The sequence below is a fragment of the Tursiops truncatus genome, chromosome 4, assembly GCF_011762595.2.
Source record: "Tursiops truncatus isolate mTurTru1 chromosome 4, mTurTru1.mat.Y, whole genome shotgun sequence".
Taxonomy (NCBI): domain Eukaryota; kingdom Metazoa; phylum Chordata; class Mammalia; order Artiodactyla; family Delphinidae; genus Tursiops; species Tursiops truncatus.
The window spans coordinates 87,705,692-87,994,049 of record NC_047037.1 but is presented as its reverse complement, the minus strand read 5'-3'; the positions used below and the strand labels follow the sequence as shown (position 1 = coordinate 87,994,049).

The window sequence follows — 288,358 nt, the reverse complement described above, 5'->3', positions numbered from 1 at the left end:
GTCATGCAGAGGACAAGACCGCTGGCTGACCTGGGAGCTGGATCCGGGGAATCAGAGGCTGCTCACCCCCGCGCTCCCAGCCCGCCTTGGAATGTACCTTCTACCTACCCTTCCTACAGCCAGAGCCGTGTTCAAGGATGCAGCCTTGAGAGAGCAAGGTGTTGTTGAGACAGTTTCGACCATGTACATGACTGAACCCAGGTAAGGCTTTAGTATAAACTTTTAAGACTCTGATGGCGGGTGAGGAGATCTACTTTTGCAGAGGCCCACGACAAGCCTCGTAAATTCCTTTGCTTCCCGGCCCCCCCCCCCCAACGCCATTGCTTATTAAACCTACCACCTACCAATCTGGAGTGGCCTAGCTCTTTCTTTGTCCTCTCCCTGACCTCCCTGTTTGAGGGTCAGTTTCAGATTTCACCGGCGAAGCTCCCAGGTATTTGAACCAATGCACCATTGCTCTAGCAAGCTCTGGATGAATAGCTTTTACATTTCTCCTTTGGTTGGTCTTGGTTAATTTCCTCAACCATGCGTTTCATTCATACTTTTTAGAAATCTCTTAGGAATAAGTTGCAAAGCAAAATAAATACTTATTAGCTATGATACTTTCTATATAATACATATTATTTTACATCTTTATTGGAGTATAACTGCTTTACAATGGTGTGTTAGTTTCTGCTTTATAACAAAGTGAACCAGTTATACGTATACATATGTTCCCATATCTCTTCCCTCTTGCGTCTTCCTCCCTCCCACCCTCCTTATCCCAACCCTCCAGGCGGTCACAAAGCACCGAGCTGATCTCCCTGTGCTATGTGGCTGCTTCCCACTAGCTATCTACCTTACGTTTGGTAGTGTATATATGTCCATGCCTCTCTCTCGCTTTGTCACAGCTTACACTTCCTCCTCCCCATATCCGCAAGTCCATTCTCTAGTAGGTCTGTGTCTTTATTCCTGTCTTACTCCTAGGTTCTTCATGACATTTTTTTTCTTAAATTCCATATATTTGTGTTAGCATACGGTATTTGTCTTTCTCTTTCTCACTTACTTCACTATGTATGACAGACTCTAGGTCTATCCACCTCATTACAAATAGCTCAATTTCGTCTCTTTTTATGGCTGAGTAATATTCCATTGTATATATGTGCCACATCTTCTTTATCCATTCATCCGATGATGGACACTTAGGTTGTTTCCATCTCCGGGCTATTGTAAATAGAGCTGCAATGAACATTTTGGTACATGACTCTTTTTGAATTGTGGTTTTCTCAGGGTATATGCCCAGTAGTGGGATTGCTGGGTCATATGGTAGTTGTATTTGTAGTTTTTTTTTTTTTTTTTTTAAACATTCTCTTGAGCTGTATCAATTATATGACCCTCATCTCTCCTGCATATCTTCAGGAAAAGGAGACATTTTTTCCATCACTTGTACAGAATATCTAAATAGGTAGCGTTCATGCCCAGGAATAATACATTTTCTCCTCACTGATAGCAACTGGGCTGAGCCACTCTGTAAGTTAACTCCCAGCGTTCAGTTTTAAATGACATGAATTGTAGGATGGCAAGATTTTTTAAATTAAAAAATATTTATATTTGAAGGTCAGTAGACAATAGTGGTGTATCAATAATAATTTCCTGATTTTAACCCTTGTACTGTGGTTATGCAAGATTGCTAACATTTATGGAATATGGGTGAAGAGTATATAGAAATTCTTTGTGCTATTCAAAAAAATTCTTGTGTGCCTAAAACTGTTTCAAAAATTAAAAGTTAAAAAATGAGTAATTTAAAATTTAGGTATAATATGATAAAAATTCGTGTATTTACCATGAATGTCAACATTCTGCCTTATTTGCCTCATTTTTTTTTTTAACATCTTTATTGGAGTATAATTGTTTACAATGGTATGTTAGTTTCAGCTTCACAACAAAATGATTCAGTTATATATATACATATATTCCCATATCTCTTCCCGCTTGCGTCTCCCTCCCTCCCACCCTCCCTATCCCACCCCTCCAGGCGGTCACAAAGCACCGAGCTGATCTCCCTGTGCTATGCGGCTGCTTCCCACTAGCTAACTACCTTACTTTTGGTAGTGTATATATGTCCATGCCTCTTTATCGCTTTGTCACCGTTTACCCTTCCCCCACCCCATAGCCTCAAGTCCATTCTCTAGTACGTCTGTGTCTTTATTCCTGTTTCACCTCTAGGTTTTTCATGACATTTTTTTTTAATTCCATATATATGTGTTAGCACACGGTATTTGTCTCTCTCTTTCTGACTTACTTCACTCTGTATGACAGACTCTAGGTCTATCCACCTCATTACAAATAGCTCAATTTCGTCTCTTTTTATGGCTGAGTAATATTCCATTGTATATATGTGCCACATCTTCTTTATCCATTCATCCGATGATGGACACTTAGGTTGTTTCCATCTCTGGGCTATTGTAAATAGAGCTGCAATGAACATTTTGGTACATGACTCTTTTTGAATTATGGTTTTCTCAGGGTATATGCCCAGTAGTGGGATTGCTGGGTCATATGGTAGTTCTATTTGTAGCTTTTTAAGGAACCTCCATACTGTTCTCCACAGTGGCTGTATCAATTTACATTCCCACCAACAGTGCAAGAGGGCTCCCTTTTCTCCACACCCTCTCTAGCATTCATTGTTTCTAGATTTTTTGATGATGGCCATTCTGACTGGTGTGAGATGATATCTCATTGTAGTTTTGATTTGCATTTCTCTAATGATTAATGATGTTGAGCATTCTTTCATGTGTTTGTTGGCAGTCTGTATATCTTCTTTGGAGAAATGTCTATTTAGGTCTTCTGCCCAGTTTTAGATTGGGTTGTTTGTTTTTTTGTTATTAAGCTGCATGAGCTGCTTATAAATTTTGGAGATTAATCCTTTGTCAGTTGCTTCATTTGCAAATATTTTCTCCCATTGTGAGGGCTGTCTTTTGGTCTTGTTATGGTTTCCTTTGCTGTGCAAAAGCTTTTAAGTTTCATTAGGTCCCATTAATTTATTTTTGTTTTTATTTCAATTTCTCTAGGAGGTGGGTCAAAAGGATCTTGCTGTGATTTATGTCATAGAGTGTTCTGCCTATGTTTTCCTCTAAGAGTTTGATAGTTTCTGGCCTTACATTTAGGTCTTTAATCCATTTTGAGCTTATTTTTGTGTATGGTGTTAGGGAGTGACCTAATCACATACTTTTTAATGTACCTCTCCAGTTTTCCTAGCATCACTTATTGAAGAGGCTGTTCTTTCTCCATTGTACATTCCCGCCTCCTTTATCAAAGATAAGGTGACCATATGTGCGTGGGTTTATCTCTGGGCTTTCTATCCTGTTCCATTGATCTATCTTTCTGTTTTTGTGCCAGTACCATACTGTCTTGATTACTGTAGTTTGTAGTATAGTCTATAGTCAGGGAGCCTGATTCCTCCAGCTCCGTTTTTCGTTCTCAAGATTGCGTTGCCTATTCGGGGTCTTTTGTGTTTCCATACAAATTGTGAAATGTTTTGTTCTAGTTCTGTGAAAAATACCAGTGTTAGTTTGATAGGGATTGCATTGAATCTGTAGATTGCTTTGGGTAGTAGAATCATTTTCACAATGTTGAGTCTTCCAATCCAAGAACATGGTATATCTCTCCATCTATTTGCATCATCTTTAATTTCTTTCATCAGTGTCTTATAATTTTCTGCATATAGGTCTTTTGTCTCCTTAGGTAGGTTTATACCTAGATATTTTATTCTTTTTGTTGCAGTGGTAAATGGGAGTGTTTTCTTGATTTCACTTTCAGATTTTTCATCATTAGTGTATAGGAATGCTAGAGATTTCTGTGCATTAATTTTGTATCCTGCTACTTTACCAAATTCATTGATTAGCTTTAGTAGTTTTTCTGGTAACATCTTTAGGATTCTCTATGTAGAGTATCATGTCATCTGCAAACAGTGACAGCTTACTTCTTTTCCGATTTGGATTCCTTTTATTCCCTTTTCTTCTCTGATTGCTGTGGCTAAAACTTCCAAAACTATGTTGAATAAGAGTGGTGAGAGTGGGCAACCTTGTCTTGTTCCTGATCTTAGTGGAAATGCTTTCAGTTTTTCACCATTGAGGACGATGTTGGCTGTGGGTTTGTCATATATGGCCTTTATTATGTTGAGGAAAGTTCCCTCTATGCCTACTTTCTGGAGGGTTTTTATCAGAAATGGGTGTTGAATTTTGTCGAAAGCTTTCTCTGCATCTATTGAGATGATCATATGGTTTTTCTCCTTCAATTTGTTAATATGGTGTATCACATTGATTTGCGTGTATTGAAGAATCCTTGCATTCCTGGGCTAAACCCCACGTGATCATGGAGTATGATCCGTTTAATGTGCTGTTGGATTCTCTTTGCTAGTATTTTGTGGAGGATTTTTGCATCTATGTTCATCAGTGATATTGGCCTGTAGTTTTCTTTCTTTTTGACATCCTTGTCTGGTTTTGGTATCAGGGTGATGGTGGCCTCGTAGAATGAGTTTGGGAGTGTTCCTCCCTCTGCTATATTTTGGAAGAGTTTGAGAAGGATAGGTGTTAGCTCTTCTCTAAATGTCTAATAGAATTCGCCTGTGAAGCCATCTGGTCCTGGGCTTTTGTTTGTTGGAAGATTTTTAATCACAGTTTCAATTTCAGTGCTTGTGATTGGTCTGTTCATATTTTCTATTTCTTCCTGATTCAGTCTTGGTAGGTTGTGCATTTCTAAGAATTTTTCCATTTCTTCCAGGTTGTCCATTTTATTGGCATAGAGTTGCCTGTAGTAATCTCTCATGATCTTTTGTATTTCTGCAGTGTCAGTTGTTACTTCTCCTTTTTCATTTCTAACTCTACTAATTTGAGTCTTCTCCCTTTTTTTCTGGACGAGTCTGGCTAATGGTTCATCAATTTTGTTTATCTTCTCAAAGAACCAGATTTTAGTTTTATTGATCTTTGCTATCGTTTCCTTCATTTCTTTTTCATTTATTTCAGATCTGATTTCTAGGATGTCTTTCCTTCTGCTAACTTTAGGGTTTTTTTGTTCTTCTTTCTCTGACTGCTTTAGGTGCAAGGTTAGGTTGTTTATTCGAGATGTTTCCTATTTCTTAAGGTAGGATTGTATTGCTATAAATTTCCCTCTTAGAACTGCTTTTGCTGCATCCCATAGATTTTGGGTCATCGTGTCTCCATTGTCATTTGTTTCTAGGTATTTTTTGATTTCCTCTTTGATTTCTTCAGTGATCACTTCGTTATTAAGTAGTGTATTGTTTAGCCTCCATGTGTTTGTATTTTTTACAGATCTTCTCCTGTAATTGATATCTAGTTTCATAGCATTGTGGTCAGAAAAGATACTTGATACAATTTCAATTTTCTTAAATTTACCAAGGCTTGATTTGTGACCCAAGATATGATCTATCCTGGAGAATGTTCCATGAGCACTTGAGAAAAATGTGTATTCTGTTGTTTTTGGATGGAATGTCCTATAAATATCAACTAAGACCATCTAGTTTAATGTCTCATTTAAAGCTTGTGTTTCCTTATTTATTTTCATTTTGGATGATCTGTCCATTGGTGAAAGTGGGGTGTTAAAGCCCCCTACTATGTTTGTGTTACTGCCGATTTCCCCTTTTATGGCTGTTAGTATTTTCCTTATGTATTGAGGTGCTCCTATGTTGGGTGTATAAATATTTACAATTGTTATATCTTCTTGGATTGATCCCTTGATCATTATGTAGTGTCCTTCTTTGTCTCTTCTAATAATCTTTATTTTAAAGTCTATTTTGTCTGAGATATGATATGAGAATTGCTACTCCAGCTTTCTTTTGGTTTCCATTTGCATGAATTAACTTTTTCCATCCCCTTACTTTTAGTCTGTATGTGTCTCTAGGGCTGAAGTGGGTCTCTTGTAGACAGCAAATATAGGGGTCTTGTTTTTGTATCCATTCAGCCAATCTGTGTCTTTTGGTGGGAGCATTTAGTCCATTTACATTTAAGGTAATTATCGATATGTATGTTCCTATTCCCATTTTCTTAATTGTTTTGGGTTCGTTATTGTAGGTCTTTTCCTTCTCTTGTGTTTCTTGCCTAGAGAAGTTCCTTTAGCAGTTGTTGTAAAGCTGGTTTGGTGGTGCTGAACTCTCTCAGCTTTTGCTTGTCTGTAAAGGTTTTAATTTCTCCATCAAATCTGAATGAGATCCTTGCTGGGTAGAGTAATCTTGGTTGCAGGTTTTTCTCTTTCATGACTTTAAATATGTCCTGCCAGTCCCTTCTGGCTTGCAGAGTTTCTGCTGAAAGATGAGCTGTTAACCTTATGGGGATTCCCTTGTGTGTTATTTCTTGTTTTTCCCTTGCTGCTTTTAATATGTTTTCTTTGTATTTAATTTTTGACAGTTTGATTAATATGTGTCTTGGTATATTTCTCCTTGGATTTATCCTGTATGGGACTCTCTGTGCTTCCTGGATTTGATTAACTATTTCCTTTCCCATATTAGGGAAGTTTTCAACTATAATCTCTTCAAATATTTTCTCAGTCCCTTTCTTTTTCTCTTCTTCTTCTGGAATCCCTATAATTCGAATGTTGGTGCGTTTAATGTTTCCCCAGAGGTCTCTGAGACTGTCCTCAGTTCTTTTCATTCTTTTTTCTTTATTCTGCTCTGCAGCAGTTATTTCCACTATTTTATCTTCCAGGTCACTTATCCTTTCTTCTGCCTCAGTTATTCTGCTATTGATCCCATCTAGAGTATTTTAAATTTCATTTATTGTGTTGTTCATCATTGCTTGTTTCATCTTTAGTTCTTCTAGGTCCTTGTTAACTGTTTCTTGCATTTTCTCTATTCTATTTCCAAGATTTTGAATCATCTTTACTATCATTATTCTGAATTCTTTTTCAGGTAGACTGCCTATTTCCTCTTCATTTGTTAGGTCTGGTGGGTTTTTATCTTGCTCCTTCATCTGCTGTGTGTTTTTCTGTCTTCTCATTTTGCTTATCTTACTGTGTTTGGGGTCTCGTTTTTGCAGGCTGCAGGTTCATAGTTCCCATTGTTTTTGGTGTCTGTCCCCAGTGGCTAAAGTTGGTTCAGTGGGTTGTGTAGGCTTCCTGGTGGAGGGGACTAGTGCCTGTGTTCTGGTGGATGAGGCTGGATCTTGTCTTTCTGGTGGGCAGATCCACGTCTGGTGGTGTGTTTTGGGGTGTCTGTGGACTTGTTATGATTTTAGGCAGCCTCTCTGCTAATGGGTGGGGTTGTGTTCCTGTCTTGCTAGTTGTTTGGCATAGGGTGTCCAGCACTGTAGCTTGCTGGTCGTTGAGTGAAGCTGGATGCTGGTGTTGAGATGGAGATCTCTGGGAGATTTTTGCAATTTGATATTATGTGGCTCTAGGAGGTCTCTTGTGGCCCAGTGTCCTGAAGTTGGCTCTCCCACCTCAGAGGCACACCACTGACTCCTGGCTGCAGCACCAAGAGCCTTTCATCCACACGGCTCAGAATAAAAGGGAGAAAAAGTAGAAAGAGGAATTAGTAGAAGTAGAAAGAAAGAAAGAAAGAAAGAAAGGAGGGAGGGAGGGAGGAAGGAAGGGAGGATGGAAGAAAGGAAAAAAGTAAGAAAGAAGATAAAGTAAAATAAAATAAAGTAAGATAAAATATAATAAAGTTATTAAAATAATTATTAAGAGGGAAAAAAGAAAAAATATTAAAAAAAGCAAAAAACCAACAAAACAAACGGACGGATAGAACCCTAGGACAAATGGTGGAAGCAAAGCTATACAGACAAAATCTCACACAGAAGCATACACATACACACTCACAAAAAGAGGAAAAGGGGAAAAAATCATAAATCTTGCTCCCAAAGTCCACCTCCTTAATTTGGGATAATTCATTGTCTATTCATGTATTCCACAGTTGCAGGGTACATCAGGTTGATTGTGGAGCTTTAATCTGCTGCTTCTGAGGCTGCTGGGAGAGATTTCCCTTTCTCTTCTGTGTTCTCACAGCTCCCAGGGGCTCAGCTTTGGATTTGGCCCCGCCTCTGCGTGTAGGTCGGTGGAGGGCGTCTGTTCTTCGCTCAGACAGCACGGGGTTAAAGGAGCCGCTGATTCGGGAGCTCTGGTGCACTCAGGCTGGGGGGAGGGAGGGGCACGGAGTGCGGGGTGGGCCTTCGGCGGCAGAGGCCAGCGTGACGTTGCTCCAGCCTGAGGCGCGCCGTGCGTTCTCCCGGGGAAGTTGTCCCTGGGTCCCGGGACCCTGGCAGTGGCGGGCTGCACAGGCTCCCCGGAAGGCGGGTGTGGATAGTGACCTGTGCTCGCACACAGGCTTCTTGGGGGCGGCAGCAGCAGCCTTAGCGTCTCATGCCCATCTCTGGGGTCCGCGTTGTTAGCCAAGGCTCGCGCCCATCTCTGGAGCTCCTTTAAGCAGGGCTCTTAATCCCCTCTCCTCGCGCACCAGGAAACAAAGAGGTAAGAAAAAGCCTCTCGCCTCTTCGACAGGTGTAGACTTTTCCCCGGACTCCCTCCCGGCTAGCCGTGGCGCACTAACCCCCTGCAGGCTGTGTTCACGCCGCCAACCCCAGTCCTCTCCCTGCGCTCCGACTAAAGCCCGAGCCTCAACTCCAGGCCCCACCCGCCCCGGCGGGTGAGCAGACAAGCCTCTCGGGCTGTTGAGTGCTGGTCGGCCCTGGTCCTCTGTGTGGGAATCTCCCTGCTTTGTCCTCCGCACCCCTGTTGCTGTGCTCTCCTCCGCTGCTCTGAAGCTCTCCCCCTCCACCACCCGCAGTCTCCGCTCGCGAAGGGGCTTCCTAGTGTGTGGAAACTTTTCTCCTTCACAGCTCCCTCCCACTGGTGCAGGTCCCATCCCTATTCTTTTGTCTCTGTTGTTTCTTTTTTCCTTTGCCCTGCCCAGGTACGTGGGGGGGTTTCTTGCATTTTGGGAGGTCTGAGGTCTGCCAGCGTTCAGTAGGTGTTCTCCAGGAGTTGTTCCGCCTGTAGATGTATTTCTGGTGTATCTGTGGGGAGGAAGGTGATCTCCGCGTCTTACTCTTCCGCCATCTTCCCGGAAGCCTCTATGTATTTTTTATTTCTTTAAGTTCTCTATTGAGGTTTTGAAATTCTCTCTGATGCAGGTAGTACAAAAATCGTATTTGACGCAAATCGGTTAATCCTAAAGATGACAGAAAAATCAATGTGAGGTAGCTGTAAATAAACCGACCATTCTCTAAGCTCTTGAAAAGCCTGAAATAGCACAAACCTTCTGCATTTTAAATGAAAGTATTTACACACTGGTTTTAATTGTAAAGAAAATGAGGAAATTCAAGTATTAAAAGCCTGGGAGTATGAAAATGAAGTGTTTTGTCTAAAAGACCTTTTTTAGTTTAAGAAAGATCTTCAGAAATTTCATAAAGTTTTAAATTTGCAGCATCCTTTGTCAATAGCCCTCCACACACACAAACACACACATACACCACCATTACCACCACCACCAAAATGGAATAGAGAGTAAATGCCCCAGGTTAGCTAAACCTGGAGCAATTAAAATATCATTATATTCTACATAGATTAATGTTTACATTAATACTTTACACAGTGAGATTTGGGAACTGAACCTTGCCCTCAACTGCTCAAAAATGGGCTGGTGCAAATGGACTTGGACCATGGAGTGGGAATTGGGGGTAGGGGCTGGAATATGTGGAGATATCATATTTGATTTTCTGTTAATAATTAAGTTCCTAGTTCAGTGGTGGGAACCTGAGGCACAATTTAGGAGTAAGTGGTGACATTTCTCTCTGGGAGTGCTGTAAAGGAAATTGATAATTTGATAAACTGATAATTTTTGTAGAAGGCCACAAAATGATCTTTTGTCTCTTCTAATTCCAATCCTGAGGTATTCTGATTTGCTCTCATTTCTGGATTTCCAGTCACGTCTTCTTTGCTACTAGTGCTTCTATAATTTTTAGAATTGAAACACATTTAAGCATAACTACATGTGTATTCAAAGACATTATTAATACAGGCTAAATTTTTTTCCTTCCCAGAATAGTGCTTGTAAAAAAAACAAAACTCAACATGCAGAGTGGAAAGAAGCCAGACTGTGCATTCCACCTGCACATGATGATTAGTATATTGTTCTGGGGTTGGTTCACCTTGTGTCTGTGTGTGACCAAAGTCAAAGGCTCTGTACACCCTGTTTGCAACATCTTTTAAATTGGTGTAAAAATATGTATCTCCCAAAGGGTTTGGTGAGAGTTAACTGTAAAGCACATAGAATAGCTCAAAGCAAACAGTAGCAGAGAAATCTAATTTCTTCCTCTCTTTCTCCACCCATTGTTTGGTCTACAAATTCCAGGCTAACTCTCAAACTAGGTCTGTTGAGTTCCAAATATGAGATGTCTCCCAGGGTTGTAATTAGGCCCTCACGACCATTTATACTTTGGGAAACTCAGTTACCTTTTGTGGTTTGGTTCTTTTTTTTTTTTTCCACTGACCGGCAGGATTGAAAGGAGATGGCGGCACTTGGTTGTATGACTCATATCCCTAACTAACCCGTTGGCCAAAATATAAGCTTGTTCATGAGTTATTCTGAGACCCCTGTCCCTCCAGGACACACTTCCTGTCACGGTTATGAAACTTAGTAGCTATGAGTTTCTAGCTTTCTTCTGTGATAAAGCTAATTAAGCAACAACAGTAGAGAAAGCAGTCTTTTTAAATTTTTTGGCTGTTTTGGGTCTTCGTTGCTGCGCTGCGTGCAGGCTTTCTCTAGTTGCGGCAAGTGGGGGCTACTCTTCATTGCAGTGCGCGGGCTTCTCACTGCAGTGGCTTCTCTTGTTGCAGAGTATGGGCTCTAGGTACACGGGCTTCAGTAGTTGTGGCTCGTGGGCTCTAGAGTGCAGGCTCAGTAGTTGTGGCGCATGGGCTTAGTTGCTCCTCGTCATGTGGGATCTTCTCAGACCAGGGCTTGAACCCATGTCCCCTGCGTTGGCAGGCGGATTCTTAACCACTGTGCCACCAGGAAGCCCCAAAGCAGTCTGTATTTATTTATTTTTTTCAGAAGTTATCTGTTAATTAAAACCATTCCCATTTTCTAGGTAAATGAGTTGAACCTGTTGATGAACGTGTGCACCTGCTTTTAAAGGTGTGGGAATTACCGTCTAAAGCACTTGCTGCATTTGGTGTTAAAGCAGAGCTACTTATCTGCTTTATCACAACATGAAGTTGAGTACACTCCAGCTAGCACAGGCACTTTCAATGGAGGGTTTCAGTTTGAATCATGACTCCCCCAGGCTCAATTCTTTTGGTATTAGCAGCTTAAATGTGCACAGCACAGAGAGAGGCTTTGTTTGGGGCTTGGAAAAGAGTAAATCATTCAGCATCTTTAAAATGTCTGGAATAGTTGAATAAAGGCAACTGTACTGCAACTTGCTAATGTAAAATATTAGATGCACCCTAAGTAACAACAGCTCCGAGAGACTCTAATTGTCCCTCTTCAATTTTGTTGCTAACACCTGGCAACATTGGGAGCTATAAAGAGAGTAGCTGGGAGGGAGAAGGAAAGCCTAAGAGATGTCCTGTTCCTGTCTTAATACATAGAATGAGAAGAAACAAGGGGAAAAAATCGCATCTGGAAAAGAATTAGGGGTCCGTTCTATAGAAGCATGGCTGCTGCAGGGTACTGTAGTTAAAACACCCTGAATTTTAGTTGGATTTGCAAGACTCCTCATAATTATGGGTGAAGCTACAGGAAGCTGCTTAATCTTTCCAGGTATAAACCCAATTGTAAATCCCCAGGACTCTAGGCCCTGAAACTAAGGGTCAGGAACACTGTCTCTTCTATTAGGTTTTTTCATCCCCAGCTATCCAGTATTGGAGAAGGCAGAGAGGCAGGCAAAGAGGGGAGTGGTAGAGTGAAGAGGGGAGGTTGAAGGTTCCCGGATGGTCTGGATTCGGTCCTGGGAAAGGGTCTAATTAGTAGTGTCAGCAAAGCAACCTACGGCCAGAGAGCATTCTAGAAACCAGTAACTAGACTGTTCAACTTATCAGCAAGGTAGATAGAAATAGAACCTCTGCCTGTGTCTCAATATGGATTGACTTTTTAAAAAGCTATTTCTCTTTGAGAGCTCTAGGATTATATGGGGGCAGAAAGCATCACTTTTGGTAGCCTAATAATCTGTTAGCAGGTGTGAGGTAGTAAAGAGCATAAACTGAGAAGGCTAAGCAGACTGGGTTCCAGTCTCAGCCCTGCTTCCACTAGCCTCATGGTCTCAGACATGAGACCTAGGTTTCCCAAGCCTTCATTTCCAAAATCTCCCATCTCATGAATATACTGCGAGAATGAAATGAGATGATCCCTGTCAAGAGCCTAGTAGAATACTGACAATTATCTTTAGTTTCTTCCCTTCCCCTGGAATACAAAGAGACACTTATGTATCAGATAAATTTATTTAAATATTTCTTATTTTATTTAAAAATAAATATATTTATTTAAATATCAATATTTTATATAAATATTTATAACATACAATATATAAATATTAATATAAATATACACAATATTTATTAAATAAATATGTTTATATTTTAAAATATATTTAGATATTTAAATAAGTATAAATATATTTATTATTATTGCGCTATTATTATGCTAGAAGGAAAAATATTACAGTGCTCTCTTCATCAGGGAACACTCTTGCAACCTCGAATTTAAGAGTAAGCATGCACAGGTCTAAAACATTCTCTATAGTCAGGTTTCTAATCCCTGTTTTGTACCAAAGGAGTCTAAGAGATTTGAACGTTATATCCAGCTATTTTAATGGATTTTCTAAGAGTGTGAATTGACTTATAATACAGACAGCCCCATCTTTTCATGCTAGAGTTGAAAAGGTCAACATTTTTTCCTGAGGATTATAGGATTACCTTTAATACTGTATTTCATAACCTGTTATAAGACCTAAGGAACTCAATAAATGCTAAATAATATCTAATATGAATTTTTTTCTTTTTTTAACATAAGCATATTAAACTGTGAATTCCTAAATTTCTCTATTTAAGCCATTTGCTCTTATAACTTAGTTCAGTAGAAAAAAAATCTGGAAGATTCACAGAATCTTATATTTACAAGTGGTCACGCAAAACCAAATTGACCCATGACATCCGTCTTAACTAAACTTATGATATTTTCTCTGCATGTGGTTCAGCCTGAATGGGGCTTCTGTTTCTGTTGACCTTAGCTCTCTTATATTAACCTCTGTTAGCAACATCCACATGAGTCTAAAGGTCTATTGCCTAAACTAAAATCTTTCCATGCCATTGAGGAATAAAGGATAGAGTCTGTGTGTCACAGCACTTAGTAAGGAGAGTAGCAGTGCACTCATACCAAAACCAAACAGGGTGATTTTCCTACTGGTACCTAACAAAAGCAAAGTGAAGTTTGTTACCATATGTTATGTATCACATTTTTGCACATTTTAACATTTTAAAATTGAGGTGTGCTTCACAATCTAGGGTATCTTATAATAACTGTCAACCAGAGGGGCAGACATGACCTTGTTACCATGGCTGGGACATGGGAGTCTCAGATTATTCCTCGTGGCATGACTGCAAAACTGCAACTCAAAGTTTCAATCAACAGGCCATTTCAGGAATATTTGAAAAAGACTGTATAACTCCTGCTCGTAGTTTGGAAACCATACACTGACACTTTATAGTAAGATCAGGAAAGTGCCCAGAGGTCACAGTTGAGTATTTTATTGCTCTGCTGGCAAAATGGACGAAATTGGTGGAAAAACATGGGCATCAATGAGACCAAGTTGAGAAGTGATTCAAACGAGTTAGGCTTTGAATGCGAAATACTAGAAGTACCTTGACAGATTTATTTCACTTATGTCATGCTTTTTATATAAGTGCAAAAATGCTATATGATAGAAATTTATGTCCAAGTAAATCCGAAAAACGTTTTAAATAGGCATAAAATAAAAATTCTAAGTGATAGAAAAACATTTTTCCATAATTAAATGAGTGGTAATTTTTCTTTTTCTTAGTGATGGATAATATAATGGTGATCTATACTATCAATGGCACCTTAGATTTAATGTAATACAGTATTGTTATTTTGGAGAGTATGCAGATTATTTTATGGATTATTTTCTTGAAGAGATTTAAACAATCCTCCAAATTTCACACCCAGTTAGTTTAATATGCATATGTTCTACATCACCAAAAGCCATTGAAGTATAAATATGATAACATTATCATTGTTTTCTTAAATGCATGACAAAATATCACTTTAGATAGGCAATAATGAGAAGGTATTAATAAAAAGTTATCTCTAGGTTATTCCTTTTATAGCCTGCCAAATGCATAAGTTGAAGATGTGACATGGAAAAAAGAAACTCTTCAGTTTTAAGTTTGGCTTATAGGCTATATGAAACAATTCATTCCTGAATAGAAATTCTATTTAATATGTGAATACTACAATGAATGTTTGCCAACATTCATTCATTGAGAAAATATTTATTGTTACTGTCAAAGTACTTGGGGACACAGCAGTAAAGCCCTGCCATCAAGGAGCTAGCTTAGATTCTTTTTCCAAAAAAAAAAAAAAATATATATATATATATATATATATATATATTTTTTTTTTTTTTTTTTTTTTTGCGGTACGCAGGCCTCTCACTGTTGTGGCCTCTCCCGTTGCGGAGCACAGGCTCTGGACGCGCAGGCTCAGCAGCCATGGCTCACGGGCCCAGCCGCTCCACGGCATGTGGGATTTTCCTGGACCGGGCACGAACCCGTGTCCCCTGCATTGGCAGGCGGACTCTCAACAACTGCGCCACCAGGGAAGCCCCCCAGAAATATTTTTTTATAAATTTATTTTATTTTTTGTTTATTTACTTTTGGCTGCATTGGGTCTTGGTTGCTGTGCGCGAACTTTCTCTTGTTGCGGCAAGTGGCAGCTACTCTTCGTTGCGGTGCGCGGGCTTCTCATTGTGGTGGCTTCTGTTGTTGCGGAGCACGGGCTCTAGGTGCGTAGGCTTCAGTAGTTGTGGCTTGCGGGCTCTAGAGCGCAGGCTCAGTAGTTGTGGTGCATGGGGCTTAGTTGCTCCGCGGCATGTGGGATTTTCCCGGACCAGGGATCGAACCTGTGTCCCCTGCATTGGCAGGTGGATTCTTAACCACTGTGCCACCAGGGAAGTCCCGCTAGCTTAGGTAGGTAGCTGGGGTAGTTAATAAATAAACTAAATAAGTAAATTTTATTGTATGATAAACTAATAAGTGCTAAGGGGAAAAATAGGGAAGGAAGTTAGGAAATTTGGGGAAGAGTTCAAAATTTTAGATCAGTGGTCAAGAAAGCCCTTTCTAAGAAAGCGGCATAAGAACAGAGTTCTGAAGAAACTGAGGAGTCTACCCATGTGGATATCTGAAAGAGAGAAGCACATTCTTTTTTTTTTTGGCCACTTTGCAGCCTGCAGGATCTTAGTTCCCCGACTAGGGATCGAACACAGGTCCCGTCAGTGAAAGCTCGGTGTCCTAACCACTGGACTGCCAGGGAATTCCCAAGAAGCACATTCTAAGCAGAGGGAACAAACAGCAAGCCCAAAGGCCCATAAGCAGAAACGTGCCTGGTGTGTCCTAGGAAGGAGAAGAGGCCAGAGGGGTTGGCACGGGGTGAACAAATCTGAATGCATTAGACGAGGTCAGAGAAGTAAAATCGGCAGAGCAGACCCTGTGAGTGTGGTAGGTCAGAGAAAGGACGTTGCCTCTTCCCTGTGAGTGAGCTGGAAAGGCACTGGAGGCATTTGTGAAAGTTCGCCCTGGTCTGACTGGCATTTTATGTGGATGTTTTGGCTACTGTGTTGAGAGTAGCCTGGAGGAGTGTAAACAGAGAAACCAATTAGTAGCTTTGTCATAATTCAGGTGAGAGATGGTAGTGACTTAGATAGCAGTAGGAGGTATTGAAAGGAACTCCAAATTATGGATATATTTGAAAGATGCGCTATCATGATTTACTGAACTGGATGCAGGGTGAGAAGAAGATGAGTTCAATGATGACTCTTAAGATTTTTGGCCTGAGCAACTGAAGAAGAGCTGCCATTTATCAAGGATAGCAATAGGAACATTGTAAAATGAGTAGAATTACGGGAAGAGGGTGAGGAATGTTAGAAATGTAATCCTGGATTTGTTAAATTTGAGATGCCTTTGAACATTTACAGAGAGGTATCAGGTAGTTGGATACACAAGTGAGGAATTAAGGAGGAGGTATTAGTGTCAGAGTCATTAGCATATAGATGATATTTAAAACCATGAGACTGAATGAGATGACCAAGGGAGTGGAGCTTGGTGTCCTGAGAGCCAGGTCAGAAAGCATTTCATGGAAAGAGGCATCAACTGAGTCAGATAAGTGAGATGAGGCCCAAGAACTGACCACTGAATTTAGCCATGCAAATGTCCCTGGAGGCCTGATTGGAGCAGTTTGGTGTGAGGTCGGCCTTATTGTAGTGGGATCTAGAGAGAATGCAAGGAGAGGAATAGGAGACAGAGCGTATAGACAATGATTTCAAAAAATGTTCCTGTAAGAAAAAGGAGAAAGGGAGGACACAAATAGGTGAGGGCAATTAAAAGGTACAAACTTTCAATTATAAAATAAATGAGTCACGGGTATGAAATGTACAGTGTGGGGAATATAGTAAATAACTATGTAATATCTTTATATGGTGACAGAGGTTAACTAGACTTATCATGGTGATCATTTTGAAACATATACGAGTATCGACTCACTATGTTGTATACTAGGAATTATCGTAGTGTTGTAGGTCAGTTATACTTCAAAAACAAATAAACTCATAGAAAAAGAAATCAGATTTGTGGTTACCAGAAGCGGGAGGTGGGGGGAGGGGGACTTGGATGAAGGTGGTCAAAAGTTACCACACAAACTTCTGCTTATAAGATAAATAAATACTAAGGCTATAATGTCCAACATGATAAATATAATGAAGACTGCTGAATGTTATATATGAAAGTTGTTAACAGAGTAAATCCTAAGTGTTCTCATGAGAAGGAAAATTTTTTTTCTATTTCTTTAATTTATATATATATATATGTATATATATATATATGATGGAAAGTCACTGAACTTGTGGCAATCATTTCATGATGTATTTAAGTCAAATCCGTATGCTGTGCACCTTAAACTTATACAGTGCTGTATGTCAATTACATCTCAATAAAACTGGAAGAGAAAAAAGGAGAGATGGAACAAAAACTAGAGCAGAAATAGTTTTGGTTTTGTGTTTTAGACTATAGAAAACAATGTTGATGAAATTATCCAGTGAAAAGAGGAGAGAAAAAAATGGAGAGAAGAGATTTGCTGCTGGCACAGGTTCTGGTGGAGAAGTGAAGTTGGCTTTAGGGAGGAGCCTCTAAAAATGCATTTTTCAGACATTCCAATCATGTTTTATGCCATTTTCTACTGCTCTTCCCTTTGCCTGAGTCCTTGGTTTTCATTAAGACTCTACCATTTTATCTCTTTAGTGAAGTGTTTCCTTTCTATCTCAGCCAATGAATTCATTGAAATCTCTCCCTTCTCTGCATTCATAGCTCTTGTAGTCTGTTCCATTAAGTTGATTACTAGTCATCTTTTTATGTGCAAGCTGTTTTTCCTGTTAAATTGTAAGCCCCTTGATAGTAGTGATTATGCCCTGCCTATGGGAAGCGCCCAATAAAAGCTAGCTGACTCTCTCTCTACCACTTTCACTGAAAACAATTTCCTCCCTTATAACTCCCTAAGGAGAAGAGTCTATTTTTATTCTCCATGTAAAAGTCCTTCAGGTACTAAAAATATTACTAAACTGCTTCGTGGTCTCATCGTTTTCACTCTTTTCTTTAATACTGTCTTTTCATCTCAAATTTTGTTTCTGGTTTCTTTCCTTCGGCACCTCCACAAATGCATCCTTTTTCTTTATCATTTTTTAAAAATGTTCTTCTTTTGTTCCTCTTTGAGTTTAATTAGGGAATCTGAGATGTGTGCAGAAGGTAGCAATTCAGAATAGTTTGAGCAATAGTTGTGTTTTACTATACTGAGCAGAGAAAGTGAGGATTGACCAGACTACAGTGTGTGTGTGTGTGTGTGTGTGTGTGTGTGTGTGTGTGTGTGTGTGTATAGGTACATTCTCAACAAAAGAAGTAGCATGTGAAAAGGTACAGAGGTAAACCCATAAAATTTTGTCTCATCCATAGCTACATATTCATCCTCTAGAACAGTGCCTAGCCCTCATTTACTAAATGAATGTAGCAGTGAATGAATTACTCCCATGATGGTTAGAGGCTTCTATTACTTTTCTTTCTTTGTAAACATCAGGCCCATCTTTAGCTAAACATTTCAGTTACAATCTGACCACTACCCTAAATTCCCAAGCAGTAAAAATAATATTAACTAAACAGTATATGAGGCAGTAGAGCAGAGAGATATAAAGTTTATACCCAGGAGCCATGTACCTCAGCCATATGCCTACAGTCTCAGGCTGCCATTTTGTAGCTGTGTGACTTTGGGCAGGTTATTCATCCTTTCAGCACCTATCTCCTCATCTGTAAAATGGGAGTGGTAATACCTACTTTATATGGCTCTGGGGAGGACTAAATGAATTAATATAAAATCTTATAGTAATTCTAAATCTTAATCTTATCCTCATCTTTTTAGATGAGTTAACCGAGGCTTAGAGAGGTTAAATAGCTTTTCCACAGCTAACCAGCTAGTGGACAACTGGGGTTCATGTTAACTGCATGGTCCGTCTACTGTGGTGGCAGGCGAGACCTAGACGAGGGATAAAATGTTGTACGTTAGGGCCTCCCTTTAACATAAAAAAGCTAGGCTGGGCATTGAGAGCCCAGAGGTAGTAAAAGTAAACGGTTGTTGTGCTTTAGGAAATGATTGTAAAGAGCAAATCTGAGGAGAAGGGAAGTAATGGAAAAGTAACTGGAGTGTCTGAAGGATAGTGTTTGCCCAAGTTGAGGGGTGATCATCTAAACAGAAGACAGTAACAAATGTTCCTGCATTGGGGGCACAGCCCGCTCCTAGTTCTTGAACTTGTCCTTAGCTGCTAGGTTTTTGAAAGCCCCAAAGACCATATTCACATTAAGATATTATTTCCGGATCTTCCTCATGGAGTTAGGACTCAACTGGACATCACATTAGTGAACATAGCAGGATGGTTGTGTTTGTAATCCCCATTTGGAGGAATTTACTGCTATCATTTCTTTTGAAAATTATATTTTTAAAATTATGTTCTCTGAGAATAGCAGAGCCATAAACTTCAAATTAATGGGTCAACAACTTATCTATGACTAAGGAGGCAAGGATATACAATGGAGAAAAGACAGCCTCTTCAATAAGTGGTTCTGGGAAAACTGGACAGCTACATGGAAAAGAATGAAATTAGAACACTCCCTAACACCATACACAAAAATAAAATGGATTAAAGACCTATATGTAGAGCCAGACACTGTAAAACTCTTAGAGGAAAACATAGGCAGAACACTCTATGACATAAATCACAGCAAGATCCTTTTTGACCCACCTTCTAGAGAAATAGAAATAAAAACAAAAATAAACAAATGGGACCTAATGAAACTTAAAAGCTTTTGCACAGCAAAGGAAACCATAAATGAGATGAAAGGACTACCCTCAGAATGGGAGAAAATATTTGCAAATGAAGCCACTGACAAAGGATTAATCTCTAAAATATATAAGCAGCTCATGCAGCTCAATATGAAACAAACAAACAACCCAATCCAAAAATGGGCAGAAGACCTACACAGACATTTCTTCAAAGAACTTATACATATTGCCAAGAAACACATGAAAGAATGCTCAACATCATTAATCATTAGAGAAATGCAAATCAAAACTACAATGAGGTATCACCTCACATGGGTCAGAATGGCCATCATCAAAAAATCTACAAACAATAAATGCTGGAAAGGGTGTGGAGAAAAGGGAACCCTCTTGCACTGTTGGTGGGAATGAAATTGATACAGCCACTATGGAGAACAGTATGGAAGTTCCTTAAAAAGCTAAAAAAGAACTACCATATGAGCCAGCAATCCCACTACTGGGCGTATACCCTGAGAAAACCATAATTAAAAAGAGTCATGTACCACAGTGTTCATTGAAGCACTATTTACAATAGCCAGGACACGGAAGCAACTTAAGTGTCCGTCGACAGTTGAATGGATAAAGAAGTTGTGGCACATATATACAATGGAATATTACTCAGCCATAAAAAGAAATGAAATTGAGTTATTTGTAGTGAGGTGGATGGACCTAGAGGCTGTCATACAGAGTGAAGTAAGTCAGAAAGAGAAAAACAAATACCATATGCTAACAAATGTATATGGAATCTGAAAAAAAAAAGGTTCTGATGAACTTAGGGGCAGGACAGGAATAAAGACACAGATGTAGAGAATAAACTTGAGGACATGGGGAGGGGGAAGGGTAAGCTGGGACAAAGTGAGAGAGTGGCATGGACATATATACACTACCAAATGCGTAAAATAGATAGCTAGTGGGAAGCAGCCGCATAGCACAGGGAGATCAGCTCGGTGCTTTGTGACTACCTGGAGGGGTGGGATATGGAGGGTGTGAGGGAGGCACAAGAGGGAGGGGTTATGGGGATATATGTATATATATATAGCTGATTCACTTTGTTATACAGCAGAAACTAATACAACGGTGTAAAGCAATTATACTCCAATAAAGATGTTACTAAATAAATAAATAAAATATACTGCCATCTCACATTTAAAAAAACAGTAAAATAGAGACATGGAAGGGTTTTTAAAGACCCAAAGTTAACTTTTTTTTTTTCCCCCAGTACGCGGGCCTCTCACTGTTATGGCCTCTCCCGTTGCGGAGCACAGGCTCCGGACGCGCAGGCCCAGTGGCCATGGCTCACAGGCCCAGCCACTCCGTGGCATATGGGATCTTCCTGGACCGGGGCATGAACCCATGTCCTCTGCATCAGCAGGCAGACTCTCAACTACTGCACCACCAGGGAAGCCCCAAAGTTAACTTTTAAGATGAAAATGACAATGTCATCATAACAGCTTTACTTGTAATATCAAAAAAATGGAAACAATACACATGCCCATCAACAAACCTTGGAATAGCCATACAATAAAAACTACTCAGCAATAAAAGCAGTGAACTACAGAGTCATGCAACAAAATGAATGTGAAAATAATTATGCTAAGTGAAGGGATCCAGATAAAAAAAAGTACATATAAAACCCAAATTCATCTACAGTGATATAAAGCAGATTAACAGTTGCCTAGGAATGGGAGTAGGCTGGGATAGCCAAGGGTCATGGGGAAATTTTTGGTAGGTGAGTGAAAGATTTGTTCATCATTTTGATTTTGATGATGGTTGCATGGGTGTATACATTTGTCAAAACTTGTAAAATTGGACTTTCAATATATGATGTACGGTTTATGGCATGCCATTTATACCTCGAGCGATTTTTTAAAAAAGGCTAGACTGTTAATAGGAGTATTTAAGAGTTTCAAAACTGATCTCTTTCTGGAAGTTGTTACACACTAACCCGTACTTATACTTAGTTTATACTCTGAAACAATAATGTGCAGTTGCCATATCAGTGACTTGCTTTGATGTGAAGTTTTTCTATCCACATACCCTAAGTAGGAATGCTGGCTATCATTGGTCTTCAACTTTGTCCCCAGTGAATCTTCTCTTCCTGACAGGATTTTTGCAGCCCTTGTAGCCTCATATGATAGTTAGAGGGTGAGACATTTTATTAATTCCTAACATTCTCACCAGCCAGGTCAATGGAAAAAGGAGGAGAAGAGAATAGAGTCTGCTGACATTACACTACAACTAAGTAGACACACCTACAGGTAAAGTGTTCTCTATATGGTGATGGTCTGCTTTCAGCGTTCCAGCATTGTATCCTTTGTAACTGTGTAGAATCTGGTACCTGAAAATCTTCCAGATCTCCCATGAAATATTTAATTTTATAACATCCTTGTGAAGAAAAGCTGTAACAATCAAGACTTGCTGATTAAGAATGAAGTCAACAACAGATTTTTAGAATCTCTTTTTCTCTCCTAATTTGTTAAATAATTCAAGAAATATCTAGTGGGCACTTATATGCCAGGCACACTTAGCTGTTATATACTTCCAGAATGTTGTTATTCAAAGTGTGTTTAGTAGAACACAGCATCAGCATCACCTGGGAGCTTATTAGAAATGCAGAACCATAGTCCTCCTCCAGACATACAGAATCAGTATCTGCATTTTAACAAGATCCCTCAGTGACTTGTGTGTATATTTAAAAGACACTGTTCTAGAGAATTCTCCTTAGCTCTACCACTTAAATACTGCTATGACTTTGAGAAAGTGACTTCACTTCTGTAAGCTATTAACAAATGAGAGGATGGAAGTAAAAGCAGAAACCACTTCATGTTATTACTGGGAGGATATAATTAGATAAGCTTCCTAAAGCACTTAACACACTGGCTAGTGTCTAGTAAGTGTTTTTAAAAAAGAGTTAGTCGTGGTATTGCAAAGCCGAAGACAGTCAGTAGACCCAGGACCTGGCCTTCTTTGAGTTTCTGGCAGAAGCAACCATTTTCCTGCCTTTCTTTTATTCATATTGGCTTCATCACTCCCTTCTACCATAGCCTTGTCCCCAGCTGTGCTGCACTGAAGTTTGCTAACTTAGAGTATGTCATTGTGTCAGGGAAAAATAACTTCCCTTCTTTCACATTCATGACATTCAGACTTACATTTGTTTTCTTTTTGCCCACGAAATAACTGTAGAGTTTTACTTTCTAAGAAAGTTGCAATGAGAAACAAAAAAATCTAAAAAACAGTTAGCCATAATTGTTATTATTTTAGTTGAAAGAAAAATCTTTTTTGTAAAGCTTCCCTTGTAGCCACTTCCCTTCTAATTCACTTATTTGTTCATAATGCTGACAGGTATTATTCAAAGAGACATGACAATTAAGTACAATGTTCAATCCTGGATTGGATCCTGAATTGGAAAGGGAAGAGGAAAAATCAATGTCTTAAATCAACTCCAGATGCCATAATAAAATACCATCTAGGTGACCTAAACAACAGAAATTTATTTTCTCCTAGTTCTGGATGCTGGAAGTCAGAGATTAAGGTGCCAGCCTGCTGGGTTCTGGTGAGAGCTGTTTTCAGGGCTTGCAGATGGCTGCCATCTCACTGTGGACAAATATGGCCTTTCCCCTCTGTCCCTCTTCCTCATTTTATAGGGTCACTAATCTCATCATGAGGGCCCTCATGATGTAATCTAACCTTTATCACTTCTCAAAGGCCCTACTTCCAAAACCATCACATTGGGGTTTAGAGTTTCAACATGTGAATTTTAGGGGACACAAACATTTAATCCATACAGGGGGTAAGGTTTGTTTATAAAGTTGTTGCTATTTCTTTCTACAAGTGACACTATTGGACATGAGATTTTGTGATGTGGAATTAGATGATGAATCTTTTCTAGATGAAATGCTGCACAAGTAATTTTCAGAAAATAACTGGATGTACTTAAGGGCTTTACACAACAACAGTGCTGTTATCCAGAGATTTAAGTGGGATGCCTACTACTGCAGATTCTCCTTTCCTTTTGTTCGGTATCATCAAGGACTTTAGTACGGAGGTGGCTGGCCACCTTGGACTCCCTAATGCTAACAAGCTCCAGACCATGCCTGTTCTATTCAAGTCTACGTCCTCAGACACTACTACAGTGCCTGGCACAGGATAGGCATCCCGTGCATCTGTGTTGAGTATGAACAACTGGGTTAGGCCAGACCCAAAGAAGCATCTCTCCTTCATCCTCCCGATGTTTCCATTACCTGTGTTTTTCTGGGGGGAAACTAATTTCAAACCTACAGAAAAGAATGCGAGAATAATAAAAAGAACTCTCATATACCCTTTGCCCAAATCCCCTGACGTTTGTCAGTTTTTAACATTTTATTTTAAAATAATTTCATACTTAAGGAAGATTTGCAAGACAAATACAAATTAATAATGATACAAAGAACTACACCCTTCACCCAGGTTTCCTAAGTATCAACAGTCTACATTTTTCTTTTCATTTTCTCCCATATATCATTATTTTCTTTCTGAAACATTTGAGATTAAATTGCAGACATGTTGCCAAATTACCCCTAAATACTTCAGGGTATATTGACTAAAAACAACGACACTCTCACATGTAACTTCAGTACCCTCATTGAATTTAGGACGTTAACATGGCAACAGTACTTTTATCTAATCCACAAAGTCCACGCAAATTCCTCCAACTGTCTAATAATGTTACATATAGAAAGGAACAGTAATAACAAACTTACTGCCTTTCCCTCCTTTCCTTTCTGGTTCAAAATCCAATCCAGAATCATGCACTGTATTTAGTTGTCATGTCTGTTTAGTTTCTTTCAATCTGTTCTTAGTTTTTCTTTGTGTTTCATGATTTTGGCATTTTTTGAAGTGTATAGGTCAGTTATTTTATAGAATTTCCTTCAGTTTGGATCTCTCTGATGTTTCTTCATGGCTAGATTCAGGATATACTTTTTGAAGTGAATACCACAGCAGTGATGCTGTTTTCTTTTCAATGCCTCATATCAGGAGGCACACAACATCAATTTTTCTCATTACCAAGGATATTAACTTTTGTCACTTGGTCAAAATGGTATCCATGATATTTCTCCACTTTAAAGTGCGTTAATAAGGAATGAATAGATTTTGGATTTTCTTTTCTCATCAGAATTTTACCCCGTGATTTTAACATCCATTGATATCTTTTGCCTGAATCACTTATTACAATGGTGGTTGCTGAATTAATTTTCTAAATCTATTATTCCTTCTACATTTATTAGTTGGAATTTGACTTAAGATAAAGCTTTCTCTTTGTATTTATTTACTTATATCAGTATGGACTCATAAATTCTTATTTTATTGAACTACTTGTAATATATTATTATCATTACTTATTATTTTATTACAGCTTTATTGAGGTGTACTCGACAAATAATAAATTGCATATATTTAAAGCATACAGTTTGAGGAGTTCTGGTGTGTATATACAGTGAAAAAACCCACCACTGCAATCAATAAAATGAAACCCCAACTTTCCTTGTAGTTCTTAAAAATCCAGTCTCTCTCACTTCCTCTCCCCCCATCCTCAGGAAGCCACTAATTTGACTTCTGACATTATAGATTAGTTTTCATTTTATTCTTGAATTTTATATACATGGAATTGTACAGATGTATATTTTTTGGTGGGGTCTGGCTTCTTTTTTTTTTTGCGGTACGCGGGCCTCTCACTGTTGCGGCCCCTCCCGTTGCGGAGCACAGGCTCCGGACGCGCAGGCTCAGCGGCCATGGCTCACGGGCCCAGCCGCTCTGCGGCATGTGGGATCTTCCCAGACCGCGGCATGAACCCGTGTCCGCTGCATCGGCAGGCAGACTCTCAACCACTGCGCCACCAGAGAAGCCCTGGCTTCTTTTACTCTGTAATTATTTTGAGATGCATCCATGATGTTGAGTATATTAATAGTTCATTATTTTTACTGCTGAATAGTGTTCTATTTTACTGATTTGCCACAGTTTGTTTACCCATTCACCTATTGATGGACATTTGTTTTTTCCTAGTTTGGGACTATTACAAAGTTTCCAAGAACAGGTACAAGTCTTTGCACAAGTCTATGTACACGTCCTTGTATGGACATATTCTTAATTATCTTGAAATGGCTGGGTCACACAGTTGATATATATTGAGCTTTAAGCAACTGCTAAATTATCAAATTGTTTGTAGTGTTTAGATTCACCCAGCAACATAAAAATACTTCCATTGTTTGATGTCCTGACCAACACTTGGCATGGTTAGTCTTTTTTAGCTGTAGCCATTTTACAGTGTGCATAATAGTGCCATTTATGATTTAATTTGCATTTTCCTAAGAACAAATGATGTTAAACATTTTTTGTGCCTTATTTACCATTCCTGTGTCTTTTTGGTGAAGTGTTCATTCAAATATTCTGCCCGTTTTTATTGGGTCATTTGTCTTCTTATTGTTGAGTTGTAAGAATTCTTTATATATTCTAGAAACAAAGCATTTGTCAGATTGTATACTTTGCAAATATTTTGTCCAGTATTCAGCTCGCCTTTTCATTTTCTATGTTACTGAGAGTACAAAGGTTTTAATTTTTTTTTAAATCTATGAACCAATCAAGATTCATGAATTTCTTTTTATTATTATTATTATTATTTGGCTGTGTTGTGTCTTCATTGCTGTGCACGGGCTTTCTCTAGTTGTGGCGAGCAGGGGCTGCTCTTCATTGCGGTGTGCGCGCTTCTCATTGCGGTGGCTTCTCTTGTTGTGGAGCCCTAGCTTTAGGCGTCCGGGCTTCAGTAGCTGTGGCTTGCGGGCTCTAGAGCACAGGCTCAGTAGTTGTGGCGCACAGGCTTAGTTGCTCTGTGGTATGTGGAATCTTCCTGGACCAGGGCTCAAACCAGTGTCACCTGCATTGGTAGGCGGATTCTTAACCACTGCGCCACCAGGGAAGCCCTAAAGGTTTTAAATTTTGACGAAGTCTGAAGTACCATTTTTTTTCTTTTGCAGTTTGCTTTTTGTGTTCTATTTGAGAGATCGTTGCATAATCTAAGATCATTGAGACACCCTTCTATGTTTTATTTTTTTAATTTAAATGTATATTTATTTATTTTTGGCTGCGTCGGGTCTTAGTTGTGGCTCGCAGGAGCTTTCGTTGTGGCGTGCGGGCTTCTATCTAGTTGTGGCTTGTGGGCACTCTAGTTGTGGTGCGCAGGCTCCAGAGCACTGCGGGCTTGGTAGTTGTGGCGCATAGGCTCAGTAGTTGCAGCATGTGGGCTTATTTGCCCCTTGGCATGTGGGATCTTAGTTCCCCAACCAGGGTTCCAACCTGCATCCCCTGTGTTGGAAGACAGATGCTTAACCACTGGGCCACCAGGGAAGTCCCTATGTTTTCTTGTATAAGTTTAATAGCTTTATATATGGTTTTGAGGAAACCACATGTATATTGTTTGAGAAAATGGGAATTTTTGTATATGGTTTGAGGAACTGATAAGGAACTGATTGGATTTCCCTTCCTTCCTTCCTTCCTTTGTTCCTTCTCTCCCTCCCTCCCTCCCCTTGCCCCCTTTCTTTCCATATGACTTTCTAATTGTTCCAGCTCCATTAGTTGAAAAGATTATACTTTTCTCATTGAATTGCTTTGGCATCCTCGTAGAAAATCAGCTGTCTTAGATATGTGTGTCTCTTTATAGCTTTGTATTCTATTCTATTGATCTATATGTCTCAATGTCAATATCATGCTGTCTTGATTGCTATAGCTTTATAATAAATCTTAAAATTAGATAAATTCTGCAACTTTGCTATTCTTTTTATAAAATTGTCTTGTATATTCTAACTCCTTTGCATTTCTATATAAAAATCAGTTTGTCAGTTTCCACAAAAATCCTGCTTGTATTTTGATTGACATTATATTGACTCTATAGAGTTTTTTAAAGTGATTTCCTTATGGTTTATAGTTTACTTTTATTATTTTTATTTTAAATTTATTTTATTGAAGTATAGTTGACTTACAATGTTGTGTTAATTTCTGCTATACAGGAAAGTGATTCAGTTATACCTATATATATTCTTTTTCATATTCTTTTCCATTACGGTTTATCACAGGATTTTGAATATAGTTCCCTGTGCTATACAGTAGGACCTTGTTATTTGTCCATTCTGTATGTAATAGTTTGCAATGCTAGGCCCAAACTCCCAATCCACCCCTTCCCCTATGGTTTGCAGTTTATATCTTAAATTACCACCCTCTGAACTTCAAGTGTTATACCACTTCACCGAAACTACATACTTTCTCTTAGCATATACAGCAAAACAGTATATTTCTTGGCCTTTTGCTATTGTTTGTATATATTTTACTTTTAAATATGACATAAATCCTTCAATATGTTTTATTTTTATTTAAATTGTCAATCATTTTTACAAGATTTAAAAAATAAAATTTTTTTTATATTTACCATTTCTTTTCCTCACTATTCTTTTACATAGATCTAAGTTTTCATCTGATATTATTTTCCTTTTTGAAGGGTTTTATTAATTGTCATTGTGAGGGTGGTCTGGTGATGAATTTTCTCAGCTGTCGTATGTTTGAAAAACAAGTTATTTCATAATTATTTTGAAATATATTTTCACAGATTAAAACATTTGAGGTTAAGATTATTTTTCAGTATTTTAAGAATGTTGCTCTACTGCCTTCTGGTTTGCAGTGTTTCTAATGAGAAGCCTGCTGTCATTCTTATCATCCTTGCTACATTGTGTGTCTTTCCTCTGGCTGCTTTTAGGAAATCTCTTTATCACTCTGTCATGGTTTTAACAAATTCCACAATTTTTTTGTTACTTCTCTTCAAGAGGTGAAGATTAGTTCACCTCCCCTTGAGTGTAGACAAAATTTAGTGACTTATTTTTAACAAATAGAATATGGCAGAAGTGATGGTCTGTCGCTTTCAAAACTAGAATATAGAAAGACTGGTTTCCATCTTGTACTGTAAGTAGTTTTTCTCTCTCTCTGTCTCTCTCTCTCTCTGTCTCTCCCTCTGTCTCTCTGTGTCTCTCTCACATCTCTGTCTCTACCTCTGTCTCTCATCACTTGCTGAGAAGTTCAGAGGAAGCTGCCATGTCATGAAGATGACTCAGTCAGTCTATGGAGGGGCCCAAGTCATGAGGAACTGAGGTATCTGGCCAACTCAGCAAGAAACAGAGGCCTGCCAACAACTATGTGATTTAGCTTGGAAGTAGATCCTCCAATCCCAGATGACCCCCAACCCTAGCCAACAACTTAACTCCAACCTTGTGAGAAACCCTGAATCAAAACCAACCAGTCGTTGGACTTGCCTGGCAGTCCAGTGGTTAAGACTCCATGATTCTACTGCAGAGGGTGTGGGGTCGGGAAAGATCCCACATACTGTGTGGCCAAAAAATCCCCAAAACCAGTCAATCTAGTCTTGGACTCCTGACCTTCAGAAACTGTGAAATAACAAATGTTTTTTAAAATTTCCAGCTATTAAGTTTTGGTATAAAATGATATGATGCAATAGATAACTAATATAACTGATTTAAATCAAATTGATTATGATGTGCCTTGGTGTAATTTTCTTCATATATATTTTTTGTGTGGTGTTCACTGAGCTTCTTGGATATGGGGGTTAAGAGGTTTCATCAAATCTAGAAAAAATTTTGCTGTTATTTTTTCAGAAGTTCTTTTCTCTCCTTTCCTTCTGGTACTCTAGTTACATGTATATTAGACGTCTTTTTTTTTATTTTAATAAATTTATTTATTTATTTTTGGCTGCATTGGGTCTTCTTTGCTGTGTGCAGGCTTTTCTCTAGTTACAGTGAGCAGGGGATACTCTTTGTTGCACTGCGTGGGCTTTTCATTGCAGTGGCTTCTCTTGTTGCAGAGCACAGGCTCTAGGCACATGGGCTTCAGTAGTTGTGGCTCATGGGCTCAGTAGTTGTGGCTTACGGGCTTAGTTGCTCTGCAGCATGTGGGATCTTCCTGGACCAGGGCTCAAACCCATGCCTCCTGCATTGGCAGGCAGATTCTTAACCACTGAGGCACCAGGGAAGCCCTATTAGGCTTCTTGATGTTGTCCCACTGCTCATTGATGTTCTGTGCTCTGTTTATCTATTGTATCTATTTATCTATCTACCTAGCTATCTATTTTCTATTGCTGTCTTTTCAAGTTCACTAACCTTTTCTTCTGCAGTGTCTACTGTTAATTTCATCTAACGCTTTTTTATCTTTTCAGGTATTGAGTTTATCATCTCTTGAAGTCAACTCCTGCCTTTTAAAATATTTTCTGTCTTTCTTTACCACGCTTAGCCTTTACCTTCTTTAATATGTGGGGTATATTTTTAATAGCTGTGTTAATAACTTGTCTATTATTTATTTATTTATTTTTGGCTGAGCTACGTGGCTTGCAGGATCTTATTAGTTACTTGACCAGGGATTGAACCCAGGCCCATGGCAGTGAAAGCATCAAGTCCTAACCACTGGACTGCCAGGGATACCCCTCTATTAATTCTTTTATTTCTGTCATTTCTGTGTCTATTTCCAATAATTAACCTTCCTCTTTATTATGGGTCATATATATATATTTTTTTTTCTTGCTTCTTTGCACACTTTGTAAGTTTTGATCAGATGCCAGGTATATATTTTGAATTTTATGTTGTTGGTGCTCGAGTTGTTTGTATTCCTTTAAATATTTTTGTTCTTTTTTTCTCTGGGAAGCAGTTAAGTTATCTGGAAACAATTTTATCTTTTTGAGGCTTGCTTTTAAGTTTGTTAGGTGGTTTCAGAACATTTGGTCCTAGCGCTGAGGCAACACCCTCCTGAGGAACTCTACTCCATGCATCATGTATTAAGATGTCTTTCCACGCTGACTGATGGGAATATGGGCACTTCCTGACCTTATGTAAGCTCTGGAGATTGTTCCACCTGATTCTTTTTTACCCCCACAGTTTTATTGGGATATAATTGATATATAACATAAAATTTTGTAAGTTTAAGGTATATAACATGATAAATTGGTACATGTATATATTGTGAAATAATTACTACAGTTGGGTTAGTTAACACTTCCATCACGTCATATAATTCTTTTTTTTGTGTGTGGTGAGAACATTTAAGATTTACTCAATTAGCAACTTTCAGGTATATGATGGATTTTGTTAACAGTAGTCACCATGCTGTACATTAGAGCCCCAGAACTTACTCATCTCATAACTAGAAGTCTGTATCCTTTGACCAGTATCTCTCCATTTCCCTCATCCCCGCAGCCATGGCAACTACCATTCTATTTCTATGAGTTCAGCTTTTTAAGAATCTACATCTAAGTTATATCATACAATATTTCTCTTTGTCTGACTTAATTCACTTTGTGTAACACCCTCAAGTTCCATCCATGTTCTTGAAAATGGTAGGAGGATTTCCTTCTTTCTCATGGCTGAATAATATTCCGTGTGTGTGTGTGTGTGTGTGTGTGTGTGTGTGTGTGTGTCTGTTTATAGATAGATAGATAGTTATCACATCTTCTTATATCTATTCATCCATTGATGGATATTTAGATAGTTTCCATATCCTGGCTGTTGTGAATAATGCTGAAATGAACATGGGAATGCAGATATCTCTTTGAGAGAGTGATTTAATTTCCTTTGGATATATATCCAGAAGTGGAATTGCTGGATCATATGGTAGTTCTAGTTTTAATTCTTTGAGAAATGTCCATAATGTTTTCCATAGTGGCTGTACCAATTGACATGCCCACCAAGAGTGCACCAGTGTTTCCTTTTCTCCACAACTTCACCCACACTAGTTATCTCTTGTGGGTTTTTTTTTTGTTTGCTTTTTTAATTTTTGAATTTTATTTTAATTTTTTTATACAGCAGGTTCGTATTAGTCATCCATTTTATACACATCAGTGTATACATGTCAATCCCAATCTCCCAATTCATCACGCAACCACGCAACCACCCCCTTTCCCCAGTTGGTGTCCATACATTTGTTCTCTACATCTGTGTCTCAATTTCTGCCCTGAAAACTGGTTCATATGTACCATTTTTCTACATTCCACATATATGCAGAACGATACTTGTTTTTCTCTTTCTGACTTACTTCACTCTGTATGAGAGTCTCTAGATCCATCCATGTCTCTACAAATGACCCAGTTTCGTTCTTTTTATGGCTAAGTTGTATTCCATTGTATATATGTACCACTTCTTCTTTATGCATTCACCTGTCGATGGGCATTTAGGTTGCTTCCATGACCTGGCTACTGTAAGTAGTGCTGCAATGAACATTGGGGTGCATGTGTATTTTTGAATTATGGTTTTCTCTGGGTATGTGCCCAGTAGTGGGATTGCTGGATCATAGGGTAATTCTGGTTTTGTTTTTTTAAGGAAGATCCATACTGTTCTCCATAGTGGCTGTATCAATTGACATTTCCACCAACAGTGCAAGAGGGTTCCCTTTTCTCCACACCCTCTCCAGCATTAGCTGTTTGTAGATATTCTGATGATGCCTATTCTAACAGGTGTGAGGTGATACCTCATTGTAGTTTTGACTTGCATTTATCTAATAATTAGGGATGCTGAGCAGCGTTTCATGTGCTTCTTGGCCAACTGTATGTCTTCTTTAGAGAAATGTCTGTTTAGGTCTTCTGCCCATTTTTGGATTGGGTTGTTTTTTTAATATTGAGCTGCATGAGCTGTTTATATATTTTGGAAATTAATCCTTTGTCCATTGATCCATTTGCAAATATTTTCTCCCATTCTGAGGGTTGTCTTTTCATTTTTTTTATGGTTTCCTTTGCTGTGCAAAAGCTTTGAAGTTTCATTAGGTCCCATTTGTTTAGTTTTGTTTTTATTTCCATTACTTTAGGAGGTGGATCAAAAAAGATCTTGCTGTGATTTATGTCAAAGAATGTGCTTCCTATGTTTTCCTCTAAGAGTTTTAGTGTCCAGTCTCACATTTAGGTCTCTAATCCATTTTGAGTTTATTTTTGTGTATGGTGTTAGTGTTCTAATTTCATTCTTTTCCATGTAGCTGTCCAGTTTTCCCAGCACCACTTATTGAAGAGACTGTCTTTTCTCCATTGTATATCCTTGCCTCCTTTGTCACAGATTAGTTGACCATAGGTGCGAGGGTTTATCTCTGGGCTTTCTATCTTGTCCCATTGATCTATATTTCTATTTTTGTGCCAGTACCATACTGTCTAAATTATTGTAGCTTTCCAGTATAGTTTGAATTCAGGGAGTCTGATTCCTCCAACTCCGTTTTTTTCCATCAAGACTGCACTGGCTATTCGGGGTCTTTGTGTCACCATACAAATTTTAAGATTTTTTGTTCTAGTTCTGTAAACAATGCCATTGGTAATTTGATAGGGATTGCATCGAATCTGTAGATTGCTTTGGGTAGTATAGTCATTTTCACAATATTGATTCTTCCAATCCAAGAACATGGTATATCTCTCCATCTGTTAGTATCATATTTAATTTCTTTCATCAGTGTCTTATAGTTTTCTGCATACAGGTCTTTTGTCTCCCTAGGTAGGTTTATTCCTAGGTATTTTGTTCTTTTTGTTGCAATGGCAAATGGGAGTATCTCCTGATTTTCTTTTTCAGATTTTTCATCATTAGTGTATAGGAATGCAAGAGATTTCTGTGCATTACTTTTGTATCCTGCAACTTTACCAAATTCATTGATTAGTTCTAGTAGTTTTCTGGTGGCATCTTTAGGATTCTCTCTGTATAGTACCATGTCATCTGCAAACAGTGACAGTTTTACTTCTTAGTTTCCAATCTGTATTCCTTTTATTTCTTTTTCTTCTCTGATTGCTGTGGTTAGGACTTTCAAAACTGTTAAATAACCGTGTTGAGAGTGGACATCCTTGTCTTGTTCCTGATCTTAGAGGAAATGCTTTCAGTTTTTCACCATTGAGAATGATGTTTGCTGTTGGTTTGTCGCATATGGCCTTTATTATGTTGAGGTAGGTTCCCTCAATGCCCTCTTTCTGGAGAGTTTTTATCATAAATGGGTGTTGAATTTTGTGAAAAGCTTTTTCTGCATCTATTGAGATGATCATATGGTTTTTATTCTTCAATTTGTTAATATGGTTTATCATATTGATTGATTTGCATATATTGAAGAATCCTTGCATCCCTGAGATAAATCCCACTTGATCATGGTGTATGATCCTTTTAATGTGTTGTTGGATTCTGTTTGCTAGTATTTTGTTGAGGATTTTCGTATCTATATTCGTCAGCGATATTGGTCTGTAATTTTCTTTTGTTGTCATATCTTTGTCTGGTTTTGGTATCAGCGTGATGGTGGCCTCATAGAATGAGTTTGGGAGTGTTCCTTTCTCTGCAGTTTTTTGGAAGAGTTTGAGAAGAATGGGTGTTAGCTCTTCTCTAAATGTTTGATAGAATTCACCTGTGAAGCCATCTGGTCCTGGGTTTTTGTTTGTTGGAAGATTTTTAATCACAGTTTCAATTTCATTCCTTGTGATTCGTCTGTTCATATTTTCTACTCCTTCCTAGTTCAGTCTTGGAAGGTTATTCCTTTGTAAGAATTTGTCCATTTCTTCCAGGTTGTCCATTTTATTGGCATAGAGTTGCTCGTAGTAGTCTGTTAGGATTCTTTGTATTTCTGCGGTGTCTGTTGTAACTTCTTTTTCATTTCTAATTTTATTGATTTGAGCCCTCTCCCTCTTTTTTTGATGAGACTGGCTAATGGTTTATCAATTTTGTTTATCTTCTCGAAGAAACAGCTTTTAGTTTTATTGATCTTTGCTATTGTTTTCTTTGTTTCTATTTCATTTATTTCTGCTCTGATGTTTATGATTTCTTTCCTTCTGCTAACTTTGGGTTTTGTTTGTTCTTCTTTCTCTAGTACCATTAGGTATAAGGTTAGATTGTTTATTTCAGATTTTTCTTGTTTCTTGAGGTAGGCTTGTATAGGTACAAACTTACCTCTTAGAACTGCTTTTGCTGAATGCCATAGGTTTTGTATCATCATGTTTTCATTGTCATTTGTCTCTAGGTTTTTTTAAATTTCTTCTTTGATTTCTTCAGTGATCTCTTGGTTATTTAGTAACGTATTGTTAACCTCCATGTGTTTGTATTTTTTACATTTTTCTCCCTATAATTGATTTCTAATCTAATAGTGTTGTGGTCAGAAAAGATGCTTGATATCATCTCAATTTTCTTAAATTTACTGAGGCTTGATTTGTGACCCAAGATGTGATATATCCTGGAGAATGTTCCGTGCACACTTGAGAAGAAAGTGTAATCTGCTGTGTTAGGATGGAATGTCCTATAAACATCAATTAAATCTATCTGGTCTATTGTGTCATTTAAAGCTTGACTTTCCTTATTAATTTTCTGTTTGGATGATTGGTCCATTGGTGTAAATGAGGTCTTAAAGTCCCCCACTATTATTGTGTTATTGTCGATTTCCTCTTTTATAGCTGTTAGCAGTTGCCTTATGTATTGTGGTGCTCCTATGTTGGGTGCATATATATTTATAATTGTTATATCTTCTTCTTGGATTGATCCCTTTATTATTATGTAGTGTCCTTCCTTGTCTCTTGTAACATTCTTCATTTTAATGTCTGTTTTATCTCATATGAGTATTGCTACTCCACCTTTCTTTTGATTTCCATTTACATGGAATATCTTTTTCCATCAGCTACTTTCAGTCTGTATGTGTCCCTAGGTCTGAAGTGGGTCTCTTGTAGACAGCATATATATGGATCTTGTTTTTGTATCTGTTCAGTGAGCCTGTGTCTTTTGGTTGGAGCATTTAATCCATTGACTTTTAAGGTAATTATTGATATGTATGTTCTTATTACCATTTTTAAATTGTTTTGAGTTTATTTTTGTAGGTCATTTTCTTCTCTTGTGTTTCCCACTTAGAGAAGTTCCTTTAGCATTTGTTTTAGAGCTGGTTTGGTGGTGCTCAATTCTCTTAGTTTTTGCTTGTCTGTAAAGCTTTTGATTTCTCCATTGAATCTGAATGAGATCCTTGCTGGGTAGAGTAATCTTGTTTGTAGGTTCTTCCCTTTCATCACTTTAAATATGTCATGCCACTCCCTTCTGGCTTGTAGAGTTTCTGCTGAGAAATCAGCTGTTAACTTTATGGGAATTCCCTTGTGTCTTTTAGTCGTTTTTCCCTTGTTGCTTTCAATAGTTTTTCTTCGTCTTTAATTTTTGTCAGTTTGATTCCTATGTGTCTCAGCATGTTTCTCCTTGGTTTATCTTGTATGGGACTCTCTGCACTTCCTGAACTTGGGTGGCTATTTCCTTTCCCATGTTAGGGAAGTTTTTGACTCTAATCTCTTCAAATATCTTCTCGGGTCCTTTCTCTCTCTCATTTCTTTCTAGGATCCCTATAATGCGAATGTTGTTGCATTTAATGTTGTCCAGAGGTCTCTTAGGCTGCCTTCATTTCTTTTCATTCTTTTTTCTTTATTCTGTTCCACGGCAGTGAATTCCACCATTCTGTCTTCCAGGTCACTTATCTGTTCTTCTGCCTCTGTTATTCTGCTATTGATTCTTCCTAGTGTAGTTTTCATTTCAGTTATTGTATTGTTCCTCTCTGTTTCTTTGTTCTTTAATCCTTGTAGGTCTTTGTTAAACATTTCTTGCATCCTCTCTATCTTTGCTTCCGTTCTTTTTCCGAGGTCCTGGATCATCTTCACTATCATTATTCTGAATTATTTTTGTGGAAGGTTGCCTATCTCCACTTCATTTAGTTGTTTTTCTGGGGTTTTATCTTGGTCCTTCATCTGGTACATAGCCCTCTGTCTTTTCATCTTGTCTGTCTTTCTGTGAATGTGGTTTTTGTTCCACAGGCTGTAGGATTGTAGTTCTTCTTGCTTCTGCTGTCTGTCCTGTGGTGGATGAGGCTATCTAAGAGGCTTGTGCAAGTTTCCTGATGGGAGGGACTAATGGTGGGTAGAGCTGATTGTTGCTCTGGTGGGCAGAGCTCAGTAAAACTTTAATGCTTGACTGCTGATGGGTGGGGCTGGGTTCTCTCTCTGTTGTTTGTTTGGCCTGAGGTGACCCAACACTGGAGCCTACCCGGGCTCTTTGGTGGAGCTAATGGCGGATTCTGGGAGGGCTCACGCCAAGGAGTACTTCTCAGAACTTCTGCTGCCAGTGTCCTTGTCCCCACGGTGAGCCACAGGCACCCCCCACCTCTGCAGGTGACTGTCCAACATTAGCAGGTAGCTCTGGTTCAGACTCCCCTGTGGTCACTGCTCCTTCCCCTGGGTCCCGATGTGCACACTACTTTGTGTGTGCCCTCCAAGAGTGGAGTTTCTGTTTCCCCCAGTCCTGTTGAAGTCCTGCCATCAAATCCCACTAGCCTTCAAAGTCTGATTCTCTAGGAATTCCTCCTCCCATTAATGGACCCCCAGGGTGGGAAGCCTGACGTGGGGCTCAGAACCTTCATTCCAGTGGGTGGACTTCTGTGGTATGTGTTCTCCAGTCTGTGAGTCACCCACCCAGCAGTTATGGGATTTGATTTTATTGTGATTGAACCCCTCCTACCATCTCATTGTGGCTTCTCCTTTGTCTTTGGATGTGGGGTATATTTTTTGGTGACTTCCAGTGTCTTTCTGTCGATGATTGTTCAGCAGTCAGTTGTGATTCCGGTGCTCTCGCAAGAGGGAATGAGAGCATATCCTTCTACTCCGCCATCTTGAACCAATCAAATAAGAAACTTATACGTAAGACCTGAAACAATAAAACTCCTGGAAGAACACATAAGGAAAAATTTCCTTGACATTGGTCTTGGCAAAGATTTTTTGGGTATGACATAAAAAGCAAAAGTAACAAAAGCAAAAATCAGCAAGTTGGACTACATCAACGTAAAATGTATCTGCACAGCAAAAGAAACAATCAGAAAAATGAAAAGACAACCAATGGAATGAGAGAAAATATTTGCAAGCTACCTATCCAATAAGAGATCAATATCCAAAATATATAAGTAATTCATACAACTCAATAGCAAAATCCAAACAATCTGATTGAAAAATGGGCAAGGGAACTGAAGATACATATTGCCAAAGAAGACATGCAGATATCCACAGGTATAATGAAAAGGTGATTAACATCACTAATCATCAGGGAAATGCAAAGGAAAACCATAATGAGATATCAACTCACATCTATTAGAATGGCCATCACCAACCAGATGAGAGATAACAGAAACAATAAGCGAATTTCAGAAGCCTGGGAAGTGCAAGATCAAGGTGTCAGCAGATTTGGTGTCTGGACTGACTTTGAATCTTTATGAGGAGCCGCCACATTCTTTCATCATTTGGACAGTGCCTTATAAACAGTCCTCAACTGACCAACAAAGAGCTGCTTGGTTTATGGATGGCAGTTGTAAGCAGGACTTCTCAAACTTTCATGATTATGTGAATAACCCCAGTCACCAGGGGATCTTGTTAAAATGCAAATTCTGATTTGATGGCAGAGTAGAAGGACATGCTCTCACTCCCTCTTGTGAGAACACTGGAATCACAGCTAACTTCTGAACAATCATCCACAGGACTGGGGGAAACAGACACTCCATTCTTGGAGGGCACACACAAAGCAGTGCGGGCATCGGGACCCAGGGGAAGGAGCAGTGACCCCATAGGAGACTGAAGCAGACCTACCTGCTTGTGTTGGAGGGTCTGCTGCAGAAGTGTGGGGTGGCTGTGTCTCACCGTTAAGACAAGGACACCGTCAGCAGAAGTTCTGGGAAGTATTCCTTGGTGTGCGCCCTCCCAGAATCCGCCATTAGCCCCACCAAAGAGCCCAGGTAGGTTGCAGTGTTGGCTTGCCTCAGACTAAACAACAAACAGGGAGGGAACACAGCCCCCCACCCCCCATCAGCAGACAAGCAGATTAAAGTTTTACAGAGCTCTGCCCACCAGAGCAACAGCCTGCTCTACACACCACCAGTCCCTCCCATCAGGGAACTTGCACAAGCCTCTTACATAGCCTCATCCACCAGAGGGCAGAGAGCAGAAGCAAGAAAAACTACAATCCTGCAGCCTGTGGAACAAAAACCACATTCACAGAAAGACAGACAAGATGAAAAGACAGAGGGCCATGTACCAGATGAAGGAACAAGATAAAACCCTAGAATAACAAGTAAATGAAGTGGAGATTGGCAACCTTCCAGATAAAGAATTCAGAATGATGATAGTGAAGATGATCCAGGACCTCGGGAAAAGAATGGAGGCAAAGATCTAGAAGATGCAAGAAATGTTTAACAAAGACCTAGAAGAATTAAAGCACAAACAGAGATGAACAATACAATAATTGAAATGAAAACTATACTAGAAGGAATCAATAGCAGAATAACAGAGGCAGAAGAACGGGTAAGTGACCTGGAAGACAGAATGGTGGAATTCACAGCTGTGGAACAGAATAAAGAAAAAAGAATGAAAAGAAATGAAGACAGCCTAAGAGACATCTGAGGCAACATTAAACGCAACAACATTCACATTATAAGAGTCCCAGAAGGAGAAGAGAGAAAGGACCCGAGAAAATATTTGAAGAGATTATAGTCGAAAAGTTCCCTAACATGGGAAAGGAAATAGCCACCCAAGTTAAGGAAGTGCAGAGAGTCCCATACAGGATAAACCCAAGGAGAAGCACGCCGAGACACATAGTACTCAACGTGGCAAAAATTAAAGACAAAGGAAAATTATTCACAGCAGCAAGGGAAAAACAACAAATAACATACAAAGGAAATCCCATAAGTTTAACAGCTGATTTCTAAGCAGAAACCCTACAAGCCAGAAGGGAGTGGCATGACATATTTAAGGTGATGAAAGGGAAGAACCTACAAACAAGATTACTCTACCCAGCAAGGATCTCATTCAGATTCAATGGAGAAATCAAAAGCTTTACAGACAAGCAAAAGCTAAGAGAATTGAGCACCACCGAACCAGCTCTACAACAAATGCTAAAGGAACGTCTCTAAGTGGGAAACACAAAGGATGTAAAGGACCTACAAAAATAAACCCAAAACAGTTAAAAAATGGTCATAGGAACATACATATTGATAATTACGTTAAATATGAATAGATTAAATGCTCTAACCAAAATACACAGGGTGGCTGAATGGATACAAAAACAAGACCCATATATATGCTGTCTACAAAAGACCCACTTCAGACCTAGGGACACATACAGACTGAAAGTGAGGGGATGGAAAAAGATATTCCATGCAAATGGTAATCAAATGAAAGTTGGAGTACCAATAGTCATATCAGATAAAATAGACTTTAAAGTAAAGAAAGTTGCAAGAGACAAGGAAGGACACTACATAATGATCAAGGGATCAATCCAAGAAGAAGATATAACAATTATAAATATATATGCACCCAACATAGCATCACCTCAATACTCAAGGCAACTGCTAACAGCTATAAAAGAGGAAGTTGACAGTAACACAATAATAGTGGGGGACTTTAACACTTCACTTACACCAATTGACAGATCATCCAAGCAGAACATTAATAAGGAAACAGAAGCTTTAAATGACACAATAGACCAGTTAGATTTAATTGACATTTATAGAACATTCCATCCAAAAACAGATTACACTGTCTTCTAAAGTGTGCACGGAACATTCTCCAGGATAGATCACATCTTGGGTCACAAATCAGGCCTCATTAAATTAAGAAAATTGAAATCGTAGCAACATCTTTTCTGACCACAACACTATTAGATTTGAAATCAATGACAGGGAAAAAAACATAAAAAACACAAACACATGGAGGCTAAATAATACGTTACTAATTAGACAGGAGATCACTGAAGAAATCAAAGAGGAAATTAAAACATACCTAGAGACAAATGACAATGAAAACACAATGATCCAAAACCTATGGGATGCAGCAAAAGCAGTTCTGTGAGGGAAGTTTATAGAAATACAATCCTACCTCAAGAAACAACAAACATCTCGAATAAATAATCTTACCTTTCACCTAAAGGAACTAGAGAAATAAGAACAAACAAAACCCAAAGTTAGTAGAAAGAAGTCGTAAATATCAGAGCAGATATAAATCAAATAGAAGCAAAGAAAACTATAGCAAAGATCAATAAAACTGAAAGCTGTTTCTTTGAGAAGATAAACAAAAGTGATAATCCATTAGCCAGACTCATCAAAAAAAGAGGGAGAGGATTCAAGTCAATAAAATTAGAAATGAAAAAGAAAAGTTACAACAGACATCGCAGAAATACAAAGCATCCTAAGAGATTACTAGAAACAACTCTATGCCAATAAAATGGAGAACATGGAAGAAATGGACAAATTCTCACAAAGGTATAACCTTCCAAGACTGAACCAGGAAGAATTAGAAAATATGAACAGACCAATCACAAGTAATGAAATTGCAACTGTGATTAACAGTCTTCCAACAAACAAAAGTCCAGGAACAGATGGCTTCACAGATGAATTCTATCAAACAATTAGAGAAGAGCTAACACCCATTCTTCTCAAACTCTTCCAAAAAATTGCAGAGGAAGGGACACTCCCAAACTCATTCTATGAGGCCACCATCACCCTGATACCAAAACCAGACAAAGATAGAACAAAAAAAGAAAACTACAGACCAATATCACTGATGAATATAGATGCGAAAATCCTCAACAAAATACTAGCAAACAGAATCCAACAACACATTAAAAGGATCATACACCATGATCAAGTGGGATTTATCCCAGGGATGCAAGGATTCTTCAATGTACGTAAGTCAATCAGTGTGATACACCATATTAACAAATTGAAGAATAAAAACCATATGATCATCTCAATAGATGCAGAGAAAGCTTTTGACAAAATTCAACACCCATTTATGATAAAAACTCTCCAGAAAGTGGGCATGGAGGGAACCTACCTCAACATATTAAAAGCCATAAATGACAAACCCTCAGCAAACATCATTCTCAATGGTGAAAATCTGAAAGCATTTCTTCCAAGATCAGGACCAAGACAAGGATGTCCACTCTCACCTCTATTATTCAACATAGTTTTCAAAGTCCTATTCACGGCAATCAAAGGTAAAGAAGTAAAAGGAATACAAATTGGAAAAGGAGAAGTAAAACTGTCACTGTTTGCAGATGACATGGTACTATACAGAGAGAATCCTAAAGATGCCACCAGAAAACTACTAGAGCTAATCAATGAATTTGGTAAAGTTGCAGGATACAAAAGTAATGCACAGAAATCTCTTGCATTCCTATACACTAATGATGAAAAATCTGAAAAAGAAAATCAGGAGATACTCCCATTTGCCATTGCAACAACAACAACAAAATACCTAGGAATAAACCTACCTAAAGAGGTAAAAGACCTGTATGCAGAAAACTATAAGACACTGATGAAAGAAATAAAAGATGATACAAATAGATGGAGAGATATACCATGTTCTTGGATTGGAAGAATCAACATTGTGGAAATGACTATACTACCCAAAGCCATCTACAGATTCAATGCAATCCCTATCAAATTACCAATGGCATTTTTATAGAACCAGAACAAAAAGTCTTAAAATTTGTGTAGAGACACCAGAGACTGAATAGCCAAAATGGTCTTGAGGGGAAAAAATGGAGCTGGAGGAATCAGACTCCATGACTTCAGAGTATCCTGCAAATGTAAAGTAATCAAACAGTATGATACTGGCAGAAAAACAGAAATTTTGATCAATGGAGTAGGATAGAAAGCCCAGAGATAAACCCACGCACCTATGGTCAACTAATCTATGACAAAGGAGGCAAGGATATACAATGGAGGTCAGTTTCTTCACTAAGTGTGCTGTGTAAACTGGACAGCTACATGTAAAAGAATGTAATTCGAACAGTCCCTAACACCATACACAAAAATAAAATTGATTAGAAACCTAGATATAAGACCGGACAACTCTTAGAGGAAAACATAGGAAGAACACTCTTTGACATAAATCACAGCAAGATCTTTTTTGATCCACCTCCTAGAGTAATGGAAATAAAAACAAAAATAAAAAAATAGGACCTTGGGCTTCCCTGGTGGTGCAGTTGTTGAGAGTCCGCCTGCTGATGCAGGGGACACGGGTTCCTGCCCCGGTCCGGGAACATCCTGCATGCTGCGGAGTGGCTAGGCCCGTGAGCCATGGCCGCTGAGCCTGCGCATCCGGAGCCTGTGCTCCGCAATGGGAAAGGCCACAACAGTGAGAGGCCCGCGTACTACAAAAAAAAAAAAAAAAAGGACCTAATTAAACTTAAAAGCTTTTGCATAACGAATCAACAAAGGATTAATCTCCAAAATATATAAACAGCTCATGTAGCTCAATATTAAAGATAAACAACCCAATCCAAAAATGGGCAGAAGACCTAAATAGACATTTCTCCAAGGAAGAGATACAGATGGCCAAGAAGCACATGAAAAGCTGCTCAACATCACTAATTATTAGAGAAATGCAAATCAAAAGTACAATGAGGTATCACCTCACACCAGTTAGCATGGGCATCATCAGAAAATCTACAAACAACTAATGCTGGAGAGGGTGTGGAGAAAAGGGAACCCTCTTGCACTGTTGGTGGGAATGTCAATTGATACAGCCACTATGAATAACAGTATGGAGATTTCTTAAAAACTAAAAATAGAATTACGATATGACCCAGCCACCCCACTACTGGGCATATACCCAGAGAAAACCATAATTCAAAAAGACACATGCACCCCAATGTTCATTGCAGCACTATTTACAGTAGCCAGGATGTGGAAGTAACCTAAATGCCCATTGACAGACGAATGGATAAAGAAGATGTGGTACATATATACAATGGAATATTACTCAGCCATAAAAAGGAACGAAATTGAGTCATTTGTAGAGACGTGGATGAATCTAGAGACTGTCATACAGAGTGAAGTAAGTCCGAAAGAGAAAAACAAATATCATATATTAATGCATGTATGTGGAACCTAGAAAAATGGTACAAATGAACCGGTTTGCAGGGCCGAAAGTGAGACACAGATGTAGAGAACAAACGTATGGACACCCAGGGGGGAAAGTGGTGGGGGTGGTGGTGGTGTTGTGACGAATTGGGAGATTCGGATTGACATATATACACTAATATGTATGAAATGGATAACTAGTAAGAACCTGCTGTATAAAAAATAAAATTCAAAAATTAAGTAAAAATTAAAATAAACCATTTTTCTTATAAAAAAGTGTTTAATATATTTTGAGTTAATTTTTTTATGACTGGTATAAGACAGGGATCCAATTTTATTTTGTGCATGTGATTATCCATTTTTTCCAACACCATTTATTGAAGAGACCATTATTTCTCCATTGAGTATTCCTGGCTTCCTTGTCAAATATTAGTTGACGGTAAATACATGGTTTATTTTGAGGTTCTTAATTGTGTTCCATTGGTCTTTGTGTCCCTTTTTACTCCATTATCATAGTGTTTTACTCCTATATCATAGTGTTACTATAGTTTTGTAATATAGTTTGAAATCAAGAAATCTGATGCCTTCAGCTTTGTTCTTCTTTCTCAGGATGCTTTGGCTATTCAGGGTGTTTTGGTTTCATATGAATTTTAGATGTTTTTAGATTGTTTTTTCTATTTCTGTAAAAAATGCTATAGGAATTTTGATAGTGATTGCATTGAATCTTTAGATGGTTTTGAGTAGTATTGTTTTACCTGATTCTTCTGGTATTCTTTCCCTTGCTCTGGATAGTCTTCTTCCACACATGTTCTAATCAGTGCACAACTGATAAATCAAGGGCAATTTTCTACAGATCTCTGAAGCTCCCTCTGATCTGCTCTGTACATTCTAGCTATCTTGGAGTCCCCAGTCTCTGAACTTGGTCTCTTTGACTCAAGGGACCTGTGGCTTTTGTTAGGGTCTCCCTTCCTGAGCTGCAGCTCGCACATACTCTATAGGAAGAGCGTTGGGAAATCTTAGGGTTTACATTGTTTGTCTACCTTCTCTCAAGTGTCACTGCCCTGTGACGCCTGTTTTCCAATGTCTGAAAACCATTGTTTTATGTTTTCTCATTTTTTAATACAGATTTTATTTTTTAGAATAGTTTTCGATTTACAGAAAGAATTGAGACGATAGTAGATATTGTAGATAGTCCAACACCCCACACCTTGTTTCCCCTGTTATTACTATTGTTCATTAGTACAATACACTTGTCATAATTAATGAACCAGTATCAACACATGACTACTAACTATTGTTCATAGTTCATTTATACTGCTTTAGTTTTTAACCTGATGTCCCTTTTCTAGGACCCCATTCAGGATTCTACATACATTTAGTTGTAATATCTCTTTAGACTCCTCTTGTTTATGGCAGCTTTTCAGATTTTCCTTGTTTTCGATTACCTTGACACTTTTGAGAAGTACTGGTTAGATGTTTTGTAGGATGTTCTACTATTGGACTTTGATATTTTTTTCATGATAAGACTGGGATTGTGGGTTACTGGGAGAAAGACCACAGAGGTAAAATGGTCATCTCACCATAGCAAGGCTACGTACTATCGACATGATTTGTGACTGTTGATGTTGAGCTTGATCACCTGGCTGAAGTAGTGTTTGTTTCTCAGGTTTTTCTGCTGTAAAGTTATTCTTTTCCCCACTTTCCATGCTGTACTCTTTGGAAGGAAGCCACTATTTGCAGTCCTCACCTAAGGAATGGGGAGGTATATTCCCCCTCCTTCAGGGCAGAATATCTACATAAATTATTTGGAATTCTTCTGCACAAAAGACTTGTCTCTTCGCCCTCATTTGTAACTTTTTTCTGTCATTTATTTATGTTAGTGTAGACTCATGGATATTTATTTTATACTTTGCTTTATAATCCAGTACTACTTTATTTTCTTTACCAATTGTTTCAGCTTTGGCCACTGGGAACTCGTTTCTGTACTAATTTGATATACACCCATCTATGTGGCTTTTTGGGTTTTTTGAGTACTTCCCCACCTTCTGACAGTACAAAATGCTCTAGGCTCATCTTCTGTAATTCTTGCCCCAGTCTTAGAATCAGCCATTTCTCGAAGGAGCCCTTTCTTTTTATTGGAAAATCATATTAGTAACCAAGATCTGGTCACTAGGTATGCTTGTTGCTACAGGGGTATCTTTACTTTTTTTAGGTCCTCTAAGTTGACAGAGCAAAAAATATATGCGTGCATACTAAGCTGTGTATATACACATATCTATGAATATTTCTATACGTAACCATCTGTACCTATATTAAGCCAGGCATGAATTCATACTGATGTCTCAAGCTATAATCTATTACTACATGGATCATTTGAAGAAATTATTTTTAATTAAATTTTATTTATTTTTTTGATTGAAGTAGTTCAGAAGAGTAAAAGGGCATGTAATGAAAATCTTCCTTTCTACCCTTTCTTAACATCCAGCTGTTTTCCGTCTTGGAGGTAACAGACCTTACCATTTTCTGTAGGGGAATTGAGATGGGCAGAAGACCTTCGCAGGACCTGTGAAAAAGTTAATTTTTTTTAACTAAATTAATTTATTTTACTTATTTATCTTTGGCTGCGTTGCTGCGTGCAGGCTTTCTCTAGTTGTGGCGAGCGGGGGGCCACTGTTCCTTGGGGTGAGCGGGCTTCTCATTGCAGTGGCTTCTCTTGTTGCAGAGCACAGGCTCTAGGTGCGCGGGCTTCAGTAGTTGTGGCTTGTGGGATCTAGAGCGCAGGCTCGGCAGTTGTGGCGCACGGGCTTAGCTGCTCAGGGGCATGTGGGATCTTCCTGGACCAGGGCTCGAACCCGTGTCCCCTGCATTGGCAGGCAGATTCTCAACCATTGTGCCACCAAGGAAGCCCAAAAAGTTAATTTTTAAAGCAGGTTTACATATCTCCTTCAATTTTAACCTACATGAGAATCAATTGAAGAAGACAGTACCAATACCATTTTATTTTTGAAGTTATTTTTTTCTTTTCTTTTCTTTTTTTTTTTTTTGGCTGCACCCCAGGTGGCCTATGGGGTCTTAGTTCCCTGGCCAGGGATCAAACCCGGGCCCCCTGCAGTGGAATTGTGGAGTCCTAACCACTGGACCGCCAGGGAATTCCCCCAATATCATTTTTACAGTAAGGAAACTGGGGAATAAAAATCTGTTTTCCTCCTAAATTAAAAAAAAAATGCGTAAATGTGTTTTGTGGACAATTTAAGAAACAATATAGGAACAACCAAACTTCAGAGTCAGGATGTGACTGTGTTATATAAATCCCATCTCTGCTGGTTTCCAGTGATTTGACCATGCTGTATGTTTTAAACTCTGAGTCTCAATATTTTTATCTGAATATTGGGATAATAATAACCATCTGATACAGCCATTAATTATATTTGCAATGCACTCAATCTTGTGCCTGGCATAAACTAACTGCTCGATGAATGATAGTTATTATTATTTTTGAGTTATAGTTGTTGAGCATAAAACAAACTGTCTTATATGCCAGTGAGATTTAAGTTAGCCTCAAATATTGGATAGCAGGAACTCTAGTTGTTTCTTTTCCCCCTGCCATCTAGGCAGGTCTATTGGCAGGAAAGTATCATGTTGTATTTTAACAACAAATCTTTGGGGCAAGGTTCTTGCTTCTGCCTCTTGATAGAAATGCAAAGTCAAATTTTTATAAAATAAGTTACTAAAATTCCTTTTTGCCTTCAATAACTATATATTGGAGTTTCCTTCCAGTATTTAAAGCATTTGGGGGAAGGCCTTTATTTTTTTTAATTTTATTTATTTATATTTTTGCAGTACACGGGACTCTCACTGTTGTGGCCTCTCCCGTTGCGGATGGAGCACAGGCTCCGGACGCACAGGCTCCGCGGCCATGGCTCATGGGCCCAGCCGCTCCGCGGCATGTGGGATCCTCCCGGACCGGGGCACGAACCCGTGTCCCCTCAATCGGCAGGCGGACTCCCAACCACTGCGCCACCAGGGAAGCCCGGGAAGGCCTTTAATTTGTACCCTGATCTGAGAACTTTAAATAGGGATGAAATTCTAAATAAATATAAGTGACAATTTGACAGTAAGAGAGGACATTTCTCTCTACCTAAGCTGCTCTTGACAATGGACACTTAACCAGGCTAATCAAATGTAACGTCTATCATCAAAATTAGTAAGGCATGAAAAACCTTTATCATATCATTCATTACATTGCCCATTTGAAAATATGATCTCTTGTGCTTTCTTATGCATATGGCTGATTTGCTTTGCTGTGCAACAGAAACTAACATGGTATTGTGAAGCAATTATACTCCAATAAAGATCTATTTAAAAAAAAAAAAAAGAATGGTCACTTGGTGTTCCCTCTGCAAAGTGAGGGTTTTAGGTTTTTAGGAGAATGTTTAATGGTCCAGGATTTGCCAGTCCCTGTGGAAGTCCTTTTATGTTCATGTTTGCAAAAGAGCTACTGACCTCTTGCATAATTAGAGTTCTTTATCTTCTACTGTTTTTAACTTGGACAGTTTGTAAATAATTTAGTGCTACTTTCTCCAAAGGTTATATCCTTTCCTAAGTTTATTTCCATGGTGGTCTTATTTAATCCTTATTAAGAAGAGAGAACTCACTGATATCCATTGTAGGGATGAGTTAATTAAGGCAAAGAGGATATGCAAGTATTTCCAGATTTACTCATAGTCTGACCCTCTTTTCCTTTTGTATTTAACAAATACAGCTATTAAATCATATATATACACACACATATATCCAAGTTAGCGTATTATATTTCTTTTTATTTTAAGCTTTGTTTTGTTTTTCATTTCCAGGTGCGTTTTCAAATTAACCTCTCATTTTGTCATAAAGTCATTCACTTTTGTAATTAGTCATTATGCAATGGTGCTTGTCCTGTTTATGTCTCACTTTTTATAATTTACCAAGGGATTTCCAGCTAACTAAACCTCAGTCAGCTCATTTTATGATTTAGGAAAATGCAGATTTCATCTAATTGGTGAACCAATGTCTGTTTATTAGATAACCTCATGAAGTGCAGAATCTAAGGAATAACTTTTTTAACCAGAGACTTGCCAGTTTGAATAAAAATGCTTCTATGGGCATTTGGAAATAAAATGCAACTTTGGCTTGGTAATTGTAGCTTGACAGATCTGTTATTAAATTCCAGCACACAGGGAATTCTAAAGGTGAATTGTCAACTTGCTACACGGTTTTCAACCAGGGTCCATAACAGGTGTATGCAAGTCCACAAATGTCAGGATTTGGCAGATATTGCTTGAAAAGATTGTATTGGGAGACTTCCCTGGTGGTGCAGTGGTTAAGAATCCACCTTCCAATGCAGGGGACGTGGGTTCGATCCCTGGTCGGGGAACTAAGATCCAACATGCTGTAGGGCAACTAAGCCCACGCAACACAGCTACTGAGCCTGCGTGCCACAACTAGAGAGAAGCCTGTGCACTGCAACGAACGATCCCACATACCGCAATGAAGATCCCGCTTGCTGCAACTAAGACCTGATGCAGCCAAATAAATAAATAAAATTAAAAAAAAAAAGAATGACAGATGATGTTTAAAAACAAGATTGTATTGGGTTTTGAAAGACTGGGTAAAAATACGTGATAATATATAGTTCTGGTGTTTCCCAGTGGTTGCTAGACCTATGTGTGCAAAATTATCTTTACTAACTTAATAAATAAAAATACATTTGACCCTTGAACAATGTGGGTGTGAGAGGGACCGACCCCTTGTGCAGTCGAAAATCCATATATAACTTGACTCCCCCAAAACTTGACTACTAATAGCCAACTGTTGACTGGAAGCCTTACTGATAAACACTCTGTGGACACATGTTTTGTATGTTACATGTATTATATACAGTATTCTTACAATAAAGTAAGCTAGAGAGAAGGAAATGTTATTAAGACAATTATAAGGAATAGAAAATACCCTTACTGTATTGTACTGTATTTAGTGATACCATAGGTTTATGTCATCTGTTTACAAGATGAATCACCTGTTAGTACCTACCTCATTATTATTATTTTTTTTTTGTGGAGGCATTGAAACCTCTTGATTTATTCAGATTATTTAACATACAATGATGCAACTGTGACCCCAAAGTGTGCAAGTTAAAGCCTTCAACTGCAGCTGAGAGGAGAGGACAGGAACGGTGCACCTGGGCACGGGGGTGAATCAGGGCCAGGGATGGGGCGGCCTGAGGAGCAGGGCCTGGATAGTCCAGGGCCAAGGGAAGGGGACAGAGACCTTCCTCTGGCCTAGGTCAGGAGCCCAGAAGTGCCACATGGCTAAGGTGGCAGCAGCCCAGGAAGGGGCCAGAGGCAGGGCCAGGAGAGCACCATTTCTGGGGTGGGGCTAGGGAGGGAGGTGCCCTATAGGAGAAGCCGGGGGGGGGGGGCACCTGTCCCAGGGGTGGGAGCCGGGCTGGAGCAGGCTGCAATGAGAAAGACCTGAGGCAGGCGCAGGGCTTGAGAGCCCAGGCTGGCTGGGCTCAGGGGAACTGAAGAAGGAGGAACCTGGGGGGGGTCCCAGGGCAGCCCGGCCTGGGAGCAGTCCTGAACCTGTGGCGGAAGCCCAGAGAGGGGCCACAGAGCCTCAGGGCCTCCCCTCCTCTCTCCCTGGAAAGGAGCTGGGGAACCAGTAGTACAAATCTGTGGACGACTCAGTTATGGAGGGAGGCTGTGCCCAAAGAGGGACCCTGGGACACAAACCCTCTGCCGCCTTGGCCTCCACCACCGTCCTCAGTACAGCCGCTTCTCGTAAGAGTGCAGGCCGTGGACACCACCCTTCATCTGAGCTGACATGGTCTGCTTCTCAGACTTGAGCTCTCCTGAGTACATGGACCTCAGGACAGACAGGCTACGGGCACCAAAATCGTGGCAGCCGTGCTGGATCCCACTGTGAGGTAGGGCACGAACTTCTGAATGGAGCCTTTGTCCTGGAGCGCGCGACGCCCTGCATGACCTTCACCTTATCTCCCTCGCTGAAGTAGTGCTTCTAGCTGCTGCTGCTCTTCTCCATGGCGTCCAGTGAGCTCACGCCCCGGGACTTCTTGAGCCTCACGCCATCCGGGAAGAAGTACTCTCCAGGGGCCTCCATGGTGGTGGCGAGCAGGGAGCCCATCATCACTGTGGAAGCTCCAGGGGCCAGGGCCTTGACCACATGCTCCACGGTCTGGATGCCACCATCGGCTATGACTGGCACCCCGAAGCGCCGGGTGTACTCAGCCGCCTTGTACGTGGCAGTGCCCTGGGGATGACGACAGGCCATCCCTTCTTCTTGGGTGATGCAGATGGAGCCACAGCCCATGCCCACACGCAGCCCGTCCACACCAGCGTCAATCAGGTTCTTGGCCTGAGCTGCTGTCACATTTCCCCCAGTCACCTGGAGGTGGGGGTACTTCTGCTTGATGTGGTGCACCATGGTGATCTGATACACAGCGTCCCCTTGGGATGAGTTCAGCACTATGACGTCGGCACTCGCCTGGGTGAGCAGGTCCAGGTGGTATTTGTCATCCTCATGGGTACCCATGGCCGCCCCACACAGCAGCTGTTTGTGGGAATCCTTGGAGGCCAGAGGGTAATCCTGGTTCTTCTTCAGGTCAGTGCGGGCAATGATGGCCACTAGCTCGTCTTGGTCATTAACAATGGGCAGCTTCCTTTTCTTGCTGTGCTGCAGGATCTCATTTGCCTCTTTCAGTGTCATACCCACTAGAGCCACCACCAGCTCATTCCACGGTGTCATCACCTCACTGAGGAGGGTGTGTGGTCCTTCTCGGTGAGGGAGTCGATGTCTTGGGAGGTGACGACACCCACCAGCTTGCTGGTGCCCGTCTCAGTGATGGGGATGCCGGAGAAGCCATGCTGGATCTTGGCCTCCAGTGCCTTGCCTATGGTGTGTGAGGGTCTCAGCACCACAGGGTCCGTGATGAAGCCCTGTTCAAACTCCTTGACCTTCCGACCTTGTTGGCCTGGAACTCTGGAGTGCAGTTTTGGTGAATGAAACCGATACCGCCCATCAGAGCCATTGCGATGGCCACGTCAGCCTCTGTCACAGTGTCCATGGGGGAGGAGATGAGTGGCGTCTTCAGCATGATCTTCCAAGTCAGGGCTGAAATCAGGTCCACCTCATCAGCTGTGAATCCTCAGAGAATCAGTAAATCTCTGTGAAGAGAGGAAAGTGAATGTAACGGGTGAGGAGGGGTCCCTGAAAAGGGAAGGGCCTGCCATGCCCGGGGAAGCATCACAGCCGGTGGGGAGAGGAGCAGAGCCTCTGAGCCCCGTGCCATGTCAGGACTGAACCACCCTCATGCCCCCTGCTAGCATCTTGTCGACTTTAGCCCCCATTATTGTCTTAAATGATACAAAAAACTGTAGATGTTATATGTACTACTAATGCTAGACATCAGAAATGAAATAAATTGGTATTCCCTGGTGGTCGAGTGGTCAGGACTCCGAGCTTCCACTGCAAGGGGCACTTTTTTGATCCCTGGTCGGGGAACTAAGATTAGGCATGCCGTGTGGCACGACCAAAAAAAAACAATGAAAAAAAAATAATGTGAAAAAGAAATTCATATTTATTTGCAGGTATAATGATTCTTGCATTGATAACGAAGAAGCAGCTATATGATTGCTTTATGGTAGCCTAGTAATTTACACAGTTGCTTCATGGTAGCCTAGCACATACACTAATGAATTAATAATCTGTAAGTGTTTATGTGCATAAGTTTTGATAAATTTTAACTTTTTAATAATGGATATGTGTATATTTTATGGCAGTAAATGATAAAATTGGCTAGTTCCTACCTATATTTTATGCATTTGTGACATACTTAATTTTTTCTTAATTTTTTGATATTTTAGGCTATATAGTTTGTCTATGAATTTTTTTCAAATTGTCTCAAATCTCCAAGAAATTTTCCAATATATTTATTGAAAAAAATCTGTATATAAGTAGACCCATGCAGTTCAAACCTGGGTTGTTCAAGGTTCAGCTGTATTTGTGAGGAAGTGAGATTTATCAGAAACAAAGTTGATTTGCCTCCTCTAGATGCTGAGTTGATATGGAACGATTTAGCTCTGTGTGTGTGTGTGTGTGTGTGTGTATGTATGTGTGTATATGTATGTATGCACCATGTCTTATTTCTCTCATTTATAAAATTCTGGCTACTTTTATGTTTTAATGTAGCATGGTGTGGAAGAGGGCTGTACAATCGAATTTTCTATGATGATAGTAGCCACTAGGCTCCTGTGGCTATTGAACTGTGCCTAATGCAAATGAGTAACAGAATTTTAAATTAAATTAAATATTAATTAGTTTAAATCTGAATAGCCATCTGTGACTAATGGCTACTGTATTGGACAGTGCCGTTTTAGGCACTGACATACCAGCAATGCTCCCAATACAGTGAGAACTGCTAGGTTAACATGTATTGTAGGGGAATGGCTACTAAACACTGCTATTTCAGATGTGAAACAGCAAAATTCTCTGCTCTCTTACCCCAAGATAAATATTACCTGTATCATTGATTTGATTAGTATCATGTGTTGTATCAACTCTTTCATTTTCTGTCTTTTCTCCGTAAGAATGGCTAGCCTTGACTTCACTGTATTTCTTCTTCATTTAGCACATGTTTATTGAGCACCTGTTATGTCTTGGTGCTGGGTATGTAACGGTGAATAAGAATGATCAGGTCCCTGTTCCCACAGGGAAGGGTTAGCTTGTCTACTCCCTAATCTCAACCTTCCCCCTCCCCATGTCCCCAGCATCTGGGATAGTAACAACTGGACATACTGCTAAATGAACAAATAAAAGAATATTTCTGGATTATTCCTTTGAGATTCATTGTTTCTAGACTGTAAGAGGAAGCTAATTGATCTTTTATGCTTCTACTGTCCTTTTGATTCTTCCTTTGTTCACTTTTCCCCTTCAACCAATTGAGTGCTTTGGTAGGGCAGCCTTGTCCAAATTGAAGTGGCTGAAAATAAATAGAATTATCCTTCCATCATGCTATTTTTTTCTTCTTTACCTCTTGGTCTTTTTTTCTTATTTTCCACATTAAATTTGAGATAAGAGTTGAGGAAGGGGACAGATGGCCAAGCAGAGGACTCATGGGCAGGGTTGTGAGGTATACAACTCCAGTCCTTCTCTCTCTAATTTACTCTCTTTTCCCTTCAAGCCATGGATACATGACTGACTTTTCCCTTCATGTTCCTTCTATTAGAATACTGTTTCCCAATATTCCCAACACTTGCCTCTTTCTACTCTAAAAAATTGTCTCACTTTACTTTGAAGGACAGGTCAACATAAAAGAAAACTAAAAGTCAACCTTGAGGTCATTCATTATAAAGTTTACATTCTTTTTTTTTTTTTTTTGCGTTATGCGGGCCTCTCACTGCTGTGGCCTCTCCTGTTGCGGAGCACAGGCTCCGGACGCGCAGGCTCAGCGGCCATGGCTCACCGGGCCCAGCCGCTCCGGGGCATGAACCTGTGTCCCCTGCATCGGCAGGCAGACTCTCAACCACTGCGCCACCAGGGAAGCCGAAAAATTTACATTCTTGATTGACCTCATACTCTTAAAACATTCCTCTAATCAACTTAACATTTTTAGTAAATGCCCTATAGGAGTTTTCTTCTGTACTTTTTTGACTTTGTGGTGATTATCAATGTAGATATTTAACAAGATCTGCAGAAAATCTATATTTGTTCCAATAGGAGCACCTTTATTTTGTTTGGATGAACAATTGTTCTGTGGTGGCCAAATATACTCAAAATAACTATACCATCAAAAGTCAATCTCGGGCTTCCCTGGTGGCGCAGTGGTTGAGAGTCCGCCTGCCGATGCAGGGGATACGGGTTCGTGCCCCGGTCTGGGAAGGTCCCACATGCCGCGGAGCGGCTGGGCCCGTGAGCCATGGCCGCTGAGCCTGCGCGTCCGGAGCCTGTGCCCCACAACGGGAGAGGCCACAACAGTGTGGGGCCCACAAACCCCCCCCCCCCCAAAAAAAAAAAGTCAATCTCGATTCCATTTAAAAATCAAATTTGAAACTGCAATCACATTTTTAATAACTTCACTCCAGAGGCTCTGTATTTTTTCGTGAGCGTGGGGATCTATCCAGGAGGTCGATCTCCTTACTGCATACCTGGTTTTGAATTGTTCGTAGGATTAGGAGGCTTTCAGTCATGTGCCAGAAAGCTAACTGCTTTCTTTCCTATTGCTTCTGTAACAAAGTATCCCAAACTCAGTGGCTTAAAGCAACACACATTTATTCTCTGTTCAGGAGGTCAGATGTCCAAAAATTAATCTTGGGCTAAAATCAAGGCATCAGGAGGCTTGCGTTCCTTCTGGATGCTCTTGGGGAGAATTGGTTTTATTGTCTTTTCTAGCTTCTAAAGGCTGACCACATTCCTTGGCTTGTAGCCCTGCATCAATACTACCTCTGCCTCTGTTGTCATATCTCCTCTCTGATCCTGACCCTCCTGCCTTCCTCTTAAAAAGCCTTTGTGCTTATGTTGGGCCCACATGCATAATCCAGGATACTCTCCCACTGTCAAGATGCTTAACTTAATCACATCTGAAAAATCACTTTTATCGTGTAAAGCAACATATTCACAGGGATTAGGATGTGGGCATCCTTGGGAACTCATATTATGTTAACCATATCAACTCTAACTTAAAAAAAGAAAGGGCACATTTGCTGCAGAGCCTCATTTGTTCTTTTGACATGTCCCCATCCTTTTTTTTTTTTTTTTTTTGTCCCCAACCTTTTTTAAGCACTTCCTTACCTTTTAGGTAGCCATGACTCTTGATATCAGAGTTGTGGAAACGTTCTTTATTTTTTTTTTAGTTTTTTGGCTGCACCCCGTGACTTGTGAGATGTTAGTTCCCCAACCAGAGATTGAACCTGGGCCTGGCAGTGAAAGTGCTGAGTCCTAACTACTGGACCACCAGGGAATTCCCAAGGTTCTTTAAATCATTAAGAGTGGCTGAAGGAACTGTAAACTTGGGTGCTAAGGTGCAAATTCAAACTAAGAAGGCTCTTGTTACTGATTTTCACCTTGTATTTAATGCAGACATTAGGAGAACATTTGCTAAAGGACAGCTGCTTTTCCTTCTACAACTCCAAACTCTACATACTTCTTTTTAAATTTTTAAGTCTCAGCCTCATAGTCACTCACTCTCTTCCGATCCAAGTGGATGAGAGATACAGTGTCCCTTGTTTCCTTTCTCTCCCTCATCTTCCACATCCAATCTCTCAGAAATTTCTTTAATTTTTGCCTCCAAAATATGTATTGAATTTGGTCTATTCCTCCCATCCCTGCTGCCACCATCCTTGTCCAAGTGCCCATGATCTCTCAGCAGAACTTCTAGAATAGTCTCCCAAAAGGCCTCTCTGCTTCCATAGTTGTCTATCTCCAATCCATTTCCAAAGAACAAGTATAGTGATTAAAAATTTAATATATGTATGTATGTGTACATATCTACATCTTTATATCTGGATGTGTGAATCTGGTTATGTCACTTCCCAACTTAAAACATTTTCCAAAGGTTTACTTTGTACTTAGCGGAAAAAAAAAATCTGAATCCTTTATAATAAACTACAGACTCCCTGCTTACCTCTTCAACCTTATCTCCTCGTTCCTTGACTACCATGTCCCTATCAACCTGGACATCTTTAATGTTTCAGAGATGCCCAGCTGTAATCCACACTGGGGACATCTATTTGTACAGATGACTCTCTTTTCCTGAAGCTCTTTTACTTCCTGTTTTCAATGACTAACTCCTTTCCATCCCTTCAGTTTCAGTTCAAGTGATACCTGATCAGCACCACTTTCTAATACTTTCATTTGTGTTAAGTCCCCACTTTTCTGTCACTGAAATTCCCCCCACAGAAATTTTTACAGTTTGAAAATTTATATTTATTTATTAGTTATCTTGACTATTCTTTCTCTTTCTCATTGGCTTGTAAACTCTGAGAGGAGGGCACCACGTTTATTTTATTCCCAGAATGACCAGTGCTTAGCATGGTGCCTTGCATATGATAATTATGCAAGAAATATTTGTTGAAAAAATGAATTAAATATAGAATAAATATTTGGGTAACTGGTAAAATATCTTTTTAGGACTTCATTTTTGTGACTTGAGAATCACAATGTTCAAGCAAGATGTGTTGCTAACTGGGAGAGTGAGAAACCAGTTTAAAGGTATACAATGTAGTTCAAGGTACTTTTTTTTGCGGTACGCGGGCCTCTCACTGTTGTGGCCTCTCCCGTTGCGGAGCACAGGCTCCGGACGCGCAGGCTCAGCGGCCATGGCTCATGGGCCCAGCCGCTCCGCGGCATGTGGGATCTTCCCAGACCGGGGCACGAACCCGTGTCCCCTGAATCGGCAGGCAGACTCTCAACCACTGTGCCACCAGGGAAGCCCCAAGGTACTTTTAAATTAAATATTAAATGCCACAACTTGTTTCACTTTGGTAGAAAACAGGCCAAGGAGTAAGAGTTTGTTTATAATTAAAATAACACCAAAAATAGCATTTTGATTAAAATTTGAGAAAGTTAAGATCTAATGTATAACCAAAATGAAAGATATTCAAAATTCTTATAAGAAAATAAAAACAAAGCAAATAAATAACATAAGCAAGTAAAAGAAACAAAAGCAAAACCAAAAGCTCTCTATTAACAAAGGAGGATGGTAGTGGGGTGGGGAGCATTTCTTTTTCTCTAAAATTGTCAACTACTGCAAAAAAGCATGTTTACTAAAACTTTTTCAGGGCTATGTTAAGGATTCAATAATATTGAAAAACAATGGCAAATGTGCTTACTTTGCTTTGGTCTCCTGATTATTTTAGTAGGGGTGATTTTTAGGGTATTATAAGTTGTCTTCAGGGAGGCAGTTAGAGGCCTGGGTGCTACTGGTATATAATAGAAACAAATCCTTGTGTACGGAGGGAAAAACTTTACTATAGCTTAAGGTCAAACTAGAACTGGAATATAGATTGAAAAGCCCAGTTTATAACACCAAAAGTAGGGACTGTGTGCCATAATGATTGAACTTCTGACGAAATGAAAGTTACTTCAGGAGAGAAATATAGAGAAAGTTGACTTTATTCTTTAATAAATGTGAAACATAAAGCATATAAAAACTTAAATTCTAAGTATCATTTTAATGTTCAAAGACTATATAATATGTGTGTTTCTTCATGGAGTGTACATTTAATAGCTAAACATACTGAAATTCTTATGGAAATATTTATTTCTTACTAATTAAAAAATGCATTGGTCCATTGGTTTTATCCTATGGATTCTTACTTTTTTTTTTATGGCATGAACTATCTTGGTGGCTCATTTTTTTTTGTTTTTTAACATCTTTATTGGAGTATAATTGCTTTACAGTGGTGTGTTAGTTTCTGCATTATATCAAAGTGAATCAGCTATACATATACATATATCCCCATATCTCCTCCCTCTTGTGTCTCCCTCCCACCTTCCCTATCTGACCACTCTAGGTGGTCACAAAGCACTGAGCTGATATCCCTGTGCTATGCAGCTGCTTCCCACTAGCTATCTGTTTTACATTTGACAGTGTATATATGTCCATGCCACTCTCTCACTTCGTCCCAGATTACCCTTCTACTCCCTGTGTCCTTAAGTCCATTCTCTATGTCTGCATCTTTATTACTGTCCTGCCCTTAGGTTCTTCAGAATGATTTTTTTTAAATTTTAGAATTTAATTTACTTTTTTATACAGCAGGTTCTTATTAGTTATACATTTTACACACATCAGTGTATACATGTCAATCCCAATCTCCCAATTCATCACACCACCACCCCCCGCCACTTTCCCCCCTTGGTGTCAATACGTTTGTTCTCTACATCTGTGTCTCTATTTTTGCCCTGCAAACCCGTTCATCTGTACCATTTTTCTAGGTTCCACATACATGTGTTAATATACGATATTTGCTTTTCTCTTTCTGACTTACTTTACTCTGTATGACAGTCTCTAGGCCCATCCACATCTCTACAAATGCCCCAGTTTCATTCCCTTTTATGTCTGGGTAATATTCCATTGTATATATGTGCCACATCTTCTATATCCATTCATCTGTCGGTGGACATTTAGGTTGCTTCCATGTCCTGGCTGTTGTAAATAGAGCTGCAATGAACATTGTGGTACATGACTCTTTTTGAAATATGGAATTCTCAGGGTATATGCCCAGTAGTGGGATTGCTGGGTTGTATGGTAGTTCTATTTTTAGTTTTCCAAGGAACATCCATACTGTTCTCCATAGTGACTATATCAATTTACATTCCCACCAATGGTACAAGAGGATACCCTTTTCTCCACACCCTCTCCAGCATTTATCGTTTGTAGATTTTTTGATGGTGGCCATTCTGACTGGTGTGAGGTGATACCTCATTGTAGTTTTCATTTGCATTTCTCTAATGATTAGTGATGTTGAGCATCCTTTCATGTGTTTGTTGGCAATCTGTATATCTTCTTTGGAGAAATGTCTGTTTAGATATCCTACCCATTTTAGGATTGGATTGTTTTTTTTTTTTGATATTGAGCTGCATGAGCTGCTTGTAAATTTTGGAGATTAATCCTTTGTCAGTTGCTTCATTTGCAAATACTTTCTGCCATTCTGAGGGTTGTCTTTTCATCTTGTTTATGGTTTCCTTTGCTGTGCAAAAGCTTTTAAGTTTCATTAGTTCCCATTTGCTTATATATATATTTTTATATCCATTTTTCTAGGAGGTGGGTCAAAAAGGATCTTACTGTGATTTATGTCATAGAGTGTTCTGCCTATGTTTTCCTCTAAGAGTTTGTTAGTGTCTGGCCTTACATTTAGGTCTTTAATCCATTTTGAGTTTATTTTTGTGTATGCTGTTAGGGAGTGTTCTAATTTCCTCTTTTACATGTAGCTGTCCAGTTTCCCCAGGACCACTTATTGAATAGGCTGTCTTTTCTCCATTGTATATTCTTGCCTACTGTATCAAAGATAAAGTGACCATATGTGCGTGGGTTTATCTCTGGGCTTTCTATCCTGTTCCATTGATCTATATTTCTCTTTTTGTGCCAGTACCATACTGTCTTGATTACTGTAGCTTTGCTTTGTAGTCTGAAGTCAGGGAGCTTGATTCCTCCAGCTCTGTTTTTCTTTCTCAAGATTGCTTTGGCTATTCGGGGTCTTTTATGTTTCCACCCAAATTGTGAAATTTTTTGTTCTAGTTCTGTGAAAAATGCCATTGGTAGTTTGATAGGTATTGCATTGACTCTGTAGATTGCTGTGGGTAGTATAGTCATTTTCACAATGTTGATTTTTCCAATCCAAGAACATGGTATTTCTCTCCATCTGTTTGTATCGTCCTCAATTTCTTTCATCGGTGTCTTATAATTTTCTGCATACAAGTCTTTTGTCTCCTTAGGTAGGTTTATTCCTAGGTATTTTATTCTTTTTGATGCAATGGAAAAAGGGAGTGTTTCCTTAATTTCTCTTTCAGAGTTTTCATCATTAGTATAGGAATGCAAGAGATTTCTGTGCATTACTTTTCTATCCTGCAACTTTACCAAATTCATTGATTAGCTCTAGTAGTTTTCTGGTAGCAGTTTTAGGTTTCTCTATGTTTTGTGTAATGTCATCTGCAAACAGTGACAGCTTTACTTCTTCTTTCCCGATTTGGATTCCTTTTATTTCTTTTTCTTCTCTGATTGCTGTGGCTAAAACTTCCAAAGCAATGTTGAATAATAATGGTGAGAGAGGACAACCTTGTCTTTTTCCTGATCCTAGAGGAAATGATTTCAGTTTTTCACCATTGAGAATGATTCTGGCTGTGGGTTTGTCATATATGGCCTTTATTATGTTGAGGTAAATTCCCTCTATGACTACTTTCCAGAGGGTTTTTACAATAATTAGGTGTTGAATTTTGTTGAAAGTTTTTTCTGCATCTGTTGAGATGATCATATGGTTTTTCTCCTTCAACTTGTTAATATGGTTTATCATATTGATTGTTTTGGGTATATTGAGGAATCCTTGCCTCCTGGGATAAACCCCACTTGATTATGGTGTATGATCCTTTTAATGTGCTGTTGGATTCTGTTTGCTAGTATTTTGTTGAGGATTTTTACATCTATGTTCATCAGTGATATTCGCCTGTAGTTTTCTTTCTTTGTGACACCTTTGTCTGGTTTTGGGATCTGGGTGATGGTGGCCTCGTAGAATGAGTTTGGGAGTGTTCCTCCCTCTGTTATATTTTGGATGAGTTTTAGAAGGATAGGTGTTAGCTCTTCTCTAAATGTTTGATAGAATTCATCTGTAAAGCCATCTGGTCCTGGACTTTTGTTTGTTGGAAGATTTTTAATCACAGTTTCAATTTCAGTGCTTGTGATTGGTCTGTTTATATTTTCTATTTCTTCCTGGTTCAGTCTTGGAAGGTTGTGCTTTTCTAAGAATTTGTCCATTTCTTCCAGGTTGTCCATTTTATTGGCCTATAGTTGCTTGTAGTAATCTCTCACGATCCTTTGTATTTCTGCAGTGTCAGTTGTCCCTTCTCCTTTTTCATTTCTAATGCTATTGATTTGATTTTTCTTCCTTTTTTCTTGATGAGTCTGGCTAATGGTTTATCAATTTTGTTTATCTTCTCTAAGATCCAGGTTTCAGTTTTATTGACCTTTGCTATCGTTTCCTTCATTTCTTTTTCATTTATTTCTGTTCTGATCTTTATGATTTCTTTCCTTCTGCTAACTTTGGGTTTTTTTTTTTCTTGTTTCTCTAATTGCTTTAGATGTAAAGTTAGGTTGTTTATTTGAGATATTTCTTGTTCCTTGAGGTAGGATTGTATTGCTATAATCTTCCATCTTAGAACTGCTTTTGTTGCATCTCATATGTTTTGGGTCATCATGTTTTCGTTTTCTTTTGTTTCTAGGTATTTTTTGATTTCCTCTTTGATTTCTTCGGTGATCTCTTGGTTATTTAGTAGTGTATTGTTTAGCCTCCATGTGTTTGTATTTTTTACAGATTTTTTCCTGTAAGTGTTATCTTGTCTTTAAGCATTGTGGTTGGAAAAGATACTTGATTGGGACATCCCTGTTGACCCAGTGGTTAAGAATCTGCCTGCCAATGCAGGGGGCATGGTTTCAATCCCTGGTCTGGGAAGATCCCACATGCCACAGAGAAACTAAGCCCTTGCACCACAACTACTGAGCCTGCGTGATGCAACTACTGAAGCCCATGAGCCTAGAGCCCATGCTCTACACCAAGAGAAGCCACTTCAGTGAGTAGCCTGTGCACCACAACGAAGAGTAGCCCCTGCTATCCACAACCAGAGAAAACCCGCGCACATCAGTGAAGAACCAACGTAGGCAAAAATAAATAAATAAATTTATTTTAAAAAATATATATATACTTGATACAATTTCAGTTTTCTTAATTTTACCAAGACTTGATTTGTGACCCAAGATATGATCTATCCTGGAGAATGTTCCATGAGCACCTGAGAAGAATGTGTATTCTACTGTTTTTGGTAGGAATATCCTATAAATATCAGTTAAGTCCATCTTGTTTAATGTGGCATTTAAAGCTTGTGTTTCCTTATTTATTTTCATTTTGGATGATCTGTCCATTGGTGAAACTGGAGTGTTAAAGTCCCCTATTAAGATTGTGTTACTGTCGATTTCCCCTTGTATGGTTGTTAGCATTTGCCTTATGTTATTGAGGTGCTCCTATGTTGGGTGCATAAATATTTACAATTGTTATATCTTCTTCTTGGATCGATCCCTTGATCATTATGTAGTGTCCTTCTTTGTCTCTTCTAATAGTCTTTATTTTAAAGTCTATTTTGTCTTAGATGAGAATTGCTACTCTAGCTGTGTTTTGATTTCCATTTGCATGGAATATCTTTTCCCATCACCTCACTTTCAGTTTGTATGTGTCCCTAGGTCTGAAGTGGGCCTCTTGTAAACAGCATATATATGGGTCTTGTTTTTGTATCCATTCAGCCAGTCTGTGTCTTTTGGTTGAAGCATTTAATCCATTTACATTTAAGGTAGTTATCAATATGTATGTTCCTTTTACCATTTTCTTAATTGTTTTGGGTTTTATTTATTGTAGGTGTTTTACTTCTCTTGTTATTGTAGGTCTTTGGGTTTGTTATTGTAAGTCTTATAGGCCTAGAGAAGTTCCTTTAGCCTTTGTTGTAAAGCTGGTTTGGTGATGTTTAATTCTCTTAGCTTTCACTTGTCTGTAAAGGTTTTAATTTCTCCTTCGAATCTGAATGAGATCCTTGCTGGGTAGAGTAATCTTGGTTGTAGGTTTTCCCCTTTTATCACTTTAAATATGTCCTGCCACTGCCTTCTGGCTTGCAGAGCTTCTGTTGAAAGATCAGCTGTTTACCTTATGGGGATTCCCTTGTATGTTATTTGTTGTTTTCCTTGGCTGCTTTAATATATTTTCTTTGTATTTAATTTTTGATAGTTTGAATAATATGGGTCTTTGTGTGTCTCTCCTTGGATTTATCCTGTATGGGACTCTGTGCCCTTCCTGGACTTGATTGTCTATTTCCTTTCCCATATTAGGGAAGTTTTCAACTATAATCTCTTCAAATATTTTCTCAGTCCCTTTCTTTTTCTTGTCTTCTTCTGGGACCCCTATAATTCGAATGTTGGTACGTTTATTGTTGTCCAGAAGTCTCTGAGACTGTCCTCAATTCTTTTCATTCTATTTTCTTTATTCTGCTCTGTGGTAGTTATTTCCACTATTTTATCTTACAGGTCACTTATCCGTTCTTCTGCCTCAGTTATTCTGCTATTGATTTCTTCTAGAGAATTTTTAATTTCTTTTATTGTGTTGTTCATCATTGTCTGTTTGCTCTTTAGGTCTTCTAGGTCCTTGTTAAACGTTTCTTCTATTTTGTCCATTCTATTTCCAAGATTTTGCATCAACTGTACTACCATTATTCTGAATTCTTTCTCAGGTAGGCTGCCTATTTCTTCTTCATTTGTTTGGTCTGGTGGGTTTTTACCTTGATCCTTCATCTGTAGTGTGTTACTCTGCCTTCTCATTTTGCTTAACTTACCGTGTTTGGGGTTTCCTTTTCGCAGGCTGCAGGTTCATAGTTCCCGTTCTTTTTGGTGTCTGCCCCCACTGGGTAAGGTTGGTTCAGTGTGATGTGTAGGCTTCCTGGTGGAGGGGACTGGTGCCTGTGTTCTGGTGGATGAGGCTGGATCTTGTCTTTCTGGTTGGCAGGTCCATGTCTGGTGGTGTGTTTTGGGGTGTTTGTGGACTTAATATGATTTTAGGCAGGCTCTCTGCTAATGGGTGGGGTTGTGTTCCTGTCTTGCTAGTTGTTTGGCATAGGGTGTCGAGCACTGTATCTTGCTGGTTGTTGAGTGGAGCCGGGTCTTTGCGTTGCAATGGAGATCTCTGGGAGAACTTTTGCCGTTTGATATTATGTGGAACCAGGAGGTCTCCGGTGGACCAGTGTCCTGAACTCAGCTCTCCCACCTCAGAGGCACATGTGTGACACCCAACTGGAGCACCAAGACCCTGCCAGCCACATGGCTCAGAAGAAAAGGGAGAAAAAAAAAAAAGACCGAAAAAAATAATAAAATAAAGTTATTAAAATAATAAATATGTATATTATTAAAAAAATTTAAAAGTCATAAAAAAGAGAAAGAAAGAAAGAAGAGAGCAACCAAACCAATAAACAAATCCACCAATGATAACAAGTGCTAAAAACTATGCTAAAATAAAAAACCAAAAAAACAGACAGAACTCTAGGACAAATGGTAAAAGCAAAGCTATACAGACAAAATCACACACTCACAAAAAGAGAAAAATGAAAAAAAATATATCTATATATTAAAAAAAGGAAGAGAGTAACCAAATCAATAAACAAATCTACCAATGATAATAAACTCTAAACACTAAACTAAGATAACCAGAAACCAGAAACAAATTAGATGCAGAAAGCAAACCCCAAGTCTACAGTTCCTCCAAAGTCCACTGCCTCAGTTTTGGGATGATTCATTGTCTTTTCAGGTATTCCAGAGATGCAGGGTACGTCAAGTGTCAAGTTGATTGTGGAGATTTAATCTGCTGCTCCTGAGGCTGCTGGGAGAGATTTCCCTTTCTCTTCTTTGTTAGCACAGCTCCTGGGGTTCAGCTTTGGATTTGGCCCTGCGTCTGCATGTAGGTCACCTGAGGGTATCTGTTCTTCACTCAGACAGGATGGGCTTAAAGTAGCAGCTGGGCTTCCCTGGTTGCGCAGTGGTTGAGAGTCCGCCTGCCGATGCAGGGGACGTGGGTTTGTGCCCCGGGTCTGGGAAGATCCCACATGCTGCGGAGCGGCTAGGCCCGTGAGCCATGGCCGCTGAGCCTGCGCATCCGGAGCCTGTGCTCCACAACGGGAGAAAGTAGCAGCTGATTAGGGGGCTCTGGCTCACTCAGGCCGGGGGAGGGAGGGGTTTGGAATGCGGGGCAAGCCAGCTGCTGTAGAGGCCGGCATGACGTTGCACCAGCCTGAGGAGCACCGTGTGTTCTCCTGGGGAAGTTGTCACTGGATCACGGGACCCTGGCAGTGGCGGGCTGCACAGGCTCCCAGGAGGGGAGGTGTGGATAGGGACCTGTGCTCGCACACAGGTTTCTTGGTGGCTGCAGCAGCAGCCTTAATGTCTCATGCCTGTCTCTGGTGTCCGCACTGATAGCCGTGGCTCACGCCTATCCCTGGATCTCCTTTAAGCGTTGCTATTAATCCCCTGTTCTTGCGCACCCTGAAACAATGGTCTCTTGCCTCTTCTGCAGGTCCAGACCTTCTCCCGGACTCCCTCCCGGCTAGCTGTGGTGCACTAGCCCCCTTCAGGCTGTGTTCACACAGCCAACCCCAGTCTTCTCCCTGGGATCTGACCTCCGAAGCCAGAGCCTCAGCTCTCAGACCCCGTCCGTCCCGGTGGGTGAGTAGATAAGCCTCTCGGGCTGGTGAGTGCTGGTCGTCACTGATCCTCTGTGCGGGAATCTCTCAGCTTTGCCCTCTGCACCCCTGTTGCTGTGCTCTCTTCCGTGGCTCCGAAGCTTCTCCCCTGCCACACACCATGTCTGCCAGTGAAGGGGCTTCCTAGTGTGTGGGAACTTTTCCTCCTTCACAGCTCCCTCCCAGAGGGGCAGATCCTGTCCCTGTTCTTTTGTCTCTGTTTTTTCTTTCTTCTTTTGCCCTACCCAGATACGTGGTGTTTTCTTGCCTTTTGGGCTGTTTGATTTCTTCTGCCAGTGTTCAGTAGGTGTTCTGTAGTAGTTGTTCCACATGTAGATGTATTTCTGCTGTATTTGTGGGGAGGAAGGTGGTCTCCACATCTTACTCCTCTGCCATCTTGAAGGTCTGCCAGTTCTCACACTTTTAATTAAACTATTTTTGATATATCTGAATTAACAGTAGTACAATGAACATCAAAGAAATGAATAACTCTGAATCAGTAGGTAAAGAAAGAGGCAACAAGTTCAATATTCCGGTTTCTTCAACAGAGTGATTTTTTTCTTTCTCTGCGGGGATTTTCTAAAGACAGAGTATTAATGGGCTGCAGGCTAATATTTGGGAAATACTCTTGTTGCGTAGCTGCAAAGATCAGAGACCCGAGTGTAAATAGGCCTGGGTTCATTATGCTGCTGGGGGGCAGTGGCAGGTTCTGAGAGAGGACACTAATGCCTTCAAGGAGATGCTCTTATCAGAGTAGTGGGACCTGGGTCTACAGTCAGGCCAAGAGGCTGCATTAATTCTATACAAGGTCCTATACAAGATCAGTTATTGAATGAAGAAGAAATAAATACAGTGAGAATTTAAAAGAGGGCCTAAGGGAATATTCTTTCAAATAGGTGCTGTGACTTCCAAAGAAATCTTAAAATCTGATGAAGACTGATTTTTTTTTTCCTTGCATGTTTGTATGGCTTTAAACTTTCTATAACTTTGGGTAAGTGAAATCAAGCTAGGCAGCAGACCTTGTAGTTTTGATATGAAATGAAGAATTCTCATTCATTACATTTGACTAAGAGCTCAGTCCATTGCAATTACATGTAAAACTTGCAATGAGCTTAAGTCCCAGGTCTTCCTTTCACTAGCCTAGGAATCTTGGACTAATCACTTTACCTCTCTTGGCTGCAGTTTCCTCATATGCAAAATGGAGTAATGGAGTAGGGGAGAAGAAAGCAAATTTTGATCTAGAGAATAAGCTAAGTATTTTAGAGCTCTAAAACCCTGTGACTGTGTAAACAGAAAACAGAACTGCTCCTTGCATCAATTCTTAGTTGGAGTAGCTGTTATTTCCTGTTGGAAAATTGGGACAGTGTCTAGTTGCACTGTAGGTGTTAGCATCTATGTAATGTACGTCAGTCTTAATACAGCATCTAGCATATAGTACATGCTAAAAAATTATGGTTATGATTACTACTCACATTTTATTATCATTACCAATGTGGGGAAATTTTGCATCTTCAGAGGACTATAAAAAATATTTGTACTTGGCAAATTATGTAGCAGAGAACTTGTGCTTTGTGAAAGAAATTTCCATTATAAATAAAATACTCAGACATATTTCTCCAAGGTTCATTTGGGGAAATATTCACAAGACCCTCTCCATACAGATATCCAACAAGCCCATAAAAATATACTCAATCAAATTTTAGAAAAAGCATATTTAATCTGTATCTATCTATCTGTATACCCATAAGTACATGCACAATATATGCAGCATCCGCACTACACATATTGTCTCTATTGGGGTTTGCAATCTATCAGCCAAATCTAGTCTCCACCTATTTTTGTAAATAAAGTTTTATTGCAACACAACCAAGCTCCTTTGCTTATGTTTTATCTATGGTTGCCTTTGCACAACAGTAGCCGAGTTGAGTAGGTGCCATGAAGAATGCGTAGCCCTCAAATCCTAAACTAGTTACAATCTGGCTCTTTACAGAAAAGTTTGCTGATCACTGATATACTATATATATATATACATGTATGCATATATGTCTGTGTATCATATCTATACATGTATAAAGATATATAAATATATAGATTCATATTTAAATAAACATACATATTTTAACAACAGTATTTATATGCACATAAATACAGAGAGGTAGAAAAGGCAATAATTAGCATTTATTTATCATTTACCTAGTGCCAAGAATTTTTCATGTTTAAGGTTATGTAATTCTCATAACATATTTATGAGATAGTTAAAATTATATATTTTTGTAGAGAGAGGAAACTGAGGTTCAGGGAGATGAAGTGACGTATCGAAGATTATGCAGCCAATAAATAGCAGAGTGGTGACTTAAACTCATGCAGTGTGACCTAAAGATCCAGCTTGCTTAGACCAAATGATGGTGCAGCTTCATACAGGCCCTTACTGCATGAAGTTGCATGTGGAAAGGGGGCCATGGGATTTAAAGCTTCTTAGCCACAAGTATGACTTACGGTGGAGGAGGGGGTGTTTTGCTGTCCAAGTCATTCAGAAAGGTGTGTGTGTGTGTTCTGGGGAGTGTGCTGTGATCACTCAGAACTCCTGGAAAGTCACCTTTTGTTTGCTTTAAAAGGAAGGTAGGGCTTCCCTGGTGGCAGAGTGGTTGAGAGTCTGCCTGCCAAAGCAGGAGACACCGGTTCAAACCCTGGTCCGGGAAGATCCCACATGCCGCGAAGCAGCTGGGCCCATGCACCACAGCTGCTGAGCCCGCGCTCTGGAGCCCACAAGCCACAACTACTGAGCCCTGTGTGCTACAACTACTGAAGCCCACATGCCTAGGGCCTGTGCTCCGCAGCAAGAGAAGCCACCGCAATGAGAAGCCCGTGCACCGCAACGAAGAGTAGTCCCTGCTCACCGCAACTAGAGAAAGCCCATGCGTAGCAATGAAGACCCAGTGCAGCCAAAAATAAATAAGTAAATTAATTAATTTTAAAAAAAGGGAAGGTACATTTCAAGCTTCTCTGTGGTTGGTGTGAGTTTGCTCCAGCACATAAACATGTAAGCATCTGTGATCACATGGAAACTGTTAGTTTATTAAGGTGACACTGAAAGTGGCAGGAAGCTAATGACTTTTTATAAGAATTATAGGCAATTCTGCCCAGTTACGTTCTTATATTTTGAAAACAATTTTTAGAATTTCTGCCACCATGTAACGTTAACTATGTGTCACCTTTTCAGTAATTTATACGATGAGCAGAAGTTTACAAATTGAACATTTTACTGAGTCTGTCCGAAGGACAAACTTTTGATAGAATCTGCTTTTATATTCCAAAATTTGTAGTTAGCCATGGGCACATGGCTCTTTCAAAGTTCTATCACTAGACTCATAAACATTACATCAGAGAAGAAAAAAATTTGAGCATTTGTATTTACAATGAAATATCTAAGTAAGAGTTTAAAATGAACTAGTATTTTATTAACAGCGCTAAGAGATACTAGATTTGTGCATAATAGTCTGTGTAGGGATAATTACTTTTTATAAGTCCCAGTCAGTGGCCCTAGTTTTGGTGCACATATTTGTAAACCTTGTGTCTTCTTTTGTGCAGCCTATAGTATAAATAATTTAAAAAACTCTGAACCAGGTCAACTCTGTGAGTGTCTCATGGTTTAGTGCCCCTTAATTATCAAGATCAATCAATAAGTATATATCTTATAGCTATAATTGCAACTTAAAAGCATGGTAACAGCTTTATTACAAATGCAATTAGAGAATTGAGGAGATTGGAGCTTACAAACATCTCTTTCATGGATCTTGAGATTTAAGCTAATTCTTAGTATGAATTATACTCAGTGTGTGGGTGCTTAAACACATTCATATTCTTGCGGTTGGTAAAAAATTACCAATAAAATGGTATATTTAAAAAACGTGTGAGTTTTTACTTCAGTGTGCAAAAACAAATATAGGTCGTTCCTTGGATCCGCCTTTTTCAGGAAGTTCACTGGGACTTTGTATGTGTGGAGACAGCATCCAGCCAAAAGCAAAATTGTCTTTGAAGCTCATGTTGGGAATCTTTTTTTATTTTTTTTGCGGTACGCGGGCCTCTCTGTTGCAGCCTCTCCCATTGCGGAGCACAGGCTCCGGACGCGCAGGCTCAGCGGCCATGGCTCACGGGCCCAGCCGCTCCGCGGCATGTGGGATCCTCCCGGACCCAGGCACGAACCCGTGTCCCCTGCATCAGCAGGCGGACTCTCAACCACTGCGCCACCAGGGAAGCCCTGTTGGGAACCTTAAGTGCACTTTTTATTGCTTTCTAAGGCCTAAAATTTATATGTAGATATACTGTCATGAAACCTTATTTGGTATTCAAATGTTCACTTTATATCTTCCACTCACCCCCAGGACTGTTTCTAATATCAACACAGCCTTTTTATGTGTTTTCTGGTTTTGTTTTTAATACCACTATTGGCAAATACACTTTAACACTGGCAAATAATCATGGGAGAGTTATTTATGCTCCTAGAGATATAATAATTAAAAAAATATTTTTGAAGGGTTTACATCCATACTTTGGTATGTCTCAAGCTTCAGTTTCGAAAAGAATAAAGGAGAATCAAGTAGAGAAGAAACTGATTTTAGATTTCAGTCACCACTCTTGTCATTTGTACTTAAAGCTGATGGTGAGCTGTTGAACATATGGATGATACAAATTTATGTGAATCTCAAAAATATGAGGAAAAACAACTCAGCTCTCCATGGTTGAATAAACAAGGTGGGAACTGCCTCTTCCCAAAGTGTATTTTAATCTTTTTCAATTTTTCTGCTGTCTCTTCATATATTAGTGGTCGATACTTATTAATTTATTTGGCATTTATCATGCCCATGTTAATTCATGCATATCTAATATGCCTTAATTAGAATTGGGAGGAATTTTCTGGTATGGTGGGCTAATTCTAATGTATTTACTGAGAGAAAATGAATATTTTCACATGAATCCCACTGCAATTTACTAGTTAATATACTTTAGGATATACAGAGTGACATTGGAATCTATACTAAATTAGCAGCAGTTTGTAAATTGGTCAGTATTTATGTTGGTATTTAATGCATCCTTCTATGAAGCCATATATAAGAACAAACTACCCAGCAACCAGGTTTCCTTATAAACTATATTTCTATGTTATACTTTGTAGACTGGAAGTGTTATAGGTTGAGCTAGACTTCTGTTAGTGGTGAGATGATAACTGAAATGAACACAAATTCTCTTGGTCATTGTTACCTGGACTCTCTGCTCCTTCCTAAGCCCATCTTCCCTCTCCTGTCCCCCACCTCTTGCTCCTCTTGCACGTTTGAAACTCAGTGTTTGGCGTTTCTTCAATTTGAAATTTAACATATGGTCTAAGACAGAACTCTGGAGAGTCAGGTTATGACAATTGAGTTCTAAAGAAACTAGTGCCCACATTTCATATAAAGCTCAATAAAATCAATACCTTCTATGGCCTTTGGTACAAATAATTACTTACTTATGTGATTTCTATGAGTTGACTCCATTTTTAATGCTGAGGAAGAATTATTTAAAACTCATGTTTCCATGACCATGTTTCTAGGCTGTATTATGTGTTTCCACCTTTGCTGTTACCAATGAAATTTCTTATTCTATTTGTTCTTTTACAAAAAACATTCTGATCACTTGAATAGGCTTTAGGAATGAGAGTACAGTGTCAAGTTAAAATCAAGAGTTACACACTGAACATTGTAGGTAAGTGTCACACAATAAGATGGACCTACATTTTATAATTCAGCACTTTATTATTCAGGGAAAACAGAGATATTTCCAAACTGACTACCTGAATTTTCAAAAAAAATTTGTAAAACATCACATAACTATGTGAAAATGTAAATTTACTGCTAAATATGCTATCAGATTATAAACATTTTAGGAGTTGGGACTGTCTTTTTCACTTTTTTTTTTTCCAAGCCTACCACATAGCATGCACTTAGCAAATTTTTTAAGGGAAAGGAATAACTTTTGATACTAATTTTTCTCAGATTAAAACATATATAAGTAAAACATAAATGAATTTATGATCAATTTTCAACATATTCCCTAATTTTCTCACTTGAAGACTTTAGATTTTCCCTGATTTAAAAACATTTTAAAATTATAACAAATCCACCTCTAAAATTTTAGGTAATGCTATTTGTTAATAACAATTAGCTTTCATCAAGAATGGAACAGCAAGCAAGCCCACTATTTTAACATTTAAGTAGAATTACCCAATAGCTTCAAAGTAGAAACTGTTTTTTCTGGGTATTGGTAAAAAATCAATCACGTAGTGCATGAGGTTGAATAGCTTTTATGTTTCCCTTTAAAGACAATTACTTAGTGCTTCAATAACTCTAGGTGCCTCCCAAGGTTATGGTACATAGCAAATACATAGTTAGTATAATATATAGATATTTTTTAGATTTCAGTCACCACTCTTGTCATTTGTACTTAAAAAGCAGCTCCTTTTTATTACCCAGGAAACGTTACTCTCAATTTTTGCTATTCATTGAGAATTAGAGGTTAAATTCAAAGGCTGAATCAGATTATCCTTTCTAAAGGACTTGAAGAGACTACTGCTGGCAAAATTGTCCCTTTCTCTCCAGCCCTAACACTGCAGAATTAATCAGGCCCATTGCTGGTCTCCTGGAATAAGATGTTTATTTCCCTAAAGTAATGAAATTGATAGTATTAGTAGCTACCATTTATTGAGTGGTTATTAGTGCAGGAAACTTATACTAAGTATTTTCATGTATTATCTCTCCTTCAGCCCTTCCCTTGTCCTCCTAATTTCACATAGAGCAAATCCAAAAGGTTTACTGACAAGATGCTCTCTTTCGAAGCAGGCCGACAGCCACAAAGTTTAATAATGTCGGAAGTTGCAGGAAAAAAAATGCAACCAGTTGAACTATCAGTATAAAGCTGCCTGTCAGACATGATCAAAATGCAAATGTCAATATTTAAATACTTTTTGCTACAACACTGCAAAAGAGAAACAGTTCAATAATGTACACTGCAGGAAACTGGGGTGATAAATGCCTTTTCAATTTTCTGGAAGTTGTGTAAGAGTAAAACATAATCCAATAAATTAGGTGTTTACTATTACAGGTTTGGTTTTTCATTTAGGAAGGGAAAAAGAAGATCAAACGTCAAATATCTTCCCATTTCACCCACTGTGAAAACTTTAAATGTAGCAAAGTAGTTCTTTTTTTTTTTGTAGTTTGTATGGAAACATTTTATTACATACTGTACATCACTGTGTATTGCTATATATGTTATATTGTAAAATATGTCAAAGAGTATGGAGGCTACACACACACACACACACACACACACACACACACACACACACACACACACACACACACAATATAAAGAAGAAGAAAATTGACCCCTGAAGACCTCCACCCAAGTTAAGAAACAGATCAGAGCCTGTGATTGAAAGCCTCCTGAATCCCCTCTCATCACAGCCCCTGTCTTTCCACAGGCAAACACTATCTAACTTTTGTGATACCATTCCCTTGCTTTTCTTTTTTTTTTTTAACATCTTTATTGGAGTATAATTGCTTTACAATGGTGTGTTAGTTTCTGCTGTATAACAAAGTGAATCAGCTATACATATACATTTATCCCCATTTCTCCTCCCTCTTGCGTCTCCCTCCTACCCTCCCTATCCCATCCCTCTAGGTGGACACAAAGCACCGAGCTGATCCCCCTGTGCCATGCGGCTGCTTCCCACTAGCTATCTATTTTATATTTGGTAGTGTATATATGTCAATGCTACTCTCACTTCATCCCAGTTTACCCTTCCCCCTTGTTGTATCCTCAAGTCCATTCTCTACATCTGTGTCTTTATTCCAGTCCTGCCTCTAGGTTCTTAAGAACTATTTTTTTTTTATTCCATATATATGTGTTAGCATACGGTATTTGTTTTTTTCTTTCTGACTTACTTCACTCTGTATGACAGTCTCTAGGTCCATCCACCTCACTGCAAATAACTCAATTTCATTTCTTTTTATGGATGAGTAATATTCCATTGTATATATGTGCCACATCTTCTTTATACATTCATCTGTCGATGGACACTTAGGTTGCTTCAATGTCCTGGCTATTGTAAATAGTGCTGCAATGAACATTGTGGCACATGACTTTTTATTTTTATTTTTTTGCGGTACACGGGCCTCTCACTGCTGTGGCCTCTCCTGCCGCGGAGCACAGGCTCTGGATGCGCAGGATCAGCGGCCGTGGCCCACGGGACCAGCCGCTCCGCGGCATGTGGGATCTTCCCGGACCGGGGCACGAACCCGCATCCCCTGCATCGGCAGGCGGACTCTCGACCACTGCACCACCAAGGAAGCCCACATGACTCTTTTTGACTTATGGTTTTCTCTGGGTATATGCCCAGTAGTAGGATTGCTGGGTCATATGGTAAAACTATTTTAAGTTTTTTAAGGAACCTCTATACTGTTCTCCATAGTGGCTGTATCAATTTACATTCCCACCAACAGTGTGAGAGGGTTCCCTTTTCTACACACCCTATCCAACATTTATTGTTTGTAGATTTTTTTTTTTTTCGCAGTGCTTTTAGCTCTTCCTAGATTGAACTTCTCTCCCTTCTCTCCCCTCCAAATCATGCTGACTTGGTAAACTCCAATCCATCTGACTTTATTCAATGTGCCTTCCCAGGCACCAGTTGGTTTTCTTGTCTCCCCTAGAGTTTTAAACCATCTCTATTCTACCATTTGCAAGGCTGCTGCAATTATTTGCATTTCTGTCTGTCTCCCTTACCTCCCCGCCTCCCACCAGAATCCCTCAAGGAAGAAATAGTTTCTTAATAATCTGTTAATCTTTATCTTTATAGTGAATATAATGAGATTATGAATATTATACTTGGAGTCCACCTGAGTTTTTTATTTTATTTTATTTATTTTTTTAGACAGCAGGTTCTTATTAGTTATCCATTTTATACATATTAGTGTATATATGTCAATCTCAATCTCCCAATTCATCACCCCACCACCCCACCACCCTGCCACTTTCCACGCTTGGTGTCCATATGTTTGTTCTCTACATCTGTGTCTCAATTTCTGCCCTGCAAACTGGTTCATCTGTACCATTTTTCTAGGTTCCACATATATGCGTTAATATACAATATATGTTTTTCTGATTTACTTCACTCTGTATGATGGTCTCTAGATTCATCCACATATCTACAAATGACCCAATTTCATTCCTTTTTATGGCTGAGTAATATTCCATTGTATATATGTACCACATCTTCTTTATCCATTCGTCTGTTGATGGGCGCTTAGATTGCTTCCCTGACATGGCTATTGTAAATAGTGCTGCAATGAACATTGGGGTGCATGTGTCTTTTTGAATTATGTTTTTTTTGGGGTATATGCCCAGTAGTGGGATTGCTGTGTCATATGGTAAAACTATTTTTAGTTTTTGAAGGAACCTCTATACTGTTCTCCATAGTGGCTGTAACAATTTACACTCCCACCAACAGTGCAAGAGGGTTCCTTTTTCTCCACACCCTCTCCCGCATTTGTTGTTTGTAGATTTTTTGATGATGGCCATTCTGACCCATGTGAGGTGATACCTCACTGTAGTTTTGATTTGCATTTCTCTAATGATAAGTGATGTTGAGCATCCATTAATGTGTTTGTTGGCAATCTGTATATCTTCTTTGGAGAAATGTCTATTTAGGTCTTCTGCCCAGTTTTGGCTTGGATTGTTTGTTTTTTTAATATTAAGCTGCATGGGATGCTTATATATTTTGGAGACTAATCCTCTGTCAGCTGCTTTGTTTGCAAATATGTTCTCCCATTCTGAGGGTTGTCTTTTCATCTTGTTTATTTTCCTTTGCTGTTCAAAAGCTTTTAAGTTTCATTAGTTCCCATTTGTTTATTTTTGTTTTTATTTCCATGTCTCTAGGAGGTGGGTCAAAAAGAATCTTGCTGTAATTTATGTCATAGAGTGTTCTGCCTATGTTTTCCTCTAAGAGTTTGATAGTTTCTGGCCTTACATTTAGGTCTTTAATCCATTTTGAGCTTATTTTTGTGTATGGTGTTAGGGAGTGACCTAATCACATACTTTTTTATGTACCTGTCCAGTTTTCCCAGCATCACTTATTGAAGAGGCTGTTCTTTCTCCACTGTATATTCCTGCCTCCTTTATCAAAGATAAGGTGACCATATGTGCGTGGGTTTATCTCTGGGCTTTCTATCCTGTTCCATTGATCTGTCTTTCTGTTTTTGTGCCAGTACCATACTGTCTTGATTACTGTAGCTTTGTAGAATAGTCTGAAGTCCGGGAGCCTGATTGCTCCAGCTCCACTTTTCTTTCTCAAGGTTGCATTTGTTATTTGGGGTCTTTTGTGTTTCCATTCAAATTGTGAAATGTTTTGTTCTAGTTCTGTGAAAAATGCCATTGGTAGTTTGACAGGGATTGCACTGAATCTGTAGGTTGCTTTGGGGAGTATAGTCATTTTAACAATGTTGATTCTTCCAATCCAAGAACATGATATATCTCTCCATCTTTTTGTATCCTCTTTAATTTCTTTCATCAGTGTCTTATAATTTTCTGCATACAGGTTTTTTGTCTCCTTAGATAGGTTTATTCCTAAGTATTTTATTCTTTTTGTTGCAATGGTAAATGGGAGTGTTTCCTTAATTTCTCTTTCAGAGTTTTCATCCTTAGTGTATAGGAATGCCAGAGATTTCTGTGCATTAATTTTGTATCCTGATATTTTACCAAATTCATTGATTAGCTGTGGGTTTCTCTTTGTATAGTATCATGTCATCTGCAAACAGTGACAGCTTTAATTCTTTTCCAATTTGGATTCCTTTTATTTCTTTTTCTTCTCTGATTGCTGTGGCTAAAACTTCCAAAACTATGTTCAGTAATAGTGGTGAGAGAGGACAACCTTGTCTTGATCCTGACCTTAGAGGAAATGGTTTCAGTTTTTCACCATTGAGAACAATGCTGGCTGTGAGTTTGTCATCTATGACCTTTATTGTATTGAGGTAAGTTCCCTCTATGCCTACTTTCTGGAGGGTTTTTATCATAAATTGGTGTTGAATTTTCTCGAAAGCTTTTTCTGAATCTGTTGAGATGATCATATGGTTTTTCTCCTTCAATTTGTTAAAATGGTGTATCACGTTGATTGATTTGCGTATATTGAAGAATCCTTGCATTCCTTGAATAAACCCCACTTGATCATGGAGTATGATCCTTTTAATGTGCTGTTGGATTCTGTTTGCTAGTATTTTGTTGAGGATTCTTGCATCTATGTTCATCAGTGATATTGGCCTGTAGTTTTCATTTTTGTGATATCTGTGTCTGGTTTTGGTGTCAGGGTGATGGTGCCCTTGCAAAATGAATTTGGGAGTATTCCTCCCTCTGTTATATTTTGGAAGAGGTTGAGAAGGATAGGTGTTAGGTCTTCTCTAAGTATTTGATAGAATTCGCCTGTGAAACCATCTGGTCCTGGGCTATTGTTTGTTTTAAGATTTTTAATCACAGTCTCAATTTCAGTGCTTGTGATTGGCCTGTTTACATTTTCTATTTCTTCCTGGTTCAGTCTTGGAAGATTGTGCTTTTTTAAGAATTTGTCCATTTCTTCCAGGTTGTCCATTTTATTGGCATATAGTTGCTTGTAGTAATCTCTTATGTATTTCTGAATTGTCAGCTGTTACTTCTACTTTTTTCCTTACTAATTCTATTTATTTGAGTCTTCTCCCTTTTTTTTTATGATGAATCTGGCTAATGGTTTATCAATTTTATTTTGTCAAAGGAGCAGGTTTTAGTTTTTTTGACCTTTGCTCTTTTTTCCTTCATTTCTTTTGCATTTATTTCTGATCTGATCTTTATGATTTCTTTCCTTCTGCTAACTTTGGGGTTGTTTTGTTCTTCTTTCTCTAATTGCTTTAGGTGTAAGTTTAGGTTGTTTACTTGAGATATTTCTTCTTTCTTGAGGTAGGAGTATATTGCTATAAAATTCCCTCTTAGAACTGCTTTTGCTGTATCCCATAGGTTTTGGGTCGTCGTGTTTTCATTGCCATTAGTTTTTAGGTATTTTTTGATTTCCTCTTTTATTTCTTCCATGATATCTTGGTTATTTAGTAGTGTACTGTTTCCTCCATGTGTTTGTATTTTTTACAGATTGTTTTTCTGTAATTGATATCTAGTCTTATAGCATTGTGGTCAGACAAGATACTTGATACGATTTCAATTTTCTTAAATTTACCCAGGCTTGATTTGTGACCCAAGGTATGACCTATGCTGGAGAATGTTCCATGAGCACTTGAGAAGAAAGTGTGTTCTGTTGTTATTAGAAGGAATGTCCTATAAATATCAATTAAGCCCATCTTGTTTAATGTGTCATTTAAAGCTTGTATTTCCTTATTTATTTTCATTTTGGATGATCTGTCCATTGGTGAAAGTGGGGTGTTAAAGTCCCCTACTATGATTTTGTTACTGTCGATTTCCCCTTTTATGTTTGCTAGTATTTGCCTTAAGAGTCCTTCTTTGTCTCTTGTAATAGTCCTTATTTTACAGTCTATTTTGTCTGATATGAGAATTGCTACTCCAGCTTTCTTTTGGTTTCCATTTGCATGGGGTATCTTTTTCCATCCCCTCACTTTCAGTCTGTATGTATCCCTAGGTCTGAAGGGGGTCTCTTGTAGACAGCATATATATGGGTCTTGTTTTTGTATCCAAAATATAATATATATTTTGTATCCAAAATATAATATAAAATATAATATATTTATCAATATGTTTGTTCCTATTACCGTTTTCTTCAGTGTTTTGGGTTTGTTATTGTAGGTCTTTTCCTTCTTTTGTGTTTCCTGCCTAGAGTAGTTCCTTTAGCGTTTGTTGTAAAGCTGCTTTGGTGATGCTGAATTCTCTTAGCTTTTGCCTGTCTGTAAGGGTTTTAATTCCTCTGTCGAATCTGAATGAGATCCTTGCTGGGTTGAGTAATCTTGGTTGTAGAATTTTCCCTTTCATCACTTTAATTATGTCCTGACACTGCGTTCTGGCTTGCAGAGCTTCTGCTGAAAGATCAGCTGTTTACCTTATGGGGATTCCTTTCTATGTTATTTGTTGTTTTTCCCTTGCTGCTTTAATATTTTTTCTTTGTATTTAATTTTTGATAGTTTGATTAATATGTGTCTTGGTGTGTTTCTCCTTGGGTGTATCCTGTATGGGAATCTCTGTGCTTCCTGGACTTGATTGACTATTTCCTTTCCCATGTGAGGGAAGTTTTCAAGTACAATCTCTTCAAATATTTTCTCAGAACTTTTCTTTTTTCTCTTCTTCCTCTGGGACCCCTATAATTTGAATGCTGGTGCATTCAATGTTGTCCCAGAGGTATCTGAGACTGTTCTTAAATCTTTTCATTCTTTTTTCTTTAATCAGCTCTGTGGTAGTCATTCCACTATTTTATATTCCAGGTCACCTATCCATTTTTCTGCCTCAGTTATTCTGCTTTGATTTCTTGTAAAGAATTTTTAATTTCTTTTATTGTGTTGTTCATCATTGTCTGTTTGCTCTTTAGTTCTTCTAGGTCCTTGTTAAACATTTCTTCTAGTTTTTCCATTCTATTTCTAAGATTTTGGATCATCTTTACTATCATTACTCTGAATTCTTTTTCAGGTACACTGCCTATTCCCTCTTCATTTGTTTATTGTGGTGGGTTTTTACCTTGCTCCTTCATCTGCTGTGTGTTTCTCTGTCTTCTCATTTTGCTTAACTTATTGTGTTTAGTGTTTCCTGTACACCGGCTGCAGGTTTGTAGTTCCCATTGTTTTTGGTGTCTGCCCCCAGTGGGTAAGGTTGGTTCAGTGTGTTGTGTAGGCTTCGTGGTGGAGGGGACTGGTGCCTGTGTTCTGGTGGTTGAGACTGGATCTTGTCTTTCTGGTGGGCAGCACCGTGTCCAGTGGTGTGTTTTGCAGTGTCTGTGACCTTATTATGATTTTAAGCAGCCTCTCTGCTAATTGGTGGGGTTGTGTTCCTGTCTTGCTTGTTGTTTGGCATGGGGTGTCCAATACTGTAGTTTGTTGGTTGTTGAGTGAAGCTGAGTCTTAGCATTGAGATAGAGATCTCTGTGAGAGCTTTCGCCATTTGGCATTACGTGGGGCTGGGAGGTCTCTGGTGGACTAATGTCCTGAACTCGGGTCTCCCACCTCAGAGGCCCATGCCAGACAGCTGGCCAGAGCACCAATACCCTGTCAGGCACTCAGCTCAGAATAAAATGGAGAAAAAAAGAGAAAGAATGAAGGAAATAAATAAAATAATTAAAATTTAAAAAATGTTACTAAAAATAAAAATGTAATAAAAAAAGAGAAAGTAAGAACAACCAAACTAAAAAACAAATCCACCAATGATAACAAGTGCTAAAAGGTATACAAAACGAACATAAATAAGGACAGACAGAACACTAGGACAAATGGTAAAAGCAGGGCTATATAGACAAAATCACACAAGCCTATACATACACACTCACAAAAAGAGAAAAAGGGAAAAAAATATATATATTAAGAAAAATAGGAAGCAAGCAACCAAATCAATAGACAAATCTACCAATGATAATAAGCTCTAAATATTAAATTAAAATAAACATAAAACCAGAAACAAATTAGATCCAGAAAGCAAACCCCAAGTCTACAGTTGCTCCCAAAGTCTACTGCCTCAATTTTGGGATGATTCCTTGTCTGTTCAGGTATTCCACAGATGCAGGGTGCATCAGGGTGATTGTGGAGATTTAATCCGCTGCTCATGAGGCTACTGCGAGCAATTTCTCTTTCTCTTCTTTGTTCGCACAGCTCCTGGGGTTCAGCTTTGGACTTGGCCCCGCCTCTGTGTGTAGGTCGCCTGAGGGCATCTGTTCTTCGCTCAGACAGGACGGGGTTAAGGAAGCAGCTGATTTGGGGGCTCTGGCTCACTCAGGCTGGGGGGAGGGAGGGGTACGGTATGTGGGGTGAGCCTGTGGCGGCAGAGGCCAGAGTGACGTTGCACCAGCCTGGGGCACGCCGTGCGTTCTCCTGGAGAAGTTGTCCCTGGATCACGGGACCCTGGCAGTGGCAGGCTGCACAGGCTCCTGGGAGGGGTGGCGTGGATAGTGACTTGTGCTCGCACACAGGCTTCCTGATGGCTGCATTAGCAGCCTTGGCCTCTCATGCCCGTGTCTGGTGTCTGCGCTGATAGCCACGGCTCACGCCCGTCTCTGGAGCTCGTTTAGGCAGTGCTCTTAATCCCCTCTCCTTGCGCACCCTGAAACAATGGTCTCTTGCCTCTTCTGCAGGTCCAGACTTTTTCCTGGACTCTCTGCCGGCTAGCTGTGGTGCACTAGCCCGCTTCAGGCTGTGTTTATACAGCCAACCCCAGTCCTCTCCCTGGGTTCTGATCTCCAAAGCCAGAGCCTCAGCTCCCAGCCCCCGCCCGCCCCGGCGGGTGAGCAGACAAGCCTCTTGGGCTGGTGAGTGCTGGTCGGCACCGATCCTCTGTGCGGGAATCTCTCCACTTTGCCCTCCGCACCCCTGTTGCTGTGCTCTCCTCTGTGGCTCCGAAGCTTCCCCCCTCCGCCACCCGCAGCCTCCGCCTGCGAAGGGGCTTCCTAGTGTGTGGAAACTTTTCCTCCCTCACAGCTCCCTACCAGAGGGGCAGATCCTGTCCCTATTCTTTTGTCTCTGTTTTTCCTTTTGCCCTACGTAGGTACGTGGGGGAGTTTCTTGCCTTTTGGGAGGTCTGAGGTCTTCTGCCAGCGTTCTGTAGGTGTACTGCAGGGGTTGTTCCACGTGTAGATATATTTTTGATGTATTTGTGGGAAGGAAGGTGATCTCCAAGTGTTACTCCTCTGCCATCTTTAAGGTCCCTCCCAAAGTAGTTTTTTGACTATTATGTTCCATCTTGATAATGTTTCTCTCCTACTTCTCTGGCACATATGATATGTCCTTTGCTGTTGTCAATGTGTCATAGCATTTCCTTATTTACCTTGCTTTGTTCTAAACCAACTGTATGAAGTGAATGTAATTTCGCGATGATACTTTTCTAGCACCATAATCTGCCGTGGGAGTGGAAAACACCAGGTAAACAGAATTTAATTTTCTGAAGTGTTTTTGTTAGACTTTGTGGAAATTCAGATTTCCATTTTCTTTCATTTTCTACTGAGTTCTGTGATGACAAGATAAGTGATCCTTTCTGGGCACCAAAGTTTATCTAGACCATGGGAGTTCCCTGGTTTATGAAAACCGGTATAAGAAAATCTACATGCAAAAAAGAAATTGAAGGATTTTTTTTCATAAGTGATTTTTAGTTTACTGAATGGATTTGCCGAGGAATTGCTTCCAAAAACCAGCTCTAAAAGTACATCTGCTTATTTTACGCATCATTAACTATTTGTCAGAGAAAACAGGGCAGAGAAAATTAAAGAATTAGAAATCCACTGCCAATTATAGAGCAATTAAAAAATGAGAACCCTTTTATTTGATGTTATAGTGGAAATAAACATGAAAACGTGCTTGACACACCTAATGACAGAAAAGTCTGCTTGAGAACGTGACATTCTTGTTATCCATTTAGTCACTGGCTATCCTGAGCTGGGCCCTGTTTGAAGGACGCAGAAGTTGTTATCGTTTAAATAAGACTTTTGTTCTCAAAGGATTTATAGCGTAGTGAGAAGGATCAAATCCATGAATGCTGACATAGTGGAGAGTGAACTGCTTTGGAAATGAGATTCGGTAGTATAGTTAGCGATCTTGGTTAATCACAAAAATCTTCTAGAAAACAGCTTTTGATTTGTGGCCTAACTGTTGAAGGGAGATATTTCCAATCCTACAGAACAAACTGACAACTTAGTAAGATAAGGCAAGCATGCACTTTGGCATCTGGGAACTAGATTTGTCTCTTAACTAGCCATGTGCTTTAGAGGAAGACACTTAACTTCTCCGAGCTGCACTTTTTCTCATCTTGAAACAAGACTAATAATCTTCATCTACTTCATAGCACTGTTGGAGAGCCAAATAAGATATAGTTGGAAAGAGCTTAGCACAGTCCTCAGTGCAATTTCCCTGACTTTGAGAATTTGGCGGTATTCTCAGTCTTCACATATAAAAGGTATCAAGCCTCCTAAATCTACACCTACCCCTGAGTTGGAGCATCTGGTCCAGGTTAGTGGAAAATCAGCCAGAAATAGAAAGGTGAGATTGGGGAGGCTGGGAGGAAAGCCTTGGAGAACATGATTGATGCTAATGAAGAGCAGCCTGTGGGTTGGGGCTGCTCAGGTTAGAGGCACAAATGTGGCTAAATCAGGACTGGAAATGTGAAAAAACTTCAGCAACAGGTAGAAGGGAAAAAAATTGAAAACAAAGGTTAAAATGAAAAAGGATCTAAACAGAGAGACAGAGAACTCCTTTGATGAATGGTAATTTTCTTGCAAACAGAGATCAGTGTTCTGCAATTTAAAATTGGTTTGGGGAATTCCCTAGTGGTCCAATGGTTGGCCCCTGTGCTCTCACTGCCGAGGGCCCAGGTTCAATGCCTGGTAGGGGAACTAAGATCCCGCAAATCATGGGGTGCAGCCTAAAGAAATAAATAAATGAATGAATGAATGAATGAATAAATAAATAAAATTGGTTTGTAATTATTTAAGTGAAGGTATAAGTGGGAAATCCCTGTTTCTTGTGTACCAGCCATGGGTTTTCTGCACAGATGTGTCCAGACACTGACCACTGGCAAGATGAGTTAGGAACAGGGATTGCGTGTGAATTTCCCATGTCCACTGTGCTTATCAGTGCCTGCCCTGAATTTAAAGAAAAGATGATGGGGCTTCCCTGGTGGTGCAGTAGTTAAGGATCCGCCTGCCAATGCAGGGGACACAGGTTCGAGCCCTGGTCCAGTAAGACCCCACATGCCGCCGAGCAGCTAAGCACGTGCGCTACAACTACTGAAGCCTGTGTGCCTACAGCCCGTGCTTTGCAACAAAAGAAGCCACTGCAGTGAGACCCCCACGCACCGCAACGAAGAGTAGCCCCTGCTCACTGCAACCGGAGAAAAGCCTGTGCGCAGCAACGAAGACCCAACACAGCCAAAAATAAAATAAATAAAATAAGTAAATTAAAAAAAAAAGAAGAGATGATGGCCTTTTTGAAATCCAGGTTGTCCAGTACCTGGAACTCCAGTTTTCCCTTGATCTAGTTAAAGAGGATTAGAAACCCAGAGGTCGGTAGTTAATTGCAGTGTTAGAAGGGAAACAATCCTAGAACATGATTCTGCTACCTATCGCTAGAAGGAGTCTTTGGGATAAATGGGGGTGGGACGACTTGGCAGCTTGGAGAAAATACCCCCTCCTCATCACTGGTAACACGAAGGTCCAAAAGTAAGATAATTTTTTTTTTTTTTTTTTTTTTTTTTTTGTGGTATGCAGGCCTCTCACTGCTGTGGCCTCTCCCGTTGCGGAGCACAGGCTCCAGATGCGCAGGCTCAGCGGCCATGGCTCACGGGCCCAGCCGCTCCGCGGCATGTGGGATCCTCCCAGACCGGGGCACGAACCCGTGTCCCCTGCATCGGCAGGCGGACTCTCAACCACCGCGCCACCAGGGAAGCCCAAAAGTAAGATAATTTATGGAATAATTTTTACATTTCTGGGATTCTAACAAAAACCCAAGATTTTATCAGTTTTCCTGCTTCATAAGTTCTCCCTGCTGACTGGTTAGGCCCCTGGCTAAAATATCCAACTAACAAAGGTAGATCTGAGATACTCAGAAGCTCTCTTCTATTTATTTAATTAATTAATTAATTAATTTACTATGTGCCCAACAGCTGTCAGGTATGGACAGGTTTTTACCCACAAATAATAATAATCTATTAGAAGTATAGGCATATCTCAGAGATATTGCAGGTTCAGTTCCAGACCACCACAATAGAGCAAGTATGGCAATAAAGCAAGTCACACAAATTCTTTGGTTTCCTAGTGCATATTAAAGTTATGCTACGCTGTAGTCTATTAAGTGGGCAATAGCATTATTTCTAACAAACAATGTACACACCTTGACTAAAAATATTTTATTGCTAAAAAATGCTAACCATCATCTGAGCTTTAGCTAGTCATAATCCTTTTGCTGGTGGAGGGTTTTGCTTCAGTGTTGATGGTTGCTGACTGATCAGGGTGGTAGTTGCTGAAGGTTGGGGTGGCCATGACCATTTCTTAAAGCAGCAGTGAAGTTTGCCACATTGATTGACTCTTCCTTTCATGAATGATTTCTTTGTAGTTTGTAATGCTGTTTGATAGTGTTTTACCTACAGTTGATCTTCTTTCAGAATTGGAGTCGATCCTCTCAAACCCTGCTTCTCCTTTATCAACTAAGTTTATGTCATATTATAAATCCTTTGTTGTCATTTCAGTAATCTTCACAACGTCTTCACTGGGAGTAGATTCCATCTCAAGAAACCACTTTCTTTGCTCTGTAGGAAGTGACTCCTCATCTATTCAAGTTTTATCATGAGATTGAAGAAATTCAGTCACATCTTCAGGCTCCACTTCTAAGTCTAGTTCTCTTGCTGTTTTCACCACATCTGCAGGTACTTCCTCCACAGCAGTCTTGAACCCCTCAAAAGCACCCATGAGGTTTGGAATCAACTACTTCCAAACTCCTGCTAATACTGATATTTTGACCTTTTCCAATGAAGCATAAGTGTTCTTAATGGCATCTAAAATGGTGACTCCTTTCCAGAAGGTTTTCAATTTACTTTTCCCAGACCCAGCAGAGGAATGACTATCTATGGCAGTTACAGCCTTACAAAATATATTTCTTAAATACTAAGACTTTAAAGTTGAAATGACTCCTTGATCCATGGGCTTCAGAATGGATACTGTGTTAGCAGACATGAAAAACACACTAATCTCATTGTACATCTCCATCAGAGCTCTTGGCTCATGAGATTCATTGTCTATGAGAAGTAATATTTTGAAAGGAATTTTTTTCTGAGCAGTAAGTCTCAACATTCAGCTAAAAGATTCACTAAACCATATTGTAAACTGATATGCTGTCATCTAGGTTTTGTTGGCCTGTTACAGAGCAGAAGCAGAGTAGAGTTAGCATAATTCTTTTTTTTAAATAAATTTATTTGTTTATTTATTTATTGGCTGCATTGGGTCTTCATTGCTGCACATGGGCTTTCTCTAGTTGTGGCGAGTGGGGGCTACTCTTCATTGTGGTGCACAGGCATCTCACTGCGGTGGCTTCTGTTATTGTGGAGCACGGGCTCTAGGTGTGTGGGCTTCAGTAGCTGTGACTCACAGGCTTCAGTAGTTGTGGCTCACGGGCTCTAGAGTGCAGGCTCAGTAGTTCAGTGCATGGGCTTAGTTGCTCTGTGGCATGTGGGATCTTCCCGGACCAGGGATCGAACCTGTGTCCCCTGCATTGGCAGGCGAATTCTTAACCACTGTGCCACCAGGGAAGTCTCAGCATAATTCTTAAGAGACCTAGCAATTCCAGAATGGTGAATGAGCATTGGCTTCAACTTAAAGTCATCAGTTATATCGTAACAAGAGAGTCGGCCTGTCCTTTGAAGCTTTGAAGCCTGACATTGACTTTTCCTCTATAGCTATAAAAGTCCTAGATGGTATCGTCTTCCAATATAAGACTGGTTTGTCTGCTTAGAACATCTGTTGTTTGGTGTAGCCACCTTCATTAATTATCTTAACTAGATCTTCTGGATAACTTGCTGCAGCTTCTACATCAGCACTTGCTGCTTTGCCTTACACTTCAATGTTATGAAGATAGCTTCTTTCCTTAAACCTTATGAACCAAACTCTGATAGCTTCAGACGAGATCGGGCGCGTTCAGGGTGGTATGGCCGTAGACAAACTCTGATAGCTTCAAACTTTTCTTCTGAAGCTTCCTCACTTTTCTCAGCCTTCACAGACTTGAAGAGAATTAAGGCCTTGCTCTAATTAGGGGTTGGACTAAGAGAATGTTTTGACTGGTTTGATCTTCTATCCAGATCACTAAAACTTTCTCCATATCAGCAATAAGGCTGCTTCTCTTTTTTATCATTTGTGTGTTCACTGGAGTAGCACTTTAAGAAAAATTTTTTAAAATTTATTTTATTTATTTACTTTTGGATCAGTTGGGTCTTTGTTGCTGTGCAGGGGCTTTCTCTAGTTGTGGCGAGTGGGGGCTACTCTTCATTGCGGTGTGCAGGCTTCTCATTGCAGTGGCTTCTCTTGTTGTAGAGCATGGGCTCTAGGCACGTGGGTTTCAGTATTTGCAGCACACAGGCTCAGTAGTTGTGGTGCATGGGCTTAGCTGCTCTGCAGCATGTGGGATCTTCCCAGACCAGCGCTTGAACCCGTGTTCCCTGCATTGGTGGGCGGACTCTTAACCACTGCGCCACCAGGGAAGTCCCCAGAGTAGCACTTTTAATTTCCTTCAAGAACTTTTCCTTTGCAATCACCACTTGGCTGTTTAGCACAAGAGGCCTAGCTTTTGTCCTCTCTCAGCTTTTGACTTGCCTTCCTCACTAAGCTTAATCATTTCTAGCTTTTGATTTAAAGTGAGAGATGTGCAACTCTTCCTTTCCGTTGAATACTTAGAGGCCATAGTAGGCCTAATTATTATTTGACCTAATCTCAATATTGTTGTGTGTCAGGAAATAGGGAGGCCGAAGGAGAGTGAGAGAGCTGGAGGAACAGTTGGTCAGTGGAGCAGTCAGAACACACATAACATTTATCGATTAAGTTTGCCATCTTATATGGGCACAGTTTGTGGTGCCCCAAAACAATTCCAATGGTAATATCATAGATCACCATAACAAATATAATAATAATGAAAAAGTTTGAAATATTGTGAGAATTACCAAAATATGACACAGGAACACAAAGTGAGCAAATGCTGTAGGAAAAATGTTGTCTATATACTTGCTGAACATAGGGTTGCCACAAACTTAATTTATAAAAAACAATATCTGCGAAGTGAAATAAAGTGAAGCACAATAAAATGAAGTACGGCTGTAGTTACTTACATGTCAGTGGACACATGGCCTCTCATATTAACTTTTCTTGAGTATTACCTTTAGACGTAGACTTGACACGAGAGGGATGGTAGCTGGAGGTCAAATTTTAATGGCTCAAGTCAGATTTATTTCTGAGAAGTCACTCATTCTGCAGAATCAGAAAATGATAGGGCTGAAGGGCAGAGTGAAAGGTCACCTACTTTATCGCTCTACCTCTGTGCAGTTCATGAGTGACCCAAATGTAATACTCGTGTTAATTATACTTATTCTGCTGAGCTTGGTTGTATGCCATTTCCTGCCTCTGTCCCTCAGGTGCAAATTCTATAGCAGGACATTTGTTTCACTGATAGTACTGATAACTGCTGGTGAAATGGCATCTAATAAAACAGGACCTGGGCTTCCCTGGTGGCGCGGTGGTTGAGAGTCCGCCTGCTGATGCAGGGGACGCGGGTTCATGCCCCGGTCCGGGAAGATCCCACATGCCGCAGAGCGGCTGGGCCCGTGAACCATGGCCGCTGAGCCTGCGCGTCCGGAGCCTGTGCTCCGCAACGGGAGAGGCCACAGCAGTGAGAGGCCTGCGTACTGCAAAACAAACAAACAAACAAACAAAAAACCATGACCTGGTATTGTGATCGAAATGTCAGATGCTACAATTATCTGATTTCTTTCTAAAGATCCATTTGGCCTTTGTCTAATCCTCTCTGCTTCGGTTTTCCTAACATCCTAAGGCTGAGTGTATCCTGTCAATATATAAACGATTCTCAGGGACTGGAGAGGAAATTGGAACCCTGGACTTCTGGACCTCACAACCTTCTTTTTGGTTCCTTTCAGTAAAAATGTGCTCTTGATAATACTTTTTAAGTTGCAGAAAAGCAAAGGGGGAGCTAGGAGTCAACTTCACTTTTTCTTTCTGAGAAAAACATCACCCAGACTTAAGTTTCCTGGGTGATACTGAAAGCGAGCTGAAGACCCAGGCCCCTCCAGCATCTCTGCAACCTGCACGAGATCCAAAAAGGCCAGCTTAGCTCTCTTTGCCTCCGACACTTAGACAGCTGGCCTGGTTTTCAGCATGATGCAATCTAGCTGCAAATAGACTGCACATGGCAATATCTTTGTTGATCAAGTGTGAGTGAGACTCTCCCATAGCTCCAGGAGGTCCTGAGTCCACACATATATATTCTCATAAATATGTGTATCTATAAAATTGTTGTTATCATTTGTTCTGTGGACTAACCACAAATAGCATAATACAAAGGCATTCAGAAAGCAGACATGCTGTTATTGAGATTCTCTTCTCATTTATTCTTTCCAGAGTTTAGAATTAGCCTGTATGTAGCTGTATTTGTGTGTGTGTGAGAGAGAGAGAAAGAGAGAGAGAGAGATTGATTCTTCATACTCTACCATATAATTTAATAATTAGCATCTTCCCCAGTGATGGAATGGAGGGACTGCTCATTAAGTCTGCAGATGGGACTATGCTGGGCAAGCTAACAAGACATAACATTAGTTAATTTCAGAACTGCACAAAGCAATGGAGAAGCAGATGAGACTGTCACTGAGTGTGGAAACCAGGCTAGATCATGAATGTGAAATAAAAGAACATGTAGGGAGAAGGCTAGGAAATTTAAATGACAAAGTGGAATAAATTTTTAGAAATGGAGATTTTAGGAAAATTCTCCAGTGACAATTGAGAAAGGAGCGAGGAAAATCTTTATCCCTTTTAGATATAAGGCTGGATTAAAACTACTAAAAATGATTTAGAATGTTTGAATAATAAAACATCAACTAAAAGCAGATGACTATATCACATCTTGTGTTGGGAAGGTAAAAGTCAACTAAATCAGGCAACACTGTGCTTGATTTAAATGTCAGATTATATTAATTTATTATTTAGACATATGCTTTGCTTGCCTACTATATGACTCCCTCTAACACATTTCTCATATTGTAAACAAGGTAATCTCTTTTTAAGGTTTTTATTTTGAAATAATTTTAGACTTACAAAAAGTTTCAAAAATAAAGACATCTCATGTAATGTTCATCGAGATTTCCCAAATCTTAACATTTTACCACATTTATTTATCATTCTCTCTCTTGTCCTTCCTACCTCCCACCTTCCTTCCTTCCTTCCTTCCCTCCCTTTTCTCTTTATCTCTTTTTATATTTATACCTTTTGAGGGGAACGGTTTGAAAGTAAACTGCACTCACGATACCTCTTTACCTCTAAACACCTCAGTGTATATTTCTTAAAAATGAGAAATGATTTTAAATAACCACAGTACAATGATCAAAATCAGAGATTAATAATAACATAATACTATCATCTGGTCTACAGACTTTGATCAAATTTTCCATTTTTCCCACTAATATCTTTGGTGCAATAATTTTTTCCTCTGGTTCAGAATCCAATCCATGTTCACTAAATTGTGTTTAGTTGTCATCAGAGTAATCTTTTAAAAGACCAAATCTTTTAGTATCACTACCTGGTTAAACATCCTATGATGATTTTGAATTTTTCTTTTAATTCGCCTTTTTAAATTTACATACAGTCAAATTCACTGTTTTTGGTGTCCACTTCTATGGGTAGGACAAATGCATTCAGTCAGACCACCATTATCAACATACAGAACAGTTCCCTCACCCCCAAAGATTTCCTTGAGCTGCCCTTTTCTAGTTGGCCTCTCAAGCCACATTCACCCCCTGGCAACCGCTGATATGTTCCTATAATTTAGCATTTTCCACAGTGTCATATAATCATACAAAACATAGTCTTTTAAGTCTGCCTTCTTTCACTTAGCACAAGGCATTTGAGCTTCATCCATGTCACATGAACCAGTAATTTGTTCCCTTTTATTCCATTCTGAATAATATTCCAGTATTTGGATGTACTACGGTTTGCTTATATATTCACCAGCCAAAGAACGTTTCAGTTGCTTCCAGTTATTGACATTTGTGTACAAGTTTTTATGTGAACAAAAGTTTCCAGTTCCCTTGTGTAAATAACTAGCAGTGGAATTACTGGACTATGTGTTAAGTATATGTTTAACTTTAAAAAAATTGCCAATTTTTTTTCCAAAGTGTTTGTACCATTTGCATTACCACCAGCAATGAATGAGAATTCCAGTTACTCTGCATCCTTGCAAGCACTTAATATTGTCTTTTTTTTTTCAGATTAGGAGTTTGTTTTTATTATTGAAAATAAGATAAGCATATTGGTGTTTTCTTCTAGTTTTTTTTTTTTTTTTTTTGTGGTACGCGGGCCTCTCACTGTTGTGGCCTCTCCCGTTGTGGAGCAGAGGCTCCGGACGCGCAGGCTCAGTGGCCATGGCTCACGGGCCCAGCCGCTCCGCGGCATGTGGGATCCTCCCGGACCGGGGCATGAACCCGTGTCCCCTGCATCAGCAGGCGGACTCCCAACCACTGCGCCACCAGGGAAGCCTTTTCTTCTAGTTTTATTAAAATATAATTGACATACAGCACCTTAAGGTGTACAGCATAAAGATTTGACTTACATCATGAAATCATTGCCACAGTAAGTTTAGTTGAACACCCATCATTTCATACAGATAAAAATTAAAGCAATAGGGTCTTTCCTGGTGGCGCAGTGGTTGAGAGTCTGCCTGTCATGGAGGGGACGCGGGTTCGTGCCCCGGTCTGGGAAGATCCTGCATGCCACGGAGCGGCTAGGCCCGTGAGCCATGGCCGCTGGGCCTGCACGTCCGGAGCCTGTGCTCCGCAACGGGAGAGGTCACAACAGTGAGAGGCCCGTGTACCGTAAAAAAAAAAAAAAAAAAAAAAATTAAAGCAATAGAAAAAATTTTTTCCTTTGTGATGAGAGCTCAGGATTTACTCTCTTAACTTCATATATAATATAAGCAGTGTTAATCATATTTATCATGCTGTACATTACACTGCTAATACTTATTTATCTTATAACTAGAAGTTTGTATCTTTTTTTTTTTTTTTTTTGCGGTACGCAGGCCTCTCACTGCTGTGGCCTCTCCTGCTGCAGAGCGCAGGCTCCGGACACGCAGGATCAGTGGCCATGGCTCACGGGCCCAGCCGCTCCGCGGCATGCGGGATCCTCCCGGACCGGGGCACGAACCCGAGTCCCCTGCATCGGCAGGCGGACTCTCAACCACTGCGCCACCAAGGAAGCCCCAGAAGTTTGTCTCTTTTGACTACATTTGTCCAATTCCCCCTCTACTCCACACCTACCTCTGGTAACTACAAATCTGATCTCTTTTTCTATGAGTTTGTTTGTTTGTTTGTTTGTTGATGTATAATCGACCTACAACATCATGTTAGTTCCTGTTACACAACATAGTGATTCAATATTTCTGTACATTTCAAACTGATCATCATAAGTCTAGTTACAATATGTCACCATACAAAGATATTACATAGTTATTGACTGTATTCCCCACACTGTACATTTCATATCCATGTCTCATTTATTTTGCAACTGGAAGTTTGTACTTCTTAATCTCCTTCACCTATTTCTTCTCCTTAACCCCATCCTCTCTGGCAAACACCTGTTATTTTTCTCTGTATCTATAACTCTGTATATGTTTTGTTATGTTTCTTCATTTGTTTTGTTTTTTAATATTTCACATATAAGTGAAATCATTAAGTTTTTTGTTTTTTTTCTTTTTGGTCTGACTTATTTCACTTAGCATGATACCCTCTAGGTCCATCCAGGTTGTCCCAAATGGCAAGATTTCATTATTTTTATGGCTGAGTGATATTCCATTGTATATATATACTAAATTTTCTTTTATCCATTCATCTATTGATGGGTACTTAGGTTGCTTCCATATCTTGGCTATTGTGAACTGTGTTACAATGAACATGGGGGATCTTAGATCTTTCTGAATTAGCGTTTTTGTTTTCTTCAGATAAATACCCAGGAGTGGAATTGCTGGATTGTATGGTAGTTCTATTTTTAATTTTTTCAGGAACCTCCATACAGTTTTCCGTAGTGGCTGCACCAATTTACATTCCCACCAACAGTGCACGAGGGTTCCTGTTTCTCCACATCCTTGACAATACTTGTTATCTCTTGTTTTGTTGATAGTCACCATTCTAACAAGTGTGAGGTGATATCTCATTGATAAAAATAAAATATCCATAGCTAAACCTGATATTTAGCTAGTATGCAGCACTAAATCTATATTGGTTTATTAATGGCTCTTCTGATTCTCTTGAGTTTATTCAGACTGGCTAGTGCGTATACCAGATGGTGTTAAATATATTGCAATATTTCTCCTGACCATGTCTCATAAGATGCTGCTTTTCTTTACAGATTCATACTTTGCCATTCCAAGTTGTTTCACTCACCCTTGTCATGAAATGTGAAGGGGCTTAGGTTTTATGCTACAGTACTTGAAAGCTAACAATGTAGCCTGCTAACAAAGTAACAATGTAGCAGTTTCATAGATGCTAGCAGAAGACGCAAGATTCCTCGGTCAGAGACAAAGGATATCACTGTGCATAGCTCAGTTTCATGTTGGTTCTTCTTGCCTCCCAAGTTCTGTGAGGGTGATGTGGATATAGGCTCAGCTGAATGCCATGCACGCAGTGGGTCTGTGTCACAGGGTTTCCCTGAGCTTAGGAAACCCTCTATCTTATAAGTACGTTGTTAGCAAACTTGTCCAAGCTTTGACCTGGAGGAAGATATTATATTTATTTTTCTGGTCAGGAAAAAAATATGCTCTTTTGCCCCAGAGACAGAGAAATATTATCTCTGTATTCCAAGATGGTTGCTAAACAAACATCCTTGGGAATATGGTCCAGCATAAGAGCTGATACGCTGATGCAAGATGTCCATAAACGCCATGGAGAATTTTCCCTAAACAATGCTGCCCATCTTTCAGTCTCTCTAATGGGCTATGCTCCCTCCAGGTGCCACGGCTTGTGCTGTGTTTCTTTTGGAAATATTTTCTTCTCCTTCCTCTGCCTCATCTAATTAACTTTTCATCATTCTTTGAATCTCTTATATTGATGATTTTTCTTCAGTTCCCCAGATTGTTAGGTTTCCCTATAGATCACTGTACATTTTATTAAGGGGACTTAACACACTCTGTGATTTATGTTAGTGTAAATATTTGATTAATGTTTGTTTATCTCTCATAGTAGATACAGTTTTATAATTGTCAGGGAATGTGCCGTATTGCTTGACTTGAATCTCCATGATCTAGCACAGTAACTGACACATGGTAGAGAGTCAATAAATATTTGTGGAGTGAAAAAAAAGTATGTGTCAGGCATGTAGTATTTAAATTAGCAAGGCCTGTGGTCATGCAGTGTCTTGGCAGGTATTCTAGAATTTTCTAAGTATTTGATTTTGTAAAATCACCTGCAGATAATGAGAGTTTGGTCTATTTATTTCTATTTATACTTCATTTCTTTGGTGTGTCTCTATGTGTGTGTATGTGTGTATATGTAACTGCAGAGGCTAGGATCTCCAGTGCAATGTTGCAAGTACTAGTGAGAGTGGATGTACCTCTTTGGTTTTGACTAAAACAAGTATAGTTCTGATCTTTCTTTAAGAATGGTTTTCTAGAAGCTAACTTTAAAGAAATTTCTTTCTATTTACAGTTGGCTAAGAATTTTCTTTAAGAATATGTATTTTGTCAGTCACTTCTTTTCACTATTTTCTCTTTTAACCTATTGATGATGGAGTAGAAAAATTCTTACATTCCAAGAAAAAATTATATGGTTATATACCACTTAGGAAGGCTTTGACTGCAAATAACAGAATAGCCAACTAAAAGTGAACTAACTAACAAAGACAGACATTACCTCATAATACAAGAAGTCTGGAGTTAAGTTTTTCCAAAATGGTTCAGGCTCAACAGTGTTAGGACTCAGACACAAGTCTCTGAGATTCTCATGGCCTTCCTCTCATGATCTTTACATGACTCTAGCAACTTTTAGCACCATATTCTCATACAGAAGCCAAAGCCATTATGTATACAACCTTTAGATGCAAGTATATATTAAAAAACATCAAACTTGAAATTTGTTTCACTTCAGTACATAAAATTAATCTACATGCCAATATATTGATTAAATAGCATAGAAAAACATGTACATCTCAAACATCAAGATATCAATCTAAAGGTTGCTGGTCGTGTGCTAAAATGTCCATTTTTTTTTTTTTTTTTGGTACGCGGGCCCCTCACTGTTGTGGCCTCTCCTGTTGCGGAGCACAGGCTCCGGACGCGCAGGCTCAGTGGCCATGGCTCACGGGCCCAGCCGCTCCGCGGCATGTGGGATCCTCCCGGACCTGGGCACAAACCCGTGTCCCCTGCATCGGCAGGCGGACTCTCAACCACTGCGCCACCAGGGAAACCCTAAAATGCCCATATTTTTGAAGATTAGGTTTATATACAATAAAACCCAATTACATTTTTAACACTTTTAGATAATCTATGTATATCCTTAAATCACTCATTTAAAATATAAAAATTTTTATAAAGCTGTACATAACACTATAATCCTATAATCCAGACTTCACAAATATAGTATATATATTGCATGATTATTTCAAAGTCCTAGATAAATTTATTTCTCCACATCCTTTAAACATGTATTGACATGTAGCTTAATATTTATAGGTTGAAGTTATAGCCATTGAAATTTGATATATTTGAATATATAACTTAATTTTAAAAAGCAGTTTTTATGATGGGTTTGGATACATACATCACAACTCTAAGGCTGCAATTTGAACATTTAATCAGTAATTTTAAAACATTTATAAATATTGTACTTGAAAGGAAAAATAGTGTCTTTTTTTCCTATGTTGAATAGATGTTATTTTGAATCACAAATTTAACATATTTCTTAGGATACTACCTCAAAACTATGTTGAAAATACTTGCCTTTCTCGGATATATACTTGATTTAATTCCAACTGAATATTTTAGATAAGACATTTTTAAACTACACAACACTTGGAAAATATAGGCAGTGTTTTATTATGAATCTATGTCAAAACATTGACATTTTTTGCAAATAAAATCAAGAAATAAAGAATTAAGGGACAATTAAATGATGAGGATAATAAAAATCTAAAATGTAAATTGTAGGGCTTCCCTGGTGGTGCAGTGGTTGAGAGTCCACCTGCCGATGCAGGGGACATGGGTTCATGCCCTGGTCTGGGAAGATTCCACGTGCTGTGGAGCGGCTAGGCCCGTGAGCCATGGCTGCTGAGCCCGCGAGTCCGGAGCCTGTGCTCCGCAATGGGAGAGGCCACAACAGTGAGAAGCCCACATACCGCAAAAAATAAATAAATAAAATGTAAATTGTAAAAATAATTATTTATTCAGTGATTTGAATAAAGGTAATAAATGCTAATGAGTATTCCCAAAACGTACCAGTAAGTATAATTAAATTCAATATTATTTAAGCGTATTTAGCCTTTTGAAATCTGGTATTTTTCCTTTGTTTGTATGGAGGTTTAAATAATCTGAATGGTTTCCACATTACAATAAAACTATTTGTTAAATAAGCAAAAAAAGTTTAAATAATACAAAAATAGACCAAATGGTTTTAGAAATGACCATTTCTAGTGGTCTTATCATCTAGGATGAATTAAATAGCAACTGACACATACATGAATTTAAAATTAGTGAATGGGGACTTCCCTGGTGACTCAGCGGTTAACAATCCGCCTGCCAATGCAGGGGACATGGGTTCGAGTCCTGGTCCGGGAAGATCCCACATGCCGTGGAGCAGCTAAGCCCGAACACCACAACTACTGAGCCTGCGTGCCACAACTACTGAAGCCCGCGCACCTAGAGCCTGTGCTCCGCCACATGAGAAGCCACACAGTGAGAAGCCGGCACACTGCAACAAAGAGTAGTCCCCACTCACCGCAACTAGAGAAAGCCTGTGCACGGCAACAAAGACCCAATGCAGCCAAAATAAATAAATAAATAAATATTTAAAAATTAGTGAATTGAAGATAGACCTGAAGAAATTACACAGTAAAGCACTGAGAGACAAGGATAGAAAATATAAAATACAAGATAGAAAATATTTATAAAAGAGAGACTAAAAGATATCAAAGATAGAATAAATAGGTCTGTCATAATTGAGAAAAGAGAGAAGAGAGAATGTAAAAGACAATATCAAAGAAATAATAGCAGGCAGTTTTCTAAAAATAATCAAGTAAATTAATTCACTAATACAGAAAGCTCGAAGTATACCAATGAAGGTAAATAAAAATAAATCCACACCTGCGATATTGTGGTGATTTTTCAGTACACCACAGACAAAGAGAGTATCTCAAACACAGTGGAGGAAAAAGACAGATTACCTACTGAGGAATGATAATTAAACTAACACCGGATCATTTTAAAAACAATGGATGATAATATACAAAAGAATAACTTTAAAAATCCTGAGGGAAAATAATTCTCAACTTGCTTTTTCATCCTTATTAAGTTTAACTTTCAAGAATGAGGGTCAAGACAATTTTTTAAACAAACAAAAACTAAGAGAATTTATTAGCATAGAGATTCATAAAAGAGACTTTAAAAAAATGAACTTCAAGAAGAAAAGTGAACCCTTAAAAACGTCCTGTATGCAAGAAGAAATGATGGGCAAAGACACTGGCAACCATGTATTGGGTTGGCCAAAAAGGTCATTCGGGTTTTGCATAACATCTTACAGAATAACCCAAACAAACTCTTTGGCCAACCCAGTAGATGAATGTAAAGTAAAAATTGTCCCTAGTATGTAATAAAAGTACATCCTGCAGATCTCCAATAAAAGGGAGCATAAGTGATTGAGAGCTCTAGTCTCTACACTCTGAAATCCATCACTTAGTTGCTCCAAGCTCACTTTTTCCCTGTGCTGTTCCCAACCAATGACTGAGTGCACAGAGTTACTAAGGCAGGCCTGTTCCTATGAAATACAGGATTCATTTCAAGATGATCTTTGCCTTGAAGACTCCTATAGCATTTAGAATGCCACAGCCCAAACAACTTCCCCTTTTTCCTTCATTTAGGATAAAACTTGCTTCATGGCCTGACTTTCCCAGCCTCTCTCCACTTTTTCTAACAGAGGTTTCCCCTATTAAAATCCTCACTCATTTAATCCTGCTTCTTGAAGACCTGAACTAACACAACAAAATTTTCTAATTTGTGGGGTTAACAACAAAGTCAATTAAGGAGAAGCTGACGAAAAAAACTAGACATGAGTCATATAGAAAACAAATGCAGAATGATAGACATAACCATATCAATAATTAAACTCAAAGTAAGTAGACTAAACTGTTCATCAGAAAGCAAAGATTATCAAGAAAAGCAAAGATTATCAAACATGATGACAAAGAAAAATTTATATGCTTTCTGTAAGAGATATATTTTATTTAATTTATTTAAAAAAATAAACTTATTTATTTATTTATTTTTGGCTGCGTTGGGTCTTCATTGCTGCACACGGGCTTTCTCTGGTTGCGGCAAGCAGGGACTATTCATTGCGGTGCACAGGAGACTCATTGTGGTGGCTTCTCTTGTTGCGGAGCACAGGCACTAGGCACGCAGGCTTCAGTAGTTGTGGCTTGCGGGCTCTAGAGCGCAGGCTTAGTTGCTCCGCGGCATGTGGGATCTTCCCGGACCAGGGATTGAACCCGTGTCGCCTGTATCGGCAGGAGGATTCTTAACCACTGAGCCACCAGGGAAGTCCCAAGAGATATATTTTAGATTAAAAGATATACAAAGATTGAAAATAGCAAGATGAAAAAAATATATATATATAATTATAAACATTAAGCATAATAGAACTAGAATGGTTGTATTCATAAAATAAAATTTAAGGAATATTACTAGAGACAAAGAGGGACAGAGAGACAAAGAGGGACATTTCATAATGCTAAAAAATCACTACATCAGGAAGATATAACAATTATAAATTAATATGTATCTGACAATAGAGCTTCCAGTACATGAAGCCAAAGACAGAGTTGAAAGAAGAAATAAACAATTCAGCAATCGTATGTACATCTGTCACTATAATTATGAAATGTAAAATCTTTTCTTATTTTGTTCAGATTTTTAAAATATAAAAGAATTAAACTATTATAAATAAATTTAAATTTGCCCTCTTCAATCCTATCCTCTTCTTTCTCTCCTCTATGAAGAATTTAGTTTATATCATTTTAGTTCATTGTTTTCCTACATGTGTATGTGGCCTAAAACCTTAGACTCCTTGTTTTTTAATGCATGTAAATATCATGCTACACACATCTTTTTGAAGCCATTTATTTTACTTAGATCTGTCCCCATGCTGGTACATATAGATCAGTTTCATTTACATAAATACATTGAATAAATATACCATATTTTATTCGTCCACTGATGAAAAAAAATCTTCTTCATTAAATAAATCTTACCCGTTAACAGAATGATAAGTACTTGTGTTTTATTGGAAAGACACTCTAATCCTCTTTCAAACATGTATTAGAAGCATATCTTTTTAATAACCTTTTGAAGATTGCTGACATGTGATAATTTGGTCTGCTCTTCCCTCCCTGCTGAGTGTCATGAGATCTACCTGTATGTCAGAAGGCTTCTGAAAACCCAAAAAAATTCTTGAGGGGCTTTTTTAGGAAGTGCCATATACTAAAGAAAGTTTGCGATTTTTGACGTGTTAAGGAACTGAGGTATGGTGTTCGCCTAGCCTCTGGATATTAAGCATTTCCCTCCTTCCTTCCTGCAATGCCATTCATAGTAAATGACCAAGTTTTGTTTAAAATTCTACATCTATGGTTCTCTTTTCATAGCACTGTTCTTTGATTAATTGACATTACATTCTCCCCAGTGATGCATTGTGCATATTTTTATGTGTCTCTTTGGATGGAGTTTCTGTGTAAGAAACTGTGTGAAAGTTGATGTAGAAAAAATACTTAGAAGTTGAACTGTTGGTTTAGAGGGTTTGAGTATTTTGGGGTTTATCTAAATATTGCCAAATTGCTTTGCTAGAGTAGCTATTCTAATTTGTCCTACATTCTATATAAGATTTCCCTCTTCCCACCACTCTTACCAGCAGGTGGTATTGTCAAACATTTAATCTGGTTGCTGAAAGTGGTATCTTTTTGTTGTTTTCATCTACATTTACATGGTTATTTATAGGACTGTTCTCTGTTCTATACCGTTGATCTGTCTAGTCTTACATGGATAACACACTATTTTATTTCCTATAGCTTTAAATAATAAAGAAATAACTTTAAATAACACATTTTGGTATTGGCAGAAACCTATGTTCTTTCTATCGTGCAACACTGCCTTGATATCCTACTTTTTACATTTACTTAGCTCTTTCCAGTATCTTATCGCTGTAAAATATTTTAAGCTTCTGGAAGTGAAAGAATGTTTATTAGGCACCATCTGTATACTGAATATGGGTTAATTTCTGTTGCATCTTTCTTAGCACTAATTAGGGTGTGTTACATATAGCAGGTAAATGAATGAACGAATAAACTAGCAGATCTCTGCCTCAATCTGTCAATGGGTGAGTGAAAGATCTCATTAGGCTGTGGCCTTGCCTGATGCATTAACTCATACCATTATTGTACCAGCACGTGGCACCTACAGTGATGGGTCCTCTCTTAGCTTTATCAGAGTTCCTGGAAGGAGTGCTATTAAAGCTGGTTTCTGAGTTCCTGCTTTAGTTTTTAAAACATTATTCCACTGGGTCTTCCTGCCCCAGACTCAAGAGAGTATCTTTAATGAGCTAGGATAGTAAGGGACCATCTCTGAGTGATACATAGCACGAGGTATGTGGTCCTTGCACACAATTAAAAATGATGAATAATAATAGTAATAAGAGCTTAGAGAAAGCTAGACCCAAAAGCAATAACAATAAATGACAAAGTTTATCATAATAGTATTATCATTTACCTTGCTCGTTTTTTATTAGGGGATTTAATCTTTTAGCCTTGAGCATTATTTTTTTTAACTGCTGAAATGATTTGCCCAAGGATACACAAATGAACCAGTAACTCAGTTTTAATGAAATTCAGATCAGTCTTCAAATCCTGACCCTCACAGTTTCCCCAATGCAAACCCCACTTGGAAAGGTGCAGCATGCTTTACATAGCTAATTTGAATAGTGTTAAGTAGCCGTGAATTTGACACACTGGATTTCTGCATCATCTTATTAATCAAGACAGCCATCTGGCATCACCAGGACTTTAAAAAATACAGGGACTCAATGGATTAAACCTACATAATTCTAGAAGTTTACAGCTCTTTGTTACATGTTTTACTCTCGCTCCCAAGTCTGTTTTGTGGGAAAAGGCAGTACTGGCTGGATTTACTTCTTACTTTAGTATCTATGTTTGGTGAGCTAGAAGCTGAGTTGTTCTAATCTAGTCAAATAGTTCTAGTTTAAAGGATTTTCTAGTTTTGTGGATTCTTATTAAAAATAGAGCAAGCCAGATGTGGCAGTAAAAATTTTCTTTCTGCCTTAAGTAGTAGTCTCTTGGGAAATAGAGAATTTTGTATCATTGAAAAAACTGCTGAGGAGGGACTCACAACTATCATAGGCTAGGTGGAGTCCCTGGTAGTGGAGGAATGACTTTCATCCAGAACAATGAGAAAACAAAAGTAGAATCCAAGAAGAGTCTGGGGAAATCTTTCTGGAGTTCTGAACTGCAGCATGAAGAGGTAACACAGTGCAATTTCCAGAGGTACCCCTGAAGTCTCTATCTAAGATATACTTATAGAGAAATGTCCTTCCTTTCTCTGAATAACAAAATATTGTGTGATGGGATACAGAGTCATTTTAAATAAATGCTACAAAAAGACTTTCTAGAGGAATACAAAGATAGTAATAATTCATCCTCAGGAATATTACCCAGAAGATGGAGCAATCTTCTCATTACATTTTCATATTCAAAGAGCATTGAGAAGTTTGAATCACCACGTTGCCTGAAGTCCTCTCAAACTCACCAGCCCCCTATCTGTTGGGATATACATGATTTCAGATTTCTGTTAAGCTCTGGTCAAAGGAAGTTAAAATATAAAAAGAAAGGAAAAGAAAAAGATATCCCCCTGTACTAAGATTTATTCTTATACAAATAACCTTAATTACACCGATAACTCTTAAGCCAATAACAGTTAACTTACTGAGCTCACTGGGCAGGATGTGGGTCTCATGACCCCATTGTTTTATTGTTTTGGGGGCTGTCTCATGCTTCTGTTTCACGGTTTTGTTCCTAGGCAAGCCTGCTTGGTTTTGTGGTTCAGCAAACCTGCTCTCTCGAGTGGTCATTAACTTCCAGGGGTTTCCCATACTTTTTTCTTTCTTTTTTTAAAATATTTATTTATCTGGCTGCGCCGGGCCTTAGTGTGGCACGTGGGATCTTTGTTGCCATGTGTGAGATCTTCGTTGCAGCATGAGGGCTCCTTTAGTTGCAGCATGCACTGTACTTTTTTCTTTACTTACAATCCCCTAGCGGAATTAACTATTTAATTACCTACTTTGTCTCTCTACTCTGCCCCTGTCAATCTCTGAGTGAGATGCAGGAGTTGGCAATTTTCAGCTTGCCCACGCATACTGAGCCAATCTATACATGAATGAGGAATTTCTGGTATTTCTAATTCAACTAATGTAGATGATCACTTTATTTGCGCTTCCAAGGTTATCTGAGCAGCACGCTAGCACCATCTCCTTAGGTCCTTGCAGAGTGTTAAATCCTGTGTCGTAGGATAGTGCTCCCATACTGATAAATTCTCCCTTATCCAACTTTCTGTTCCATTCCCCCTTTCCAGCACCTGAAGATACAGGTCTAAACGTGCTTTCCCAGATCCTGCTAACGCATGCGGCATGTGATCCACATTTCAGGTAGCCTAGTTCAAGAATGCCTTGGTCCTGAAGGGGATCTGAGTTGTGTACCACTGCACCTTTGACAGGCACCCTTTTATGGCAGGGTCATCTTTCATTGACCATTATTTTTCTGCCTAATGGAGCACATTTATATAATAATAGCTACCATTTATTGAGCACCCACAATGTGCCATATGATGTACCCATCAACTTATGAATTATTAATTTTTAAACATATGCTTTGATATGTTATTATTTTATAAATATGGTAACTAAGTTTTAGTGACTTTAAGTCCTTTACTCATGGTTACACACATAGCTAGTATTTAAACTGAGGGCAAAATAACTCCAAAACTCGTACTTCTCGGCTCTGTATTGCTGAAGTTGAAGAGCTTCATCTTTTTTTTTTTTTTTTTTTTGGCCATGCCCTGCAGCTTGTGGGATATTATTTCCCAACCAGAGATCAAACCCGGGCCCTTGGCAGCAAAAGTGCCAATCCTAACCACGGGGAATTTCCGAATGTCATCTTTTTAAAACAAATTAATTATAGGCCTGGTTCAAATTTCCAGGGCAGTAAGAAACACAATATAAGTCTTGATTTGGGGGCTTCTCTTTCTTATGGCTCTGTAAGACTTGAATTGGGGCAAGTGGAGATGAGCAAGTGACCTGGTCAATAGCCCATATTATCTTTGTCACTACCATTGTTTGTTCTGTTACATGATGCTTTTACACAGATTGGTCTTCTGTCATTTTTCTGGCAGGACTGTTCTGGGTCTGCTCAGAGATCTCTGTTGGAGTGGTCCTCCTTCTGGCCCACATGAGACCTGATGCTTCTCTCCAGGCCTAGACCCTAGAGGCTGACCTCAGGTATCCCTCTCTGTCTCCCATCTGGGGCCCTGTGTGCAGCAGGGGCACGGATCTCATCCATTTGCCACAAATCCAACCCCATCTAGCTCTAGGTCTGAGAGATGCTCACCCTCTCATTTCTTCCAGGCCACATTCTTCTCCTTCATCTCTCCTATTCCTTCCCAAATGAAATTCAGCCCTATTGCTTCATTAAAGGTTTTAGAAAACAGAAGTTGCTAATTCTGTCCTGGGGCAAGAGAAATTCTTACATGCTAGGACTGAAAATCTTGATACTTTTCTTGAAGGAGGAAAGATAAAAATATACAAAATCACTCCCAGCCTTTTGAATCTTCTGCATCAATGAGAACAGAACAATATAAAACAGATTAATATCTCAAATTATCCTGCCACAATTGTAATACCTTGAAATTTGGTAATCATATTGGCTGACATCTGTTGAGTGCATAGAATATACCAGGCACTGTTCTAAGGTTCTTTATTTTCTTACTTCATTTTATTCTTACAACAACACATGAAGTATATACTTCTATTACACCCATTTTATAGATGAGGATGCTGAGGTTTGAAAGGTTAGGTAACTTGTGCTAAATCACTGAGCTACTGAATGGTAGACCCAAGAGTTAAACCCCAGGCAACTGATTCAAGCATTTCTGTTCATAAACATTATGATATATTGCCTCTCATATTAGCCCAAAACATAGCTACAAGAATCAAAGATAGTTTGCTGACTTGGCAAGAAGCTTGTTTGTTTTTTTAAATTGAAGTATAGTTGATTTACAATGTTGTGTTAGTTTCTGATGTACAGCAAAGTGATTCAGTTTTATATATTCCTTTTCAGATTCTTTTCCATTTTAGGTTATTACAAGATATTGGCTATAGTTCCCTATGCTATACAGTAGGACGTTTTTTTTTAAAAAAAAAAATTATTTATTTATTTTTGGCTGCATTGGGTCTTAGTTGTGGCACGTCTTTCGTTGCAGCACGCGGGCTCTTCACTGTGGCACATGGGCTTCTCGGGCTTCTCTCTACTTGTGGTGTGCGGGCTCCAGAGCGCATGGGCTCTGTATTTGTGGTGTGTGGGCTCAGTAGTTGCAGCACGTGGGCTTAGTTGCCCCACAGCATGTGGAATCTTAGTTCCCCGACCAGGGATCGAACCTGCATCCCCTGCATTGGGAGGCGGATTCTTAACCACTGGACCACCAGGGATGTCCCAGGACCTTGTTATTAAGAAGTTTTTTTGAGTATAGATATGAAGCATTTTAGATGTGGCTCAAAAATTGAGAATTAAGTCCTTTCTCACTTGAGTTTGCACTGGACACTTAGAAGTGTTCTAATTGTATCACTCTGCTGGAGAAACATGTTTCAGTTTTATGTTTTAACCTTCCACTGGTACCTCTGTAAGATGAAATCTTTGCCTCACTATAGTGTTTGCTATGAGGTTTACAGAGAAAGAAAAGGGACTAAAGTAGAGATTATATATCTATATCTATCAATATATCCATATCTGTCCATCTGTCATTATAAATTACTTCAATGAAATTATTTTAGTTATTGGCAACCTAGTTCTTTCTCTATTACTGAAGTCACCATAAGCTAAGTAAAAGTGCTTGATAAAAAATCAGACTCTTGTTCTCAAAATTCTTTTCAAAATTGACCAAAGCTACCACATACAAAAGAAAAATGTCAAAATCAGGAGTGACTTGTACTGTCCTATTATTCTGCTTACATTTTTGCCATGGCTCCTTGGATAATTTCTTCTTCCAGTAGGGAAGGATAAATTATGAAAGAAGAAAAGCACTAAAAGGTTTACTGAGAACTCGTGTTTCTGCATGTATTGTGTATAAGTTGCCGAGCACAATGCAGGAACACAGTAAACATTAAGTAACTTCTGTGCATTCCCTTAAAATGTGCTTCCCAGTATGCTGTACACCAGAAACTAACACAATATTGTAAATCAACTATACTTCAATTAAAAAAAAGTTAAAAAGAAGAAAAAAGACTCTTGGGATTCAGAGAATTAAGACTTTGACTTTTCTGTTGGAGCTTGTCATTTATATCCTTTCTTGCTTCTCTAGATTTTGCCTAATATGTGGTTTGTTTTCACCTTAGAGACTGTGTAAGGACAAGCTCATGTCTGTAAAGTGGTCTCTAGTGCCTGCTGGATTTTCTCTCATTATTTACTGTTTCCACAGGTGATTGAAGGTTGTGGCGGGTCACAGGGATTCTTCAGGGTTACTGGGATGTCATTCACTCATCTGGGAAGGTCTTTGTGTTCCTTTGACTTACTCTGGCTGTTTCTGTCACCTTATAGCTAGAAGCTCGTCTTAGTCTATCCATTAGCATAAAGGTGTTCAGAGTTAATGATAAGTAAGCAATATACATTTTATGCATTTTACAGGTAATTACCTTTCTTTTGCTTCTTAGGTAGAACAGTCTGACTGTGCTCACAACTGTTATTTGAATACATTAAAAAAAATTGCTTTAGCCATTATTTCAGGCACTTGTAAAGTTGCCCCCTAAGAATCCTGCTAAAAGGTCTGTTCATTTAGATTCATGGCAGTGCTTCTGGGCATTCTCCTGTTTGAGAAAAACATAAAAACCTGCCAAGGTTCCATGGGCAGTTTTGGAAAAGTAATGATCACTCTGTTCCAATCAATCTTATGGAATCTACTGTTTAATTCTCTGCTCAGAAGCAATTGCTTGCAGAAGACACAGATCATCCCTCAGGCATGAAAGGCTGCCTCCTAACTACGCTGCTGCATTCAGTAGATCCCATTTGCACCAAAAGACTTAGCTGCTTGGCTTTCTCTGTACTGTTCGTACTGCTCTATTAGGAAAGCACCACAGCACTGTGGTTAAGAGCAGTGATTTTGACCTTACATAAAACTCGGTCAAATCCTGCCTTCTCTCTTTAAACTGGGTGATATCAGTCAAATCTCTTAAGTGCTTTGAGCTTCAACTTCCTCATCTATTCGGTCCTTAACTCAGTGTCATCTTACAAGTTAAATGACCAGCTCTTAGAAACAGATGGCTACACAGTAAACTCTTATATGTCCCGACTATTAAGACTAATTTTTCATTTTCACCTGCAAAACTGTTCTACAGTTGTTTCACAAGTGTTTTAAGTTCCACACTAGAATGTAAATCCCTATAGCTTCAAGTAGATGTTCAATATGGTCTATGTCCCTAAATGGGACAGTTGATACCAAGCAGGTAGGAAGTAAATTGTAGATCCTGTGCTGCAGTTGTTTCGTCTCATAGTTCTGATGGGTGATTTTGAGACACTCATATTCTCTTACCAGGTTGCTGCTGCAGTTAAGGACAAGTATTTGGAAGAATGCTGGTTTGAGATAGCAGTGTTGATAGTAGTTATGGAATTGGACTTTTCATTTCATGAAGCCAGTTTGTCCATGAAACCAATTGATTGAACCTAGAGCTCTGTTCTCATAAGCTCCACATTCTGGTTACTGATTGAACCATTCTTTCTGAAAGCTGTCACCTTTGTTACAAGTTGAACTGCACAAAAAAGAGCAAGAAAAGTGATTAGAGTTCATGAGTTCAGGGACGCCACAAAAGGATTTTGACTGAGGTTTCTTTATTGTTCATGACTAGCTGCTGAGTTTTGGAGGCTTAGGATATTATATGGTTTCTCAGACTGGCTAAAATTGGACGAATTATAACTTTAAATTAGGAAGATGATGGGATGAAATATTTTCTTTTTTGATATTTTATTTTTGCTTTCAGTTTTTCTATTTCTAGATGAACTCCTTTAATCATATGGAAGGACTTGAATTTTTCTTTTTATTTTTTTATACAAGGAAAATAGAAGGGTCCAAAACCAAAAACGATAAGCAATAATACTCTCTTGTATCTTGTTGATTCTGATCAAGAAGTCAAAAAAATCCTAAACCTCAAATAACCAATAAACAAAAGTATTTACTGAATTACGACTCTCTAAGATTAAAAAACAGTTCTTGCTTGTTTTACATACATATATATGACTTACAGCAAGGAGCTGCACATACTGGGTGATCAGTAACTGTTAGTTCTTGTTCTTACCTATATTCTTACTGAGTCCTCTCGGTATGTATTATGTGTATCAATTAAATGGAATTTTATTAGCTCCACTTAACAAATGTGAGCACTGAGACTGAGAGAGGTTAAATAACTTGCCTGCCCAAGAACTCTCACTGAGTAAATGGGGAAGATGTATTGCAATGCAAGTCTTTATTATGGCATGCTCTTACCTCCTACACTATACACCCTCTCAGACCAGCAACTGAATTGGTGAATTTGTCCTAGTCCAGGGGCTGGTCCTCAGTTCTGTACACTCAAAAATCTGATCTGTCAGCACACCAAGAGTGGGCTTACTAACCGGTTTCACAGAGACCAATGCATAAGGCAGAGAATTTATTTTTTAATTTGACGTGTGTGAGTCAGCTACAAAAGCCCAAACACGACACAACCTGGCTTATGCAAAACAATAAAACAATATAAAAATTGCTGGCTTCCATAGTTGAAAAGAACAGTGCTTTCTTCAGAGATGGCTGGATTCAGATATTTAGATTAAGTAGCATAGATACTAACCTATCTCTTGGCATTGCTTTCCTCTGCATTGGCTTTGTTCTCAGGCAAGTAAATACGGCTAAGTTGGCTATGGAATTCCAGGCTTATGTTCTAGCAGTTTAGCAACTCCAGCAGAATGAGCACATCTCATTCCACATATTTGCAAATGGTTCTAGCAAAAGTCTTGGGGGGGCTGATTCTCATTGGTCTAGATTAGGTCTCTTACCATCACTCAACCAATCACAGAAACTTAGATTTATCTAGACCTAAGTCATGTTCCTAGTTCTATATATCTGGAAGACTGAATCAACCTTCCACAAACATGGATTGAGGGAAATAAAAATGCTTTCACCAAAAGAAGTCTGAATGAACACCAACTAGGCAAAAAGAACAGGTGCCCATACAGTGTGTCACACAGTCTGAAATACTTAACATGAGGAGGGGATTTTCCCAGGTGAGAAGCTGTTCATGGAAAGCTAAATTGAAACCAGAGGTTGTTTGTTGAGTATGGAATGGGAACACAGATCCATAGTTGGTTTGAAGTTAAGTTGTGCTGAGCTGTGATAGCTGAAAAATTGCCATAATAAGGTCATGCTTGGAATAGATTTCAGGAAGGTGGAGTCTGTGGACCAGGGAAGAACTCCCCCTTTACTCTCATTAGTTGTGGGACTACTAGCCACCTTTTGCCTCTTCGTTCTACAAATTTCTATGCTCCATGTTAACTGTGTTAGTCAGGATTCTCCAGAGAAACAGAACCAGTAGAAGGTATATATTTATATTCGTATATATAAAGAGAATTATTATAAAGAATTGGCTCATGCAGTTATGGAAGCTGAAAAGTCCCAAGATTTGAAGGGTGAGCTGGCAAGCTAGGGACCCAGGAAAGCCAATGATTTTGTTCCAATACGAGTCAGAATGCCTGACAACTGGGAGAACCTATGGTGTGGTTCCATTCCAAAGGCTGGCAGGCTCAAGACCCAGGATGAGCCAATGTTTCAGTTCAAATCCAAAGGCAGGAAAAAAACCGATGTCCCAGTTTGAAAGCAGTCAGGTAGGAGAATTTTCCCTTACTTTGGAGAGGGTCAGCCTTTCTGTTCTATTCAAACTTTTAACTGATTGGATGAAGCCCGCTCACATTAGGGAGGGCAATCTGCTTTCCTTAGTCTACCAATTTAAGTATTAATCTCATCAAAAATATCCTCAGAGAAACACCAAGAATCATGTTTGACCAAATGTCTGGGCATCTCATAACTCAGTCAAGTTGACGCGTAAAATTAACCGTCAGGCTAACCATTTCTCTTTTCTGCATAGACACAATAAAGCTGAGCAGGTTTCCACTTATGAGGTGATAATGATTTCCAACATCTCTCTTTCTAAGATTGTAAACAAGGCAACTTGTTTGAAATTTTGAATCTGTCTGCTCTTTAATAAAAATTTTACAAGTGAGCCCTTGGTTCCACATGTGGCTCTCTGGAGTTTCTAATATTCATAGAATGCATTTACTTATTTCCAAGATTTCAGAAATCCTCATGGTACAAACCATACTAAATGAGATGTGCTAAATGAGATGCTAAATGAGATGATAAGTGCTGGGGGAGGTAGGCAGAGGGGCAGATCTACTGAAGAACTTCAAATCCAGTTAGTAGACAAGATGGCTGCAAATGAAACTATTGGTAAATGTGAAACAATATGGTTAAAATCTCATAAAAATACTAGGTGACTTAATACTGATGTTAAAACTTAAGGTCTGTTTTTTTTTTTAATACGATTTCTGTGTTACACTGAAAAATGTTTTTAAAGACGTACCTGTTTTTTATTAACTTGGACTTGAAACATTCCCATATTATTATTATTATTTTTAACATCTTTATTGGAGTATAATTGCTTTACAATGGTATGTTAAATTCTACTTTATAACAAAGTGAATCAGTTATACATATACATATGTTCCCATATCTCTTCCCTCTTGCGTCTCCCTCCCTCCCACCCTCCCTATCCCACCCCTCTAGGTAGTCACAAAGCACCGAGCTGATCTCTCTGTGCTATGCGGCTGCTTCCCACTAGCTATCTGTTTTACATTTGGTAGTGTATATATGTCCATGCCACTCTCTCACTTTGTCACAGCTTACTCTTCCCCCTCCCCATATGCTCAAGTCCATTCTCTAGTAGGTCTGTGTCTTTATTCCTGTCTTGCCCCTAGGTTCTTCATGACCTTTTTTTTTTTTCTTAGATTCCATATATATGTGTTAGCATATGGTATTTGTCTCTCTCTTTCTGACTTACTACACTCTGTATGACAAACTCTAGGTCCATCCAACTCACTACAAATAACTCAATTTCATTTCTTTTTATGGCTAATATTCCATTGTATATATGTGTCACATCTTCTAGCCCTATTCATCTGTTGATGGACACTTAGGTTGCTTCCATGTCCTGGCTATTGTAAATAGAGCTGCACTGAACATTTTGGTACATGATTCTTTTTGAATTATGGTTTTCTCAGGGTATATGCCCAGTAGTGGGATTGTTAGGTCGTATAATAGTTCTATGTTTAGTTTTTCAAGGAACATCCATACTGTTCTCCATTGATACTGGCTGTATCAATTTACATTCCTACCAACAGTGCAAGAGTGTTCCCCTTTCTGCACACCCTCTCCAGCATTTATTGTTTGTAGATTTTTTGATGATGGCCATTCTGACTGGTGTGAGGTGATACCTCATTGTAGTTTTGATTTGCATTTCTCTAATGATTAGTAATGTTGAACATCCTCTCATGTGTTTGTTGGCAATCTGTATATCTTCTTTAGAGAAATGTGTATTTAGGTCTTTTGCCCATTTTTGGATTGGGTTGTTTTTTTGTTTCATATTGAGCTGCATGAGCTGCTTGTAAATTTTGGAGATTCACCCTTTGTCAGTTGCTTCATTTGCAAATATTTTCTTCCATTCTGCGGGTTGTCTTTTCGTCCTGTTTATGGTTTCCTTTGCTGTGCAAAAGCTTTTAGTTTCATTAGGTCCCATTTGTTTATTTTTGTTTTTATTTCCATTTCTCTACGAGGTGGGTCAAAAAGGATCTTGCTGTGATTAATGTCCTACAGTGTTCTGCCTATGTTTCCTCTAAGAGTTTGATAGTGTCTGGCCTTACATTTAGGTCTTTAATCCATTTTGAGTTTATTTTTGTGTATGGTGTTAGGGAGTGTTCTAATTTCATACTTTTACATGTACCTGTCCAGTTTTCCCAGCACCACTTATTGAAGAGACTGTCCTTTCTCCTTTGTATATTCTTGCCTCCTTTATCAAAGGTAAGGTGACCATATGTGCGTGGGTTTACCTCTGGGTTTTCTATCCTGTTCCATTGATCTATCTTTCTGTTTTTGTGCCAGTACCATACTGTCTTGATTACTGTAGCTTTGTAGTATAGTCTGAAGTCTGGGAGCCTGATTCCTCCAGCTCCGTTTTTCTTTCTCAAGATTGCTTTGGCTATTCGGGGTCTTTTGTGTTTCCATACAAATTGTGAAATTTTTTGTTCTAGTTCTGTGAAAAATGCCATTGGTAGTTTGACAGGGATTGCATTGAATCTGTGGATTGGTTTGGGTAGTAGAGTCATTTTCACAATGTTGATTCTTCCAATCCAAGAACATGGTATATCTCTCCATCTATTTGTATCATCTTTAATTTCTTTCATCAGTGTCTTATACTTTTCTGCATACAGGTCTTTTGTCTCCTTAGGTAGGTTTATTCCTAGATATTTTATTCTTTTTGTTGCAATGGTAACTGGGAGTGTTTTCTTATTTCACTTTCAGATTTTTCATCATTAGTGTATAGGAATGCCAGAGATTTCTGTGCATTAATTTTGTATCCTGCTACTTTATCAAATTCATTGATTAGCTTTAGTAGTTTTCTGGTAGCATCTTTAGGATTCTCTATGTATAGTATCATGTCACCTGAAAACACTCAGAGTTTTACTTCTTTTCTGATTTGGATTCCTTTTATTTCCTTTTCTTCTCTGATTGCTATGGCTAAAACTTCCAAAACTATGTTGAATAATAGTGGTGAGAGTGGGCAACCTTGTCTTGTTCCTGATATTAGTGGAAATGGTTTCAGTTTTTCACCATTGAGGACGATGTTGGCTGTGGGTTTGTCATATATGGCCTTTATTATGTTGAGGAAAGTTCCCTCTATGCCTACTTTCTGGAGGGTTTTTATCATAAATGGGTGTAGAATTTTGTTCAAAGCTTTCTCTGCATCGATTGAGATGATCATATGGTTTTTCTCCTTCAATTTGTTAATATGGTGTATCACATTGATTGATTTACATATATTGAAGAATCCTTGCATTCCTGGGATAAACCCCACTTGATCATGGTGTCTGATCCTTTTAATGTGCTGTTGGATTCTGTTTGCTAATATTTTGTTGAGGATTCTTGTATCTGTTTTCTTCAGTGATTTTGGCCTGTAGTTTTCATTTTTGTGACATCTTTGTCTGGTTTTGGTATCAGGGTGATGGTGGCCTCGTAGAATGAGTTTGGGAGTGTTCCTCCCTCTGTTATATTTTGGAAGAGTTTGAGAAGGATAGGTATTAGCACTTCTCTAAATGTTTGGTAGAATTCACCTGTGAAGCCATGTGGTCCTGGGCTTTTGTTTGTTGGAAGATTTTTAATCACAGGTTCAATTTCAGTGCTTGTGATTGGTCTGTTCATATTTTCTATTTCTTCCTGGTTCAGTGTCAGAAGGTTGTGCATTTCTAAGAATTTGTCCATTTCTTCCAGGTTGTCCATTTTATTAGCATAGAGTTCCTTGTAGTAATCCCTCATGATCCTTTGTATTTCTGCAGAGTCAGTTGTTACTTCTCCTTTTTCATTTCTAATTCTATTGACATGAGTCTTCTCCCTTTTTTTCTTGATGAGTCTGGCTAATGGTTTATCAATTTTGTTTATCTTCTGAAAGAACCAGGTTTTAGTTTTATTGATCTTTGCTATCGTTTCCTTCATTTCTTTTTGATTTATTTCTGGTCTGATCTTTATGATTTCTTTCCTCTGCTAACTTTGGGGTTTTTTTGTTCTTCTTTCTCTAATTGCTTTAGGTGTAAGGTTAGGTTGTTTATTTGAGATGTTTCTTGTTTCTTAAGGTGGGATTGTATTGCTATAAACTTCCCTCTTAGAACTGCTTTTGTTGCATCCCAGAGGTTTTGTGTCATCATGTTTTCATTGTCATTTGTTTCTACGTATTTTTTAATTTCCTCTTTGATTTCTTCAATGATCTCTTGGTTACTAAGTAGTGTATTGTTTAGCCTCCATGTGTTTTTATTTTATACAGGGTTTTTTCTGTAATTGATATCTAGTCTCATAGCATTGTGGTCAGCAAAGAAACTTGATATGATTTCAATTTTCTTAAATTTACCAATGCTTGATTTGTGACCCAAGATATGACCTATCCTGGAGAATGTCCCATGAGCACTTAAGAAGAATGTGTATTCTGTTGTTTTTGGATAGAATGTCCTATAAATATCAATAAAGTACATCTTGTTTAATGTATCATTTTTTGTGTGTGTGTGTGGTACGTGGGCCTCTCACTGTTGTGGCCTCTCCCGTTGTGGAGCACAGGTTCCGGACGTGCAGGCTCAGTGGCCATGGCTCAAGGGCCCAGCCACTCCGCGGCCTGTGGGATCTTCCCGGACCGTGGCACAAACCCGTGTCCCGTGCATCGGCAGGCAGACTCTCAACCACTGCACCACCAGGGAAGCCCTGTTTAATGTATTATTTAAAGCTTGTGTTTCCTTATTTATTTTCATTTTGGATGATCTGTCCATTGGTGAAAGTGCGGTGTTAAAGTCCCCTACTCTGATTTTGTTACTGTCGATTTCCCCTTTTATGGCTGTTAGTATTTGCCTTATGTATTGAGGTGCTCCTATGTTGATTGCATTAATATTTACAATTGTTATATCTTCTTCTTGGATTGATCATTTGATCATTTTGTAGTGTCCTTCTTTGTCTCTTGTAATAGTCTTTATTTTAAAGTCTTTTTTCTGATATGAGAATTGCTACTCCAGCTTTCTTTTGATTTCCATTTGCATGGAATATCTTTTTCCATCCCTTCACTTTCAGTCTGTATGTGTCCCTATGTCTGAAGTGGGTCTCTGGTAGAGAAAATATACGGGTCTTGTTTTTGTGTCCATTCAGCCAGTCTATCTTTTGGTTGGAGCATTGAATCCATTTACATTTAAGGTAATTATCGATATGTATGTTCCTATTACCATTTTCTTAATTGTTTTGGGTTTGTTATTGTAGGTCTTACCTTCTCTTGTGTTTCCTGCCTACAGAAGTTCCTTTAGCATTTGTTGTAAAGCTCATTTGGTGGTGTTGAATTCTGTTAGCTTTTGCTTGTCTGTAAAGCTTTTAATTTCTCCATCAAATCTGAATGAGATCCTTGCTTGGTAGAGCAATCTTGGTTGTAGGTTTTTCTCCTTCATGACTTTAAATATGTCCTGCCACTCCCTTCTGGCTTGCAGAGTTTCTGCTGTAAGGTCAGCTGTTAATCTTATGGGGATTCTCTTGTGTGTTATTTATTGCTTTTCCCTTGCTGCTTTTAATATTTTTTCTTTGTATTTAATTTTTGATAGTTTGATTAATATGTGTCTTGGCGTGTTTCTCCTTGGATTTATCCTGTATGGGACTCTCTTTGCTTCCTGGACTTGATTAGCTCTTTCCTTTCCCATATTAGGGATGTTTTCAACTATGAAATCTTCAAGCATTTTCTCAGTCATTTTCTTTTTCTCTTCTTTTCTGGGGCCCCAATAATTTGAATGTTGGTGCATTTAATGTTGTCCCTGAAGTCTGTGTGACTGTTCTCAGTTCTTTTCATTCTTTTTTCTTTTTTCTGCTCTGCAGTAGTTATTTCCACTATTTTATCTTCCATGTCACTTATCCGTTCTTCTGCCTCAGTTATTCTGCTATTGGTCCCTTCTAGAGAATTTTTAATTTCATTTATTGTGTTGTTCATCAATGTTTGTTTGCTCTTTAGTTCTTCTAGGTCCTTGTTAAACGTCTCTTGTATTTTCTCTATTCTATTTCCAAGATTTTGGATCATCTGTCCTATCATTATTCTGAATTCTTTTTCATGTAGACTGCCTACTTCCTCTTCATTTGTTAGGTCTGGTGGGTTTTTACTTTCCTCCTTCATCTGCTGTGTGTTTTCTGTCTTCTCATTTTGCTTATCTTACTGTGTTTGGGGTGTGCTTTTTGCAAGCTGCAGGTTCGTAGTTTCCGTTGTTTTTGGTGTCTGTCCCCAGTGGCTAAGGTTGGTTCAGTGGGTTGTGTAGGCTTCCTGGTGGAGGGGCCTAGTGCCTGTGTTCTGGTGGGTGAGGCTGGATCTTGTCTTTCTGGCGGGCAGGTCCACCTCTGGTGGTGTGTTTTGGGGTGTCTGTGGCCTTATGATTTTAGGCAGCCTCTCTGCTAATGGATGGGGTTGTGTTCCTGTCTTGCTAGTTGTTTGGCATAGAGTGTCCAGCACTGTATCTTGCTGGTCGTTGAGTGAAGCTGGGTCTTGGTGTTGAGATGGAGATCTCTGGGAGATTTTCACCGTTTGATATTACGTGGAGCTGGGAGGTCTCTTGTGGACCAGTGTCCTTAAGTTGGCTCTCCCACCTCAGAGGCACAGCCCTGATGCTTGCCTGGAGCACCAAGAGCCTTTCATCCACACAGCTCAGAGTAAAAGGGAGAAAAAATAGAAAGAAAGAAGATAAAATAAAATAAAGTAAAATAAAATAAAAGTTATTAAAATAAAAAATAATTACTAAGAAAAAAATTTTTAAGCTAAAAAAAAATAAGGATGGAGAGAACCCTAGGACAAATGGTAAAAGCAGAGGTATAGAGACAAAATCACACAGAGAAACATACACATACACACTCACAAAAAGTAAAAAAAGGGGAAAAAAAATATATCTTTGTTCCCATAGTCCACCTCCATAATTTGTGATGATTCATCGTCTATTCAGGTACTCCACAGATGCAGGGTACCTCAAGTTGACTGTGGAGATTTAATCTGCTGCTCCTGAGGCTCCTGGGAGAAATTTCCTTTACTCTTCTTTGTCCGCACAGCTCCTGGGGTTCAGCTTTGGATTTGGACCCACCTCTGTGTTTAGATCGCCTGAGGGCCTCTGTTCTTTGCTCAGACAGGACGGGGTTAAAGGAGCAGTTGATTAGGGCGCTCTGGCTCACTCAGGCCAGGGGGAGGAAGTTGTATGGACGTGCGGCGAGCCTGTGGCGGCAGAGGCCAGCTTGACATTGCACCAGCCTGAGGCATGCTGTGCGTTCTCCTGGGGAAGTTGTCCCTGGATCACGGGACCCTGGCAGTGGTGGGCTGCACAGGATCCCGGGAGGGGAGGTGTGGGTAGTGACCTGTGCTCGCACACAGGCTCCTTGGTGGCTGCAGCAGCAGCCTTAGCGTCTCCTGCCCGTCTCTGGGGTCCGCGCTGATAGCCTTGGCTTGCGCGCATCTCTGCAGCTCCTTTAAGCGGTACTCTTAATCCCCTCTCCTCGCGCACCAGGAAACAAAGCTGCAAGAAAAAGGCTCTTGCCTCTTTGGCAGCTCCAGACCTTTTCCCGGACTCCCTCCTGGCTACCTGTGGTGCACTAGCTCCCTTCAGGCAGTGTTCACGCAGCAAACCCCAGGCCTCTCCCTGGGATCCGTCGGAAGCCGGAGCCTCAGCTCCCTGACCCCGCCCACCCTGGCGTGTGAGCAGACGATCCTCATCCTCTCAGGCTGTTGAGTGCCGGTCGGCACCGATCCTACATGCGGGAATCTCTGCGCTTTGCCCTCCACACCCCTGTGGCTGCGCTCTCCTCTGTGGCTCTGAAGCTCCCCCCCGCCCGCGAAGGGGCTTCCTGGTGTGTGGAAACCTTTCCTCCTTCACAGCTCCCTCCCACTGGTGCAGGTGCAGTCCCTATTCGTTTGTGTCTGTTTTTTCTTTTTTTTTTGCCCTACCGAGGTACGTGGGGAGTTTCTTGCCTTTGGGAGGTCTGAGGCCTTCTGCAAGCGTTCAGTAGGTGTTCTGTAGGAGCTGTTCCACATATAGATGTGTTTCTGATGTATTTGTGGAGAGGAAGGTGATGTCCATGTCTTACTCTTCCACCATCTTGAAGCTCTCCCATATTATTTTTTATCATCCATTTCATTTTATTTATTTATTTATTTAATATCTTTATTGGAGTATAACTGCTTTACAATGGTGTGTTAATTTCTGCTTCATAACAAAGTGAATCAGTTATACATATACATATACCCCCATATCCATATTATTTTTTAGAAATATAAAGAAAACGTTATTTGTTTACTTTTATCAAAAGTGTAATAGTGGTTACTTTCTTAGGGCAGGTAAGGAGAGGTTGTGGGTTTGAGAGGGGAACATGGACACGGTTCAGAGATGTTTGTTTTATTATTATACTTCACAGCTTACATGTCATGTATATTTTTATACTAAAATTATGTACTTTTAAATAGCTTTACTTAGTTAAAGTTGACATATAGTAAACTGCACACATTTAGCATTTTGATAGGTATAACATATGCCTACATCTGGTAAAAACCACAGCTGCAATAAAGATAGTGAACATGTCATCACCCCAAAGTTTACTTCTCCCCCTTTTAATCTCTCCCTTCTGCTCCTCTGTGCCCCCCACATCCTCAGGCAACCACTGATCTGCTTTCTGTCACTACAGATTAGATCGCATTTTCTAGAATTTTATATAGACAGAAACATATATATATATGTATATATATATATACTCCTTTTAGTTTGATAAGGTAGTCTGACTTTCTTCATTCAGAATAATTGTTTTGAAATTTATCCATGTTGTAACATGTACTGATAGTTCATTTTTCTCCATTACTGAGTAGTATTCCATCATATTGGTGTACAAAAATTGGTTTATCCATTCACCTGTTAATAGGTATTTGGGTCATTTCTAGTTTGGGTTATTATAAATAAAGCTATTAGGAACATTTGTGTACAAATCTTTTATGAAAATATGCTTCCATTTCTCTTGGATAAATACATAAGAGTGGAATGGCTGACTCACATGGGAGGAATCTACCATATTGTTTTTCACTGGCACAAAATAGACATGTAGATCAATGGAACAGAATACAAAGCCTAGAAATAAACCCACGCACTTATGGTCAATTAATCTACAACAAAGGAGACAAGAATACACAATAGAGAAAAGACAGTCTCTTCAATAAGTGGTGCTGGGGAAAATGGACAGATACATGTAAAAGAATGAAATTAAAACATTCTCTAACACCATATAAAAAAACCCCCTCGAAATGGATTAAAGACCTAAATGTAAGACTGGATGCTATAAAACTCCTAGAGGAAAATATAGGCAAAACACTCTGACATAAATCACAGCAATATTTTTTTTGGATGCGTCCTCTAAAGTAATCGAAACAAAAGCAAAAATAAACAAATTGGACCTAATTAAAGTGAAAAGTTTTTGCACAGCAAAGGAAACCATAAACAAAACAAAAAGACAACCTATGGAATAGGAAAAAATATTTGAAAATGATGCATCCGACAAGGCATTACTCTTCAAAGTATACAAACAGATCAATATCAAAAAAACAAACAACCATCAAAAAATGGGCTGGAGGGGCTTCCCTGGTGGCGCAGTGGTTGAGAGTCCGCCTGCCGATGCAGGGGACACGGCTTCGTGCCCTGGTCTGGGAAGATCCCACATGCCGCGGAGCGGCTAGGCCCGTGAGCCATGGCCGCTGAGCCTGCGCGTCCGGAGCCTGTGCTCCGCAACGGGAGAGGCCACAACAGTGAGAGGCCCGTGTACTGCAAAAAAAAAAAAAAAAATGGGCAGAAGACTTAAATAGACATTTCTCCAGAAAAGACATACAGATGGACAACAGGTACATGAAAAGATGCTCAACGTTACTAGTTGTTAGAGAAATGCACATCAAAAACTACAATGAGGTACCACCTCACACTGGTCAGAATGGCCATCATCAAAGTCTACAAATAATAAATGCTGGAGAGGGTGTGGAGAAAGGGAATCCTCCTACACTGTTGATGGGAATGTAAACTGGCATATAGCCACTATGGAAAACAGTATGGAGGTTCCTTAAAAAACTAAAAATAGAGTTACCATATAATCCAGCACTCCCATTCCTGGGTATATGTCTAGGAAGGATGAAAACTCTAATTCGAAAAGATACATGCACCTCCATGTTCATAGCAGCACTATTTACAATAGCCAAGACGCAGAAGCAGCCTAACTGTCCATCAACAGATGAATGGATAAATAAGATGTGGTGTGTATACACACACACACATACATACACAATGGAATATTACTCAGCCATAAAAAAGAATAAAATACTGCCATTTGTAGCAACATAGATGGACCTAGAGATTATCATACTAAATGAAGTAAGTCAGAGAAAGATAAATATCGTATGATATCACTTATATGTGGAATCTAAAAAGAGTGATACAAATGAAATTATTTTCAAAACAGAAATAGACTCACAGGCATAGAAAAAAAAACTTATGGTTACCGAAGGGGAAAGGAGTGGGAGGGATAAATTAAGAGTTTGAGATTAACAGATACACACTACTATATATAAAATAAATAAGCAATAAGTACCTACAGCATAGCACAGGGAGCTGTAGTCAATATTTTGTAATAACCTACAGTATAATGGAAAAGAAATGTGTAAAAGAATATATAAAACAGGGGCTTCCCTGGTGGTGCAGTGGTTGAGAGTCCGCCTGCCGATGCAGGGGACACGGGTTTGTGCCCCGATCCGGGAAGATCCCACATGTCGCAGAGCAGCTGGTCCCGTGAGCCATGGCCATTGAGCCTGTGCATCCGGAGCCTGTGCTCCGCAACAGGAGAGGCCACAACAGTGAGAGGCCCACGTATCACAAAAAACAAAAACAAAAAACATATATATACACATATATATGTATAACTGAATCACTTTGCTATACACCTGAAATATTGTAATTCAACTCTACTTAATTAAAAAAATATTTTTAAACAACTAAAATAAAATAGGTAAACAACAAGGACCTATTGTATAGCACAGGGAACTACATTCAATATAACTTATGATGGAAAAGAAACTGAAAAAGAATATATAGGTATACATATATATTCACATATATAACTGAATCACTTTGCTGTACATCTGAAACTAATACAGCATTTTACAACAACTGTACTTCAATAAACGAAAAACCAAAAAATAAATAAATAAAAGGAAACTACCATACTATTTTTCATAATGGCTGTACCATTTACATTTCCACCAGCAGTGTATGAGACTTCTAGTTACTTCCACATGCTCACAAATCCTTGGTAGGGTCTTTCTAATTTTAGACATTCTAATAGGGAGATAATAGAATTTCATTGTAATCTAAAGTACATTTCCCTGATGACTAATGATTTTGAGCATCTTTTCATATGCTTATATGACATCCACATATACATTTCTTTATTATGTTCAAAGCTTTTGTCCATTTTAAACATTAGATTATTTTATTGAGTTTTGAGAGTTCTTTACATATTCTTGGGTATAAGTTCTTTAGTAGATATATGACTTGCAAATATTTTTCATAGTCCATGACTTGTCTTTTCATTTTCTTAACAGTGTCTTTCAAGAAGCAGAGTTCTTAATTTTTTTGAAGTCCACTTTATCAATGTTTTCTTTCATGGATTATTCTTTTGGTGTTGTACCTAAAAAATGTTTGCCTAATCCAAGGTTACAAAGATTTTCTCCTTTTTTTCCCAAAAGAATGTTTATAATTCTAGACTTTACATTTACAACTTGAAGTGTTTGGAGATTAGTATATATCCATCATAACTATCAATACCATAAACTTATCCATCGCCTCCAAGTTTCTCCCTAGCCCTGTTGTTGTTTTTTACCTTTTGTGATAAGAGCACTTAACATAATATCTTCTACCTTAGCACATTTTAAAGTATACAATCAGTGTTGTTAATTATAGGACCTATATTGTACAGTTCTACTCTAAAACATTTATTTTGCACAACTAAAACTTTATGCCCTTTGACTAACACCTCCCCATTTCCCCCACCTTCCAGCTCCTGGCAACCACCAATCTACTCTCTGCTTCGATGTATAAAGTGAGATAATGTAGTATCTGTCTTTCTGTGTCTGGCTTATTTCACTTAACATAATGTCCTCTGTGTTCATCCTTGTTGTTGCAAATGGCAGGATTGCCTTCTTTTTTAAGGCTGAATAATATTCCATTGTACTTTATTTATCTATTCATCCATTGATGAACATTTAGTTGTTTTCATACCTTGATTATGTAAATAATGCTACAGTGAACATGGGAATGAACTATCTCTTTGAGATCCAGATTTCTATCCCTTTGGATACATGCCCAGAAATGGGATTGTGGATAATATGGTAGCTCTATTTTTAATTTTTTGAGGAACCTCCATATTGTTTGCCATAGTGGTTGTACCAATTTACATTCCCTCCAATAGTATTCAAGGGTTCCCTTTTCTCCACATCCTCATCAGTACTTGTTATCTTTGGTTTTTTTGATAATAGCCATCCTAACAGGTGTGAGGTGATTTCTCATTGTGGTTTTGATTTGCATTTCCCTGATAATTAGTGATGTTGAGCATATTTTCATACACCTGTTAGAAATTGTATTTTTTGGAAAAATATCTGTTCAGGTGCTTGGCCCAATTTTTAATTGGTTTATTTGGTTTTTGTCTATTAAGTTGTTTGAGTTCCTTATATATTTTGGATATTAATCCCTTATCAGATATATGGTCTGAAAATATTTTCTCCCATGCTATAGGTTGTATTTACATGTTGTTGATTGCCTTTGTTTCCATTGATTTACTACATAGTTTTTTGATTTATATTTTACTGATATCCACTCTGTTCTTCCTTCTGCTTATTTGGACTTCATTTGTGCTTCTTTTTCTAGTTTTCTAAGGTGAAAGTTGTGGTTGTTGATTTAGGACATTTTTTCCTGTTAAAGTAAATAGCGCTCTAAGCTTTCTTGTAATTACAACTTTAGCTGCATCCCCCAAAATTTGATATGTTGTATTTTTATTTTAATTCAGTTCAAAATACTTTCCATTTTCCCTTTTGATTTCTTTTTTTGTTTTCTTTTTTTTTTTTTTTGCGGTATGTGGGCCTCTCACTCTTGTGGCCTCTCCTGTTGTGGAGCACAGGCTCCGGACGCGCAGGCCCAGCGGCCATGGCTCACCAGACCAGCCGCTCCGCGGCATGTGGGATCTTCCCGGACCGGGGCACGAAGCCATGTCCCCTGCATCGGCAGGCGGACTCTCAACCACTGTGCCACCAGGGAAGCCCCCCCGTTTGATTTCTTATTTGATTTATGAATTATTTATGTGTACTCTTTAGCTTTTACATATTTGGGGATTTTTTTTTTAGGTATCTTAATGTGGCTGGTTTCAAATATAATTCTGTGGTGGTAATTTGATTGCTTTTAAACGTATTGAGACTTGTTTCATGGCCCAGAATATGGTCTGTGTTGTTAAGTGTTCTGAGTGAACTTGAAAAAAATGTGTATTCTGCAGTTGTTGAGTGGAATGTTCTATAAGTGTCAATTCAGTCGAGTAGATTGGTAACGTGCAAGTCTCACATACAAGCACATCTTGTTTTATTGTGCTTCACAGATATTGCTGTTTTTACAAATTGAAAGTTTGTGGCAAACTGCTTTGTCCAATGGTGGTTAGCCTTTTTTAGCAATAAAGTGCTTTAATTAAGATATGTGCATTTGTTAATACATAATGCTATTTCACATTTGATATACTACTGAATAGTATGAACATAACTTTTATATGCACTAGGAAACCAAGAAATTCATGTTACTAGCTTTATTGTGGTGCTCTGGAACCAAACCCACAGTATCTCTGAGGTAGGCCTGTATTCTTAATGTTTTTCTTTCTCTATGGAGTGAGGGTTTTTTTTAATTACTTAACTATATGGATTTGTCTATTTTACTTTGACGATCTGCCAGTGTTTATTTCATATATTTTGAAGCTCTCTATTAGCTGTATAAAGGTTCGGTATCATGTACCTGCTTGACGAATTGACCCCTATATATCAGTATGAAATCCCTTTTTGTCTCTCTTAATATTCTTTATTCTGAAATCAACTTTGTCTGAAAAAATATAGCCACTTCAGCTTTAATTATCTTTTAAAGAGATTTTAATAGTAAAAGAGTCCTAAGGTCAGTCGGAGTGCATGGCTCATGGTGGAGCAAGGCTGTTTAAAATAAGTAAATAAATAAATGAGTCTTTATATTTACCCATGTAGTTATCATTTCCTGTGTGCTTCATGCTTTTGTATAGATCCATATTTCTATCCGGTATCTTGTTCCTTCTGCTTTAATTTCTTGTGATGCACGTCTGAATTCTTTTTCGTTTTGTGTGTCTGAAATGATCTTTATTTTGCTTTTGCTTTTGAAAAAATAGTTTCCTCGGATAAAGAATTATAGGTTGACATTTTTCATTTTTTCTTTCAATGCTTCCCTGTCATTTTTGTATTGTTTCTAATGTGAAATGTGCTGTCATCCAACTATTGAATATGATGTCAACAGAGGTTGTGTGCCTCTATACATAACATGTATTTTTTCTCTGGCTGTTTTAAATATTTTTTCTTTTTCAATAGTTTAGAAGAATTTGATTTTGATGTATTTTCATGTAGTTTCTTTTTTTTTTCTGTGCTTGAGTTTGAGTTTTTTTGGGTCTGTGGGTTTATAGTTCCTCCTTTCTCTTTTCTCTTTCCTTCTCTTGGGACTCTAATTACATACATTTCACATTGCTTGAAATCGCACCACAGCTTATCAATTCTCTGTTTACTTTTTTAGTACATTTTCTCAGAGTTTTATAATGGATAATTTTAATTGCCATGTATTTGAGTTCAGTAATCATTTTCTTCTGCAATGTTTCATTTCCCATAACCACATCCAATGCAGTTTTCCTCTCAGACATTGTCTTTTCATCTCTAGAAGTCGGATTTTGCCTCATTGGGGGGGTTTCTGTGCCTCCACTTCATATAGTCAGTCTTTCCTCTAGATTCTTAAATGTACAAAATACAACTAAAATAGCTGTTATTCTTTTTCTACTAATTCTCTCCTCTGTGTCATTTCTGGGACAGTTTCTCTTTTTTATTGAAGTATAGTTGCTGTACAATATTGTATGTTACAGGTGTACAATATAGTGATTCACAATTTTTAAAGGTTATACTCCATTTATAGTTGTTATAATATATTGGCTATACTCCCTGTGTTGTACAATACATCCTTGTAGCTTATTTTATACCTAATAATTTGTAACTCTTAATCCCCTACTCCCTATTTCTCCCCTCCTCCCTTCCCTCTCCCCACTGGAAACCACTAGCTTATTCTCTATATCTGTGAGTCTGCTTCTTTTTTGTTATATTTACTAGTTTGTGGTATTTCTTAGATTCCGTATATAAGTGATATCATACAGTATTTGTCTTTCTCTGAGTTGTTTCACTTAGCATATTGCGCTCCAAGTCGATCTATGTTGCTGTAAATGGCAAAATTTTGTTCTTTTTTATGGCTGAGTAGTATTCCTTGTGTATATGTGTATCTTCTTCATACATGCCACGTCTTCTTCATACATTCATCTGTTGATGGACACTTTGGGCACTCATGTTGCTTCTGTATCTGGCTATTGTAAATAATGCTGCTATGAACATTGGGGTGCATGTATCTTTTCAAATTAGTGCTTTTGTTTTTTTCAGATATACACCCAGGAGTGGAATTGCTGGGTCATATGGTAGTTCTATTTTTAGTTTTTTGAGAAGCCCCCATACTGTTTTCCACAGTGGCTGTACCTATTTACATTCCTACCAACAGTGTACAAGGGTTGGGGCAGTTTCTTGATTGATTCCTCTCCTCACCATGGGCCTGTTTTTCTGTTTCTTGCATGCCTGGTAATTTTTTATAGGATGCCAGACATTTAAAATTTTACCTTGTTGGGTGCTTGATATATTTATATTCTTTTAAATATTCTTGAGCTTTGTTCTGGGACTTGGTTAAGTTACTTGAAAGCAGTTCGATCCATTTTAGTCTTGCCTTTAAGTTTTCTTAGGTGGAACCAGAGAGACTTCTAGTCTATGGCTAATTTTTTTCCAGTACTAAGGCCAAATTGCTCTGACTACTCTACCCAGTGCCCTGTGAATTATGAACTTTTGCTCTGTAGCTGGTGTGAACTGCTATCTTCCTAGCCCTGTATGGAAGAAAGCTGGAACTAGGGTGAAGTGAGGAAGTTATCAAGGGTAAAAGATTTAAGGTGGTAGTCTCTCTGAGCCTCATCCAAGTGCAGAGTCTGCACCTGAGACTGAGTGCCTCCTAAAATTTTGTGTCCTGGACACCATGCTTGCCTTACAGTAGTCCCAGTTCTGGTTTGTAGGATTGGTCATTTTAATGCAGGGATCGGCAAACTTTTTCTTTAAGGACTAGATAGTAAATATTTTAGGCTTGTGAGACATACAGGTTCAACTGCATCTATTCAACTCTGGTAGTTTAGCACGAAGTAGTCATACACAACCTGTGAATGATAGGTGTGACTTTGTTTCAATAAAACTTTATTTACAAAAACAGATGGTTGGCTTACTGGCTGCAGTTTGCTCATTCCTTCTCTAATCCCTTGGGTGCTCTTTCCCCAGCCTTGATTAGTTTCTTCACATGCATGTGCTAATTAGTACTTAACTGATTAACTGAGAGAGACTGTGCAGATTTTCAGAGTGTTTCTTTGCTCAACTCTCTTTTTTCTAACACTTTCCCTTGCAAACTCTTGTTTCCTTGGCCTCCTTTTCTCCCAGCCTCATCACTCCAAGTCAGGGAGACCACTTGGCTCTAAGTTTCTTCTCCTTGTGTCATGGCCTCTCCATTGAGTGACATCCAATATCTTAGTGTGTGTCGTTTCACATTTTGTGTATAGTTTTTAAAGTTATTTCAGGTGAGAGGATAAATGCAATCCTTATTACTTCATCTTGGCCCAAAGTGGAAATCTCTAGTATTGTGTTTTAAAATTACATTGTACTGTCATCTCCTATTATAAATAGAAATGAAATAAATTATCTGTACAGAATCTAACAAGTTCAGAATTCATTATTTAACTAACTTTATGGACTTACAAGTTATCATAGACTTCCAGAATTTTCATTTTTTCGTTTGTATGAGGAGGATAATATCTGTCTCACAAGGTTGTTGGGAAGTTTAAATGAATAGTAAATGAGAAAGCACCTAGCATATACATGTCTTACTTGTAGTAGGCATAAAGATACTTAATTGACTTTCCCAAGTTTGATGTGTTGATTAGCTAAAACTGGATTGCAAATTTTTAGACTATGTTCTGGGGTTGGAAGGATGCTGAGGGATATAATTACACATAAATTATATTGTTGCTCTTTTAATTGTACTGCCCATGTTTTGGAGTTGGATAGTGGTGGGAAACACCCTGTATTTCTCTTTTCTCCCTATATCCCATGAAAAGGAGTTTAATTAAAGTAGTATTGCATTTGCCATTATAGATTCTCTTTGGTTGAATGTCTCTTTATGTCTTTTGCGCAATTTTTAATTGGATTTTTTAACTGGTGAGTTCTGGGTTTTTTTTTTTAATCTTTGTTTGGCCACGCAGCATGTAGGATCTTAGTTCCCCCATCAGGGATTGAACCCCCGCCCTGCAGTGGAAGCATGGAGTCTTAACCACTGGACTGTCAGGGAAGCCCTAACTGGTGACTTTTGAGAGTTCTTTATACATTCTAGATTTAAGTCCTTTGTCCGATATATGGTTTGCAAATATTTTCTGCTATTCTGTAGCTTGTTTTTTCATCCTCTTATCAAAGTCTCTCACAGAGCAAACTTTCTTTTTTAACTTTAAAAAAAAAATTTGGGGGGGCTGCGTTGGGTCTTCGTTGCGCGCGTGGGCTTTCTCTAGTTGTGGCAAGTGGGGGCTACTCTTCCTTGCGGTGCGCAGGTTCCTCATTGCGGTGGCTTCTCTTGTTGCGGAGCATGGGCTCTAGGTGTGTGGGCTTCAGTAGTTGCAGCATGCAGGCTCAGTAGTTGTGGCACGTGGGCCTTAGAGAGTGCAGGCTCAGTAGTTGTGGTGCACGGGCTCTAGGGCGGGTGGGCTTTGGTAGTTGTGGCAAGCGGGCTCAGTAGTTGTGGCGCACAGGCTTAGTTGCTCCACGGTATGTGGGATCTTCCCAGACCAGGGATTGAACCTGTGTCCCCTGCATTGGCAGGCGGATTCTTAACCACTGTGCCACCAGGGAAGTCCCTCTGTTTTAACTTTGATGAAGTCCAGTTTATCAGGTTTTTTCTTTGTGGATCATACTTTTGGTGTCATGTCTGAGGACTCTTTACCAAGCTTAGATCCTAAAGATCTTCTCCTATGTTATCTTTGTATTTTATGTTTTGCATTTAAAGCTATGATCTTTCAGATTTTTATATAAGGTGTGAGGTCTAGATTAAGGTTCATTCTTTTACCTATGGTTGTCCATTTACTTCAGTACCATAATATTATACATCTTCCATTGAATTTCTTTTGCACTTTGTAGAAAATTAATTGGCTGACTTGTGTGGGTCTATTTCTCTGTTCCCTATTACATTCCATTGATCTACGTGTCTAATCTGTCAATACCACATAGTCTTGATTACTTTGGCTATAGAATAAACTTTGAAGTGAGATAGAATAATTCTTCCCATTCTATTATTTTTAAAAATCATTTTAGATATCCAAGTTCCTTTGCCGTTCCACATATTTTAGAATAGTCTTGTCTATATATTCAAAAAATCTTTCTGGGACTTTGATAGTGATTATGATAAACTTTAATCAATCTGGACATCTCTATATGTTGTCTTCCAATCCATGACACAGTATGTCTCCCCACTTACCTAGGTCTTCTTTCATCAGCATTTTGTGATTATCAGCATACAGACTCTGTATGTGTTTAGTTAAATGTACATCAAAGCATTTCTTTTCTTTTTTCTAGTCATTATAGTCGTATTCCATTTTAGATTTTGGTGTCTTGTGTTCATTGCTAGTATATACAAATACAACTGACTTTTGTATGTTGATCTTATATCCTGTGACCTTGCTGAACTCACTAAGCAGTTTAATAAATTTCTTTGAGTTTCCTATATAGATGATCATGTCATCTGCAAACAGGGAAAATTTTACTTCTTTCTTTCTGATCTGTATGCTTTTTCTTCCCTTTACTTGCTTTAATGTGCTAGGTAAAACTTTCAGAACTATGCTGAATAGAGTGATGAGAGCAGACATCCTTGCCTTGTTGTGATCTTAGGGGAAAGCTTTCAGTCTTTTACCATTAAATATGATGTTAGCTGGAGGCTTTTTGTAGATGATTTTCATCAAGTAGAGAAAGTTCTCTCTATGTCTAGTTTTCTGAGACTTTTTAGTTTAAATGAGTAGTGAGTGTTGCCAACTGCCTTTTCTTCATCAATTAATGTGATCATGCAGTTTTTCTTTCTAGGTTGTTAATACAGTGGATTACATGGATTCATTTTCTAATATTGAACCAGTCTTGCCTCCTTAGAGTAATCATATCATATGGCCATGGTACATAATTTCTAAAATTTATTGCTGAAAACGTATTTGCTAATATTTCGTTAAAGTTTTGTTTGTGGCTATTTAATGAGGAATATTGGTCTGCAGTTTTCATTTTCTATATTGTCTTTGGAATCAGGATAATACTGCCTCCACAGAATGATGGGGACATGTTGCCTTCTCATTTATTTTCTAGAAGAAAATGTGTAGAATTAGTGTTAACTTTTCTTTTAACATTTGGTAGAATTCTCCAGTGAAACCGTCTGGACCTGGATGTGTCCTTTTGGGGAGTTTTTAAATTATTAATTTCAATTTCTTTGACAGTTATGGGGATATTCAAATTATTAACTTCAATTTGCATGAATTGTGGTAGATTATGTTTTTCAAGGAATTGGTCCATTTCATCTAAATTGTCCAATTTATGCATGGATAGTTGTTCATAGTAGTCCCTTATTATCCTTTTGATGTCTGCAGGGTCTGTTTCCTTCCTGATATTATAAATTTGTGTCTTCTCTCTCTCTTTTTTTCTTTGACACTCTTGCTAGAGGTTATAATTTTTGAAGGTCATTTCAAAGAACCAGTTTTCAGTTCCACTGATTTCCTCAGTTATTGTTCTGTTTTCAATTTCATTTATTTCTGCTCTTATATTTATTATTTCCTTCCGTTTGCTTTGCATTTATCTTGCTCTTCTTTTTTTAGGTTCTTGAAGTAGGAAACTGTATTATTGATTTGAGAACTTTCCTCTTTTCTAATGTAATTACTTAATGCTATATATTTCTCTAGCAGCATTGCTTTAGTTGTGTCACACAAATTTTAGTATGTTGTATTTTTATTTTCATTCAATTCAGTGTATTTTTAAATTTCCTTTGAGATTTCCTCTTTGATCCTTGGGCTACTTAGAAGCATGTTGCTTAGATTTCAAGCATTTGGTGATTTTCCTGTTATCTTTTAGTTATTGACTTTTAGTTAGATTCCACTATTGCCAGTGAACACATTCTGTATGATTTTAATGTTTTATGGCCCAGCATATGGTTTATCTTGGTATTCATTCTGTGCAAGCTTGAAAAGAATGCATATTCTTCTATTGTTGGGTGGACTGCTCTCTGCATGTTGATTAGAACCTGTTGGTTGATGATGTTGTTAAGTTCTTTTTTACCCTTGCCAATTTTCTGTCTATTAATACTGTCATTTGCTGAGAGGGGAGTGTTGACATCCCCAAGTATAATTGTGGATTTGTCTATTTCTCCTTTCAGTTCTATCAGTTTTTACTTCATGCATGTATTTTGAGACTCTGTTGTCTGATGCATACACAATTAGGATTTCTATGTCTTCTTTGTGGATTTACCCTTTTATTATGATGTAATGTCTTTCTCTATCCTTGGTAATTTTCTTTGCTTTGAAGTCAAGTTTATATGATGTTTATAGAACTATTCCTGCTTTCTTTTGATTCATGTTTGCATGGCATATCTTTCTTTCTTTCTATTCATCTACTTATATTGTTACGTTTGAAGTTTCTTGTAGACAGCATATAGTTGGGTATGCCAAACTCTGTCTTTTGATTTGTATATTTAGATCATTTACATTTAATATAATTAGTAATAAGTTAAAGCTTATGTCTGCTGTTCTGTTTTTGTTTCTCTTTGTTCTTTCTGTTTCTCACTTCTCCATTTTCTTTTTCCTTGCTTTACATAGGTTACTTGGACATATTTTAGAAATCCGTTTTGATTTATCCATGTATTTTATTCTTAGAGTATCTCTTTGCATAGCTTTTTAGTGGTTTCTCAAGATATTACATTACATATACATAATTGATCACAGTCTACTGGTGTTCAATTGAACTATAGAAATCTTACCTCTCTTTATGTCCTGTTACCCTCATCCATGTATAATATAATTGCCTTACATATTTTCTAATACATTTAGACTGGCTTATAATACATCAGACAGTATTAAAATTTTTGTTTCAACTATCAAACATTGAAGATTCAAGAGGATGAGAAAAATCTATCATATTCATAATTTTTCTTTTTCTGTTGTTCTTTCTTTCTTTCTGATGTTCCAAGACTTCTTGTTTTATCAATCCCTTTCTGTTCAGAGAAATTCATTTAGCCAGTATTTTAGGGTAGTTCAGCTGATGAAAAATTCTCTTAGTTTTTCTTCATCTGAGAATATTTCTCCCAATCATTCCTGAAGGGTATTTTTTCTAGATAAAGAACTCTGGGTTTGAAGTCCTTTTATTTCAGCACTTGAAAAATAGTGTACCACTTCCTTCTGGCCTCCTGGTTTCTGATGAGAAATCTGATCTTATGTGAATTTTTTCCCCTATGGGTAAGGTGTCATTTCTCTCCTCTTGCTTCCAAGATTTATTGTTTTTAGCTTTCAGAGTTTGACTGTGATGTGCTTAGGTGTAGATTTCTTTGGGCTTATTTTGTTTCGTGTCTGCTTAACTTCTTGAATTTGTAAGCTTATGTTCTTGTTATTCACCAATTTGAGAAATTTTCAGCAATTATTTCTTTGAATACTTTTCAGCCGTACCATTTTTCTTCTCTCTTTCCAGGATTCCTATGACAAGAATGTTAGAGCTTTTGTTAAAGTCCCATAAGTCTTTGTTATTTTTTTTTAGTTTATTTTCTCTCTGTTGTTCAGATTGGTTAATTTCTGTTGTTCTAACTGCCAGTTCACTAATTCTTTCCTCTGTTCTCTCCATTCTGCTTTTGAGCCACTTCATTGAATTTTAAAATTTTTATTTTATTTTTTAGTTCTAAAAATTCATTCAGACCTTCTTTATATTTTCCACGTCTGTTCACAGTTATTGAGGCATTTTTATTAAGGACACTTTAAAATTCTTGTCAGGTAGTTCTAACACCTGTGTCTGAATGTTGGCATCTGTTGATTGTTTTTTCTCATCCTAGTTGAGAATTTCCTAGTTTTTGTATGATGAGTGATTTTTTTTTATTGAATCCTGGACATTTTGGTTATTACGTTGTGAAATTTTGGATCTTACTTAAATTTTTAGTATAGCAGGCATCCTGTGACACCATTCCCATGAGGAAAGAGGGATATCACCTCATAGTGTCACATAGTGTTAAAAGTCCAGGTTCCTCACTCGACTTCCATTGACACTGGTGGTAGAGAGTTGCTTTGTTGCTGCTGGGTAAGGGTGGGGGTCAAGGCTCTCTATTGTGCATCCACTAATAGCAGTCTGGCTGGGAGTGGAGGGTTGCCTCATTACTTCCCACATGGCATCCCTGACACTGTTGGGGGGTGGTGCCTTGTTACTACTGGATTTTGGCAAAAGACCTGACTCTCTACTAGGCCTTATCTGATACCAACTCAGCAGGAAATGAGAGGGACCATACCTATGGGTGGGGGTGGAAGACCAGGTTTCCCACATGGTCTCCATGGATCCCACAGGGAGGGACACCTTATTACCATTCATTAGGGATAAAAGTCCCGTATCCTTTCCTAGCCTTCATTGGAACCTCCCTGGAAGAAGAATTGGGGTGACTTATTACAGCCTGGTGAGGCTAGAATTCTAGTTTCCTCACTTGGCTTTTGATGGCAGAGCTGTGAATGGGGGTCACCATTTTTCTATATTTCTGCCTGGAGTAGAGTGGTTATTATGTAATTTTAAAAAATCTTGATAGTTTACCCCTTTTCTGAATCTTTGGCTGGATTGGGAAGGCTTTCCTTAAGGGAATTATTTCTCTGTGCCTGTTGTTATTTCTAGGTTGCCTGCTGCTTCAGCACCCAGTCTGGGATATATGAGGAGAGGAAAAAAAAAAAACACAGGGAACTCATTGCTCAGAAGTACCCATGCCTCTAGTTGCTGAAATATTTCTTTGGTTCTAATGTGCAAATTGGCTTGCTTTTGTGCTTTTTCTTCCCTTGGGGCTTAGGTTTTAGTATTCTCAGGTTTTCTAGGTCAGTTGTCATTTTTCCATCTGCTTCCAGTTTTTTAAAATTTTCTGTCTAGTGTCTCTTCTCCTGGTTACTATGTCCTTGTGGATTTATTTCTAAAAATTATTTTATTTTATTAGGTTTTAATGAAGGATATGCATTTTATTTTTAAGGATCTATTATAAGTTGCAATTCTTCAAAACTGTTTCCTTTTTGTGAAGTTTTTATTGAAAATATTTTAGATCCACTCTTCATGCCAATGGCTCCATAGCATTGTGTCCGTCAAGGTTCATTAGGAGATAGAAACCGTACAAGTTACTTTAATGGAGGAAATTCAACATAAAGAATTGTTGACTAGATATTTATAACTGAGAAAAGACAAAAAAAGAACATGATGGTATCATGGAAATAGCAATTGCAAGAAGTAGCTACCATTCCTAGTTTTGGAAGAATAAAGGAAAGAAGATAGAATGATTAAAACTTGGATGATTTTAGAAGGGACTCCATCAAATTGAAATCCTGGCCTCACAGTTGGAGGGGCTTGTCAGATGGTGCTGATGTCTCTAAGCTCAGAGGAGGGGTCTGTGAGGCTGGGACTCAGCCCACCGAGGAGGGGAATGGTGGCTGGCTCTTCCAGGGTCTCTGAGGGCACATAATAAGGCAGATTCTGCAAGTGTTAGTAACACTGCAAAATAGATTCAACTGAGGCTACGGAAACAAATCACTGTTGCTTGTCTCAAGAAGCAAGCCTAGGGTGATGCTAAGAGAAACAAGATGTGCACGAGAAGCCAAAAATGAGCAAATGGGAAAAGGTAGGCCCCTTGTTTATCCTCCTTTTTTGAGGCCTTCCTCTAATACCTCCCATTTGCAGAAGTGTGATTTTCAGAATATAGAAGTTGGATTTGAACCTAACAGACAATAACTTTAAAACTAATATAATTATTATTATTATTTTTTGCGGTACGCGGGCCTCCCACTGCTGTGGCCTCTCCCGTTGCGGAGCACAGGCTCCGGACGCGCAGGCTCAGCGGCCATGGCTCACGGGCTCAGCCGCTCAGCGGCATGTGGGATCCTCCCGGACCGGGGCACGAACCCGTGTCCCCTGCATCGGCAGGCAGACTCTCAACCACTGCGCCACCAGGGAAGCCCTAATTATCTTTATTTTTATCTTAAAATATTTGCATTCCTGAATTATTCAGATAATTACTTCTGTTTTCTAATTTTACTTGAAGATACTATCTTATTTGTTCTTCACAATACATTTATGATGTAGAAGTGGTAATAATCTTCTTATTTTAACTATGTGAAACTAGAGCCACAGTGAAATTCAGTGATGTCCAAAACCACATAGCTGAAACCAAAACTCAGGTCCTCTGGATCCTGTACCAGTGCATTCAGTATGCGTTTGGTAATTTTATCTAGTCTTATGGCTTAAATAACTTCTCTCTTATTAATGTGTTCTCTAAAATGTATATTTTCACTCCAGACTTCTTAATTCCAGATCATTGTCCAGATGTCTATTTTACATCTTCACTTGGATGTCTAATAGGCATCTCGTCTTGATACGTCTGAAAAAGAGCTCAGAGCGTTCCACCTTGAAACTCATTCTTCTGGCAGTCTTTCCCACTTCATTCAATGACAGTCTTGCTCTTCTAGTTCTCAGGCCAAAGATCTTGGAGCCGTCCCTCCCTCTTCTGTTTATCTCTTGTCTTCTAGTCAATCTACCAGCAAAACTTGAAAAGTATAATCAGGTTCCGATATCTTCTCACAGTCTCCATTTCAATTCCTCTCATCTAAGCCATCACCATCTCTTGCCTGGATTATTTCAACAGCTTCCTATTAAGATTCCCAGTTTCCTCTGTAGTCCCTTTTTTGTTTATATTTAGGAAAAGAAATTAGGCAGCCAGTGTAATCCTGCTAAATTTTAAGTCTGAACATTTTGCTATGTGGCTCAAAATCTTCCAGTGTTTTTTCGTTTTACTCAGAGTAAAAGCCAAAGTCATTTGGGGACCCACCAAGCCCTATGTAATCCAGCTCACCTGGAGTTAGTTGCCATGAACAAGTGTACAACTACAGAGGGTGTCACCATATAGAATAGGATGAGTCATAACAGAAGCCCACCAGTTCCTCCTTTTATCTCTCTGACTTTCCTTTCTACTACTTCTCTTTTTATTTGTTCTGTTTCAGTCCCCTCGACATACTTGCTAGTACTCAAACTTGCCAAATACTCTTCACAGCCATTGCCCTGCTGTTCTCTATGCTTTCCCGTCAGAGATATCCATGGCTTCTTCCGTGCATTCTACAGGTTTTAACATAAAAGGATTGTCTCAGTAATTCTTACTCTGGCCTATTTAAAAATGCAACAAGTCCTGCTTCCTGTAGACCCTATTCCTTTTTCCTGATTTATTTTTTCATAGCGCTTAACCCCTTACAACACACTGTATGTTAAATGTTATTTATTTGTTTTCTGCCCCCATTCAACTAAACTATAATGTCTTAAAAGAAGGATTTTTGTCTAGTTTATAAGTGGTGTGCTCCAATACCTAGGACTGAGCATAACACATAGTAGGTATTCATAATATTTGAATATTTCACTATAGGATGTAGTAATCTCATATTACTATCTCCATAATCTGTGAAAATTTGATCTGCCTTACTATAAACAAAAAAGAATTTGTAACTTTAAGTTCTAAAAAAGAATGAGAATCTGTACCAAGTTGCAATTTAATCCGGTAAGGCATGGAATTTATAAGACAGAAGTTAAATTGATTTGAAAATTACATATTTGTGATAGTAAATCTGTGTCATATTGCCAAATTTGAATAATATTTAAAACTCCTATGGAAGATTGCTTTATCCACCACCCGTCACAGTTTGGAGCTACCATGGTTATTTAGTCAATGCGAATCCAATAAAAGAGTAAAAATATTATTCTATGCTTTCTGGGAGACTAGTTTTTGCACCTCTTTTAAGAAAGTGTATCTGCATGCAATTTTAGGATGCATTAGCAAAAACAAAGAAATTAAGAAAGAAAAATGTTTTGAGCCAAAAATATATTATGTCACTGGGAAATTTAGCATATTGATAAAGCTATGGTTTGGCGTTGACTTTAATTTTTGGTTTTTAAGGATTACTAATAGAATGAAATAAAAAGTTGCATCCCTTGCTTTGACAAAGACACACATTTAAAAGGAATGACAAAACGCAATGCAAATTTCAAGGTGAACTTTGGAATTATAGGATGTTGCCATGATTGATGTGCCAAGCTTATTAGTATTCCCAGCCCAGTTGCTACATAAACAATGTTACCTCTTGCCCTGTGATTCTGGTATTACTAATTGAAAATATATTGGTAATCTGCCTTGAATGGATTATAAGAAATAAAGGAAAAATGACCTATAGAATGCAGTCTCATTTTCCTGTTGATAATATCAAGCAAATGAAACAGTACAAAGAGGAAAATATATAAAAATCCATCTTTTGGGAGTCAGAAATAGGGAAAAATATAATAAGCTCTAGAATGTATTCAGGACATCACAAATAAGGCATCATAAAGCATCCAGCATGCTTAGGTGTGGCACTGTTATAGGGCTTGTGCTAGCAATTTATGTCAAGCCAAAAATTAACACTGGAAAAATAAATTTCTCTGGACACTATCTTTGTAACTGCACTCATTATATAACTTGCATTTCTTAAACTACTACTGGTTTGGTAAGGTGAATTTAATTAGAAAGGAATCTACCAGAAATAAATGTCTAATAACTTATAAATGAGATTATTAATGCTTTGGGGAAGATAGGAAATGTGTACTGCTGAGAGGTTTAGTTGGCCTCAGCGAATGTTCTTTTTTACTGTGTTGTTTCCAGATATGGGCAGTAATGAGTGTGCTAACCATGTCAGTTTTCCGTGACCTGGCTTAAATTTCACACCGTAAGAGCTTTGTTTTGTTAAGACAGAGATGCTGCTACACTTCAGAAAACCAGGGGTTTCGTCTGATGGTAGAAAAGGCATAGTCAGCTTGTCTTTCTCACGTTTACAGTAGAGGGCCAAATGAGAGGGAAAAAAATCCTTCTTTGACTGTAGACACTTTTCTTTGTTCCGTTTTGTGATGAATTGTATACTTGCTGCACGTGGTTGCCTCTCAGAAATGTATTAGCATTAGGTGCTGATAAAGTAATCAGTAGAAATTCTGTATCCCAGCATCCCTTTTAAAATTTGTATTCAATTTAACAGCAGATAAAATTGCTCTTTTTCCCCCCAAAATTTTAGTTCAGCTTTAATCAATTTTTTTAGTAGTAGCTTAATTTCCATAATAAAAAAAGAGTCTCTTTTTCTCTCTCTCTCTCTCTCTTTTTTTTTTTGCTGTACGCGGGCCTCCAACTGCTGTGGCCTCTCCCACTGCGGAGCACAGGCTCCGGACGCGCAGGCTCAGCGGCCATGGCTCACGGGCCCAGCCGCTCTGCGGCATGTGGGATCTTCCCGGACCGGGGCACGAACCTGCATTAGCAGGCGGACTCTCAACAACTGTGCCACCAGGGAAGCCCCTCTTTTTCTCTTAATTGATTTTTATACTTCATTTTGTGGATAGGAAAATACATTTGGTTCTTCCTCCACGGGCCACACAGCCCTGCATGTGACTATTCATGAGGAACTAGAAGTAGGAGTGGGTGAAGATTATAACTGGGAAGCTATTTGGGAGATGGTGGGGTGGGGTGGGATTAAGGATGAGGTCAGAGTAATAATTGCCAGGTAAGGTGCCAGGGGGACGGGGGAAGTCTGAAAGTCAAAAGGGATGAACCCATGACCCAAGCTATCATGGCAACAGGGGTGAATCCAGGGTAGGAGTCAAGAAATCAAAGTGAGTCAAATCCAAGGGGCCATCCAAAGCCACCACACAGCAAGGGTGTGTACATGGAGATTGGTGAGGGACACGTACTGTGAATCTGGTTGGTGATTCTTCTCAACTGCTCCCTGAACATACATTTTTGTACCTGGATTGTTTTAAAGATATCTCATGTCTTCTTGACACCACCTAGTGAGCGGGGACTCCAGGCCCTCCCTCCAAGTCCTCCATCCACTCTGGTACTCTGTTTCCTGGTGCTTTTCTGGGTCATAGGTGTGCTCTGTATGGACACTTGGAGGCATCTTTTAGCAAAAGCTGCTTCAGATTCATTCTCTCGCCCCTGCTGCTCCTGTCCGGTGCTCTTGGCAACACTCTGCAGCTACTCTGCCTCATCTCTGTCCTTCCTGAGGTGAATGAGGGCTATGCCCTGACCTGTGATGATAACAAATTAGTAGGTTTTCCTAGGATTGCCTAGTTAGATATCGGTGCCTTTTGACTATTCTCAGATCTGTATTCTTATATATAAACTTCAGAATCAGTTTGATAAATAAAAATCCCATGTAATTTTCATAGAATTCTTTTTAGCCAAAACTAGGGTGAGTCAAGTGATGTATTTATCTAAAGAGCAAAATATAAGGGGGTTCCCAAAAAGCCCAATAATCAAGATAAATAATATTTTAGAAATAAAAATTAATGCTAAAAGTACCTGATAACAAGATATTACATTTTTTAAATAAAGATCGTATCAGTAATAGTTCCAATGTCAAGCCGTATTGGAGGCAGAGGCAAAATGGAAAGTCAAGGCTGATCCTGTCTTTCATCCTTTCTTGAAAATTTGTACACTTTGTTAATTACTAATTTTTTGATTAATTTTGATTTTTAAGAAGCATTGCATTAAAATATTATTGATCTTGACTACTGAGTTTTTTGGTGTTCTTTTAAATTTTGCACTCTTGTGAAGGCCCTCACTTCCCTCACTCCCCTCACTCTGGTGACTTGGGAAGCACATGCATTTATAATTTTATTTAGGGAAAATTAATATAGTTTGTGACTTTGAGTTTCTCAATCATAAATATGGTGTTTATTCAGGACTTCTTTTATGTTCTGCAATAAATATTTTCTATTTCTTCTATGAAGGTCTTGCACACTTGAAAAATTATTTCTAGTACTTGATTTTTTTTGCTCTTTTAAGTGCATTTTATTTTTTTGTTATGTTTAAAAATGGTTATTTTTGCAGCTCATTCTTGTATCTAAGCCTTCGTTCCTTCTTTCATTCAATAAACACATCCTGATGCCTTCTATGTGTCAGACATCGTTCTTAGTACTTTGATATAGCAGTAAACAAAACTAGTGAGGGAAGACCAAAAATAATCAAATAAGTCAATAAAAAGCAAAGGTCAAGAAATAAAAAAGGTTAGGAAAAAACCTAAACAGGATGGATTGACAGAAAATGATAAGGGGTAGGGCTGAGATTGGGTTGTCTGTGTTGCATGTAATTTGAGACCTGACTGTCAAGAAGGAGGCACATATCTGAAAGTCTAGGAAACATGAGAGAAGTTCCAGAGGATAGCTGAATGACATCAGGATGGAATTTAGACCTCTTGGTCCTTAGGTTTACCCCATTGTCTAGAACCTGAAGCTCCTTATTGTGTTTTTCCCTCATTTTACTTTCTTATTAATTTATTCACTATACCAAAAATAGTTTTTGACACTACTGTACACCTTTCTCACTTTCAGCACTAAAACATCTTTGAAAATTAGATTATTGATATACTAGCAATGAAAAATTAGAAATTGAAATTTTAGAAGTATCATTACAGTAGCACCAAAAAAATGAAACATTTAGATATAGATTTTACAAAATATGTTCAAGGTCTGTATGCTGAGAACAAAAAAATACTGATGAAAGAAATCAAGGAGAGCTATGCCATATTTCTGGACTGGGAGAACCAATTTTGTTCATACCTTAATTGATCTTTAGAGCCAGTTTACTGGTATTCAGAATCCCTTCAGGACTTTTAATAGAAATTAACCAGCTGATTCTAGAAAAACAAAGGAACTAGATAGACAAACAACTTCGAAAAAGAAGAACAAGTTTTGAAGACACAAAAAGATGCTCAACATCATTATTCATTAGGGAAGTACAGATTATAACTACAGTCAGATCTCATTATGCACTTATTAGAATGGCTAAGGTTAAAAACAAACAAAACAACTGACAATCTTAAGTCTTGGTGAGTATGTGGAACAACTCTGTTGTTGGTGGGAATGTAAAATGATGCAACCATCTTGGATAACGGTTCGGGAGTTTCTTGTATAGCTCAGATTACCCTTACCATATCATTCAGCTATCCCATTCCTAATCCATACATAAAAACATGTATGTGAATGTTTATAACAGCTTTTATCATACTTGCTCTAACCTAGAAACAACCCAAATACTCTTCAACTGGGGACTAAACAAACTGTGACATATCCATACAATGGAATACAGCTTTTCCTGCTATTCGAAACTAGAGAGTTCCTATGGAAGCTTCTGTAAGACAGTCAAAATAGTATAAAGAGAAGAAGCAATTACCTTAGGGTACATCTTACTAATGGATACACAAAATAAATTGAGATAAAGCTTAGAGGCTCACAGACACAGTTCAAAGCTACAGTGGCTTGATGCAGAGATGCTGTGTGTAGTTCTGGGGAAGGAGCCTGGCGGGGCCACTCCCTGCTCGGGGCACACGCTGCCTCTATAATGCCTTGCTGCAAAACAAACGCTGAACACTATATATGATTTCCACCTTTTTTTGTAAAAGCAGAATTCTTTTTTGAATTTCTTTTGGTTAACGGAAACAGATACTAATGTAGGTTTTTTTGTAATAGGGAAGAGGTGTAAAGCGAACTTTCAAAATGCGGGGAATACCTGTATTTCTAGACTGTATACCAGTATACAAATTACACAAAACAAACTAGATGAATCTCAAATTCATTATACTAAGGAAGAGAAGCCAAACTTAAATGGTTCCATACTGTATGATTCCACTTGTATGACATTCTGGAAAAGGTAAAACTATAGAAACAGAAAACATATCTGTCGTTGGCAGGGGCTGGGTGTGGGAGAGGGGTTTATTACAATGAAGCACAGGGGTATTCTTTGGGATGAACAAACTATTCTATATCTTGATTGTAGTGCCGTTACATGACTATATGTTTGTCAAAACTTGCAGTGTCAGTTTTCCAATATGTAAATTATGCCTTAATTAAAAAAAATAGAGATACTAGAATGTAGGTTTTTGTTTTGTTTTGGTGTGTGTATTTATGTAGCAACTTAGTATAATAAAGTTTGGTGATCTTTCAAACTTTATTAAATTTTTTTTTTTACTATCTGAAATCTAGAGGTCTGGAAACCATTGGTTTAGAACAGTGCATCTCAAAATGTAGTGTCTAGACCAGCAGCATCAGCATCTCCTAGGAATTGGATAGAAATGCAAATTCTCCAGCTGCAGCACCTACTGAATCAGAAACTTTGAGGGTGGGCTAGGCAGTCTGTTTTAACAGGTCTTTCAGGTGATTTTGATGCGCATGAATGTTTGCGGGCCAATGACAGTGTTCCTTTGTTTTATATGGAGTCACTGTAGTACAGGTTTAGGAATAAAACAAAGCTGCTTTGAATTCTGGAACTTCTACTGTGTAAGGTATTTACTCCTTTAAGTTTTGATTATTCTCATCTCTAGAATGGGGATTTTTTTTTTTTTTTAGAATGGGGATTTTAAAATCTACTTCTTAACGTTGTTATTTAAATGGAGTAATGTCAGTAAAGTCTTAGCACAGAATCTGAGACACAGCAAAAAGCTCAATGACGGGTACTTAGTTTTAAATGTTATCTGAGTCACAGTCTTGAATTTTTGTTTTGTCTTTTGATATATGCACAATCAGATTCATCTTAAGCCGGTATTTCAAAGTGCTGTCTGGCTATAGCCATCGCATATATACAGGCAAGGGGCTTTTATAATTCCTAACTGGATGTTTTCCTTTTCCTTAGCATTTTTCCATAGATTTTATGGTTGTTCTTGCTTTTTCATAGATGAAACACTACTTGAACACAGAGACTGTGGCTGGTACTTTGGAGGCAGAATACAGAAAGTGTATCTTTGTTTGAATATTTATATTTTAGTCATTACTTGGGCATTTGAGAAAATTGTGTCAAAATTAATTTAAATGAAAAATTAACTTAAGACAGAATACTCAGTAGCAGATATGAGTATCAAACCTTGTTCTTCTGATTCACAATCTATTTCCATAATCATACTACAAGCTTAAAATATTGTTGTGTGTGTGTGTGTTGAGGGGATGGAAGTTGATTGAAAAAGAAAAGAGAGAACATAGGGAAGAATGTATAACCATCAAAGATGAGGAGATAAACTTTTGAAAAGCGCTATGTCTCAATTTGTAAAATATAGGGAATTAATAATTTTGTGCCAGTTTTATCAGGTTGGAACCACTGATTCCCAGGGAAAATGATTTTTTTTTGCAGTTAGAGTTGAGAGGTACTTGATATTATCCTTCATTTTCTGTTTCCTGCAGGTGGCAAGTACTTGCTTAATTATTCATATGGCTCAGTAATGCAACCTCTATACTTGGAGACCGCTTTACTTGGCAGCAGAGACAGTCCAAGATATTTCACCATGTCCTTTTCACTCAATATTCTGGAGATTTATTTCCTTTTCCTTGATTGGGAAAGTATTAGGGATAACAAATGTATTTCCCTTTTTGAGCATGTTTACTTGCATATCTCACTCAATTGAATTTGAAAATAAAAATAGAATCTTTTGCATTGATGACTTTAGATTCCACCTTGACTTGTTCTGCCTTGCATGGAACCTGCTTAATGCTGTAACAACAACAACAACAATAAGTATAATAATAAATGAATACTAGTATAGGAGTTCTATCTCACATAGTATTATCAAACAGAGTGTAAGACCTTCTTGAGGAGGATTTGTTTAGAGGGAGTGGTTGAATTGTCTTCCACACTGGGCAGGTATAAAGAAGCAGTTTCTTTTGGAGAAGGTTCAGTATACTTGGGCATTTGCTTTTTTTCTTCTCCACAGGGTGGAAAAAAACATACTAAAGAAATGGATATTTCTCCAAACCTTCTTATCAATAGTTGGAGTCGTTTGTCTAAGGGGTATCTTTGCTCATTTCTATTTCACTGAGATCTGCAATGCTTTATCATCATTGCAGATCTTCCACTTGTCTCCCAAGCAGTTCTGGGAAACACGGTACAGTTAAGAACTTTGTAAGAAAATATATTCTTCCCATTTGGTGGTGTGGCAGCCAAGGAGGAGAGCTGTTCAGATCTCTTTAAAGAGAGCGCTTGTTCTGCTACACAGTGCCGGTAGTTGACAGCCTTTCTCTGCAGTGCCTTCAGGATCCTCTTGGGCTTTTTTTCAAGCTGAGGGCTCACTTTTCTAAGTGGTCCATAGCCCATGACCGAACATGATGGGACTACCAGGGCCTGGCCATTTCGACTCAACGTGAGATTGAGTAGGCAGTCTTCGCTTCAGAGCTCGCCACTGTTGGCTTAGATTTAGGCCCATCTGTTTGATAGTCTGAGGCTCTCCCTGCCCAGTCTTGCTTCCGCTTTATCGTTCACAAGTGTTACCTCCCAATAAACCACTTGCATTTCTGACTTCTCAGCATCTGCTTCCTAACTGACACAGGACTGATTGCTGTAAAAATTCAAACAAGAGGGGCTTCCCTGGTAGCGCAGTGGTTGAGAGTCCCCCTGCCGATGCAGGGGACACGGGTTCGTGCCCCGGTCCAGGAAGATCCCACATGCCGCGGAGCAGCTGGGCCCGTGAGCCATGGCCGCTAGGCCTGCGCGTCCGGAGCCTGTGCTCCGCAACGGGAGAGGCCACAAAAGTGAGAGGCCTGCATACCGCAAAAAAAAAAAAAAAAAAATCAAACAAGATCATAGTATTTACATTAAAGAATAAAATTCCCTTTCAACAGTGCCTTTTCCATATTTCACTCTCCTTCCCTAATCTACATACATCTGCCCTTACAGGCACAGTTATTTTACACAAGTAGGATCTTGCAGTCAAGTTAGCGGTTTAGAGCATAGACTAGGACCTGACTGCTGGATGAAGCAACCCTCATTCACAAGTTGTTAGCTGTATGATTGAGACAGGCTTCAGTTCCTTCATCTGCAAAAGTGTAAAGTAATAATGCCACCTCACATGAATATTAGCAAGAATAAATGGATTATTACACATAAAGCATTTAGAAGAATCTCCACCACAAATAAATGCTTTATGAGTTTGCTATTACTAGCAGTAGCATGGCTCTGAACCTTGCTTTCATACTTAGCAATATACTGTGGACATCTTCCCATCTTCCTTATCTACTTTTTTTTTTAGGTAAGGAAACAGGTACTTTTCTTAAATAGAGTAATGATTTCTAAACCATTTTTTAATTGAAGTATAATTGTGTTGTATACGATACATTGTATACAACAACATTCGCAATGTTGTATTAGTTTCAGATGTACAGCAAACTGATTCAGTTATATATATATATATGTATATAACTGTATCATTTGTATCTTTTTTTGGTTATAATTTTTATTGAAGTATAGTGGATTTACAATGTTGTGTTAATTTCTGCTCTATGGCAAGGTGATTCAGCTATACATATATATATACATTATTTTATATTCTTTTCCATTATGGTTTATCTCAGGATATTGAATATAGTTCCCTGTGCTATACAGTGGTTATAATTTTTAAAAAATTTTTATTGGAGTATAGTTGATTTACAATGTTGTGTTAGTTTCAGGTGTACAGTGAAGTGAATGTTATACAGATACATATATCCACTCTTTTTTAGATTCTTTTCCCATATAGGCCATTAAACAGTATTGAGTAGAGTTCACTGTGCTATACAGCAGGTTCTTATTAGTTATCAATTTTATATATAGTACTGTGTATATGTCATCCCCAATTTCCCAGTTTATCCCTCCCCCCCATCCCCTGGTAACCATATGTTTGTTTTGTATATCTGTGACTCTACTTCTGTTTTGTAAATAAGTTCATTTGTACCCTTTTTTTAGATTCCACATACAAGCCGTTTCATATGATATTTGTCTTTCTCTTCCTGACTTACTTCACTTAGTATGATAATCTCTGGGTCCATCCATGTTGTTACAAATGGCATTATTTCATTCTTTTTTACATCTGTGTAATATTCCATTTTATATATGTACCACATCTTCTTTATCCATTCCTCTGTTGATGGACATTTACGTTGCTTCCATGTCCTGGCTATTGTAAATAGTTCTGCAATGAACATTGGGGTGCATGTATCTTTTTGAATTATGATTTTCTCCAGTTATATACCCAAGAGTGGCATTGCTGGGTCATATGGTAGTTCTTTTTTTAGTTTTTTAAAGAACCTCCATACTGTTCTTCATAGTGGCTGTACCAATTTATATTCCCACCAACAATGTAGGAGGGTTTCCTTTTCTCCATACCCTCTCCAGCATTTATTGTTTGTAGATTTTTTGATAATGGTCATTCTGGCTGGTGTGAGGTGATACCTCAATGTAGTTTTGATTTGCATTTCTCTAATAATTAGTGATGTTGGGCATATTTTCATGTGCTTTTTGGCCATCTCATTTGTATCATTTCTTAGATTACACATATAAGTGACATCATATGATATTTGTCTTTCTCTGTCTGACTTACTTCACTTAATATGATAATTTTAGGTTTTGTTTGCTTTATAAAAAAACAGATTTATTGAAGTATAATTGTCATATAAAAAACTGCATTTAAAGTATACAATTTGACAAGTTTTGATATATGCATACACTTGTGAAATCATCACCACACTCAAGACAGTGAAACTTCACCCCAAAGTTTCTTCATACCCCTTGGTAATCCTTTGTTTCTACTGTTCCTCATTATCCACTCCCCAGGGAATGGCTGCTCTGCTTTTGGTCATTATAGTTTAGTTTCATTTCCTAGATTTATATAAATGGGATCACATAGTATATACTATATTTTGCCTATTTATTATACAATATATACACCAAAGTGGGATTATTCTTTGCCTCTGAATATCAATTATTCTACCACTGCTTTTTTTTTTTAAGATTTTTAGAAATTTCATGTAATGTCTGAAACATTTATATTAACATATTTCCATACAAATAACCCAAAGAAAGTTTAGTATTTGTTGTTTTGTTTGTTTGTTTGTTTATACTGCAGGGTCTTATTAGTCATCAATTTTATGCACATCAGGGTATACATGTCAATCCCAATTGCCCAATTCAGCACACCACCATCCCCACCCCACCGCGGTTTTCCCCCCTTGGTGTCCATACATCTTTTCTCTACATCTGTGTCTCAACTTCTGTCCTGCAAACTGGCTCATCTGTACCATTTTTCTAGGTTCCACATACACGCATTAATATACGATATTTTTTTTTCTCTTTCTGACTTACTTCACTCTGTATGACAGTCTCTAGATCCGTCCACGTCTCAACAAATGACTCAATTTCATTCCTTTTTATGGCTGAGTAATATTCCATTGTATATACGTACCACACCTTCTTTATCCAGTCGTCTGTCGATGGGCATTTAGGTTGCTTCCATGACCTGGCTGTTGTAAATAGTGCTGGAATGAACATTGGGGTGCATGTGTCTTTTTGAATTATGGTTTTCTCTGGGTATATGCCCAGTAGTGGGATTGCTGGATCATATGGTAATTCTATTTTTAGTTTTTGAAGGAACCTCTGTACTGTTCTCCATAGTGGCTGTATCAATTTACATTCCCATCAACAGTGGAAGAGGGTTCCCTTTTCTCCACACCCTCTCCAGCATTTGTTGTTTGTAGATTTTCAGGTGATGCCCATTCTAACTGGTGTGAGATGATACCTCATTGTAATTTTGATTTGCATTTCTCTAATAATTAGTGATGTTGAGCAGCTTTTCATGTGCTTCTTGGCCATCTGTATGTCTTCTTTGGAGAAATGTCTATTTAGGTCTTCTGCCCATTTTTGGATTGGGTTGTTTGTTCCTTTAATATTGAGCTACATGAGCTGTTTATATATTTTGGAGATTAATCCTTTGTTGATTCATTTGCAAATATTTTCTCCCATTCTGAGGGTTGTCTTTTCGTCTTGTTTATGGTTTCCTTTGCTGTGCAAACGCTTTGAAGTTTCATTAGGTCCCATTTGTTTAGTTTTGTTTTTATTTCCATTACTCTAGGAGGTGGGTCAAAAAAAATCTTGCTGTGATTTATGTCAAAGAGTGTTCTTCCTATGTTTTCCTCTAAGAGTTTTATAGTGTCCAGTCTTACATTTAGGTCTTTAATCCATTTTGAGTTTATTTTTGTACTTGGTGTTAGGGAGTGTTCTAAATTCATTCTTTAACATCTAGCTGTCCAGTTTTCCCAGCCCCACTTATTGAAGAGACTGTCTTTTCTCCATTGTATACCCTTACTCCCTTTGTCATAGATTAATTGACCATAGGTGTGTGAGTTTATATCTGGGCTTTCTATCCTGTTCCATTGATCTATATTTCTGTTTTTGTGCCAGTACCATATTGTCTTGATTACTGTAGCTTTGTAATATAGTCTGAAGTCAGGGAGTCTGATTCCTCCAGCTCCATTGTTTTCCCTCAAGACTGCTTTGGCTATTCGAGATCTTTTGTGTCTCCATAAAAATTTTAAGATGATTTGTTCTAGTTCCATAAAAAATGCCATTGGTGATTTGATAGGGATTGCCTTGAATCTGTAGATTGCTTTGGGTAGTATAGTCATTTTCACAATATTGATTCTTCCAATCCAAGAACATGGTATATCTCTCCGCCTGTTGGTATCAGCTTTAATTTCTTTCATCAGTGTCTTATAGTTTTCTGAATACAGGTCTTTTGTCTCTTTAGGTAGGTTTATTCCTAGGTATTTTATTCTTTTTGTTGCAATGGTAAATGGGAGTGTTACCTTAATTTCTTGTTGAACAGACTCTCTTTCTCCCTGTATCTATTTTTATGCAATACTGCATTGTCTTGACTATTGTACCTTTATAATAAGTCTTGAAAACAGTATGTGTTCACTCTCTAACTTTGTTCTCCATTTCCAGAGTTGTTTTGGCTTAGAGACATGACTTTATGGATAGATGGCAAGGGATGGATTTTGCTTATTGCATTGCTTATTTAATATTGCATTAATTATTTTAAGTTTAATTAAAATGAATTAATGACAGACACCTAACCAAAGAAGATATACAGTGCACAAATAAGCATATTAAAAGATGCTGTACGTCATATGTCATCAAGGAAATGCCCATTAAAACAACAATGAGATACTACTACACAGCAATCAGAATGGCCAAAATGCAGATCACTGGCAACCCCAAATGCTGGCGAGGATGTGGAGCACAGCTACTCTCACGTATTATTGGTGGGAATGCAAAATGGTACCTCCTCTTTGGGGCACAGTTTGGTGGTTTCCTACAAAACTAAACATCTGCCTTCTATACGATCGAGCAATCGTGCTTCTTGGTTTTTACACAAAGGAGTTAAAATTTTATGTCTACACAAAAACCTTCAGAGGATGTTAACAGCAGCTTTAGTCATCATTGCTGAAACTTGGGAAAAAACCAACATGTCCGTCAGTAGGTGAATGGATAAATAAACTATGTACGTCCAGAAAGTAGAATATTACTCAGTGCTGAAAAGAAAAGAGCTATCAAGCTATAAAAAGACATGAGGGGACAGCCATGGTGGTCTAGTGGTAAAGAATCTGCCTTCCAATGCAGGGGAAGCGGGTTTGATCCCTGGTCAGGGGACTAAGATCCCACGTGCCACGGGGCAACCAAGCCCACATGCCACAACTACTTAGCTCATGTGCCTCAATGAGAGAGCCCGCATGCTGCAAACTACAGAGTCCACATGCTCTGGACCCCATGTGCCACAACTAGAGAGAGAAAACCCACATGCCACAACTAGAGAGCAGCCCGCCCACCACAGTGAAGAGCCCACACCACAATGAAAGATCCTGCAGGCCTCAACGAAGACCCTACATGCCACAACTAAGATGTGACGCAGCCAAAAGAAAGAAAGAAAATAAATAAAAGTATAAAAAAAAAAGACATGGAGAATGTGGTTTAAGATGGCGGTGGAGTAAGAAGTGGAGATCACCTTTCTCCACACAAATGTATCAGAAGCACTTCTAGATGTGGAAAAACTCCTACAGAACACCTACTAAATGCTGGCAGAAGACCTCAGACTTCCCGAAAGGAAAGAAACTCCCCATGTACCTGGGTAGGGCAAAAGAAAAAAGAAAAAACAGAGACAAAGAATAGGGAAGGGACCTGCACTTCTGAGAGGGAGCTGTGAAGGAGGAAAAGTTTCCACACACTATGCAGTCCCTTCACTGGCAGAGATGGATGGTGGTGGTTGGGGAGGAAGCTTCAGAGCCATGGAGGAGAGCGCAGCAGCAGGGGTGCAGAGGGCAAAGCAGAGAGATTCCCGCACAGAGGATCGGTGCCGACCAACACTCACCAGGCTGAGAAACTTGTCTGCTCACCTGCAGGGGCAGGTGGGGGCTCGGAGCTGAGGCTCAGAGCTTTGGAGGTCAGACCCCAGGGAGAGGACTGGGGTTGGCTGTGTGAACACAGCCTGAAGGGGGCTAGTGTGCCACAGCTAGCCGGGAGGGAGTCTGTGAAAAAGTCAGGACCTGCCTCAAAGGCAAGAGACCATTGTTTTGGGGTGCGTGAGGAGAAGGGATTCAGAGCACCACCTCAACGAGCTCCAGAGACGGGCTCAAGCTGCACATATCAGTGTGGACACCAGAGACAGACATGAAACGCTGAGGCTGCTGCTGCAGCCACCAAGAAGCTTTTGTGCAAGTGCCCCCCTCCCGGCAGCCTGTGCCGCCCACCACTGCCAGGGTCCTGTGATCCAGGGACAACTTCCTCGGGAGAACACACGGCATGCCTCAGGCTGTTGCAACGTCATGCTGGCCTCTGCTGCTGCAGGCTCACCCTGCATTCTGTACCCCTCCCTCGCCCCGGCCTGAGTGAGCCAGAGCCCCCTAATCATCTGCTAATTTAACCCTGTCCTGTCTGGGTGGGAAACAGATGCCCTCAGGTGACCTACACGCAGAGGCAGGGCCAAATCCAAAGCTGAACCCCAGGAGCTGTGCGAACAAAGAAGAGAAAGGGAAATCTCTTCCAGCAGCCTCAGGAGCAGCAGATTAAATCTCCACAATCAACTTGAAGTACCCTGCATCTGTGGAATACCTGATTAGACAACAAATTTTCCCATAATTGAGGCAGTGGACTTTGAGAGCAACTGTAGACTTGGGGTTTGCTTTCTGCATCTAATTTGTTTCTGGTTTTATGTGTATCTTAGTTTAGTATTTAGAGCTTATTATCATTGGTAGATTTGTTTATTGATTTAGTTGCTCTCTTCTTTTTTTCAATATATATATATTTTTTCCTCTTTCTCTTGTTGTGAGTGTGTTTGTGTATGCTTCTTTATGTGATTTTTGTCTGCATAGCTTTGCTTTTACCATTTGTCATAGGGTTTTGTCAGTCCATTTTTAAAATTTTCTTAGTATAGTTTTTATCACTTGTTTTCATAGGTGGATTTGTTTTCTAGTTTGGTTTCTCTCATCTTTGTTTCTTTCATTTTTTTAATTACATTTTTATTTTTAATAATATTAAAAAATTATTTTAATAACTTTATTTTATATTTCCTTCCTTCCTTCCTTCTTTCCTTCCTTCCTTCCTTCCTTCTCCCTTGTATTCTGAGCCATGTGGCTGACAGGGTCTTGGTGCTCTGGCCAGGTGTCACACCTGAGCTTCTGAGGTAGGGAAGCTGAGTTCAGAACATAGGTCCATCAGAGACCTCCTGGCCCCATGTAATATCAAAAGGGGAAACATCTCGCAGAGATCTCCAACTCACACTAAGACCTAGCTCCACTCAACCAACAAGCTACAGTGCTGGACGCCCTATGACAAACAAGTAGAAAAACAAGAACACAACCCCACCCATTAGCAGAAAGGCTGCTGAAAATCATAATAAGGTCACAGACACCCCAAAACACACCACCGGACGCGGTCCTGCCCACCAGAAAGACAAGATCCAGCCTCATCCACCAGAACACAGGCACCAGTCCCCTCCACCAGGAAGCCTACACAACCCACTAAAACAATTTTACTCACTGGGAGCAGACACCAAAAACAATGGGAAATACAAACCTGCAGCGTGCAAAAAGAAGACCCCAAATACAGTAAGTTAAGCAAAATGAGAAGATGGAGAAATAAACAGCAGATGAAGGAGCAAGATAAAAACCTACCAGACCAAACAAATGAAGAGGAAATAGGCAGTCTACCTGAAAAAGAATTCAGAATAATGATAGTAAAGATGATCCAAAATCTTGGAAATAGAATAGAGAATATACAAGAGACGTTTAACAAGGACCTAGAAGAACTAAAAAGCGAACAAACAATGAGGAACAACACAATAAATGAAATTAAAAATTCTCTAGACTGAATTAATAGCAGAATAACTGAGGCAGAAGAAGAGGTAAGTGACCTGGAAGATAAAATATTGGAAATAACTACCACAGAGCAGAATAAAGAAAAAAGAATGATAAGAATTGAGGACAATCTCACAGACCTCTGGGACAACATTAAATGCACCAACATTCGAATTACAGGGGTCCCAGAAGAAGAAGAGAAAAAGAAAGGGACTGAGAAAATATTTGAAGAGTTTATAGTTGAAAACTTCCCTAATATGGGAAAGGAAAGAGTAAATCAAGTCCAGGAAGCACAGAGAGTCCCATACAGGATAAACCCAAGGAGAAACATGCCAAGACACATATTAATCAAACTATCAAAAATTAAATACAAAGAAAAAATATTAAAAGCAGCAAGGGAAAAACAACAAATAACATACTAGGGAATCCCTATAAGGTTAACAGCTGATCTTTCAGCAGAAACTCTGCAAGCCAGAAGGGAGTGTCAGGACATATTTAAAGTGATGAAAGGAAAAGACCTACAACCAAGATTACTCTACCCAGCAAGGATCTCATTCAGATTTGACGGAGAAATTAAAACCTTTACAAAGAAGCAAAAGCTAAGAAAAATCAGCACCACCAAACCAGCTTTAACACAAATGCTAAAGCAAGCTCTCTAGGGAGGAAACACAAGAGAAGGAAAACACCTACAATAACAAACCCCAAACAATTAAGGAAATGGTAATAGGAACATATGTATCGATAACTACCTTTATTGCAAATGAATTAAATGCTCCAACCAAAAGACATAGACTGGCTGAATGGATGCAAAAACAAGACCCATATATATGCTGTCTACAAGAAATCTACTTCAGACCTAGGGACATGTACAGACTGAAAGAAGGGGATGGAAAAAGATATTACATGAAAATGGAAATCTAAAGAAAGCTGGAGTAGCAATTCTCATAACAGACAAAGTAGACTTTAAAATAAAATCTATTACAACAGACAAGAAGGATATGACATAATGATCAAGGGGTCAATCCAAGAAGAAGATATAACAATTGTACACATTTATGGACCCAAGATAGGAGCACCTCAATACATAAGGCAAATGCTAACAACAATAAAAGGGGAAATCAACAGTACCACAATCATAGTAGGGAACTTAATACCCCACTTTCACCAATGGCCAGATCATCTAAAATGAAAATAAATAAGGAAACACAAGCTTTAAATGATACATTAAACAAGATGGACTTAATTGATATTTATAGGACATTCCATCCAAAAACAACAGAATACACATTCTTCTCAAGAGCTCATGGAATACTCTCCAGGAGAGATCATACCTTGGGTCAGAAATCAAGCCTTGGTAAATTTAAGAAAATTGAAATCGTATCAAGTATCTTTTCTGACCATAATGCTATGAGACTAGATATCAATTACAGGAAAAGATCTGTAAAAAATACAAACACATGGAGACTAAACAATACACTACTTAATAACGAAGTGATCACTGAAGAAATCAAAGAGGCAATCAAAAAATACTTAGAAACAAATGACAATGAAAACAAGATGGCCCCAAACCTATGGGATGCAGCAAAAGCAGCTCTAAGAGGGAAGTTTATAGCAATACAATCCTACCTCAAGAAAGAAGAAACGTCTCAAATAAACAACCTAACCTTACACCTAAAGCAATTAGAGAAAGAAGAACAAAAAAACCCCAAACTTAGCAAACTTAGCAGAAACTTAGAAAAGAAATCATAAAGATCAGATCAGAAATAAACGAAACAGAAATGAAAGCAAAGATCACTAAAACTAAATGCTGGTTCTTGGAGAAGATAAATAAAATTGATAAACCATTAGCCAGACTCATCAAGAAAAAATGGGAGAAGACTCATATCAATAGAATTAGAAATGAAAAAGGAGAAGTAATGACTGACACTGCAGAAATACAAAGGATCATGAGTGATTACTACAAACAACTCTATGCCAATAAAATGGACAACCTGGAAGAAAAGGACAAATTCTTAGAAAAGCACAACCTTCCGAGACTGAACTAGGAAGAAATACAGAATATAAATAGACCAATCACAAGCACTGAAATTGAACCTGTGATTAAAAGTCTTCCAACAAGCAAAACCCCAGGACCAGATGGCTTCACAGGTAAATTCTATTAAACATTTAGAGAAGAGCTAACACCTATCCTTCTCAAAATCTTCCAAAATATAGCAGAGGGAGGAACACTCCCAAACTCATTCTATGGGGCCACCATTACCCCGATACCAAAACCAGACAAAGATGTCACAAAGAAAGAAAACTACATGCCAATATCACTGATGAACATAGATGCAAAAATCCTCAACCAAATACTAGCAAACAGAATCCAGCAGCACATTAAAAGGATCATAGACTATGATCAAGTGAGGTTCATCCCAGGTATGCAAGGATTCTTCAATATACAGAAATCAATTAATGTGATAATTCATTTTAACAAATTGAAGGAGAAATACCATGTGATCATCTCAATAGATGCAGAAAAAGCTTTCGACAAAATTCAACACTGATTTATGATAAAAACCCTCCAGAAAGTAGGTGTAGAGGGAACTTACCTCAACAAAATAACGACCATATATGAAAAATGCACAGCCTACATCATTCTCAATGGTGAAAAAGTGAAACCATTTCCACTAAGATCTGAAACAAGACAAGGTTGCCCACTCTCACCACTATTATTCAACATAGTTTTGGAAGTTTTAGCCACAGTAATCAGAGAGGAAAAAGAAATAAAAGGAATCCAAATCAGAAAAGAAATAAAACTGTCACCGTTTTCAGATAACATGATGCTATACATAGAGTTCTAAAGATGCTACCAGAAAACTAATAGAGCTAATCAATGAATTTGGTAAAGTAGCAGGATACAAAATTAATGCACAGAAATATCTGGCATTCCTATACACTAATGATGAAAAATCTGAAAGAGAAATTAAGGAAACACTCCCACTTACCGTTGCAACAAAAAGAATAAAATACCTAGGAATAAACCTACCTAAGGAGACAAAAGTCCTATATGCAGAAAACGATAAGACACTGATGAAAGAAATTAAAGACGATACCAACAGGCGGAGAGATACACCATGTTCTTGGATTGGAAGAATCAACATTGTGTAATGTCTATACTACCCAAAGCAATCTACAGATTCAATGCAATCCCTATCAAACTACCAATGACATTTTTCACAGAACGAGAACAAAAAATTTCACAATTTGTATGGAAACACAAAAGACCCTGAATAGACAAAGCAATCTTGAGAAAGAAAAAACAGAGCTGAAGGAATCAGTCTCCCTTACTTCAGATTATACTACAAGCTACAGTAATCCAGACAGTATGGTACTGTCCCAAAAACAGAAATACAGATCAATGGGACAGGATAGAAAGCCCAGAGATAACCCACGCACATATGGTCACCTTATGTTTGATAAAGGAGGCAAGGATATACGGTGGAGAATAGACAGCCTCTTCAATAAGTGGTTCTGGGAAAACTGGACAGCTACATGTAAGAGAATGAAGTTAGAACACTCCCTAACACCATACACAAAAATAAACTCAAAGTGGATTAAAGACCTAAATGTAAGGCCAGACACTACCAAACTCTTAGAGGAAAACATAGGCAGAAGGCTCTATGACATAAATCACAGCAAGATCCTTTTTGACCCACCTCCTAGAGAAAGGGAAATAAAAACAAAAATAAACAAATGGGACCTAATGAAACTTCAAAGCTTTTGCACAGCAAAGGAAACCATAAACAAGATGAAAAGACAACCCTCAGAATGGGAGAAAATATTTGCAATTGAAAGAACTTTCAAAGGATTAATCTCCAAAATATACACGCAGCTTATGCAGCTCAATATCAAAAAAATAAACAACCCAATCCAAAAATGGGCAGAAGACCTAAATAGACATTTCTCCAAAAGAGATATGCAGATTGCCAACAAACATGAAAGGATGCTCAACATCACTAATCATTAGAGAAATGCAAATCAGAACCACAATGATGTATCGCCTCACACCAGTCAGAATGGCTATCATCAAAAAATCTACAAACAATAAATGCTGGAGAGGGTGTGGAGAAAAGGGAACCCTCTTGCAGTGTTGCTAGGAATGTAAATTGATACAATCACTCCACAGAACTTTATGGAAGTTCCTTAAAAATCTAAAAATAGAACTACCATACAAGGAAGCAATCCCACTACTGGGCATATACCCTGAGAAAACCATAATTCAAAAAGAGTCATGTACCACAAGGTTCATTGCAGCTCTATTTACAATAGTCAGGACATGGAAGCAACCTAAATGTCCATCGACAGATGAATGGATAAAGAAGATGTGGCACATATATACAATGGAATATTACTCAGCTATAAAAAGAAATGAAATTGAGTTATTTGTAGCAAGGTGGATGGACCTAGAGACTGTTATACAGAGTGAGGTAAGTCAGAAAGAGGAAAACAAATACCATATGCTAACACATAGTGGCAGGAGAGGAATAAAGATGCAGAGGTAGAGAATGAAATTGAGGACACTGGGAGGTGGAAGGGTAAGCTGGGACGAAGTGAGAGAGTGGTATGGACATATATACACTACCAAGTGTAAAATAGATAGCTAATGGGAAGCAGCCATATAGCACAGGGAGATCAGCTTGGTGCTTTGTGACCACCTAGATGGGTGGGATAAGGAGGGTGGTAGGGAGATGCAAGAGGGAGGGGATATGGGGATATTTATATAGGTATAGCTGATTCCCTTTGTTATACAGCAGAAACTAACACACCATTGCAAAGCAATTATACTCCAATAAAGATGTTAATTAAAAAAAAATAAGACATGGAAAACCTTAAAGGCACATTACTAGTATAAGAAGCCAATCTGAAAAGGCTGCGCACTCTATGATACCAACTAGGCATCTGTGCATTCTGGAAAAGGCAAAAGCTATGGAGACAGTGAAAAGATTAGTGGTTGCCACGAGTTAGTGTGTAGGGAAGAGGTATGAATAGACGGAGAATATAGGATTTTTTTAAGCAGTGAAACTAATCTGTATAATACTGTAACACTGAATATATGGTGTTATACATTTGTTCAGACCCATAAGAATGTGCAACACCAAGAGTGAACCCTAAGGTGAACTGTGAACTTTGGGTGATTATGGTGTCAATGTAAGTTCATCAGTTACAACAGATGTACCACTCTGGTGGGGATGTTGATAATGGGGAAGATTATGCATGTGGGGGGGCCGGGGTTATGTGGGAAATCTCTGTACCTTCGTCTTAATTTTGCTGTGAACCTAAATCTGTTCTAAAAAATAATTCTTAAGAATGTCGCTTTTTCAGGGGAGCTTTACCTGGCTCTTGGCCATGGCATTGTTGAGCAGAATTGCTTCATTACAGTGGCATTTGTGATGTAGCAGGTTTTCCTCTGCTTGTTGAGGCACATATTGCAGTCAGTAGTTGATGACTCAGGTCCTTTTAGCATAATATGAGACCTTAACCTTCTGAAGCACCACCTGCCTCATGGCAGAATGATGGGGAGCTCACAGGCACTGCTTGAGACCACCTTCAGCACCTTGAACACAGAACATGTCACTAAGTCTTCAATGCCTGCGCTTGCAGTGCTGCTGCTTGGACCTTGTCCTGTGGGGACATTGTTGCCTGTATTACTGACTGCAGTCACTGCTCAAAAGCCAAACTGCTGCAAATAAAGAAACTCAACCCCAAGTGGATTCCGACTGTGGAGGACATAGAGTTCTCCTGGAGCTTCCGTGGTAGATGGGTGGAAGTGGGACAGGTGGGTCTGGAAAGAAGGCTGCTAGTGAGGATGTTAGAATTCGTGCTGATGGTGTGGTCATTTCAAAAGTCTGCTAGGTGTAGCAGGAGGGGGCTAGAGGGAGTAGGCCCAGCCTCCAGCTTTTTGGGAGGATGTTCTTAGGTTCATTTTCCTGTACCATGTAGGAAGAGGGGATCAAGGATAACCTTAGAGACTGGCTACTGGAATGTCCTAGGTAAGGTTGAAACTAGTCAAAGCACCTGGACTGGCAAGGAAGTCTGAAAGTCAATGGTTGATTAGTTAAATATGAGGATAAGCAGGTGAGAAACAGGACTAGATTATAGCAAATGTGTGTGTATCTGGCGGAGGAGGTTCACGGATCAACATGGATTAACACAGTCATTGGAATTGACATAGTTTGGTCAGAGGAAAAATATGCTTCATACATAAGTCATTTAAAGGATCTTTTAATCTAACATGCTCAAAAACACATAATCATATTGAAATTGATCCTACAAACACCTAATCCTGGCGGGAGCTGGGGATACAGATGAATCATGGCTTGGACCTTGCCTTTAAGGAGCTGTATAAAAGGCGGGGATATTTTTTGGTCCCTCAATTCCTCATGCAGCTGTGTGGAGCAACACGTGTGGATTAGGAACCTCAAATTCACCAGGGACCCGTTACTGGAGCTGGTCTTTATTGTTCGTTGCAGAGTTAGACAGGAAGCTCATTATGGAAAACTGGCCAAGGGCTTTGAGGTCTTTTTGCCTTCTTTCTCCTCCCTCTTCCTCTAATGGCCTGCCTGGAAGTTGACAGAGCATAAAAGCTGTCAAAAACATGCTGCTTAGTGTAGCTCTCAGAGAAAACTTTTTTTTTGTTTGTTCCTTTCTTGCTGTTGCTGCATTTAATGCCTCTGATTTTCCAGCTTTAATGAGCTGCCAGTTTTCATTCTTAGGTAGGAAGGAAACAATACTGTTAACTATGTAAACAAAGAGATAAATAAATAAATGCAGGTGAAAAGGTAAAATGCTCAACATGTAGATTAGAGATGCTAGTTGATCAGTGTGTTTGTGGATCAGAATTAGACGTGCATTACATTTCTCAGATTTTGAGATAAAAGTTGTTTTATTTATCACAGGGAATTAAACCTTTCAAGCGACTGTCTAAAGGCGTTGGGTGTATCAGCAGAGGTTCCCACGACCTACTGAAATCATGTAATTCAATAACTCTGGGTACTTATTAGAGGTCACTTGGAATGTTTTTGACTATTTCCTTCTTCCCATTCCCCCAATTCCACTTCCAAACTGCAAATCCTATGGAACTCTATTTCACCTAACTGAACTCCTATAGGAAAAAACTGTAATTTTCCTTCAATATTATAAATAAAAATGAAAGTGAATAATATGCAGTATAAATCTTCTACAAGTTTATTATTCCAAGAAGTTCTCACCTTATACTTACGAGGGACGGGTCGTGTGTCAGATGGAGAGACTGAGCTACCACTTGACAAAGCACACATGTGAAGCCTGTGTCCTGTGGAAAATTAAGCTGCAGTTTAGATTCCCATCATGAAGGCTTAGTTATGCAATTAATGAAATCAGCATGTCTGTCAAGGTGCCTTTTTTTCCTGTCATAACTCTTCAGGTTTGGTGTTATTAGCTTTATTTTGAAAATGAGGAGATTGAGGCTTTGAACAAGGAAATAACTTGCCCAAGGTCCTATGTTCACTAAGTTGGGGAGAGAACTTCAAACCCATGACTGCCCTGAGTGTCCTGTCTTTCTTCCCATCCTCCTGGCTGTCTACTAAATCTCAGGAATTCCGTCTGCATTGGGCAGATTTTATGTGAAGCCATTGTTGCTTTCTATGAAGGATTCTGCCGTGTGTTCCCTGGAACATTTTTAAATATCCATCATTCAGACTGGCACGGCCACAACAGTTACTGAATCTTTCAAGCAAGCAAGGTCATAGATTTTCAAGAGAATGTCTACATCCTCTTTATTCTTGTTTCTGAGGGCTAATGTATTCATAATATTTAATTTATTAAGGTCAGTCCAAACCTCACAAATAATGTAGAGGGAATATAAATAGATTTTATCGATGCATATTCTTTCTACCTCAATTACTGGTAAATAAAATTCAAATACAGATAATCTAATACTATATTATGCTTAATATTGATTTATCTCTGCTTAGATTTAATATAAATACTTTAAAAATCAAAATTCTGTAGAAATAAAAGGCACATATGATTTGTTTTATATTAGAAATGTCTATTCTTATGTATCATAATATGTAATTGTCAGTTCACAGTTGTGACGGTGCATTAAAAACAAGAGTAATCAATAACATCTTTAATTTTTAGGATATACATCATGGTGTTGAAGTAACCTGTTGGCTGTTTTCTTATGTTTATGTTTTCCTCATTGGATTCAAGATCTTGGTTAATCACAAATTTTCCCTATTGTAATTTCTCCATCTCCAATATGAAAATATCCATAGTGATTTGCTACCAATGAAACTGATTTTTAAGTTGATGATGATATGATTTTGATGGAGGATAGTATACTATATAGGTATAGCAATAGAAATAAAAAGAAGGAAGAAGGTATGTCAAATTTGTTTCCAATGAAAAAAAATAAAGAAAAGTGGGTACAATTGTACATTATTGGCAATTTATATTCTAAAATGTTAGAGGTAGAAAAGGCTATAGAGGCCAAATGTCAAGTGTTCCATCTCTCTCTCTTCATGTATATATAAATATACATATACATATATAACCTCTCTTCATATATATACATGTATAATCTCTATATAATCTTCCATAATTACAAATTAATTCAATTGGAAATACAATTATACATTATTTACAGTTGTGTTTGCTATGATAATAATTATCAAGTTAAGTATTATTTTTGATGTCTTACTCTGTCTCCTTCAGAGGACCTCAAAATTGTGTGTGTGCAAATCCACAACAACGGAAGGTCAAGTAATTGCATTTTTAACCACTCAGTTATGCACGTAGAATGATGCATTTGTATTTTCTGTATGCTTGCAATTTAGAAGAGTCTTTCAAATGCCCAGTTTAAGAACATTTAAATTGCAAAAAACAAAGTCAGTTGTTTTGTATATTCAATGCAGAATCATCAGATTTCTTTCGCCTGGTGAGGGGCAGTTCAGCCTAGAGAAAAATGCTTAGACACCATTTATTAGCTATTTGACCTGATTTTCTCACATGGAAAATGGAACACGCAGGTTTTTTGGTAAAGGTTAAAAATAAGATGTTAAATCAACCAATACTTACTAAGAGCCTGCAATGTGCTAAAACACAGAGCAAGGCAATTAACACAATATTTGGCATAGAATAGGCACTTAGTGAATGGGAACCTTTATTAATAACTTAATGTTTCCCTTATGATCAAATTTTTTGTGCCTTTTGATTTGTTTGTTTTCAGCCGTGCACTGGTACTGTAGAGATCTCTGCCTAGCAACCTTGTTTCTTTGGTGGTTTGATCCTGTAGACTCATGGAAATTTACATGGTAGTTTCAATTCTTAGCTAAATCTACTCTCTTCCAATTCTTAGCTCAATTTGCTTTCTTCTGAAATTATGTCTTCATTCCAATACCCATAACCTAAAGTAAATCAGTTACTCTAATGAAAGCCAACCAACCCTTGCCCTTCTGAATTTTAAAAATTTTAATATTTCAATTTGTTTTGGTGGGGGGAGAGAAGCTATAAGAATATTTCCAGTGTATAATTATCCTTTTTCTTGCCAAACGTTGAATTGATGATTGAAGAAGTAGAAAAAGGAAGTGGGTTGATGGGAGAAATTGTGAAGTATAGAGCTGATAGCTGGACTGAGAAGAGACATCAGTGGCCTGAATGATTTTAAACTAATGGCAAGACTGATTTAAACTTTGCTTAAGGTGATGTTTCTTTATCTATGGCACTTTAAACAAAACAGAGAAAGGAAGGAAAATTATATCCTAGTTTATGATGTTACAGTTGTTTATTCCTGGGAAGCAAATATGCCTACTCGGCTTAGTGTATTCAACATATATTACTAAATGAAGCTGGGCAGGTATGTTTGCACTAAGTATGATATTAGATACTGGGGAATCAAATGGATCAAATGGATTCGTGTACCTTGTCAGATTGTTAGGTCTTTATGTTGTGCACAGTTTGGTACATTGTGCCGTATAATATCTCCCTAGCCATAAGCTCCTTGAGGATAGACTGTGTTTTATGTATTTTTATGTTCTTCGTAGCTTTCAGTGATCCTCACAGAGAGCAAACTCTTCATAAATATTTGTTAACCAACAGCCTGCCTGCCTGACTGAATACATTAAATAAAACCTAATTTCCAGACATTTTACCATTCTCATTTTCTGTTTTCTAGCTTTCCTTTATTCATGGTTCAGGAAGAAATCATCTTAATTTAAAAGCTGCTTGTGATGTTACATCAGTAAAAGTCCCATGAGCATTGCAGCTCTGCCCTCTCCACGGTGCCCATCTTCACAGCAGGGTGTTCTCTAACTCTGAGCAGTTAAATCTGATTTCTTTCCAATACCTTAACTATCTTTCTGTCCTGCATGCTTGCTCCTAATTAACCAGAGGCGAAGGACTGTGGCAGTGCTGCCTCTTCTGTCAAATCCATTTATTTCTTCTTCCCCACACAACTTGCAAGCTAGAGGATCAGGAACAACTCCCATTAGGGATCCATAGTATAGGCAAAAAAATACATCTAGGAGGCAGTAGTTGCAACATGGTTCCATTAAGTTTGCATGTGTTTATATACTGGCTGAAAGCACGTGACCTGGAATCAGAAGAGCTGGTTTTGAATTCTGCCTCTGGTGTTTGCCGTTTGTGTGACCATGGGGAAATGACTTATCCACCCCTCCTCCCTTAATCTTTCTTCTTGGTTGAAAAACTTGCACAAAAATGCTTAAGCTCTTTGAACCTCAGTTTATTTACCAAAAAAAAATTAAAAATGCGGATGGCCAACAGGCACATGAAAAGATGCTCAACGTCACTAATCATCAGGGAAATGCAAGTCAAAACCACAATGAGATATCACCTCACAACCGTCAGATGACTGTCATCAAAAAGAATAAAAAATAGCAAGTAACAAATGTTGGCAATGATGTGGAGAAAAGGGAACCCTTGTACACTGATGGTAGAAATGTAAATTTGTGCAGCCCCTGTGGAAAACAGTATGGCGGTTTCTCAAAAAACTAAAACTAGAACTACCATATGACCCAGCAAATCCACTCCTGGGTATATATAACCACCCCCCAACTAATTTGAAAAGATACAGACACCCCAGTATACATAGCAGCATTATGTACAATTGCCAAGATATGGAAGCAACCTAAGTGTCCATCAACAGGTGGACACTTAGGTTGCTTTGTGTGTGTGTGTGGTTTCTTTTCTTTTATTATTGGCATCAGCTAGGACTATATGTAGCATTAAATGTCATGCACTGATGCAGAGAAGAGAAAAAGGGTGAAAAAAGGACAAAGAAGGAGGAATAGGAGCAGTGGTGAAAAATTGTAATAAAAACTCTTTTCTTAATTTCTAGGTAAGTTTTGGCACTATTATATCCATCTTCCCCTCCCACCCCCTGAAGTTGCAACCAAAGTGAGAGTGTAACTAGGTGACCCAACCAGGTGTTATGATGTCCCTCACAGACTGCTGATAGAGGCAGCTTGTGGGTTTAATTATTTTTTGTGTGTGTATGTATGTGTATATAAGTACACACACATACACAATGGAAAGCTACTCAGCCATAAAAAAGAACGAAATTTTGCCTTTTGCAGCAACACAGGTGACTTGGAATGCATTATGCTAAGTGAAATAAGGCAGAGAGAAAGACAAATACTGTATGATATCACTTATATGTGGAATCTAAAAAGTACAACAAACTAGTGAATATAACAAAAAAGAAGCAGACTCAGATACAGAGAACAAGCTAGTGGTAACCAGTGGGGAGTGGGCAAGGGGTAATATAGGTATAGGGGAGTGGGAGGACAAACTACTGGGTGTATGATAGGCCCTGGAAATGGAGTATAACCTTTAAAAATTGTATAAAAAATTAAAATCAGAAAAAAAAGCAGCATCTATCATATAGATTTGTTTTAAAGATTAAATGAAATAATCCATATAAAGTATTTAGACTCTGTACAGTACACAGTTTGCCCTTGATAAATGCGTTTCCTATTATTGCTGTTGTTTCTACCCTTTATATATCATCTTTGTATTATAATCCATTGTATAGCTCTTTATATGTCATCATGACCGTTTTACAGCTTCATATCAATTTTTCTATCTCATTCACCCCAATATGATCTGAAGTGAATCTCCTTCACCCCAATATCATCTGAAGTGAATTCCCTTCCTCTCTGTTTCTGTCTCTCTGTCCTTTCTTGTTACTCTTGTTCTTTTAGGTACCATGAGTTTTAGGTTTAAGCTCATCTGGAACTCTGTTTCCTTATTGCTTTGCCTTTCTTTTTGTTCACTACTCATAGTGTCATTTCTTTTTGACTTTCTGAATTGCAAACTGTATAATTGAACTTGATGGAAAGTAAATCTGCTATAATTCAGTAGCTGCCATCTGTGTGAAACTCCAGCAATAAGTACAAAAACTACACAAGCTTATAAATCAGCAGAGTTCTCCTTCCTGTTTTAATTTAAACTCATTTTGGGGAGTCCTTGGATAGTACAGTTTCTGAGGTCTGCAACCCTTAATCTGATGTTTTTGTTACCGAGTCCAGGCTCATACTGCTCGCCACATGACAGGCCAATAAACCAAGAGACAAGTTGTTAGGGCAAGGAATAGCAACTTTATTTGTAAATAAATAAAGCAGACCGAGAAGATAGTAGACTGGTGTCCCAAAGAAGCATCTTCCCTGAGTTAGAATTCAGGCTTCTTTTATATTAAAAGGGGAGGAGGTAAAGTCCTGATTCTGACCAGACCCCTGAGGGTCCTTCCGGCAGCCATTCACAGGTGGCCCTGGTCAGGATGCTTTCCATGAACTAAACAAAGGTATTTTAGCCTAAAGCTCATTACCTAGGAGGCAGGGTTCCTAGAGATGGGCCATTATGTATAATTTAAGCTTACAGGCAACATCCTTTTTTTTTTTTTTTTTTTTGCAGTACTCGGGCCTCTCACTGTTGTGGCCTCTCCCATTGCGGAGCACAGGCTCCGGACGCGCGGGCTCAGCGGCCATGGCTCATGGGCCCAGCCACTGATCTTCCCGGACCGGGGCACGAACCTGCGTCCCCTGCATCGGCAGGTGGACTCTCAACCACTGTGTCACCAGGGAAGCCCCCAACATCCCTTTTTAGTGTTGAACTTGTGATAGAATACAAAGGTTCTTCCCTATTACATTTTGAATTGTTGAACAAGGCCATACCCATTTCTCCGTTTAAAAATCTGCTGATGCCAGCACTCTTTATTGACACAGCATCCTTCTCAGAGGCAAGTTTGAGTCAGGGGCAGCTCTATGCACCAAGTCTGTTCTCTAGGAGAGCAGCCCCACCTCATGTTGCTCTCTGCTTACAGGGCAACTGTGAGAGTAGTCCTGTAAGAGGAATGGCCTGAGTCTGGGTGTCAAACTTCTCGAGCTTGAATGAGATTCTGGGAATGCCTGCTGTCCAACTCCTGAAAACCTTGGGGGAAGTAGATATCACTGGGAGTAGAAGCCATTGGTCCCTTCTCACTCATTGCCAGGCAACACAGAATCACCTATGATCATTCACTGGACAATCCTGCGTGCCACCCACAATTAGTTAATTATGGTATCTAAAATTAGTAACTAATAAATCATTAAGATCTAATAATTAGTAATTCACTAATGATCATATCTAACAATGACTAATTAAGAGATCTAATGACAACTTATGAGATCTTAATAAAGCTGAAATTAAATTGAATAGGAAACAGAAATCGTTAATAATGTGGGGAAATAATATGAGATGCACTGAAAACCAAATTCAGAGGTTTAGAGTTGCTATGATAGGAAATGAGGATCCATGGAGGGTTTTTGAGGCAGAAGGTAGCATTTGGGGATTATTGGTCCAGAGGCAATCATCGGCTGTGCAGGAGATGCTGAGAATGAGGGGAGGCTGTTCTAGAGCCTGGACTAAAAGTAGTAATGAAAGAACTAGAATCAACATCAATAGGCAATGATGGACAGAAATTGTGATCAACTGGAATCCAGGGATCTGAGGGAGGGATCGCAACATGATTCCTGTCTAGGCTGTAACAGGCTGGATTTAGCCAGTTTGTGAGGGTCTGACAGAAGAGAATGTCAGAGGAGCTTCTTTGGAAGGAGAGGAGGCTAAGTTTCAGACACAGGGTGGGTCACTGCAGTGGAAGGAATTTGCTGAGGGAATATTTAGAAAGAGAAATGAGAAAGCTCAAAGATAAACTTCAACAATTTCTACAGGGTTTTTGTTTTGTTTTGGTTTTAGGTTTCTGGAGTCAAACAGACCTGGGCTTTAATCCTGTTCTTATCTGTTACATCTTGTACTAGTTCCTACATTTCTTTGAGCTCTAGCTTTCTTATCCATAGCCTGGGAGGCGATCATAACCACTACCCAGTACACAATTTGAGAGTAAATGTGTTAAAGTATATAAAGGTGTGTAGCACAATATTAGGCACGGGAAGTACCCAATAAATGGAATATGATAAAAATATTACATGTTCAGCCCCTTGTGGTTGGAAGTGAATATTGGAGAATATTGAAATTGGGAGTTGGAAGTGGGAAAAGGCAGGGAATTTCCTATCTTCCTCTACAAGGTCTGGAACTTTAAAAATTGCACTATCTGCTTTTTTGGGTACAACATTTGAGTTATTGTTTAGGTGAAAAGATTTTGGCTTTTTACACCAAACATGGAGACTTTTAAAATCCCTTAGAGATTATTAGTGTACCCTGAAAGGGAAAGTAGACCATAATAATGAGCTAGTCATAAAATCCATCATTAATTTGTCCACTTTGATAGAGGTTATTTATTGAGATCAGTGCAAGCTTCACTGTCTCTGAGTCCCTTCTTTAATGGGAAGCCACAAGCTTCATCGTGCACCAAAGGATTTAAAAATTACAACTCCTGAGACCTGACAAAATACTTTTCTGCCCCACTGACTGACATAAAATGCAAATAGTAATCCTGCATTACTTCCCCAGCACATCATATGGCATAACTAGTTCATAAATGTCAAGAGCATAAAAAATAATGATTAAACATAAAATTAATGCTAAACATCCTTGTTATTTATTTTTTGCCATCATGGCTCTATCTCATTTTGGTGGCTTAGGCCTTCTTTTTCTACAGCTGCCAAAATGCATTTGGTAATTATGAGAATTAATCAGGCCCCAAACTGGATCATGGTGGTGGTAGACATCCTTAATTACAGACAATGGAAAATGAAGGTCACTGCTGGTTTGAATCCAGCATAGGTCAGTGCAGCAAAAAAGCCATTAACAGCTGATTGTGATCTTGTGCTCTGAACGGAATGAATTGCCACGTCAGCCCAATTTCTTAGTAAACAGGCATTCTGCATCCAAGCTAACAATCACTAAAAGGACCGAACGGCCCCTTTACTGGCGGCCTCGATAAGCAATGGTTCTTAGCTCTGGCAATACCCAAAGAGCTCTGTAAATACAGATGCCCAGACCCCGCCCAGGCCAATTATGTCAGGATCTCCAGGAGTAGAACCCAGGCATTGGGGTTTATAAAAATCTTCAGGTGATTCCAGTGTGCAGTGATATTTGCATACCACTGTTCCATGGGAAGGGAAAGCCCAAAGCAGCTCCTTTTCCCTCCTTAGCACATGTTCCTTTACAATAGCTTTGCAGTGAACCACAGCCTATGGCAGAGGTGTTTATTTCAATAATGCCCATGTTAGGTAAGACCTGTAGATAAAAGATAGGCTTCAGTTTATTTGGATACCTAGTTGATAGCTCTGAGGACTATGATGTTACTTTAAAAAGATGATCTGAGATCCCAAGCCCAGCCAGTACTTGGATGTTTGACGCTATAACCTGCCTGCAGACATGGACATTTGAGGCTTATAAAAGGTTTCTGAGGTTTCTGTACTCATATCTCTGTATCACCCTGTTGATTCACAATTTAGATCTTTGCCTGAGGACAGGAAAGCTTTTACCCTTCCTAACTTTATACGAGAAATACAAATGCTTGATTTTTCACCTGCCATCCTCAATTCAGGTCAGTGAACAAGAGGTATTGTACCTCCTCATCCCTGAGAACTGAATGGTGAGTGACAACAAAGTGTGAGCTACAAGCAATCATAGATACAGAGTGTCCTTGGAAAGGAAGCTAGGCGAACCCATGGAGAACACTTCGTATCTCAAATGCCCTAGAGTTCCCCCAGATTTTGCCAGGTTAGTAGCATCTTCTCTCTCCATTTTGTCCACAGTGTTATCACCTTTTATTCAGGAGACAGGTGACTGACAAGAATGAGCAAACGTGATGGCAGTCTCTCCTCTCCTGCTCCCTAGAAGAGCTCTGTGATCACAGTGACTGTACCCAGTGACTGAAGTTCAAGGGCCCCTGAATTGCTAAGCCTAGAAAAGGATATTCTGTACAACTAGATTTAATTCGCTGTCCAGGAATCTGTTTTAGTATTATTACTCTTAAAGCAGACATCTGATCTTTTCTCTAGACTCTGAAAAGCTCATAGAATTTCAGAGTAAGAAGAAATTCAACTTCCCTATTTTTTGGATGAGAAAACTGAGGCCCATAATCACACAGCTGGTTAGTGAGAGAGCTGAAATTCAAGCTGTCTCCTAACCCTCACCAAATGCTCTTTCCACAGCTGTCGCCACCCCTTTCAGAACAACCACACCTGTGCTGCCTACACTGTTTCAAAGCACTTACCTGACAGTGGCAACAGACTTCCTGATTCTGACTTATGAGGAGCCTTGTTTGGAGATGAGGGGAGGCCATAACACTTTCCTGTGTTTGGGGGCTGGGAGTTGCCTTTTTTACATTAAAATTTTACAATTAAGGAATTTTCTGTAAAATATTTGAGCTCTTCAGAAAAATATGGGTTTGGTACAGTTATGTAAAAAGCAGATCTAGGGCTTCCCTGGTGGCGCAGTGGTTGAGAGTCCGCCTGCCGATGCAGGGGACACGGGTTTGTGCCCCGGTCCGGGAAGATCCCACATGCTGTGGAGCGGCTGGGCCCGTGAGCCATGGCCGCGGAGCCTGTGCTCTGCAACGGGAGAGGGCACAACAGTGAGAGGCCCGCGTACCACAAAAAAAAAAAAAAAAAAAAAAAAGCAGATCTAATAATCAGCATGTGGAATTGCAACACACTAGCCTTACTTTACACCGGGCAGAAACTTCTCTTCACTAAAACGATCGGGCTGCTGCTAATATCCTTTAATGCATAAAATAACCTAAAACACTTTAATGTAAGAAGCCAACAGTAGTGTTTTTGCTTTAGTAATTCAGCTTGATAGTACTTTAAATTATGTACATATATTAAAGATTACACCAGAATAATGTAGGGGAAAGGCAAGCATTTATATTGTCCTTTTCTAAAAAATATGGATTAAGTCCGTATATAAACATTCAATATTCCAGCAGTGCATCATCATTAAATTTTCTGATTTTATGTCAGATTGCTTCCATAATGCTTAATTTCCCATACCATATCTGATGTTGGTTTTTAAAGAAATTACAAATTACAACATCTACTTGAGTGGCTGATACAAGTGGATCACCATACAATATATTAGAATGTAATTGCCTTTCCTACAAGCTCTAATTTTAAAGTATATAAAAAAAGCTACAGTAAAGGAAGTGATAGAAATCTCATACTAAGCCTATGCTCTCATGGATCTTATGTACCAGTGGGGGAATAAGACAAGAAATAATGTAATATGGGGTCAGAGACAAGTGATATCAAGAAAAATTCAGCAGGGCTTGAAGGGGTGGAATTGATCGGGAGTGCTTTTTAGAAAAGTCTGATAAGGTGACTTTTGGCAGAGATTTTTAATAAAGAGACCAAGAGAGTGGCATTGTCTGGTAGAAGGGCCTGTGCAGCTTAATAGATAATAAATAATAGTTTAACACTTTTTGAACTATTTAGAAGAAGCTTCCTCACTCCCAGATTTACTAATCAGAGTTCTATGTTGCAAGGGACAGAAATGTAATTTAGTAAAAGCAAATTGGATAGTTTACAGATGCTCAAAGAAGGTTGAAAAACTTGGTGCAGACTTATACAGCCAGGTCAGATGAAAAAGTGGTCTGATGAAAAACACAGTGCTGTTAGCAAGAACTAGAACCCCAATAGCTGGAACCTCTAACAGTGCTGAGCAGGGGACTTTAGCTTTGAAACAACTGGTTTAGCCAGCAGAGAACATTCTCTGGTCTCCACTTCTTCATGTCATCTCACTAGTGGAAATCCAGAACCACCAAATCTGATTGGCAGAGTCTAGGTGGTATGCTCAGGTCCTCATCGAAAGATGCAGGATGGTGAATGTTGGGCATTTTCAACTTTTACAATTAGGGGATTCCACAAACACGGGAAGGGTTGTATTTGCTGAGTGCTCATGAGGAATTGCAAATTCTATTGCAGCAGGGGTCTCCTACAGCTCAAACACTTTTAACAGTAATTACCTTTTCTTCTATTGTCCCTAGTCTCAAAATGGTTAATATCACTTTGTTATTTATAAAGATGGCCTATTTATTTAAAATAATAAATATTCAGAGTAGTCACTATGCTTGTATAAAGTTCAATACTCAGATGATCTATGTGGGGTCTTTATGAGACAGAAAAAGAATATCGCTTCAGCTAAAGAGATTTAGATTATATATAAGGTTGGGTATGTATAGTTTACCCTTGAAATGGATTATTGGGTTGTTGCTGGATAAATAAGAGAAAATACGTTGGAATAGATATAGTTTGTGTATGTAAATAGGTTGGGTATATGTAACTGGTTTCACTATCCTGGGAGAACATGCTTAATACCATTCACATTAACATTTAAATCTCAATTGTTCCAATACTCAAACCATTTTGAGGGGCGAGCCTCAGTCTACTCCCAAATATTTGAGTCTTCTCGGTACAAATACTTTACTCTGTTTCCTCCTTTAATTCTCAGTTGCACCTAAAAACAGCACTGAATAAGCTGAGTCTCATAACATCTTTTATGAACATAACTGCAAGTTTCTACTCCTAACCCTTCTTTTACAGAGGTTTGGAGCTGGTTAATCAGTTCAAGTAAGGGGAGAACACAGTGTCTATGCTTTCACGGTGTTTATCAAGACTCTTCCCCCGTGGGTCTTTGTCTTACTAGTACTGTCACCATAAACAACAATAAAATCTCCACTTTCTCCTTCAATCAAAAAATTAAAACCCCTCCCTCACATCCATAGACACAAATAGACATCTGCAGGTGACAATGTGCAAAAAGCAATCCAATTTAGATTCAACTAAGACATTCTGATACTTCCATACTGATAAATAATAGAAAATGGACTTTGTGATGATTAGCTGTACAAATTGGTTGTGTTTTGTTCACACAATTACTTGTTGTCTTTTATGCTAGCTAATGCAGAAGCTCAGTTGTCCAAACTATCCAAGATCCCTGTTCCAGCAGTTGTTTTCAAATCAAATTGGGAAGTAATGGGCTTTTGATTTAGTTAGTTAAATAAAATCTGTTAAAATGTGCCATTAACGATAGGAACATACCTGCCTGGCTCAGTTCAGATCAGAAACAGATCAATAAAGCAGAAAAGTCATCTGTTTCCTGACTGAATAGCTTTGATTAGTTGTTTTCGAGCTATTAGTAGCTTGGGGAACATGAAATAAATTCACAGCCACCTATAGTTGAATGCCTTGTATCTATTTTTAAAATTTTATTTATTTTTTATTGAAGTATAGTTGATTTACAGTGTTGTTAATTACTGCTGTACAACAAAGTGACTTGGTTATACATATAGATACATTCTTTTTCATATTCTTTTCCATTATGCTTTATCACAGGATGTTGAATATAGTTCCCTGTGCTATACAGTAGGACCTTGTTGTTTATCCATTCTATATATACCAGTTTGCATCTGCTAATCCCAAACTCCCATTCCTACCCTCTCCCACTCACCCTCCCTCTTGGCAACCACCAGTCTATTCTCTATGTCCCTGATTCTGTTTCTGTTTCATAGATAGGTTCATTTGTGTCATATTTTAGATTCCACAAATAAATGATATAATATGGTATTTGTCTTTCTCTTTCTGACTTACTTCACATAGTATGATAATCTCTAGTTGCATCTGTGTTGCTGCAAATGGCATTATTTTGTTCTTTTTTATGGCTGAGTAGTATTCCATTGTATATATATGTACCATATCTTCTTTATCCATTCATCTGTCAATGGGCATTTAGGTTGTTTCCATGTCTTAGCTATTGTAGACAGTGCTGCTATGAATATAGGGGTGCAAGTATCTTTTTGAATTATAGTTCATTCTGGATATATGCCAGGAGTGGGATTGCTGGATCATATGGTAATTCTATTTTTAGTTTTGAGGAACCTCCATACTGTTTTCCACAGTGGCTGCACCAACTTACATTCCCACCAACAATGTGGGAGGGTTCCGTTTTCTTCACACCCTCTCCAGCATTTGTTATTTGTAGGCTTTTTAATGATGGCCATTCTGACTGGTGTGAGGTGGTACCTCATTGTAGTTTTGACTTGCATTTCTCTAATGATTAGCGATGTTGCACATCTTTTCATGTGCCAGTAGGAATGCCTTGTACTTATGTGTGCAGATTATTCGAAGAGATCAAACTACATTCAAACACTTAAAATTTTTTCTTTATAACAACCTAGTAGAGGGAAGAAAGATTTGTATCAACAGTTTATAGAGGAAGCTGAGTTGCTGAGAGAAGGTGACAAAGTAAAAGATGACTAAACTATTTCTAAACTGTAAGTCTCTGGCCTAAGCTTCTCTTACACTCTATACGAAATTTAAAATATGGATCTCTGGATATATGTCCCTATCCTATCAGAATATGTTAGTGTTCTTATGACCTCTTATATATGCACTTTCCATTTTGATTTCTTATTATTTAAATCATTTGAAAATGACTTTTCCTTATCTAAATTTCTTACTCATCTCAATCTTGAATTTAGTATTTTGTCCAGCATGAATGCATTTTGGGGTTTACAAGAACATGGATTCACATAGTGTGGAATTTAGTGTAGCAGTTCTATCTTAGTCTCTGAGTATCTCATTTTCAGCATTTCTGTAAGAATGTTGTATATCTCTCCTTTATATTGCTCCTAGAGACTGTCACATGCCAGCTTAATTGACAATTTACTGTTTGCCTTGAACTAGAAGCAGGTATTGTCCTTTATGCTGTGTTCAGGGTCATCAGTATATATTTCAAGCTCCATTTGTAAAATCAACCTGGTCATAGTATCTCTCAGTTTTTTCAGCTAATGAATATGATTTTGTCTTTCCCAAATAATTATACAAATTATACAGAGTTAACAGATTTTAAAGTCCCACATTTTGCCTTTGAGACATGGCAGGTTTGTATTGCTATCCTTCTTCCTCAAAATCTAATACTGCCTAAAGAGTTTTAAAAAATAAATATTTTTTTCTCCAGTGTAAATTGTGTGTCTCAGAGGAGCTCATGGTGCTTTAAAGATGTATTTTCACAATATTCCTGTCATATAAATGGGGAAATATTTTAATATTCTTTTTATTATCAACAAATATTGATTGAGATTTTATTATGCTAGGAAAGTAGGAAGCAAAGATTTTTAAGGTTGGATAAGCCTCTCACTTATATGCTAGATGGAACAGAGAACACTTATTCACTAAAAGCTAAATAATAATGCAAAATGTATGCTAAGTATATTGAGAGGAGCTCATGTTACAGAAGCACCTCCTCTTACAAACTTTCAAAGTAGGAAACTTTTTTTTTTTTTTTAGCCACCCTGAGAAGCATGCAGGATCTCAGTTCCCTGAGCAAACCTGTGCCCCCTGCAGTGGAAGCATGGAGTCTTAACCACTGGGCCACCAAGGAAATCCTAGTAGGAAACATCACTGATATGAACTATGCTATTGGCCAGAGCAAAAGATTGCCAAACCAGCGTGCCAAAAGCAGGTGGTGTTGATGGCCTCTTGTACAAGTCAGTTTGGCCTCACAAATAGATGGGATTTCAAACAGCCTTTCAGAACCTAATGATTGTAAGTATTTTAAATGCCAAAATAATTCAGCAACAAATACCAAAGCCTGAAGTAGATGGAGAATATGGATCTTAGATACACTTTAATGGAAGAGTTACACATATTAGTAGACAGTAGGAAAATGGAATAAATGAACAATGACATAGAGATAAAAATGTGAATGGCCCTTTGGGGAATACTAAGCAGGCTTGGTAGGATTAAGTGTAGTGTTTCTTTAGATGTTTAATATATTACAAATTGCAAGAGGTAGATAGAGGGCAGATTGAAAGTTTGCGAGCAGAGACTGACATATGCAAAAAAAATTGTGTTAAATGTTTGGGGGGTCTGTTACTGAGAGCCTGTTGAAATCAAGGAAATTAGTGATGAGAGAGGAAGGGAATTACATTTATTAAGCATCTGGTATGTTCAGGTTATTGTGGTGGGTGCTTAGCATATGGTTCTTCATTTGACTTCAGAAACTACCGTCAGAATCTAAGTAGGATGTCATAAGCTCACAGAAAAGGGTAGTAGTAATGGGAATGTAAAGAAAGGAACAGTTTTAAATTGACAGGATTTGAAGCCTGATTCTAAGGGACAAAAGAAATATGGGTCAAGAATATCTCGAAGTCTTTGGACTGAGTTTGAGCCACAAACATTTGGGTGTTGGGAAGAGGAAGGAAGATAGCAGAGATGACAAAGATAAAGAGCTTGAACTGAAGAAGGAGAATTTGGACATGCAGAGTTATAGATAGCCAGGGATGACACAGTTTTAGTACTGAAGGTGAAACTTTCACCAAAGAGCCTTGTTTATCATTCAGGTCCCCCAGCTTCCAGTACTGTCATCTATCCAGTGACTAATCTGGCTGCCTGGTAATAAGGATAAGAGAATTTTCTAGGTTGGTAGAAAAATGAGGAAAGATAGGGAATTATAAATACCATACATGCAGGAGTCAATGTAGAAATGGATCCGAAACTAGGATTTGGGTTGGGTGACTGAAAAGTGGGATTGGGATTATGACACAGTTTTTGGAGAGTGTCTTAGTCTGCCCAGAGTGCTGTAACAGAATACCGTAGACTGAGTGGCTTAAACAACAAACATTTATTTCTCATAGTACTGGAGCCTGGGAAGTCTAGCAACATTGCTGGCATATCTGGGATCTGGTTAGAGCCTGCTTTCTGGCTTGCAGATGGCTGTTTTTCCATTGTACCCTCACATGGCAGACAACAGAGAGAGAAGCAACCTCTCTTGGGTCTTTTCTTATAAAGGCACTAATTCCATTTATGTGGGTTCCACCCTCAAGACCTAATTACCTCCCAAAGGCTCCACCTCCAAATACTATACAATGGGACTTAGGTTTCAACACAAATTTTGGGAGGGATCACAAACATGCAGTCCATAATAGAAGGCCTTGAATACAGGTTATAGAATCTGTGTTCTATTTTGAAATTGATTGTAACTGTTTTTCAGAAAACAAAGTAGTGGGGGTGGGGAGTAGTAGGATGACAGCAGTGCTGTAGCAGGATTAATGTGCTGTTGGATATAAGATAAAGTAGTACAGAGATTGAGTAGACCTTGAACTAATGAAATGTGTTAAGAAGGTATTGCCATAATTCAAGAACAGGTTAATGAATGCCTAAATTGGGCTCATGGTAATGAGAATAAAAACTAGGACACACACACACAGAGAATCCGGAATATATTATATTTGATGGCTGAATCCTGTCACTGCATTTGGCCCCAGGTTAGAGAGCTCATTGTGAATTTTTGCTGAATATTTCCTGAGGTGCAAAAACAACTTTATAATATGGTAGTGAAGTACGGTGGCTACTGGACCCAGGTTGTTCAGTTTGTTGCATCTGTGAATCACCATATAGGTACCTTGCAATGGAAAACTCTGGTGTCAGACACAAATTGTGTAAAACTGAGACAGAGGAGAGCTGTTACTCTTAAAAAATAAACAATTTAGTAGTAAAAGAATTGGACACAAAAGTATTAATTGGAAGTCAGACAATTCACCTACATGGATCGTCAACTGTGCGCACGTCTATTTATGCTGCCACAGATTAACACTCACTTTGAAAAACTGACCACAACATTTTGCATGTGTCAGAGATATATTTTTCTTCAATTTTATGGATTTTATACATGAAATCATTTTAAATGTTAGTGGTAGAAAACTATACTCCCATACATTTTTGCCAGAAAAAAGTGGTTACTGGTAATTTTGAGGTGTTAAAACCATTCCATTTTACCTGATATGAATAACATAGGACAGCAGAAGGTGGAAAACTTTTCCAAGGGAAATAGCTTGCTATCTTGAAATTCAGCAAATGCTATAAATGTATAGGTGTCAGAGTGTGTGTTACACATTTTTTACTGTAATATTTAGCTAATGTCATTACTGCCATCAGTAGCAGCACATATTTCAACTCTTTGAGTAGATTAGAATCCAAAGCAATAGAATTTCTGAAGAGGTTATGCTGAAAATTAAGGGATGATATTTGTCCTACGGGATGAACAAATAGGCAAGAGGGCGGTGTTGTGCACTAAATCTATGGGCCTGTGGATGTGCGCAGCATTATGTCGTTTCTGTCTCCCTGCATGATTTCCCTTCATGCATAGTCCTGGAGGATCCCCATAGCCGGCTCATGGGGCTGGTGAAAAATAAAAAGAGAGAGGGAGGCCTCTCCATGATGTGTGTTACAGATGGACTGAAAGGTTTAGAGGTAAAGGGTTAGTTTTAGTGACCCTGCGTGTACTCTCCTGTCATCTGTGGCACTCTGGAGAGTTATAATGCAGCTGGCTCAATCCTTTTCTCCCATTCACCTCCTTGCTTCATCATCCCCACACTCTGCAGGGTTGGAGGGTGAGTGCAAGGATTTTTTTTCCCTCTCAGGCTCTCTCTGAGCTCTGCAGGAAGACAGCTGAGAGGAGAGAACAACTGAAGCCAACGTGCATCCGGGTGGGGAAGGAAACCACTCCTGGCTTTGGTGTCTTCTCGCCTTTCATTTATTGCCTTTCTAGCATCCACTGGTTTGTCTGCTTCCCAGTTTCTTTTTTTTTTTAAATAATTATTTATTTATTGGCTGTGTCAGGTCTTAGTTGTGGCTCATGGGATCTTTTGTTGCTACGCGCGGGCTCTTCATTGCGGTGCGGGGGCTTCTCTCTACTTGTGGTGCATGGCTTCTCTTAGTTGTGGTGGGCGGGCTCCAGAACACGTGGGCCCTCTAGTTGTGGCACGCGGGCTTAGTTGCCCTGTGGCATGTGAGATCTTAGTTCCCCGACTAGGGATCGAACCAGTGTCCCCTGCATTGCAAGAAGGATTCTTAACCACTGGACCACCAGGGAAGTCCCGTCTTCTTCCCAGTTTTTATGGACTAAGTAGCATCCTCTCTAAATTCATATGTTGAAGTCCTAACCCCAGTACCTCAGAATGTGACTATATTTGGAGACAGGGTGATTGATTACGTTAAAATGAGGCCATTAGGGTGAGCCCTAATATAATTTGAGTGGTGTCCTTGTAAGAAGAGGAAATATGGATACAGAAAGTGAAACACCAAGGGCATGTGTGCACAGAGAGACAACTATGTGAAGAGGCAGCAAGAGGTGACCATCTACAAATTAAGGAAAGAGCCCTCAAAGGAAACCAACCCTCTTGTCACCTTGATCTTGGACTTCTAGCCTTCAGAACTGTGAGAAAACAAATTTCTGTTGTTTAAGCCACTCAGTTTGTGGAATTCTCTTACAGACACCCTAGGAAACTAATATACCAATGTCCTCATGAAGCTCAAGGGCCCCCTGTAATTGCTTCATCTCAGCTGCCATTATCTCCCATGGGACTTATTTCTGCTGGATATAAAGGATTATCTTGTTACATTAAATCACAGTAAAACAATCAAATCATAGAATTTTACCATGACCAAATTGCCCAATGGCATATAACTTTTTTTAAATGTGTATTTCATGTCATTTTTAATTTAAGTATGTTGACTTACAGTGTTTCAGGTGTACAGCAAAGTGATTCAGATTTTTTTCAGATTCTTTTCAACTATTTATTCAACAAGATATTGAATAGAGTTCCCTGTGCTATACAGAGGGCCTTGTGGTTTATCTATTTTGTATATAGTAGTGTGTATATGTTGATCTCAAATTCCTAATTTATCCCTCCCCCCCACCTTTCCCCTTTGGTAACTGTGTTTGTTTTCTATGTCTGTGAGACTATTTCTGTTTTGTAAATAAGTTCATTTGTATCATTTTTTAGATTCCACATATACGTGATATCATATGATATTTGTCTTTCTCTGTCTGACTTACTTCACTTAGTGTGATAATCTCTAGGACCATCCATGTTGCTGCAAATGGCATTATTTCATTCTTTTTTTATGTCTGAATAATACTGCATTGTATAAATATACCACATCTTCTTTATTCATTCATCTGTCGATGGACACTTAAGTTGCTTCCATATCTTGGCTATTACAAATAGTGCTGCTATGAACATTGGGGTGCATGTGTCTTTTTGAATTAGAATTTTCATCTTTTCCAGATATATGCCCAGGAGTCATATATCTTATAAGTGGCAGACCTGGGATGAGAACTTGGATTTTAAAAATCTTAGTCCTAAGCATTTTTCACCACACACTCTTCCTCTTACAAGAGACCATCAGAGAACTGTGAATATGACATAGGTTGCTTTGGCTCTTCATAATATTACTTTTACTAACGTGTCCTTTGGTATTTGCCATCAGACAACTCATTGACAATCACTGTTGTATTTGCTGTAGGAGCATCATATAAGGTTGTCATCCTCAGAATCCCATAATGTTTCCTTGAGGAGGACAGCAAGTGATCTTGAAGGATCTGATGAATTGCACTGGGCATCCCTGGCCTTTTCTCTGGCTTCTTTTATTTTCCCAAACATTCTCTTTTTAAAAATGTATATGTAATTCACTTGTTTCTTTTGTTATATATAATGAAATATGTAGTTTATTAATTTAGAAATAGTGATTTATTCCACTAATTTTTTCCAGTTTTATTGAAATGTAATTGACATACAGCACTGTATAAGTTTAAGGTGTACAGCATAATGATTTAACTTACATACATCATGAAATGATTATCACAGTAAATTTAGTGAACAGTCATGTCCTATAGATACAAAATAAAAGTAAAAGAAAAAATGTTATTTTCCTTGTGATGAAAACTTAGGATTTACTCTTAACAATTTTCACATATAACATACAGCAGTGTTAATTGTATACTAATCATGTTGTATGTTACATCCCTTATACATACTTTTCTTATAATTGGAAGTTTGTACCTTTTGACCACTTTCATCGAGTTACCCCTCCCCACAACCCTACCTCTGGTAACCACTAATCTGATAGCTTTTTCTATGACTTTGTTTGCTTTTTGTTTGTTTTTGAAGTATAATTGACCACCAACAATATGTTAGTTCCTGGTGCATGACATAGTGATTTGATATTTCTGTACATTACAAAATGATCACCAAAATAAGTCTAGTTATCGTCACCATACAAAGATATTACATTATTATTTTAAATTAATTTTTAATTAAAGTATAGTTGATGTACAATATTATGTAAGTTACAGGTGTACAATATAGTGATTCACAATTTTTAAAGATTATACTCCATTTATAGATACTATAAGATATTGGCTATATTCCCTGTGTTGTACAATACATACTTGTAGCTTATTTTATAACTAATGGTTTGCATGTCTTAATTCCCTACCTCTTTATTGCCCCTCCTCCCTTCTGTCTCCACACTGGTAGCCACCAGCTTATTCTCTATATCTGTGAGTCTGCTTCTTTTGTGTTATATTCATCAGTTTGTTGTATTTTTTAGATGCACATATATGTGATATCATACAGTATTTGTCTTTCTCTGTTTGACTTACTTCACTTAGCATAATGCCCTCCAAGTCCATCCATGTTGCTGAAAATGGCAAAATTCCATATTTTATTGCAAAGTAGTATTCCATTATATATATGTGATATATATGTATATATGTACATATATGTGTATATATATATATATGTATACACACACACACATCACATCTTTTTTTTTCTATTATATGTTTTTTTAACATCTTTTTTAGAGTATAATTCCTTTACATTGTTGTATTAGTTTCTGCTGTATAACAAAGTGAGTCAGCTATATGTATACATATATCCCCATATCCCCCTCCCTCTTGCATCTCCCTCCGACCCTCCCTGTCCCACCCGCTAGGTGGTCACAAAGCACCCAGCTGATCTCCCTATGCTATGCAGCTGCTTCCCACTAGCAATCTATTTTACATTTGGTAGTATATATTTGTCATTGCCCCTCTCTCACTTCTTCCCAACTTACCTTCCCTCTCCCCGTGTCCTCAGGTCCATTCTCTACATCTGCGTCTTTATTCCTGTCCTGTCCCTAGGTTCTTCAGAACCATTATTTTTTTTCTTTTAGATTCCATATATATGTGCTACCATAAGGTATTTGTTTTTCTCTTTCTGACTTACTTCACTCTGTATGACAGACTCTAGATCCATCCACCTCACTACAAATAACTCAATTTCATTTCTTTTTATGGCTGAGTAATATTCCATTGTAGATATGTGCCATATCTTATTTATCCATTCATCTGTCAATGGACATGTAGGTTGCTTCCATGTCCTGGCTCTTGTAAATAGTGCTGCAATGAATATTGTGGTGAATGACTCTTTTTGAATTACGGTTTTCTCAGGGTATATGCCCAGTAGTGGGATTGCTGGGTCATGTGGTAGTTCTATTTTTATTTTTCTAAGGAACTTCCATACTGTTCCATACTGTGTAATGTTAGGTTGTTTATTTGAGGTGTTTCTTGTTTCTTCAGGTAGGATTGTATTGCTCTAAACTTCCCTCTTAGAACTGCTTTTGCTGCATCCCATAGATTTTAGGTTGTTGTGTTTTTATTGTCATTTGTTTCTAGGTATTTTTTGATTTGCTCTTTGATTTCTTCAGTGATCTCTTGGTTATTAAGTAGTGTATTGTTTAGCCTCCATGTGTTTGTATTTTTTACAGATTTTTTCCTGTAATTGATATCTAGTCTCATAGTGTTGTGGTCAGAAAAGATAGATGATACGATTTCAATTTTCTTAAATTTACCAAGGCTTGACTTGTGACTCAAGATATGATCTGTCCTGGAGAATGTTCCATGAGCACTTGAGAAGAAAGTGTATTCTGTTGTTTTTGGATGGAATGTCCTGTAAATATCAATTAAGTCCATCTTGTTTAATGTATCATTTAAAGCTTGTGTTTCCTTATTTATTTCATTTTGGATGATCTGTCCATTGGTGAAAGTGGGGTGTTAAAGTCCCCTACTATGATTGTGTTACTGTCAATTTCCCCTTTTATGGCTGTTAGTATTTGCCTTATGTATTGAGGTGCTCCTATGTTGGGTGCATAAATATTTACAACTGTTATATCTACTTCTTGGATTGATCATTTGATCATTATGTAGTGTCCTTCTTTGTCTCTTGTAATAGTCTTTATTTTAAAGTCTATTTTGTCGGATATGAGAATCGCTACTCCAGCTTTCTTTTGATTTCCATTTGCATGGAATATCTTTTTCCATCCCCTCACCTTCAGTCTGTATGTGTCCCTAGGTCTGAAATGGGTTTCTTGTAGATAGCATATATATGGGTTTTGTTCTTGTATCCATTCAGTGAGCCTGTGTCTTTTGTTTGGAGCATTTAATCCATTCACATTTAAGGTAATTATTGATATATATGTTCCTATGACCATATTCTTGATTGTTTTGGGTTTGTTTTTGTACGTCCTTTTCTTCTCCTGTGTTTCCCACTTAGAGAAGTTTCTTTAGCATTTGTTGTAAATCTGGTTTGGTGGTGCTGAATTCTCTTTGCTTTTGCTTGTCTGTAAAGGTTTTAATTTTTCCGTCGAATCCGAATGAGATCCTGCTGGGTAGAGTAATCTTCATTGTAGATTTTCCCCTTTCATCACTTTAAATATGTCCTGCCACTCCCTTCTGGCTTGCGGAGTTTCTGCTGAAAGATCAGCTGTTAACCTTATGGGGATTCCCTTGTATTTTATTTGTTGCTTTTCCCTTGCTTCTTTTAATATTTTTTCTTTGTATTTAATTTTTGATAGTTTGATTAATATGTGTCTTGGCATGTTTCTCCTTTGATTTATCCTGTATGGGACTCTCCGCACTTCCTGGACTTGTTTGACTATTTCCTTTCCCATATTAGGGAAGTTTTCAACTATAATCTCTTCAAATATTTTCTCAGTCCCTTTCTTTTTCTCTTCTTCTTCTGGGACCCCTATAATCTGATGTTGGTGCATTTAATGTTTTCCCAGAGGTCTCTGAGACTGTCCTCAATTCTTTTTTCTTTATTCTGCTCTGCTGTAGTTATTTCCACTATTTTATCTTCCAGGTCACTTATCCATTCTTCTGCCTCAGTTATTCTGCTGTTGATTCCTTCTAGAGAATTTTTAATTTCATTTATTTTGTTGTTCATCATTGTTTGTTTGCTCTGTAGTTCTTCTAGGTCATTTTTAAAGGTTTCTTGTATTTTCTCCATTCTATTTCCAAGATTTTGTATCACCTTTCCTATCATTACTCTCAATTCTTTTTCAGGTAGACTCCCTGTTTCCTCTTCATTTATTAGGTCTGGTGGGTTTTTACTTTGCTCCTTCATCTGCTGTGTGTTTTTCTGTCTTCTCATTTTGCTTAACTTACTGTGGTTGGAGTCTCCTTTTTGCATGCTGCAAGTTCGTAGTTCCTGTTGTTTTTGGTGTCTGCCCCCAGTGGGTATGGTTGGTTCAGTGGGTTGTGTAGGCTTCCTGTTAGAGGGGACTGGTGCCTGTGTTCTGGTGGATGAAGCTGGATCTTGTCTTTTTGGTGGGCAGGACTGCGTCTGGCTGTGTGTTTTGGGGTGTCTGTGATCTTATTATTATTTTAGGCAGCCTCTCTGCTAATGGATGAGTTTGTGTTTCTCTCTTGCTAGTTGTTTGGCATGGGGTGTCCAGCACTGGTGCTTACTGGTTTTTGAGTGAAGCTGTGTCTTAGCATTGAGACAGAGGTCTCTGGGAGAGCTCTTGCTGATTCATATTATGTGGGGCTTCGAGGTCTCTGGTGGTCCAACGTCCTGAACTCGGAACTCAGTTCTCCCACCTCCAAGTCTCTGGCCTGACACCGGCTGGAGCACCAAGACCCTGTCAGCCACATGGCCAGGTACATGGGGAGTTTCTTGCCTTTGGGAAGTCTGAGGTTTTCTGCCGGTGTTCAGTAGGTGTTGTTTAAGAATTGTTCCACATGTAGATATATTTTTGATGTGTTTGTGAGGATGAAGGTGATCTCCACTTCTTACTCTTTCATAATCTTGAAGGTCCTCAAATCACATCTTCTTTATCCATTTATCTGTTGATGGACATTTAGGTTGCTTCCACATCTTGGCAATTGTAAATAATGCAGCAATGAACATTGGGGTGCATGCATCTTTTTGAATTATTTCCCATGCTATGCATGTCATCTCTGTGACTTATTTATTTTGTAAGTGGAAAGCTGTACCTCTTAATATCCCTCACCTATTTCACTCTTACTCCTCACCCTCTTCCCTTCTGGCAACCACCTGTGTGTCCTCTGTTTATATGACTCTGTTTGTGTTTTGTTTTCTTGTTCAATTGTTTTATTTTTTAGATTCTACATGTTTTAAGTAGAGGTTTAGTTCAAATTATTCACGTGCATCTTTGCCATCAATACCTCTATAATCAAAAGACAATTTTCCAGAAAATATCCACAGAATATAAGTATGAATTATGACTCTAAGTCCAGTTCTAACCACAGCACCATATCTTTTTCAACCCATAGATCTGACAGTAGTTAGTGAGGGACACTACTTCTTATCAGGATCCACATAATAGAGTCTCTTAATTTATATAGACATGAAACCTACAGATTGATTGGTGAGGGTAGAATAGGTGAAATATACAGTAATAATATTTAAGACCAGCATATAAAAGAAAGTTCACTAAGTATAAGCATCCTGAGCTTACATAGCTCAATGTCACTGATTGATCTTATAGCAAATATATATGCTGTTCTCTCATTCTCCTGATGCCTAGGGGTTGAGAATCTGTCCGGAGCCTCTGGAATAATCTTTGGAGAGCTCTTGTACCAGATGCAATCCACAGGCATGGCTAGCAACCCCTTGGAAAAGCAAAATCATCTATCCCTACAAGTCAAATAATGGCCTGTCACAGACACCCACCTGTGTGGCCTTACACCCCTACTTAAAGAAATATGTGTGGTTACGGTGAGTTCATTAATAGAAAAGTTTAGTTTAGATTGATTGGGTGGTTTTAAACTTGAATCTTTTTGTTGTGTTGTGTATTTCTATAATAAATATAACTAATTTGAAAAAGGCTACCTCTGATCAGTTTCCATGTTATTATGTCAAAGGAATGGAGTGTAACAGTGTTCACTTTAGGTCTTGGGCTGCTGGATATTTGACAATGTCATCTTCACTTCCATCTAAATTTTTTGAGATGTGCATTTGCTAATTTTATGTATGATGTCAGTGAAAATTCATTCTATGCTACAATTACCTGCATCGCATTAGGAGGTTGGTGCTCTTATATGTTCTGTTGGTGTACATTCATAATCTCCATAAGTAACTACTTGCTGTGTTGCTCTTAGTTTTAATTTATGTCAAAGTTATATATCCACAAAGTTTAAAGAGACCAGTAGTTCTTACAAGGTTTGTTATGAAAACCAGTAGTGTACTTTGCCTTACTTTTGGTGGTTATTTTGGGATATATTTCTATGTCACTGAATATCATGGTTTATTGCTACTTGTAGGTTTGTCAATTTTAGGCATGACTTACTGACTTCTAACTACAAAATTTGCAGATTTAGCTCTTTTTAACCACTCCCAGTCTCCACTGCATAAATCCTACTTCCCAGACGACGTCCTCTTAATAAACACAATTGACAATTGAGCCATTTAGTACATCTTGATAATTTTACTTTTCTTACACAACTTTATGTTTTCCCTGGAGGTCATATTGTCTGAATATCTTCTCAAGATTCTGAAATATATCAGGTGTTCTATCAGTTTCATTTTCTTAAAGAAATCTCTTCCTGAAGAACTTTCTGCTCTGCTCCAATCTGGATTGTTTTCCTTCTTTGCTGGGGCATAGCTGTTATTATAGAAACTTCCTTTACCATCACTTGAGAATTCTTTTTGTATCTCTAGTGAGTATGTTCTTTTGCCTTAATTTCTTGTTTTCCTCTTTCTGGATTGTTTTCCTTCTTTACTCAATTTTGTCTTTCAATACTTCTACTGAATTTTTCACTATAATCATATGTTTAATTTTAAAGAGCTCTTTTTGGGAGGTTGTTTTTGGAATGTTCCTAACAGCAGTTTCTGTCTCTATGCAATAGCTTATCTTATCTCTTTGAGTATATTAATGACTTTTACTCTTTCTTCTCTTTGTTTAGTCCTTGTTTCCTCCAAATTGTCATCTTTTGCATCAGAGGCTTTATTCAGATGTTGGTAATTTTTGTTTGCTGCTTCCATTTAATAGTCAGAGTCTAAAAAGCCGTTTATAAGGTTTGAGGGTGAAGTTAGAGCTGGCGTACCATGAGTTTTACTATAGGGCGATCTGGCTGGGCCTTTTTTGGATCGACCTCTAATGTTGGTATCTTCCAGATCTTTCCTCTTAACTAGTAAGATTCTCTGAAGAAAACTCTTCACATCTTCTACATGGATGTAGAAGGTCTATCAGTTGCCAGCATTCTGAGATCTGAGTAGGGAAAGTAGACTGGGGTCTAAGAATCCAGTGAGGATGTGGTATTTAATCTCTCTGTATTTGGTTTCATACTTCTACCCTCACCTGTACCACCCCCTCCTAAATCCAGAAGCTCTTTCTTTTAACTTCTCTAATACATAAAACTTCAGTCATTTGCTGAGTTAGGAGAGAGGATTTGAAGAATTGCTGCTTCAAGCCATCCTCCTTATTTTAGGATACTCTCTTTATCATCATTTTCAAAGTGAACTGGTACCATCAATTTATGAGACTTTTATAAGTTTATATCATTTTGTAAGTTTATATCATTACCAGTAGCCCATCTCTTCCAAAATTTTGATATTACCCCCAGTTCTTCCATCTTTTGCTCTTATGCATTAAAGTCTCTATTCTATTATTTTAGTGGGATTTGAGAAGAAAGCAAAAGTAGATTTGTGTGCTCAAGTCTCCATTCTAATAGGTAGAGGCGTCAACATTTATTTTTTATCTATTACCTTCTTATTATATTGTATATATTTCTGTGTGCTACAGTGAATTCTTTATTTTTTCTTAAGGAGGAGAAAAGGATAAAATGAATAAACTACCCTGATTAGATTTCTAATGTGTCTAAACTCTTCATCATATAACAGATAATCTTTTGCTTTACTGCTGCATATGAAAATGTGAATTACTATTAACTTAATTCTTCAAAACTCACCTTATTTTCAGGGTCTTGAAGCACACCCCAGTATCTCCATTTATGTATCCCCAATGGGAATTTTCCTACTTCATCATTCATCCTAGAGCTGACTTTTCCCAAAGTCTGTGTGCCCGGTGGCATCTCATCATTTTTAATCAGACAAATCGACTTTCCTCCTGGAAGAAATGCAGGGAGTGGAGCCTGAAAGTGTCCTCTAGATTTGGCTGTGCCAGATATGTTTCGCTTTGAGATATTAGCTGTTTGGAAACAGTAGGAACTTGGTTGTATTTGGAAATGACATGGGTTTAATTAATTTTTAAAAAGCCCCTTTTAAGTGTATTCTCACTAACAACCAGAGAGGTCTGGTCCTCCTTGCATTCCATGTGTGGAAGTGGTATGCACAGGTTATAAAGGAAGGACATGTGTCATCTGTGCAGTGAGGGGTGTATTATGCTGAGCTGTCTCAGGGCAGTCTGGTGTTAGGAAACTTCCCAGAAATGTTCTGTAGTCAAAGAAAAAAATATTACTGAGGAGTTAATATTAAATCATGGCTGATCTTCTGGTGGTTTGGTGTGATTTGAGATAAGGTATAAGAAGGCATTTTTTAAGCAGAGAGCATGACACAATTATTATTATTTTCTTAAACTTATTATTTTCTCTGCTGAACTTTGAAACATTTTCGTTTTTATCTACATCACTTTAAAAAGCTTCATTTGGAAAGGGGAATGAAAAAGTATTTTGTTTAGGTTTGGGGTTCAATCAATTCTCTAAAAGTCCGTTTTTAAGATACAGCGGTGGTCCAGACTCCTGTTGGCATCTACATATGTGTGGACATGGATGAGATAGTAGAAGCAGGAAACAAGTATCTGGGCTTTCAGACCTTCCCCTCATCTGAAATGTGAGTGTTTGGAAGAAAGGAACTTAGTGGGCAGATTTTTATCCACAAGCACTAAACAATGAATCAAGATGAATCCTGAGCATTTAAGATTTTGCTAAATTCATCTGGTCAGCAGCCATTTATATAAACAATCACCACAAGTGATTGGGCTGGGATGGGAAAAGATGGGATGACTTCAATATCTTATACATGGAAATCAAGAAGCTCCCCTACCCCATATGCTGATTAAATGCTGGCAGTGCAAAAACAATACTTCATCTTTATGAAATCTAGTATCTGTGATTTAATGAAACATACGTGTTTCAAAGCAAATGTGTTTCATCAGAAAATACTTGCTATGTAACTTGGTGTGATTATAAAATGGTACTGGAAACAATAAATGAGCAAGCAATTACCTGTCAAAAATTACAGATGAATGAAGATGAAATATAATCTTACTTAGGTTCACAATTTTGTTATGATGTAGCTGTTCAACAAATTTGCTACATTATGATTGACGAAAGAGGTTTTTTTAAATCAGTTTTATAGAGATGTAATTTGCATAAATTAACATTAAGTGTACAATTTAATGATTTTTAACAAATATGTACAATGTGTAGCTGCCACAGTCATCATATAGAATATTTTCATCATCCCAAAGAGTTCTTTCATGACCATTTTCAGTCAATCCTCTCCTTCAGGCTCTGGCCGTCACTCATCAGCTTTCTGTATCTACAGTCTGACTTTTAAAAACTTTTATATAAGTAAGAGTACAGAGTGTAAAGTCTTTTGTGTCTGGCTTCTTTCATTTAGCATAATGCTTTTGAGATTAATCTATGTTCTTGTCTATATCAGTAGTTTATTTTTATGGCTGAGTAATATTCCTTTGTATGGATATACCACAATTTATATATGCATTCACAAGTTGATGGACATTTGAGTTCTTTTCAGTTTTTGGCAATTATGAATAAACCTGTTATGAATTACTCTTTGTATGGACATATGTTTTCGTTTCTCTTGGGTAAATTTCTAGAGATATAATTGCTGGGTCACATAATAAGTATCTTCTTAATGCAAACGAATAACTGCTAAACTGTTTTCCAAAATGGCTAAAAGCAAAAATGTCTATTTTGCTTTCCCAGTGGCAGTATATGAGAGTTCTGGTTGCTCCGCATCCTCACTGAAACTTGATATTAGATAGTCTTTTAGTGTAAGCGTTCTAGAGAGTCTGGTGGTATTTCGTTTGTTTTAATTTTCATCTCCCAGGTGCTAATGATGTTGATCATCCTTTATGTGCTGATTAGCCATCTATATCTTTTCTTTAGTGAGGGGGTCTGAAAGGGGAATGAAAAAGTATTTTGAGCAATCCCACTCCTGGGCATATATCCAGACAAAACTAATTTGAAAAGATACATGCACCCCTGTGTTCACAGCAGCACTATTTACAATAGCCAAGACATGGAAACAACCTAAATGTCCATCAACAGATGAACGGATAAAGAAGATGTGGTACATACATACAATAGAATACTACCCAGCCATAAAAAAGGAACGAAATATTGCCATTTGCAGCCACATGGATGGAACTAGAGATTATCATACCAAAGTTAGAAAGAGAAAGACAAAAACCACATGATATCACTTATATGTGGAATCTAAAATATGACAAAAATGAACATATCTATGAAACAGAAACAGACTCACGGATATAGAGAACAGAGTTATGGTTGCCAAGGAGGAGGGGGATGTGGGGGAGGAAAGGATTGGGAGTTTGGGACCAGCAGATGCAAACTATTATATACAGGATGAATAAACAACAAGGTCCTACTGTATAGCACAGGGGACTATATTCAATATCCTGTGATGAACCATGATGGAAAATAATATGAAAGAGAATATATATATGTTTGTATAACTTAAACACTTTGCTGTATAGCAGAAATTAACATAACACTGTAAATCAAGCATACTCTGATAAAAAATTTTTTAACGGGCAGAAGATCTAAATAGACATTTTTCCAAAGAAGACATACAGATGGCCAACAGGCACATGAAAATATGCTCAGTATCGCTAGAGAAATGCAAATCAAAACTAGGGTGAGGTACCACCTCACGCTGGTCAGAATGGCCATCATCAAAAAGTCTACAAATAATAAATGCTAGAGAGGGTGTGGAGAAAAGGGAACCCTCCTACTCTGTTGGTAGGAATGTAAATTGGTGCAGCCACCATGGAGAACAGTATAGAGGTTCCTTAAAAAACTAAAAATAGAGTTACCAAATGATCTAGCAATCCAATTTCTGGGCATATATCCAGAAAGGATGAAAACTCTAATTCGAAAAGATACATGCAGTCCAATGTTCATAGCAGCACTATTTACAATAGTCAAGATATGGAAGCAGTCTAAATGTTCATCGACAAATGAATGAATAAAGAAGATGTGGTATATATACAGGGAACTGTATTCAATATCCTGAGATAAACCATAATGGAAAAGAACATAAAAACGAATGTGTATATGTATATAACTGAATCACTTTGCTGTACAGCAGAAATTAATACAACATTGTAAATCAACTAGACTTAAATAAAAAACATCAAAGAAGATGTGATACATATACAGTGGAATATTAGCCATAAAAAAATAATGAAGTAATGCCATTGCAGCAACATGGATGGACCTAGAGATTATCATACTCAGTGAAGTAAGTCAGAAAGTGAAAGACAAATATCATATGATATCACTTATATGTGAAGTAAAAAAAATGGATACAAATGAACTTATTTACAAAACAGCAGTAGACTCCCAGACATAGAAAATAAACTTATGGTTACCAAAGGGAAAAGGGGGGAAGGGTAAATTGTGAATTTGGAATTAACATATACACACTGCTATATATAAAACAAACTACAAGGACCTACTGTAGAGTACAGGGAACTATATTCAATATCTTGTAATAACCTATAAATGAGAAGAATCTGAAAAATTAAATATATGTGTGTGTGTGTGTGTGTGTGTGTGTGTGTATATATATATATATATATACACACACACACATCTGAATTACTTTGCTATACACCTGAAACATTGTAAATCAACTATACTTCAATAAAAATAAATAAATAAAATGAAATAAATGAATGAAAAAAATAATATGGGGATTAAAATAGTATCTGCCTCATAGAGTTCTTAAAGTGGTAAAACAAATAATGCACAAAAGCCCTCAGATATTAGGCATTGTTATGAATATCTGTTTCTTCCCAATGAATGTCCTAAGCAACTGCCTTACTTAAACAGAAACAAGTCTCCATGGGATCCTTCAATATTAGTTCTTGCCTCATTTGTTCCCTCTGAGCAATAAGAATGTCAGCACAAATATCCAGTTATTTTCCTGTGATTAATAATTCTTGAAGAGGTTCTCATAACTCAGTAGTTTACAAAGACGTCAAAAATGATTAATTGAGAATGACTGAATTCACATCATGAAATTAAATTATGTATAGATTACTAAGCAGTTCACGTAAGCATAACACAGTTAAAAATGATATCCAGATAAATAAATGCCCTTCCCTATATTTATTACCAATTTATTTTTCCAGAGGTTTTGAAAAAATACTCTGCCTCTACTGCTAAGGATATTGTCCTTCTAATTTTTATCCATGTCTGTTTTCTCACTGTCCTTGTTCACTGTTGTCCATTGATCCACTTCTGTATTCCATGCTGGGCCAATATCTGCTGATCCAATCTGCTTCATGTCAGCCTTGTCACTTCTTTGATTTAAGGCTGATATGCTAATTATGAGGATTTTTAAGACTCTGACTTTATTTCTATGAGTCTAACAATTCTCTTCTTTTTTTATTATTACAGATATTTAAGCAGCTTCTCTCATTTTTGCGAACATGTTGGCTGTGGCCACCTGTTACAAAGTGTCTCCTTTACATATTGCTGTGCAGTGAGGGGCTTTATAGGATTTCCTGGACAAGACTGACTACATAATTGGTGGAACTAAATATAAACTGTAAATGGGTGGTTTTTCAAAATTTATTAAAACTTTTTTTTTTTTTTTTGCGGTACGCGGGCCTCTCACTGTTGTGGCCTCTCCCGCTGCAGAGCACAGGCTCCGGACGTGCAGGCCCAGCGGCCATGGCTCACGGGCCCAGCCGCTCCACAGCATGCGGGATCCTCCCGGACAGGGGCACGAAGCCGTGTCCCCTGCATCGGCAGGCGGACTCCCAACCACTGCGCCACCAGGGAAGCCCTATTAAAACTTTTGAGAGAGTGACAGCAGAGCATAAAACCAAGAGGAGCCTGCCTTCTAACCATGGGCCCTGTGCATCTCCACAAGTTGTGCACCATAAAGTAGGCACTGGTATTGGATTTTGTGGGAAGGAAAGAACACCGACCCATATGGATGCCCCGTGAAAGTGTCTCACCTATTGCTTAGAAAACATTTTACTCAATTCGGTCGTTACTTTTTCTGCTGTATTACGTCATGTTCCATCTTCTGCCATCTTGCCATTCTCAGAGTTAGCACTGTAGTTGAATATATACTTGTTGCCTTACTCATTTTATATGCACTAGTATGTTTTCTGACTACAAAGGCGACAAGGTAAACCATGTGCTGCTGCTGATAAACATGAATTGAACATCAATCTGTCTATAGTCTTGTATACAACAGTATACAGAGAATCTAATGGGACACAGTCCCTAAGCTGCTATGGTTGCTTTTGTGTACCAGGCTCTATATGTTACCTGCTGAATTATTCTCTCTGTATCATTCCCCAACTTCCTTATCAGTAAAAATGGAGATAGTAAGATAGGCTTGTTGTCATTACAGTGAGAATAAAGTATATTTAGGACATTTGGAACACTGCTTGACAAATAATGAATGCTAAAAATATATTATTTAGTTAGTTCCCTTGGTTTCCATATCTGGACCAGGAGAAACACATAGTGTTCCTACCCTTGGATTTCATGCCCAACATTTGGATCATATAACATTCTTGTGCCAGTACAAGTTGACTTTCTGCTTGTCAAACATAAAACAATAAATACCAACCCTGACTATACATCAGGAATAGAATCTATAAAAGTATATATCCATTGATTTAGAATCTCGTGGTGGTGGTCAGGGTGTAAATGTTTATGCATATGTGTATTGGAGATGGTAGAAAGAAGCTGGGAATGTGATCTTCTTCTCTTCTTTCCTTCCTTCTTTTACTCCCTTCTCCCTCCTTCCATCTTTCCCCCCTTCCTCCCTTCCTTCCTGCATTTCTTCCATCCATCACCTATCTACCTATCACCTGTCTTGGTGGTGGAAGATGATGGCACTGTGTTAAACCTTAGAAATTCATTACCTTCACAGTATACTGAAGAGAAACAGAAAATAGGGCATATTAAATATGATAATCTTTGGGAGAACAAAGGAGGTATACAGACTGTAACCTGGGTTGAAGTGTTCTCTCAGAAACCCTTTGGGAGATGGTGACTACTGAGTTGAGACTTAAAGGATGGATTGGAATTAACCAGGAAAAAAGCATATTCCAAAACTCCATATATATGTGTTAGCATATGGTATTTGTCTTTCTCTTTCTCACTTACTTCACTCTGTATGACAGACTCTAGGTCTATCCACCTCATTACAAATAGCTCGATTTCATTTCTTTTTATGGCTGAGTAATATTCCATTGTATATATGTGCCACATCTTCTTTATCCATTCATCCGATGATGGACACTTAGGTTGTTTCCATCTCTGGGCTATTGTAAATAGAACTGCAATGAACATTTTGGTACATGACTCTTTTTGAATTATGGTTTTCTCAGGGTATATGCCCAGTAGTGGGATTGCTGGGTCATATGGTAGTTCTATTTGTAGTTTTTTAAGGAACCTCCATACTGTTCTCCACAGTGGCTGTATCAATTTACATTCCCACCAACAGTGCAAGAGTGTTCCCTTTTCTCCACACCCTCTCCAGCATTTATTGTTTCTAGATTTTTTGATGATGGCCATTCTGACCGGTGTGAGATGATATCTCATTGTAGTTTTGATTTGCATTTCTCTAATGATTAATGATGTTGAGCATTCTTTCATGTGTTTGTTGGCAGTCTGTATATCTTCTTTGGAGAAATATCTATTTAGGTCTTCTGCCCATTTTTGGATTGGGTTTTTTTTTGTTATTGAGCTGCATGAGCTGCTTATAAATTTTGGAGATTAATCCTTTGTCAGTTGCATCATTTGCAAATATTTTCTCCCATTCTGAGGGAGAACCTAGGGGTAAGACAGGAATTAAGACACAGACCTACTAGAGAATGGACTTGAGGATATGGGGAGGGGGAAGAGTAAGCTGTGACAAAGAGAGAGAGAGGCATGGACATATATACACTACCAAACGTAAGGTAGATAGCTAGTAGGAAGCAGCCGCATAGCACAGGGAGATCAGCTCCGTGCTTTGTGACCGCCTGGAGGGATGGGATACGAAGGGTGGGATTGGGAGGGTGGGAGGGAGGGAGACGCAAGAGGGAAGAGATATGGGAACATATGTATACGTATAACTGATTCACTTTGTTATAAAGCAGAAACTGACACACCATTGTGGAGCAATTATACTCCAATAAAGATGTTAAAAAAATGTAAACAGTGAAAAAAATTGGGTGTGATTACACAATGTAAAAAAAAAGAATAAAAGCATATTCCAGGTGGAGGAATAGCGTGCACGATGTGGACTTATGCTTTTTTAAGTTCCACAGGCAGTTTTGGTATAGAACTAGACTTGAAAATTTTAAATTTAGAATTGCTTATTAATTCAGGATATCTGGATAAAAATGCAGAGAGACCAGGACTGTGCTAATCTCTTTATCTCTCCCTGTTGTCTGACCCATGCCTGCATCCCAGTTCCTCAGTCCATCCTGGTGACTTTTGCCTTTTGTCTTTGACCTTCCATGGTGACTGACCCATCCATGTGGCTTTTATGTTTTGTGGTTATGACAACAATCAGAGGAGCCTGACAGTATCTTGAGACAATGTTGAGACACAGTTTGTCTTCCTAAGTCTGATTAATGATTTTCTCTTTGTAAGTTACATGTTGGCCATATATCAGTTATTTTCCTTTCATTCCCAGGGTCAGTTTCTTGCCTGTTTTTTCTCCATCTGTTCTTGTAAGAGAATAATCTAAGATATTCAGTTTGGGTGAATTGTTCTAGGTCACATTAGCTTACAAATTATAGAACCTGGACTAGAACCCCAGTGTTCTGATTCCAAGATCATATTTCTTTCCATTCAATTTCAATAAAATTTAAAGATATTATTTGTAACTTATTTTGTATTTTGAACTACTTTCTTTTTTAATGTTGTTTTTTAATTGAAGTATAGTTGATTTAAACAATGTTGTGTTAGTTTCAGGTGTACAGCAAAGTGATTCATTTATACATACATATTTATTCTTTTTCAGATTCTTTTCCATTATAGGTTATTACAAGATAATGAATATAGCTCCCTGTGCTATATAGTAGAATAGATTAGGATTTTTGGATTAACAGATACACACTACTATATATAAAATAGATAAATAACAAGGACCTACTGAACTACTTTCTTAGTTCTTATTCCATTTGCTGTCCATCAACAGACAGAATAAATCTGGGGAGAAGAGGGTGGTTTTAGTTACCATGGTAGCCAGTCTCCAAAGATGGACCCTGCAATTTCTCCCTTCTCTGCACTGTATGTCACTTCTCACAGGAAAAGACTATATTCCCTCCCTTTGAAGCTGGGCTGCTCTTGTGACTGCTTTGGCCAATAGAATGTTCTGGATCTTCTGAGTCTAGGTCTTAAAAGGACTAACAGCTTCTATTCCTTTCCTCTTGAAACACTCACTCTTGCGATGGTCCTTCAAAAAACCCAGCTGTTGGGCTTCCCTGGTGGCGCAGTGGTTGAGAGTCCGCCTGCCGATGCAGGGGAGACGGGTTCATGCCCCAGTCCGGGAGGATCCCGCATGCCGCGGAGCGGCTGGGCCCGTGCGTCTGGAGCCTGTGCTCTGCAACAGGAGAGGCCACAACAGTGAGAGGCCTGCGTACCACAAAAAAAAAAAAAAAAAAAAAAAAAAGAAAAAAAAAAAAGTAATGATGATCTCTGATACAATAGAGTTTTTCTGAAAATTATTTTTAATGACCAGAAGTCTAGTTATCCTGAACAGAGCCAAAATGAAAATGACAGTGGAGTTTAAAAAGCCTCATTAATTTGGAAAGTGTGCATGGTCTAGAAGCAAAGGAATTGTATCAGCTTGCTGAGTACCCTTTTATGGCTTTTTTTAAAATACACTCATTGTTTGACATTTGAGATTTGATTTTGAGCAAAAGTGTCTAAAGAAATTACCTGTTTATAGACCAAGACACAGAAGAGGTGCAGAGTACTAGGGACTAGGAGACATCAAGAGATACTTCCTGCCGGGGGACTCTGCAGCTGGCATTTAAGGATAGGAAAATTGAACAGCAGTACTATTTTAGAAATACGTTTTCTTTAATTACGATGATGAACATATTTTCCAAACCAGAAATTTGGACATCTGCTTGACAAATATGTATGAAATTACGAAGGCACTAGGACAGAATCATCAGGAAAAAAATTATAAAGGCACAGCTGCAGAGACAGTAATGTAGTTGATAATAAAAAATAGTTAGATAAAATGTATATAGTGCTTATCATAGGCCAGGCACTATCCTAAGTATCAGATATTAACTCATTTAATAGTTACAAAAACCTCTATGACATAGATCCTATGTTAATACCTTTTTGAAGAAACTGAGGCACAGATGTTTTAGGTGGCAGAATAAGCTGTGAAGTCAGTTTTATTTTGGAATCCATACCATGATATTATACTGGGTCTAAGTACAGTTTTCAAGGTTAAGTAAAAAGGGGGAAGACTGTAGTTCTTAATTAATGGGACAGAATAATTAGAGCTGATAGAAGCCGATTATAGTTAAAAGGTTTTTGGAAGTTTATTAAAGGCAATGAAGATACCACCTGCCTATCTGACTCTCCTCTCCTCTGGCGACACTGATAGGAAACTTGGAGCTGCTATCTGACAAGTGGTCTCCACGACAAGTTCCTTGGTACCTAAGCAAGTAGAATATTGAGATAGCATTGTCACTCCCCCCTAAAGAACTAGCTCATGACTCCACCAGCTCAAGATCTCATAGGGAACATGGTTTGTTCTGTTTGCAAATCCAGTGCTTTGTTCCCTCTGTTGTACACACTTTTTGTGTGTCAAGAATGAGGAAAAATTGAGGCAGTAATTTGGGTGCCTGATAAATTTCAGTGTACCCTGATTGTTAAGGACTATACAAAGATCTTCTTAGCCACTTCTGTGCAAATGGTAGTGGGTTGATAGCATGCATCAGGATTTGGAAGGGAGAATACAGGATACTGTAAATGCCACCCAGTTCAGCAACTGGTTTGATGTTTTAGACATAAAGTAATTTTTAACCTATTAATTTTTGGGTTATTTGGAAATTCATGTCACTCCATGAACTTGAGAACACTATGTCATTAGCTGGTCTTAAAAATTCAGAATTAGAAGCTGCATTAAAGTAGTCCTCTGAGAACTTGGACATGAGAAAGATAGTGTTAACACTCAAAGTTAAATATAAAATCAACACAGGAAGGATCTGAACAGGCAAATCCAAATTCACCTGAAGGAAACAGGACTATTCCCAGGCCAACCAACCTTACATTTATAAGAAATAATGTATTATTTCTATTCATTAGCAATAATCTTCTATAGAAATATCTATAGAAGAGATTGTTTTTAATCAGAAGGGGGTTGGCCACTTTTTTCTCCAGAAAAAGTAGAGAATTGTTGAAGTAAAGGTGGATATAGCCATATGTACAATACAAGAGAAAAGGAGTCTCAACTATTGGAGCAGGAGTATCTCTGGGTCGATGATAAGAGTCCCTCCTTGGTTTGGACATAGATGCAAGGAATGAAGAGAGTGAATTTATAGTATTTCTGTTCCTCGTTGGCAGCATTATCCCTAATGGAAACTCTATATGGGACTTTATTAGACCTGGGACATTAAATAATCATAACTCTCCTTGTTATGACTCTATTATATGTGAGAAAACATCTGGTTATGATTCGACTTTCTATGTAAGTCTGCATAGGACATGTTGTAAAGTGAAGAGCCAGAGGCCAAATTCAGACCAAAAGTTTTTGTCTTATGTAATTAAAATAAATATTCATAAATCATTGTGAGTATATAAAAATTGGGAAAGTAGTTTTTAAAAACCATTTTATATTGAAGTATAGTTAATTTACAATGTTGTGTTAGCTTCAGGTGTACAGCAAGGTAATTCAGCTATATATACAATATATAATATATATATTCTTTCAGATTCTTTTCCATTGTAGGTTATGTATTACAAGATATTGAATATAGTTCCCTGTGCTGTATAGTAAGTCTGTTTAGTTTATCTATTTTATACGTAGTAGTGCATATATGTTAATCCCAAACTCCTAATTTATCTCCCCCAACCCCACCCCTGCTCTCCCCTCTGGTAACCATAAGTTTGTTTTCTATGTCTGTGAGTATATTTCTGTTTTGTAAATAAATTCATTGATATCATTTTTTTAGATTCCACATATAAGTGATATCATATGATATTTGTCTTTTTCTGTCTGACTTACTTCACTGAGTATGATAATCTCTAGGTGCATCTATGTTGCTGCAAATGGCATTATTTCATTCCTTTTTATGGCTGAGTAATATTCCATTGTATCTATCTCTATCTCTATCTCTATCTATATCTATATACCACATCTTCTTTATCCATTCAACTGTCACTTAGACACTTAGGTTGCTTCCATGTCTTGGCTAATATAAATAGTGCTGCTATGAATATGGGGGTGCACGTATCTTTTTGAATTAGGGTTTTCATCTTTTCCAGATATATGCCCAGGAGTGGGATCATATGGTAGCTCTATTTTTAGTTTCTTAAGGACCTTCGTACTGTTCTCCATAATGGCTGCACAAATTTACATTCCCACAAACAGTGTAGGAGGGTTCCTTTTTCTCCACACCCCCTCCAGCATTTATTATTTGTAGACTTTTTAATGATGGCCATTCTGACTGGTGTGAGGTGATACTGCATTGTAGTTTTGATTTGCATTTCTTTAATAATTAGCAATGTTGAGCATCTTTTCATGTGCCTATTGGCCATCTGTATGTCTTCTTTGGAGAAATGTGGGAAAGTAGTTTTTAACCAATCTTGCTTCCTTTCCAAACATAGAAAGTTTTTATGTTAGTTCCAAATTTCTAGCTGATAGGTACTGTCTAGAGATGAATAGCAGCTGCTCCCTTTAAATAGGATATTTATGTTCTATTTTACCAGACTCTTCACTATTCCCTGTGCTATCGCACCCAGCTGTTTCAGCAACTTAACTGCCAGCCCCTATAGGTTTTTAAGTTTGTATCTTCTGAATGTAGAGAGAAATTCTCTGAATATATAAGAATAAATTCTTGATATCTGTGATAATTCATCATGGCTAATGAATAAAGCTATGTATATGTAGCTTTGGCTGTAATGATAATGCTTACCTGAATCTTATTGTCTATAGAATTTTCCATTTCTCAATGTTAATTTATAAAATTTCATTCTTATAACTTCCTCAGTGTTAAATATCTTTCATGTAGTGAGACTCTACCTCTAGGGACTTATTTATCCCTGGGCATATTGAAAGAGCAAGGTTGACCTGTCTTGACAGGGCAGCACATCCAAGAACATGGAGAATAAGGCACTCCCTAATAAAAGCCACCCTGTCCACTTCTGGATGACACAGCTACTACTACTTCTGATTTTTGTAAAGGAAAAGAACTCTGAACCAAGGGTCACTAGAAATCTGATTCTGTGTAGTTTGTCATTAAATTGGCTGTGTAGCCATGAACAAATCCCCTAATATACTTTGACTTCAACTTCTTCATAAATGAAAAAGTTGAATCCAAATATCTCTGAATTTCCATCCTGCTCTGTAATTACATAACTTAATCATACACACTAAGTTTTTTGAATTTATATGCACATTGTCTATGTGATTTAGGTATCTTTGAAATCCTGTATGTGTGAAGAATTTTATGAAATACAAATTTCTGTTACTGTCATATTAGCATTGATATTTATATTCAAACATGGAAGGTTAGATTTTGGGCATATTTCAGCAACGTTTGTATATCTGATGATTTTTATAAACTGTTTTTCATCATTCAGTATCACAGAATTCAAACAAAAACAACAAAATAAGCACATCAAAGCCTGTTTGACTTGAATAAAAATAGCAGGCAGCTGGGGACACAGGCACAGTATGCAAAATAGGCCCACATATATCACACTTTGCATATTTATAACTGTGTAGCTCCAGCAATATTGGCAATTAATGGCGTGTCAATGAGAGAAAAGCTGTCTCAAAGGCTTATTTTTATTGGACAAAAGGAAAAAGAGCCAGGAAACCTTGTTTTCTTTTTGACAAATGAAGTTATCTAGGAGAGTAAGTCATCCATTTACTTTGGACATGCCACATATGTTCCTATTTATCCGAGAGCCAACACAGTAACATCAGGATAGAGTCATCTTCATTCATGTCCAAGTTGAATGTGGCAAACAGCAGCAATGTTTTCTATATAATTACTCTGGGATTATGGATGAAGGTGATGTATTTGACCAGCAAATTGCTCTAAATTAAAATAAACAAGTTAACCCCCCCCCCTAAAAGTTTAACATCTATACAGAATATATAATAATTTGCACCAGAGGATGGCAGAGGAGCTCAGGGAAACGTAAAAATCTTCTAACTCAAATGAGACATATAGATTTTGGGGGTGGTAGGGTAGTAGTAGCAGCAGAAGGAAGAATGCAGCAAGAAAAAGCATTTATTAAACATAATGTCACGAGATATCCACATTTATAAGCACTTATTTTCTACTATATATTCAACAGAATTGATAGGAATAGAATATAAGCATGAGATTATGATTCCTCCCTTTGCAATACAGTTTAGGAGGGCAAGGCATATACTACTGCTTTAAGTCTTAAATAATGTAATATTATAAATATAATAGGAAAATGAAAAGAAGAATGTGAGAGTGCTATCCTTGTGTGGCACAGATTTGGTAGTAAAAATATTTTCATGGTCAGGATTGGAGAAGTAGTGAGTGGGACTCTTAGGTTTAATCCATGGCACAAGAGGCAAAATTATAGGGCACATCTGGTGTCATTAGCAGGAGATTCACTAAGTTACACTAAGAGCAAAGTTATGGAGGAATTCAGAGTCATGGTTGTTGGGAGGACCCAAAGATTATTTCATGGGGAAAAAATGAGATAATTAAAGGCAAAGAGTTCTAGGGTGATCCAATGTTGAATTTGCATTATACCTCTGTGGCCTAAAACCCTTTAAATAGAGTATGTTTCTGTCTCTCTGGCTATATTAGTTATTTATTAGTATTATGTATTGCTACATAACAAATTACCTCCCAAACATAGCAGCTTAAAAGAACAAATATTTATAATCTCACAGTTCCTGTGGATCAGAAATTTGAGGGCAGCTTAGCTGGGTAATTCTGGTACAGGGTTTCTCATAAAGTTGAGTCAAGATGTCAACCACAGCTGCAGTCATCGGAAGGCTTGACTCTGGCTGGGGGATCTGCTTCAGTCACTCACATGGCTATTGGCAGGAGATCTCAGTTCCTTGTCATGTGGGCCAGTGTCAATTGGCAGGTGGCTTCCTTAGAATGAGTGATCCAAGAGAGAGAGCAAGCAAAATCCACAATGCCTTTTGTGTCCTAAAAAAGGAAGTCATGTGACAACACTTCTGTCACTTTCTGTAGCCTCCAGGAGAGGGGACTTAGGCTCCATTCTTTGAAGAGAAGAATACCAAAGAATCTGTGGGCATATTTAAAAGCTAACACAGTGTGATAAAGATAAATGCCATCATCTGAAAGTGAATGGGAGTTATTGGCTAAGGCTTCTTGGAAGGGATGTGTATCAGTTAGGATCCTAGCAGGAAATAGATAATTTCAGGAAGGTTCAATAAAGGTATTATTTACAAAGATGCATTCAGCATAAGTGGAAGCCATAAGGGATAATACATTACCATGGGGCTAATGACAACCAGGCCATTACCATACTAAGGGGCTAAGGATTAGAGTAATTCCTGGAACCTGGAAGAAGGGAGTCATGTGGAGAGGGCTACCTTTGGTTGAGGGATGCAGTTAGATAAACATTACCTTATAGAAAGGGATTGGTGGAAGAAATACCACAATCTTACTCTTTTCTTTCTTCCCCTCCCATCTGCCAGGGCTCCCCTTTGGCTAAATTTAATGGACATCTAGGCCAAAGGAACCTGTTAATGTAGTCCATTAGCCTTTGGGACAGAGGTCAGGGTGGAGAGTGGATCTGGAGAGCCAAACAGAAGGTCTCTTTCATAAGATGAGACTTTAACTTGCCTTGAAGGATGAGTAACTTGAAGCTGATCTAAATTAGGAGTTTGGGATTAAAATATAACACTACTATATACAAAGTGGATAATCAATAAGGACCTACTGTATAGCACATGGAACTGTACTCAATATTTTGTAATAACCTATAATGGAAATGAATCTAAAGAGAATATATATACACATATATATGTATATATATAACTTAATCACTTTGCTATACACCTGAAACTAACACAACATTGTAAATCAACTATATTTCAATAAAAATTTTAAAAACAAGCAGATATATTGAGAGCTGGATGGCATATTAAGTGCAAAAGATAAGCAAATGTATGTGGGATTAAACAAATGACTAGAGGTCTATCAAGACAGAAGCCATGTGGTGTACAGAGGCTTAAATAGCTGGACATGGCAAGGGATGAAGTCATGTTATCGAAAGGCTTGAGAGAGGCAGGGATTTAGACTTCCTATAAAAGGTAACACTTTACTGTTCTTAAACAAAGATGTTCCAAGACAATAAGAATGGGAGACGAGGGGGAAGATCTAAGAGACATGTCTGTTTTAATATTGGGAATAAATTAAATAATGTCAATACAGATTTAGTTTTTAATAACTTTTTAAGTAAAATAAATACTATGTACTAATGGTCAAATGAGTAAAAATGTGAATTTGTTTGAATGAGGTATCTACACTTACAGACTTGTGCTTTCTAGAATTTGCAAGAACTGCAAGCAAGAGAGCCTACAATCATAAACATTTAAATCTAGAACAATTATATTATATTGAAGTATGGACTGAGGAATGAAAATAATGTTGTAACAGAAATAGTTGTGTCAAAATAGTCATCAACCCATTTCTCCAAAGAAGACATACAGATGGCCTAGAGGCACATGAAAAGATGCTCAACATTGCTAATTATTAGAGAAATGCAAATCAAAACTACAGTGACATATCATCTCACAACAGTTAGAATGGCCATCATCAAAAAATCTACAACCAATAAATGCTAGAGAGGGTGTGGAGAAAAGGGAACCCTCCTACACGGTTGGTGGGAACGTAAATTGGTGCAGCCACTATGAAGAACAGTATGGAGGTTCCTTAAGAAACTAAAAATAGAACTACCATATGATCCAGCAATCCCACTCCTGGGCATATATCCAGAGAAGAACATGGTTCAAAAGGATACATGCACCCCAACGTTTACTGTAGCACTGTCTACAATAGCCAAAACATGGAAGCAACATAAATGTCCATCGGCAGATGAATGGATAAAGAAGATGCGTACATATATACAATGGAATATTACTCAGCCATTAAAAAGGATAAAATAATGCCATTTGCAGCAACATGGATGGACCTGGAGATTATCATCCTAAGTGAAGTAAGTCAGACAGAGAAAGACAAATATCATATCATATCACTTATATGCGGAATTTAAAAAAATGATATGAATGAATTTATTTACAAAACAGAAACAGACTCACAGACTTAGAGAATGAACTTATGGTTACCAGGGGGAAGGATTGGGGTGGGGAGTGACAGATTGGGAGTTTGGGATTGACATGTACACACTGCTATGTTTAAAACAGGTAACCAGGACTTCCCTGGCGGTCTAGTGTTTAAGACTCTGTGCCCCACTGCAGGGGGCGTGGTTTCAATCCCTGGTCTGGGAACTAAGATTGCGCATGCCATGCAGCACAGCCAAAGAAAAAATAAAAAAATAAGATATGTAACCAACATGGACCTACTGTATAGCACACGGAATGCTGCTCAGTGTTCTGTAATAACCTAAATGGGAAAAGAATTTGAAAAACAATAGATACATGTGTATGTATAACTGAATCACTTTGCTGTACACCTGAAACTAACACAACATTGTTAATCAACTCCAATATAAAATAAATATTAAAAAAAGAACTAGAAAATAAAACGTATCTACTAAAAATGCTAAAAAAAATAGTCATCAACCTTCTTCTGGAGATCTGTTCTTTGAATGATATAGGCATGCGCTGAAGTTTTGGCTGTTTATTCACACATCCATTTATGGTTTGGATACTTAGTAGGAAAGTCCTATGAGATCCATGTAGTCCTTCATCTGATTTTATTTGAAACACACAGAAATTGTAGTATTTCATATCTGCATGAGAGATTTCAATGACGATAAGAATATGTAATAAGAAATACTGGCATTTATGCCATAGTTTAGAAAAAATGAGTATGATTGAGCTTAAGATGCACCCTGATTGAATTATACCCATTAATTTAGCACATCTGACCTTCTATCAATACAATAATTCAAAAGAAAAAAGTAGCAATAGATACGTAGCGATTGCTAATGCAGAGTGGGATGTGTGAGAGATAGGTGACTGATTATGCTCAGTGACTCTTTAATGTTACCTTTTCTACTAAAGCCTTGTTTACATGGCAAGATGTTAACTGTGAATTTCCTAGCTGCACTTTCACACATTTAAAATGTAGAGATAATTGACGTTAACAGAGATGACCCTGGAGTGCTTGCTGAATTAAAAAAGAAAAAGAAAGAAAAAGAGGATATTGCATTCTGAATGGGTATTCTTTGTGTTGTAGGTTCTTTCCTGATACTTTGAAAATTACCAATGCAGTTATGAGTGTTGTAACAATTGTTGTTCAAATCTTACCTATTACTATTTTCAGGGCTTAACACTTATGCAGGAACTTCCAGAAACTAAGTGCCTCAGAGGCATGAACACTTAAAAAAATCTCTGAAAGATATTACTCAGTATAATGCTTCTTACATTCATTCACTCAAATTTTTGAGTACCTGGAAACTGCAAGTCATAATAGAGTGCTGAAAAATAAAAATATGTTCTAGCCCTGATGGAGATTGCAAGCTAGCAGGTCTCACTTTCAGTAAATAAACTCAGATGACTAATTTACCACTGTAATAAGTGCTACAATGATCTATACAGATGCTAAGAAAAAAACAGCAATGGCAGACCTGGTCTGATGGGTTAAAGGATGTTAAGCTCTGTTAGCCTTAGCTTCACAACTAACATCTCCCTCTTTAATAGAAAATCAACACAAAACAAGGAAGGTAGCATTAGTTACAGAACAAGTAAACAATAATCAACAACTCTTTCCCAACGAACCATTCCCCCCCCCCCCCATTAAAATATTAAAGTTCACCTTGTAGACCTTCGTGTAGGAATGGGAACCAGTGAAAGAATCAGGAAGATCTTTGGTGTGAGGGGAATCTAACTTCAGTGTTTTCATCATGGCACCTAAGAAATGTTGATCCCCCATATAAGAGTCAGAAATAGAAAAGAATGGAAAAGAAAATGGATCTGAAATCGTCCTATTCCATGGTTATTAAAGACAAATGCAATCTAATAGAATCTATATCTTTACCTTAATAATTGATTCTAACTCTGTCCTGTGCTGCTGTTTATCCTACTGGAAAAGGAAAAAAAATACAGGTGGTAGACCGGGTGTGTGGCAAGAGCTCTACACCCACATTGGCTGGGTCAAGCCCAAGAGGGGAAGTATGAGAGACTCAGGGGCTTAGAAGGATGCAAAGTAGCATTGCCAAAGGTAAAAGAGGCCAAAATGAAAGGCCTGGGACTCATTAGCAGAGTACTAGAGCATCATCTTACTTATAGCACTCAATTATTAAAATTGTGGTTGGATTACTTGAAAGTTTGGGAAATTAGTAATGCTGTGTTGTATATATGTATATATGTGTGTGTAATGCACACACAATACACATATGATTTGAAATAGTCTTCAAAAGTGGAAATTATAGAAATCAAAAGAAAAAAAAAACAAATCAAAGAGGGAACATCCAAATAGCAGAAGAAAATGGAAATACTATGGTGTAAGCAACCACTCTCCACCAGCAGCTGGGTAATAAAACTGCACAGGTCAGAAAGAGGTCACCAAAGGCACTGCCTGACTGGCCTGGGCCTCGATTCTCCCATAGGCCCCATCACATTCTGGGCTTAGATTTTCCTTTAAATCATCGTAATTGGGAATCAGCTCACACAGCTGTGAACCACAGCTCACAGGTGCAAAGAGAAGAAATTTCAAGTTGGGCATCTCTGCTGGAGAGAGAAGGGAAGTGACTTGTTTATATACCATTTCATCACTCTCCCCAAGAGGCGCTAGCCCTGGGTTTATGTTCCATGAAAGATGTAGTGACATGGTTTTAAAGCAAGTGGAAGATTGGCCTGTTATTAGAATTAGGGAATTTGGATTTAATTCTAAGTTAAAATCATGAAATGTTAGTGCTGCAAGGAAACTAACTATAATCTAGTGCAATTTTCTCCTTTCATAGGTGAGAGTTTTTTGACTTAGAGATGTAAAATGATTTGCTAAGTTAGTTAATGATAGTATCTGGACTAGAAGCACCAGTAGCCTGTATTACTACTTCTATAATGTTATTCCTCCACTCTGGGGAAAATATCCCTGGGACCTTGAGCCTCATGCCAATCAACTGTAGCAGGCGCCTTTCTTCCATGTCCCTCTTAGTTATGATGTTCAAGGTTTTCCAACATCTATTGAGGACTTTGTCATATGGCTTATTGTGTTTGTTTTGCCATCCTCATTCCTGTTCTCATCCAGGTGATTTTATAACCATATAGATTGTTAACCCAATTTACTAAATTCATATTTTCTTTCCATCTTTTACTCTATTTATCTTCACTTGCTTTCAGTGAACAATTCCCATGATCCCATCCTGAACATTTGTTCTCCAGAATTACATTGTGTCTGAAGTCACAAAATCTAATATCCTAATCTCTGATTATAATCGTATTATTGCAGGTTGCACATCTTTATTCCACCTAAATTAGTTACAGGACAAGCTGTTGAAATGGACAGACCCCAAATCCAATGGCTTTTCCTCATGTAACAGTTCAGAAGTGGGTGGTCGAGGGTGGCAAAGGGCTCTATTCTACAAGGTCATCAAGGGACCCAAGTTCCTTCTATCTTATAGTTCTGCTGCCCTTGTGGGGCCTATCTTTGTTCCCATATTTGAAGCTGATGTACTACTATCATATATATTTTCCAGAACTCAGAAAAAAGAGAATAAAAGACTAGCTGCTTTCTTATGAAAAGATGTGACCCAAAAGTTGCACGTATTCCTTATACCCATGTCCTGTTGGCTAAAGTTTGGTCACATGGTCATACCTAATGTCTTAGTCCATACAGGCTTCAAAAACAAAATACCATCGATTGAGTGGCTCACAAACAACAGAAATTTATTTCTCTGAGTTCTGGACGTTGGGAAATCCAAGATCAAGTTGCTGGTAGATTTGGTGTCTGGTGAGAGCACACTTCCTTGTTTACAGATGGCTATTTTCTTGCTGTGTTCTCACATCCCTGGAAACCAGGGAGCTCTCTGGATTCTCTTTTATAAGGGTACTAACACGATTCACGAAAGATCTACTCTCAGGACCTAAGCACCTCCCAAGAGCTTCAACTCCAAATACCATCATATTGGAGATTAGGTTTCAACATACAAATTTTGAGAGGACATAAACATTCAGTATATAGTACCTAGCTAAAAGGAACATGGGGAAATGTAGTCCCTAGCTAAGCATCTTTTGTGCAGCCGAAAATTGGGAGGTTCTATTTCTGAAAGGAAGAAAGGTAGAAAAGTTTGAGGGATACCATTAGCTGTTTTTGCTACAACTCTCATTGCATTTCTATTCACTGACTTCGTTGGAACCTCCAGTTCCTTGATCCAGTATTTGTACGCAAGTTAATCAGTCCCTTTCTGTACTCATTTTCTTTCTCCCAAATAAGGATCCCATGTCATACAACGATAAACTGTATCTCACCAATCCTTTCAGAAATTTATCTCAGTTACCTTCTGCATCATCTACCCTAATTTATCATCATGTGCTCCTACTTTAGAGTAGATTTGTGATTCTGGAGAAAAACCACACACTTTTTCCTGTGGGGTTGATATATTTTGGTGCTTTCTAATCCAGTAAGAGCTATCAAATTTAAACTCCAACTGAATCTGCTAAACTGTAAATCCTTCCTGAGAAAGAGTTCTTCATCTTTCTTATGCCCATTGCCTACCCGTCTGGCTCTGAATGAATTTAAATAATTGTTTGTTGAATGAAAATACAAATATTTATGTCTTTCCAAGTTTGAAAATTTATTAACATTTTAAATTAGCCTTTCATTTTTTTCTGTTTCAGAGGTAGCATTGTCCTTTAGCTTTTAAGTATAACATCATCATTATAAGTTTTACTTTTGCTTCGTCTGTCGTATCTACTCAGTCACAAATGTCTGTGGATTCCACTCCTAAATCTCTTTCAAACCATAGTTTCCATTCACAATCACACACTATAGGCATATATCATATCTCCAAACCCTGCCTTCAGGTAACTTCCATAACTTAATTTGTATGCCTTCCACTAGTCGATTCCCCGCAAATCCATCCTCCATGTTACAGTAAAGAAATGACCCACATGTTTATTTCTTCTCTTAACCAAAACTCCACTTAGTGGTAATGAGGACACTAGTTGATAAAAGATTTTGATAATGTATCAGAAGGTGATAAAAGATGGATTATTGTTAACAGTGTACAGGGAGCCACAATTTAAAATGTGTTCGGCAGACGAGATTAATGATAAGATATTAGTTTACACTTCAAAACCCCAGGTTTGAAAGCATGAATTATAGTGAATGGTGAGAAAGAGGAATGGAGTAAGAAATCAGGGATGAAGGTTGAAATTCTATGTAGGAAATACACAAAATGCTGACACTTAGATAATTTTTTTTTTCTGTTTTGAGAAGTTAGTGGGAGTAGCCTGGGATTCAGGAGCATATGAGAGTTAACTTAGAGTCTGTAACAAAAATGATGGGATCACCAGCTCTGTCTTAGCTTGGACTGCTACAACAAAATACCATAGACTGGGAGGCTTAAACAACGTACATTTATTTCTTACTATTCTGGAGGCTGCGAAGTCCAAGATCAAGGTGCTGGCAGATTGGGTTCCTGGTAACATCCCTTCTCCTGGCTTTCAGATGCTGCGTTTTCTCTGTGTCGTTATATAGAAGGTTGTGAGAGTGTGTGTGTGTGTGTATGAGAGAGAGAGACAGAGAGAGAGCGAGAGCGCTCTTGTCTTTCTTCCTCTTCTCATAAGGACACTAACCTCATGGTGAAGAACCCCCACCGTGACTTCATCTAAACTTAGCTCCCAAAGGTCCCCCTTCCAAATACCATCACATTGGGGGTCAGGGCTTCAACATCTGAATCTTTATTTTTCACAGATGGGGTTGGGGGGGTGGGGAGAAACACAAACTTTAGTTCATAACAAGCTCCCTCTCCTGTCATCACAGTCACAGGACAGCAACAGCCTGGCATCTATACCTACCACAAATGGAAGCCTGAAGAATTTTCAGGAGGTCCTAAATTAACCCTGAGAAAAGGCTTCCAAAACATGGAGAACTCTATTAAAGGTCAACTCCATGACTAATCGCTCAGAAATGAAGCCTTCCAGTGACAAGTCCCTGCCCTGCAGTCAAAACTAACAAACCAGTTCTTAAGTGTTTTAATCATATGTCCATAGACAAATAAAAATCATTAAACATTCATGTAAATCCTACTACAACTTTTCTTGAAGCACAGTTGATTTACAATGTTGTGTTAGTTTCAGGTGTAAAGCAAAGTGCTTCAGTTATATATATATATATTTTTTTTCAGATTCTTTTTCATTGTAGGTTATTACAAGACATTGAATATAGTTCCCTGTACTATACAGTAGTACCTTGTTTATCTATTTTGTATATATTAGTATGTATATTATAATCCCAAACTCCTAATTTATCCCTTGCTTTCCCCTTTGGTAAACATAACTTTGTTTTCTATGTCTGTGAGTCTATTTCTGTTTTGTAAATAAGTCCATTTGTACCATTTTTTTTTAGATTTCACATATAAGTGATATATTTGTTTCTCTCTGTCTGACTTACTTCACTTAGTATGATAACCTCTAGGCCCATCCATGTTGCTACAAATGGAATTATTTCATTCTTTTTTAAGGCTGAGTAGTATTATATGTATATACCACATCTTCTTTACACATTCACCTGTCAATGGACATTTATGTTGCTTCCATGTCTTGGCTATTATAAATTGTGTTGCTATGAACTCTGGGGTGCATGTATCTTTTCAAATTAGAGTTTGCATCCTTTCTGGATATATGCCCAGGAGTGAGATTTCTGGATCATATGGTAACTCTATTTTTAGTTTTTTAAGGAACCTCCATACTGTTCTCCACAGTGGCTACACGAATTTACATTCCCCCCAACAGTTTATGTTCCCCTTTTCTCCACATCCTCTCTAGAATTTATTATTTGTAGACATTTTGGTGATGGCTGTTCTGACTGGTATGAGGTGATACCTCATTGTAGTTTTGTAAATACTACTAGCTTTAAAGCAGAGACTAAAAAGAAAAAGCAGCATAAATAATCAGAGACACAGATAATGCAGGGAACAGAACATAGAGAATATTTAAAAATCAATTTGTATCCTAAGAGAACTATAAAATCATGTAACATGTATAAAACCAGAATAAATTCCTATAAAAAAAGGAAAAACAGAATAACTAAACTGAGAAAGTGAAAATCATAGCAAACCTTTTTAAAAACCAAGGGAAAGGTAGCGGGAACTTTTCAAAGAAATTTCTCAGATAATATGACCAAAAGAAGGAATAATATTCAAAAAAATAAATGAAAACAATATAAGACTTAGAAGAAAATGAACATAGTAGTTGCATCATTCGACTAATAGGAGAAAACAGAAGATTGAGGGGAGGGAATCAAAGCAATAATAGGAAAACGTTCTGGAGACATGAAGAGAAGTCTTCATATTAAAATGTCTATCAAGTGTCAGGGCTAATAAATGAGAACAGAACCACAACAAAGCACCGTCAACTGAAAAACAATGCACAACCTAAAAGTTGAGAATTATGTGCTTTTTTTAACATCTTTATTGGAATATAATTGTTTTACAATGGTGTGTTAGTTTCTGCTTTATAACAAAGTGAATCAGCTATACATATACATATATCCCCATATCTCCTTCCTCTTCTGTCTCCCTACAACCCTCCCTATCCACCCCTCTAGGTGGACGCAAAGCACTGAGCTGATCTCCCTGTGCTATGTGGCTGCTTCCCACTAGCTATCTATTTTACGTTTGGTAGTGTATATATGTCCATGCCACTCTCTCACTTCATCCAAGCTTACCCTTCCCCCCTCCCTGTGTCCTCAAGTCCATTCTCTATATCTGTGTCTTTATTCCTGTCCTGCCCTAGGTTCTTCAGAACCATTTTTTTCTTTTTTTAGATTCCATACATATGTGTTAGCATACTGTATTTGTTTTCCTCGTTCTGACTTCATTCTGTATGACAGCCTCTAGGTCCATCCACCTCACTACAAATAACTCAATTACTCAGCAATTTTATGGCTGAGTAATATTCCATGGTATATATGTGCCACATCTTCTGTATCCATTTATCTGCTGATGGACACCTAGGTTGTTTCCATGTCCTGGCTATTGTAAATAGTGCTGCAATGAACATTGTGGTACATGACACTTTTTGAATTATGGTTTTCTTAGGGTATATGCCCAGTAGTAGGATTGCTGGGTCATATGATAGTGCTATTTTTAGTTTTTTAAGGAACCTCCATACTGTTCTCCATAGTGGCTATATCAATTTGCATTCCCACCAACAATGCAAGAGTGTTCCCTTTTCTCCACACCTTCTCCAGCATTTATTGTTTGTAGATTTTTTATGATGGCCATTCTGAGTGGTGTGAGGTGTTACCTCACTGGAGTTTTGATTTGCATTTCTCTAATGATTAGTGATGTTGAGCATCCTTTCATATGTGTGTTGGCAATCTGTATATCTTCTTTGGAGAAATGTCTATTTAGGTCTTCTGCCCATTTTTGGATTGGGTTGTTTGTTCTTTGGATATTGAGCTGCATGAGCTGCTTGTATATTTTGGTGATTAATCCTTTGTCAGTTGCTTTGATAGCAAATATTTTCTCCCATTCTGAGGGTTGTCTTTTTGCCTTGTTTATGGTTTCCTTTGCTGTGCAAAAGCTTTTAAGTTTCACTAGGTCCCATTTGTTTATTTTTGTTTTTATTTCCATTTCTCTAGGAGGTGGGTCAAAAAGGATCTTGCTGTGTTTTATTTCATAGAGTGTTCTGCCTATGTTTTCCACTAAGAGTTTTACAGTGTCTGGCCTTACATTTAGGTAAGGTAAGATGCTACCAGAAAACTACTAGAGCTAATCAATGAATTTGGTAAAGTAGCAGGATACAAAATTAATACACAGAAATCTCTGGCATTCCTATACACTAATGATGAAAAATCTGAAAGTGAAATCAAGAACACACTCCCACTTACCATTGCAACAAAAAAAATAAAATATCTAGGAATAAACCTACCTAAGGAAACAAAAGACCTGTATGCAGAAAATTAGAAGACACTGATGAAAGAAATTAAAGATGATAGAAATAGATGGAGAGATATACCATGTTATTGGATTGGAAGAATCAACATTGTGAAAATGACTCTACTACCCAAAGCAATCTACAGATTCAATGCAATCTGTATCAAACTACTACTGGCATTTTTCACAGAACTAGAACAAAAAATTTCACAATTTGTATGGAAACACAAAAGACCCCGAATTGCCAAAGCAATCTTGAGAATGAAAAACGGAGCTGGAGGAATCAGGCTCCCTGACTTCAGACTATACTACAAAGCTACAGTAATCAAGACAGTATGGTACTGGCACAAAAACAGAAATATAGATCAGTGGAACAGGATAGAAAGCCCAGAGATAAACCTACGCACATATGGTCACCTTATCTTTGATAAAGGAGGCAGGAATGTACAGTAGAGAAAGGACAGCCTCTTCAATAAGTGGTGCTGGGAAAACTGGACAGGTACATTTAAAAGTATGAGATTAGATCACTCCCTAACACCATACACAAAAGTAAGCTCAAAGTGGATTAAAGACCTAAATGTAAGGCCGGAAACTATCAAACTGTTAGAGGAAAACATAGGCAGAACACTCTATGACATAAATCACAGCAAGATCCTTTTTGACCCACCTCCTCGAGAAATGGAAATAAAAACAAAAATAAACAAATGGGACCTAATGAAACTGCAAAGCTTTTGCATAGCAAAGGAAACCATAAACAAGGCCAAAAGACAACCCTCAGAATGGGAGAAAATATTTGCAAATGAAGAAACTGACAAAGGATTAATCTCCAAAATTTGCAAACAGCTCATGCAGCTCCATAACAAAAAAACAAACAACCCATCCAAAATGGGCAGAAGACCTAAATAGACATTTCTCCAAAGAAGATATACAGGCTGCCAACAACACATGAAAGAATGCTCAACATCATTAATCATTAGAGAAATGCAAATCAAAACGACAATGAGGTATCATCTCACACCAGTCAGAATGGCCATCATCAAAAAATCTAGAAACAATAAATGCTGGAGAGGGTGTAGAGAAAAGGGAACCCTCTTGCACTGCTGGTGGGAATGTGAATTGGTACAGCCACTATGGAGAACAGTATGGAGGTTCCTTAAAAAACTACAAATAGACCTACCATATGACCCAGCAATCCCACTACTGGGCATATACCCTGAGAAATCCATAATTCAAAAAGAGTCATGTACCAAAATGTTCATTGCAGCTCTATTTACATTAGCCAGGAAATGGAAACAACCTAAGTGTCCATCATCGGATGAATGGATAAAGAAGATGTGGCACATATATACAATGGAATATTACTCAGCCATAAAAAGAAACGAAATTGAACTATTTGTAATGAAGTGGATAGACCTAGAGTCTGTCATACAGAGTGAAGTAAGTCAGAAAGAGAAAGACAAATAGCGTATGCTAACACATATATATGGAATTTAAGAAGAAAAAATGTCATGAAGAACCTAGGAGTAAGACAGGAATAAAGACACAGTCCTACTAGGGAATGGACTTGAGGATATGGAGAGGGGGAAGGGTAAGCTGTGACAAAGTGAGAGAGTGGCATGGACATATATACACTACCAAATGTAAAAGAGATAGCTAGTGGGAAGCAGCTGCATGGCACAGGGAGATCAGCTCAGTGCTTTGTGACCACCTAGAGGGGTGGGATAGGGAGGGTGGGAGGGAGGGAGATGCAAGAGGGAAGAGTTATGGAAACATATGTATATGTATAACTGATTCACTTTGTTATAAAGCAGAAACTAGCATACCATTGTAAAGCAATTATACTCCAATAAAGATGTAAAAAAAAAAAAGACATTTTCAACATACTTCTTTGACTTGTACCTCTTTTCTAAAGTTCTTTGGTAATCAGAAGAAACTTCAGTTAGGTGTTGGTGAGTTACCAACTTGAAGACCCTTTTTATTTGGGTCAAATATATGAAAGGATTAAGGAATATAAAATATACTGGCTAACTAAAATATAGAGTCTCAACTGGGAAAAGATGTGAAGTCACAATTCTTTTCTAACTTAAGGATGAGTTTTTGTACTGTGTATGTGTGTGTTTTATATAAAAAAATTGTAACAGCAATAGGAATTCAAAACGTAAAAAGTGGAATTACTTGAAATTCAGCAATATTAAAAAAGAAAATATCTTATATTTTTCTACATTCCAATACATTTCTTTTCACCTATCTATGAAATTTATATAACAGTAATCATAGCCTAAATGGGAATTTTTTTCATTTTTTTTAATTTAACATTTTATCAAGAGCATTTTCCTATTGTTGCATAAAGGAAGAGAATTTTTAAAAAGCACCACCTTGCTGTTATTAAAAGCAAAGAACTTTCTAGTTCCCGATTAATGTTTAATCAGTCCTAGCATAATGATATCTGTTGCCTGTGGCCATTTGGACCTGTTGGTTACAGAATCACGTTCCTGGGTGCAGGCCGACCGGAGGAATTCTAGCTCTGTCAGGGCCTGTTAGCCTCACACAGATGCACAGCTGTCTCCCTGTCTGGCCATCCAAAAGCCCTGAGTGTGCTACGGTTCCCAAGAGACCAATTCAGGGAGAGTAAGTGGGTATTTCCAGTGTGGCAACAAGATACGATGAAGTCCATCTTTGCGATTAGAATATGAAATCACAACTTTGAATCTACCTTTCAGAAGAGATTTAGCATTAATTATGGGAAAATTATAAAGTAATCAGTTAGATTTACTGTTTATCCAGGGCAGCGCAGGGAATTGCCTCTGTATGTTTACCATAGCTGCAACAGGATTGATTAGGTTAAGAGCAAAGGTCCTAGGTCAAAGCGCAGATTACTATTCTCCGTGTTTCTCATGAAGCTTCACACTCTGCTGTTTGTTCACACCAAAGGTCTGATGAGAACAGAGCTTTCTCAGATAATCAGAGTCTGTCTTTTTCTTTTTATAAAAATATAAATCCCAACGTCTGTGTTTGTATGGACTTCACATTTCATGAAATAGTTTTATAAAATTACAGTAAGTCACAAACCAGGGAAACTTGGAAGACGGCTATCGATTCATAAGTTTTATCTGTTGTTAATCAATTTTATTTTAAATGACTGTGTAATAAACACAGTGATTTCTTTTCCTTTTCCTGTCACCTCTCCCACTTCATCTTGGTAGGTCTTTTATATCAAGCTCTATGAAAAGTCAGCGTAAATGCTGATATTTGAAAAAGCAACTTCCTCTTTTTGTCTGTCCTATGCAGTGGCTTTAAAAATGCTTCTGCTAGTTTCTAAACCTAAACCCAAACTGGAGCTTTGTTTATCTTTGACACGGTCTGTAGGAAAAACAACACAATCTGTCCTTCGAAGGACAGAATACATAATCTAGTAGAGTATCAAGATGGAGGGCAATCATTAACTCAGGGTACCAAGTATTTATGGCTTGAGGAAATATGATATTTTTGTCTTGTTTTATAATAAATAATCTGTGTCAAAGCCTTTAAAAAAATCTAAATTTATTTCTCTCAATCTCTGTCCCTGGGAACATATTCTAGTTTGTGTAGTTGCTTTAAAATTAAAAACAAAACAAAACACAAGTGCTACATTCTGCATCTCTATAAGCATACTAATAATGATATATTATTTAAGTAAGACTTCATAGAGAAAATGCCATTCATTAGAAATGGAAATAGCTGTCAGTTAGGATTTGGAGCTTTTCTTTTCTAAAATGTATCCTGTGGCCAGGAACAAGATAACCTAATGTACTTATTTCCAAAGAGTTTCAAAAGATGAGGCTCTAAACTATTCACATTGAAATTCAGTAGTGACAATATACCACTGCCTCAGAGAAAGAAGGCAATTGAGAAATATCTTCAAGTTGTCCTTGGTCTTTCAGGGAAATGTGATAAGATTCCTTTGAATGACAAAATGAGAGAAAACATTTGCTGTTGTTTCTCACAACGTTGTAAATATAAATCAAATTGACCCAGAAAATAACAGAGACACATGAACGAAAAACTAGCTTAAAAAATGCTAGTAAAAATAGAGACATAATATAAATGGATTTGAGAGCCTCCCAATCAGGAAAGATAAGAAAGAGAGGTGAGAAAAAGCACCTAGGATCATTAAGAGGGTGAAGGCAGAGACTGATGATGTTATAAAGCGTGTCAGTATGAATAGTCTTGCTAAGAAAGCTTTGGAACAAGTTGGGATATAAATAAATAAAATCTAAACAAGGAAGACTCAGAAAGGTCTCCTAAAGATACTAACAAAAAATTATGTAGCACAGCACCAACTGAAAAACAGAATTAAAGGGAAAATGAAGGAATGGAATAAGAAAAAGCATCTTATTACAGACACAGCTTGGAAATGACCTCAACATGCAAATGTCTGCTGCCTTTCTCTTCCACTACTCTCTTCCTTACCTTCTCACCGCATACCACCCAGACACCCTCCTCCTCTTCTCATCCTAACATGAAGAAACTTCTGCCCTCGCTCTCAAGAGCCCTCAAGGATTTTTCATACCTTTTGGAGGTCTTTCTCACCCTGCCTTGCTTAGATTTTATTTATTTATGTCCCAACTTGTCCCAGAGCTTTCTTCACAAGACTGTTCATACTGCTACTTCTATAACATCATTGGAGGGTAGCGGGAAGAGAAGTGAAGTGAAGAAGTAGGTTCCTGACCAGGCTCTCAGAAACTCCAAAAGGAGAGGCTGCATGGTGTGTCTAGGGTTTTAAACAGCTAGGTAGCAATTAGGAAGCCCCAGCATGGCATGAAAGGGGCAGAGGGATTCAAGTGAGGCCTAAAAGTAGCAGAGCCTCCTGCTTTGAAGAGGCCAGTTGACAGAGATAAGGAATGTTTTGTTAGCAACCCTAGAGAGGTGATGACTGAGAACCCAGTAAGATGTTTCAGCAGACACCTATGTGAACAGATGACATCAAGCACCAGATGCCTCAGCCTGGTATCTGGGGACTGTGTGAAGCCTCTATAAACTAGATGTTATTCCTAGAAAACTCAAAATACAGAGATCAAGTTGCTGTCATCCTGGCTGAAGGAGGACTATACAAAAAATTAAAATGTAATAGAAAACTCAGTATAATTACAACTTTCACACCTGATTTGTGAACTAAGATTCATCCTTTTACACCGATTTATCAGTGTGTACTGAGAACACATAAAGCATCCAATTTTGATTTCATAAATAAGAAAGGTGTCCTTTAAAAAAACAAAAAGCAACTTTTGGAAAGTAACTTGTAATATTTTACCCAACTTATATTTAGCAGTATATACATGCTTTCTTATTTTGTTTAAACTTTTTTTTGTTGGAAAGCATCAAAACCATAATTAGTAAGCTTAAACTATAGAAAAATGTTATCAGAGAGTTATTATTGTAAATATTTTACATGCACTTCTTCATTTAATCTTCAACAGACCTTAGATAGAAGGTACTATTACTCTTCTCACTTTACGAATGAAGAAATTGAGGCACGGAGGTTAAATACATTGTTCAAGTTCGCATACGTGGTAAGTGGTAAATCCAGGATTTTGATCTTGATGCTTCTGACACCAGAGCCTGTAGTGTTAATAACTGATGAGTATAGGTGCCACTGTGATATGAGCTGTCACCACCCAAGAGCATGACAGGAGCTCCAAGGCTCTGTTCTCCTGTTTCTCCAGGGTTGAAGCAGTACCCATCCTTCAGATGCTGCTTGGGGCTGTGATTGAAATTAGGCCAGCCCATTTTCACAGTTTAGTTAATACTGTAATTATGGTGTAGAGCAAATAAAGAAAGAAACCTTCTCTGGTTTCAAATGAGTAGCAAAAGCTATCTTAAAGAGGAGCCTAGAAGGGGAGGCAGGAGGAAAAATAAATGACCACCTACATAATCTCAGATAATCCTCATGGCAACTCTGGGAAATAAATATTACAATCACTGTTTCACACAGGAATAAACTGAAGCTCATAGGTTTTAAATGACTTGCTCAGTTGGGAAGCAACAGAGCCAGGATTTCAATCTGGTTTTGATTCCAAAGTGTTTGCTTTCTTTGTTAGATTCCACAATTGCTCAGAAATACTCCGATTTGGGTACACTATGGATTAAGTAGGTCATTGTGGTTTAGACTGAGAACACATGAAGCATTTACACTACTGATTCTGTAGGGAGTATATTACCACTTCTATATTAGCAGATTTAAAATCTAAATTCTGGGACACAGCCCATATGACACTTGAGAACTGCCTACTTTGACTCTAGAGAAAAAGATACTTGAATTGTGATAATACTTTTACCTATAAATTTTAAGTTTGTGAAATATATTCTACACCACGTGCAAAATGTTTACTTATTGAGGCAACAGAATTAGCAGCATCAGCAGGTTGGAGAAAGCTGAAATATGAGGTGAATATGCATTCTTGTGATTTGCTTTTTTGGTCTATTTTATGCTGATTAATTAATTTTTTAAAAAAATGGGTTGTATTTCAAAGAGTGGAAATGAGAAAAGATGTTTGAAATGGGGAAATGGTAAGGACATTTATTTGAAGAACTTGAAAATTAAAGAAATTGAAATTCTTTGCATCTTGCATTGAAGCAAAACAGAAGTTATTTACTATTAAGTGGAATTGAGGGCAGCTGTCTTGAGAAATCTGTTTTCATATTATTACCACAATATTCAAGGCCTGGCTACAGACTCCAGGAGCTGACATCTCATGAAGAAACACATCATGTTGACAATTTAAGTTGTATCTCTTGTACAGCGTCTTTATTCTTTTGCCATGCATTTTGGTCTTCTGGTTGCTCTGGCTCATAATCTATACGGAACCTCAGTCATCCCATAAGAGAACTTAGTCATCCTCTAGTCCAATCCCCCATATATTACCATAAGGAGAATGAACTGAAGAAAAGTGATTTGCCCAAATATAAACCATCTAAAACCTTTTGTACTTTCAAACCTAGAGCTGGCCATGTTCCTGAAATATACCTTTTTTTTTCCATTCCACACTCTTCAATAACAATCTCATTTACTGAGTCTATTTCAAGAATGGAAACTCTACTATACCCAGCACAAAGTATTTATTTTTAATGGTAAAAGTAAATTTTAATTATAAAATTGCCATATCATACTATTCAGAAGAGTATAAAGTCAACATAAAAGTCCCTCCTGCAGTTAAGTTTACCTTCCAGAGTTTCTGTGTATATACAAATATATATGAATAAATATAAATACATATACATACATGTGTATGCAAATATGTACATATACATATATACACACACAGACACCTATATTATTTCACAAATGGGATCCTATTATAACAATACTTAACAACTTGCTTTTTAAACTTTTAAAACTTGAACATCTACCTTACCAGTAAATAGGGATTTACTCCATTGCTTGTTTCCTTCCAGTTTTATTGAGACATAATTAGCATACAGCACTGCACAAGTTTAAGGTGTACACCATAATGATTTGACCCATGTCCATCATGAAGTGATTATCACAGGTCCAGTCACCCTCTCACATAGGAACAAAATTATAGAAATAGAAAAAAATTTTTTTTCTGGTAATGAGAACTTCCTGGAACTTCCCACTCTCCCCAAAACTTTCACACATAACATACAGCAGTGTTAATTATATTTAACATGTTGTACATTACATCTCTGGTACTCATTTATCTTACAACTGGAAGTTTGTAGCTTTTGACAGCCTTCATCCAATTCTTCCCCCATCCTACCCGCCACTTCTGATAACCACAAATCTTATCTCTTTCTTAAATGTTTGTTTTTGAAGTATAATTGACATACAATACTATGCTAGTTCCTGTTACAAAAGAGTGATTCAGTATTTCTATACATATACATTTCAAACAGATCACCATGATAAGTCTAGTTACAATTTGTCACCATACGGAAACGTTACATAGTTATCACCTATTTCTTTCTCCCCCCTATTCCCATCTCCTTTGGCAAACACCTGTTTGTTCTCTGTATCTATAACTCTGTTTATATTTTGTTATGTTTCTTCATTTGTTTTGTTTTTTAAGATTCCACATATAAGTGAAATCATACAGTATTTGTTTTTCTTTGTTTGACTTATTTCACTTAGCATAATACCCTCTAGGTCCATCCATGTTGTCCCAAAAGGCAAGATTTCATTCTTCTTTATGGCTGAGTAATATTCCATTATACATACATATATATATATATATATATATATATATACACACACACACACACACATATATATGTATACATATATATACAGAACTCCTTTATCCAATCAACTACTGATCTACTGATGGACACTTAGGTTGCTTCCATATCTTGGCTATTGTAAATAATGCTGCATTGAACATAGGGGTACATATATCTTTTCAAATTAGTGTTTTTGTTTTCTTTGGATAAATACCCAGGAATGAAATTGCTGGATCATTGGTTGTTCTACTTTTAATTTTTTGAGGAAACTCCATATTGTTTTCCATAGTGGGTGTACCAATTTACAGTCCCATCAACAGTGCACGAGGGTTTCCTTTTCTCTACATCCTCACCAATACTTGTTGTTTGACAATAACCATTTTGAGAGGTGTGAGTTGATATCTCACTGTGTTTTTGATTTTCATTTCCCTGATTATTAGTGATGTTAAGCATCTTCACACGTGCCTGTTGGCCATCTGTATATCTTCTTTCGAAAAATGTCTATTCAGATCTTCTGTCCATTTTTTTAGTTGGGTTTATTTTTGGATGTTGAGTTGTATGAGTTCTTTGTATATTTTGGATAGTAACTACTTATCAGATATATCATTTGCAAATATCTTCTCTCATTCAGTAGGTGGCCTTTCATTTTGTCGACAGTTTTCTTTGCTGTGCAAAAGCTTTTCAGTTTATGTAATCCAATTTGTTTATTCTTGCTTTTGTTTCCCTTGCCTGAGGAGAGAGATTCCCCCCCCAAAACTGCTAAGACTGAAGTAAAAGAGCATATTTCCTACATTTTCTTCTAGGAGTTTTATAGTTTCAGGTCTTACATTTAAGTCTTTAATCCATTTTGAGTTCATTTTTGTGCATGTTTATTTTTCCAGATGAACTTTAGAGTTGGTTGGCCATTAGGAAAAAAAGGTGGACATTCAAAGCACAGGCAACAAAAGAAAAAATAGGTAAGTTGGACTTTATCAAAATAAAAAAAATCTGTGTATCAAATAACATAATCAAAATAGTGAAAAGGCAACCATGGAGGGGTAGAAAATATTTGCAAATCATATATCTGATAATAATTGATATCTAGACTATATAAAGAAGTACTGCAACTCAATAACTATGACAAAAACAAGCAACCTGGTTAAACAAAGGACTTGAACAGACATTTCTCCAAAGGAAATATATAAATGGCCGATGAGCCCATGAAAAGATGCTCAACATCATTAATAATTAGGGAAATGCAAATCAAAACCATGGCGAGATACAACTTCACATCCATTCAGGTGGCTATTATAAAAAACAGAAAATGACAGATGTTGGCAAGGATGTGGAGAAATTGGAACTCTTGTGCATTGCTCGTGGAAACATAAAATGGTGCGGGCACTGGAAAATGGTATGATGATTTCTCAAAAGATTGAATTGATTAATCTGAAAGTAAGAGAATTACCACATGATCTAACAATTTCACTTCTGGGTATACACCCCAAGGAATAGAAAGCAGGGCTCAAACAGATGTTTGTGCCCAGATGTTCATAACAGCATTATTCACAATAGCCAAAAGGCAGAAGCAACCCAAGTGTCCATCGATGGATGGATAAACAAGATGTGGTATGTACATACGATGGAATATTATCAGCTTTAAAACGGAAGAAAATTCTGACACATACTACAACATGGATAAACCTTGGACATATTATACTAAGTGAAATAAACCAGCAGCAAAAGGACAAATATTGTATGATTCCACTTCAGTGAGGTACCTAGAGTAGTCAAATTGATAAAGAGGGAGAGCATAATTGGAGTTGCTGAGGGTTGGAGGGTAGGGAGGGATGGAGAATTAATGTTTAATAGGTTTCAGTTTGAGAAAATAAAAAGTTCTGGAGATGGATGGTGGTGATGGTTGCACAGCAGTGTAAATGTACCTAATGCCACTGAACTGTACACTTAAAAATGGTTAAATTGGTGATTTTGTGTTATATATATTTTTAAAATTAATTTATTTTTGGCTGCGTTGGGTCTTTGATGCTGCACGCGGGCTTTCTCTAGTTGCGGCAGGCTGGGGCTACTTTTTGTTGCAGTGCGTGGGCTTCTCACTGCAGTAGCTTCTCGTTGCGGAGCACAGGCTCTAGGTGTGCAGGCTTCAGTAGTTGTGGCACGCGGGCTTCAGCAGTTGCAGCATGCGGGCTCAGTAGTTGTGGCTCGTGGGCCCTAGAGTGCAGGCTCAGTAGTTGTGGTGCACGGGCTTAGATGGGATCTTCCCGGAACAGGGATCGAACCCATGTCCACCACATTGGCAGGCGGATTCTTAACCACTGCACCACCAGGGAAGTCCCTGTTATATATATTTGACCATAATAAAATGGTTTCTTAGAAAGATAAAAAGGAAGTGGAGACCTATTTGTAGTTTTTATTAGGATTGTTGACATTTACAACTTTTTAATACTATGCCTTACTAAGAATAAGATATCCTTCTATTTTAATCATTTTTTATGCTTCTTAGTAGAATGTTGACTTTTTCTTCACAAGGTTCTGAATGTTTCTTGTCTCTCAGATTTTTTTTTTTGGTTTCATTTTCTTGTTATACTTTTGAATGAAATTTTTTCTTTCATTTCTTAACTGGTTCTTGTTTGAATATAAAATAGTGTTCAATTCTTTTATATTATTTTTTAGCCAGTCATCTTCTTTCCCTCCCATATTTTTCTCTAATACGTTAATTAATACATACTTCTCTGATACGTTTATATGTTAATTCCTTCAAACAAGTATTTATTGAGCATAATTTTAGTGTAGAGAAACATTAGCATATTCTTGCCCTCAAGAAATTTACAGTCTACTGGGAAATGAGAAAAACATAGAACTTTAGAAAAAAAAACCAAAACTCTAGGAGATAGCCTATGTTCCAGACTTACACTTTGCAAAGGAAATAAAGCTCATAAAGTCAAGTCATGAACTCACCTCACTAAATGAATACGACCTCTAAAATGGCATGCTAACCTTTATGAGACACTTCCTATTTCACATTACATTTTACTATGATTGTAGCAGAAAAAAACTAAATGCAGGAAATTACTTATTTAAGTTATGGTCTCACCAGGCTCCTGGGAGGACCTTGATGGTCAGTGATTCTACTAGTGCCCCACTGCAGAGGCTTCAGATCCCCTTCCAGCTCTGTCCTTGACCAGCTCATGTAGGTCTGTGACCACTGACCCCAGTGTGGTCTTTCTCATCTCAGGTACAGTGTATCTCATTCTTGAGTGTGCACCTCAGTCACACTGGAAACTTATAAAAGCTTTTTTCTACACACAGCAAGGAGTTTCTGACTCATCTACCTGTACTTTAAATATGTGCCCAGGTAATTCTTCTGATGCAGGTGAGCCATGAACCACACTGCTCTTCTGTAGAAACAACTTCCAACTACCAACCTCAAACTACTTTCTACTGAGCTTGGTGGCATCAGAAGATTTTTCTTTTTAAATGTCCAATTTCCTGTTCTAGTCATGACTCCTCGACATACTGGTTCTCTCTGATGGCAGTGCACACAAAGACTCCTGTTCTTTCTCTGTACAGTTTTTTTTTCTGCCTCTACTGAACTCCTTAGAATTTCTTCACTACCTCAGTACTGTGCCCAGTGCACCCGGTTTTCCCTGAATGTAACAGCCTCTCCAGCAATCCTCAGCTGCCCTGGCATGCAGCATCTTGCCTCTGCTATTTCAGCTGGATTAAAGCTGTGGAAATCCTGTTAACCATCTGAGTTCTGTCATTTAGCTCTCCAGATACCACCACATTCAATTGCTCTTTGCTTCAAACCTACATGTTCTACATCCCAAGGAACCTACTGGGACAACACTCCTCCCCAGCCATAGCTATATTAATTTTTACAAGCACATCACAGCACATTTTGAATCCTGTCATTTAGTTCTGCACATGCCACCATGTCCAATTATTCTTCACTTTCAAATCTATATAATCCACATTTTAAAGAACCCACTGTTACATTTTTTACCGGTTCAAACAATGTTAGTTTTTATATACACATTATTGTTTAAATTAAAAAAATAAAATTCCCAATACATATACTTCTTCTTGTTACTCTAGTGGTTTTGTATGTTGATAAAATTGAGACATAACACGGTAATTTTGGTTGCCTAGTATGCTTATAAAAATGGCGTGTCATCTGTACACCCACTATAAGCATATTCGCAACACTTAGTTTCTGAACTCAGTGTAATGAAAAGCTCATATAGAATTGCCTGGTCCTGTGAAACATTCCATGTGGTCATCAATCATATTCGTGGTGAAATCTGGATAAGCCATTCTTACAGATGTCTACTCTGTTTCCTTGGGCTTTGAAGTAGTGGTTCCCAATCTGTACCAGCCTGCAGCTTTCTCTGACCACTATCCTCTTGCCGTGTCTTCCTAATTCACCCAGTCCAACTCCTGTTCCCACTTTATTCTTACACTGAGTGAATATCTGACATTCCTAAAACAGCCTTAATGTTGGGCTCGGGGTGTGAAAAATGGTCGGCATCAGCATGTTGAATAGCAAGGACATTTGGGCAGAAAGCAATTCATTATCATCATCATGTATTATCTCACTTTTAATCTGCAGCTCAGGTCTATATGAACAAGGAGGGTAAGCACATTGTTCACTGCCATACAGTTTCAACTTGTGAGGACTGTCTGCCACTTTTCATGACTGTTTTGGCCCCTACTTGGAAACTGTGACTTTTATTTTCTAAAGGAACCCTGGAAAATCTTAGCCTCTTCACTGGTTTATAGCAACCCAACATGTACACATGAAAAGTGGCACACTGACCAATTGTAACCAGATAATGGCCCAACTCCTTCCCTGTGACTATGACCACAGCCACTGAATATTTTAGTAATGTGCCTACATGCCTTCATCTTCTCAGGAGAGCTATCGACCAGTAGTTTCTCTCTTCTTCACTTCTATTTGCAAATCAGCATTAAATCTACTCCAGGTGAAACAGGGTCTAGGACTTAGCACATTCTTTTTCAGAGTTTTCCAATCTACGACCTGAATCAGATCAAAGAATATATTAGAAAAAAAGCACAAATTCTTAACCTAGATAGGGTATTGATATTCGGGCCAGATAATTCTTTGTTGTGGGGGACTGTCCTGTGTGTTGTAGGATGTATAGCAGCATCTCTGGTCTCTATTCACTAGAGGCCAGTGGGAACCCCCCTCCCTCCATGCAAACAGCGTGACAGCCAAAAATGTCACCAGATAATGCCAGATGCCCCCTGAGGCATAAATTTGCCCCTGGTTGAGACTACTGCTTTAGAGAAAGTAAAATTCAAGCAATACAATTTCCATTATTACTTCATTTCAAAAAAGAGGTATATATTTTATTCTTTGATTTGTTTTTAATATAATTTACATGACTTTAGAGAATTAGCAAGAGTTCACTCTTGGTCTCAAAGTTAACATAACAAAGCAGTTATGGACTTGTCAAAGGAATAGAAATGCTGATACAAAGTAAGGTGCTCCACGCCTATGAGCTGCCATCTGAGTTTATTACAGCCAAGAGCCCAACCTGGGCTTCAGACATTTAATGCTAGGTGCCCATTCAGTAACACATTAAATCAGGTTGTTTGTACTATGAATTAACCCACGTGGAAAGACAACATAAGGCATTCCTCGAAGCCAAAACTATTATCTTTTCAGATATCTAATTTTTAAAAATAACATTTAGTACTCACCTGATACCATACCTCACACAGTGTGTGTGTTCAATAAATATCTGATGAAAGAATGCTAGTTTACAGAAAAAAATGGGTGTGCGTGTGTGGGTGGGTGTGCGGTATGTTTCAGGCTTTTGTCCACTTCCTGAAGTATGTTCCCTCTCATATTAGGACTCAAAATGTGGTCAGCAACCTCAATACAGGCATCACCAAGCCGATTGTTAGAAACTCAGAATCTCAGGCCTCACCCTTGACCTTCTAGATCAGATTACCAACTTCAACCTTTTCCCCAGGTGATTCTTTTGCAAATTAAAGCTTGCTAAGCACTGCTCCCAAACACTAGTTTCTCAGATTATTAAAACGTATATTCTTGGAAAGGATTCTGTAAAAAACAAGTTTGGGGAAGGGTCGGCTAAGTATAGTCATACAGGTTCTTATACAACAGTACTTCTCAAGACATATCCATGTTTAAATTCTGACTTTCTAAGTTAGAAAGTGGTGGGAGATGTTAAACAGTGTTTTCCAAACTTATTGGATAACGGGACCAATTTCTCATAGAGAGCACTTTGGAAGATGTTGCTGTGACACAAACATTCATCTCATAAAGTGGCAACTAGATCTGAAGTAAATATATTTGTCAGGTAACTAATCATGGTTAATGATTACTGAGTGGAAGTACAAAATAGACTTTCCAGAGAAGAAAAAAAGAATAAAAATATAACAAAACAAAAAAAAATAATAAACATCACTCCTTAAAGTACTACTTAAATTTAGAAACTATTAAAATAAAGCAGCATAATAGTTGACTCATAGCATCTAGCACATAAAATTTTTTTTAGAATGAAATATTCTGAAGTCATTTTCAAGACATTTTTGCATAAATGTAGCTCTTACCGTTCATGAAATTTTGAGGATTATAAAGATTTAGACACAATTAGCAATTAAAAATATCTTTTAAAAGAACACTTTATTGACGTACGTTTGACATGCAAAAAGGTGTACATATCTGATGTATACAATTTGATGAGTTTGGAGATAAGACCTGTGAAACCATCATCACCACTGTGAATTAAAAATGCTGCCTGCCATATCAGTAAACAAAGGATGTTGCAGTCATCAGCCACTACAGCCACCAGACATTAGCCCTGAGGGAACTCAGGGTGGAAACATAAGGCCCGCCATCCAATCATCAGCACTGCAGCCACGCCCCCATCGCCCCCCCCGCCCCCCCCCCCCCCCCACAGTGAACCATGAGGAAACTCAGGAGGAGAAAGCACAGGGTAGGGCCCCAGATAGCTAAGGTGCACATCGAAGGAATGATTTCAGTAAGCCCAAACTCTTGCATCTTTCCATACACAGAAAAGCACTACATTCGTTAATCTGAGATATCTGGTTTTCTTTAATTAACAGTAATCTTTTGATGTTCCTACTACCTGGTCCTCGTTGCAAAGAGTCCTGTATATCCTGGCTCCCCCCTTGCCTCTTCAGAGCAGTCCCTTAGAGAGAGGCTGCATCCCAGGCTTAAGTCCTCAGTTTTGTCCACCGAATAAAACATAACTCTCAACTTTTAAGTGTGCATTTTTTTTCAGTTGACACAACCTATGCCATAAACATATCCATTACCTCCAAAAGTTTCCTCCTGCCTGCCCTCAAAAAATAACTTTATGTTGAAAAAAGTATTAAAAGCTTATCATAGGAAATGTGTACAGTACATAGTAGAATAAAAAGGAAATTATATAATCTTACTATTCATAGCAGAGCACAGATGCCATTTTAATTTATTCCCTTCAAGCCCTCTTTTCTGTACATTTATGTATATGAAATGTTAAATAATGTATATACTTCTTTTATTTTACTTTTTTGTTTAACATTATATCCTGAACGTTTTTCTAAAGTATCAAAAGTTATTTGAAAACATGTTATTTAAAGAATGAATATCCCATTAGATGTATTTGCCATAATTTACAAATTCATCTTTTAGTGAGAGATATTTAGGATGTTTATACAACTTTGTTCTTATAAATAATGCTCAGAAAAAGTCCTTATTTGAGTAGAATTCTAATTATTTTCTTAGAGTAAGTTCCTAGAAATGGAATAATTGCTTTAAAGGGAATAAATGTTTTAAAGGACAATGTAAAAAATGAGAGATTTTAAAGATTTACCATATTCTTCCTTTTTGTTTATACTTTCTTAGAAATACAGCTTCAATTTTATTATTTAAAGCAAAAGTAATATTTGACTTATAAGTATTCACTTTATGTGCATAGGAAGTACATGTTCATAATGAGATTTTTTTGTGTGTGTATGTGTTGAATTCATGTTCTTCACTGTTCTCAAAAAACTTTGACTTTTAGTTTCATGGCAGGAGCACCTGGCCTCCTGGTTGACTCCATCACAATGACTGACTATGATCAAATGACATTCTGTAATTCACTTTCAGTTGATAGATATATAATTATTCAAATAAAAGAGAAAATTAATGGTTCAGAATCCACCAAAAGCTGTTCTTCTTCAGTGAAATCTTGGAAACTTCCCCAGGAGCCTCCTAATTTCACATTATACATATGGATCATCTCGTAGTGCCACTGACATGAGTTTTCTTGCCATCACTCAATCACATTAGTCTTTTTTGTTTAACAAGAGATTTTAGGTGGAGAGAAAATTCTATGATTAAATATTCTGAATGATTAATGTTAATGGTGTGAGCACATGTGTATGTGTGAGAGTAGGTTCTGTGCATTTTTTTATACACAGGAATATCAGATATTAATAATGAGACCTTTCATAGTCATTCATATTTTGTGAACTTGACTCTCTATAAAAATGTGTCTAAGGAAGTTACAGGCTTGGCTGTAGGGCTTTTGGCAGCAAAGAAGAAATTGAATTTGCCCCTAACAGGCTATTCTCTCGCAATTGTAGGAGTGAGAGTAGATGATTAGGGTCATGGCGTTTCGGGTTTACTCTCTTTCCTTGGATATTATTTCTGAGAGCAGCTCGAGTTAGAACAGCATGTGAAGAATGAGTTTGTCAAAAATCATTTTTGAGGCTATTTTATTATAAGCCTTTAAGGTGAGAAAAGCACATGGAGTATCTCAGATGTCTCACACATATCTGTATGCCAGATGTTGGCACACAGTAGGCACTAGAACATTTGATTTTGATCTGTCTTGCCATGGCTTAAGTACACAAACAAATGTCTAGGGAGTGGGTGAATTTTTTATGCATTGGGACAGTAAACCAGTATTAATTTTTAAGAGGGTAGCTTGGTGTAAATCTCTGAAGTTCAGAAAGCACGGATTTGCAATTCTTGCCCTTGGCTTTGTTGTAGTTTAATTAAATTCTTAACCTACCTGGTGGGTTGTTCTTTTTCTGTAGCTACAGTTCTTAAAGGGTGTCAACTGTTCTTTAGAAATGACTCAGAATACACTAACTTTTATTCCCAGTTGAATTCTAATCTGACCAGACTAACAAAGGAAAAAAAAATATCTAAGGATGTTATAAATGATCAGTAGTTTAATTTTTAAAACTAAAGAAATAATTTTCGTAGAAAACTTGGAATCAATTTTTAATCCATTCTCCTCATTTCTGTTGCCTCTGCACAAAAGTTTGCCTGAGTAATTCGAGGCATTCTAGAAATAAAAGAGATAAGTAACCTCAGCAAGGTCAGCCCCATTTATATCTTTTTGACAAATCCGGACCTATGTTTGTACATGTGTGTGGCATAAACACTCCCTTTGATAAGGGAATAGATTATTTATGACAACCTTCAGAAACCTATCTTCTCAGAAGGTGGTAGATTACTTAGTTAAACCAAAAGTAGAAGAATTTCTAATAAAATTATATGGAATACCCAAAGTGGTTTGTTTCCCCCATAAAGCTGTGTGATTTTGGTAGTTAATAACAGAAAACTTGGGAATCTATTACTTTAAATGTTCTTATTTGTCTTAACAGTCCTACTAACTGCACATTGAAGACATCAGTCATTCATAGCATATATATACACACATATAAACAGTTGGTGTGATTTGTAATCAGTGGTGAGTAGTGTTTACATGATACCATTGTAACCAGCTTTGCTTCTAATTATTTGTTTCTAATTGGAGGTAACAGTAGTATCTTTTTACTCATCCTACCTTTTCTAAAAGTGTGTGTTTCCTCCTCCTCCTGTACTCATACCTCCTCCCCATTCCTCCCACTGATGACATTTAATACTCTTATTTCTAATGGTCATGTGTTTCCTTAGAGCTGGCTTAACTTTGCAGATTCCAATTTCTTGTACCCCTTAATGATATTAATTCCATGTATTAACATTATCAGAGATTTTCTAAGAAAATTTGCCCAACTACCTGGAGTTGATTGGGGTGACGGAGCTTTGTGGTATTTGTTTCTATTATAATCCTTGAGGGATTACATTACACCTCCTGAGGTGTAACCTTCACTTATATTGATTTCACTTACATTGGGTCTCTGGTTCCTGGCGTATAGTCAGAGCTAAATAAATTGTGTGCTCAATAAATTTGTCATTCATGATATAAAACATGCAAGCATATTTCCAACCCAGGGCCTTTACTCCTGAAATTCTCTCTGCTCAAAATGTTTCTTTCTTATGTATTCCAGTGGCTCATTTTCTCATTTTATTAAGATTTCTGCTGAAATATCACCTCCAAAGAGGAGCTGTCCTAAACAACCAAATCCTACAATCTTAAGTAGCATGCACTCACACATAAATCACACGTACTCTCATCACTCCCTTGTTTTTTGTTTTTCTAATAGGATTTGCCAATGCCTTAAATGTTATTTGTTTATTTATTGTTTATCTCATTAGAATGTGAGCCATCCCAAGGAAAGGAGATGTATTCGTTGCTAACATGTTAAAGAAGTCTATCATACTGCAGTCATTTGATAAATATTAGCTCAGTGAGTGAGGAGACTGATTAACCCCTACCTCTCCCCCACCAAACACATACACACGTATACTGGACTAAACATTTCATGAAAATTAGAAACAGTATCTTTCCTGTTATCTTTGTATCCAGTGTTCAAATATTTATTTGTTGAATGAGGGAATGAATGAGTGTTATACATGTGACTAGTCAGTTGCTTTGCAGGCATGTTTTGTGCACTATTTGGGATTACAGCCTACCAGGTAGTTTCTTTTAATCATTACTGTGCTAAAAGGAAATAATTCTTATTGCTTTGCATCTTTTCTTGTTTTTGTATGTTAAGATGAAATTTTACGGAGTGGAAAATTTACAGAATTGTCACACTTGACTCCCTGGGGGAATTTAGTGATTGACTTCACATTTTCTTTGTCCTTTATTACCCTGAAAATGATGATGAGATTTACAGCTTGTGTACAATCTTCAACCCCAATTCCAAAACCCACCACTGCACCCTTACTCTCTCTCCCAGTCCTGACTCAAACTTGGATTCTTACAAAACCTTATTTGCTAGGGGCAAATGGCCCACTTCTCTTCCCCTCAGATCCTTCTCCAATGCATCTATTTCCGGGGTCAGCTGCTGGAGGGTGGATATTTCTCTGTCATAAGAGAAAGAAGAGGAAGCCCTGAAGTACTCCGGGTAGCTACAGGAGACATTATAACAGAATAAAGAAGAAAAAGGTCCATGAAATTTTTACTTAGTGAGCTTTATTTCTTATTACCAATTCTCCTCCTACAACTGCATTTAAAATGATTTTAGGATTTTAGGTGACTACAACTGAAATTGGGAACTTTCCCAGACTGGCGCTTTTTGTTTTTTTGTTACCGTATCCTTGGTTGTTCAAATTTAACAAGTTTAGTTGGGTATACCATGCACGTTAACATCTTAGGTGCTTATAATTTTACATGTTTTTTTTTTTTTTTTTTTGCGGTACGCGGGCCTCTCACTGCTGTGGTTTCTCCCGTTGCGGAGCACAGGCTCCGGACGCGCAGGCTCAGCGGCCATGGCTCACGGGCCCAGCCGCTCGGCAGCCTGTGGGATATTCCCGGACTGGGGCACGAACCGTGTCCCCCGCATTAGCAGGCGGACTCTCAACCACTGCGCCACCAGGGAAGCTCGGTGCTTATAATTTTAAATGACAGACAAACAGAAATTTGATACTGGCAATTGGGGCTAGCTAGCACAAAAATATGTGTGTGTATTTTGAAACGGTAGTTATTTTTAATTATAATTCAGCTCCAAGGTGCTCGGAAGGGGGTGGAACAGGGGAGAGGGAGGACCACCTGCCTGTAAGACTCTGCTCTGTGTGCGGAAGCGCCGGACCCCGCCGGCTAGGGGATACCTGTGCCCATCACTAGGCGGAGGCGCGGGTTGCACGCGCTGATCTGTGCAGGCGCCAGGTCATTGACCAGACACTGCGCCTGCTCATTGCTCTTGTGCGGGTGCAATGGGCGCAGGCGCAGGCGTATGACGTCTATAGTCCACGTGAAGCCAGGGCTTCCGGCACTTGAGGCTCCACCTTAGTTTCCTGCGCGCGTGGAGTGGCTTCTGCACGTTGTTTCCCAGGGCTAAATGTGGCACTGCAGCTTGTCAGGGCTCTGGGCGGTGCTGTGGCCTCGGGGAACTGGGTGCCCGCGTGGTCTGTGGTACACCCGAACCAGGGGTCTTTCTAGCTTCTGTCGGCAAGTCTCCAGGTAACTTTTTTTTTATATCTTTATTAGAGTATAATTGCTTTACAATAGTGTGTCAGTTTCTTCTTTATAACAAAGTGAATCAGTTATACATATACATATGTCCCCATATCTCTTCCCTCTTGCGTCTCCCTCCCTCCCACCCTCCCTATCCCACCCCTCTAGGTGGTCACAAAGCACCGAGCTGAACTCCCTGTGCTGTGCGGCTGCTTCCCACTAGCTACCTATTTTACGTTTGGTAGTGTATATATGTCCATGCCACTCTCTCACTTTGTCACAGCTTACCCTTCCCCCTCCCCGTATCCTCAAATCCATTCTCTAGTAGGTCTGCATCTTTATTCGCGTCTTGACCCTAGGTTCTTCTGACCATTTTCTTTTTTTTTTGTAGGTTTTTTTTTTTTTTTTTTTTTTTTGCGGTACGCGGGCCTCTCACTGTTGTGGCCTCTCCCGTTGCGGAGCACAGGCTCCGGACGTGCAGGCTCAGCGGCCATGGCTCACAGGCCCAGCCGCTCTGCGGCATGTGGGATCTTCCTGGACTGGGGCACGAACCCGTGTCCCCTGCATCGGCAGGCGGACTCTCAACCACTGTGCCACCAGGGAAGCCCCCATTTTCTTTTTTTTTTTTTTTTAAATTAAATTTAGATTCCATATAAATGTGTTAGCATACGGTATTTGTTTTTTTCTTTTTGACTTAACTTCACTCTGTATGACAAACTCTAGGTCCATCCACCTCACTACAAATAACTCAGTTTCGTTCGTTTTTTGTTGTTGTTGTGGCCTCTCCTGTTGCGGAGCACAGGCTCAGGACGTGCAGGCTCAGCGGCCATTGGCTCACGGGCCCAGCCGCTCCGCGGCATGTGGGATCTTCCCGGACCGGGGCATGAACCTGTGTCCCCTGCATTGGCAGGCGGACTCTCAACCACTGCGCCACCAGGGAAGCCCTAGTTTCGTTGCTTTTTATGGCTGAGTTATATTCCATTGTATATATGTGCCACATCTTCTTTATCCATTGATCTGTTGATGGACACTTAGGTTGCTTCCATGTCCTGGCTACTGTAAATAGAGTGGCAATGAACATTTTGGTACATGACTCTTTTTGAATTATGGTTTTCTCAGGGTATATGCCCAGAAGTGGGATTGCTGGATCATATGGTAGTTCTATTTTTAGTTTTTTGAGGAACCTCCCTACTGTTCTCCATAGGGGCTGTATCAATTTACATTCCCACCAACAGTGCAAGAGGGTTCCCTTTTCTCCACACCCTCTCCAGCATTTATTGTTTGTAGATTTTTTGATGATGGCCATTCTGACCGGTGTGAGATGATATCTCATTGTAGTTTTGATTTGCATTTCTCTAATGATTAATGATGTTGAGCATTTCCAGGTAACTTTTTGATGGAGGACGTTTGATGAGGCCGCAGGTGAAATATATCTCTTGATTGAATTTATTTTATATACGTATGAAGTCCCCTCAGCATATCTCTTGTGAGGCTCTGTGGAGACAGTCTGTGAGAGGGTAGTGAGAGTATAGCCAGTGCATCCGACTGTCTTGAAATTGTAGTTTCAGCCAATTGAATGCAATTCTGAAAGACATGAACTATATATGCCTTTGATTATCAGCCAAATTAGACACATTCAGTTAGTGACCTAGCATATTTGCCAATTTAAAATGGATGTTTTAATGTTCTATGAAATTTATGCAAGTTTAAGGACTAAGAATAATATGAGCCTCATAAAAAGTCACTTAATCCAGAATATAGCTAATATATTTAAAATTAATATCAGCATTCTCATTATGTTTGTAATTTAAAAAACTACCTCGTTAATGACAGTTTTAAGGCTAGATGTTGTAATGAAGGTCTAGCTTTTATAGTAATAGATGAATACTTAAACACATCTTTTCCCACTTAGAGTGTGAAATATACCATCAGGCATAGACCCAGAATGTATTAATATTAATATCTCTCCTCATGAAAGAAACTTGTCTGAATTACTGAAAGTTACCTAGAATTCCCTTGAGAATTTTGTGTCACTAATAAAAACTCTTTGATTTTTCTTAGGGAAAGCCATTTTTTGAATGCCTACAATGGAATGGCATTCATTCCACCTTCAGCACCTCTGATAACCAGATGTAGAAGATATGCTTGCTCTTCAGGGCACAGTTCAGGTATGCAGGATATATTTGTGTGTATGCACATGTATAAATTTTTTGTTGTTTTTCTTATTTTAATTCTTAATTCTATCTATAATTATTTTATAATACTATTTATAATTCTTATATATTTTATATCTTGATTTGATATCTATTTGTAGTCTGCCAGTCTGGCAGGGTGGAAGAAATTAGAGAAATAGATGAGGGAGATTAAAAGGTACTGACTTCCAGTTACAAAATAAATGAGTCATGGGTATGAAATGTACAGCATACAGTACTGTACAGGGGAATGCAGTCAATAATAATGTAGTATCTTTATATGATGACAGATGAGTTATTGTGGTGATCATTTTGTAATGTATAGAAATATTGAATCACTACGTCGTATACCAGGAATTAACATTGTGTTTGTAGGTCAATTATACTTCAAAAAAACCTAAACAAAGAAACAAACTCATAACCCAGAAGGAGGGGGTGGGGGGAGGGGGAATTGGATGAAGGTGATCAAAAGGTACAAACTTCCAGTTATAAGATAAATAAGTACTAGGGATGTAATGTACAACATGATTGATATAATTAACACGGCTGTATGTTGTTCATGAAAGTTAAGAGTAAATCCTAAGAGTTCTCATCACAAGGAAATTTTTTTCCTGTTTTGCTTATTTTGTATCTCATATATAGATATGAGATATGAGATAATGGATGTTCTCTAAACTTATTGTGATAATAATTTCACGACATATGTCAGTCAAATCATTATGCTGTATACCTTAAACTTACATAGTGCTGTATGTCTATTATATCTCAATAAAACTGGAAGGATTAAAAAAGAATCTTCTCTCTCTTAGGAGGGTAGACTGTTCATGTCATTTGTCCCCACAAATATCTGCATCGATGTCCATCTTCCTACCTAGTCCTTAGTCCACATAGGTCATGTCTGACACATCTCTTTCCTGTCCGGTTGGCCCCTTCAGTGGTCTGTGTGGGCACATGGGATCCCATGCTGTGCAGCGGCACTGAACTCACCACCATGCTGACAAACATCTTCCCAGATTCTCTGTGCATCTTCTTCTCTCTGGGATCTTGGTGACTCTCCAGAGACTTGTCTAGAACAGGACACAGGGCCCAGAAATCAAGGCTCATGTCACTTTTCCTCGCCCCTTCCACTTCTGTGTCCGATCCCTACACTCTCATCACGTCCGCTCCAACTCTCTTTTCTTTCTTTAACGGAGGAATGTTTTCTGTGTAGTGACCAGAGGCAGAATTCTTGTCTATTATTGTTTCTCTGAGTTTTGAGATTAGGAATAGTCTTCTTAATTCACCAGCTTCCGTCAGGACCTTAGGCTTTTGGAAAGCAGACCTGGGGAGAGACTTTGTTTTTCACTTAGCCCTGCCATATCCCTCTCCTTAGTCATTGTGGAGGAAGATGGGGCGGGGGACCAAAATGGAAGAAAAACATGACTTCATATTTCAAATATATTAGTCTACTCAAAGGTACTAATAAAATGAAGGTCCTGGATTTTAGACTGACTTGACCCAGTTCGTGTCCCATGGTGTGTAAAGTCTGTAGCAATACAGGAACCAGCTCTACACCATTAGCAGTTCTATCACAGACAAAGATCAATAAGACCAGTGTAATTAGGGAAGAAACCTGGGATATGACATCATAAATCAACAAAAATTACAAAAAATAACAGTACATTCTCTGCCAAATTGCCCTACTAACCTTAGCCCTCATTATTCTGGGCCTCTTGCTTGGCCCTATATTTTTGTAAAAATTATAAAATTAAGTTTTTTTTTTAAACCATCATCATATATCTCATTTTCCTCTCTGACAAGTGACATTAGAGTGGCTGCAGGCATTGCTGGGGTCCAGCTAAGGGGAAGTTGAGTTGGGCATACAATTGACATTCGTGGAATGGCGGAGCAGGGTTAATATGAGTGTGTCTCACAGTGCTTGAAACAGGAATTATGAAGGTGGTCGGGAAGAAACAATGTTTGAAATATAAAGCGCCAGAAGCTAATTTATGGAAAAGTATTTTAATCACCAGATTATAAAATTGTAATTGGAGGATGCGGTTCCCATGGATGACTAATTAGAATAGAAATGCTGTCTTATCAGGAATATACTTGATAATACATCATATAACAATTACATAATGAAAAGTCTGTCTACTTTTCTGATGGGAGTTATGTAAAATAGACTTATTATATTTTCTGTGTTTCAGCAAGAAACTTATACTACACAAATTTACATGATATTACCAATAATGAGCTGTGAAGTTGAAATAAACATTTCTAGATAACCAATAATAATGGAAAAAAATCCACAAATTTTGATCAACCATGTCAGAGGAAAACCTGAATTAAAACTTTTTTCATATAGAAAACATGGCCAAATAATACAAAATAATTTTCATAGTTGTTAGAGTATGTAGTCAAAAAATATAGTAAAGAATGGGGCTTCCCTGGTGGCGCAGTGGTTGAGAGTCTGCCTGCCGATGCAGGGGACACGGGTTCGTGCCCCGGTCTGGGAAGATCCCACATGCCGTGGAGCGGCTAGGCCCGTGATCCATGGCCGCTGAGCCTGCGCGTCTAGAGCCTGTGCTCCGCAACGAGAGAGGCCACAACAGTGAGAGGTCCGTGTACCACAAAAAAAAAAAAAAAAAAAAAAATATATATATATATATATATATATATATACACATATATATATATATTAAAGAATGAATTGTAGAGGGACTTCCCTGGTGGTGCAATGGTTAAGAATCCGCCTGCCAATGCAGGGGACACAGATTCGAGCTCTGGTCCAGGAAGATCCCAGCTCTGGTCCAGGAAGATCCCACATGCCACGGAGCAACTAAGCCCGTGTGCCACAACTACTGAGCTTGCTCTCTAGAGCCTGTGAACCACAACTACTGAGCCTGCGTCTCACAGCTACTGAAGCCCGTGTGCTTAGAGCCCGTTCTCTGCAACAAGAGAAGCCACCGCAATGAGAAGCCTGCGCACCGCAAGGAAGAGAAGCCCCTGCTTACCGCAGCTAGAGAAAGCCCGCGTGCAGCAACTAAGACCCAAGGCAGCCAAAAATAGATAAAAAAATAAAGAATGAATGAATTGTAGAATGTGTTAGGAAGTTAATTAACAGAAAGATTATGGCATTTTCCTGAATTTTGTGAATTTTTGAGTGTCAGCTTTGTAAGATTTATTATTTATTTTTCCATTCTAAATAAGTATTAATAGGCATCTAATTTTTTAATTTGTTTATAATAGTATTAAGGTTTCCTTTATTCCAAGTAATAAGTATTATTCATTGTATATAAAAGTTCATTCTACTGTTTTAAGGAAAGGTAGTTATTTCTTCTTTTAATAAGCATATTTTTGAAAAGAAAGAAAAAGAATTTATTAATATTACTCAGCTTGTGTAAACTCATCATGAAGAAATTTGAATTTTCATTTTTAGTACAGGGAAGACATATTTCTTCAGTGGCATCAGTTTAATCCTCACTCGAATCCAGTGAGATACCAGAATTTCAGTATTTATGGATATTACCATGAAATTTAAAGTACCTGCAATTTTTCTGTGTTACTAATGTGAAATCAGAGATCTGCCTTTTAAAGATGATAGAAATGAGAGTTCTGCGTATGTCTAACATTGAAAGGCATAGATTTCTTACTAGATACATGTGCTCTCACCATTACCGGAACTTGGAGAATTATTTTAGGGCAAGTCCATGGAAGCTTTTCTTTGCCCTTATTAAGAAGCACCCTCCATGCTATGCTATGTGAAATGTTCAAAATCTCTAACCCAGGTCATCTTTGGTAGTGTGCACAGGCAATGTGTATCCAGTTTCGTATTGATCGGTTTTGTGTGTTTTATTTTACTTTTTAAAATGAGGGCCATGAAAAATTTTGGGCCCAGAGTTATTGAATCTGCCCATATTAATTGATATTTATGTATGTTGAACTATTCACATGTATTAAACTGTTCACATGTTTCTTTTGTCACCTCCCACATATGTATCCTCTATATGTGCAGAAACTTTGTTTTTTCCTCAACTGTATCTCCAGCACATGGAACCATGATAGCACACAGAAGGCACTTGATAAATATTTATTGAATGAATGGATGAATTATACCATTGACTTCAAAGGACGGGTTATACTATTTTTTCAGTTATTTTGATAATTCTTATTGATGGCTTATACTATGAATTTGAAATAGCCTGCTTCCGTTAAACATACTAAATTAAAATAAGTATTTTTTGTGCTGCTTTCATAAAGAACCATTTAGTGTGTATTTAATAGAAAAAGAGGTGAGAAAAACAATGTTGCTATTAACTCAATTCTTGCTTCCCATCAGACCATTTTATGCAGACAAAACAATGTATTCATCAAACCTGTTTAGTGCTCAAATCAATCATAATCAAATTGAGTAGAAATTAGCCAAGACCACCAATTATTTCTTTAAGTCTTTACTGTCTATCTGTTTATGTATATAGCACAGAGGCAGGCATTTGGGAAGATAGGAAATTATTATATTTACATAAGCCTTGATTTCTTCTTTAAGAGCAGGAATCGTGTCAATTATGTCCTACATACCACATGTTCAGTGTGATGGCTTTTTGATGTTAATTTGGCTTGACTGAACTACAGTCCCCAGAATTCTCTATCGCGTATGTGTCTGGGTAGGGCAGTTTGCAAAAGATATCCTGTCATGAGAATATGAAGACAGTGGTCATTTTGTAGCATATGCATAACTTCTAGTCATTAAAACCCTAATCTGGGTGCTGCTGTGATGGGATTTTGCAGATGTGGTTAAGGTCCCTAATCATTAGAATTTAAATTAATAAAAAGGAAGAATACCTGGGGTATTAATCTGAGTGAAAGCCTTTAAAAGAGGACTTAGGATTTCCCTAAAGCCAGGACTCCACATAGATTCTGGCTCTGTAATTGCTCCCTTCCTTCTGGATCTTCCTGCCTGACCACCACCTGTGAACAGAGAGCTTCAGTTTGTGCCTGTGGAGTTCCCCCCTGCCTGTCATCTTCCCTTCCTGACTGCCTGTCTTATGCACTTTGGACTTGCTTAGCCAGCCCTCACAATTGTACTAGCCAATCCCTTGTAATAAAATTGAAAAAAAAAAATCTCATGGGAGAACCGGTCCATGAAGATGAAAGCATAGGCAATAATTCAGTGTCATCTTTAGTTATAAGGTAAAATGTGTGATACCGATAGGAAGCACTGTAAGATGGCAGGATCGTGAGAAGTCAGTGTGGCCAAAAATTAGTGATAAAATGTAAATGATTAAAAAAAAAAGAAAGCATTTTGTCTAGTGTTAGCGGAATTATTTAGATTAAATTAACATGTGAATGCAGAGGATGGTAAACTGATTTCACTTTCAACCAATAGCCCACTTAAACTTTCACCTTAGTTGTCCTTCTACAAACAGCTAGAAAATCTAATAATGTCTTTAAATTATTGTGAATTATTACCAAGAAAATGTCAAGTATTCAACTTTAACAATCTTTGGTTAAATAGCACTGTTAATTTTTACTGTAATTTTTCAGAGTAAAGTCAAGAATCCTGGGTAAAATGGGGTCTTTTGCAAAAGAAAAAAAGCTCAGGAGCAAAGCAACAGAAACAAAGATTTCCCTCCTTGCCCCTTCAAAATAATCTTTAGCTTGAGGACAGCCCTTCAGAGTCGCTGGGGCGTGAGCTTGTTGAAGAATGAGCCAGCACATGTTTATTGAAAGGGTCAGGAGAGGCAAAGATGTCAGGCGTGTGTGTGGCTTGTGTGTGTTCATGTGGGAAGGGTCGTGGCAGAGAAGGAGCATCTGTCTACTAATATTTGAGGAAAGGTGTTTCCAGAAGATAAGAGTTTATTCTGATAGAAATCCTGGAGGTGTTAAGGTTGCCATGCTAGTTCAAGAAAGATTAGCTTTGTTTACTGAGAATACATTTGAAGAATCACTTAGAGCATATGTTCTTGCTGTAAATTTATTTTTTCATTCTTGTTTGTGAGCATGAAACAGTTCTTTGGGGTAAAATGGAAAAAAGGGTCTAAAGTTTTCTAGTAATTTCTTAATTTTAGGAAGCAAGCACCATGCTGGCAGTTGTAGGAGAAGTAATAACATATTTAACATAATAAATAGTATGTGTATAGCATTTTGGAGCTTATAAAGCACTGACATATTTGCCACATAATTTCCTTCTAGGGTCAGTAGAACCTCTTGGCAGATCACAGCAACTCTGTGATACAGACTGAGACTGTATTCTACACATACGGAGTTTAAGACTTTCATCTCTCTGATTAGAATGCCTTCTTCCTGGAATGGTTAACCAACTGTTAAACCCTTGAAATACTTCTGTGTCAATTCATAAATAGTTTCAACCCCTAACCTACTGAGTATTCCCCACCTCTTATAGCACCAAATTATATAACTGGGGCTTTTGACTCTCCACCATCCATCAGTGAAAGTGTTACTGTCTGGCCCAGTGGGGGGCTACCAATACCTAGCTCTAAACTTTCCTGGTTTCTCCTCTGATTGGCTATTGCCCAGGTCATGCTAATTGTTAAATATCTTAAATCATATTCCCTAGTTACTGATTTTACATTTATTATCCATCTTTTAAAACTGTTAAAATCTGTCATCTCTGATGTTTTTCTTTCTAGTTCCTTTAGTTTTGGGGGCTTGTGCTTGAAAAATCCCAATATGGTGATTTCAGTAGAGTGTCAAGACGGAGAAGAGATAAATGCATTCGTCAGTATGCTTCATTTAACCGTAGTTCGATTAATAATCTTGAAGGATGCTGAAAACATGCGCTGGAATAGGGTTTATATAAAAGCTCACTGTGGAACCTTGTTAAGAAGTGCTACATGAAAAGAAAAAGAACTGTTTGATACAATAAATGTGGAAGTGTTGGATTAAATAAGGTCAAACATGTTTTTCCCTCCTCAGCTTTTAAGTGCCTTTTCTATGCTATCGTTCATTGTTAATTTCCGAAGCCAGTGTTAAAATATGCTGTGTTTCTCACACTTTTTTTCTCCTCAGAATCCTCTTCCCTTTTAAATAGAACACAAATGTCCTTTTAAGGCAGTAACACCTTATCCTGAGCATTATTTTAGAAAGTGATGCATAATTTGAGGGGGACTTGTGCTGTACCATCTGCAGTCCACTGGGCATCGGACACTCCTGTCTAAAGTCGCATCTGAATTTAAGCAAAGAAGCTGGGAACCATATTTCCCGGAATCCTCTTCCTTGTGGAGTCCCAGATTTGAGCTTTCCCATGAAAGGACATATTCTTAAGAGCTCAGCTCTTGAGAACCACCAGCTAAGTGGATTCACTCAAAGACAGTTCATAGGACCCTCTCGGAGATACTATAGTATTGCAGCAACTTCTAGGCAAAACCTTTTATCAATAGCTTTAGTGCTTTGGGCTGAGACAACCTCTCTAATTTTCAGAGGCAGCTCTCAACTTTTTTTTTTAAAGATTTAATTTTATTTATTTTTGGTTGCGTTGGGTCTTTGTCGCTGTGCGTGGGCTTTCTCTAGTTGTAGCAAGCGGGGGCTGCTCTTCATTGTGGTGCGTGGGCTTCTCCTTGCGGTGGCTTCTCTTGTTGTGGAGCACGGGGTCTAGGCATGTGGGCTTCAGTAGTTGTGGTGCACGAGCTCAGTAGTTGTGGCTCGCGGGCTCTAGAGTTCAGGCTCAGTAGTTGTGACACACTGGCTTAGTTGCTCCGCAGCATGTGGGATCTTCCTGGACCAGGGATCAAACCAGTGTCCCCTGCATTGGCAGGTGGATTCTTATCCACTGAGCCACCAGGGAAGTCCTTCTCTTAACTTTCGGTGGAAGCTTCCCTGACCTCTGTTCTCCCATTTCTTCTAAGAAAAGTGTAAGCCCCTGATTCTTCATAAAACCCTTTAGATCCATGATTCATAGGGTGGTTTCTGTTTTCCCGATGAACAACAACTGATTCAGTACTAATCAAGAGTGTCAGTGAGTTAATCAGAAATGTCTATGTAGCTACCTCTTCAGATATTAGAATAACCACTTAGGATTTCATAAAATTTACTCAATTTCAGGAAGCCAGCGTTGGGAGGATTTCTCTATAGCCTTTTCCAATTTGACGCTGAGCAGTGTGACCAAAAATAAAGCTGTTATTCATATAGGCAAGTCTTTTTCCAAAGGGTATAAGTACAACCTAAATCACCAAGATCTTGGCCAGTCTATGTAAATTGGACATTGAAAAGGAAAATTATCTAATATAATATCCTGCAGATGCTATATCAAGTTCAGATAATTTTATTGAATTGGTGAGCTTTCTTGTTGGAAGAAGATCCCTTTTTGAAAACTGGTAGAGTATGAGGACTAAACTGAGATTAAAGGGCAAAAACAAAATAAGCAAAACCAAAACAAACAAAACAACATTTAGAAAAACCCAACAACTTCTTCTTCCCTACATCAGGGTACATAAACAAGTTCCCTGACCTCTCTCCCTGTCCACTTCAATCATGCATTCATTCAGCTTCAACCCAAAGCACATTTGCCTTTGAACATTGTATATTACTATCACCTTATTCTCTAATAGTTTTGATTCCAGAGACCAGAATTCAGTGTACTGTAATCTCCTATAGGGCCAGGACCAGGCCCCCCTTTTTTTCCTTTGTATAGAAACTTGAACAACATACAGTTTAGTGCTATAAATGATTCTTTGTGTAGATTTTGGGGGTTAGATGTTGACTTGTCATTTCTGTTGTGTACGTATCTTGCTTCTGCTTCATTTGTATCATGGAAGGTCAAGTGTACAGAACTGCTGATTAGTTAAATCTAAGTTACATAGCCTGTCTCTCAAGCCAAAGAAGGATGGACAGAACAATCAAGCTGGACATTTAGGCACTAATCTTTTAGTTCTTTGTTGAATGAATAATGTGTTTCCTGAACTATCCAATCTGTAAAATATAAAGAATCACACAGTTCATTTACATGTCGGTCAATCAATGAGAATGTATTGGACGCTTCTGATGTATCTAGCATTGTAATAATTACATATTATTTTCATTGTCAATAAGTAATAATATTTTTTTGGCCCTCACATAGAATAAAGTATATGAAAGATTCAATTCTTTCCCTAACAGAGAGTCAAAATTATATTGCTCTGAGTGAAGTTTTAATGCATATCAGGTCATCATAAATTTTTGAATAGACTTTTTAAATCGAAGTATAGTTAATTTACAGTGTTATGTTAGTTTCAAGTGTGCAGCAAAGTGATTCAGTTATACATACATATGTATATGTTCCTTTTCAGGTTCTTTTCTATTATAGGTTATTACAAGATACTGAGTATAGTTCCCTGTGCTCTACAGTAGGTCCTTGTTGTTTACCCATTTTATATTTAGTAGTGTGTTTATGTTAATCCCAAACTCCTAATTTCTCTCTCCCCCACCCTTATCCCCTGGTAACCACAAGTTTGTTTTCTGTGTCTGTAACTCTATTTTTGCTTTGGAAATAAGTTCATTCGTATCATTTTTTTTTTAGATTCCACATATAAGTTATATCATGTGATATTTGTCTTTGTCTGACTGACTTCACTTAATACGATGATCTTTAGATCCATCCATGTTGCTGCAAATGGCATTATTTCATTCCTTTTTATGGCTGAGTAATAGTCCATTGTATGTGTATATATATATATATATATATATATATATATATATATATATATATATATATATACACCACATCTTCTTTATCCATTCATCTGTTGAGGGACAGATTTAGGTTGCTTCCATTCTTAGCTATTGTAAATAGTGCTCTGTGAACATTGGGGTGCATGAATCTTTTGAATTAGAGTTTTCTCCGGATATATGTCCAGGAGTGGGATTACAGGATCATATGGTAGTTCTCTTTTTAGTTTTTTAAGGAACCTTCATACTGTTCTCCATAGTGGCTGTACCAATTTTTCATTCCCACCAACAGTGTAGGAGGGTTCCTTTTTCTTCACACTCTCTCCAGCAATTATTATCTGAAGACTTTTTAATAATAGTTATTCTGACTGGTGTGAGGTGATACCTCATTGTATCAATAGTTTTGATTTGCATTTCTCTAATAATTAGCAATATTGGGCATCTTTTCAGGTGCCTGTTGGCCATTGAACAGATTTGTTTTAATCTAGCATGGGGCATAGCAGGCTCAATATGACACATCATTTCTCGTCACAAAAATATGTCTGGTCTTGTTTTCAAGGATGGCCTGGGAGATTCTACAGTCTCAAAACATGGATGACATATGGTAGCTGAAATGCCACCAACCACTCGAACAAAGAAGAGACCTTTGCAAGGCCAGAAATCAGTTGTTTGTTCAGTTTTCCAAGCGCAGAAATGATTTAGCTCTGAAAAGCAGTCAGGGAGAAGTTTGTTTAAAATGCAGCCTGGAAAGAGATTGCAATTTTCCCAAGTTCTCAATCAGCTTAGGGAGGTTATTAACAAGACTTTCAGACTCCTAAACCTCTAATAATCAACATTTTCTAGTAAAGCCTGGGATTAACAAGCCTCATAAATGGTGTCTGGCTCAGAGTTGGGGGCCTGGCTCTGAATGATTTCTACCTGGTCTTTTTGTTCTTCTAGTCACTCACTACCAAACACTCTAATGAGAAAAACAAAACAGAAGAAGGCAAACTGTCTTTGTCACTCAGTGGAATAGTTTTGAGTAGATTGAAAAAAAGGGAGAAACTCATAAAACAGACAGTAAGTTTTATTAAAGGAATATAGAAGCATAATATTTAAGCAGTTTCAGAGAATTCATTGCTTCAATTTGGGGGTTGAGTTGGATGGAGAAATGAGTAAAGATAAATTTTGAAAGTGGAGTTCAAATTGACTTCCATTTATAAAAAGATTGAATTTTTACCTCACTGTAAAATAATCCATTTGTTGTTTAAAGTGATATGAACCTTTGTGAGGTTACTAGCTGATATGATTACTAATGAGTATATATTATATGTTATTTCTGGTTTGTTTATAAATACATGTTTCTGATTACACAGCTGAAGAATCTCAGAACACAGACAGGTCTGAAAGTCTGTTACTGAAACTGAATCAACAATTCAAAATTCATGTTCTGTTAAGAACATGTCATCTCAAAGATACGAAAGTCAATGCATATTCAGGATGAATGAGTTTAGGTAGAGTGTTTTTATATTTACATATATGGCCCCGGAGGTTCTCTGTGCTACTCTGGCATGTCACATCAGTCAGGGTGTTCTTGGTCAAATGATTCAGAGCAGATTTTTTTTGTTTGTTTGTTTGTTTTTTGCGGTACGCGGGCCTCTCACTGCTGTGGCTTCTCCCGCTGCGGAGCACAGGCTCCGGACATGCAGGCGCAGCGGCCACGGGCCCAGCCGCTCTGTGACATGTGGGATCCTCCCGGACCGGGGCACGAACCCATGTCCCCTGCATCGGCAGGCGGACTCTCAACCACTGCGCCACCAGGGAAGCCCCAGAGCAGATTTAAAACCAAACTTTGTTACTGATTTTTACCATACTTAAAGTGAATAAAGTACCATAATCTTGAGTGTCAGCTCAAGGAAAATTTTACACACATATCCAAGTGATTACCACTTAGATCAAGATATAACATATGGCCATCACCCAAAGCTTCCCTTATACCCTCCTCAATCAAATCTCAGCCTTCTCAAGTTACCACTATTATGATTTCTGTTTTTAGTTTTGCCTGTTCATTCATTTCTTTCTTTCTTTCTTTTTTTTTTCCTGCTATGTAGTACTCCATTGTATGAACTTTCACAGCTTATGTATCTATTCCCCTATATTGATGGATATTTCAGTTGTTTCTAGTTGGAGGATATTATGAAAAAAGCTTCTGTGGACATTCTTGTACACATCATTTGGTGTAATCAGATTTACTCTCTCATTACTGCTTACTTAGGCAAGATATTTATAATTATTCCTCTTTTATAAACAAACCCAGGGTACCTAGTCAATTGTGAACCATGCAGCATCCTCCAGACCAGGGTGCTTCTAGCCCTATAGCTGAGCTTGGCAAGGATATCATTTGTACTACCCCAGAGAGAACATGTCACATATCCTGGGCTCCAGGGACCACATAGAATAGTGCAGTGAGACCAGCCTGATACCATTACTCTTGGCCCCATTGATAGAGAGACTGACAACAATTTTCAGGTCCATAATTTATTCATTGTTACTTTGAGCAGTTTGCTTCACCTATACTATGTACAATTGTTACTTATAAATATAGGATAATAATAATAATCTACTAGGATTTAAAATGTGCTTTGTCTATTGTGCTTTGTGGTTGTTACATTTTAGTAGTATACTTTATTTTCCATCCTTCCGTTTTTGAAAATTGGCATTTCAAATAGAAACTCTAAGTGACATGTATGACTGTTTTCAAGATTCCTCTCACCGGGTGTTTTCTTTATTCACATGGTTGCTGTATGTATTTAGATAATCAAGTGTCAAAAAAAAATCCCTCAAGGCTGCTTATAAACTATACAGTGTGTTGGAAATAGACTCACCTGCCTGTCAGTTGTGAAGGCATGTTAAGCCTTCTGTATAATTTATTGCTTTTACTACTTTTGCTTATCTACTGGGCTTTACAGCCAGATAAGAGGCCATCTATTCATTATGCCCATAATGGTTTTTTAAACAGTATTTTAAGAGCTGGGCAGATGTTCCCTGGGAAATGGTTAAAAACCAAGTACCTTGTAGAGGTAAATGGTGATAATGATTAATGTTTTCTCATAATTGAATCAGGAATAGAAGAGACTAAGCCCAACATCAGCTTTTTGGGACAGACTATGGTGGAATGAAATTCTGTTTCTTTCATAGATATTCATAGTTGATCTTCATTTTTTAATAAGTTCAGTAGTCTTTGTATTTTGTCAATCTAGAATATCTAGTTGTAAGTGATAGAAATATATTTAAAATCGCCTATGCACAATACAGGTAGGATCAATAATAATAATTTAAGTTTGCTGACTTCCAAAACCACAAAGTCCAGGAGTCTGTTTGGCTTTAGGCATGGATTCAGGCATAATGTGGCGCTCAAATGATGTCATCAGTATCACTTTCACTCTATCACTTGGAAGTGCTGGACAAATGATGGCCAGGGGTCCAACAATCTCACCCATTTGCTTAGCAGCAGTCACGGGTTGCATTCTGCATAGGGAGATACAAAGATGGAGTTTGTGGTACATGCTGTTTATTAGGAATCAACACCTGTGAGAGGAAGAGGGGGAAACAGGATTGGGCAGAGGGAGCTGTCAAGCTGAAATTCAGTTCTGGCAAAGCCTCAACCAGTCTGATGAGGAAATTTGGAGTGAGTATTGTCTTCCAGAGTTGTCTCACATCAGGCCCCAATAGCCGGGCCTTCATACCTCCGCCTCACTCCATTACTGGAAGCATGCTGCCCTGGAAACTGTGTGACCTCCAGCAAGGTGGATCTCTGTGGCTAGAGAGCTGCATCAGACCCTGAAGGGGCTGACGGCTGGAAGATGTCTACTGACTGTACTTTGTACAATCGGGCAGAATTTTTGCCCTCAGAGGGGATCTTCATGTCTGCTACACTTTGCCTGTTGCCCGGCTCAGCTCTACTTCTTAAACCTATATGTGGGAGAGCGTTTAGTGGGAAGTCAGCCCCTGCCACTGACATTGGTCTCGGGGGGTCATAATTGGTCCTTATTTCTCCCTCCTCTAGTATCCAACCTAAATTCTTCTTAACCTTAGATACCAGCTGTGCTCACCTTAATGGCCTGCCTATAGTCGTGAGCTAGACCTTCGATCTAAGGGGTCTGGGTCGTGGGTTGCCATGTTGTTTTTAGTCAAACTAGGATTCATGCCTGATAAAGCCTCAAGCCTACTGAGAACTAAGAAACATAGTTTGTCAGTTTCCCACTTTCAGTCAAAATGAATGAGCCTTTATACCCCCCACCTTGCTCAGTCACTGGATGTAGGCTGCCTGGGAAGTGCATAACCTCAGGTGGTGAGTTTAAAAACTTAGGTAAGATCCTGAAAGAACTGATAAGGCTGTTTGCAGACCACAGACCTTGTGCAAATGTTATTCTCATAGTCGGATCTGAGCAGTGCATCTTCAGGTCTGCCACAGCAGATCCATTGGAAGAGGCTGTATTTTCCAATAGCTATGGCAGTCATAATAGTCCAGCATGGGGATAGGAGTATGGGCTCTGACTGGCCTGCTTGTTAAATTTGCCAGTCTCTTACCCAATCACTGTGGTCAGAGTATGGGCTTTTCCCATTGGCCCAGTTCACGTAATATGACCACCATTGTGGTCAGAGGAGGAGTGGTTCTTCCATTCAGCATATGGGATCAGTTCACTATAGAAAACCTATCTTTAATTACCAGACTAGGGGAAAGAATTTTGGTCAGCCAAACACAACTGAAGTCCACTGTTTGTAGGAATCAGTAAGAATTGTAGAAGCAGCTGTAAAACATCTACAAAAGCAAGCTAGTATTAAGGTCAAAGGCTCTAGGAAATCCTGGGATCAACATTGTTAGGTCTCAGTTCAAACCTGCAGGTGAGAACAAAAATAAGAGAAGCACAGTTTCCTTTTAGTAAGTGCAGGGTCCATAGGAGCGGAAGCGAAAACTACGAACAAACCCCACAAACGTCATCTAAAGGGAGTACTCTCACTATGTGCTGATGAAAATTAAGCCTTTTGCTTAGCAGGAAACTCCCAGAATTTCATTTTTATGTGTATTTTTTTTATGTAGAATGATTGTCAGAGTCCATCTGGGAGAATAGAAACCTGTCCAAGTGTTTAAGTTAGAAGTAATATATGCAGGGCATCCATTAAACATGGGATAGAAGGCAGATGGGATGGTGAGTCAACTTAGGTGCATAGTAGGAGGAAGTCACAACCACCAGTATTAGGGTAGAGCAGTAAGGGGAGGCAGCAGGATTAAAGGAGTCAGAGGGTTGGAGTCACCCAGTTAACCCCCTGCAGACCTGTTTGATGAGAGCTGAAGCCACATAGGAGACGCAGTTAATGCCAGAGACATTACCCAAGTTTGAGTGGGAAGGGGATGGAGAAATATCCTGGCTTTTCCTTCTACTACCTTTCCAGTTTCCCTGGTGCCTCTGAATAGCATAGCTGAGCCACACCAGCTAATTTTAATCAATAAATGGATGCAATGCATTGGTCCTGCCTCCATGTATTGCAGAGGCTGGAAAGGATGAAGAATGCCCTGGAGGGCAAGGCCCAGGAATGACATTTATAGCCAGGATGAAAACACTATCAGTCTTAGACTAAATGCCTTAAATTTGAGGTGAAGCAAAGAAAAGGTGGTTCAGAGACTGAAATAGATACTCTCTTCTTTCTTGAGTAATTCTTATCCTTCAAAGTCCCCAAGACCAGTAAACTGGTCTTGATAGTTATTTCTCCAGGTCTCTTATTTGGACAAAATAAGGCTCTTTTCACGAAATTTCCACAAGATTTATAAACTGGAAAACCAGCTGTGTATTAGTGTTCTTGACTTCTTTATCTCATAGGGGTTGGGGAATGCAAGCACTGGAACAGTTTAGAAGTACAGTATACTAAAAGCAAAATCTACAACTGAGGAGGTTTATTGGAAGAGCAACTGCTGGTTTATCTGGAAATGAATCCTACAGCTTAACCTCAATCGTTCCTTAGAAATCACGTGTATTTTAATCTATGAAATTGTAACACATAAAAGACCTGATAGAGATAAAGCTCATTAAAGCTGAATTCTGTAAAGGGAGCATTTGACCATTCTTCGCCCATCTAAACGCTAGACACTATTGGCTGCTAAGGGTCTACTGGATCTCAGTGTAGCAACATCCAGAGAGTGCTTCAGTTGAAGAAGGGATTTGCTGAGGTGGCTTAAAATCATGCTTAATAACGAAAATTATATATTGTTTTCTATGTATATTTATACAAAATTGGTCTTGAACCTAGTTTCCAGTTTTTATTCTCTAAGTAACTATTATTCCCTGCAAATCATGTGAGCTAGTTCTGTTTGGACTTTCTTTAGAGTATTCATCATTGTTCTTGAGGATGGAATGTCCCTTTCTTACAACAAGGTCTATTTACTTAGATTGTTTTAATAACTGTGGTTTCATTGGATATTCTTTAGATGTAGTAGATTACATTGATTTTTAAATTTAAGCCAACCTTGCATTCCTGGGATAAAGCCCATTTGTCATAAAATATCACTCTTTTAATATATTTCTGGGTTTGGGTTGCTAATATTTTGTTGAGGATTTTTGTATTTATATTAATGAAATATATTTGTATATGATTGTTTTGTCCTGTAAAGTCTTTATCTACTTCCTATAAAAGGACTGCCACACTCTGCTTGGGTTGCTCCTTTTTATACCATTGTCAGAAAGTTGTTCCTGGGCAGAGAGCTGGGACGTAAGTGGGATTTTACGTTCTTTCAGAGATTGTGACATGTCACTATCTTTTGTACAATGTCTGAAAACATTTACCTTATTTATTTGTTCCACTTTCATAGTTGTTTATGGTGGGAGTACTAGTCTGGAATATGTTATTCAGTTATGGTAGGTAGTGGATAACCTCATGGAATATTCTGATATACGATAGGCTGTTATTCATTTTCAAAAGTATGTAGACTCTTGTTACATACTTACTACAGATTACAGATAATTACTTGGATTGTATTCATTTATTTATTCAATCAATTTATAGTTATCAGTCAAGGGCTAGTTATGTGCTACCAGAAATACCAAGTTCTAAATATAGGGTGAAGAGTGAAAGAGACATGATACTTGATTTCATGTGGTCTACATACACTTTAGAACTGACTTTTAACATTAAAAATAAACTTTATATTTTAATGGATTTACTTCTATTTATAGATTAATTTGGGGAAGATATCTTTGCAATATTTCTTCTTACATTCCACAGAGATAATTTCAAATCACCTTTCTGTCCTTGAAAAAGTTTTATAAATTTTGTCTGTCTTTTTTCTTGGATATAGGACTTGCATATTTCTTGTTTAGTTAACCCTAGCTATTTAAAAAAAAAAACAAGAGGCAAGTTCAATCACTAATATAGTTAAAACAAGTAGACTGTTAATATATTTACATAGATAATTGTTAGAGATTAAATGTGCAAGGGGAAAGTTGTCTTTGGCTCTAGAGCTTGAAGGTTAATGTCCGTGAGTTGGACCATGCCCTGAGTGTGTGTACATATATATTATATACATATAATAAATAAGTGTTTACTTAGTAAACTAAGTGTTTACTTATTTATTATGTGTATATAATATATATACACACACACTCAGGGCATGACTTTCATTATTAAATTTGTTAATAGCAGTAGCAACTAGGTATTAATAAAGGGTCTCCAGTATGGACTGTATTCTGTTTTGCAACCAATTGGAGGACAGGCAGATTCTCTTTGAAAGATAAGAGTAAAACATCTAAAAGACAAATTTATATGGCAGCAGCTTAATGAAGGCAAGATCTGATAAGGCAGATTTACCATGCATAGACACAAAGGAAGGCAAATCTGTTTTCAACATATCACCCAGCAATATTTGATGTTTGCATGCCAAGGTTAGTACAGAAATCTGATTTCAGCCTAGGATCAAGTTTATGGACAACAGTTGCTCCAGTTACACGTTCAACTTCTAGAAATACATCAGTTGGTCTTAAGGAAGCCTCATGACTAATTTCTTTAACAAGAACAGAGTTTAAAAAAAATGTGGTACCTAATTCCAGTGTTGTTTATAAGAACACTTCAGCTCTGGGAACAGTTCTTGCTATTCCAGGCTGGTCATTTGCCCCCAGTGTAATCCTCGTCATTTCTGCTGGGAGCAAATTCATGGCCTGGAACTTGGGGAGGTCAAGGAATGCCAAGTTCAGGTCAGGGCACAATGGGAGTGGAGTGGTTGGGCATGAGGAGTGAGAACAGCACTCCAGCACACCATACTACTCCCCATGAGGGCTTCCTCCATGTATCTAATTAATGCAGCCTAATTAACAAGGGCTCTTTCCTGGAGTTGCCAGCTATCTGTTGGTCAGAGGAATGCAATAGATTTTAGTTTCTCTTGTTTAATTTTACCTTTTTCATTTGCTGTTCTGAGGGACAAAATGGTGTGTCACTGGCTTCTCAGATGGAGTTGAAGTATGTTTGCAAAGATCTTCAATTGACTCTACGGTGACTCAATAGGATTTTATAAATCATAAAACCTTTTAGAAAATAATGCAACCAATAAATTTTTATTCAAACCTACACTGTTTTCAATACTATGGCTAATAAATGAAAGATAAGGAAGTATGTTTGCTAAGTTTTAAAGAAATATAAGGAAAGGTTAATATCTGGAAACTAATATCAAAGAGCTTGTTGACTAGTTAGGGAGAAAAAATTGATTCTCACTCATTCATTCATTTATTTCATCCATTTTCTCACTTATCCAGGTAACAAAGCTCTTTCAAATACTTCCGATGAATTAGGAATCATAATATGTGTTGAATTATTTACGCAATTGTAAATAATGAACAAATAAGTGGCACAAATTGTAAGAGCTTTTGGAGTTCAAGTTGCGCCTGTGAAAGGGTACACAGAGAATGGGAGAATGAATTTATGAAAGGGAGCATCATTATAGTGAATAGCCATAGTGGATTATATTTTTGTTTGATTTTTTTTCTCCTTCCTTGCTCTAGATGAGCCTAGGTAAAGGAGCAGCATAGAGAACTAAGTTAAAAAATGAGTAAGAAGCTTAAAGTCAATCTGCGTCTGCAATGGAAGAGATGTATCATCTATAATGGATTTGTTGTACAGAATCTGGTTGACTTTGTGAGAGGATGGAAATAGCAATTGTCACATCTCCACTCCCCTCTGGACTCTTTTTATTTCTTGAAGAAAGGGAGCTATTTGTTTATGCTCACCTGCTAGAATTTAACAGGTAAGAATATGCTGGAACATCAGCAGTTTTGCTCTGTCAAAGAGCATTCTGTGAGTGACCCTGCTGACACACTTGTGTTGTCCTGACTGTAGCACAGCTTGCATTTGTCACAGGTGAATGGGCTCAATTAGTAAGAGAGAGAGAGTGTTTCAATCGTTAACAAAAATAAAAGGCAAACAAAGAAGAAAACATTTTCCTCTCTATGAGTTCTAAAAGAGAGGTGACATTGTAGCGTATAATTTTTTTCTTCTTGGGTTTTACAAAGAAAGCAACTAAAGCAAGAAAACAGCACATTATTTAGCATTGGCAAAGTTATTTGAAACAAAACTGCAGGACAGAATTCTCAAAAGACATTAATAAGGAGTATGGTTTTCCGTGGGTATTAATGTTGTTCTTACACATCCTAAACTTAGATGCCTCCCTGTTATGCTTATTAAAATCTCAGGGGAAATATTAGGCATTTGCTATGATCTATATAATGAAGCAGATAACCCCAGTTTTGCTTGAACTTATGCAATTTCCTAAGAGATATTACTTCCTTCAGCTTATGGGATACTATTTCGTACAATGAAAAAATTAACTTTTTAGATAGTATCATGATGGGTTGATTGAAAATCTCAGCCTAGCCACTAACCAGTTAGGTGAGTTATGTGTGTCTTAACTGTAGTGATGACTATCAATTCCCAGAGTGTTGTGAACCAAATTAGATAGAACTATGACAGCAGTGTGACGGACACCTCAATATTAGGAAAGGGGATAAATTGGCATTTAAAATGAAACGGAATATATACTGTTTCAAGAAGAGTTGAGTATTAAACTTAGAATTAAATTATGAAGAGCAAGGAAAATCAGTGTTCTAGAAAGTAGTACAGAGATAGAAAGAAAAGGGAAAAGATCGGAAAAGAAAAACCAAAATGTTGACTGTGGAACCACCTTCCAAGGAGAAGTATCAAGATCTCCTTGCTTCTCTGTAACCTCTAGTTCATTTATCCATTTATTTACTCATTTAATAAACAAACCTTCATGGAACTCTTCGTAAGTGTCAGGAAACAGAGTAGGTGTTGGTGATATAATAATATGTAAGACATAAGCCTGTCTAAAGAAATGTTGATCTAATAGCAGAGATAGATGTTTAAGCAAAGAAATACAGACAAGGTTAAGATAGGTTGGGTTCTGAAGGTAAGTAGAAGTACGTGAGGAGCAGAAAGAACAGGGTGAATAACTTTGCCTAGATCTAAATGATGCATAGTGTTGAGCAAGGGACACCTCTTACTGCCTCCAGAGGAGGGGTCCCGCTGTGTGGAGGACAGTTAAGAGCTTAACAGTGCCTGCCACCAGGAGCAGCAGCCCCCAGATGTCAACCCACTGCATGGTTTGTGGGTGTTGAGGTGGTAGGAAAGACCCAGCTCACACAGGCACTGGTTGGAGGAGCACTACTCACAGAGAGGAGAGGCAGAGCAAGGTCAGCTTCAGCTGATCCATCCCCCAGGGCCAGCGGGTCTCCCCCCACCCCCACCAGGGGGATGGTCTGCATGCACACCTCTGTGCTTCAGGTGAAGGACTTCATTTCCTCCCACCTGTTGGGAACAGATAGAGCAGTGGGGTTGGCCAGGCCCCATATGACACACACACTTAAGCAGAACAAAGAAGTACACATCAAACCTGGAATGGGGAAAGATATTTCCAAGCAAAGAGACATGTCCAGCTGTGAAGGCTCATTATCTCTTTGTAAGGAAATGTTCCAGGCCCAAGGCTGCTCCGTGCAAGGGGTGACAAGATGTACATGACTGCCTTTCCCAACAAGTAGAGAACTTGTGTGGCAGACAGAGTGGAGAAGAGATTTTCGATAAAAGGAACAATGTATGCAAAGTCATAGAAGAATGAAAGAGCAGAGCATGTCTGGGAGTCTGTATATGGTAATTATTTGTTTATTTCCCACATATAAAGTACAGAGTTACCTTAAAAGTTACTTCAAGAAAAAATGTCAAGGTAGAAGGACAAGAGCCAATGTGTAAGGCATTTGGTCCTGTATAGTTAATAACATTTAGCTAAATTTTTGGTTATCCGATAGTCACAACAAATGGAGCAATGTAATAAGTTACAGTGCTGTCCATTGTCCTCCCAAGAGAAAATTGCAGTTTCTTCAGAGGAAAAAACCCTTTGCTTAAGGAAAGAGGAGGGGATGTCTCTGTTTTTTGTTTGTTTGTTTGTTTTGTTTGTTTACTGGTCTGATTACTGATTTATTGCTTCTGTCACTCAATCTGATTGGTGAGAATGTCAATTGTGTGTTCTCACTTCTTCTTACCATAGAGGGTGGGGCATGTTGTGACCCAAACTAATCACATAATTTCTTTCAGGAATTTGATTTTTGTTTTTCAGGTCATTACATTGCTTTTTTTTTTCTTCATCTTTATTGGAGTATAATTGCTTTACAATGTTGTGTTAGTTTCTGCTGTACGACAAAGCTATATGTATACATATATCCCCATATCCCCTCCCTCTTGTGTCTTCCTCCCACCCTCCCTATTCCACCCCTCTAGGTGGTCACAAGGCATGAAGCTTATCTCCCTGTGCCATGCAGCAGCTTCCCACTAGCCATCCATTTTACATTTGGTAGTGTATATATGTCAGTGCTATTCTCTCACTTCGTCCCAGATTCCCCTTCCCGCCCTGTGTCCTCAAGTCTGTTCTCTACGTCTGCATCTTTATTCCTTCCCTGCCACTAGGTTTGTCAGTACCGGTTTTTTAGATTTCATATACATATGTTAGCATACGGTATTTGTTTTTCTCTTTCCGACTTACTTCACTCTGTATGACAGACTCTAGGTCCATGCACCTCACTACAAATAACTCAGTTTCATTCTGAGTTATTTTTAGTAATTTGATTTTTAAAACGTGCAGAATATGAAATGGCTCATCAAACATGCTGATTAATTCCATGTCAGAATCAGAAAGTGGCTCTTCAAGGGTCCATGCTGTTGAGATCCCCAGACTCATCTTTCCTGAGATTTGACTACTCACCTCTTTCTTCAATTCTGTGAACTCCCCACTGTGCTTCCAAGAAGTACCCGTTTCCCCCACGCACACCACCACCAAATTTCATTACCTTGAGTCAGTGTCTTCTAATTTGAACGAAATATCATGAACCTTCTGGGTCAGAAACAAATGACTTTAATACTCATGACAAAGAAGCATCATGAATATTGTTATTTGTGTCAGTTCACCTTGCCCCCAGGTCCCACAGATGCAGTGTGAAGATAACCAGGTAGATGCTGCAGACAGAGTGGGTGTATGTCACAGCTGAGTTACCCTGAGTTTAGGGAACCTGAAGCTTGTATGATAGGCAGTAAACAAACTTGCCTTTGCTCTGGAGAGAGACATTGTCTTCCAAGGCTGTTCATTATACAAACATCTCTGAAAAAATATCCAGATAGAACGTCAGTTAGGTCCTCTGCTCATATGATATGCAGAAGCATGAGAGACCATGATGAATTATCTCTCAGTACAGTATTATTAGGACTTCAGTGTTGAAATGTTATAGATAAGTGGCTACTTACATATAAACTCACTCTATTTTAAATACTACTTGCCTTTATTCAGTATTATGCTATTTCTGCTTGGCTGATATAGTCCCTCAGATTCAATGGTGCACTCAGTGAAAATTTGGCTCCAAGTGTCAACCTCCCCTTCTCTGTTCTGTTCTGCTGTTATTATTGTTGTTATCATTATTATTTTGCTCAGCCACATCGTGAACTACTACAAAAATATTGGATAAAAGACAGTAAATGGAAGATGGGTCAGCGGAATATATTAAATAAGAATAAATAGCCATAATTATGATATATGCTGATAATGTTTTGTTCCAATACTAATAAATTTAAGTTACAATATCCAACTGTTCGTCTATTGGGAAGTTACTTTGCCTAAGACGGTGATATTGTTATAAGCAGACCTTTAAGTCACAGGACCTATTCTCAATAAATTCACATCTAGAAGGAAAGATAAGATATGTATACAAAAATCAAAATGCAGTATAGTGCTAAGTGCCATTTAAAGAGATACGGATGAAGTGTATCCTTGAAGAGTTTATAGGAGAGGTTCCTTCTGATGATATCTGGAGGAAATATTTGAAAAATGTGAGGAATTTTTATGCCTCGAAGTTGAATGTGGGTGTAAGGAGAGGGAAAGGATGTCCAGTTTACAGGAAATATATGAACAATGACAAGGAGGCAGGGAAACTGTGTGTGTGTGGTGGAGAGCAAGTGGTCATGCTTTGCTCTAGAATAGTAAGGGTATAAAAGTACTAGAGGACTTTGAACGTCAGATGTAGAGCCTAGGGTAGTAACAGTGGGATCAATGGGAGAGCCACGGCTGTTGAACATGAAGGGAAAAAATAGGAGAATATAAAAACTCAATGAGAACTTAACAAACCTTAAGATAAAAAATTAAGCAGAATGAGTCTTCATGGCCAGTCTTTCTACACTCTCCTCTTCCACTGGGAGCTCCAAACCTGAGAAACAGAGTGGTACTCCTGCTTCAGACCCCTCCATTTGTTCTACACTCCTGATAGACTTTTACTTCTTCCCTTGGTTGGTCCATGTGAAAGAGACCTTTTGCATCATACAGCCTGCCTTTTTTGTACCAGGTACAGCACAGGTCTCTCTTACCTTCTTTCCTGTTCTTGGAACTAAATATAGTACCAGTTCAGATGGGGTGGCTGGCTCCACCCTTAGCTGCAGCCCAGGTTCCTAGTAAATGTGTTGTTAAGTACTTTCTTTTTTATAAATTGAAGTATAGTTGATATGCAATATTATGTTAGTTTCAGGTGTACTACATAATGATTTGATAATTACATATATTATAAAATTATCACCATGATAAGTCTACTTACCATCTGTCCCCATATGAAGTTATTACAATATTATTGACCATATCCCTTATACAGTATATTATATCCCTGTGACTTATTTATTATATAACTGGAGGTTTGTACCTGTTAATCCCCTTTACCTATTTTACCCACCCCGCCCACTTCCCCTCTGTATCTGTGAGTCTGTTTTTATTTGCTTGTTTTGTTTTTTAGATTCTGCATATAAGTGAGATCATGTGGTGTTTCTCTTTCTCTGCTTGACTTATTTTCTTAGCATAATACCCTTTAGATCCATCCATGTTGTTGCAAATGGCAAGATTTCCTTTTTTATGTCTGAGTAATATTCCATTGTGTATATATGTGCCACACCTTCTTTATACATTTGCCTATTGATACACACTTCAACATGATATAGTTGCTTCCGTATCTTAGTTATTCTAAATAATGTCACAGTGAACATAGGGCTGTATATATCCTTTTGAATTACCATTTTTGTTTTCTTTGGGTAAATACCAAGAAGTGAAATTGCTGGATCATATGGCAGTTTTATTTTCAGTTTTTTGAGGAACCTCAAAAGACATTTTCCATACTGGCTGCACCAGTTTACAATCTCACCAACATGAGATTATGCATCAGGGTTCCCTTTTCTCCACATTTTCCCCAAACTTGTTATTTGTTACCTTTCTAAAAAATTTAATTTAATTTATTTATTTATACAGCAGGTTATTAGTCAATAATTTTACACACATCAGTGTATACATGTCAATCCCAATTGCCCAATTCATCACACCACCACCACCGGCCCCCCGCCGCTTTCCCTCCTTGGTGTCTATACGTTTGTTCTCTACATCTGTGTCTCAATTTCTGGCCTGCAAACCGGTTCATCTGTACCATTTTTCTAGGTTCCACATATATGCGTTAATATACGATATTTGCTTTTCTCTTTCTGACTTACTTCACTCTGTATGACAGTCTCTAGATCCACCCACGTCTCCACAAATGACCCAATTTCGTTCCTTTTTATGGCTGAGTAATATTCCATTGTATATATGTACCACATCTTCTTTATCCATCCGTTGATGGGCATTTAGGTTGCTTCCGTGACCCGGCTATTGTAAATAGTGCTGCAGTGAACATTGGGGTGCATGTGTCTTTTTGAATTATGGTTTTCTCTGGGTATATGCCCAGTAGTGGGATTGCTGGGTCATATGGTAATTCTATTTTTAGTTTTTTAAGGAACCTCCATACTGTTCTCCATAGTGGCTGTATTAATTTACATTGCCACCAACAGTGGAAGAGGGTTCCCTTTTCTCCACACCTTCTCCAGCATTTGTTGTTTGTAGAGTTTCTGATGATGCCCATTCTAACTGGTGTGAGGTGATACCTCACTGTAGTTTTGATTTGCATTTCTCTAATAACAGTGATGTGGAGCAGCTTTTCATGTGCTTCTTGGCCATCTGTATGTCTTCTTTGGAGAAAAGTCTATTTAGGGCTTCTGCCCATTTTTGGATTGGTTTGTTTGTTTTTTAAATATTGAGCTGCATGAGCTGTTTATATATTTTGGAGATTAATCCTTTGTCCATTGATTCATTTGCAAACATTTTCTCCCATTCTGAGGGTTGTCTTTTCGTCTTGCTTATGGCTTCCTTTGCTGTGCAAAAGCTTTTAAGTTTCATTAGGTCCCATTTGTTTATTTTTGTTTTTATTTCCATTACTCTAGGAGGTGGATCAAAAAAGATCTTGCTGTGATTTATGTCAAAGAGTGTTCCTCCTATGTTTTCCTCTAGGAGTTTTATAGTGTCTGGTCTTACAATTAGGTCTGTACTCCATTTTGAGTTTATTTTAGTGAATGGTGTTACGGAGTGTTCTAATTTCATTCTTTTACATGTGGCTCTTCAGTTTTCCCAGCACCACTTATTGAAGAGACTGTCTTTTCTCCATTGTATATCCTTGCCTCCTTTGTCGTAGATTAGTTTACCATAGGTGTGTGGGTTTGTCTCTGGGCTTTCTCTCTTGTTCCATTAATCTGTGTTTCTGTTTTTCTGCAAGTACCATATTGTCTTGATTACTATAGCTTTGTAGTATCATCTGAAGTCAGGGAGTCTGATTCCTCCAGCTCTGTTTTTTTCCCTCAAGACTGCTTTGGCTATTCGGGGTCTTTTTTGTCTCCAAACAAATTTTAAGATTTTTTGTTCTAGTTTCATAAAATATACCATTGGTAATTTGATAGGGATTGCATTGAATCTGTAGATTGCTTTGGGTAGTATAGTCATTTTCACAATATTGATTCTTCCAATCCAAGAACATGGTATATCTCTCTGTCTGTTGGTATCATCTTTAATTTCATTCATCAGTGTCTTATAGTTTCCTGCATACAGATCTTTTGTCTCCCTAGGTAGGTTTAATCCTATGTATTTTATTCTTTTTGTTGCAATGGTAAATGGGAGTGTTTCCTTAATTTCTCTTTCAGACTTTTCATCATTAGCGTATAGGAACGCAAGAGATTTCTGTGCATTACTTTTGTATCCTGCAACTTTACCAAATTCATTGATTAGCTGTAGTAGTTTTCTGGTAGCATTTTTAGGATTCTCTAAGTATAGTATCATGTCATCTGTAAACAGTGACAGTTTTACTTCTTCTTTTCCAATTTGTATTCCTTTTATTTCTTTTTCTTCTCTGATTGCTGTGGCTAGGACTTCCAAAACTATGTTGAATAATAGTGGCGAGAGTGGACATCCTTGTAGTGTTCCTGATCTTAGAGGAAATGCTTTCAGTTTTTCACCATTGAGAATGTTTGCTATGGGTTTGCTGTATATGGCCTTTATTATGTTGAGATAGGTTCCCTCTGTGCCCGCTTTCTGGAGAGTTTTTACCATAAATGGGTGTTGAATTTTGTCAAAAGCTTTTTCTGCATCTATTGAGATGATCATATGGTTTTTATTCTTCAATTTGTTAGTATGGTGTATCACATTGATTGATGTGCGTATATTGAAGAATCCTTGCATCCCTGGGATAAATCCCACTTGATCATGGTGTGTGATCCTTTTAATGTGTTGTTGGATTTTGTTTGCTAGTATTTTGTTGAGGATTTTTGATTCTATGTTCATCAGTAATATTGGTTTGTAATTTTTTTTTTATGGTATCTTTGTCTGGTTTTGGTATCAGGGTGCTGGTGGCCTCACAGAATGAGTTTGGGAGTGTTCCTTCTTCCGCATTTTTTTTTGGAAGAGTTTGAGAAGGATGGGTGTTAGCTGGTCTCTAAATGTTTGATAGAATTCACCTGTGTAGCCATCTGGTCCTGGACTTTTGTTTGTTGGAAGATTTTTAATCACAGTTTCAATTTCATTACTTGTGATTGGTCTGTTCATATTTTCTATTTCTTCCTGTTTCAGGCTTGGAAGGTTATACCTTTGTAAGAATTTGTCCATTTCTTTCAGGTTGTCCATTTTATTGGCATAGAGTTGCTTGTAGTAGTCTCTTAGGGTGCCCTGTATTTCTGCGATGTCTGTTGTAACTTCTCCTTTTCCATTTCTAATTTTATTGATTTGAGTCCTCTCCCTCTTTTTCTTGATGAGTCTGGTTAATGGTTTATCAATTTTGTTCATCTTCTCAAAGAACCAGCTTTTAGTTTTATTGATCTTTGCTATTGTTTTCTTTGTTTCTATTTCATTTATTTCTGCTCTGATCTTTATGATTTCTTTCCTTCTGCTAACTTCGGGTTTTTTTGTTCTTGTTTCTCTAGTTCCTTTAAGTGTAAGGTTAGATTGTTTATTTGAGATTTTTCTTCTTTCTTGAGATAGGCTTGTATAGCTATAAACTTCCCTCTTAGAACTGCTTTTGCTGCATCCCATAGGTTTTGGAACATCGTGTTTTCATTGTCATTTGTCTCTAGGTAGTTTTTGATTTCCTCTTTGATTTCTTCAGTGATCTCTTGGTTATTTAGTAATGTATTGTTTAGCCTCCATGTGTTTGTGTATTTTACATTTTTTTCCGAATAATTCGTTTCTAATTTTATTGCGTTGTGGTCAGAAAAGATGCTTGATATGATTTCAGTTCTCTTAAATTTACTGAGGCTTGATTTGTGACCCAAGATATGATCTATCCTGGAGAATGTTCCATGTGCACTTGAGAAGAAAGTGTAATCTGCTCTTTTTGGATGGAATGTCCTATAAATATCAATTAAATCTATCTGGTCTATTGTGTCATTTAAAGCTCTGTTTCCTTATTTATTTTCATTTTGGATGATCTGTCCATTGGTGTAAGTGAGGTGTTAAAGTCCCCCACTATTATTGTGTTACTGTCGATTTCCTCTTTTATAGCTGTTAGCATTTCCTTATGTATTGAGGTGCTCCTATGTTGGGTGCATATATATTTATAATTGTTATATCTTCTTCTTGGATTGATCCCTTGATCATTATGTAGTGTCCTTCCTTGTCCCTTGTAACGTTCTTTATTTTAAAGTCTATTTTATCTGATATGAGTATTGCTACTCCAGCTTTCTTTTGATTTCCATTTGCATGGAATATCTTTTCCCATCCCCTCACTTTCAGTCTGTATGTGTCCCTAGGTCTGAAGTGGGTCTCTTGTAGACAGCATATATATGGGTCTTGTTTTTGTATCCATTCAGCAAGCCTGTGTCTTTTGCTTGGAACATTTAATCCATTCACGTTTAAGGTAATATCGATATGTATGTTCCTATGACCATTTTCTTAGTTGTTCTGGGTTTGTTTTTGTGGGTCGTTTTCTTCTCATGTGTTTCCCAGTTAGAGAAGTTCCTTTAGCATTTGCTGTAGAGCTGGTTTGGTGGTGCTCAATTATCTTAGCTTTTGCTTGTCTGTAAACTTTTGATTTCTCCATCAAATCTGAATGAGATCCTTGCTGGGTAGAGTAATCTTGGTTCTAGGTTCTTCCCTTTCATCACTTTAAGTATATCATGCCACTCCCTCCTGGCTTGTTGAGTTTCTGCTGAGAAGTTACCTATTAACCTTATAGGAGTTCCCTTGTATGTTATTTGTCGTTTTCCCCTGGTTGCTTTCAATAATTTTTCTTTGTCTTCAATTTTTGTCAGTTTGATTACTATGTGTGTCGGCGTGTTTCTCCTTGGGTTTATCCTGTATGGGACCCACTGCGCTTCCTGGACTTGGGTGGCTATTTCCTTTCCCATGTTAGGGAAGTTTTCTATTATAATCTCTCCAAATATTTTCTCTGGTCCTTTCTCTCTCTCTTCTCCTTCTCAGATCCCTATAATGCCAATGTTGTTGCGTTTAATGTTGTCCCAGAGGTCTCTTAGGCTGTCTTCATTTCTTTTTATTCTTTTTTCTTTACTCTGTTCCACAGCAGTGAATTCCACCATTTTGTCTTCCAGGTCACTTATCTGTTCTTCTGCCTCAGTTATTCTGCTATTGATTCCTTCTAGTGTAGTTTTCATTTCAGTTAGTGTATTGTTCCTGTCTGCTTGTTTGTTCTTTAATTCTTCTAGTTCTTTGTTAAACATTTCTTGTATGCTCTTGATCTTTGCCTCCGTTCTTTTTCCGAGGTCTTGGATCATCTTCACTATCATTATTCTGAATTCTTTTTGTGGAAGGTTGCTAATCTCCACTTCGTTTAGTTGTTTTTCTGGGGTTTTATCTTGTTCCTTCATCTGGTACATAGCCCTCTGCCTTTTCATCTTGTCTGTCTTTCTGTGAATGTGGTTTTCGTCCCACAGGCTGCAGGATTGAAGTTCTTCTTGCTTCTGCTGTCTGCCCTCTGGTGGATGAGGCTACCTAAGAGGCTTGTGCAAGTTTCCTGATGGGAGGGACTGGTGGTGGGTAGAGCTGACTGTTGCTCTGGTGGGCAGAGCTCAGTAAAAGTTTAATCTGCTTGACTGCTGATGGGTGGGGCTGGGTTCCCTCCCTGTTGTTTGGCCTGAGACAACCCAACACTGAAGACTACCTGGGCTCTTTGATGGGGCTAATGGCAGACTCTGGGAGGGCTCATGATAAGGAGTACTTCCCAGAACTTCTGCTGCCAGTGTCCTTTTCCCCACGGTGAGCCACAGCCACCCCCCGCCTCTGCAGGAGATCCTCCAACAGTAGCAGGTGTGTCTGGTTCAGTCTCCCCTGGGGTCACTGCTCCTTCCCTTGCGTCCTGTTGCGAACACTACTTTGTGTGTGCCCTCTAAGAGTGGAGTTTCTGTTTCCCCCAGTCCTGTTGAAGTCCTGAAGTCAAATCCCACTCGCCTTCAAAGTCTGATTCTCTAGGAATTCCTCCTCCCATTACTGGACTCCTAGGTTGGGACGCCTGACATGGGGCTCAGAACCTTCAGTCCAGTGGTTGGACTTCTGTGGTATAAGTGTTCTCCAGTCCGTGAGTCACCCGCCCAGCAGTTATGGGATTTGATTTTATTGTGATTGCGGCCCTCCTACCATCTCATTGTGGCTTCTCCTTTGTCTTTGGATGTGGGGTATCTTTTTTGGTGAGTTCCATTGTCTTCCTGTTGATGATTGTCCAGCGGGTAGTTGTGATTCTGGTGTTCTCACAAGAGGGAGTGAGAGTGTGTCCTTTTACTCCACCATCTTGGTTCAGGGCCCTATTTGTTACCTTTATGTTGATGGCCGTTCTGGCAGGTCTGAGATGGTACCTCATTTTGGTTTTGATTTGCATTTCTGTGATGGTGAGTGATATTGAGCATCTTTTCATTGTCTGTTGGCCATCTGTATGTCTTTGAAAAATACCTGTTTGGGATCTCTGCTCGTTATTTAATTGGGTTGTTTGTTTTTTTAGATGTTGAGTTGCACAAGTTCTTTGTATATTTGGAGATGTATTTTAGAGATGTATTTTATTTTTTAATTTAATTTTCATTGGAGTATTGTTGATTTACAATGTTGTATTAGTTTCTACTGTACAGCAAAGTGAATCAGTTATACATATATCCACTGTTTTTTAGATTCTTTTCCCATATAGGTCATTACAGAGTATTGAGTAGAGTTCCCTGTGCTATACAGTAGGTCCTTATTAGTTATCTATGTTATATATAGTAGTGTATATGTTATATATAGTAGTGTAGTAGTATATGTCAATCCCAATTTATCCCTCCCCCCTTTTTCTCCCTTAGTAATCATAAGTTTGTTTTCTACATCTGTGACTCTCTTTCTGTTCTGTTGAGAAGTTCATTTGTAGCCTTTTTTAGATTCCACATATAAGCGATATCATATGATATTTGTCTTTCTCTGTCTGACTTACTTCACTTAGTACGATAATCTCTAAGTCCATCCATATTGCTGCAAATGACATTATTTAGTTCTTTTTTTATGGCTGAGTAACATTCCTTTGTATATATGTACCACATCTTCTTTTTGCTTTTGTTTCCCCTGCCTGAGGAAACAAGCCTGCTGGTGAATGGCGCTAGGTCCCTGCACTAATAGGCTAGAAGGAGGACTCCAAAATAGTGCTCTTGTGTCCTCTTGGACCAGTGTCCTCCTGGTAGAATGAGCTCCCCAAAATGGCTGCCGCCAGTGTTTATATTCCCTGGGGAAGTCCCAGTTGCCTCCTACCTTTCCAGGAGGCTCTTCAGGATCAGCAAGTGGGTCTGACCCAGGCTCCTCTCAAATTATTGCCTCTGTGCTGGGATTCTGAGTATGTGATTTTAACCCCCCCTCCTTTAAGAGCAAAGCGTCTATTTCCTACAGTCTTCCACCTGTCCAGAAAGCAAGCCCTACTGACCTTCAAAGCCGACATTGTGGGGACTGTATTCTTGTTGCAGGATCTCGGGGCTGGGGAGTCCAATGTGGGGCTCAGAGCCATTGCTTCTTGGGGAGGGCCTCTATAATTGTGTTTATCGTCCCATTTGTGGGCTGCCTACTGGGGGTGTGGGTCTTGACTATACTATACTGTGTCCTCCTAATGGTCTCATTGTGGCTTCTTCTTTATATTTTTAGTTGTGGAAAGTCTTTTCTGCTAGTTTTCAGGTTGTTTTCATAGAGATTTGCTCTATAAATAGTTGCAATTTTGGTGTGCCCATGGGAGGAGGTGAGCTCAGGGTCTTCCTACTTCACCATCCTGGCCACACCTCTCATAGTAACTTGCATATAAAAATTATCTTGGGGGATAAATATATTGACCTATAAACTGCTTTTTGATTATTGTTATATGGATATATTATGATGTGATAGAGGTATAGAACAACACATACTTGATATATGGAAAGATATATTTTCTTTATCACCATCATAAGCTAAACATGGCAAATCTGATCCAACTAAATGAAGGGCAGTTATCAAGCAAAGAAACAATCACAATTTTTGTTTAATATAAAGCTTACTCCCCAATAATAAAATTGTTTCACCTAATTTATTTATAAATCACAAGCAGAGTAGAGGAATATGATTTATGCATATGATCTCTCACTTCTGAGGATCAATGGAAAGAAAAGGGACATATTCAGATACTAAACACATTTTGTCTCCTCACAGGTATAAAATTCTGGCTAAGAACTGCAAAGCCTTTATTAATGACTCCCAAAGATGACTCCTATATAACAAATATCTAGGATCCTTGGAATTTCAGTAAGAGTCTAATAAGAAGTGAAGTCATGAACTTTGGAACTTTATGATGTATAGAGATATCTAGACTTTAAGTGTACAGCCTTTGGGGAAGAGTATTATAGGATTGAAGCTGTCAGAAGAGATCAAACATTGCCTGATGAACATAAAAAGCTCTGCTAAAGCTTACACAGATTAAGTATCTAGGAACAGTGTACTCTTCCATAATAACTTGAGCCAAAAATAGTTAGCAGAAGTAGATAATATAATGAAGTTAAATGTAAAGTAAAATTGGCTTATAGCAACTAGACCTTTTTCATATCACCAAGTATTTTTTGAGTAGCTGCTTGAATAAGGTACATGGGTTGCAAATAATGAAATTGCACTCTTCCCTTCTCTAGGTGATGGGACAATCCAGTTAGGCTTCTAACATCCTGCAGTATATCAACAAAAATAATAAAGGCCCGTACTAGAGGTCAGAAGAAAACAATCCTATAACTTGTTGAGGGGGCAAACCAAAAATCAGACTCTGGCATTTATACCTACTTTTCTCAGTGTAGTATCCTTTTCTGTTCTCTGGAAAGAAAAACACCACCATTTTCTGAGGAACTCATACTTCTCCACACATTAGGTTTAAGGTGGGGCTGGTATTCAGTGATTTCTCCCTTTCTCATCACCCTCAAAATCATAGGAGTGTGAATTTAACCCAGTTTTTTATCTAATCACAGTGACTGAGCTAGTTAGAATCCTTTCTGAGCTAGGTAGAGTCTTCCTGGGATTTTATATGTAAAAGTTGGGTGAAAGAAATGCCTCTTCCTCTGAGTCATAATCTAGGATGATATAATGTTGGAGTTACTTCTGGGCATACACCACCCATCTGTTCTCATGTTGGAAGCCATCTGAAGTAGGAGAAAATAGTCAGAACCCAGAAAGCAGCCAGGATGAGAGAGTGAAAGATCAGAGAGCATCATTTAAGTCCTTGGACTCATGTTGTCCTTCCTGCTTATATTATACCTCTCCCACTCCCCCTCCTTTTTTTCATGAACTAGTTTGGGTTGAGTCCTGACTAACATATAGGCAGTGATCCATTAATTGTTTAATTGCAATTTTGATGGGTAATGCAGAAGTTAAAAGTGATAGCATACAATGATTTGATATTGTGCACGATCCTATATAAGCTAGACGCAAGTTTCCCCAAAAAAGAAAATGTTTGAGAGGGGGATTTTTTAAATGCCTATTTTAAGTGCTTCATTATATAAATTATATAAAGTTATGGACAACAGTGTATCTCCTATTGTCAAACAGCAAGTCAATAGAAGACCTGAAATCCAAATCTGCTTGTAGTTCAATAACCTTTTTCTTGCATTGCTGTGCCAGTGATGAATTTCAACACTGTCTAAGAAACTGTATTGGAATTGCAGCCTTCAGTTATGTCTAGACCAAATTATGACAATAAATTCAGTATTTAGATTACTGAAGGGCAGAAACAGATAAAGTCTTCTTTAGTGGACTTGTCTCTTAAATATAGGTCAACAGGAAAGTAAAGGAAAAGTGGTTTTATGGAAAGAATACCTGGGATTTAAATATTTGTTAGTTGCAAAAAAAAATGACATTCACTTTTTCTGATGTTCAGCTCATCATTAGTCTTATTGTTTCTATTAAAAGCTGTGATGACAAATAGACAATATTATCCATAGAATGTTCTGCCAGTTTTGGGATGCTGAACCTCAGTGTCATTCTGTCAGTCAAATTAAGGGAGGGGGGAGTCCCTTAATAAGGATGAGCCAGTAGAATGTACTTATTAAAGTAATTTGAAAACTCACAGTTTGATTCTCTGGAGATAGCTGGTTGAAAACTTGAGAGATGTAACATAAAAACAGATCATAGACGGTGATTAAAATACTTGCACAGCAAACACTAAAAATGTTATGAAACAGATTTTAATCACCACGGAGTGGTGCTCAGTTAGAAATAGATTTTTATCAAGTAGTCAAATACCTCCTAATATAATTGGGGATAATGAACAGTACCTCAATATTCTTTGTCAAATTGATTATTGAAATAATAGACTTAGGAATCAGCTGGGGAAGAGCATGACTTTCTCTTAATACCATCATGGCCTTTTCTTCTAAATGAATGGTCACCAGCCTCTCCTACCCCAGCCCTAACATAGGCCGGAATAAACTGCCCAAGTGTGACATGAGCGAGGATGGCAGGCATAGGCAGCTGGAGTAAGAACGTTGGTGCTGAATCCAGAATTTCCACCCCCACTGCCACCAGTGCCTCCTGGGCTATATCCACATAGAAGAGAACAGAACATGCACAGGGAAGAAACTTCTTTATTCTCTCTGCATTAGGTAAGAGGCAAATAGATATGAATTATGTTTTTTTTAAAAAAGCCTTAAATAAAAGGAGTTTGGATGGAATATAGGAGAGAGAGAGGCATGTTGGGAGAGGTTTAGTAGCTGAAAGGAATTTTACCCATTGGAAACATGGAATTCATTCTTGATGCCTGTCTGATTATCTCCTACATTTAATTCATAATTAAGTCCTATTTTCTCTCCCTTCCACCCTCTCCCTCTCCCTCCCTCTCTCTCTCTCTCTCTCTCTCTCTCTCTCTCTCCCCCCCCTCTCCCCCTCCCTCCCCCCTCCCCCCCCTCCCTCTCTCCCTCTCTCCCACTCTCCCTCTCTCCCTCTCTCCCTCTCTCCCTCTCTCCCTCTCTCCCTCTCTCTCTCTCTCTCTCTCTCTCTCTCTCTTTTGGCTGCACCACGTGGCTTGCAGGATCTTAGTTCCCCGACCAGGGATTGAACCCTGGGCCCTCAGCAGAAATTGTGCAGAGTCCTAATCACTGGACCACCAGGGAATCCCCTATTTTCTCTTAAACTTCTTAAATCTGTTCATTTCTTTTAAATACATCTGCAATCACCTGATCTATTATTCCACCAGGCCACCATCTGTCTTGCCTGGACAGCTACTGAAGCCTCTTGACTCTTTTTCCTGTTTCCACTCCTGTTGCCCTACAATCAGTGGTATGTGTTACAACTGCCTTGTTCAGGCTCTCAAGAGCCAGTCCTGTACATCACTTTCCAATTCTACCTTTAGTGATACATTGGCAGCTTGAAATTGACCATAGTGGGCATATTTACACAAAGAAATCGGAATATGTTATAAATCAGGACTTTATTATTTTTTATTTTTTTGGCTGCATTGGGTCTTCATTGCTGCGTGCGGGCTTTCTCTAGTTGTGGCGAGCGGGGGCTACTCTTCGTTGTGGTGTGTGTGCTTCTCATTGTGGTGGCTTCTCTTGGTGTAGAGCACGGGCTCTAGGCACGTAGGCTTCAATAGTTGCAGCACGTGTGCTCAGTAGTTGCAGCACGCGGGCTCTGGAGGGTGCAGGCTTCAGTAGTTGTGGCGTGTAGGCTCAGTAGTTGTGGTGCACGTGCTCAGTAGTTGTGGCTCACGGGCTCTAGAGCACAGGCTCAGTAGTTGTGGCGTGTGGGCTTAGTTGCTCCGTGGCATGTGGGATCTTCCTGGACCAGGGCTCAAACCCGTGTCCCCTCCATTGGCAGGCGGATTCTTAACCACTGTGTCACCAGGGAAGTCCAGGACTTTTAAATATATATTTTCCAGCCAGCTAGTTGAAACATTTACTGGCACACCGCTGCCTACAATTAGGCATATTCTATATAGCTGCAAAATGTTATTTTAAAAACATAAATTATATCATGTCTGTCATCCTCCTGCTTTAAAGTCTGTAGTGACATCCTATAAAATCCAAATTACTTACTGGATTCTCTAGACTGTAAGATATTCTGACCTCAGCCTAACCTGTACCCCTGTTTTCTTCAATAACCCATCTCACTACAGTCCAGCAACCCTTGTCTCCTTTCTGTCCCTCCAACATACCAAGTCCATGGTCTTTGCATGGTAGGGATGCTCTTCTCCTGGATCTTTGCATAACTGAATCATTCTCATTCAGGTCTCAGGATAAAACTTACCTCCTCAGAGAGGTCTTCCGTGACCATCCAATCTTCATATTATATTGTCTTCTTTTCTTCATAATACTTATATGAAATGTTATGTATTTCTTTTCTATCTCCCCTATTATATAAACAAGGGTCATGCTTTTTAGATCCTTTGCTGTATTCCCAGTGCCTAAAAAATGCCTGGTTCAAAGTAGCAATTCAGCACATTTACTGAATTCATTCTTAATTGGATGGATGGATGTAATTCACAACTGCACAGCATAGTGTCTGACATAACTATTTATTTGAATAAATGAATGAGTGAATCATTAAATATATTAAGTCAAGAACTAATGATTGAAGTCTTATTTGAATCTCATCCCATTCTCTACTTATATATCTATCAAACCCTAAAGAGGAGAAACCATGCCCAGTGATAATAGTGAGACACTTATGGTCTGAAGCTCAGGAAATACCTCTCAATTTCCTGGAGGAAAATCTAAAGATAGCCCCAGAGCTTTAATCTCATGTTATTGATTCTGCAGACTTGTAAGTTGTAGAGGCTGAAATGATCTATGCCTGAAGTTTAGATTGTTTTGTTCCCTAAAACATTATTTTTTAAGAACTCTCTTTTAATTTTGATTTAAGAAATGAGATCTCAAAAAAAACCCCTTTTTACAGAGTATGTATTTATTATAAGCATTTAGAATCTCTATAAGATTGCCTGACATTCATGCCGTTTTGACTGCTTCTAATGAGTTTGACAAAAACTAAAAATGAGAAACACAGTAAATTTTGAAATATATATGCACGATCCTATAAGCCATCCAGATATACAGAGGTTACACCAGCATCTGGCTGTCTCCCCCCACTCTAAGGTGCAACCCGTATGTTGGCCACTTTTGAGCCTGGAGTGCTCACCCTCTCATGCACTGCTTACTCACTGTTCCTCTGTTAGGAGGGTGCCCTTCTGACCTGCAACTTGAGCTGGACTCACTCTCCACTGCCACCTGCCACCTTCACATTGAAGAAAGTAAACTCCACACCCTCAGGGTACTTGCTACTCCTGTTTCTCAGAGACCAAGAATGGTGCCACTTCACTTCACTGATTTTAATATGAAAGCCTTTGGCATTGAAACCTCTGGAGGCTACCACAGAGTTGGTCATAGTTACTAATACCATTTTCATTATTTAGAAATCACAAAATAGAAGAGGAAACATCTTCTTTGGAACAGATGGGCATTTTAGTATTTAGTTTAAAGGTCTGCAGAAAGTACTAAAATTTTGCAGGCTTTTCTGAAATTTTTCCAGTGATATAGATCAACTTTTGTAATTGGGATACAGACTAGAGTTAGCAAGACATTGGCATATAAGGCATCTTTCATTGTGTACCTGATCACTTATTTCTCCCCAGTCCTATGCCTTTGAAATGAAAGTCATGACAGAAGACGTCAACTTCTTAATCTCTAAAAGTTGGTACTCAATACTAAGTGCTCATGCATACAGACATTGCCTATCAGGGAATCTAGAATATCGGTTTCAAGATTTTTGAAGTTCAGTTATCTGTGATACTCTTTTCCTGTATTTCTGTGATTAAAGGTAGCAGTAATAGTAAGTGCTTAGATAGTATTTACTATAATGCCAGTCCATTGTTTTAAGTGATTTGCATGGATTTATTTTATCCTCCAAATAACTCTATGAGGTAGGTACTATTATTGTTCGTATTTGCAAGTGGGAAACCCAAGAACCGCAGAATTTAAGTAGCTTGCCCCAAGTCACACAGTTAGGAGATGGGGTAGTTGGAATTTGAACCTCGACAGTAGGGATTCAGAGCCACTGCTCCCCTGCTAATCTCTATGCAATCTTGCCTCTTAAAAATTGTCCATGGTGCCTAGTGAAAAATAGAGCAGAAAATTGCGGACTCTTATACTTCTGCACTTTTGCAACCTGGATATAAGGGAGGTTGCTTGTACTCTTAGGAATCAAGAATACAGTGGAAAAAGCATTTGACTGAGAATAAAAGGACCAGGATTCTACTCTTGATGTTTTTACTAACTTATCTGACCTGTATAATCAGCGAGTAAGCAAGTAATCTGTGAAGCGATACGCTTGGACTAGAGCTGCAGTGTTCAAACTCTGTTCCTATCCACTTTTGGGATTCTGCAGAGGGGTAGCTGGGCTGGCTTTGGGGTAAGGGAGTGCCAAGGATTCAGAGTTCCTTCTTGGCACTGAGAAGTGTTTCTTCCTTTTGCCTTCTGCCATGTTTTACTTTGTTGAATTGGTTCAAAATAGGTCTTGAAGAAGGCAGGATTCAACTCTGGAGCCACTTCCTTGCTATCCCTTCTAGCAGTCTTGCCTTACTTTCCTGTGTCTATTATTTAATCTGATGATTTTATCACCTTCCAGAGAGAGTTAAGAGTGGCTTCAAAATAACATGCCTTTCTATTGACTTTTGGAGGGAGGCAGTGTTCTTATTTTCTTTGACTCTAATGATGAAATTTTAAGCCACATGGCATGGGAAGGTATTTTCAAAGCAGGCAAGAAGTGCCTTCCAAATTATAGCACATAAATGGCCAGTCATATTCAGTCTGTGCATGTTCCAATTGTGTGTGCATACACACAATGCTAGTAATACTTCTCAACTAAGTATTGCTACTCATTACTCATATTAAGAGGGATGCACGCGCGTGCATGCGCGCACACATACACACCTTTTTGTTCCTACCAGCTCGTGGTGATCCCACCTTCCTCTTTCCATAATACTCAGCAGGTGGACCCACCCTAACTAGGTTCAGGTACGAAGCACTTGGATATCTGCTCTAGGCTCTAACAAAAGGCAAATCGGTTATACAACAAATATGTATTCAGTACTCTAGTACTCAGACCCCTTGGGAGTTTACAAAGAAACTCAAGACACCTATGTTCTCTAGGATCTTAAACCACATGAAGAATTAGAAGACGGCATATAATTAAGGGTTAAAATGTCTGACACAGGCTGTTAAGTGTAGTGGGAATTTCAGAGAAGAGGAAGAGAAAGGAGAGCTAGTGAAGTCAAGTAAGACTTTAGGGGAGGTGAAACTTGAGCTAGATCTTTAAGGGTAGGTATCATTTTAGCTGGCAGAAAGAAGGTGAGGCGGAAGTTCCTGTTCTGGGTCTGTCTATTATAGTAACTTTAATGACTTGATGTACACCACAGGGAATATAATTTGAGAGGCAAACAGAAAGTTCTCTGTCTTATGACATATGAAAAGATTCTACTCTTAGATATAATGTAATGTTTGTCTTCTAAAATATAAATATTTGGGGCAGTTTAAATACATCAGGATGGGTTACTTTTCTTTTATACCTTAGCTAAATACAGTTAGGATAATTTCTTTCCACTGAATACTTAACTGTAGCATAACAAGGACTTGATGTCCCATGTCTTAGTGTCTCCTATATAGAGGCCTACCAAGAGATTTGTTTTTATGTTCCAAGACTCAGTGATCAGAAACAATTGGTTTTCCAAGATGAGCTGTCTTTGTCTCCTTATAAGAAAGAAGAAACATATATCTGATTAGTTTGGTAGTGGTGGAAACTTTAGCTTGCATTTCTCCCTTCTAACTTTCCCATAAGTTTTGGCCTGCTATGTATATCAGACTCCTCTTACCCATTTCCAGGTTCACCATCTTATGGTATATAAAGTTGAAGGGAAAATTAGTCTCATTATTCCTCTGAGTCATCCAGGCATTAGTTGTTCCTCACCATCATGCTCTCCTCAGGATCCGGTTTGACACACCCTTCCCATGGCAAAGACTGCTGGTTGTCCCCTGTTTGTTTCCTCTCCTTCCTCAGTGTTAGAACCTTTGGTTTTTAGCTACGTAGATGTCTACGTAGCTATACTACTCTCCCAGTACAATAAAGGCCACTCTCCCAGACTTCCTTGCTGCAGGTATATCCATGTGATTAAATCCTAGACAATGGGCTGTAAGCAGAAGTAGTGTGTGCAATTTACAGGAAGTATTCCTAAAGGAAGCAGGCATGCCCTTCTTTGTTGCTTCATTCTTGTTAGAATATAGTTGTATAATCAGGGATTTTAGCAGCCATCAGGGACAGTGGGATGACCCTGGGAATGTGGGTCACCTATGGAGAGCAGTAAGAAAATATAGTACTTCTCTCAAAAGATGGATATAAAGAATAATGAAAAGAATGCATTTTTAAAATTTTAAATTATACATGTTTATTTCAGTTCAAATTTTCACAGATTAAAAGACCGCATGTCATTAGAGTCAATCTGCAGCAATTATTTCTCATGAAAAAAAAAAAGACAACAAGGACTTCCCTGGTGGTGCAGTGGTTGAGAGTCCGCCTGCCGATGCAGGGGACACGGGTTCGTGACCCGGTCTGGGAAGATCCCACATGCCGCGGAGCAGCTGGGCCCGTGGGCCATGGCCGCTGAGCCTGCGCCTCGGAGTCTGTGCTCCGCAACGGGAGAGGCCACAACAGTGAGAGGCCCGCGTACCGCAAAAAAAAAAAAAAAAAAAGACAACAATCATTCAGATTTCAGAGGTGAACCAAACCTCTTCCCGCAAAAACAAAGCACATGGAGATATTCCCACCAATCCAGAAGCAGCATCTCGATGCTGAGTTGAATCAAGACATGACACCTGATGTCATGCCCGAAGTAGGGTAAGACTTGAGGCTGCAGGCAGCAAATGTTCTGGTAAAGGCGAGATGCAGGTTCTGCTCACGCAGCCCTCCACAGACACACCACGACGAGTCAATGGTTCCCTACCCTCCAGTGTGGCAACGATGGACACAGGGTGCTCTCGTTATAAGTGAATGAATTCAGGTTTGGGAAACTCTTTACAAAAATGAAAAGGTTCAAAATAAGTTTGTTTAGGCAGTGTTTGTCACATTCAAAATTGCTCAATAAACATATGTTGATTTCAGTTTAGATTGAATTCTGACTTCTGTGGAAGGGCCGTGTGTTTGTGTGTGTGTGTTTTCCAGCACTTACCTGCTGGGTATCAGAATAATGTAAATCAGGCTTGCACTCAAAAGGAGCCAGACTTGGAAAGACCACATCCACTGCACTGTGCCAGTGTTGGTTCCAGGACATTCAACTAGATTGGCTAGCTCAGATTCGGAGAAATGTGCTGCAGAGGAATAGAGGTGGATCTGGAGAGAGAACAACCTCTGAGACTGGAAGAGCTAAGTTAAGCTTCAAGTAATAAAGATTCAAAATAATACAGAGCTTAAAAAAAGACAGCCATTTGTTTCTCTTTCATCCGAGGATTGGTGTAGCCGCTTTTAAAAACCTGATGAGGTTTTTGGACAGGCCGCTTTTTCCTGTCTCTGGGGAAATTGCAGTAGGGGTATCATTCTTGCAATTAAGTACATTTTTTTGGGGGGGTCTGATTATTAATTTTTTTTCTACTTCTAAAAACATACTTTCATAAGCCTCCGTAAATCGTTGGTGGACTAAGGTGGGAGGATAACCATAAAAATGGAATTAGAACTGAGGAACTGTAAGATTTAATGGGGAGAGAGGGCAGGAAAAAGCCTCTCTAAAAGCTGAAGTCGTAACGCCTGATCACTGAGACTGGCTGGAGTGCCCTGAAGAAGCATGAGGGCACTGGCCTAGGTGTTGTCAGGAGGCCTGAGACATGAAGGGGACCAGGACCCTCCGTAAGCTCTGCCTGTCTCCCTATCACTTCTCTGGATTGGGCTGTTGATGGCTGTTAGATTTTTTTATTTGTTTGTTTTTTTGTATTAATGAGAATTTCCTTAGTACAATACCTGTGAGAGATTTTCAACACTTACTGAGTGCCAGCATGGTACACATGTGCAGATATGTTCCAAAGGAAAGAAAAGGTTTTCCTAATCCTCTGTTGTGAAGGTCAGTTCATTTGTTTAGACTTAAGGAAAAATAGTGACGCATCCTTTAACAAGCTTTCTCTTCAGAATCAATGTGCAGTGTGCGAGTTCTAGTGAGCATTTAAGGACTAAGAAAAATAGTAAAAATAGGAAGAGAAAGCATAAACATGAAGCAGGTTCATTAGCTAATAGAAATCATCGTGTTTACTTAGTCCCTTATGGAGAATAAGACAGGCCAACCCTATTCTTCTATGCTCAGCAAAGTACTGAGAATCTAATGTGTGTTTCCCAATTTTACTCTGTAAAATAAAATGGAAACTAAGGATAGTCTGAAAGTGAAAAGAACTTGTGGGTGGAGATAGAGGAGGAATCTGCAACCCCCAATGACGTGGCTTAGCGAAGGCAGCTTAGTTCAAGTCCCTGCTTTTCACATATATTGAAGACTCTTCTTTTTAATATCCATTGGCCTCCTTTGTATTAGGTAAGAGTATCAGAAACCAACTTAAGCTAGATTAAGAAAAAAAAGGAGGTTTATTCTAAGAAAGCCAGGGCCATTAAGGACAGGGATGAAGCTGGGCTTCAGGAAACACTGGGAAGCAGGAAAGGCAAGGCATCAGGGTCAGTGCAGAGCCTGCTTCTCTTCTTGACCTGACGACTCCTGTCTGTGCTCGTGCTCTGGTCTCCCCTTCTCCATCACATGGCAGAATAGGCCACCCCAGTGGCTCCTATGTTCCTGTGTCACACTTCTTGCACTTGTGGGTGGCTGCTTCATTGAGTGAATTAGGAATCTGGGAGAGAAGTTAAGCAGTTTGAAACAAGGTCCACCTTTGGTCCAAACAGCTATGGGCAGAGGTGAGGGACATTAAGGTCGTGTAGTAAAGTAGAGCTGCCAGGGGCTCACCTCATTATATTCATGGGGTTACTCTCAAAGAAGGTGACTTGGCCCAAGGTCTAGGCAGACACTTTATAAGGAAAACTGTGTTTATTTAGTGCTCAGCGCCTAAGAAACTGCTTAACCCCTTGTATGCTGTTCTGAAACAAAGTGGTAAGTAAAAATAGAGTTTTCCGTTTACCTCTTTGTATTGACCTCAAATAACATCTAGCTATTCTAAGTCAGTGTAAAGGAATAGTTAGCTTCTATTAATTTGGCATATTTGCTTTGGAGAGTAAATTCTGAACTACCTGATCTCCCCATGTTTGAAGATAACACTCTAGGTAAATTTAAAGCAAATGGATAACTGAAGATAGGCAATTTATTTCATAGATGTTTTTAAGCAGTTGGGCCTGTGATGATGCATGTATTTATAACCCATTATTGATACCCAGGGATGGGTGTAGGATCTCCTATAGCAATTTCAATGGGCAGACTGCATCTAGTCACCTTGAGGGTGTGTTTACAAAAGAGAATGCAGTGATGGGCCTTTGTTTGCAGAATGCACATTTTGCCAAAGAATTCCTCTGAAGTCTTTGGATTGTCTGTGTTTGGTACTGAAGACTCAGAGTTGGTCTCTAGTGAGGTTAGTCAAAATGAGGAAAGCAACTGCAGGGCCATTATTTGCATACTGGATCATGTCAACAGTCTTCTGGGATCTGAAGGAATGACTGTGCACAGAACCAGCATCTTCAGGCAAGCAGGGAGCAAATCTCAAGGGAGATACTGCTTAGTTTTCGGAAGAAGATTGCCACTCACAGATCATCCCTGGATGTGAGACCCCCTCCCCTCCCAACTATTAAGACTGAAAGAGTTTCCATTAACCAAGGTTTTTTAAAAAAATAGGGGGTTGGTGGTGGTGGTCTAAGTTAATTGTACATGGGACAACCAAGATACTGTAGAGATACTGAAACCTTAGAAATGCGTCTTGGGGGGCTCTTTATGTCTCAGCACATAAAGTATTCAGCGAGAGGCAAGGTGTTAGATAACAAGTGATTTATTAGAATAGAATTCTTGTGAGGTTTACAGGTGGGCTGGCAGGAGGGTGCAGCCCCAAGAACTTAGTGGGCTACAGTTTTATAATCAAAGAAAAAGTGGGGAGGGGGAGACCTTCTTCCTCATTCTTGAGTAGATGTCAAGCTTCCATCATCAACTCCTACATGTCAGGTGGGGGAGTTTTCTTGTCCCTACATGGTCCAACTGGGACTGTCCTGGTACATTGAAAATGAGCAAAAAGGTGGTAACATATACTAAAATGTGGTAAATTATCTCAGGTTTCAGTATAATGTTACCTTTTCCTTATATTTTTGCTTTTAGAGTGTGCAGAGAAGCATGTTCTAGGAATCATTAACTGACTGACCTCACTGGGCAGGATGTGGGTCTCATTCCACCATTGTTTTATTGTTTTGGGGCATGTCTCATGCTTCTGTTGCATGGTTTTGTTGCTAAGCAAGGCTGCTTGGTTTTTTTTTTTGTTTTTTTTTTTTTTAAACAGGTAATCTCTCCGAATAATTACCAAATACAAGCATATGGAAATGTACAATTTTAGACTTTCTTACTAATGACAGTTTCGACTAATATTCCTAATGTTTTTTCTTTTTTCCCCCATAAATTTATTTATTTATTTATTTATGGCTGTGTTGGGTCTTTGTTGCTGTGTGCGGGCTTCTCATTGCAGTGGCTTCTCTTGTTGCGCGGAGCACGGGCTCTATGCGCGTGGGCTTCAGTAGTTGTAGCTCGCAGGCTCTACAGTGCAGGCTCAGTAGTTGTGGCACTTGGGCTTAGTTGCTCCGTGGCATGTGGGATCTTCCCGGACCAGGGATTGAACCCGTGTCCCCTGCACTGACAGGCGGATTCTTAACCACTGTACCACCAGGGAAGTCCCTGCTTGGTTTTTGTGGTTAAGTAAACCTGCTTTCTTGAGTGAAGTATGGGTCTCCCATACTTTTTTCTTTATTTATGATCCCTTAGTGGGATTAACTATTTAATCACCTACTTTGTCCCTTTACTCTGTCGCTATCAATACCACTTTAAATTTGGACAAATTATTATGCATCAATAAATATTATATAGCCAATCTCTCCAACCCCCCAGTAAATTAAAAGGTATCAGTTCAAAAACTCAACTTGGTGATTTCTAAAAACAATATAAATCTTTAAATAATAATGAGCTAGCTGATATGAGTTTGCTTTAGAGTAATGCAAGAAGTTACTGGAGGATTCACATAAAACAACCCTTTGTTCTACCCACCCCCTGAACTGATAGAGGCCACTTGATTTTTTTTAAAAAAATGTTATTTATTTTGAACTGTGTATGGGAGTTAAAACATTTTAAACCACTTTACTGAGGCATGATTGAAATATAAAAAGTGGTACGTATTTAATGTATATGACTTGATGGTTTTGGAGCACTTGATTTTTTTTTTAAAAGCACACCCATTTAAGGAAGAAAGTATGGTTGTTTTTGAAATATTGCTTTTTGGATTGTGTTTTGTGTTCTATTTTTTTTTTTTAATGCACATAAAGTGTTAAAAGTTGCATGGAAAATAGGATTTTACTGGATCTCAGCCTGATGAAATGACAGTCAGAATTCACTAGATTGACAAGACACAAGTCGAGGAAAGGATAAAAATGCATTCATGGGTAACATGAGGAACAGTGTGGTGAGGTAGTCAGGAATGATTCTAAAGCTGTTGCCTAGAGTGTGTGTGGTGGTGGAGGATATATGTTTTTCTGAACCTAAATGGCAAATAAGAATAAAAGTGTTTTTCATATCTGTGTATTGACTTAAAATAATATCTTGACTCTCCCACTATTCTGAGTCAGAGTGACAAAATAGCATGATTTTATTTATTTTGATATATTCTCTTTGATACTAAATTTATGGCATGACATTTATTATCCTACTCTATTAAGAATTTTTGGTATGAGGCGTTCTGAAACCTTTACCTTTCTTCTGAGACAGGGCTGTTAAATTAAAAAATGACTAAACTAATTTCATATATGTTCAGAATCCATTTTTACTTTGAAATTTCTCTACATAATATTTTCCATTCTCTTTCTCTCTCTTCCTCTGCATATTTCCCTTTTCTTCCTTCAACTCATACATCATTAGGAAACTTATAAAGCTCAAATGAACAAGTGTCTGGCTTTACATGCAAATGAGAATTCCTGTTTTTTTCTTGATTTTATACATATGTGTGTCCTGTCACCAGGGTATGATTTCACCATATTGATTGCCTGCAAAATTTACAGTACTCTTACACACAAATTTGTGGTTGGCTCAGCATGGTTTGTGGAATGAAAATGCTTTGTGTTCTAATTCCAGATATTGATTGACAATGTGTTACTTTGCGAACAAGAGCTGACTTCTTTCCTTAGCAGGATAACGAGAAAATTACTGACCTGCTCTCAAGACAGGTTTGGCAAATAGAGAATTACAAAATGCTTTGCATTAGAAGGGCTAAGTATTCTTCTAAGTGCTTTCATTCTTCTTGGCATAGCAAATTGGTTCATTTGTGGACTGTTTTAGGGAAAGACTTTAACCAGGAAGTACGTGTGACTTTGCTTTAGCCACTGAAAACATCTGTATATTGAAGAGGACCTGACCAAAAAGAGAGTTCTAGAACTATAAAAATGCCCTGACAGAGTCTGACCATGTACCCATAAATGAGGACACTAAGGGCTGCCATGCCATATTTTCCAGATGGATTCACTGTAATGCCTGCAACTTAGCCAATCTGAATTCTTGCCTACTCACTTTTAGACAGTCTCCTAATTGGGCCATTACTGGGAAAGGTAGAAAACAGTGTAATGGAGATCAGATGGGACTCTGAGCACAGTGAAGGCGATCTCAGTGCTGCTGGTGGCGTGGCAGTCCAACACAACCAGGGCTATTAGTATTGGCAAACACTTTAAAAATGAAATAAATGGGGGATCAACCAGCATTTCATTTGTCACTGTCTCAATGGCCCAAGGCAGAGCTCTGTTTTGCCAGCCACATTTTTAGATGGAAGCATGCATTTCAATCGCATTTGTTTTCCTGACACTTCAGGTAGCGTACCTCGGCTTGCTTGCCCTCGGCTGTCTCACTGATTCTCTATGGTGCATCTTCACAGCCATTTCCTCATAGCTTAGAGTTTCCAAGCACGCTGGGAATTTATGTTTATAAAATATTTAGTTGCCCTAGAATGTGAGACCTGCAAGGGTCCCTAGGGAGAACTGAGCAGAAATCATTCTAAAGAGATAGCTGCTTACCCTCTTATAAAAGAAACACACACACATACACACACGTACGCATGCACACATGCACATACACATGCACAGTATACTAGAGAATTGCCATAGCCTCACAGTCTACGTGTGAAGGCTGTAGCTGTCAGTATACTTAGCTCCGCCATCCTCACTCTGACACCATATGTAAGTAAGTTCTGGCCTCAGTTCTAAGACCAGGCATATATTCTTTTTTTTGACAGGCATCTATTCTTGGGCAAGTCATCATCTCTGAAAGACACAGAGTCCTATGACTAAAATAAAAATTAAAACCTCTCCTCTGGTCCACATTGATCTCAGGTATTTTTGAGATTTGATTAAAATTATATAGTCTTCGGGGGTGGGGGTGGGGTGGGGTGGAATTGACTTCAGCTGATAATTGTTGAAGTTGGGTGATTGGTACATGAGGGTTCCTTATGATATCCTCCATATGTGTATTTGTTTAAAGTCTTTTATAATACAAAGTTTAAAAAATATATAGTAGTTGAAAATAAAACCCTACTCTACCTACTTCTCAGCAGAGTTATAGGTGAGAATCATAGGAGACACTATATAAAAGTGTTTTGTGAATAGTAAAGCACTAGATCAGCTATATCTCAAAAAGTATGTCTTCAGGGTGAGTATATCAGCCTCACCTTGTATACTAATTAAAAATATCGTTGCAGAGTTCCACAGACCTGTGGAATCAGACATGATGGCAGTCTATCTCAGAGGAATCTCCATTTTTTTTTTTAGCTGTGTTTGGTCTTCGTTGCTGCGCGTGGGCTTTCTCTAGTTGTGGCAAGCAGGGACTACTCTTCGTTGCGGTGCGTCGGCTTCCCATTGAAGTGACTTCCCTTGTTGTGAGGCACGGGCTCTAGGCATGCGGGCTTCAGCAGTTGTGGCATGTGGGCTCAGTAGCTGTGGCTCGTGGGCTCTAGAGCGCAGGCTCCGTAGTTGCGGTGCATGGGCTTAGTTGCTCCGCGGCATGTGGGAACTTCCCAGACCAGGGCTCGAACCCGTGTCCCCTGCATTGGCAGGCAGATTCTTAACCACTGTGCCACCAGGGAAGTCCCAGAATCTCCATTTTTAATTAGTCCTTTATACCTCCCATCTCAGATGATGTTTCTACATTATGAAATTTGAAAACCACGTACTACACGAGTCCTTCTTGACATTAGTAAGGTCTTTTTAGTGGATGGAGAAATTGCTTCTAGTGGGGTTGAGGATCTGTTTCCTGTAAAGCCCAGGAATCTCTGTGCTAACCCCTCCCCCACTTACAATTTCTTTCTTTTTTTTTTAATTGTTTTGTTTTATTTTGAATTTTATTTTATCTATTTTTTATACAGCAGGTTCTTATTAGTCATAGTTTTATACACATCAGTGTATACATGTCAATCCCAATCTCCCAATTCATCACAACCCCCCCCCACCACTTTCCCCCCTTGGTGTCCATATGTTTTGAACCCTTATTTCTAACTGTTGATTAAACCTTAAGTTCATGCTCTCTGCTGTCCCTACTTTGGCCCCACTTGGTTACTGAACCTTAAGCAGGATTCGTCCATTACATGCTGGGCCCTCTTGCTTATATATCAGTCTTTGGCCTCAATCACATCATCACATGATTCTGTGTAGACTTCAGTCTGCCCAACCACACCTTTTGTCCAGACACTGCCAAGGCACTTCCTGGGTTCATTCAGCCTCAATTCTTTGTTGAACACTTTTTATGTAATAGCACTCCTCTAGGTGCTAGCAGACAATATAGTTAAAATCCCTCCTGTCATGTAATTTGCTCTGGAGATTTGTTTTTCAGCAACTAACTGAATAATACAACTTCAGATAGTGCTAAGTACCAAGAATAAAATAAACTGGGGGAAAAGGGTTTAGAGTTACAGTTGTCAGGGAAGGTCTCTCTGAAAAGGAAATATTTAAACAGAGACCTAAGATGAGGAGAATGTGGTAAAATGAAGTGGCGGAAGAGATGAAATAGTAAGTGCAAAGGCTCTGTGGCAGCAGTGAACTTATTACTTGAACTTAGAAGTTCAAGTTATAGCAAGGAGGCCACCGTGGCTGCATCATAATGGTCAAGGGTCAGAGTGGCAAGAGGTGAGGCTGGAGAGAGAGGGCCAGTGGCTAGATCCTATAAGACTTTGGAGAACGTGATAAAGAGTTTGGATTTTAAATACTGGCTGTGGCTACTGATCATGTTTTCATCAGTCTCATCAGGTGTTGCCATCTCACCTGAGGCCAGATAACCCTACAGAAGCTGCATCTCATTCCACAGTCCCCTATAGTGCTCAAAAGAAGGGCAGTCATAGTATGTAAATTGTTTCTATTTCCCATAATTCATACTCAGGAAAAACAGAGAAAAGCTGCTTTTTCCATGTTCTCCATCATACTGACGGCTGTTTTTCACTGAACATAATCCTTAAAATCACCAGGAAACGATGTTAAAAATGTTTCCCTCACCCCCAACTGTGCAAGCCTGTGGTTACCACATTTGACCACTAGATGGTGGCTGTATATCAGTACCTAGAAACAATGAGTTTTCTATTTGACAAAAGGTATTAAAGAATAAATTAATGTGTTAAAGACACAAACAAAATATATGTGCATTTAAAATTCCTTTGGTTGAAAAGATCAATAGAAAAAGAAATAGAAAAGGAGTCAGGTCCTGCAGCCTGCTTTTTGTTCAGTTATATTTTTCCTTGGGCGGATTTTCAGCTTCTTTGAGAATGGTCTTGGGACATGGAATACTTATATACGTAAGACAGGAACCCCACGGGTCGTGGCTATGACTATGGAACAGATTCCTCCTACTCCTCATTCACCCTACTCCTTATTTGGGGTTCTCTGGAATGTTTTCTTCTTGCCCTCTTATATTTTCTCTGGATGATTTCATTCACTCCCATGGCTTCAACTATGAAGTGTTTATGCTAATGATGTTCCAATTAATATCTTCACCAAGTATTCTCTAGACCTCCAGACCTATAATTCCAACTGCTTTTAGATAGCAGATAGATGGCTTTTGGTACTTGAAACTTAATAAACTTCAAACCAAACTCATAATCTTTCTTCTTGACTACTTCCTTCCCTTGAAATATTTTTCTTCTTATCTCAATTAATGGTGTTGCAACTTCATCAATTGTCTCGAAGAAAAATCTCTGAGTTATCGATTTTCACCTACTGCTTACTCTCTGTATTCACTTTGCCTTGAGGTGGTACTGTTGATTTTACCTCTGAAATGTCTTGCAAGTGCACTTGTTTCTTTTTATTTTCTCGCCTCCATCATGGTTTCCATTCCTGTAATAAATCCTTAACTAAAGTCTGTTTCCATTTTGCAGTCCATTGTCCATATATCCTAAGGAAAAATCTTGTCAAAACTTAGATTTGAACTAGTCACTTCCTTGCATGAAATTCTTCTGCTCAGAGAATAAACTCCAAACCCCATATTCTACTACTCAAAGCTTTCAAGTTGTGGCTCCACTGACCTCCCAACCTCTTTCTGGCTCTTCCCAGCCACACAGCCCTGTTGAGTGTTCAGAGTCCCTGGTGGGGCCATGGATTCTTATGTGTCCATGGGAGTGTGTCCCTTTTCACATGCTTCTTGTCCTAGAACTTCTCTATCCTCCCCTGTGGGCCTCTAATTTCCCATCGTAGTACGCTTGTTGTAAAGCATTATCCCTTCCTTCCATAAAACGCTAAGAAGCAGGAGATTTTCTTGTCAGTGCTCGCATTGTACCAACATCCATTGTACACACGTCGATTATAATGTTTGTCTAATGGACTGTACTTATTCATTTATGTGTCTGCACCCGCCACTGAACGGAGACTTGCTTTCCAGCAGATAGTGTTCTTTTTCCATCTTTATGTCTCCAGCAACTTGATTACGTCTTGGAATATCTTAGGTGCTCAATAACTCTTGTTTTAATGAATGGAAAAATGAACAAATTCTGATATCCTCTGCATCTTCTCCAGAAGGCAGGAAAGGCCTTTCCCTGTTCCTCTTTCTATTCCAGTTGCACTTATGAATAATTTCACATGAGAAAGGAAGGAAAAAGGATGTCTGGAGATACTAGCTTCCAGACACAGAAAACAGACCATCCTAGAAAAGGTAATCTTTAGGAAGAGGTGGGGGATGGAGCCATAGCTGGAATCATCAAAACCCAGAATCCCAAAAGGGTCCCCCAGTGCCACACCATTCCATAGTCATAGCCATAATAATCATGGCTATTATATAAGCAAGTGATTATTACAAGCAATGGAATTAGGTTCAGATTTTAATTTACAGATTCCCCATGTCTTTTTCTACCCACACTGTTGCTCACTTGTGCTAATAGCAGTTCATTAAAAAAGGTGGCCTTTGGGTGAGAGCTAGTTCCATAGTCATAGCCATGACCTGTGGGGTTCCTGTCTTACATATATGAGTACTCCTTGTTACAAGACCATTCTCAAAGAAGCTAAAAATCCTCCCAAGGGAAAATGTAACTGGACAGAAAGCAGGCTGCAGGCTGTGACGCCTCTTCTATTTCTTCTTCTGTTGCTGATCTTTTAAACCAAAGGAATTTTAAATGCACATATATTTTGCTTGTTTTTAATACATTAATTTATTCTCCCTCCCTTACTGCACACATGATGGTGGCACTGATGGAGGATGAACCTTGTGAACTGGTCGACTAGGAGATTACCTGAGCTTAAGGTACCTGACTGTATCGTTCACCTCTCTCTTCTCAGTAATTGGTACTCTGGCTGGCATAGAGCAGGTGCCTCATAAGGGATCGAATCCCCACTGTTTATTTTCTTATTGGCAGACTTCAGTCTTTAGTTAATGTGTTATCTAGAACTGTACATAACTTTTGGGGTAAAAGGGGCAAATATGAGCAACTCTGACTGTATTGAGTTGTCTGTGGAGACTGGGGAGGAGCTCATAGCCAGCCTTTGCTTCACTAGATAATCTGAATGTCTTTGGATAGAAATCTGTGCATTACAGACGTGCCGTTCGCTTGAAATGTGTGGCTCAGTCTGGATGCTCACTGTGTTTCTTTATTGCTTCACACAGAAGGAACAGAAAAGTAACTTCAAAAGTAAAAAGTTAGAATTTCTCTCTCTTTTTATGGCCAGAAAAAGTATATATTTCTGTCTCTAGTCCAATAGGTATGTCTATTTTGTAGGAGGTAATAATAGCCGCACATGGATTTCATTCGTATTTAAATTTTATTGAAACAAATTTCATGCTCTTTAGCGTGGACAGACATTCTTTGTAGGGCTTCTCAGATATTTCTTTAAACATGTGAACCACCTCAGATACCCAAAGATTCCTGCTGTGATGGTGTTATTTTTGGACAGGAAGTTACCTGAACCGTCATCTGTCTCCCTGCTCTTTGTGACTCCTGGGAACACGATAGTTACCTTATTCTCTGCCAGCAGTGCCCTTCTAGCTGTCTTTCTTTACAAACTCTATCTCAAAGTGTCAATATAAGAATAATAATTACTTATGTTTGTATATGGCTTTGTGTTGTTCCAAGTATTATATACAGTTTTACTCATTTGATCCTCATAACCATAAATTATGAAGTACTATGGATTCACTTTAAAGATGAGAAAACTGAGGCTTAGAGATATTTTTAAGCCAACTTCATACCAATAACAATATAAGTGTTGGAAGTAGGTTCATGTTTCAGTTTTCAGATTCCCCATCCCTTTTTTACCCACACTGTTGCTCACTTTTGCTAATGTCAGTTCATTAGAAAAGGTGGCTTTTGGGTGAGAGCTTGTTTTATTTAGCACATCTGGAAATGGCATCCTAATAACAATATTCCTGCTAATAACCTTTTTTTCTTATTCACGGAATAGAGAAGCCCTTAAAATTATTAGCCAGTGTCTGCTCTGTACTCCAGGCCCCTGACAATGAGCACATGGGCACGGGTGTACTATTCTTGGGAAGAGCATTAATAATTAGATATTACTTGGGGAAAAGGGCAATACTTCATCAAAAGACAAAGTGCTAGCTTTGATATCTCTCTGTGCAGTTGCTGGAACACTCCTAGTGCTTGCTTCTAATCTGAAGATTACCTGGCAGCTGTGCCCTTTTTCTTGTGAAATATCTGTTCTTACGGGAAACCAGTACCAACACATATTGAGAATTTTTATGTCTTATTAAAGGTTGTTCACTGATATTTGTAGGATTCTGCAGCACCTACCACATTATTACCAGGCAAATTCTAAATTTACTCAGAGAGAAATAATATTATGAAAAGAGTTTTTCAAAATTATAAGGGATTGCACTACGGGGTGACCATCTTTGCCACTGAAAAAGTCTCCTGTGACACTTTTTTATTGTTTTGAAGTGGCTTGGAGTGGGCCTTGCCTCAGAGCTGGTATTTTAAGAGGAAAGCCTTTAATATCACTATTGCAGTATATTCAGACAAGACTGGGCATGGATCATGTAGTATCAGAAGACTGAGTAATGGGAGGGTCAGTTCACATTTGGGGCAGGAGGAGGGATACATATCTCTGCAGATACTCAAGGCTGTCTGATCCTGCAAAAAACAAAACAACATCTCCCCCGCAAAACTCCACTTTACTGCACAGATTCTGCATAGCCCTTGGTGTCCAAACAATTGTTCTCTATATCTGTGTCTCTATTTCTGCCCTGCAAACCGGTTCATCTGTACCATTTTTCTAGGTTACACATATATGCATTAATATACGATATTTGTTTTTCTCTTTCTGACTTACTTCACTCTGTATGACAGTCTCTAGATCCATCCAGGTCTCTACAAATGACCCAATTTTGTTCCTTTTTATGGATGAGTAATATTCCATTGTATATATGTACCACATCTTCTTTATCCATTCGTCTGTCGATGGGCATTTAGATTGCTTCCATGACCCGGATATTGTAAATAGTGCTGCAATGAACATTGGAGTGCAAGTGTCTTTTTGAATTATGGTTTTCTCTGGGTATATGCCCAGTAGTGGGATTGCTGGGTCATATGGTAATTCTATTTTTAGTTTTGTAAGGAACCTCCATACTGTTCTCCATAGTGGCTGTATCAATTTGCATTCCCACCAACAGTGCAAGTGGGTTCCCTTTTCTCCACACCCTCTCCAGCATTAGTTGTTTGTAGATATTCTGATG

The 288,358-nt window shown here is 38.4% G+C and overlaps 1 pseudogene; it reads right to left on the bottom strand.

Annotated features, from left to right (window-relative positions):
* Positions 1 to 50,376: 50,376 nt before the first annotated feature.
* On the bottom strand, positions 50,377 to 53,257 carry LOC117312092 (inosine-5'-monophosphate dehydrogenase 1-like; annotated as a pseudogene).
* Positions 53,258 to 288,358: the final 235,101 nt, after the last annotated feature.